Source organism: Equus quagga, chromosome 16 (assembly GCF_021613505.1).
Source record: "Equus quagga isolate Etosha38 chromosome 16, UCLA_HA_Equagga_1.0, whole genome shotgun sequence".
Taxonomy (NCBI): domain Eukaryota; kingdom Metazoa; phylum Chordata; class Mammalia; order Perissodactyla; family Equidae; genus Equus; species Equus quagga.
This window is the reverse complement of record NC_060282.1, coordinates 80,182,111-80,470,468: the sequence shown is the minus strand read 5'-3', so window position 1 is coordinate 80,470,468 and position 288,358 is coordinate 80,182,111. Positions and strand designations below refer to the sequence as shown.

At 40.4% G+C, this 288,358-nt stretch overlaps 4 protein-coding genes across 8 annotated transcripts; 1 reads left to right on the top strand and 3 right to left on the bottom strand.

Annotated features, from left to right (window-relative positions):
• Positions 1-93,196: 93,196 nt before the first annotated feature.
• Positions 93,197-108,469, bottom strand: CA2 (carbonic anhydrase 2). Its single transcript, XM_046642220.1, has 7 exons — positions 108,333-108,469; positions 107,085-107,282; positions 98,941-99,059; positions 98,379-98,471; positions 97,337-97,399; positions 95,304-95,459; positions 93,197-93,991 (listed from the first exon to the last, which is right to left on the bottom strand). The coding sequence occupies exons 1-7, from the start codon at positions 108,364-108,366 to the stop codon at positions 93,872-93,874; spliced, it is 783 nt and encodes a 260-aa protein (XP_046498176.1). The 5' UTR covers positions 108,367-108,469; the 3' UTR covers positions 93,197-93,871.
• On the top strand, positions 107,939-212,848 carry CA1 (carbonic anhydrase 1). Its single transcript, XM_046642222.1, has 8 exons — positions 107,939-108,003; positions 203,478-203,538; positions 204,011-204,208; positions 206,217-206,335; positions 208,713-208,808; positions 209,659-209,721; positions 211,617-211,772; positions 212,732-212,848. Exons 2-8 carry the CDS (start codon positions 203,502-203,504, stop codon positions 212,846-212,848), a joined length of 786 nt encoding a protein of 261 aa, XP_046498178.1. The 5' UTR covers positions 107,939-108,003; positions 203,478-203,501.
• Positions 122,512-132,177, bottom strand: CA3 (carbonic anhydrase 3). The gene is made up of 7 exons (XM_046642221.1): positions 131,972-132,177; positions 131,034-131,231; positions 128,783-128,901; positions 126,953-127,045; positions 125,881-125,943; positions 124,886-125,041; positions 122,512-123,482 (listed from the first exon to the last, which is right to left on the bottom strand). The coding sequence occupies exons 1-7, from the start codon at positions 132,003-132,005 to the stop codon at positions 123,363-123,365; spliced, it is 783 nt and encodes a 260-aa protein (XP_046498177.1). The 5' UTR covers positions 132,006-132,177; the 3' UTR covers positions 122,512-123,362.
• A 47,711-nt stretch (positions 212,849-260,559) lies between the features above and the next one.
• CA13 (carbonic anhydrase 13) lies at positions 260,560-288,129 on the bottom strand. 5 transcript variants are annotated; one of them, XM_046642467.1, is made up of 9 exons: positions 287,346-287,476; positions 284,160-284,357; positions 277,783-277,901; positions 272,134-272,196; positions 271,930-272,025; positions 270,625-270,687; positions 269,929-270,084; positions 268,792-268,909; positions 260,895-261,014 (listed from the first exon to the last, which is right to left on the bottom strand). In XM_046642467.1, the coding sequence occupies exons 1-8, from the start codon at positions 287,410-287,412 to the stop codon at positions 268,829-268,831; spliced, it is 843 nt and encodes a 280-aa protein (XP_046498423.1). In that variant the 5' UTR covers positions 287,413-287,476; the 3' UTR covers positions 260,895-261,014; positions 268,792-268,828. The 5 variants fall into 5 exon arrangements, with proteins under 5 accessions (XP_046498422.1, XP_046498421.1, XP_046498425.1 ...); XM_046642466.1 differs by lacking the exons at positions 268,792-268,909; positions 287,346-287,476 and adding an exon at positions 287,982-288,129 and having other exon boundaries at positions 260,560-261,014; XM_046642465.1 differs by lacking the exon at positions 268,792-268,909 and having other exon boundaries at positions 260,560-261,014; positions 287,346-287,472.
• Between the last annotated feature and the right edge of the window lie 229 nt (positions 288,130-288,358).

The window sequence follows — 288,358 nt, the reverse complement described above, 5'->3', positions numbered from 1 at the left end:
CAAGTTTGCAAATCACAACAGGCCCCCTGTAAATGTGCTATTTTCACAGCTCACTGCACGCGTCTTCTACGAGCACCTGGGGATTCTCTGTGTATTTTTGTCCTCCAGAGAAAATCACAGCCATTGTCTCAGGCTGTATCTAAATAGGTTGCATATGCCCAAGAGTTCTGTGCTATTTCTTCACGCTCATCAATCCCATTTGCCTACTCTGGTCCTTTGGTTCTTTCCATTTTGATTTTTTCCTGTAACTATGTAGAGAAAGATCAAAGAGTGGATACCCACTTTGTACGAGCACGTTATTGGGATGTAAGTCAGGAATGTTTAAACGGAAGTTGTCAAAGCCAGAGCAAGCCTGGTACCTGCTGGGATCTCACAGTAGTGATTCAGGGTTGTTGTTACATAAAGTAATGATTACTGCACCTGGTTCTGTAGATTTGCTGATACGTAGAACATTCTGGTTAATGGAATTCTGAGCAATTGAAAATATAAAACACTGTGCCTGGTTTCTCTATTGTTCTGCTTGTTCCTTAGCTTTTTTGTTGTTTTTCAGGTCAGATTTGGTTTGAAATATTTTTTCTTTACCCTCTCTTCCCTTAGAGAGGAATGTAAAAATGTATAGTTACTGTCCAGGTGGCTGATAAAAGGTATAATATCGAACCAAATCACACAAAAGTTCTCTTCTCTATGAGATAACAGAGCAGTTTGAAGACTTTATGTCCCAGAAACATCTTGCCAGAGCTGAAGGATTATTCCCACTGTGAATAACGGCCTGAATCTTAGGGAAGAAAAAATTTACTTTCTTAAAGAGCTTAACATTAGTCCTTTTTGGCTTATTCATGAAAAGAGGTCTTGAGAACATGCTTGTTCTCAAGCTTAAGTAACAGTGAAGAATAAAGAAGTCACATGGTAGTAATTTGACCATTGTATTAGAGTCTTCTGCCATCCTGCTGGCCTGCTCTTCTCCACTGGCTTCCATATCAGGGTCCGTGTGGTCTTAGACACCTGCCAGCAGTTGCAGCCCGACAGCCTCCTGGGCGCAAATGCAGTAGAGTTTCAGGCTTCTTACTGGCCTGAGTTGAGTCACGTGGTTAGGTTGGGAGACCATCCCACCAGACCTAGGGATAGATGGCTTGTTCTTCCCTGAGCCTTAGGACTGACCACTGAGGAAGGGTGTCTTCCATGGGAAATTCAGGGAGTTATTAACAAGCAGTCCAAAAAGATAAAATGGTATAGTAGGCACTCATAACACAACAAATGTCATCTGTTGATAAGTGATAACATTCCCTTGATAATCAGTTAACATGTACTGGGCACTTACTGTTTCCAAGCAATGTTTTATGAGTATATTGGCTCTCAAAAGAAAATAATTTTCTGTGTTTCTCTGTTTTACAAGAATCATTAGAATTAGATAGAATTTCAGATTTTTTCCCTCCTACTCTTAATTCAGACCCATACTTAAAAACTCAATATACTTGACAAAAAAATTAAAATCATAAAATATTCGAGCTGGAAAGAGTGTGGAGTTTTACAATAGAGATAAGTATCATTAGAGGTAGTAAAACGTAGTGCAGGATTCTCCAAGCCATTTTGACCAATGTCTTCTATGAATAAAAAATTGTTGAATATGTGTGTGTATTACTAATAAACTACATTCCTCTACTACTCTATTAATACACTGTATATATTATAAAAAGTACCCCAAAAGTAGAAATTACAGAAGAATATTTTGAAGATGAAATAGATGATATTGTATAATGTCTTCCTAACCAGGATGGTTTCATGTTACCATTTGCCCAATCTTCACTTCTGAAGATTAACACTAACAATAGAGGATGAAAATCCACAGTCCAGATATTCTTTTGATAATTTCAAATATTTTGGCCACTTATTCCCAGTATTGCTTAATAGGCTTTCACAGAAACCATGTAATGGTTAACCAAAATAATAGCAATGGCTAACCAAAAGCTAGTAATAAACCTGGGGAAGGGGCAGGTCCGCCATTTTCTCGTTTACGTGTGCCTGAATTGTTAGTGTTTGCCTCAGTCTGCTGTTTTGTTTTGCTTTTTTTCTTACAAGATTCGTTAGAAACCACTGTCCATTCTGTGAGTATTACCTTAATCAAAACAAAAAGTGTTAAATCCGTAAAGCCCCTTGGCTGGGCACTCCTCATCTGGGCTGGGAGCAACGATGCTCCGTTGAGGACCACCCGCTCTTTCTCAGGTCCCTTCCCACATCTTGAGTGCTCGCTTACGGCTCAGTGAAGGAGGAGCATCGATCTGTGTACTAAATATTTACAAGGCTGATTTTTTTCTCGTTTTTTAGATAAAGATAAAAACAAGTGCTGATGTTTTCCCTCCTCGACCTATGAACTGCCTGGACAGTCTGGATTAGAGCCATCCCATGTGGGAGACCAATGGCGAGTGGTACAGAAGGAGGACAGGCAGACACAGTGCATGTTCTGGTCCTGCCTGAAGCCCACGGGGTAACCTCAGTCTATTTGCTCATCAGTAAAATGAGGATTGTGGAGTCATCCACATGGAATTTCTGTGATGATTATATGAGATAATTATTTCACTGCTGAGAAATCTTTTCTGAAGGGGAATTAAGGTGTCTTAATTAGGATCTTGTGTGGTCTGAAGTTAGACTGCCTGAGCTGGCCACGTCAAGGCCAGGTCTACAGTCTGCCACTCGGATAACCTTGGGCAGGTTACTTGTGCTCTCCAGGCCCCTCTCCTCTCTTGTTAGATGGTAGAATAATGTTAGTGGCACAATCTCCTAGGGAGGTTTCAAGGATGAAATCAAATAACATTTGTAAAGCTCTTAGCACAGTGTCTGATATGAGGGAATCCTTTATACGTGCTAGGTCCTGTTTTCATGGTTATCCTAAGGATCAATTCAGAAAAAATAAAAATCTTTACTGACAGCCATTTTCATTCAAAATGAATATAACTATATAGCTCTTTGGTAAAAAAATATACATATGTATACTTATATATCAAATATGTTCTTACAATTAGTATATTCTCACAATTTAGACTAACTACTCCATCATAGAGAACAGCAGTTACAAGGTGAAGTCTGGGCCTCCTGGGGTTCTCCAACACCCTTTCAGAAGGGCTGAGAAGCCAAAAGCATTTTCATAATGATACTAAGGAGTTGCTTCCCTTTTTCACTCTCATTCTTTCATGAGTTTACAGTGGGGTTTTCCAGAGGCTGCGTATGTGATATTGCAACGGACCAAGTGAAGAAGCAAGTTTTAGAATCCAGTTGTCATCTATCGTGGTGGTTGCAAAGGGACCCAGAAATGTGCAATATCTCGCCTAAGGTCACAGCCCATTAGTGATGGAGCTGGAATACCAAATGGAGTCTTCCTCCTCCAAATTTTTATCTGAGGGTGAGATTTCAGATATAAAGATTCTAGAGCTTCTCAAGATTCTCTTCCTGTCTTACAATTCCTCTGAAAGGTAACAGAAATAAAAGAAAAAAATCATTATGGTCATCATGAAACATGTGTTTATAAAACTGTTATTCCAGCTGAATCTTATCATGAATCTCATCTTATCATTGTCCATTTGAACTAGATCTTATAAGATCTGCCAAACAGAGGCACATTAATGTTTTTCCTGTTGTAAACTGTGCAACTTAAGGACATCATTATTCCTCATATTTTGTAGGTCCCCTTACAGAATTGCTCAACCTAGAATCTATATTTTCCCCACAAAACGTCTTATACAAATATCACCTCACTCCATTCCATCTACACTGCCAACCTAAATAAAGAGGTAAACTGAGGCAATCTCAAATTACCAGAAATTGAGTTGATTCGGGAATAGCAGAGGAATCGCAAATTGGGAAACACAAACCACAGCAAGCTACAGGCGAATCCATTGAAGGTTTGGGGTGGGCTGTATTTTTGGACAAGGAATGCAAAGATGGCAAAGTCCAGCCAGAGTCTAAACAGTAAGTTTATCGGCTTGAGGACGGGGAGAGATTCTTGGCGGATGTGACTTAGTCAGGAGACAACTTCTGGTTTTCCGTAATTCAGTCATTTACTTGAAATCATTCTCTCAGTTCTTAAGTTTTGTTCTCCTGAGGTGCGGTGTGAGGTTCTCCATTTCATGTCCTCTGGCTCCATTTTAGATTGACATCCTTTCGCAACATCCGATGATATTCAGACCTTTTTTTTTGAGAGAGAGACAGATTGTTAAATATATCCCAGAGGAACAAGGGCGTATTTTTTCCCTTCTTCAACTTTCATCCACAAGTAATAGAAGCTGACTGTAACCCCATCAGCCAGCTAAAATTAACAGCAAAAGAATCTTCATTCTGATTGTAATCTCTAGATGCTTAAAAGTGCACACCGGGAGTTAGTCACTCAATTCTGTTTGAAATCAACTTTTCAAGGTGACTTGTGACCGACCGTGTTTACCTCAGGCTGGTGGTGGGTGGAAGGGGAATAATTTTCTTATTTTGCTAGTTTTTCTTTAATAATAGTAGAAATCAAGTATGACTTTTCACTGTCCCCTTATCTAGCTCCCACAAATTCTCAAGATATTTCAATAATAACAGCTGTCAGTGTCACAGGAAATTTACAGGCAGCTAATAATTTAATAATGTTTTTGTCTTGCAAAAGTGATCTGTAGGCTTAATTTGCTCGCAGCCACAAAGTTAGCTAATGCTTTTGCTTGTCCCCTGTAGTTTTCTTGCAGGTTATAATTATTGCGATGATTTATAGAAAATATTTTTCAAGATGTAGGTTCCACACTTTTCATAAAGTCTTAAAGACAAAATTATCTGTCGTAGGGGAGGAAAAATAATTTTCCCTCTATTTCTCTGAGTTCTTGGCTGAGACCTCTCTGTAGTAAAAGACAGATTAACAGGAGAAAAAAAAACAGTTTTAATTATGTATATACATATGGGAACTCCACAAAGATATGAGACTCAAAGGGCAGCCAAACAGTTGAGGCTTATCCACCATCCTGAGCTAAGGAAAGGGATAGGGGTCTGGGACTTCAAAGCGAGGAGAGCAATTAACCGGGGGGTGAGAAGAGGAAATGTTTGGTAAACACAGGCTGCCCTGCCATGCAGAAAAGTCTCTCGGGTGCAAAGTTTCTCTCAGGTCGTAGCTCTCTTTCTTCTCCTTTCCAATGTAAATTCCCATTATAATGTAGATTTCCCTTACAAAAAGGCAACTTTTACTCTGTTTTCTGAGCTCCTCCAATGTCTGCAGTTTCTTAAAAATAATAAACTCAAAATAATCCTTATGCCAAGGAGGCCACAGTTTGGGGCGGCACATCCTGCTCCCCTTCACTGTGCGGTCTGCAGTTTAGCACCGGGGGTACCAGAGCTCAGATAGCCTGTGTCATCTCAGTTCCACTGGCCTCTGTGCGATCTCAAGCAGGTCACCCCACTGCCCTCAGACTACAAGCTACAAATTAGGCTCCTAAGTGGTTCCCACATCCTCTACTATGCAGATTAAATAAGGCCAGGTTTGTTAATGCTGAGTACAATTTTCAACACCCACTTAGCACTACATAACATTGTAGCCATTTTTATGATTTCCTAGGATATGGGGATGAGCGCAGAGAGAGAGACAGGACAGCAAGAGGCTGAAGAGAGAGAGAAAGTTTAACACGACAAGGGAGAAAACAATAAAAGTTTTTTAAAAGAGGTAGTTGGATAAACATAGGAATAGGAAAAAGGGTCGTTTGTGACAATTGAGAAAAAATTATTTAATGAAAAGGTTAAAGCTGTTGCCAAAACATATATTGGGTTCAGAAGCCAAGTCAAAGATTTCTTGTCAAAACGGTACTGTTTGGGCAAGCACAGATAAAATAATTTAGATCTATATTTTTCCATGCAGTCTAGAAGCACCAATTGCTTCTGAAGCGTTGGGTTTCCTGGCAGCTGGGAAGGGTGAGAAGCTCCTGGTCTCTGCCTGGAGACTTGGCCATGGGGTGTTTGTCTCTCTGGCTTGGTGGAACGTCCCAACCCTACACTCTTTCAGAAACACAGAAGCTATTTTGCAATTATGATAATGAAGCTGTAACAGATTCTTTACCCTAATCTCTGCCCAGAGAAGAACACAATTTCTAGGTGCTTCAGCAAACAATCTTGCTCTAAGTCGTCTTGCTCGTATCACCACCTCCCAAAACATGTTCTTAATAATCAGGATGTTTTTCTGAGTCCTGATAAATACCAGGGCATCTACTGCTCTTCGAAGAAAGGAAAAAGAAAATCGTTCCCGTGGGATTCTGTATTTCAGTCTTGAACACCTTGGGAGAAAGAATGCAATATTGAAGTTTGAAGTATATTTAGATAAACTCCTGTGATTTTATACATTCTGTAAGTAAAATTTACAACAAAAAAGTCCCCCAAATAAGAAATCTGTCTGACAGTGTAGGGGAGGAAGACATTTCCTCTCCCTCTCCGGGTTCTTCTGGCCGGAGAATGAATTAAATTCACATGAGATGGAAAAACAGGAGAAAATTAAACAAAGCTTTATAACACGTATACATGGGAGAGGCTCAGGCAAACTGAGCAACTCTCCAAAATGGCTGAAGCCACCACCTTAAATATCTTCAGCTAAAGACAAAGGAGGATGTTGGGGGTGGAGGGGGAGTGGATCATGGGAGCTTACCACACAAGTACAGTAAACAAATGCAGGTTTACGTCCTTGCCTTTGGCATTGATTAAGAGTTTCTAGAGATAAGGTCATCCCCCCTTCTTCCTGGTACAGAGAGGGAGACAGCTTTACAGATGGACATTGCCTTTACAATGTAAGTGTCTCTTAAGAAAGGGCAAGCAAATACTACTTTTTTGAGTTGCTTTCCTGTCTGCAGTTTATTAAAAGTAACCAGTCCCAAATAATCCTCATGCCAAAGAGACGTATCTTGGGGTGGCCAATTCCAGTCCCCCACAACAGTCTTACATTGGGATATTGGAGGAGCGGAAAGGATTTGCTCTTACATTTGGGGTTAATACCACAGTTAAAATATAACACATAAATTTACTCTTTCTGAAATTATCCTTACGTCCTGCTGTCTATTGATATTCCAGGTGGATGGGCAATGAAACTCTCCTGTATTTAAATTCTTCATTGTAAAATGGCTTTAGCCTCATTTTCTGCCTCCTCTATTAAATAAGGCATTCGGTTGGGAGTTCTACCCTTTGGCTGCATGCAACTCTGGGCTGAATTACAATTGGGAGCAACTGCTGTGTAAAATCAGCTAAGTTGGCTTCTCACTGTCATCTGGGTGCCTTAAAGATAAACCAAGGAAGGCCTTATTTGAGCTTAGAAAACTCGCTGCGAAGACTTGTTTTTCCTGGAAAAGAATAGTAAAGGAAACCAAAATGTTTCCTGTGAAAATCTGATCACCAGACAGCCATTTTTCAGTGATGAGTAACCTGGGATCCCTCCATGACACCTCAGCCATTTTTAAGGAAGAGATGGGTCAGAAAACATGCATTTACTGCTCTTTCGTGAACATTGACTTGTGCAATTTGGCTCAAACTCTAAAAAAAGTAATTTAAGATGAAGAAGATATGGTAAATATGCCAACTCTGGCTGAGGAGTCACCCAGTAACATGTCAGTGCTTATGGTGTAACGTGTCTCAACTCCCAGATTTAGTCGTGCTTAGCTGGAGATTTACAGGGACGGATTCTGTTCTGATTTAGGCCTCAGAGGGCTTTTAGAATCCCTTTGTGTATGATTATAAAGCACCCACTCATTTATTCAACAAAATTGAGTGCCCACCCTGTGCCCAACGCTGTTCTAGATGTATTGAATGCTGGCTCCCCGAATATCGCCAGCACAGCCTGTGGACAAGACCAAGCTGAGTTTTTTGAGTTTATTGATGGGGGGACCACCAGCTCAACAGAACTGCGGTAGCGTCTCTAATGAGCAAGGAAGGTTGGAATTTATGGAGAATTGGTAGTTTGCTTTAAGGCAGGTATTTCAGTGGGGAGAAGGCTTGATTAGGCTTGGGGAAAGGTCATAATATTACAATTTAGAATTGATGGAAAGAGCAAGGTGAGGATTTTTGAGGCAAGGGATTCAAAGAATCTTCATCAGTTAACTGTCTTTTTGTGTTTTCTATTGAAGAGTTGATAGGTCTTTCTGGAAGTTAATGTAATAAACAGGCAAGTTAGGTGCCCAGAGCAAGCGTCTCCTGGAATGGAAAAGGTCTGCTCATGAAGACAATGGAGTGGTAAAGTCATGCTACTGAGTCAGGAAGCTGTGTGTGGGAGTAAGGATGGGGATAGGTAATTCCCTGGAACTTGAGATCCACCTGTAGATAAAATTCTTGCATTTGTGGAGTTTACATTCTAGAAATTTCAATCAACTTCAGATTGTGAACAAAAATGAATCATGTAAATTATAAGCCAGTTGTTAGTTTATTCTTTCATAGTTTAAATTTAGAATTAGCCATACACTATTTCCTCATTGGCTCACTTGGTAAGGCTTTTTGAACTCTTCCAAATTCTCGCCTTGGACTGGGTGTGATGGTGAGACTCTGACCTCAAAAATTTCTCTGTCTAGTGGGTGACACCAACTGGTAAATAGATGCCTATAAAAATAAGCTAGTAACTGATTCCTAAGACAGAATTCTCTATCCAATAAAATTAGCATTTGTTCTCTACTTAACAAAATACTTCCTTTACAATGGCAATACATGGAAAGGAAAAGGGAAAAGAGGAAAGGTGAATCCACAGGCTGCTTGGAAACTGGGTCCAAGATTGTTCAATCTGCTTCAAAGGGACTCTGCCTTTGAATAAGACCCAGGATCATTGCATTTACTTGTTCTTATGACTAAGCATGAAGAAACTGCTGCTCTGTTTCTTCCTCCACTTCCCCACCCTGCTCTCTTGTTCTACAGATGGTTTCAACACTTAATTAGGCATTACAAACATCACAGGACTTGAGCAGCCTGGCAGCCAGGGTGAAGTGACTAGCCAAAGGGCAGCCAGAAGGCGGGAGGTGAGTTTAACTGGAGAGGGCATGCCCTGCCGGAGGGTATTCACATTGCCGTGGGGGAAAAGGCGCAGACCAAGGACAGGTCTGTAGTCCTGATTCAGTTTGCCTATGGCCAGCTTCTCAGCCCTGATTCCAACAGATACATATCATAAACTAGGGCTTTACTCTCAGCCGGCTGGGATCTTGGGACCGTGTCTTGGTAGACGGAAAGCTGTCATGCCTCTCCCTGCTCCACCAGGGACTAGACCATCAGCAATCCTTCCTTCTTTTTCAGAAATCCCACCCATGCAAGGAGATCTCAAAAAATGATGCAAGTAAAAGTGTTATGGGTTTTGATTTTACATAAGGCTTAATGCAATAATCGTTTCACTAGGAGCAACCTTTGTTTAGAGAAAAGAGATAAATCAACTTTTATGGTTTAAATTACTGGTCACTATGCTATAATTAAGATATATTTAATTCTTATGCATCTTGTTGAATGTGTATCTTCCAAATGTCATTCTAACTTCAAGATCCTTTGTGCATATCGTAAAACCTAAAAAGAATAGATCTGTGTTCATAAATTGTTAAAACTGAAACGGATGCTAATGCCCATCTAACAGCTCTAATCCCCCATGTTTCATGAATGAACCAGCCACAGAGATGAGTCTGTTCAGTCCAAGTCACAAAGTGTGTATCAGGTGGAGCCGAAGCCGGCCCCTAGGGTCTCTGCCAATTTAGGGACCTTTTCTTCTGAGGAAGCAGCAGGAGACAAAGGAGCTAGAACTGTCTCGTTTTTTAATTTGCTTTTTAAAATTAGCAAAGTAGTATATACAAGTTGAAAACAAATAACACAGAAATCTGTAAAGCAGAACGTCAAAGCCTTGAGCTGCCCTTTTCTCACTCCCAGCTGTCTTCTTGTGGATCTGTTTTCACGCACATAGAAACATACACAATATGTGTATACTGATTTGATTTTTGTTTGTTGTTACCAAAATGGGATTAAACCTTTGCAATTTAATTTTTTTCAATAATATATCATGCGCATCCTTCCATGTCCAGACTACTTATTATTTCTTTCTCTGCAGAGCCTTCCATGGTGGGTGGGCTGTGACTTATTTTCAGCATTCCCTTATTGATGGCTTGCACAACAATGTTTCAGTGAACATCTTTTCCTAGGAACAATCAGAAAATATTAGCAGGTGTGCTAATACTTCTATAGAAGAGATTCCTAAATACAGAATTTCTGGGCCAAAGGGTTTTGCCATTTTAAATTTGGGGTTAAATTTTGATAGATTTGCCATCCAAAAAACAGTTTCCACACCAGCCACAGTGAACATGAGAGCTCTCTCCAGCACTGTGAAGGAAGGCATTTTCCTGGCTCTTCTGTGCTTACAGAGGGCAAGGTCCTGGATGTAACAGGAGCTCAACTAAGCGTAAAGGGAGGAATTCATTGAGGCACATTTGAGGGGGGAGAGTCGGCCTTAGAGAGGTCTGTTGCTGGGGGTTTGAATGCCACCAGAGTGCCCTCTAGCTCCCCTCCATGTCTTTCTGCATGCTGCCTTAGCTTGGCCACTTCTCCATGAGCCCTCCCCTGAGTTTCTAGGAAACGACATGCTTCCCATCTTACATCCTAACAGTTCCGTGGTCCAGGGGGAAAAGAGGCTCTTTTCTCCTAACTTTAGTTTGAAAGGCCCTAGGGAAGATTCTGATTGGCTGGCTTGCATCACATGATCGTCACGTGGCACAATGTGGGGGAGGGAAGTGCTATGACGGGATCAGTTGGAAGCTGTGCCCTGCCCACTCCTTTGCTTGACACCCTCAGAAGGGGGAAAATAAGTGTTGGACTCAGATAGATAAATAGATGCACAGGCAGACAGACGGATAGATAGATATAGAAAGATATATCTCACCCTGTATGTATGTATATATGCGTATGTGTGTGTTTGTATGCATTAATGTGGTGTATGTATCCATGACTGAATTTAGTGGGTACCTACAATTCATTTGTATGCGTCTGAGATCATGGTTCAGATTTTTACATGTTAAATAGTTTTGAAGTTGTTCAGATGTTTAAAGAACCACCATGGACTACATCTCTTAGCCTAGAATGACTGTGTTCTCTAAAGGTTTGTTATAAGTTTAGAGTAAAGAAAAACTGCATATTCATGTTACAAAGCTTTTTATTATATCCCCACAGAACACATCTGAGCTATAAAAAACTGTAAAATTCCAGTAATGATAAAATTCATCATAAATACCTTTTTCTTTCAGCCTTACTTCAGTGCTTTCCTAACACTTTTTGACAGCAAAAATCCAGGGTTTTACTAAGTTGTGGTTCTGGCACAGTTAATCAAAATTAGTTATTAGCCTCTAATCAGTCAATAAAGACTCATAAGATAGGAGCACGAATGCAAAGAGTCATGATGGTTAACTCTCTTTTCAACCCCGGGTGGAAGCTGACCGCCTGTTCTGACCCCAGGACTCCCAGATCTGTGTGGTGCGTCCACTTTGACTCTTCAGTGTGTGCATGTGGGAAGTCCCATAGCGCAGTGGACATGGCAGGGACTCTTAATCTGGACTGCGGGGGTTTGAATTCCGGCTATGATACTCACTAGCTGTGCGACCTTGACTGAACTATTTAACTCCCGCGTCTCAGTTCCACCATCTGTAAGATGGGAATAAGAATGTTATTTCCCTCAGAAATATCGTAAGGACTGAATGGCTCTGTATGTGTGAAGTGCCATGTATATAATAAGCAAGCAACCAGTGATTACTGTTTTCATTATTATGTCTGGCAAGCTTACACCACAGTCTCTATAAGCATAAAATTGAGCTTTAATTATCTACCCCTAAAGGTCTTGTCAGGATTAATGAGATTGTGTTTGTGAATTCTTATTATAAACTATTATAGAAAGAAATAGTTATCATTAATTGAATACTGACCATGTACCAAGCACTGTTCTAAGTTTTCCCATGTGTTATCTCGTTCACTCCTTACTATGACCCTATGATCCCATGTTAAAAATACAGAACTGGAGGCACAGAGAAGTTAAATTACTAGCCCAATGTTACAAAGCTAGTGAATGGTAGGACTTGAATTTGAACCCAGACATCTAATTCCAGAGCATACGTGCTTAATCCATCTCGCTGTGATGCCTCCATGGAAAAACACCGCTAAGGGCAACCATAAGCAAAGTCCTTTCATTTATTTTTGCAGTTGCCTAGGTGGCCTTCAGAGGCCTTCATCCAGGGCAGCAGAGGGACGAGGGGTGGGACAACAGCAGCAGACTGCGTTTGCTTTGTGGCGCTGCCTCTTACTAGTTGTGCAACCTTGAGTCAGTTGTGTGAAACTCCACCAAGGCTTGTTTGTGAGGACACCCCCACAAATTCCCTAAACTGAGTATGGTTTACATCCCAAGCTTCCTTCACGCAATGTTGGGCACTCTACAGGACCGAGCACGGAGAGTGCTGTGCTAGAACGTGGGCAGTTTGGGCATGGGTGGCAGGGCGCCTTGGAGGAGGAGGGGAGCCGGGGCTGTGGAGGGGAAGGGCGAGGGATTCTGGTGCTCAGTTAACTTAATCCAGTAAATCCACTCAACAGGCCCACGAGGAAGATATTACTGTTCCGATAGTACCAGCAGAGGAACAGATATCTCTAAAACCAATTGCAGTGTTCCAGGACTGAAATAGCTTTAAATAGCAAAGCAAACGGATGAAGTATGTCCAACAGGACAAAGAGCAGAAAGAAAATCTGCTGCTTAGTAGCTCGTTGCCACGGCCGACGCAGAGGATACGTCTGATCGCCTCTCCCTCTAGGTGTTGCCTGTCAGCTTCTCTGCTCCATCTTGAGTGCTCAACCCAACTGCCCTAGCTCAGGGAACTCCGGTGGCAGCCTCATAGGGCAACCAGCCTGTCTGGAGGTCCTGCCTCTGGTGTGCCAGGGCGTCATGACTGCTGCCACTTCAGATCCTCCCCCGTGGTGAACGGCTGCCCCACACCTGAGGGACCAACAGCTAGCAAGACAAGACCATCCCTTCATCACTGTTTCCACTAGTCCTTCCACCTCTGTGGTAGCCCTGTTCCCTGTTTATCTGAATCGAAGAACAAGTAATTATAGTCCTTTTCAAACATCTCTCCCCCTAGATGGTCTCTACGAACATTGTGCCATTCTAATTTCATCAGAAGCGTTTAATCGGTCTGTTTTAAGATGGTGAATGGCACGTAGGTATTTATAAGTATCCCTGAAAATAAAAAATGGGACGTACCACTTTATTTTATTTGTACAATATAGTTTCCAGCTTAGTATTTGTTAGTATTTTGTTTATCTTATTTTTAAATAGGTGATCACTCACATGGTTCAAAATCCAAGAGGCACAGAGGGTATATATAAGAGAAATGCGGCCGCACATTGTGCCTGGCGACCAGGTTCTCTTTCCTAGAGGGTCTCAAAGTTTTCAGTGTCTCACGTATCAGTCTAAACATATTTTAGGTTGATACAAACACGTAACTAACACCAAAGAGAGGAGAATCAGGCTGCATCTTTTCAAGGGAAGACCGTCAAAGAATTTGTGCGCATACTTTGAAACAATCCTACATATATAAGCTATTTTTGTTAGCATAAATTTAGTACCAAAAAAATCCTATTCTTCTACTTAATTTGTTTTACTTAGTATATTTTGGAGATCATTCCAAATCAACATATGGAGAGATTCCTTTGTTGTTTTTGTTTTGTTTTGTTTTGTTTTAGTTGCCTAGTAGTTCCTTGTAACGATAGATAGACCATAATTTATTTAACCAGGCTCTTACTGATGTGCAATTGTTACCTCTAATCTTACATTCTTAAAAATCTTATTTCTCACATGCAAATATGTCTGTAAAGTAAATTGCTTGAAGTAGAATTGCTGGATCAAAAGTTCTGTGCATTTGTGATTTTGTTATATATTGCAATATTTCCCTTCATAGAGGATTTTCTGAGTTATACTGCAGACAAGCAGGCTGCGGTAAGAGAAGCACCATTTAGATGAAAAAACATCTTCTCTGCATCTCAGTTCAAAGGATCTGAAATTGCCGTCATTATCTTCTTCCATGATGACACTGGAGTAAAAACACAAGATGATGAATTACCTTCATGTATTTTTCTGTTATAAGCCAAGCCTAGAGTTAGAACTCTGCAAGGAAATCATTGGAAGGAAGCATAGATGAGTAAACTCCCCCACGCGGGAGGCAAACCTGCCCCTGACATTTGTAGATCCAACACGTCACCCACCCCCACACGCCTTCCACGCCGCCAGCCGTAATAGCAGCAGCGAAGGTTCCTTCGGCGGCAAAGATGGAATATGCAATCACGCGCTGATCCACGCGTTTAAGACAGGTCTATTTCTACCAGGTGCCTGTGACACACACCCTCAGGCAACTCAGAGTCAGGTTGCTACATTTACAGACGAAGACCAACGTCAAGTGAAACCCCAGCGTGGATTAAGGAAGCAGAAGAAGGCTACTATAGAAAGAAAAGACAGGGCCCAACTAGAAGGACCTGCAACTAAGATATACAACTGTGTACAGGGGGAGTTTGGGGAGATAAAGCAGAAAAAAAATAAAAAAAAGATTGGCAACAGTTATTAGCCTAGGTGCCAATCTTTAAAAAAAAAAAAAAAAAAGGGAGAAAAGACCTTCCAGTTCTTAGAAGCCTGGTGATTCTAGCAGATGGAGGAGTTTCTTTGTCCTGGCAAACTTACAGCACAGCTGTTCAGCGTACAGGTTTAGGATTAAAATCTTGACTCTGTATATCTCACTATTTCGGTTTCCTCATCTGTAAAATGCAAATAGTAGCAGTAACTCTGTCATGGGTTATGGTGAAGATTAAGCAGAGTGACATGCAAAATTCTTAGGATAGTGATTTCCACACTTGTAGCGTTAGCTTTCTAATATTATGATATTATTATAATTAACATTATATTCTTCTATACCATTTTTAATACAATTTTAATGCCTCAATAATATTAGGAATATTGTATTAATGATAATATTGTTACCCAACTCCTTATTTGTGGTATTGGTTATCCATTGCTGCATAACAAAGTACCCTAAAACCTCGTGATCTAAAACATTTATTTTATCTATTTTTTAGAGATTTGCACCTGAGCTAACATCTGTTATCAATCTTCTTTTTTCTTCTTCTTCTTCTTCTTCTCCCCAAAGCCCCCCATTACATGGTTGTATATCCTAGTTGTGAGTGCCTCTGGTTCTGCTATGTGGGACGCCACCTCAGCATGGCTTGATGAGCGGTGCTAGGTCCACACCCAGGATCCAAACCTGCGAAACCCTGGGCCACAGAAGTGGAGCGTAGGAACTTAACCACTCGGCCACAGGGCCAGCCCCACCACATTTGTTATCTCAACTTCTCTAGGTCAGGAATCTGGGGATGGTTTAGCTCTGCTTCAGGGTCTCTCTTGAGGCTGAAATTAAGGTGCTTGCCGGGGCTGCAGTCATCTCAAGCTTCAACTGGGGAAAGATGGACTCCCAAGCCTGCTCACATGGTCGTTGGCAGGATTCTTCTCCTTGTAAGCTGTTGACAGGCTGCCCTCAGTTCTTTGTCACAGGGACTTCATGAACATGGGAGTTTTCTTCTTCAAGGTGAGCAAGTTGCGACGGCAAGAGAAAGAAAATGCCAGGAAGACAGATTGTAACCTGTTTTTCTAATTTAACCTCAGAAGTAACATCCCATCACTTCTGCCACATTCTGTTGATTAGAAACAAGTTACTAGGTCCAGCCTACAAGTAAGAGGAGGGGATGAACGAGGGAGCGAACCCTGCCCAGAGCATCATTAGGAGTGCGTGTGGAAGCAGCCTTCCCCAATAGTTCTGCCTAAGATTTTGTGGCTTGGGAGAAAGATAAAATAGATATTTACAAGATGGATATTTATCTATCTGAGTTAAAGACCATACTGATTATAGATTATGTGATGGTTTGCAATGAAGATAGACAGTTTGCCTAATTTTCTTTACAGTAAAAAAAATAAATAAATTTCAAGATAACAGTAAAACAGAGCACACTTGAAACTGATCCAGATCTGTGTGAAGACTATGATGTAGATGTCGGCTTAGCTAAACCACATAACTGCATAAGTACTTTCCATTCTCAAGAGCACTATGATTTAGTTAATTGCCAGCAGGATGGGGCCAGATCACTCCTGCGAGAGAAAAGAAGACATTTTCTAAAAAGTTGAAGATGCTTTCAATTTGAGCAAATAAAAGGCAACACGACTAAATCAATTTCAGCTGACTACTTGCCACGCTTTTGATTTTTGGAACTCTACCAGGAGACGGCACCCATTTACTCAGTGCAGGGAAGATTCAATGAATGGTTTTGATACAGTGAAGACCTCTGAAAAAGAGAAAATAAAATTCCTACTTTATTTCTTACACCAAAACAAAATTTCAAATGGTTCTAATATTTTAATGCAAATAAGTAAGTAAATTCACCAAGTTACAAGGGAAAATGGTTTTCTAGCTTTGGGGTAGAGAATATATCCCTGTGTATGAACTAAACTCAGAATTCATAAAATAAAAGAATCATAATTTTAATACATACAAGTTAGAATTTCTCCATCACCAAAAAAATGGTAAAAGTAAAGGCATAACGTTAAATGATACAGGTCAAGCTGGAACAAGTATTTGCAACATGTGTTATGGTCAAGTTGATAATTTCCTGAATATATAAACTCTTCTACAAATCAATAAGAAAAAGAACAAAAAGAAAATGGTCAAAGCATATTTAAAAAATGATTTTGTAAAAAATATAAATGACTTTCAAACGAGAAAGTATTCTGAGCCTCGTTTGTAGTAAAATAAATACACATTAAAATTACAAGGAGGTACTAATTTTCAGCTATTCAACTGCAAAATTCCTGGATTTGGGGCAAGTACAGAAAAATAAACACTCCAAAATTGCTGGTAAGATAATAAATTGGCACAACATTTTTAAAGGACAATTTGTCAATATCTATCCCAATTTTAAGTACACATTCCTGTCAACTCACCAATTTCTCTTCTAAGAATTTGTTCCACACACCTAGATATGCACAAAGGAGTATATTCCAAGATATGTGTTGAAGTGTTATTTAAAACACAAAATATTGGAAATAACCTTAAATAAACTCTTAAATCAATGAGACATAAAAAAAATTATAACACATCTTTATAATGGAATATTATTTGGCCACTAAAAAGAATGAGAGAAATCTCAATAAACAAATAAAGAATGATCTCCATGACATAGTGTTAATTTTTTAAAAATTAAAGTATAAGACAGTATGTATAGGATGCTTTAATTCCTGTTTAAAAGGTAATAAAAAAGATACATGAACACACACGTATGTTTGTATATGCATAGACTATCTCTGGGCTGATACACAGAAATGGATATCAGTGGTTTGCTTTTCACTATATATGTTTATGCTTTGTTTATTTTTATACATTTCCTAACCAAAATATATATATACATATAAATCACCTCAAAAATTTAAGAATTGTGATACCGACAAACAGAATCAATATCATGGCAAGTCCAAGCCAATACTGAAATTCCTTAAAATTTAGATTTTTGTTGGGTTTGTTGTTATTAGTGCCATCCAGCCGATTCCGACTCAAGACAACATTGTGTACAGCAGAGCGGACACTGCCTGGTCTTTGCGCCATCCTCTCCCCTTCCAGGGCTGTATCAGACAATGCTCCACTGCTATTCATAGGGTTTTCATGGGCAATTTGTCGGGAAGTGAGTGGCCAGGTCCTTCTTCCTAGTCAATCTTAGTCTGGAAACTCCACTGAAACGTGTCCACCCTGGGTGACCCTGCTGATATTTGAAACACTAGTGGCATAGATTTCAACATGTTGGGAACACCCAGCCACCACAGTGTGACAACTGACAGACAGGTGGTGTGGTGTCTTGACTGGGAGGCAAAGCCGGGGTGTGTCTGTGAGAGTGCCAGATCTTAACCAGTAGACCACCAGGGCTGCCTAAACTTAGTTTAGACACCTTTAAAAGAATGATGGTTTAGATACACAGTCTCACGTTTAGCTTTGTTGGAATTTGGTGATGAATTCTGAACCAAATTAAAATAATAAAGTCAGAACATTTAGTAGAATCATTTAATTAATCCTTCTACTAAAGCTAATTTTTTTACATTATTTTAAAATTAATTTATTCATTTTTTTTCAATTAACATCTATTGCACACTCATCATGGACCCGGCAGAGTGCTGGAGGATAAAAGAGATTGAAATGCAGTGCTTGTCACAGAGAGAATTTCTCTGGTCAAATAGAAAACGGAATTTATGTGCCTGTTTTGGTGTTTATTACAGTGTGCGTTTGGTCTCTTTGGGTCATGGTCCACTCACAATTAACTATCACTTATTGAATAACAAAATAAATACTGATAGGAATGAATTATAACTCATAGAATAAAATAAACATCCATAAATCTAGACTAACAGAGATAATTGACTAAACAAATAAACGGAGAAGGGATGGCTCTTTCTCGCAGTTGTAGCCCAATTAATAATGTAGAGTGAAGGATGCAACTAGAACATGGCCATTAGGCAAACAGCACAAAAGTAACTGTTGCAGACAAAAGTTGTGGACGCATGCTAAAGCTTGTGAGGGAAGCTATGACGAGAAACATATTTGCACAGTCTCCAAATATTTCTAAACAAGGTACTTATTAATCACGAAGGGAAACACAGTAACTTTACACTAAGAAACCATAACAAAAAGATTAAAGTTAATGTCACCAATAAGAAGACCTGTCTATACTACACACCCCTGACACAGTACACCAAGAGGCACCCAGCACCTCTTCTGTGATGATCTTGCCCCAAATGCGTAACCCCAGTCTGACCATGACAAGCATCTGACAAATACAAATTGAAGGTCATTCTACAAAATAACTAATTGGTATCTTTTTAAAAACTGTCAGACATGAAAGACAAAGAAAAACAGAGAACCGTCACAGACTGGAAGTGCCACGGAGACATGGCCACTGAATAAAGGTGTGCATCCTGGATTGGATTCTGGAATAGAAATAGAACATGAGTGTGAAACTGAGGAACTTTTAATTAAAAGTCTGCAGATCAGCTAACGGTGTTGTATTTGGTTAACAGTATTAGTTTCCTGGTTTCAGTAACTGTAGCATGGCCGTGTAAGTTTGATGAAAGTGGGGGAAGGCTGTACAAGAACTCTCTGTGCTATTTTTGGAGCTTTTGTGTAAGTCTAAAAGTATTTCAAACTTAAAAAAGTAGGGGAATGTCATTCCTTACTGCAGGTTTAGTCACTTCAGAGGACTTGAATAATTGTCAGAGCAACCTCGTTATTTCTATTGTAGGGAAAATCTTATTTAGGTCAAATAGGCTGAGCCCAGTTTAAGGAAAGACACTTTTAAACTTTGGGTAGCTCATTGCCTTGGGGAATATTTGATGTATTCGAAAGGGTGCTTTACCACATTACTAACTGAACCTTGGGATTTACCCATAAACAAACACTCTCTAAAGACAAAAGACTAACCTTGGGAGAAAAAATGCTAATGTTTATCTTTGCCGTGTCTCCAGATTTCTCTCTCCCTCAGACCACACGTGGCTAGACTCTCGCCACAGTCCCAGGCCGGTTTACAAGGGCAAGAAAGGGCTCATCCTGGAGAGTGACAGGTGAGACTCACAAGCAGGGCGTAAGGATGGCTCTCAGTAGCTACTGTCTATGATAAAACCATGTTAAACCATTCACTCATTCTTTTAGCACTAGACTATGAGCTCTTCTTGCATCCAGGAGCTTCAGGGCAATAGGGAAAAAAGTAAAAACTATTTGTGATTTTGATTGTTTATTATCTAATTTGAGAACGGGAAAACACACACACGTGAAATGACTTAAGAATTAAACACAAAACAGTAGGTTTCCAGAACCCTTAGTTAGCTGTTTTTCAGTTTCCCTTATAGGAGAATGACAAAAGGCAACAAAACAAAATGGGAGAGTTAGGGGGAGAGCTGGGGTGGGGGGACTTGCATAGCACCTGGCTGTCAAGGCCTCCTGGGCCTGCAGCAGGCTTCCCATCTCCTCTGCTGTCACTCCCCTCCAGGCTTGCCGTGCCCAACCCCGCTGGCCTCCTGGCTCGTCTTCAGACACCACCACAAGCTCTAGAAGCGCAGAAGTTCGCACCTCAGGATGCCCACACTTGTTCCCTCTCCCTGCATCGCCCTTCCCTCGTGTATATACGTGCTCATCCCTTCTTACTTCAGGTCTCTGCTCAAATGACACCTCCCTGAGGCCTCCCCTGAACACCTAGTGTCAAACAGCCAGCTCCCCATCACCCCCGAACCCCCTCTCCCCTTCCTCGGCTCTATTTTTCTGCATGGCTCTTCCCATCATTGAACACACTGTGCATTTGCTGTATTTGTTTATTGTCTAATACCCCCACCTCCCCAGAAAGTGAACCCCATGAGAGCAGGAACACTGTCATTTTCACTGATGCATCCCAGGGCCTAGAAAGTCCTGGCATATAGCAACTGCTCAGTAGTTGTTGAATGAAGGGATGGACATGCTCCTTTAGTTGTTTCAGTATTCTATAACCTATACTTAGGAAAACCGTCTGTTTCTCTCCTAAGGCACTTACTGTGTTCTGCTCCACACAAGCATTACTTTACATGAGGATTATACTCCCCTGTTGGACTGCGAGCTTTCTTAAGCCAGAGCCTTAAGGTTTCTTAAGGCAGAGACTATTCATCACTAAGGGCCTAGTACATAGTAAACATTGAAAGAGTGAATCAATTTGACCTTAATGATCCAGTGCCATAAAGCATGGCAAGACCCAAAATCCCCAAAATAAGAGTCAAGCCATTCATTATATTTTGTTTACTAAGGCAAAAACAAAACAAAACAAAACTATTATATCCTAGAAATGTTTCTACAAGAGGACAACGAAAAGGGTGTTTTGTTGAGGCTTCATTTCACTATGAAATCCAATTAGCCGGTTCAATGCCTTTTTTGAACATTCTGACTTCGCGGAGATAAAGGCTCATTGGAAAAAAAGGAATGAATCTTATTTTCATTAAAACAAGGAAATGCAACAAAATACACAAATGAGTGCCAAACACATTAAAGATATTCAATTGAAAATAAGCACCAACTCCTCTGGGCGCAGAAAGAAGCTTTGCCTCATTCAGCACGGTGGTGTGTAGGCATTAGGATTTCCAGCTTCCTGTAAAATTGGTGAGTGTATTTGCACTGATTTATATTAGTCCTGGTCTACAAAAATTCAGCAGAAGGGTGATAAGTGCAATGACTAGGGGCTTGAACTCGGCCTTGGTGGGCCAAAATGGACAGGGTAAGTAGAGTAACAGCAGAGCTTGGAGAGGCCCAGGAGAGGAAATTCTGGATGGGCAGGTGATGCTTAGTGGAGTCTGACAGAAGGAATAAAGAAGAGACGTGGGAATGCAGCATCAGAAGTCCAAGTGAAGATGGGCGTTTCAGCACTTTTTGCTGAGATGGGCAGAGCAGAGGAGCAGGGAGTTCAGATCCAGCCATCAAGAACGCGTCTTTTGTCCCCAGGATGATTGTTTCCAACGTTAAACTTTAGAGCAAGATGAATCTTTAGTCAGAGAGAAAATTAGCCTGTGCCTCAGCAATCCACCCAGTGCCCCAGGCATGGACGGATAAGGTGGTTGGGAATTTGGTCATAAAGAGCAGTAAAGTAAGAGCCAATTTCTTAGTAATTGTACCTAAGGGCAGATTTGACGTGAGGACTCAAGGCCATTAACTGAGAAGAATAATTGATCTCATTGGATGGAAAAGTGTCAATGGGCAGATAAAGGCTGGACGGCCCCTGGTCAGGGAGAGGTGGATGGTGTGGGGCTGGGAATCTGCTCTTCAAGGAGAAAGCAGAGAAATGCAAAACTGAAATGGAGGTCTTTTCCTCCTCCTCCTCATGGACTGCACCTTCCTCACCAGAGGGATTAGTGTTAGTTTCATTTATCTTGTATACTAAAGACCTTTGTTACTATCTATCTCTGGGAGAAGCAAAATGGGATAGGAGCCTGGACACTGGAATTCTTTTCCCAGCACTTGGTTTCTTCATTTTTAACGGGTAGACATTGGAGCCGATATGGAGAACCCACTAAGCCAGGAAATGAAAGATTTGAGGTGGAATTATTGCAACAGACTGTGCATTTAAATAATTATACAGCGCTCTGCTTTACTTACACATTGCCCACAGAGACTATGTAATGTCATCTGTTATGAGAAAAATGCCCCTTCTCCCACAACAGGGTGGTTACAGAGTTCTGGAAATAAACTCTGAATCAATATGAGGGGAGAAGAAGAGACAGGAAAGCGGAGATATTGAAATCAGATGGAAATATAAGATCTTAGGTATGTAATTTTTATGGTTTTTTTAAATAAAAGAGCTATTGTAAAGAAATGTGCTATCTCCAGGGGTGAACATAGCTAGAATTCTGTTTCTGGCTCATAATCAATTGAGTATGAGTGCTAGAGTGTGTTGAGACTAAAAATTCAAGAATAGAGGACCAAAGTAGGGATAAAGGTGAAGGAAACACTGAAAAAAATAAGTAAAAAGAAGAGGAGGCAGAGAGAGCCCAGGAGAGTGCACTAAGGGGCAAGACCAAGCCCAGGTGGACTCAAGAGGCCATGACACAAGCAAGGACGGTTCTGAGCCAGTGAGCCCGCAGACGGCCCATAACAAGACTGTTTATAGCCTGAGCTCAACTCACACAGATAACTTGTGGTAGCTTGTGAGTGATGCAAACACAGACCAGTGATGCTCTGAGAGCCCCTCACATTGCAGAATCCCTAAATTGTGTGGCAAACTCTGTTTGGGGGCTGGATCGTAGTGAACTAAAGTGAAGATCATATACACCCGGTAATGAAGTAAAGACTTCACAGTATTAATAGCTATTTCCTGCTCGAAATTATAAGCAAGAAGACTTTACTGAAACTATTTCCAATTGTTTCTTTTTGTCATTCTTAATGCCTGGATATGTTCTGTCTTTTTCAAAGCACATTAGAAGAAATAAGAAACGGCTAATAACCGATAAAAAATTCTGCTATATTTGCAAGTTTCTTGAGGCAAAATCTGTGTTTTACTCACCTCTTCTATACCTCCGTGTCTACTTCGGCGCTAGGCACATAGGAGAACTTACAAAATGACTGACTAATTTACTTTTAGTTAAGGAAACAGAAATCGTGTTACGTCCATGCCGTGGTGTGCTCAGGGGTAGTTATGAGAGCCAATTCGCGTCTCGCAACTAAAATTCCTGTCCCTGGATCCACACTCTTCTTGAAAGCACGAATTATTAAAATTCCAGATTAAAACATTTACTTTAATAGTTTTAAATGAATAGATTAGTTCAGGAATTTGAATTCTTTTGCAATTAAAGTTTCCTTTTTTATTTCTTATATTCATATTAAGAAAGAGAACTAAATCCTAGTGCTTAAATAGTTTTAAAAAGTACACTTCTAAAACCATAAGAAATTTGTTTTTGTAGCTTTTAATCTCATTTCCTCCTCCAATCATAAGAAGAGTATTATGATTAAATATTTTGTTAGTCCTGCTTTCTACACCACCAGCTCCCCGGGTTTTGACTCATCTCTTTCATTCAAGTACTTCTTCTTTTCCAATATTTTTTGTTAATTTAACTAGGAGTATTTACTGATAATCACCATGTGATTTTATTTATCTTTTCCATCCTTTTTCCTTATCAAAATTAGTCTTTGGTGCATCAATTAGTTATTATTTTTAACTGTTGCTTTACAAAAACAAATCTTGCCTTTCTCCAAAGATCTGGCACGCTAAAAGTATAACCACTAATTTCCTGATTCATGGAGCTGTGATTTATGTCCTGTTTCTTCACAAGGATGAACATGTGTTGAAATAGTAGCTCTTTGGAATCTCTCTTTATAAGGTAATATGACCCGCTCGTACTCTTTGACTAGAGTCTGACTCATTAAGCTCACTGATTTCTTCACTTCTAAAAATCTCTCTATTGATCACGTTAGCATCATCCTAACTCTGAAACTATATGTGTTTCCATTTTAAAAGACAAATGTATTTTAGAAAAAAGGAGTAGACACAATTCTTAAATTTATCTATGTTAAAAGAGCACAGAAATGTGAGGAAAAGAAATGGTGAGTCATGGGCCGCTGTTCTCATGAAGTCGTTTATGTGGACCACAAAAATAGTGACTTCTCAGTCCAGTGAATTCTGAACACCCTGATATTGTTCTCATTTCACACTTTAAAGCAGGTGCTTAACATTGTTATTACAACAGATTGAATTATTTCATACGTATTTAGCATTCATTAGCTTTAAACTCTTAGAATCTAATTGGTAATTTTCTACTGAAACTGAGTAAATATATATATCACTATATATATATGTCACTCAAATAAATTGAATGAAAGAAGATCATTTTTAAGTACTTGGAAGAAATTAATACTTGATTTTTTATGTAAAAGTGAAATAATCTACTTGATACAATGACGAATTTTCACGAGGTTGCTTATAATTAAATAGTAGCAAATAAGTCATCTTCTTTGTCAAATACACTGCATGATTTCTTAAATTTGTCCAGTTTTGAGACACTACTACTACTAAAAGGTGGAATTTCAATCTATTTACTATGGAAACTGTGTGCGAGTTCTAATAATATAATGGAAGATGGAGCTTTTTCCAAGTTTACGTTCCAGTGTCTCAGGATGATGTACTATATAGCAACTCTGGAGTCCTGTCTAAACCCTTTCCCCCATCTTACAAACCGTGGGACCTGAAACATTTTGCTTACTCTCTCTATGATTCAGTTTCCTCATTTTTAAAACGAGATGAAAATAGTGCTGCCTCCTTGGGTCATGGAAGGTGTTAGATGAGTCAGTAATTGTCCTATAAGTCTGACATACAGCAAAGACTCAGTAAATGGTTGGTGAAGTGGCATCAGCATTGTAACCAGCAGAACTTTACGTTATATATCCTAACTAGCATTCAACCAACAAAAAATATCCTGTGTGTTTCACTTCCTTGACAAACCATCAGGGGCTCGTTACAGAGCCTCAGCGTCATATCCTCTTTGTTCTTTTAAACAAACACTGTGACTTACCATATTTTCAAATGTATATTATTAGTTTTCACTTTAAAAGTTATTTACTTGTGAGCACAAGGCCCTCCCTCTCCTGGAGATCATGGCTCAATTCCCAGAAAACGATTCCCACGACAAATATGTGTGTGTTCATTGTAGGAGGAGGGGTTGGACCTGCGAACACTGAGGCATAAAGACAGCCTATAATTCTCAAGTATCAGGAACACGGTGGGATGACCCCTAACTCCTGACCGGCGAGAGTTCTCCTTCCTTATTGAAATATTCTTCTCATAAACAGCAAAATTTTGATTTTTAAAATTTAAGTCTGTGATTTTTTTTTCTTGCCCACAACTTTAGCCACAAAGGCAAATAATAATTTTTTTCATAAAGGGTTTTCTTAATTGAAAGCATTTGAAAATTTTAACAAAATCTTTTTCTGATTTCGAGGAAATCTCTATGCATACATAGATTTTTCCCAGGTTATTCACCCTCCACTTCTGTAATTAAATGGAACAGAGAGGAGCTTTATTTAACTCTGAACTCAAATTTCCCTTTTCCTGAAGGGGAAGTGGGTTAAGTTAGAGGCCCAACAATTAGGTTTTGCAATGGGGAGTATCCACAGAATAGATGATACTTGGAGTATAACTTTTATTTCTCCTTTAGATAATAAGGAAAAAAAAACAGAAATATTTCATAGCACCAGCTTGAATGAAGACAATCCGTTTTGGAAGCACCCTGCTCCCAGAGTTGGGTGTCTGTAGTGGCAGACAATGGGAGGAAGAGATTCTTTCATTTTCTCCCCTCAAAGAAATAGGTTTCCTCGAAGAGTCTCTAGGCTGGGAGCTCAAAGCGACCCTTAGAAAACCTCTCTAACCTCATCACGGAAATACAGATTCTGAGCTCTGGGCCCAAGCGTTCTTTGAGTCTCAGTCAATATTGAATAATAAAGGAAAGAAAACTCTTAAAATTCTCAGTCCTTAAACCTTTAACAAGCAAATGTCAACACCTCTCAAATGGCAGCTGAAATGTAACCCTTACAAATGGATATTTTAGATCCACAGCCATGCTATTTCTGAAAATAAAAGTTCACCGATATGTATCTCTGAACTTACAGCACTATCTGGAGAAAGAACATTATTTTACTGTTAGACCAGGACTCCAGACGATGCTAGGCCACGGGAAAAACTAAATAAAGAGGGAATTTGTGCATGCAGTTATGAAGTCTGTCAGTCATGCTAAGACTTGGAATAAACAAAACTCATATTTAAAAACCTAGGTATATTCTAACCTCATCCTTGGAACCATTAACCAGGCACAAACAATAAACTGTTATTCCAAAAGCCAGAAATATTAGTTCTGTCTCTGACAGCAGTGGCCGGTGGGTTCAAATGAGGTCATTGTGTTATTTAGACTCACCTTTCAGCTCAGTGACCCCATTCAGCCAAATTCTGAGGTTTCCTCTCTCTTACCTATGAGAGTCCCCAGGGATTATGTCTGTGTGCCCATGGATCCATCTGGGCCCATCATCTCCGAGGTGTACCCCGAACCAGGGCTCGGGACGCTATCTTAGGAAGATGTCAGATGCATCCTTACGATGTCCTCGGAACCATTGCTCTTTTGCTTGCTGCCACTGACTGCAAACCATCACGTGATGGTCTGCTTAAAAACCATCTCCTTTGGAAAATTAGGAAGCAGCCTCTTCCTCCTCTGGATTAACTCTCTCAGCGTAGTGGGTCAGCAGAGTTGTGTGTGACCCAAACTACGAGAGCTCAGTAAGTTTAAACACAAGCCTTCCTCCTCATAGTGTGAGGAGACAGCCAGGTGGTCTGGCGTGACAGCGGGTTCCAGTGATAGCCCCACACTGGATCCAGACCTTTTACTCCGCACTGGTTCTTCCCTCTTTGGATCAATTCCTTCAGGGGGGCCCCGCAATTCCTTTTTACAAATTGCCTTCTGTCATTCTCCCCTCTCCTAGTTAATCATACATATTGGATCCCAACTGTAGGCGTTTCCAGTTCTCACAGCTGGTTCCTCAACCCTTAAAGTCTGCCAACACAATTAGATAACAGAGAGAAGAGAGTGTCACTGAATCCCATACCCCAGATACATAGAGGGACTCTCAGCTCCCTGGACTTGATTCTGAAATGTGTGAGTTCTAATCTTACAACCACCACTGACTAGAGGTGTGACCTTGGCAAATTGCTTAATCATGTTGCAGTCCAGTTTCCTCATCTCCAAAATTAGAACAATTATACTTAACACACATCGCTACTTTGAGATTTGAAAGAGATAAGGTAAAGGGAAGTGCTTGGTAAAATTGCTCAATATAAAGTATTTTAGATGTGGCAGGAGTCCTTGCTTGACTTGTTGCCAGGATTCAGGAGTACACGGATATGTCTGGGGAATTGCCATCCAGCTCAACTAGAATCTATTTGCAAGGGGACTGAAGAGGCCTCCAAGAGAGACCCCGTGTCAGAGCGGATTCAGACACAGACATTTGCCTCAGTAAGGACACTTCAGTCTTCAGAAAGAAGGGTTGATCTTCAGTTCAATATGATGACATATGCCTCTTTAAGCTCAACTCTCATGTGTGTTTAGGTTTCCCTGAAGACCTAGTGAGGAAACTGATCTGCTTCTTGATCAGGGACAAGCTTTAAAAAGCTGGTGACACTTGAATTGTTTCTGTTAAGCTGACTCCATTGTTACCATAGGTGGTGAGGCTGGAGAAAATGAATTACATCTATCCATGTAGCTATACTAATGTCTGTATCTACATCTACCTATGTTAGAAGTACATTTAAATATATTCTACATCTGTCACTCTAACAGATATAGAAGATAAGCATTTCCTAAGAGATAATCCTGCCTACATCATCACTTTGTACAATTTTTGCTGAGACCACCGAGAATTATAGTTTCCATTTCTTTATCTTTGATCTACAAAAGCACAGAAAAGTGGTAGGTTTACATGGTCATCAGAAGACAGTTTGGGCAATTGCAATTAACAGTGAATCACTACTTTAAACAGATCTTTACAATGGAAGTGGCCTTTCCTTTTTGGAAGCTGATCGTCAGCTAAGATGAATCACTCGTAGTGTTTATTTCTTCGTGAATTGGCCGGAAAACCATAAACCAATCTCGAAGGAGATTGACGAATAAGGTCTTAAGGACATTACTGCTCCTGCTTGAAACCTTAACCCACACAAAGCCTGAAAATACAGAATTCAGAATTTCAACATTTCTTCAAATTACAAGTGGATACTTGTGGAAGAAATCAGAACATTAGCCTGGCTGTTCGCAAAACAACTTAAGGCAGTTACAGTAAGTCAGTAGTATAACAAAATCTTGAAAGCAAAATTAATATCTCAAAAAGAAAGGTGACAGTCCCAATTATGGGATGAACTGTGTCCTCCCCAAATTCATATGTTAGGTCCTGACACCCAAACCCCAGAAGGGACTGTATTTGGAGATAGGGCCTTTCTTTAAAGAGGTAATTAAGGTAAAAGGAGGTCATTGGGGTGGGCCCTAATCCAATACAGCTGGTGTCTTTATAAGACGAGAAGATTAGCACACAGACACACACAGAGGGAAGACCGTGTGGGGACAAAGGGAGAAAGTATCTGCAAACCAAGAAGGGAGGCCTCAGAATGAAACCAACCCTGCTGACACCTTGGTTTCAGATTTCGAGCCTCCAGAATCGAGAGGAAGTAAATTTCTGTTGTTTAAGTCACCCAGTCTGTGGTGTTTGTTCCGACAGCCCTAGCAAACTAGGACAGTTCCCTACACCAAAAACCTTCCCAAGAAGTTCACAGAGAGGAGACAAAACCATGACTCTTTCTCTTGAATCCATGAAGTCTCTTATATTGGATTGTGCACATAATTTTCCAAGCAGCTTCATTCCTGCCACCTCCTGCGTGCCTCACCACAACCCCATTTAACGGGTGGAGAGATTGAGGCTGAGAGGGGAGCAGACTTGCTTTGCTCAGGGACACACTAAGCATCAGCACCAAAGCCTCTTGACTCACTTGTCGGGGCAGCAGCTAAGGTTGGATGAGGATAGGTATACCATTACTCCACATTTACTGGTGGGGAGACTGAGGCACCATGTGACTGAGTGGCCTGTTCAAGCAGGAAGCAGCCTGCCAAAGCCTGAGGCCAGGTCTTCAGACTCATCGCTGAGGTTTCCACTGCTCCTTTCTCCAAGAGAAAGAAAGGTAGGCACTTGCTCTGCTGTCCCAGCGTGATTCCCAGCTTCCTTCCACTCCTTCCTTCCTCCCTCCTTGTCTAGGAGTCTCCCGCTCTCAGGACTCAAGGGAGAACAACCCGTTCGTTACGTATATACTTTATAACTTTTGAAAGAAATCTTTAATACCACAAGGACAAATTTGCGTTTCCATATATCTTTAACTTTCTAATGAGAAAGAAAAGGTCAGTCTCTGTATGAGAAAAACAAAAATATTAAATTATAAGTAATTAACCCCCCACCCCACCCCTCCCAGCCCAAACACACATGTGCTATTACACCTTTTTAGGGAGGGAACGGATTGCTCTACCTAGAGAAAGCTCATCTGAAAAGACAGGCTCAGAACAGGGCTGGGAGCGTGCAGAGATCCACGTAACCACAGAGAATCCGGGGGAGAGGAGGGCACATCCGCTGAAGGGTTTGAGGAAGTTTGATTCATAACGAGCTCTGTAAACCCTACTGCCTAATTCCCATGTGGAAGTCTTCAAGAGCTATTCAGTGGAGACCCACAGCAATTCCCAATGACTTTTGGAGCTGGAATCATGTGGTTTTTTTTATGTCATACCAAACTGGGGCTGGCCTTAAAATGGACCAATTTTATTTGAATCATAAATATTTTCTTTTAGGTTCAGGAGGAGTGAGAAAGAGAAAGGGAGAGGATTTAAGTGAGTGAGCTGCTGGTAACCAGTCAGAAAGACCTGAAACTTTTAGACCACCAAATGTGACTCCAGTACAACATCTTCTGGATCAGCTAATACTTCTTAACAAAAGAGTCGCCCTTAGCACTAAAAACAAGTAGTAGTCTTTCTCTCCTTCTCTTTTACCATCTATCTGTCTATCTATCTATCTCTTTCTCTCTCTCTCTATCATCTACATATGTGTCTATATATTCCACTGAGAAGTTTCCCTATATTGATTTTTCGTTTACAAAATTCTCCCACATGAAAGTTGCAAACGAGAAAAACTATCCGTAATTAAAATAAGACTGTGAAAATCAGAGCTCCTGTTTATAGCTCAATTTTCTCCACTTGCTGACAAGTGACTCATTGTCTCTCACCTTCATGAAATACAGAGCTAAGGGGTGAAGGAGCTAAGGATGACACAATCTTTAACCAAAAAGGAAAAAAAGGAAGCTTCAAAAAGCAGTTCCCAATTATCCTAAATGTTCTGTGAGAATCTTCTCTTAGTCTTTTATTGTCAGTTCGCATTTATAAAATGGAACCAGCCAGAAGCAATCAACTCCAGCCAGGGATTCCTGGACGGGATGGGGAGGGTCTCAGTTGGGAGGGGGGCTTCTGAACATTCTTTCAGCAAGTGCCTGAGTAGTTGTCCAAGGATCTCTTAGAGAGTTGGTGGCTGTTTGGAGGACTCGCTGAGAGTCCATTGGCCTCCATCAGCTGTGGAGGCCAGCAAGGCCACAGCGGAGACTAGAATGCACCTCACCTGATCACGTTTAGGCTGTGACCGAACTGGATCTGGATGTCAGACGCTAGTCAGCAGGGCTTACAAAGTGAGTAGACCTCAGGGGAAAAAGCCCCAGAAAAGGGTTCAGAATTCCTTAGCTAGTCATGGCTCTTAGACTAGGCCCTTTTCGGTTGTGTTGTGGAGGCAGAGTGAGCTTGCCCTCTGAGCCATGGGGAAGGACGTTCACCTTTGCAGCAAGGTCACTCACGCCAGGGAGCCCAGGAGCTGTGGGCACCTGTTCATTCTTTATTTAGTAACAGTCCACTTCGAAATCTACTTACTATTCTCAACTGCCTTCTCTATTTTTATCCCTATCATAAGCTGTGTTCCCTGGCTCATGTGCTGCCTCCATCCTACCCTCTCACCTACTCCACACCACCCCTACAGTGCTCCCATCAATAAATGCAAATATTTCAGTAGAATGGCTGCTCATCCTTGGCTGGATTCTTCTCTCTCTTAGACTGTGTGGCTACCCTTGAATTCCCCCCTGGTTCGACTCAATCATGTAGACAGTTTTCTAGAGCATTTTCCTCAGTCATACCCTTCTTAGGAGAAGGCTAATCTCAAAATAATTCCCAGTGTATTGCCCATCTTTTTCCCCAAACAGATTCTCATCTAGGTCTCTAAGGTTTTTTTGGTCTTGAAAAGTATCTCATTAAAATGAAAATACTCCTGAAAAATACAAAGCTTTACTAGCAAACATCTTAATCAGTAAACAGTTGAGATAAGATCCTATGGATGTTTAATGCCAAATAATGGACTAAGGGCACTCACATCAGTATTGTCAGCTCATAATTCTCTCCTGAGCTTCAGACCTATATATACAACCACATAGACGAGGAGGTATGTCCTCCTAGATGTTGACCATACTCTTCATACTCCACATGTCCCAAGCCCAGCTCATCTTTTTTCTCCTCCAAGTCTTTCATATTCCTACTGCACTGTAATGGCATGCCATCTACCCATGTGCCCAACGCCAAGATCCTGACAGTGTTCGCATACATAGGCATGATGATGATGAAGCTAGACACACCGATTGTTTACTTGCTTATGTGCAAGAAGGCTTAAGTACAGGTCCATACTATGTTCTTTCAAAGGGAAAACAAATAGGCAAATCTCCTTCTAATATTAAAAATGATTTGAATATTTAACTCAGCACTGTTGAATATGCATAAAATGTGACCCACATGTATAATTTTAAACTTTCTGCTAGTCTCTCAAGGAAAAATACAAAGAACCACATTGCATGAGAATATGTATTTGTATGACAATAAAAATGGTTAAGAAACCAAGTGGAAAAAAGAAAAGAAAAAGTCTGAAGAGACAGGTGGAATTAATTTTAATAATATATTTTATTTAAACCAATATATCTGAACCATTACCATTTTGACATGTAACATGATAAAAATTATTGAGATATTCTGCTTTCTTGGTTTTGTACTAAGTGTGTGATATTTGGTGTGTACAGCACATCTCAGTTTGCACTAGCCACTTCCACGTCCTCACTAGCTACATGTGACTAACGACTACCATATTGGATAGTGTAGGGCTAACATAATTCTACCAACAGTCTAATTTGAAAAAAAAAATAATGAAAGTCAAAAAATGATTTTTAAATTATTGTAAAATTTATAGTCTCAAAAATATTCTGAAAAATGAAAAAATAAAGTAATATACTAGTGCCAATACAGAAATTTAAATTCATGTGGAAGGAAAATTTCCAGATTCAGTTGTAATTAAAAATGTAGTCAACGTCAAACGGTGGAGAAAAGAAGAATCGTTTCATAAATGGTGTTAGGGCAACTGTTCAAGAAAATGGGAAAATAATATTTTTGCTATTCAAGAAGGTGGGAAAGCAATTATTTTTGGATAATCCACCTTTTTCACCACGTGTAAAAATAAATTGCAGAAAGCTTAAAGCTTTACATTTATAGAGAAGAAAGATAAAATAGTAGAAAATAGAGATGATAAAATAAATTACAAAGGAAAGGATTCACAGATACGACCACAAACAAATTTACCACACGTAAAAAATAATGTAAACAAAATAAAGGAAACACAACAGAATGTGAAAAATTTGAAAGAACTGTATTAAAATATTTAGGTTTATGTTATAAGGAATAATCAAGGTAGCAATCAGGAAAGAATAAAAACAGACAATTCAAATTAAAAAAATTAGCAGCAAGCATATAGAATCACTATTAGTCAAGTAAATGAAATATTTATAGATAATATTTTATGTTGATCAAATTCACTCATTCAATATTTACAGAGCACTTACTACATGAACAAAACGAGAAAAATTCCCCTTGTGGAGCTCGTATATTCTACTTGGGCTATAGATAATGAACGTATAAACGTGTAAATACATTGTGTCCGATGGTGAGAAGTACCAAGAAAGCAGTGTATGGGGACAGGGCATGGGGAAAGGGGAGCTGTCACTCACAGAAGGCCTCACAACTAAGAGACATTTCAGCAGAGACCTGAGGGACCTGAAAGCCAGGTGGATGTTGGGAAAGGAGAGTGTTTCATGCCCTGAGAAAAGGGGTGGAAGCAAAGAGGAGTGGGGAGATCAGAGATTGACCTTGGAGGGCATTATAGGCCATCGTAGCAACTTGGGGCTTGTACTCTAAATGTGATGGAAAGCCATTTGAAGTTTTTAAGCAGAGGAGTGACTTGATCTGATTTTATTTTAAAATTTGTGTTTCTGCACATGGAGAGTAGAATATAGGATGCAAAAGTGGGAAAATAAATAGAAGCAGGAGATCAGTTTTAATAATTCAACAGAGAGATGAGGAGGAAGATAGTGGGGATGGCAAGTAGTCGGTTCTCGGAATATTTTAAAACTGAGGTTTTGCTGATAGATTAGATGCAAATTGTGGAAGGGAAAATTCAAGGATGACTGGAGATTATGGTCAAGCAAGGGGAGGAACAGAGTTGCCATTTCCAAGAGGGGAAAGACAGGTGTCAAAGGAGCAGGTTTCGAGAATGGAGGTGAGATGAGGAGGTTGAGGAGGCTGAAATAAACATCGGGAATTTCTTGTGGGACATGCTATTTGTGTGCTGCACGATTGGCATCCAAATGGAGATGCTCAGTAGGCAGTAAGATATGTCAGTCCGGACTTCAGGGTAGTGATGTGGGTGGAAGATATAGCTGTAGATGTTTTCAACATACACATGGTATGTAAAGCCACAAAACTGCAGATTTTGCCCCAAAATATAAATGTTTAATATCTGCTACTATTGAGGATATAGCAATGATGTTATATACAGTTAGTGACAATAACACAAATCTGCTCTTTTAAAATAAAACTTGGCAACCCATAACGGAAGCCATACGTGTTCGTGAATTTGTTCGGTTTTTAAATTTTAGACCTATTGTTTACTCTTGCAGATTGAATATTAAGAAAAAAGTTCAGAGGCATAAAATGATGCAGGTGTTTGATATAGCATAGGATATAATAAAAAATTGAAAAATTTTTTAAATGCTCAAAAAATTAGAAATATTAGGTAGTCTTTTAAAATTACAATGATGAAGATTATGCAGTGAAATAGAAACTGTTTATTATATGCTAAACGGAAAAGAGATGCAAAATTAAGTATAACATCAAAGTAAATACAATTTAATGCAGAAATCTTTAGAGAACAAAAGAAAAGGAAAAGATTAACAAAACTAAAAATTATTCTTTGACAACATCAAAAAAATAGATAAGACTTTTGTAAAACTGATCAATAATATAAAGGAAGATGCATAGTTTCACAATATAAAATCAAAAGAGGGAATGACTAGAAATGCAATAGAATAAAACATTTAAAAGTTATGAATAATTATATACTAATAAGCTAGAAAACTAAGTAAAATGGATAAATTCTTGGAAATTTTGGAAAAATTTCAAAATGCCAAAATTGGGACAAGAAGAGTGTTTTTAAAAATAGCATAAAAATTAAATAAATGGAAATTACAATCAAAGACTTTTCTCCAAGGGTCCCAGTCCAAGATGTTTTCATACATAGGTTTAACTAACTTTCAAGAAATAGATAACTCCTATTTTATCACAGTTTTTACAGAAAAAAATTAAAAAAGAAGAAAAACTGTGTAACCCATTTGAAGTGTTAAGTATATCTTTAATATCCAAACCAGAGAAGAATTATAAAATAAATGCAAAAATCCTAAATATTATACCAATTATCTGAATCCAAATGCACATTAAAAAAACTACTGCATTATATAATAGGTAAGGTCTATCCCAGGAATGTGAGAATGTTTTAACATTAAAAAAAAATCAATATAATCTAGTACACTACAGAATAAAAGAAGAAAATCATTTGATGATCTCAATAGATGCAGAAGAGGCATTTCATGAAGCACCTATCTATGAAAAAGATGCACTTTTTCTTTTAGAAATTTAAGTATAGGGGAATACTTCATTAATCTGCAAATAATATATTCTAAAAACCTACCACAAATGTCACTGACAGGGAGTACCTTTAGACTAGTTCATTTAAAGTTCTGCACTACCACATGAATGCCTGTTTTCTTGGATATATTTTTTACATAATATTAGAGATCATGCTCAACAAAATAAGATAAGAGAAAGGAACGTATCCTGTAAAAATCAAGAAGTGAGAGATAACCCGTTAGAACGAATAGGGCTTTAGAATAACTGCAGAATACAAGAGCAGCAGTTTTCCTCTACCCTACAGGTTGGCACACTTTTTCTGTGAGGAGAAAGTTAGTAAATGCTTCCACCTTGGCAGGCCATAGGGCCTCCATCACAACCACTCGACAGGCCAGTGTGGCATGAAAGCAGTCATAGACAGGATGGAAACGAATGGACGTGGCCATGTTCCAATAACGCTTTACTTGTAAAAGCAGGTGGTGGGCCAGATTTGTTCCCTGGTCACAGTTTGCCAACTTCTGCTCTAGATGAACCGTTACCAACCAGAAAAGGGAGCAGAAAATGAAATACTTTTCACAATAGCAACAAAAGCTTTAAAGTATCTAGGAGTTAATTTAAATAATAGAATAATACCTTTTATTATTTTCATTTAAATAATTAAATAATACCGTTACAGAGAACATTTTAAAATGCTCCTAGGACATTAAGAAAGACCTCAGTAAGTGGAGAAATATACCATGTTCACGAATGGACAACTTTCCTTGTAAAGATGTCAATATTCCCCCAGATTAACCTCTGAACTTATTATAATCCAAAGAAAAAGTTTGGCAACATTTTTCAAAAATATGTAAACACTTATTCTACAATTGACATGGAATATAAAATCCATGAATAGCTTAATAAGAGCAAAGAGAAGTGCATTTTCTACTAGACATTAAAGCTACGAAGATTGAGTATTAAAAAGAAAATGATATTGGTGGAAAACAGACAAAGAAACCAATGAAACTGAAAAGAACTAATAGGCATGCATATATATTATATGTATTGTGTATATATATATATATATAATTTCACAGGTATATAAACTTAATATATAATAAAAGGAGCTTCAGAACCAATGTGGAACAATTCATTGTTTAGTAGATTATATTGGGAAATCTCAGTCAGTATGTATGGATAAATAAACTAGATCTTTACTTCATAAAATATATAAAGATGAACACTAGATTAAAGATACAATTGTAAGAATATGAAGTCAATATAGTAAATGTAGAGGAGATATCTTTGGAACTTGTGGTATAAAAAATATATACTTAAACAAGATGTGCTTATCAAATTGACCAACTTGACTTTATCAAAATTGGAGATCTCTATTTTACAAAGAATACTATAGGCGAGGTAACAAACAGATGACAGAATGGTAAAAGATAAGAATAGTACCTAAAACTGCCAAAGGAGTCATCTCTTCAAAATATGAAACTCTTACAAATCAAAAGAAAAAGAAAATGGACAAGTATGAAAATAATAATCACACTAAAAAGGAAAACTGAACGGGTAAGAAATCCTCAAACTCATCAGTAGCCAAAGAAATGCAGATTAAACAGCATTGAGACACCACTGGAGAGCCATCAAATCAGAAAACTTAAAAAATGTGGATACTGCCTAATACTGATGAGAATGTGAATAGACTGGCAGCCTCGTGCATTATTGATGAAAGCGAAAGATTCGAGTACCTCTGAAGAACACTCGGACAGTACTCATGAAACCTCTCGAGCAGAAAGCCTACATACATCGCAGCCCCACTCTTGGCTATAAATCTCAGAGAAACAATCTCAGAGTTTGTTATGTGGCATTTGCAAGAATAGTTATTGCTACCTGATTTGTGTCTCACAGAAATTGGAGGCAATTTAGGTGTCTACAACAAAGAGTCACCTAGATACATTTAAAACTCTTGCAAATATTATGTTTTAGAAGGTTACGTGCATATCCAAAAAGTAGATGTCTATCAGAGAAGAGAATGTACTTGGCAGTCAGGGAAAAGTGGCTAAAGGAAAGGGGACAAGAGAGGGGTCTTGATTGCACTGAGAATGGGGGGGGGTATCATAAACTGAGGGCGTGATCAACCCTTCGCATGAGGTTCAGTGGGAAACAAATGTGCTCACTTTTACATTACAAAAAGAATTATTAAAAATCATAGGTAAGAATTATGCAGAAATCTACGCACGCAAAAAAGTAATGTAGAAAAAAGTAAAGATTGACATATCTGAGTGATAAAAGTATGTGGAAAAAATGTTTTCCTTTATTGTTATATATTTTTAGTGTTAATGAGACTTTTTCTTAAAAATTAAATGTAATATGAGAGAAACCCTAAAACTTCATAAGTGCTGAAAACTTTCATGGGGCGGCGGATAAGCAAAATTAATAGTCTCAGTAAAATTATTACTTAGTTATTGGACCTTCTTAAGCGTTTTACTTCATGGTCCTACCATGGGAAGTATTTCTAACATGTCATAATCATTTCACTTCATTCATTGACTTAGCAGAGTTTGTTCAGTTTTGAATGCTGAGCATGGCGGTCCCAGTAACAAGTCATGGGATGGAGGAAAGGCAGTGGGTCTTTGCTTCAACACCCACTGGCCCCCAGATCTTTTGTGCGACCGCCTACACTCTACATCAAGAGTTGCAAACCTCTAGCCTTGCTTTTTCTTGAGGAACCCCAAAACACAAATGAAGTCACCAAAATCTGCTAAAACCTATTTTTCTTGTTAAATTCGCATAGAACTGATTTGCTTATCCTCAGCCACTTATATCTGAGAATTTGCCTCCCTCTATATGTCACATTTTTTGTTTCCTTGTTCTCCTTTTCTCCTGACCAACCTCAGTTCCTAGAACATAAAAAACCTCTGTTGACTACCAGACAGGGCTGCCCTACTTTTAGAATGACATTCCTGCCAGCAGCAAAATAAAGATTCTCCACTTCGCTGGTCTTTAATTCAGAACCTTTCTAAAGTGTGAGCTCTGGGACTCAGTCATGCATGCATGTGGTGGCACGGCACAAACACCAGGCGCACTGTCGCAAGCTCTGGAGTCTGCCCTTAGGACCAACGGGTTTAGGATCAATAAGTCATTGGTATACCTACTGTCCTTGGCTTCCAAGTTTTGATGTTGAAGAGGATGATATTATGGGGTATGAGGCTCCGTTATGCAGAGAGGGAGTAGACAGACTGACAGGATGGCCTGTCCTTAGAGGAGAAGGACTCAGGCCCAGGGATAGAAATTTATTTTCCATAGTCCAAGTTCTGGAAGAATTATTATCTAAAATGTAAAATATGTAGTATCAGTTGAATCTGGAATCTGCTACGTGGATAGATCTGGCGGGATGAGAGAAGGCCCAAAATATGCAACTTAATTCTTTTGTTAATAGAGTAATGACAGCTGAATGTTATCCTAGAATCATGGGTCTCCGGTCTTGCCTGGGGGCTAAGCTTTTAGAGGCTCACGTACCTCTAGTCACCCATGCTGCGTACACTATCCAACCAACAACCAGAACGAAATACTAGATTTAGGTGTTCGTTCCTACCCTCTGCAGATATGCAAATGAACACACACTGACACTCAAATATTTATTCTTATTAATAATAAATCACGAAATCTGGACCTGGTAGAGAGACTCTGTTTATTTAGAAAGATTCCAAGATAAGGCCGCTGAACCTCTTATAAATGTATGTGCTACTTTATATTGTTATCAATTTGATCAGGAATTTTAGGTCCCACAACTGAGATCTCTTCTGCCAGGCCAAACTTCCCTTTACTAACTTAAATGTTGGTTACAGCAGGTGAAAGCATTGGGAATATAATGAGATGATCCCATAAGAGGTTCGAGAACAGAGGAAGATAGCCCTGCCTGGACCCATATCACTCATACAGCCTAACCTACCAAGAGGCCAGGGGTTTGCGTTTGCAGATACTAAATACGTATTTTTTGTATAAATGGAGTCCAATTTTTAGAAATTCTTTTTCTTTGAAAAATATAAACTCTACACTTTCACTTTCTGACCTATTTTATCTCATTTTTTTTCTTTGGTACTCCTCTAGTATCTCTTTAATGACATTTTTGCTGTACCCCAAGACACACACCAACAAAAACAGCTGATTTCCCCCTTCCTGCAGTTCAGCCTGATTTGCTGAAAACAGATCAGAGAGGAATTTCCTAGAGAGAGAGGGAGAGAGCGAGAGCGAAACCAAGAGAGAGAGAGATATGGAGCGAGAGAAATGGAGACTTTGGAGTCTGGGAGGATCAGATCTTGCTCATCAGAAATGAAAACTGTGCAGACAAAAAATATCCACAAATTCAGACATTCACTCTTCAGAATCATTTGCTACCTTGAAAGATAACAAGGAGGAAGGGTCGAGAGAAGACACAAGCATCTTTGGTGAATGCATTTTATATAACGAGTGAAGTCTGAGATCACCAAAATAAAAACAACAGCAAAATCGACGATCCTGTGAGCTTTAATCCAACCCTGGAACAACCACATAATTCTTAACTATCTCACAATACGCTGAAATGTATAGAAAATGTGTCCATCTGAAACTCTTCACTGGGTGGAAACGTACTTCATAACAGCAAGCTCAAGCACTGAGGAAATCTCCAGCCTATCAGGATGACCTTCCAGAAGGCCCCATGTTGACAAAATCAAGGAAGTCTTGAAAACCCAAAAAGGACAAGCAAACAAGAAACTCTGAGAGATCACACTACACGCGGAAGTCAACCAAACCAAGCTCAGTTATACCTTGACTAAACCCTGATGAATCAGAAATCACAATACCTTTTTAAAAAACGTCTTAGAGAGTTCATTTTTTCTTTGATCTTCCGAAATTGTTTTATGACATTATTAAGAAATCACCATGGACCAGTTAATTAGCTCAACTAGTTCTTTCACAAACATACGTTAAAGCTATTCAACATCAAAATTCTCTGCATTATTTAAATATGTTGAAGTCACTTCCAGTATTTGCCCAGAAGTCATGAAATTATATATGTATATTTGCATGTCTGTGTATGTCTGTATACATACATGTATGTATATATGAATATGTGTGTGTTTATGCATGAAGATATTTACATGTGTGTGCACATATATATATAACATACATACGTATAAAAACATAAAATACATATACATAAAAAGTTTAAAATAACTTTACAGAAACAAAAAAAGTCAAGTCCAATGCTTGTTTAGGGCAAAATTGAATCCAGAGTCCCAAGCCTCAGCACATTCACACTCTCCAGCTAGAAAGATCTCATGTCGAAACAATGAAGGGTCCACAGCACTTGTGCTGAATTAAGGCAAAGGAGGCAGGAACTCTTTCTACTGTTGGATGCATTGCATGCCTTTCTTTATCAGCAAGCCTTTTCAAACAACTGTCCCTTAGCTCATTATTCAGATTTGCCACCTAGGAGATTTCGTTTTCCTCATCTCCAAGCGTCTGATTGCATTTTTTCTAGCAACTCCACTGCAGTGTCATTATTACACGATTCATCACGTACCAAGGGTCAGACGTGCTTTAAAGTCTTCAGTAGATGTCAACTCTGTGGGTGGCAGAATAAAAGAGATCCAAGTAAACGAATGTGCTATAAATATTTTATATTTGTGAAGAAAACGGTAGAAGCTTTTGGCTTTCTCTGAGTCCTTCTGAAAGGATGTGGTTTTTAAACAAGAGAGCCACTTCACAACCAAACTCTGATTTTAATTCAGACTGTGCCACTCAATGTTCCACATCTCTATTTTTGTTGGTATGTAATTCCCAGTGAAATTCCCAGGTGAAGGACATCCTTTTCTTTGTCTCTGGTAAATGCCCTGAATACCATTTCCACCTTGGCAGCCCCTATTTGACAGCTCAGTAGCACATAATGCTACGAAGCAAAAGGCACAGAAGAGGACTCTAATGCCCGTGTTGGGGAGCAAAGAATATTTTAAGAAGCTGTGGTGGAAAAGAATAGGCTGGATCTAGGGGGAAATAATTTGTTTACAACTATTTGAAAAAGTACAGATAACATCACAAAGGTAGGTCTCCTTCTTTAATGTTAAAAATAAAGAACATTTGTTAGCAATTCTGGATGTCAGCCAGCCTTTAGTAGTGCTCTTGCATTCTAGTGAGCCATTTGCTTATACACTGCATATTCACCCCATTGTTATTACCAGACTTTTCCTTTTTAATTTTCACACCCGCTCCCGTCTTCATCTAGATAACCTCTACTCACTCCTCAGGTCTCACCTTAGCTGTCACTTCCCGCAGGAAATCGTTCTGGGTCCATCCTCTTCCAACTCTATTTCTCCACTACAAGTCCTCACCGGTAGTTCAAACTCAACATGCACAGATTCGAGCCCATCACAGTCCACCAAACCTGCTCATTGTCCTCCTGTGCTCCCCGCCTCAGCGAATGGCTCCACATGCATGCAGTGGCCCAAGACGGAAACACAGATGCCATCTTTGGTTGCACCGTTCCTGTTTCCAACATCAATTTGGTCACCAGGTTTCTCAGTCAAATCTGCCCACTTGTCACCATCCCCACCCAACTCTTCTGATTCAGGTGACTATGTCACCATCATTTCTCACTTTCTTAACAACAGTCTCTTATCAAATTTCCATTCTTAGCTCCTTCATATCCATCCTCTGTTGCCGGTCATCTTTCTGACATGTGATTCTAATCAGTTATTCTTCAGCTTTAGTCCCTTCACTAGTCTCCATTATCTTCAGGATATGATCCAACCTTCTTATCATGTTTTACAAGGTACTTCATGATCTCTTATCTTTTATAGCTTCTCCCCTTGAATTTCACTCTCTGAGGTAGCTACTATAAAGATAATCAAATTAAGTCTCTGTGATGTTAAGAACCCTGATTAGAGTCACACAGCCAGGAATTGGTGGTGTTAGAGCTGAATTCATATTGGTAAGTCTGCATAAAGTATTCAGAAGTTTGATTCAGATTTAGAAGTTTGAGTTTATCTTTCCTCAGTAGGTCACGCCTTCTAGGAACCCATTTGACATACTTCTTATCTCATATACAGAATAACATGGTTTGCTTTCATCAGAATGTTACTTGTATATAAATTATTAGAGTATCCTTACCTGTTATCTTAGTTGGGTTCTCCTGAAAACAGAGCCTGATGAAGGACTTGTGTGCAGGCAGTTTATCTGGGAGGTGAGCGCAGGGAGCAAGAGTGGGGAGGAGTATGAGGCATGGAAGGAGGACTAACCCGTAAAAGTACCTGTTAACGATGTTGACGCTATGACAATGGGGCTCATTTCTCCCAGGAGAAGTATACTGGATACCTCCTAGAATTGCTGCCTGACGAATGGAAGACAGAGGGAACTTTCCATCAGCTTCTGGCCCCATTGGTTGAGAGTTGCCCCCTCAGACGTTAACTGACCCGAGGTTCTGAGTGGTACATATGTACCAGCCAAGCAAGAGCCTGTCAGCACCTGGGGTCTGTGGAGCCCTAGGGCAGAACGTGAAGACAGGCAGCACAGACATGAAACCTCTAGCTCAGGGGCTGCTTCCTCCTTCTGTGAGTTGAAATTCACAAAAGCTGAAGACCTGTCTACAACAGCCACAGCTGAAATCGGATGTGGTGGCAGCCAGGGCGGATCTGGGCACCAGAGACATCTAAGACACCCATTGTCAGGAAGCAAAATGATTAAAAAATAGAACGCTATTCTTTTCACTAATATTTTGAGACTTGAAACAAATTGCAAGTAATAGATTATAGACAAGCACAAATACATCCTTCACTGACTTTTCTCTGCAGAAAACAAAGTTAACTGAATGGTGTGTAGGTGGTCCTATTAAGTGACTCATTTGTTGCTGTTAAATACTAAGTGCTGAGTTGCAAAGCCAGGGCTAATCAATAAATAGTTCCCTCTGGAAAAGAAACAGAATTCTTTATTTCTATAATAGTTCATTTATAGAAATGTTAAATATCAAAAACTCCGAGCCGAAAATTAATCACATAGAAAATGATTTTAACCACGTTTTGGAACCTTAGAAATCATACGACTGATATTTTTACTACTCTTTATTCTACGTCAGTTCTCAAGCTTCTTTGCTTTTTGATGTATTAGAGCATAAGAAATATGTCAGGGTAATCTGTGACTTTCAAAAGTGGAATCCTGGGGCCAGCCTGGTGGCGCAGTGGTTAAGTGCACACGCACCTGTTCGCTGGTTCGGATCCCGGGTGAGGACACGGCACCTCTTGGCAAGCCTTGCCGTGCTAGGTGTCCCACGTATAAAGCATAGGAAGATGGGCACAGATGTTAGCTCAGGGCCAGTCTTCCTCAGCAAAAAGAGGAGGATTGGCAGCAGATGTTAGCTCAGGGCTGATCTTCCTCAAAAAAGAAAAAAATCCTTCATATGTATTTTGAAACATGAATTACTTATATCCATTTCACCTCACTTTAAAATGTACACTAATATATCCATGGAATAAAGATAGAGGTAAGGTATAATTAAAATATTAACAATATTGACTTGGGAGGCAATTAAAGGAGTTTTTATCTTCTCCTTTGTGTTAGTTTGAATTTTCCAAATTTTCTGTAGTTCTTAGATGTTATTTTTGTAATAAAAACAATCCTACACTGTACATCTTTTTTAAAAATCAAATTAAAGAGAAAAAACTCTAGTAACCACTTTTTTTTTTTTTTTTTGGTGATGAAGACTGGCCTTGAGCTAACATCTGTGACAATCTTCCTCTATTTTGTATGTGGGACACCTGCCACAGCATGGCTTGATGAGCAGTGCAGAGGTCCACACGCGGGATCTGAACGTGTGAACCTCAGGTCGCCAAAGCGGAGCACGTGAACTTAACCACTACACCACTGGGCTGGCCCCTGGTAACCACTTTTAACTCAAATGTAATCCAAGATAGTTTTCATGAAAAATTGCTGCAATGTAGCTCATGTATGTAGAAAATTTTCCATCACAATGAAAAAGAATCAACCATTTTATTTTATCCTAAGTTAGCTTCTTTCCCATTTGTGAGAGATAATAATACCCTTGGTTTGGAGGTCATGCGTGGAGAGCACAAGGGGTACTGAACGACACATCTAAAGAGAGAAGGAAAAGACTACATCTCCCTTTTTCCAAGATATATTGGAACAGACTTGTCCAGGCAGGAATATGGCAAGAATTACAAAATCCTGCTGGCTATATAGGGTAAACATACTGCTTGTCATTTCATGTCTGGATTGGCGATGATGTTACAGTTTCTGGATAGATTTATAGCACGTTTTCCATAGGAATGTTCTTCTGGCTCTGTTCCTCCACATTTCTCCTCCTGCACAGATGGAAGATTCTAGAAAGGGACCAGAAACGTCTTACATAAGGGAGTAGGTGAACTCATTAGTCATTAACCACTGCAACCTCACCAAATCAGCTAGAAATAGAGGAGGCTGGTAGGCAGAGCTGATAATGCCATTAGGCTCACTGCTTACCATGGGCAAATCCTACGTGGATCTTTATGTCGTCAACCCTGCGTCAGTTCCCAGGCCTTTCTCCTTTTCCAGGAACTCCTGGCCTTGATGAGCTGTCAGTGCATGTGTAGAGCTGCAGCTCCTTGCTGTCGGGCTCTTCCCCAGGACTGGCTGCAGAGTGGAACCCAGCCTGTCTCGTCCCCTGCGCCATGTTGCTTCCATTAGGCCTTCCACATAGGCCATTTTGGTTTGTCAGGCTTTGGGGTCTTTTTGGGTTTGCTTTTGTTTTTGGTTTTGGGTTTTTTTTTTTTTTTTTTTTGCTTTTAATCTTGAGAAAATTGAGGACAACAGAAATAAAAAATAAGACACAAAGTCGAGCCTCTGATAGTCATAGTCCTTACTCTACAAGGCTGATTGTATTACCGAGATGGTGTCTAGTCCATTCTTCGCTTTCATTCCTCAACCTGGGGCTCGCCAAAAATCCCCTCATTTTCTCACATCCTCACTAGAGAAGGGAATGCAGATTCTTCCCTATTTGATGTCTTCTCCTCTGTATATGTTGTCAAGCAAAGAAATCAGAGCAAAAGAAGTATGCCCTCTCTTTGGTGAGAGATTTCCCTTTCTGTGAACTTCCCCCCTGGATAGCAGAGAGTCCTTACCTAAATTCCCAATCCCCTCACTGTTATATGCGCCTAAATACTCTATGTTTTTCCTTTACAGTAGGTTTCTCAACCTTGGCATTACTGACATTGTGCGGTGGATGGTACTTCGTTGTTGGGCAGGGGGCTGTCCTGTGTATCGCAGGATGCTGAGCAGCATCCCCAGCGTCTACCCACTAGATGCCAATAGCACCTCCCCATCCCCCAGCCTGGTCTTTTGTGACAACTCAAAACGTCTTCAGAGATAACTGATGTCTTCTAGGGAGCAAACGTCACCCCAGATTGCAATTGTAAACCACTGTGGTGGACAACTTAATAAATTTGTAAGTATGTGTTTATTTATGTGATTATAAGAAATTGTTGTTTCTTCCACTAGACTGTAAATTCCACAGGGGTAGGGACCATCCCTATTCTAAAATATGCCAGACTTCTGTTCCTGGTAGGTAGTAGCCACTCATTAAACATATATTGACTTAATTAATAAATAAAAGATGTGGCTAGTTTCGTGAGCTATTGCATCAGGTTTAATTAGTGTCTATGTCACATTTCATAAGAAAAGGGGTTATTCTAGCTATGCAACAAAAACGATGTTTACAAACTCTAACGATATCTAAAAGACACAAGATTTTGGGAGACACGCCGTAACATTTTTCTTATAATTTAAAAAGTTACGCATATAAGATTTTTATCTTATTTCAAAAATTGATTTGAACTTTAATCTATGTTATATTTCTCCATAAACTATATCTGAATGTTTGTGGGTGTGAGAGTACATTTATTAACACTGATGTCAGTTTGATGGCTCAGTTCTCTTAAAGCATTCTATTCTTAAATTTAATAGAATTTTTAAAAATCTTAATTAAAAAATTAATATTTATTCAGTCTAAAAAATAAAGAATTCAAATCATATGAAGCAAAACTCCTGACTTTTCTGCAAACAAATGCTCTCACCATAGTTACAAATGATTGTTTCAGAGTTTATATATGCATTCATGAATATGCATATAGAAATAAGTATATATTACACACATGTATTTGTTTTGTTTAAAAAATGTTTTTACTTAAATTGTATGGTACCGTACTTATTTTTCTGCTACTTGCTTTCTTCATCTAACAATGTTTCCAGGATCCACATAGATTGACCTTATTATTTTTACCTGATGTATACTTATAGTTTATAGTATGGACTCATAGGTGTTTTTTTTTTAACAATAATAAGGTCAGCACTAAGATATTAATAGGGTTTCTTCTCCACACCCGTGTTTATTCCCTGACTCTTGCTTCCATTTAGGTGGCAGTGTTGATTGTCTAGGAGGAGTGCTAACACACCCAAATGAACCAAATAGTCCAATTCTTAACTTTTAAGTTTCTAATAAGCTTTGGAAAATCATGGCAAAAAAACGTAGTCTTAAATCCTTTTTTTTCTTTTGACAAAGAAAAGGATTTTTTGCTTTTGCTTTTGGTTTTGTTTTTGATACTCAAAAGTAAAATTTTGGTGGAGCTGAGCCCAAAAAAAAAAGCCATAAACAATAGCTTGGAAAGAGAATAGCTGAAGAGTCAGAACAACTGTGCCACCTCCGTCCCCACATCCCCACACCAGCACAGTGATGCTGCCAGAGCCAGGCGCGCAAGGGGCTTGAAGGTCAGGTGTCCATGTGGGTCTTTGGGAATGGAACACTGTGACCAGGTGCCATTAAACTGACGAAGTGAGAGAGGTGGCAATGCTCTATAACCTCATAACAAATTACAGCAAAACTTTAATGGCTTAAAATAAAATCAATTATTTTATTATCACTCATAGTTTCTGCACATCAAGAATTGAAGAAGGGTCTGGCTGGGTGGTCTTGTCTCAGAATCTTCCATTCAGTTGCAGTCAGACAGAGGCTCAATCAGAACAGCAGGTCATGGCAGCTGGGCAGGCCAGCATCTCTCTCTCTCCATGTGGTCTCAGGACCTCCCCTATGGTCTCTGCTACATAGTTGCTGGTTTGGGCTTCATAGAATGGTGGCCTCAGGCCAGCCAGACTTTACATGGCAGCTGAGAACTCCAAAGGCAAGTGTCCCAAGAGGATAAGGCAGAAGTGTACATTTTTATGACCCAGCTCAGAAGTCACATAGTGTCGTTTCCCCCATACTCTACTGGCTGAGGCAGTCACAAAGTCCAGCGAGGTTCAAGGGGAGGGGACGTAGACCCACCTGACCTCTCCGTGGGAGAATTGTCAAAGTCTCCCTGAGAGAAAAGCACATGAGATGGGAGCTACGTCTGTGGCTATCTCGTGAAAACGCAATCTGCCACAGCAGAGAACAATAGAACTGCAAGCCCTCAGATAAGTTTTGTGGCATCTGAGAGTAGAGAACTTGTCCCCACTCCCCGTCTGGGACCCCACGAGGCAGTCGGCCCCTCACAGCCGTCTTCCCTATCACGGCAAGTGCAGTAACAGTTGGGTAAAGATGACAAGTGTAGTTCCAAGAAGGGAGGGGACCTGAGGCCGCCCTGTCAGACCCCCTGCTGCTGTGGTGGGGAGGGAAAGAGCTGAATTTTCCCAAGCTGCCCAAAAGACAGGAAAATATGCTGAGAGAGAAAGCATGTGTGCAAGAGAGCCTGCATATTATGAAGAGGCATCTCAGTTGTGAAGAGGGAAGGGCTTCCTCCACAGGAAAGCGGTGCTCCCCTTGAAGCAGAAGCAGATAGGATCATCCATCTTAGGGAACGTTAGCATCCTGGGGGGTGGGGAGGATGGGGTGAGGTCCAAGAAACAGGTATATCAGATGTCCACACCGTGAGAATGGTATCACAGACTGCAGTACATGCCATGCAACGGCTACCCCAACCCCAAGTCTGAAGCTCCCTCAGCACCTGCGAATTTACGTGGCATTCTAGGGGAAGGAAAAAGGAAGAAAAAGCCCTGAACTGACCCAGTTTGTCTGGAAGTGACCAGATTAAGTCTTCAGTCATCAGACTAAATGGGAGCTCATCATATAATCTTTATCTTGAGTTGCAGAAAAATAAAGAACGTTACCAATTTTGTTTTCCTATCTAGAGTTTGCTTGCAAGTCATACCCACTACGGAACTATTCCCTTATAGATGGATATTCAGATTCTTTCCAATTTTTCTCTGAAGAAATTATGCTGCCAGGACAACTTATACATGCTTGTTTATCCATGTGTCCATTTCTCTAGAGAAGATACCCAGAAGTAAAAATTCAATGCTTTCTTTGTGCTTTTCTGCAAAGAACTATCTCACCCAACCATTTGCCTAGAACAAACTCTATCATACTTCTAGAATGTGAGCTACTTGAAGGCAGGGTTTTTGCTTGTTCTGTGTGTTTATTGTACAATAAATATTTGTTGAAAAAATAATTCACATTTATCTATCAAATAACATTATGCTCTTTTCAAAATGTTTATGTTTGAGATAATCTCCTGAGCCACTTTTTCTCAAGACAGTTTCCTATTTCCTGAATAAAACTAATGCCAGAAGCAGCCTCACGAGGCAGCTAAGGAAGTCTGAGTAGAAATTTGAGTAGAAAGCCAGGCAGGGATCATTGCCCAAGATTATCAGTTCCATCACCAATGACGTTGTGATTTTTAGAGCTGGGAGCCTTGAAGAGGCTTGGTTTTCTAATAGACACTCTCAGTTGGGACCATATCTGCCTACCTCACCCATCACCATCAATAAATTTTGCAACAATTGTTACTGATCATTTAAACGGGGGTTGGCAGGTACCAACATGATCCATTTTAATTGAGATTTAGAGGAACCAGGAGGCCAGAATGGAAGAAGGAAGGCCGAGGACATAATCTCACAATCTTCATTTTGTCTGGGGCGCACCTGGCCTGAGAGCAGAGATGACAGGGTTCGTATTTACAGAACTTCAGTTACTTGAGAGATTTCGTCTGTGAATATCGCTTATTTTCTACTTCCCAGGTGGTAGTTTGCCAATCTGTCAGCCCAGGTGAAATAAATCCACCAGATAAGTGCCACAGCGAACTTTACCCTATGTATGAAGTCTGCTATGTCCTTAGATGTCGGTAAAGGTCAGATAATACCACGATGCTGTCACTGAAATGTGCAGGTTTCCCTTCTGCTTTAGTCCAGGCCGGCCTGGGCGAGGAGGACAGCGTTCGCTCTCTCACTCACAGAACAGCACCATCGCAGAAGGAGAGTTTTAAAAATCTCAAACAAGTGACGGTAGCAAAACAAGGAAAATGCAGACCAGGATTTTCCTCTAAGGGATATTAAAAATCTAGATAATTGTTTCAGTGAGTTTGAGGTTTAAACTTTGAACTAAATATAATTATGGAACAGACAGGCCTTGGAGAAAAGAAAGGTGGGAGGGAAAAAGAGATGGCGAAAGTACCCTCAAGGCTGTTCTTGAGCTTTAGGATTACAAATGTATCGTGTTCTGTTTCTCTAAATCAATAAATATAACAAAGCCCTCACACACATATGCTCAGAGAAAAAAAATGCAGGACTAATGAAATAAATGAAAGGAAAATCTATATGAAAACTTAAATTGTTTTTCATTCTTATCTATGCCCCTTGGTCAACTGGCTAATCAACGATGGATGAGTATTATAGCTCCAATGACAGACTGGAAATTTAATTTTTTTCTGGATTTGGGTTACGTGTGTTTCCAGTGAGCGAGGCTCTTTGCATTTCAAAAGGGTATTAACAATGCAAGACCTCTTCAGGTTGAACAGACCCAGACGGTCCCTCACCCACAGGGCTCATTCTGAGACAATCCTGTCTCAGTTTAGATGCCCTTCAACAGCCACTGTGCATCAGTGTGCGCTGAGCACTCACTGCAGACCTCGTAATTTACAGGTGCTCCCACGTTTAATTCTCATAGCAACGGTATGACTCGGGCACTGATACTCATCCCACTTTAGAGTGAAGGGAACTGAGGCACGATGCGCTAAAGTCGTATGTCCTGAGCTCTTACACTGTATGTACGGGATTGAAATACAGGTAGCCTGGCTCCAGTGCCTAGCACGTTGCTGCCATATAGCACATGAGCGATAAACACTGTAGAATGAGCAATTTTCCTTCTATGATGCTAATAGTGAGGAGCATTGAAAACTAGACTATCAGGGCTGGCCCTGTGGCCTAGCGGTTAAGTTTGCGCGAGCTCCACTACAGCAGCCCAGGGTTTGCTGGTTCAAATCCTAGATGTGGACCTAGCACCATCATCAAGCCGTGCTGAGGCGGCATCCCACATAGAAGAACTAGAAGGACCTACAGCTAGGATATACAACTTTGTACTGGAGCTTTGGAGAGAAAAGAAAAAGAAAAGAAAATCAGACTATCCAGGTTCACGTCTTGGTGCTGATACTTGCTATGTGACGGTGGGCAAACCATTAACCTCTTGGTCCCTGTTTGCTCAGGAATAGTAATAGTACCTGCTTTGCACGGTTGTTGTACAGATTAAATGTTAGAAGCAGAGAGCTTCAACAGTGCCTGGTGCAAAGGAAACAATTTAATGAGTCGTCCAACTCACAGATGTATTTCTTGAATGAAGAAGGCCATATGCCGACATAAAAGGAATTCAAAAATTCTATTCCTAAAGGTCTATTAAGATTCAAAGGTGGATCATGTATTAATAAGTGAAAGAAAAGAATGGCATCTTACATAATAGGTGAATATTCTTCACAGTTTAGCTCTAAGGAGAATTTTACATATTTGACAAATATTATCCTCTGCTACACCTTGTGCTTTGGAATCAAGATTAACAATGTCAGAAAAAACTACCTATAATCTGAAAGTGTTACCTCTGACAGTGGCTCCTCAAAGTGGCTGATCATAAGAATCACCTGGGAGCTTTGTAAAAACACACATATCCTGGGCCAGCCCCGGTGGCCTAGTGGTTAAGTTTGGTGTGCTGCTTCGGCTGCCTGGGTCCTGCTCCCATGTGCAGACCTACACCACTTGTCTATCAGTGGCCATGCTGTGACAGTGACCCATGTACAACATAGAGGAAGACTGGCAACAGATGTTAGCACAGGGCATATCTTCCTCAGCAAAAAAAAAAGAAACAAAGAAAACAACAACAAAAAAACCCCACACACAACAAAACACATATATCCTGGCCTTACCCCCAGAGGATCTGACTCTTCACAGCTGAAGTGGGACCAAGGAGTATACCTTTGGGGTTTTGTTGTGTTGGCTTTTTTCTTCTTAATCTGAGAGTCACAATTTAAGAGAATCCCACACCGCTTGGTCCATTATGCTGGTGTCCCTGCCATATTTTTCAAGGAATGCCAGGGAAACCAGGCCACAGCTGAGAGATCGTCCTGCCACCAACAATGTCTTCGGTTTTACTTGTAACGTTGCTTTTCCCCTGTTCAAGGGTTTCCCCACAACCACACTTAGTCCCTTCTGCTGGGGATTAAAATCTATTGAAGATTTTTAAAAATACCCCGTTAGAAACGTATTAGGAACTTAACATTTAATTTTGTCAGTGATTAAAACTGTGGTCGAGATATTGACTCAAAAAAAAAAAGACGTTTTGCTTATCACTGTAGCTTTTCAAGCAATTAAAGCAGGTAAATTATTCACCTCCAGTAAATAATGAAGCTATTACTCTGTTTCAGATGCCAGCGTATTTTTTTTCCTGCGTTAATTCGTTTGCTCCTCATAACAGCCCTGGAAGGAGGCATTATTTTCTGATTTTGTTGATCAGGAAACCGACATTCAGAGCAGGTGAATACCTTGTTCAAGACCCCAGGCGGTAAAGAGCAGAGTTCAGGTCCCAATTTCTGACTCCATGTAGAGCTGTTTCCCCTTCGCTAGACCACAAGGGGCCATTTCTGTCTTCTCTGCTGAAAAATACATTAAACTAGGGGTTTTTTCTAATGTCTTATCAATTTTTCATAACATTTTTGGTAGCCTTACTTTTTAATAGACAGCCTTTCTTGTTAGAAATACTCCACAGCCCCCACAGCGATCAGGCTGTGAAAATTGGCAGCACGGTCCAGAGGCTGATTGAGTCAAACATCCATCCACTTGGAAAAGTCCTTCAAAAAGAAAAAAATGTCTTGAACACGTTGCCAAGCAGAGGAGAGGAGCCTGCCTTGAAGGTTATACGAGCTTTCTTCCCACGGTTCAGAACATTCTATTTCACAGCCTTAAACATCGTTACACATTTTTTTCTCTTGTTTGATCACTTTAACACACGTGGAGATAAGTTTTTCCCCATAAGACTCATAAAACTACTGTGTAGCCCCCGTTGCACATGATCCGTCATTTGGGGTTAGGTGCCCTTCTCTGCTGACTCAGGATGCTGCCACCAGGAAGGGGGACATTTGTGTCCTCTGCTCGAGCAGCTTCTGTCATGACAACCACTGCTCCCAGCACCTGCTCCAACTCCTCTGTGTCTCCTCGTTTAAGGAGTCTCTCGGCCGAGCCGATGGAAAAAATATCCTCAAAATATATGACTAAGCATTTCTGACTCACTTTATAAAATCTGGATGGGATAAGGTGATTTAGTGACTGGGGTCATTTTCCAATTTCATCCCATTTTCCACCTTCATTCATTCATTCACTTATTCGCTCATTCATTTATTCAATACATGCTTTTTAAGGGGCAGCTATGTGCCAAGCACTCTGTTAAACATTCAGGATGATTAAGTATCTACCATCTGCCCTCAAGAAGCTGACCAAGAAATGATTTGTAAAAGCAGCCCAATAAATCGGGTCACAGGGGCACGCTGGGAGCCCAGAGGAGGTCCATCTACCCCAGCCTGGGGCTAGAGGCAGAGGGTTGTAGGGCAAAGGACAGCTTCCTGGTTTGGTTACCCTTAGTCTGTTCTGGTAGGAGGAGCATGAGGAATCAGACTGAGGTGGGAGCGAATAGTAGGGTGGGACTCGATGAGGGGCCGTCTAGACAATGGGACATTATGAGCAAGGGCTCTGTGGGTGTGGGTTTGTGTGTTTGCAGGTAACTGTGAGTGTGGGTGAGTGTATGTGTGTGAGTGGCGGGGATGTGTGTGAGACAGTTACTGAAGATAGTTCATTGTGTCCTCAGGGAGCAGAAAAGGAAGCGTAGGACGGAGGAACACATTCATGGCTGCATTTCCTTCTCTCTATTTCCTGCCAGAAGTCCTGAGGTGTACACAGATCTGACGACTTCCTAAAGCCTGAAGATAAAGACGAATACCCACCCTGAATCCAGGCGACTCTTCCCCAAAGGCCTATCTCTGGGCTTTGGTTTCCTAAGGTGTGGAATGAAAAGGCGGGACCCTGGAGCGGTCAAGCACCAAGGCTCTGAGACTGGCTGCCTGGGTCTGAATCCTGGCTCCGCTTCAATTTCTGTACGCTGAGGCCAGAGACTCAACTCTCTGTGCCTCAGTTTCTTTGTTTCGAACATGAGGAAGGTCATGGTTTCTATCTCAAAGCTGTTGTGTTCACTAAATACACATGAAAAACTTACAACCGTGCCTCGCACAAAAGCAGCACTGAGTGAATGTTAATTATTACTGTAGTTGTTATTATTATCGTAAAGACTCCCCTGGAATCTAAAGTTTAGGACTGTCATTGTCAGATTTACTGCTTAATTCACACTGCAAAAAGGGTTAGCACAGGTTTAGACAAAAAAGAGATTTGTAGGGTTGGAGTGTCCTAAATCTACTATGATACAGCTAAGTAAACATTTTGTGTCTCAGTTTTTTCACGTTTAAAATATACTTGGTAATCCTATAATTCACAATACCTATATATAACTCATAAAGTTGCTTTCAGGATTAAATAAAAGGAAGTATTTAAGGGCCCTGGAGCACATGGTACAGGTACCTGGTACATATATTGAAATAGATATTAATTCCATTATGCTTTTATGCAAATATGAATGTTTAGCATTTACTTTAGAGAAGAGAGACTATAAAGGACGAGCATATATAACTTTTTGATGAATCCTACAAATGTGAGGACAAGAAGACACACGCTGAAATTAATAGGCATTTTTTTAAAAAGCAAGCTAAGCGAAAGTACTTTTACAACCACTTGTGAAATTTAGGGTTATTGCCAGCCACAGACATATATTTAATAACAGTTTTCGGAGTGAGTGTTTTCTGGATTTTAGAGACATGGAAATTATGCAAGCTGAAGGATGGGAATAACAATATAAAGACTATCAGACGTGATGCCTCAGGATGTACACCAAGAGGGTGGGGAAACCATCCTGCCTCAACCCAAAGCCAGGGATGGAGAAGTGAAAGGAAACTAAAACGACGGGTGGCTGAGGAGGTATTCTTAGAAACAGTAATACCTACCAGGATCCAACAAACACGTTGAGAAAAAGCCATCTTGTAAATGGGATGGAATTATCTATTGAACTGAACCAACGCATGCACTTAGGTACCTGATGAAGCTACAAGCAGAGGCTTTTAAATGGAGTCTGAATAGAAAGAGGAGTAATCATGACAGGACTTCTCCATGCTGTCACTGAGTGTCTTGTGGGTGGCAACAGCCCCCAGCCCCTGCTGGAAGGGTGAGGACTTGTGGAATGAATTCCAACCTGTCCCACTCCCATGCCTCAGCCTTCTCTCACGCCAGCCACCCCGTCTGTCTCCTTCCCGCACCTACACCTTTCAAGTGACGTGCAGCCAAGCAGACTAGGAAAACACTATTCCAATCTCTTACACACGGAGGTACCTCCAACCAGCCAGCCACGAGAATGGGGGGACTGTCTATTTAAATCAATAAAACCTAGGCAATTAGTCAATAAATATTTACTGTCTTCCTACAAAGCTTAAGGGACCAGAACTCATGGAGGTAGCAAAGAAATACCACCTTTCATTGAAGCCATGATTCCATCAGCTATAAGGTACACCATAATTTTATGTCAGCTGAGAAAGGAGAAACACTTCCAACCAACCGATGGCAATGTCATACTGATTGCACGGATGTGCGAGTAGTTCACACTGATTCTCATTTCACTGAAGTTTCTTTCATCTGTTAGGAGAGGATTGGCAATGTCTTCTCTCCTCAATCACCTTGCTTGGCATATGATAAGCAGGCTTTTTGTCCACATTTTAGTACAAAATGTAACAAAGCTTCAACCACTTGGTGCTCCCTTCCTTTCCTAGGTCATGTAAAAGGCTTACTGTTGCTTTGCAAGAAAATATAGAAATGCAGTCACTACCCCAATCACTAGCATCTGTGTCACTACCACTAAATTTATGCTCTACTTCTCTATTTCTGTGCATTTCTACGTACAAATAACTCATTTCGTTGCTGAATTATAATGTAATCTTCCCATAGACGTTTTAAGAGGCAATTAAATTCAACGTGTGGAATACCAACAATGCCCATAACTCAACTGATGTGATGATATCATCGGGAGCTACAGCCAAGTTCACCTGTGTGAACTGAAGTTCACTAATGCCAACTCTGTCACAACAGTAATGGTAACAATTCGATTGTAAGGCACAGCTGCTTTCAGAGATGTTAAAATACGTGGGGTGTGGAATGTGCATTTTATGGCGGATGAAATGCGATAATAAGGCCGGTCCCTTTCTTCCAAACGTTCCATAATTTGGAGACAAGACACAGACATATAATAAGATAACCATGAGGCAGTGATTTATATAACTCTCAAAGGACTGTCACAGACAAAGGCTCTGGATCTTCAGTAGAGGAAGATAATACTCAGTATTGTTTTAGGTTCTTCCCCAAGGGAAGGATGGAGACCCAATTCTCCTCCATATTAAACCCTGTGGTCCTATCCTGACATGCCAAAATATTGTACAGTAATGATTTATGCAAGGAAATCTGACACCTCCACCTTAATTTGCAGGCATTCACAGAGGTGTGGACTATCACGCATGGTTCAAAGGACAGCACACATGCACCATACAGGCGTTAAAGCAGCGAATAGAGAAGAATGGGGAAAGCACATCCTGGTAGTCAAAGGCTCTCTACCCTGCCCTCAGTCACGCTGGCCTGGGTACCATCTCCCTTATGCTTGGTATGTTTGTGGGTCTGCACATATTTACGCTCAAACCATGTCCGCAACCTCAAATGTTCCCATCTAGCCTCAAACCACCAATCATTTAGAGGTTCAGCTTAAATTCTCAACAGAAATAATGAGGTTTGAGGATTACTGGCTAACAGGAGAGCGATTAGGGGGTGCTGAAAGAGAACAGACTGATGGACCATTACCCATGTTATCAACCAGAGGACATTCAGCATCTGCTGAGGCAGCTCGGCAACCATCCATCCTCTCCCTAATTCCAGCCCTGCATCCTGCTTCCACAAGCAGAGAACGTTTGAAGCTGTAAACTAAATGTTACATTCCTTACATCTGAGCATAGTACCTTGTGCGTTGTAAGTATTCAGAAAGATGTGTAGATGGCGTGTGTTGTGGGTTAAATTGTGTCTCCCCCAAAACATACATTCAAGTCCTAATGTCGGAATATGGCCATATTTGGAAATGGGGTGTTTACACAGGTAATCAAGTTACAATGAGGTCAGTAGGGTGGGCCCTAATCCAACGTGACTGATGTCATTATAAAAAGGGGAAATTTGGACACAGAAATAGACACACACAGAGGAAAGATGATGCAAAAACACACAGGGAGAATGGCGTGTGAAGATGGAGGTTAGAGTGACGCCTCTACAAACCAAGGAATGCCCGAGACTGCCTACCTCCCCTAGAAGCTGGGAAGAGGCAAGGAAGAATTCTCCCTCATAGGTTTCCGAGGGAACGTGGCCCTACCGATGCCTCGATTTTGGACTTCTAGCTCCAGAACAGTGAGACAATCCACTGGTGTTGTTTTAGGCCATCAAGTCTGTGGCATTCAGCTGCAGCCACCCTGGGCAACTGACGCAGCGTGATACAATGTATTTGACTTAACGGGTTCTTAAAAATGATCAAATGCCAACACCTCACTGTTTGCTCAAAATGTTTTTAAACACAGGGAAAAAGTGTGGAAAGGAAGAGTCAAAATATATCTATTTACTTTTTACAGGCTACAAGAGCCCAACAAATGCAATAGATAGCAAGATTTTTGCTGGTGCATAGCTTCCGATAGCTACCATAGGAAGTGCTGATGTCAGTTTGTCTAAGTAGCTGTTTCCCCCTGGAATGTGATCAAAACAGAAACAATACTGCATTCAAGAGCTGCTCCAGCTTTCCCAAGGGAGAAAGCTTATTAAGTACTCCAACGTGGGCCGGCCCTGTGGCTGAGTGGTTGAATTCGGACGATCTGCTTCAGCAGCCCTGGGTTCACTGGTTTGGAACCTGGGTGTGAACCTACACAACTACTCTTTGAGCCGTGCTGTGGCAGCATCCCGTGTAGATCTAGAATGACTTGCAACTGGGATCTACAACTATGTGCTGGGGCTTTGGGGGGAAAGAAAAAAAAAGAGGAAGATTGGCAACAGATGTCAGCCCCGGGCCAATCTTCCTCACCAAAAAGCATACTTTAAAAAAAAAGTACTCCAATGGTTAAGGGGCTGTTTCAAATTTACATGATTGTTACTGTGCAAAGAAAAGATCATAATCATGCAGGAAGTCCCAGTGTTCCGGAATCCTGGATGTGGCTGCTTGTTGGCCCATTGGGAAGAAAATATTTTTTAAATTGAAAGCTTGTGGCTGAAACCCAACACCCCATACCTAAAGCTAATGGTTTTCTTCTTAAGGTATCTGTACCCTAGCATCTACTCAAATATTTTTGCGGTCTCTGAAATGAACCCAAACTCATTAAACATTTCTATCGTCCAAAGAAACACAAAATTTGAGACATATAGTTTGCAAATCACAATCAAAATATAATATAACTTAAAACACATTCGACGTGTAAGTTTTCACCTTAACCCAAAGCTAATCAATTTTTTCAATGAACGTAGAAGATCTGATTCATATACTCTCTTCTCCACAGCACCAAGGATTAACAGAGCACCGGTTTCTCTTTAAAATGGAAATGTAATCATTCAAGTATTTGCTAAGATGACATTTTAATCAGACATCCTGAAAAATATCCCAACGTCAGACTTTATTTATTAGCTTTGTTTATTTCAAAGTAGAAATGTATTTGAACGTTACAGAATTGCATAGAATAGAGCCTCTATTTTAAAATTCTTTTTGAAAAAGAAAATATTACTTGATTTTTTAAATGATCTAAAACAACATAAGGAATAATTCTTTACGGGGTTTAACAAAATGCTAAACAAAACTTGGTTTGTGTTTTAATCCTGATTAAAAACAAAGTGGCAGATTGTGCATAATGATCTCAGGCCAGAGCCCTTTTTGGTTCCTTGGAATCTGTCACTATAAGAGCTTTCATTTTCTGTTCTATTCTCTCCTAAAAACTCTCCTGAACTTTTTTTTGGTCACTATTGTCTTCGAGTCTAAATCTTTTCTCCATTCGACATATTCACCTTTGCTCCACAAACCCCTTAGGACATGGAAGACACCCAGGAGTCTTCAGACGTGACTCAAAGGGAACAAAACATTCAGGAATTTTTTAACAGGTAGTAAGAAAACCTTCTTTATCCAAAATTGCCGTCTTACTCCAAACAGCTCTTCTTGAAAGACCTTTTAAAGTAACTGAGGTCATGTGCTGCTGCTCAGCCCCATGTTTTCTTGCAGTTCTAATAAACCTTATAGTGATGCAGAGGCACGAAGTCTAATTGCTTTTGCTTTCTTCTTGTGAGCTGGCTGGTACGTTCTCCTTCTGTGCTGAGTACCCGTCAAAGAATATTGCAAGAGCTGTGCACAGGTTTGCATCCCACGTGATGTCTGTTCATTAATTAACCCTTGTTTCTCCAAGGATAATAAATCTCCTTGAAAGCCCCCTCCATTTGAGGGCCAGGTTACCTGTACCACGTCAGGATAGAGAGAATATTTTCAGTCACTGACTAGACGTTTTAAAGGCCATTAGATGAGTTTTAATCTTCATGACTTTAAAGTCAATTACTTGCAAGTAACTCAGATGTGGTCTGTTTTGAGACCCTGTCTAGATTCATTAAAATTGATTTTCCCTCTAGGTCAGGTTTGTACTTGCTTTGTTCCTGCTGAAACCAGCATTTTGTACTCAACGAGTTTTCTTTCACCTTATTTTCAGAAACTCTGCTATGGAAGAATTGCCTGCTCTGTCCCCAGCATCCGGATTCAATGAGACTGTGTATAACACATGACTTGCATTCATCTACCCAAGTCTGAAACTCATACCACAGTTCAAAATGTTGGTTTTCTCCAGAGGAAAACCTAAGAGTCATGGTCTCAAGAGACTGGCACAGAGATGCAGAGGTCTAGGAAACAGTGTTGTCCTAGGAAGAAGGTCAAAGGGATCCTTCTTCAGAAGTCTCAAGTTTTATTACAATAATTGGCTGGACAGGTGGGTAGAGTTCATTGAAAATTGGAATTAAAAAACAATTTTTTTTTGCCACTTACCCGTCCTTTACAAGTGTCTCTATATTCCAGCCCTTTATAGACTGACCATGAGGACAAAAACTATCAAACAAATGAATCCTGATTTTTATCCAGCCCATGTTAGATCATAATTCAAGAAAACTGAAAATTATCCTGCTGTATTATGAAAGAAGTGAATTAACCTGATTTTTTAACTCTCCTGAGGCTTAAATTTTTAAATAACAGCTCTATTTATATATAATTCATGTACCATAAAATTCATTCTTTTAAAGAATACAATTCGGTGGCTTTTAGTATATTCAAAGAATCTTGCCACCATCACCACTATCTAATTTACAACATTTTCATCACCCCAAGAAGAAACCCTGTGCCCATTAGCAATTATTCCCCACTCCTCCATGCCCAAGGCCCCAGCAACCATTTGTCTACTTCCTGTCTCTATAGACTTGTCTATTCTGGACATTTCATATAAATGGAATCATACACCATGTGGTCTTTTGTTGCTGGCTTCTTTCACTCAGCATCATGTTTTCAAGGTTCATTTAGGTTGCATTTCATTCCTTCAGCGTTAGCGCTTCCTTCTTTTTCATTGCCAAATTGCTGGACTGAGAAGATCGAGCTCAATAGCTCAAGAAAAACTATTTACTGGAGATTTATTACCTAGAAAAGCCTTTTCACATTAGCTTGATGTGATTCACTCTATTTCTGGCTTACGATCCAAGAGCAGTTGTAACTTGGGAAGCGTGATCTCACTTCTGCCAGGGTCCTGGCTGGAATCAGAGACACGTGCCTACTGAGTAATCTGATGAGAACTCAATAAACGAACTCTTCAGAAACTGTGGGCAGGATGTGGAACCTTCATGGGAGAGTGCAATTCCCAGAGCTAGTAGGAGCAAGGGGCCCTTTCCACACCTGGGCTCGAAGGGCAAGGAAAGGAAGAAGTGACTGGAATCCAGAGAGAGCTGTGAGGAGGGGGCCCCGTGGCAGAAGCTGGACCACAGGAGGAGAGAGAGCATCCAAGGGAGCCAGGAAGTGAGGGCCTGGGCAGTCAGTGCTGCTCCACCTGAGATGCTGTGGCAGGACAGGAAAGGAGCCTGGGAGGGCACCTCTGGGAGCCACGTGTCCGGAGAGAAAGCTCTGCAGAGGGAACAGAGGGTGGCTAAAGTGTGTGATTCAACTCCTCTCCAGGGACATCTCTAGATCTTCAGTAACATTACGAACACCACGGAATGCTTGCCAAGAGGATCTTTTTCCTTTTTCTCTTTCATGTAAATCAGAATAGGGCTGTACCGAGAGAGCAGGTTTGAGTGCAGGAATACAAAGAGATGGGAAAAAGAGAAAATAACTTCAGAAATCCACAAAAATCATGAGCAGGGCATTTTTTTCCAGACCCACGTAGATCCCCAAAGGGCCAAGGGGCCTGAATGACGTTCTGGGGAACCCGGGTGCATTTATATCCAAGAATAGTGTGCCAATTATTTTTAGATGAAATTATTCATAATAATAAAAGGTAGCCTTCTCATAATCTCCACAGAAGGTGCTCCCTCATGCTTCTCTAATTAAACCAAATTTAAAATACATATATTGGGGCTGGCCTGGTGATGCAAGCGGTTAAGTTTGAAGTTCCACTTCTGCGGCCCGTGGTTGGCCGGTTCGGACATGGCACTACTTTGCAAGCCATGCTGTGGTAGGCGTCCCACATATAAAGTAGAGGAAGATGGGCACGGATGTTAGCTCAGGGCCAGCCTTCCTCAGCAAAAAGAGGAGGATTGGCAGCAGATGTTAGCTCAGGGCTAATCTTACACATACACACACACAAAAATGCATGTATCATTATTTCTTTTTCAACATCATTAGTTTTTCCTTCTGTTTAGTTTTTCCTTTGGTTTAGTATTGCAATAACGTTGCTTTATCCTCCTTTTCATTGCAAATGAACAGTACCACAATTGTATTAGAGATTAAACATCTTTTCCTTACTGTTATGGGAAACCAACCATCACGTCTATAATTTTTGTTATAATATCCCTTATGATTCAAAATAACAGACTTTAAAACACCCTTCTGTAGTGTACCTGTGTGTGAACTGGGAACTACTGGTCTTAACAGCTGAGTCTAAGAGATTTACAGAAGAGAGTCAGAGGGAAGGATGTGGGGGAATATAGTGATGAACTTTTTATAGGAAGGGAAGAAGTTTAGAAAAGCAAGAAATTAGTGAGGGAATTTTGAGTAGGGCTGATCAAAGGAGAAATTTATTGTATTGAAAAAGGGCAACATACTAGCTTAAATACATATTGTCAATGAATCCTGAGGAACATATTTTTCAGCAAGTCGTTGATACAAGCTAGATAAAGATAAAGAGATTATAGAATGTTTATGTTTTTGCAACCAACCAAAGTGAGGCAGACAAGTTCACAGGTGAAATTCATCCAAAGGAGAGAGGGTTCAGCTAAACTCATTGCACATCCACCTCCCCCAGCTACTCTAGTTACTGAGCCCCTCCTAATCTTAATGATCTTACAATAAGCAAGACCACATCTTCTGCAAGCCTCGTAAGTGAACTAGTGTTCACATCAGCGTGTCTGAGCCCAAAGTGAGTTTCCTTTATCATCAGAGTAAAGTGTTCCTTCTCAGAGAACCATATGCTTAAATTGTATTTCTTCAGACCTTTATAATTAATCATTATTTTAACTTAAATATACAAAACTGGCAATGTTGATGATGGTTGTTGCATAAATAAGGACCCATCAGAAATTATTCCCAAGTCTCTTGGTCAAAAAAGGCTGAGATTCTTCTGAATAACTGTTTTTATTTTATCTCAAGAACACTAAATTCCATTCATCCTGTTTTCTTCTTTGCTTTGGCCACTAGGAAGCTCAGGGACAACTATTGCCAACCTTTAGCAACTATCTTTGTGCATCTCTGGACACCAAGTTTCCTGCAGATTTATTGTTTTCCCACCTGTACTTTCCCTTTGCCCTAATTCTCACATTTATTTATTTTAGTTACTTTTCATTGTATCTATTTTTTAAACCTATTCAAATCCTTGGAGAAAATAAACAGAGTATATTAAGTAAGTAAATACAATACATTCAATGTGATTGCAATTTATTCGGCAAGGATTTATTAAATGCTTTTATACTACCAGAACTATTCAAGGTACTGCACAATTCCTGAAACCTCCAAAATAAAAATGGTTATATAACCGCATATTATTCTGATGTTTGAAACACAACTTCTTATCCTACTAGCCAAGCAATGTCTAGCCAAAGATATAAAACTCACAGAAACACACTGATCCAGGTATTCTGCTTTCCTGTACTACAACACACAATGACCTTTTAATCTATCTTTTAACTATATTGAATACTGTCCGTTTGAACAGTATGATGCGTGAGGGCTGCAGCTCAGTTACAGCCAAAACATCTTCGTGAACACAGCTACTGTGGGACAAAGCATCAAAGGTTTCTTCGACATCTTGCAGACGTTAATTAATCCTCAAAACTGTTTTTTCTCATCTGAGTAGTGTGCCAGAACCTCTCGGCCTGAGAAGAGGATGGAATTATACTTTCTATAACCTTTTCATTAGACAAAAGTGAAACACAATAACAGAACCCAAGTGCAAGCCGGAGCTGCCTGTTGCAACTACTAATCCAATTGTACCGAGAAAAGAGGAAACAAACTAGGAGATTAGTCAGAACTGCCCATACCAGACATGCTTAATTTGGTTTTGTTATCCTTAGAGTTTATCTCACTCACTGAGTGCTCTGGCCACTTTTGAGAAGGTGAATTAATTATTAAGCAATTTCTGGAAAGCTACTTAAGTCAGCTTTTTCTTTCCACTCTAAGAGCAGCGACGCAAACAAATGCATTCGCAGAGTAGGATGCAACTAAAGCTTCTATTGATTTCAATTATTGGCTATATTTCAGCTAAATTAGGGGTTTAAGATTTGTCTCTCCATCTTTTATTTCCTACAAAAGGCAGAGGGTAGATGCTTTAAACTTTTTTACTATTTTTTTACTATTTTTACTAAAAACATGTATTTCAAATTTTTTTTTTCACCACAGCAACTATTATCCATTGTTCTCCTATGAACGGAGACTCCTCCAACTAATAAGCTGATTGATTTTTCACAGTTATTTCCAGAGAAGATTGATAATTCTGTCAAGGCAAAAGAAATTTCCTGAAAAGTCTTGAGAAAGGATAATGGAAATAATAAGCTAATATTAGAGTTATTCATCCCTGAGCATATTTTAATCATTTTTGAAATGGTCTGACTATATTGCTGGTTGCCTGGTACAATGATTTTAAAATTAGATAAACTACATCTTTATATTAAGAAGAAACCTAAGATAAACTTAAAGAGGAACCCAATTAAAAATCTTTTTACTGAGGTCCAGATTTATGTGTCAAAGTCATTAAGTATTAAATTAGGACCCCGCTTATGTTCTACTCAAGATAGAGTTGACCTTTCAAACCAAAGAATTTCTTTGCACGAATCATTTGTATAACTCTTTCTGCTCAATGTTAATGACAAATGAAAATTAAAACAAGTCTCATAACCACAGTTATGCATGTGCCATTTAGAGTGTTTTCTGTCGTGAGTCACTGGCAACCCTTCCTGAACTGGCTTAAACAGTAACAGGAGGTTGATTGCTCATATAGCTGGGGTCTTCAGGTGCCAGTGGCTTCAGCATTCCCATCCCATTTTCCTGTTCTCCTTCAGCTGTGTCCTCTGTATTTTGTCTTTGTCTGCAGGTGGATCTCTCTCATGGAGGCAAAATGGCTCAGACCTTCGAGACGCCACATACGTGCACCGCAATATCCAGAAAGAGGTCATTTCTTTGAGTGACTCTCTCTGAAAAGCAAGCAAACCCCTTCCTCAACAAAAACTCACATCTCATTGCTTTGAATTGGGCCACATGCCTGGTGCAGAAGCAAGCCCTGTGGCCAGAGAAATGCCATGCCCTGATTGGCTTGTGCCTGGGTTCCGGACGCCAGTCACCATGGCCGGCGGGCTGGGAATGCCTCGCCTGCCTTGGACCAATCACAGCTCCCCACTGGACGTGGGGAGGGCTGACTCCCTCGCGGACCACAGGCTGCTATGCCGGGCAGGAGCGGAAGGGATCCCAGGAGATAACCATGGTAACCACTTCAATTCCTAAACTTCTTTCCATGTTTTTTTGTTCAACTTACTCCCAGAAAGGGGTTGGGGGCATAACGCGAGACCCAAACAACATACACAAAAGCGTCAAAAATAATTTGTTGTAGATAAAAGCCTAAAAATTATGGTGAGTCTCAACTTCCCACTTCTGAGGTTCTACCAAAGCCTCACACACTGAGATCTGCTTGAATTCTAAATCAAATCAATGTGGCTTTTCACAGCATTTTCTCACCATTTTAAGAGAAATTTTGCTCAAAAGACTTTCCTGCAACTGGCTCCCAGGCTGCCTGTCATTCAGGAAAAATCAGCAGGCAGGAGGATTCCCAGCTCCTTCACAGCTTCCTGCGGCGCAGCTGCTCCCGGTGATGCCACTGTGTGAGGATCCAAGGGCGAAGAAGCTGCTAAGGGGCTGGAGCCTCTCCTCTGGCGTGGAGTCAGGTAATACATTCTTGTCACAGGCATGGAGACAAAGACACCTGCTAAGCCAGCACCGCTGCATCTCCACAGTGCTGGAAAACAGAAACAGATCCACTGAAGACAGCGTCTGAACAAATTAGTGGGTCTAGCCTCATGAGCCCATCCGGGCAAATCGTTTCTGATGCAGACACGGAGTCAACCATACCACCAAACTCTGTCATTGGATTTGCCTTCTTTTAATGATGATTTGAGAACATGATAGCAGTATCTAAGCATCAAGGGAAGACATTCTAGTGCCTCTCCTGAAAGGAGAAAGATGTCTTAACCCAGCCAAAGTAGTAAATATGGGAATTTAGTAATAGGAATACTCATTACCTCTTTAGTATGAGAAGTTATTCTTTTAAAACAATAGAATTCACCATGTTTTCTATTTGAGCCTTTTCATTTTAAGTCTCTTAAAATTGAGTCTAATAAATCCTGACAGCTTCACAAAAAAATCGTCATATCTGACTAATCAAACTCTTTTCGTTAATCAGCCGAGTGACAAGTCTGTTGTGCCTAGAGCAAGTCAGGGAAGTAACCTGTTCTGACTTAGGCAAAGCTTTAGACTCCGTCCTACTTGGCATATACTGTAATAAGCTGCTCTCTAAAGTTCCACTGGCGGGAGAATAGAATCTGGCCATTCAGTCAGTCAGTCAGTCAACAAGCATTCCTCGCATGGTGCTTAGAGCAGTGTGAATTTCCAGCTTCCCCACCACTGGCACCAACTTGAAGGCTGCAAAAGAAGGGAGTAAGGAATGGAAGAAATTAGGGGCAGGAGAGAAGGAGGAAGGAAGGGAGGGAAGGACAGGAGATAAGGGAAAAGGGGAAAAATCTATCTATCGCTGTCCAGTTAACGCTACTAGTTGGCTTCTTTCCCAGCCCTGGGGTTGTTTAGTGAGAATGGAGGGGAGAAAAAAGCAGAGGCAAAATGAGGAGAGAAAACTGCCCCAGAGTCCTCTCCCATGGCCACTCAGTCCGTCTCAGTGCTGTTCCTAATCCTCACTATCCCCCTCCAAGCCTGTATCCAGTGGCACATCTCTAGCACTGCGTCCCTTATCCCAGAACATTGGGAGACAACTCTAGTGCCTTGAAACCATCACAGATGAGACAGGAGATGTGGTCGTGGCTCCCTAAGATGTAACTCTGAATGAACGTTCTGGCAGCAGTCAGGGTCTCTATCACTCCCTTGGTACTTCTGTAGAGTTAATTATTTAATTCATTCGCTCATGCATCAAGGGCCTGCTATTGTCAGTCACTATTCTGGCCTATGGGAAGCAATGATTATGTATTGGCAGGGGGTCACATATAATATACAAAAAAAATTAACAAGAAAGTATCAGATGGTAGATTTTTTGAGCTATACACGGAATAAAAACAGGATAACAGAATAAAATAACTAGGTGGCTAATTTATGCTGGATGTCAGAGAAGATCTGGTAGTTAAGGTGAGTCTACTAGGCAGATGTACCCAGGGACATTTTTCTGAATGTCTGAGGGAGAAGAAGGAGCCAGTCTTACTAAAATCTACTAATGCCAATTAGCTAAAATCTATTAATGCTAAGACAACTAATGCCTATGCCTTCGGGTGGGAGCAAATCTGACTTATTCAAGGATCTCAAGGAAGACCAGGGCAACTGAACACAGAGGATGAGGGCAGAGCGGTGTGAGATGTGGTCTGAGAGGGAGCAGAGGCTGCAGCAGAAAAGCACTGTGGGGCAGAGTAAGGGTTTGCATCTTACTCCAAGGATAAGAGGAAGTCACTGAGTTAGAGAATTGCAGCACATGGGCATTCTATGCTGCTAGCCTTATCAGTACGTATCTCAAATCTATTACATGTTAAAGACGTTTGTGGACTTTTCCGGGATCCAAACCACCATGAGAAAGGTTATTTCCATGAGAAAATTCTTTCTGAATTCCAGACAAAACACTTGCAACTCAGACCTGATCCATCTGTAACCTGGCTGGGGATCTTCCTCCAAGATGTCCTGGGCGTTGTCCCAACATTGCATCACTGTTTAATCTTCAGGACTAATTTGGAAAATGGACAATCCCAGACTATTTGAATCTTCCAGGCCTCAGGGAGAAGCTGGTTTATCGTTTCTCTCTTTGCCAGTGTACACGGAGCCTTCTCACTGCCAGAATCCCTTTGAGAGTGGCCATTCACATTATCTGGAGCTGGGTCTACAGTTCTTACATCTTGTTTAACTTGTTTGAAAATGTTTTCTGACAAAAAGAGGAAGATTAATTCACGCCGTCTTCTCCCTCTCAGTTTTAATTAAGACTACTTTCACTGTGAATTTTTTCATAAAGTTTTTTGACTTAGAAAACAATAGTAATGAATCACCGCTTTGGAAATTTCATTAGTAAGCAAAATGGGAAATGCAATTATATGTTAAGTTATTTGTGAAAATTATTCTCTGAGATTCAATTATTTTATTTTGGGAAATATGTCCCATTTTCTAGGATAAGAGGTCGCTCTGATATATGTCATGGGCTGCATCAAATAATTTGAAATAAGGTGGGACTTAAATATCTAAATGTAAAACGGTGTCCTTCAAAAAGTTTATGACTATCTGGTGCTCAAAAGATTTATTTTCAGGGGCCGGACCCCTGGCCGAGTAGTTAAGTTTGCACGCTGTGCTTCGACAGCCCAGGGTTCCACCAATTTGGATCCTGGGCGTGGACCTGGCACCGCTCATCAGGCCATGCTGAGGTGGCATCCCACATACCACATCCAGAGGGACCTGCAACTAGAATATACAACTATGCACCTGGGGGCTTTGGGGAGAAGAAGAAAGAAAAAAAAAAGGATTAACAACAGATGTTAGCTCATCTTTAAAAAAAAATAATACTAAGTACTAACATATAAAGTTTTAAAGAATAAAGATTTATTTTCTGTTCAAGCAGATTACTCAGCAGAAAATTATAGTATTTGCTATCATCATCTTTAACTGAATTTGATTAGCTCTTTGCTATAAGTTACCTTCCAGGGGAAAAGATCTGCGGGCTGTTTTCAGGACATTAGAGCAATGTAATGCAAGCTGAGCATGTGAGTTCCACAGACCCACAAATCCAGAGAATAAATAAATTGATCAAGTAATTTAATAAAATTAAAATGTGATTTTTCCTGTTATGGGTACTCATCACACATAATATTTCCATAACACTTTCAGAAAACTTTGCATTATGGAAAACTTCCAACACCCAAAATTAGAAAAAGTAATAGCTGTGAACATCCAGGACCCACCACCCAGCTTCAATTATGATCAGCATTTTGTTCTTTTGTTTTATTATCCCACCCAACTTCTGACAACATTTTTGAGAGCTGAAAAAAATTATATGCATAAATTGGTAGTTACTAAGTTAACTGCAAGGTCACTGTCTTTTCTAACACTATATCCTTTTTATGATTTTCTTATTTTTAATCACAAGTATTAGATCTTGGTTTCTTAAGTAAAAATTTAGGATGTAGCAATTTCTTATCACGTTTTTCACGGCTCACATCTCTCAGTACCTTGCAAGAATTCAATAAGAGCTAAGTACTAATTGTTGTGATGTTTCCAGCTTCCCTGTTTCAGAACCATAGTGGGAATGGGGAATGCTGGCAAGTGAGCAAAGGAGTAAGATACTAGCTGAAAAGCACAAATCAGGAACTACTTCATTGCTTGATGATACTTGATGCGTTTAGACCAAACGATGCTAATGACAGGAGAGCAATGTCAGGATATGGAAATCATGGTGAAAGAATGTAAATATCTTCGTGTGCTTGTACCTAAGGAACAATCTTAGACTTGTTTTCCCTACCATAGAATCCAGTCTATAAACCTCCATCCTTATGCCCATTATGTTACTTAAGGTTTCTATTATGTCCCCCACGTATTTCTGTGACTGCCTCTTCCTGACTCTCCCAACTCCAGGACATTGTCCAAGCTGTCTACCTTCAGTCAGGGAAACATTTTTAAAACTCAATTATGAACTTGTTGAAGTTCTCCAGTGGCTCCTCACCGACTTCAGGCTGTCTCTTTAGTATGACTTGGGTGAAATTTTAAACCTGAATCCAGCTTGCCCCTTTGCCCACATAGTGCCTTGAACGTGTTGCTTGAACTGGAATGACTGCCCACAGTGTCCTTTCTGGATGAAAAATAACTTCACGCCATCCGTTTATTCAGATTGTCCTCTAATTTAGGGACCCGGTGCCTCACTGGTGGGACCAGCTTCTCTGCTCCCGTAGCACTGGTCAGGTCTGTTGACATCCTCACTTCCTAACTAGACAAAAACTCCCCGAGACCAGCGCCCATGCCCGTCTCACCATCGCATCCTCAGTGTGTTCTCATTGCTCAGCACAGAGTAAGTGTTCCATAAATGTTTGCTGTAGAAATGGCTGAGTGGATGAATGAAAAATACACAATTTTGCCTTTTTCGGTAAAATAATTCTACTGAGAAGAAAATGAAAGAATCATCCTTTGGAGTGTCATAATAATAAAAGTTATGATAGAAAATTACTTTCAGTCAAATATAAGATTCTAGAGCTATTTTCTTAACATATAAATATTCTTAATATCTTATCTATTTTCTTAAATAATATATTCTAGATCTATAATTTTAAAATATTATTCTCTGTTGAGTAAGTCCACATTCACAATATGCCTCCATGGGGTTTCAATAGCACATTATTGCTGTGAGATAAATCTAAGTCCTCCACCTTCCCAACTCACATGGATCAGTGCACTTAGAACCAGCAACCCAAACATCTCTCGGTTCCCTAAGAGACTCCAGTCCGATGGGAACAGATAAGAGGAAGTCGAGTCTATTTTCCCCTGAGCAAACAAGCCGACTTTCCCCAGAAACTGATAAGCACAGGTTACTTAGGTTTCTGACGGGATTCACTGGTTTATTTACATTATGTTTCAGCATCTTATTGCAACTTTAAACCATTTGTACACTATGCACTGCCTCGAGTCCTTTGAGAAACAGGTGAAACATAAATTTAAAATAAGTAAAGATACAGTTTAACCTACATATAATAGCTACAGAATTGTCAACACTTATGCCACATAATAGGTTGACATATTTGTTTCATGTTGATGAGATTAAATTGATCGATCTTGTTACCTACAGGATAAATACGTTCCTTTACTTTATTTATAAGAGATTTAAACCTTATTACCCTAAATGGAGAATGTGCCTGACTGCGTCATTTAAATAGCTCTGATCTCAACCCAATGTGGTGCATTATAGAGAAAAGATATGAAAAATTGTACCCCTTTTAATTTCCTGGAGCATATACAATTCTTTCAAAAACACTTAAGAATAGTTTAGCTAAAATATTATAATTCAAGCTACAATTTATTTTTATTTTCAGATCTTTACTATTATTATCTTTATTTTATTTCCTTTTCTGCCAAGGAAAAGGTTTGCGCCTGTCTCTGACAATACATATTTTTAATAAGGCTATGGAAGAGCTTTCATCTTAAAGCACATAGGATTTTGTAAAGGTCCTCCACTCTAAGAATATTAGGGAAAATTATATGGTGCAGATTCAGGTTCAACAAACATTTATTGAAAAGCTACTACACGCCAGCCCCTGGGCCAAGTGCTTTCTCATGATATCTCATGGGATGCGTATAACAGTGTGGTGGGAAGGTGTTACTACCATCCCTATGTCATAGACGGACAACAGAGACCCACATGGACTAAGTCAGTCACTTACTCTCACGAAAATACAATGGAAAATGCCTAGAAGCGTGTGACATGGTAGGTGTTCAGTAAATGCTTGCTGAGCTCAGAAGTACTCTGCCTTTTAAGACCAACCTGTTTCTCTTCAGCGTTCTTAGATCGGACCACACTGAGGGAGTAAACAGGAGGCTTGGCAAGCATTCTGGCTTATTTATGTATTTACTTTCATAAGTAATCCTTTATTTTATCTGAACAGGATATTGAACTGTCTGCCTTTTTTTTGTAACTCTTTAAGCATGATTGAGGCCAGTCTTCTCAAATTATATGGTATTATCAGTCCAGTACATTTCTCTCCATTATTGTTTTATTGAGGTATCTAAGAGAAATTGTTTCAGTCAAAGTAGCTTGAGATTCTTTTAGCCAATCTAGAAAACCATGTCCTATGTGTAATTAATGCCTCTATGTTCTAACATTGAAGTTTGGGCTTGCAAATGGCACATTGCTTTAAGGTAAATCTTCATGTACTAATCTTTTCCCCCAGGACCTCGCACAGTGCCTAGTAAATCATAGATATTCAATAAATAGCAGATAAATGAAATGATGGATGAACAGTTTCTATAATGAGTGACACACACATGTAAAACAAGCGATTCCTCCTGGAATGTTTCTTTGGGTAGGATTCAGTATGACTAGTTAGGACAATGTTCAAACTCTATTTCATGCTGGCTGTGGGAACTTGATCTGATCATATAATGGCCCTAAGTCTCAGTTTTCTCCTTTTTAAAATGGTAACAGTGAATCCTATCCACAGAGTAAATTACCAAGCGATAAATGTAGTTCTTGAAGTTATACCTGTTATGGGTTGAACCATGCCTCCTCCACAAAAAGAAAATTTGTGAGTCTAAGTCCTAACCCCAGTAGCTCAAAATCAGACAGTACTTGGAGACAAGGTTTTTACAGAGGCAATCAAGTTAAAACGAGGTCGTTAGCATGGGCCTAAATCCAATATGACTGGAGTCCTTATTTTTAGAATAAGGTGAAGCTTAGAAAGACACACACAGAGAACACCATGTGAAGGCAGAGATTGAATTAATGCTTCTACACACCAAGACACACCAAAGATTTCCAGCAAAGCACCAGAAGCGAGGGGTGAGGCGTGGCACAGATCCTTCCCCACGGCCCGGAGAAGGAAGCAACTCTGCCAGCTCCTTGATGTTGGACCTCTAGACTCCAGAACTGTGAGGTGATCAATTTCTGTTGTTTAAGCCACTTACTTTGTGGTGTTTTGTTACAGCAGCCCCAGCAAATTACGACAATGCCTGACTGTGATTATGTCCTTCTTTAAGAAGCAGCTAAAGTCATCTTCTGGGAGGAAGGAGTTGGTATAGAGCTGAAAGTTTGAGAAGAGAGATAAACTTCTTCATTCATTCCAGCTGTAATTCTTGAACATCTCCCGTGTGTCAGGTTATCACCAGAGATATTACCAGAGGTCAGAACTTCACAGCCCTACCCTCATGAAGGCTAATGTCCAGTAAAGGTCTGGAGATGCTGTGGGGGAAAAAGGATGATGGAGACAACTTGGGATGAATAAACTGATTGTCAAAACATACAGAGCTCAATCTCTTAATAAACAAGATATTTTATGGTTTGCATTTTGCCTGCTTCTTTGACTTTCAACCTCCAACCACCCCATTCCTTCCCCTCCACTCCTACTGGCCACATATTGTGTACACACACAGAGACACACACACACATATACACAGAGGCTATGCTCCACTCACACTCGCTTGCATTTTCCACAAACTCCCATATTCTTCTTTATTTCATGACTTTACACATTCCATTCTCTCCACCTAAAATTCCGCTACTCCCCTTTACTTACCTATTATTGTGGGCTCCCAGGGTTTCTCAGAGTTTAAACTCAACCATTATCTTCACAATGTCAAGCATTCCTGACACACTCTAGGTTAGAAGTACCTCCTCTGCTCCCACAGTGCCGGATCCTCATTACCACTCTACACTGTCGTTGGCTGTGGACTTGCTCGAGAGCAGAGACTGAGTCTTTCATCTCTCTTCCCTCATGCTGAGCACAGTGCCTAGAATAAATAGATGTACAATACATGTTTCTTGGGTCAAATGCATAATTAATTAATGTCGAGAAATGTCATATGCAAAGATATTCAGCAACCTATACATACACGGCAAAATGGCCCAAGGGCTGATTAGTAGTATGACATGCACCTGTTGCCTGGCTATGTGTCACTCTGTTCTACAGGATCATGGCTTCCACTGCCACCCTCCACATCCTCCTCCACCATGAAGGTACCACCCACTACCAGCCCAGCTTGCTGTCGGATGCTTAACGTGTGTCTCCACCCTTCGCCACCTGGTAGGAAAGTCTTTGGAATGTTGGCATTTATCTTTTGAAAAGTTGTTGAGCACAATCCTAAAGATGTGTAGTATTTTTCAACCGTGTAACTTTTATTTTAACTATGTCTTAAAATGTATAACATGAGGATTTTAAAGAGTCATAAAGCATCTGAGTCCCTCTACAGTGATAGATCAATGATTTTAGAAATAAATATGTAAAAGGAAAAGGAAAATTAACGTAGTTGAAAAGTTTCAATTTTCATGCAGCCGCATGTCTCCAATGGTGTGTATAGATGGACAAGTACTAGTTAAAACAGTCTTACACAAATTAACAACCATAAATCCTGATTTCCACTCTGCCTTTGCACTGTATTATGACTCAGTCTTCATCTCTCACACACTGAGATTTTCTCTTGTTTACAAAATGGAAACGATGGAGGTGTTTCTACTACAATGCATGTTCACTTTCTGCAAAATTGCACACTAAAAATCAAAGACGTTATAGGAAGAATGGGGTTGGTGCAGATTGTTCAAAAGCTCTGGAACTTTGCAACCAGAGCACTAAGAGCAATTAACAAGCCCAGTAGAAATCTGAGCACAGTGAAGTCTCTCTTGGTATTTGTGCCCAATCAGTCAATCTTTGCAGCCTTAACCTCCCATGCTGTTGCTTCCCCTGTGAGGTAGAGATCCTGGAGATAGACCATTCTAATAGACCATTGGATGAAAATTAAAAATCTCATTTGGAGTGTAACATGTTACATTTTTCCATTGTTTTAATGCAAAGAAAATGTCTTTGCAGCTTCTTCGTCTGCACTCCCAGTTTCCTCAGGAAGTTCAACATGGTAGAAAGTATTACAGTGCTTGAAGGCTCTAAACCAAGCTCTATTTGCAGTTCTGTCTCTTTCTACAGGTCTTGCTAAGGTCTCCACAGATGGCTCCTGAATTGAGAGAAAGCCTGCCCCTGATGACTTCAGAACATTAACTTGATGAGAAGAATCATGGAAGAACCAACGCACGGCTGACGTGTTATACAGACAGTATCCTCCTATTTACCCAGAGTGAATGGGATAATTAGTTTCAAAGAAGCACACTTTGAAGTAGAACAGATTGTAGCTATAAAACCTTATTTAATTGATGAACAAAATAATCAACTGGGGCTTAATGAGATCATGTCAGGAAACTTTTCCAACTCCATGGGACAAATGCATTATGTAGCAATTCTCTCTTTGTGTCTCTTTTGAGCCTCATGAATAATGATTGTTGCAAACACTTCCACTTTTACATTTAAAGGAAATGTGTTGTTAGTTATGGCAACTCCCACCCTGGCTACCTTCCCAGAAAGTTGGTGCTAAATATATTCAGGCGAAAACAATGAAGACTTGCTCACATTTTACTATTGGAGTTCTTTGGGGCTTTTCGATGAATGCCTTACTGACCAAATGATTTGGAGGGCGCAGGTCTAAACCCTGCAGCGGAAAATGCTTCCACAGTGGTCTATCATTTTATTTCCCGGTGGGATAGGACAGTTAAGTGCCATTGGAAAAGAACCTTCCTGAATCCTGCATGAGTATAAATTGCCTCTTTCTAAGCCTACCAACTTGGCTCAAAAACTGTTGAAACATAAACAAGTGTGATACTGAAGTGCGTTGGTCAAAAACAAAAAGGGGTGTTCCATTAGAACCAGAATATATTTAATTTTACTCTCTAATATGAAACTGTATTACACTTCTGGAAATGGGATGATAATTAGGTAGCAGCTATGTAGTACTCTTAGGTCAGGCTACTGTTTCAGACCAGATGTTTAGAATTCTCATCCTTCTGTACTGGTGGAGGTAACTTTCTATTGTGTTAGATGTTGTGTGCTCTTAACTCGTCAACGTTAGCATTACGTATTTGCAGACTTTAGGAGAGCTTGGACTTAAGAAATCAGTCAGATCATCTGTGAGTTCTTTTCGTAGATCACAAAACTGATAGACAGAAATGAACGGGGTGCTATCACAGTATTTCTTACAATAAGTAACTTGTTTCATAACCTGTGAGGACAAGAAACAATTATCATTACCTGGCAAAGAAGGAGGATAATAATGTGTCTTTTTTACTGCGTATATTAAAGCTACAAAACGACTAGGTAGAAGAATTTACCCAATGCACAGTTAGTGAGCTTCAAAGGACATGGCTGCCTATCTCATGTCAACTCAGTTAAGTTGGGACTTACCTCGGCTGTGTGAATCACCCAGAAAGATGTGTCAAGTGAGAAGAGCCATGGGCAAGGACACAAACTAGAGAAGCAATAGTTTGAAAGGCAGGGGGAAAAAGGCTCATGCATGAGAATAAGAGAGAATGAGAAAAGAGAGAGGATGACCAGGAAAGATTATTTTCATGAGGGTTAAGAGCTTTTACAAGAAATATTTGGGCAACACTGACAAATGCTACGAAGTGGTCAGGAAAGATGAAAGCTGAGGATAATGCATACATTTTGGCAAAAATAAGGACTGGGATGCTGGAGATTATGGTCAGGGTGGGATACTGGAATTGGAGGTTTCTGATAGCAGCTAGTCTGGGTTAGTGAGAAGTCCAGAGCCTGAGTAAGACTTCATGTGACTGAAGTGGCGTGAAGGTCAAGATGTGCAGAGGTGAGGATGTCAGGGGACTACAAAGCCAGGGTTTCTTATCACTCCTCCACATGATCACAGAAGTCACCGATATGTTGGCAGGACGTGAGGTACAGAACAAGAGAGGTTTCAAATCTTTTGTGATTGAGGAGTGAGCTGTATAAACAGGAGAACTAATACCCAAAACGGTGATGTTTTACATGTGGAAGGAGAAGCAAGTGGGTTTAGACACAGCCACCAAGATTTGGGAGAATATTGGCTCCACGCTTTAACCTCAAAGTTCCTGAGGCCCCCATGGTACACGGGATTGGGATTGGCCTGAAAGGAGCCGAGGAAAGACGAGTCGAGAATAAGAGGCACAGAGCAGCGCAGGCAGAGATACGGGAGAGGTCGTGCGACTCCTGAGGCTTACATTTGGGAGACTGATCAAGAACTAATTAAGAGCCTGCTGCTTGCAAGACACTAAGGATCCGTGAGGGCAAGAAAATTAAGAGTGGGCCCTGCCCACATGGAGTCTATTGGAGAGAGACTTTATCAAAGACGCAAATACCTGTACAATCATAGCCCGATAGGAGCTAGACAGGAGCAGCACAGGAGCTGGAGGGCGGGTTATAGGTGCCTGCTCTACTGGGGAGGACACGCTGTCCTGGGACAGTAGAAGATCGTGCCGAGCTCTGAAGGAGCCGGTGGCCTGGGGAGAGGACGGGCAAGGACAGGGAGTGAAAGGGACAAAGAGGATGTGTGTGCAAAGGCCCATGGGGGGAGGAACTGGAGTGTCACGTGGAGCAGGGGTGCAGAGCAGAGCACAGCAAGCGTGTGCCATGGAGAGAGAAGCTGGAGCGAATGACGCCAGGCCTCGGAGGTCCTGCAGAGGAAATGGTTCTATGTTGAAGGGCAAGCTTTGTTCCTATGACGAGACTCTTCAAACTATCCTCTTGAAGCAGATGAAGAGGTCTCAATGTGTCTACCTGTCCTGAGGCACAGACCAGCAGGCAAGCACAGAAAGGGGTTTATCCTTCCCTCCTTGAAGGCCGTTGTGGTTTTCACAGTTGACAATTGCTTCTTCAAAAGGATTATAACATCCTGCGTGGTGACCTTCTGTCTATGAATAAATCATGCAGGTTAAAACGTTCCGTGACAATCCTTTGAGCAGAGCTCCCCTCCCCTGGTGGGCTCCCGTCTCCTTCCTCTCTGTGGTGAGATGGCCTTTCCGCCTCCCACTTTAGAGGGGAGGAGGAATTAGAAGATGACAGAAATCTAAAAGACCTGGGGATAGACCAGTTTCAGGAAAACTGTGTTCGTAAAAATCAGATTGCTGTAGGTAAATATGGGACTGGATGTGGTTTGCCAAACAGCTATTTCTGAAAATGTCAAGAGAAAGGAAGGGAGAAAGATGAGAATGAACCTTGAAGGGAAATGAGATTAAAGGAAGCACATTTGTTCATAGAGTCTTTTGGTTTGGGGAGATTTTGGTGAGGAAGATTGGCCCTGAGCTAACACCTGTGCCAGTCTTCCTCTATTTTGTACGTGGGATGCTGCCACAGCATGGCTTGATGAGCAGTGTGTGGGTCTGTGCCCAGGATCCAAACCTGTGAACCCCAGGCTGCCGGAGCAGAGAGTGTGAACTTAAACACTGCGCCACTGGGTTGGCCTCTCATATAGTTTTTTTAAACAACTTTTCCAAGGAAAAAAATCTCAGCTATGCACAAAAGTGGAAAGAATAGTAAAATGAACTATCACAATTCACTCAGACTAAATAATTATTAACAATTATATTACCACGTTGGCTACATTTATCCCTTCTCTTGTTTCTTTTCCTCTTATTTTATGGCAAATCCCAGACAGACATCACATTGTATAATCCCCATATTTTTTACTATGCTTCACTAAAAATATGCAATTTTTCCTTTATAAAGTGCCATAATTGTATCCAACAAAATTAACAGCAACTCCTTGTTATACCTAATACCCAGTCCATATTCAAAATTGTCCTATTGTCTCAAAAAAATGTCTTTTTACAATTAGTTTCTTAGAATGAGGATTCAAACAAGTTCCAAGTAGTTCGTTTGATTGTTGTGTCTCTTTTCAGTTTCTGGTAATCTAAAACAGCCCCTCCCTGGTTTTTTCATGCCTGATTTTTTTTTATAAAATCAGTCAGTTCCTGTACTCTTACATATTTTTATAAATGAAAGTTAGCTCTAAAGACTTCATGCATGATTTGGGGGTTTTTTTTTTTTTTTTTGACTAATGAGGAGGGTTTGGGTATGTCATACTCAGAGTGAAAGGAGCCAGCGATAAGAAGTTGAAGATAAAAGAGAAGGCAGCATCATTATTGGTGCAAAATTATAAGGAAGTAGAATACAGAAGTTAGCTGTTGGCTATAAGTGAAACTTTCCTCTTCTGACACAGGAGACAGAGGTAAGGATGAGTGAAAATATTAGTAAATTTTAAAGCTATGACAGAAGCAATGTTCAAAATATTGATTAATCTCTTTGACCTGAGGGCATCAGTGATACAAAACAGACTGATGCAGACCACCCATGTCTGTAAGGGTGCTGGTGCATTTCAGTCCTGAGTGATGGGCAGGTAAGTGGATGTTGCTGCCTAAGGCCCTTTATCTTCTCATTGAAGTGGAAGGTAAGGCTGTCTGATGGAAGGGAGGGTTAGGGCATGGTTGAGATTCAAGGGTTAAATATTTGGAATTAACAGTGGTAACAAAAAAGAAAGTATGTCATTAGAGGATGAAGCAAGGGCCCAGAAAGAGTAGCTCAGTTAAGGGTCCTGAAGGTACTTGGTTGACTGGTTATAGAGACAAAGTGAGGAGTAGCATTAATACTGGTGAAAGATCCTAGTAATCAACAAAGAACTATGACTTGCATATACGCAGATTTTAGTGACGCAATTTTAAAATTAATAACTGAGGAGAAAAGACAAAGCAAACATAAGGAAATATTAACAGTTGTTATTGGAGGATGGTGAGAATATGGGTATTTATCATAATGCTTTTGGTACTTTTCTATATTTTTTCACCATTTAAAAAAACTTTTTAAATAATTGACAAATGAAAGCTACATTACTACATATATAAGGTTGCACTAAAAATCGTCTTTAATCAAAATTATTATGAATATGCAGTTCTGTTTTTTATCATATACTCATAATAAAAATATAAATAATTAAAGAAAGTTGGAAATTAAATCCTCTAAGAGGATTTACATTTCTACTAGTAATGTCCGAGAATGCATTTCGGCATACCTTTTCAGCCTGAGGTAGCATTTACTAATAGATGTGTGAGAGATGACATGAGTGGAGCCATATTAAAATAGAGGTGGAACAGCCATTTCAGAGGAGTTGCCTTGCACGTCTTGTTTTCTTTATCTTCCAAACTTGACCAAACTGCTAACACTCCGAGAAGTCAGTAAGAACAAGAATATCCAGTTTTATCTAGTTTGTAAGGACTGACGAAATTGGACTTTGCTGATGACTGGGTCACTAACCAATTAGTGGAATACAAATCAGCGTTTTGCCTGAGGATCAAATCTCAAGCCTATCAATAAAGTACAAACCCAGCCTCACCTCCTTGAGCGCCAGTGAACTCTTCCTTAATACAACTCACCTCATCCTCCCTTTTTCCCATAAAAACCTCTCCTCTAGTTGGGACACTATTTGGCTTTCTACCTGAATCTCTGCTCCCTGAATTGGGGTTCTTTGATCCCAGATAAACACTTTGCCTCTTAAACTGGCTTCTGTTTTTGCAGGTTGACAGCTAATAGATAGCAGAGTTCTAGACCAAAATTTGTATTTTAATAACAATAATGGCTAATATTTACTGAACACCTTCTGTAAGTTCAGCTAAGCACTTTACAAACAATCCTAAGATATAAGTCCTATTTCTAGCACAGCCTTACAGAGAAATTGAAGCATTCAGTCAGCCAGCCAAAATCCAGTAATGGAGGAAGTCGCTGCCGTGTGCCAGGCACCGTTCCGGGTGCTGGTGATACAAAAGGATCTTACATTCTACAGGCCAGAGAAACGCCATAAACAAAAGCATATAAATAAATAAGATTCTTTCAGATAGTGGCAGATGTTTTGCAGAATGATATGCTAGAGAGTGATGCACTGGGGGAGCTGTTTAAACCAGGATGGTAAGGTAAGGTCTTTATAAGATGGCATCATTTCAGCTGAGACCTCAAATGAGAGGAAGATTTGAAAAATCTCAGAGAAAAGCATTCCAAGGAGAAGGAATAGCAAGTGTATAGCCCTCGAGGCACAAAGAATGGGAAGGGTACTGGAATGCAGTAAAACAGGGGAAAGAGAACAAAGAGGTCAAAGGGGAAGGCTGACACCAGACCTTGCAGGATCTTGAGGGCAAGGCGAAGAATTTGAATTTCCTTGTCAATTCAATGGGAAGCTGTTGGAGGGTGTCAAGGAGGGGAGTACTGTGATCTGATTTATGCTTTAGATTGCAAACGCTGGCATCTCTGTGGACGAAAAACAGCAGAGTAGCCAGAATAGAGGCAGGAAGACGTGTCAAAATGTCATTGCAGTGCTTCAGGGAAGATACAATAATGGCTCGGACAAGGACCCTTTGAAGAGTGTTGGGGAGAATTAGGAACCAGATGTGATATCTGAGGTTTTGGCCTCAGCAACTGGGTGGTAGGTGATACCATTTGCTGGTCCTGAGAATGACGAGAATGGAGAAGATTGCAGAGACAAGCTCAACTGATCTTTTTGGTCATATTAAAGTTTAAGGCACCTCTTAGACATCCAAGTGCCAAAGTCGAATAGACAGTTGGACGGGAGAGGCTGTGGTTCAGGGGAAAGGTCTGGAGCAGAGATAAAAAATTGGGAGTCTTCAACTTTTAGGTAACCTTTAAAGCTGAAGTCCTGGATGAGATAAGTTGGGTAGAAAGTGTAGCTGGAGGAGAAACAGGCAAAGCATAGATCCATGAGGACACCATCAACAGAAGGTCTGGTAGAGAAAGAGGAGCCAGCAAATGAGGCTAATATGGGATAGGCAGTAAACTGGGAGGAAAACTGTGAGTGTGGTGTCTTGAAGCCAATTGAAGTAAGTGTTAAAACAACAAAAAGAGGAGCGATCAACTGCATCAAGTGCCTCAAGGTGCCAAGCAAGATGAGGAGAGAGAAGGGAGAGTCGGCTTCATTTATACCAGGGCTTTGTTGCCTTAAATAGCGCCATTTCAACGATCCAGTGGAGGTAAAATACCAACTGAAGTGAACCAAGGAGAAGGGACTGAGGAAGTGGAGATAACGAGTCAGACAACCCTTCGAGGAGATTTGCTGTGAACAGAGACAGAACTGTAGCTGCACTGGAGGACGTAACTTGCCCAGGTGTGCACAGACATAAGCAGGCAGATCCTCACTTTGAACCTTGGAGGTACTGACCTAAATAAGACAAACTCTTGACCAAATATGCTATGTTTTAAGTTGCGTCTAAAGAGCATTTCCTAAGTATTTACTTAACACCTTTTCTTTAATTTTCGTCTTTAACTAAATGTTACTATAGTCAATTAGACAGTTCCTAATGTTGAGATGCTGTCAGAGTCAATTCTTAGATATAAGTTCTGTGAATACTAGATAGTTGGGAGGGGTCCAAAGAAAGCTGAAGTGTGGCGCAGATTTTGTTGCGGAAAAGACCATGTCTGTCACAAGGCAGAATGAACTGCATACTGTATATTTTGGGGGCCCACTTCCAGAGACCCATGCCCTGTTGTAGAAACAGTAGAGCTAAAAGTGATTTCATCATGCTTCATCTGAAATCTTTTATGTAACACACCAACAAAATGATTTTTCTTTGGTTTGTATTCAAGGTCAGCCAGTATACATGATATAAGAAATGAATGTCACATGAAGCAGGACTGACTCAGAATAAGAAAATATGTTGTCATTTAAGTTTGGGGATTTGGTTCTTGAGGTAAAATTGAAAAGTAGACTTTTAAGACTTCATGTGATTTCATTGATAACAAGAACTGGAAAGGAAGAAAGGAGGCAGAGAGGAAAGGAAAGAAACCAACAATTATTGATCAGTCATGTGCGGGGCACTGTGTACTTTAAAATTCATTACGTTTTTTTATTCTCATCAAAGATGTTTTAAAGTTATTATTTACATTTTTCAGGATGGCAAAATTGAGGCTCAAGGAAGTTAATTCCCTAATGTAGTGTATCTGGGAATGAATGCCTGGTCTAACCAAATTCCAATCCAACAATTAAATATAATATCATAATCCGTGCCAGCAAAAACACCGTCACAGAACTATGAAATATGGCTTTCTTGCTTGCTTACATTTATTCTGAAGAAGAAAAATAATGACATTGTGTAGAAATTCTTACCATTCTGCAAAACACCATTCCATTCCATCTCAGCTATGAATACAGTCACATGTCATTCATGTGAGCACAACACGAGGGAAGAAATCCCTGCCCCTCTGGTTCAAAGTGGATTTGTAATCCGTTTACAAAGTCTTTCTGGACTACAAAAATAGAAACTACACAGTTTTGCTACTATATTAATGGAAGGGACATATTTAAGTGATCTTTCATTTAGATTAAAAAAAGAATTCAGAAAAAATTTCTCCTGCGCACTCCTGGAAAACTGGAAGTCTTTAGCTCGAGCCCAGCAATGAGGAGGGGCTCAAAGAATATTCCTGGAAATGAAGCAATCTCTGACTATGTGTGTGTTAAGCACTTTGGATTCTAAGAAGGAAAGAATAGCTCTGGTCACCTTAAGAAAAGGGAGGCTAAGAATTTACATCCACGGAGAGAAGCAGAGAGCTGGCGGAGACCCAGACGGCTCTGGGCGCCAGCTTCTCCCTCCTCTCTTCTGGGCTTTGAGGTCTTTGTCTCCCGGGCTCTGTGTGCTCATTTGTGTCCTTTCTGACTGTTAGACAATCCTCTTTGTAAGCCCCTAGTTTAGTCTGCAAAGAAAGTCTGCCTGATAGGTCCACCTACTCACTGCTATCTCTTTTGGGTAGAAATTTTTATTTCAGGCCATTTCTTCATCCAAATTTGAGTTGCGTCCACTTCTCAGTCCAATAAGTGGCCAATGATGTTCAGAAAACAACCAAGAACTGCTTTTCTGAACAAAGAAGTATGGAAAGACATTCAGCTGGAAGGGGACTGGCAGGGTGATCATGACCAATGCATTAGTTGCTGTGATCTTTCACCTAAGGATCTGATTTAATTTGTATCAACAGCCTGGAGTTTGGCTAACTCTCTGCTTGGGTCATTTTAATGCAAGTCTGATGCTTTTCTTCCTGTCCTTGAAGAGCAAAGGAAAATTGTATGAAGTGTTGATTCAGAATCCTTTTTAAAAGAAATGCATCTGAAATCCAGATATGCCAGGATATTAAACACTTAAGAAAGAAACTTGGAAGTGACTTGTTTCTCTTCAATGATTCAACGAGTTGACGTCAAGCCAGATTCATGCACTACTTACTTTACACAAAAAGTATTTTTGTCAACTAACAAAGCTATTAGAGCCTTTTTGTATCTAAAGATGATGGAAATTTGATCCACTGGAAGCAGTAGGTCATCATGTGATGTATACAGAAACAGCTTTGCCCTCACTATAAGAGAACTTGTCTTGTAACTGAGAACCCGGAGTAACAAAGATGCTGGAGAAACACACCACATGGGCAAGAGACTCATCGCATCCTGAGAAAATGAAGGTCTCTAGCAAAATACGTTTGAAGACATTAGGAACATGAATGTAGTTTGATAAGTGGGTTTTTTTTAAATTTGGCATCTACACAAATATTCGTAAAAATGTCTGCCTCTTGTGAAGACATAAATTTACATATAACATAAACACATGGGGCTCTAGATTGTGCATTTTTTCCTTTCTTTTTAAATTTGTATTGAATTTCTGTTGCAGTGATTACAACTTGCTGTGTATGTTCCATAAAATCCTTCAGAAGGGAGTAATAATATTTAAATAAAGTGTGGCCCAGATAGGGAATATTTAGGAATTTCTGAAGGATATAATTTCACTTTGTCATATAACACAAATATTATGTAAAAGGACATTTAAGTGGTGTTATGGGTTGAATTGTGTCTCTCTCCCTCGAAAAAAGATATGTTGGCATTTTCACCCCCAGATCGACTAGATCAGAATGTGACCTTATTTGGAAATAAGAACACTGCAGATACAATTAGTTAAGATGAGGTCTGCTAGAGTAGGATGAGCCCCTAATCTGATATAACTGATGTCCTTATAAAGAGGGGAAATTTGGACACAGACACACAGGGAGCGCCCTCTGAAGATGGTGCTGCCACAAGTCACAGAACTGCCAGAAGCGGGGAGAGAAGCCTGGAACAAATCCTCCCCTAGTGCCTTCTGGGGCCCAGCCCACACTTGATCTTGGACTTCCAGCTTCCAGAACTGTAAGACAATAAAGCATTGTTTAAACCACTCAGTTTGTAGTACCTTTTACAGAAGCCCGAGCAAACTAATGCAGATGGTCAACTGCTGCTGGTAAGCGGACTTAGGAATCACCTTTCCTTCAAGGAATCCACAAGAAGGTTGAGCTTGCATGCAGTGGAGGAGTAGAGTTGGACGATACTTCTTCACAGGTCTATTAGAATGAATTCGTGTATACAAGAGCTGAAAATCTGCCTTCGAAAAAGGCACGGGAACACTGACCTCATTGGGATTCAAGTCTATAAAAACATGTAAACTGAGTGACGTGTGAGTGGCATGTGATTACAACCGGAATGAACCATGAAAGGGAAAGCACCACCAGGCAAGACGGAGTCTGGACCCTGAGCTGCCCCCAGCACAAAGGCCAAACAGCCCTGATGCCGTGCAAGCATCCCAGAGATGATGACACCTGTGTGTGTGTGTGTGTGTGTGTGTGTGTGTGTAGCTGCAGAACTGGACCTCTCAGCATTTTGGAGCACAGACAGTTCGGTGGTGGGTGGGACACCTCAAGCAAGTACAATGCAGAGAGGGAGGAAGGGATCCACTCTCCCTCTTTTGCCAAGAGCATCACAACCTGTGTGAGTTGAAGGAGGTCTGCCCTCAGCCAGGGGACTGTTGGCTCCAGCTGAAAGCCCTGGCAGGGTTGACGGTGCCACCAGTGAGGCGAGTGGGTTCCCAGCCTCGATTGCAATGAAGATCTCCCATTCCCTCCCTGGTACCATGGGTGATGGAAAGACACAGAATCAGAGACTTCAGGGGCCTTCACCTCTGGAATTTGTCCACAAGGAATGTCTGATTTCCTGCTCCATCAGCAGGCAATAATAGTGACTTATGCCTGAGGAATATTTGTTGAATAAATGTATGTACCGCTCAGATCTGAAGAAATATCTGGAGAGAGAGAATCTATCACAAATCAAACTTTCTGCAAGTCTATCAGGTAAGATTGGAGTGTCAAAAATTTAAACATTAATATTAATGTTTCCTGATTAGTATGCAAATTTGGCTATAGCAATCTTATTAGTGTACATTTAAGGTCAGTTTATTGTCTTATATACAAATATAAAATTAATTATTGCAAGGACAGAGGCATTTTTAGAAACCATGTGTTGTAACCTCATGGCTACAGCAACTACTTTATAGTTACTCAGGAAATATACCTGAGAGGCAGGCAAATGAAAACTAAGCAAATACATGGAAGGCTTGCTCACTGGTGTAGTGGAAAAGGATATGAAAATGCTCAGCAATGACCTCCAAAAAGTGCTTATTGAACTCTACTAGATTCATCGAAAAAAAGAAATGGTGGAACCTGTCAGCCCCTGACAGCACTATCTCTACACCAAGGAAGGCATCTTCACACTCATTCCAGGATGTCGTTCCCCAGTTAATGGATCATATATCCTCTAGGTGGTGTCCATCTTTGAAGATGTCACTGTAAATGTTCCTTGAGTTATACCCAGAAGAATTAGACACACCGGGGTTTGCATCATGACCAAGGTTTGTTCTGAAGTGAACAGTCTCAACTCGGTTGTTGGAGGCAGCCGCACATCCACCTATTTGGTTACACATTTCCAGAAGCCTGGAAAAGACTCCACTGCTGCATCATGAAATGGATTTCTGTGTAGCGGAGTCAATGAGTTTTCAATAGCCTTCCCTAACATTTACTGAGCACTTGCCATGAGCTAGGTATGGTGTTAAGAGCTTTGCCTAAATTCTCTCTTTAAATCCTCAAAACGACCCTGACAAGTAGACACTCTTATTATCTCCACTGAACAGAGGAGGACACTGAAGCCCAGGGGAGCTGAGTATCTTGCCTGTCATCTTGTGCAAAGTGACAGCAGAGCCGCTGTTCAAACATCGGCAGCCTGGCGACCTCAGGCTCCTAACCTCTGCCTTACTACATCTGAGTCAGCCGGGCGGAGGCCAATGTGACCCTCAGGTAAGGATATGGCCTTTGTTTTATTTGATGGGAAAACAGGTTTTATTCTATGTATATTCATAAAAGCAGGCATCTACTGAGCACTTACGATGAGCCAGACCACACTAGTGTTCCTAGTAGTATCCCATTTACTTCTAACACCAACCGTGTTATATGTGTTATTATCATCCCCATTTTATACATGAAGGAACAGGTTTGAATCATTAAGCAGCTTGCTCAAGGTCACGCAGTTGGAATATTGTTTCTCAGTAGGACTCCAAAGACTATACTTGCTGCTTGAGACTTCCTTCTTATATTCAAACATTCTCATTTTTATTTGTTTCTGATACCTTACCTATTAACCCCTGTTGATAACATGGATGCACACGAAGTATCTTTTTCCTCAATGCTGATATTTATATTTGCATGTCACATTAGACTAAAACAAGTTAAGAAAGTGCTCTCTGTAGAGTTAATTTCTCCCAGAATTTTCAGTAAGATAAAAACGTCAATCTGAAATAGATTCATCATCTCCCTTTCAAAAAAATTAAAATTAATGCAAAAATGAGAGAAAAGAGGAGGAAATCCCGGCGGTTTGGAGCTTGTGTCCAATACCCCCTTGCTCAGGAGCTGCAGAAGAGTTGTTCCGCGGTTCCGAGGAACTCAGGTGTGGCCTCAGTGAATTTTGCAGAAGGAGTGCAATAAGGAAGCAATTGGATTTTATTTCCTGGTTGCATAAGTGCTTTCTCGACTTTGAAGCAAATGGGAAAAATGCTTGCTCTTCATCCAGCTAGTATTTATTGGTTCCTATGTTTAAAAATACCTCCCAGAATGATGAGGACGTGCGTGAATTCTTGGGGGCATCATCCAAGAAAGCAGTGTAGATCGCATCCTGATACCCAGGTGAAAAGGAATCTGATGTATGCGGTCGTTCATAGCAGCAGCCTGCGCTGTGTTGGACTGATACTGAAGACACCTCCTTTAGGGGGTCCATGGCTCTTCTTGCTGATCCTAGCTGATATTTTTGAGTGCTCTCCAAGCATAATAGCATGTCTTTCATATGGATTAGCTCACAAGAATCTGATATGATAGCTAGCACTGTAATCCTCATTTCACAGATGAGGAAAAGGAGGTTTAAAGAGATTGAATAAGTTGCCCCAGTTCACGTGGCTAAGGGAGAAAAGCCAGGCATCGAATCTAGACAACCTAATTCCAGAACCCATAGTGGTCCACCACAACGTTTGCTGCCCTTAAATCTGACTCACATTGGTGCCACAATCCTGTTTAAGGCCCTGCCCCTCCTTTCAGTGAGATTTGTAAATATGTTTGTTTTGTGTAAAATATGCCTATTCTCAACTGACAAGAAAGAAGTAAATCATGAAACTGTAGATAGATAAAAGTAATTTATATTTGACTTCTTAAAAAATTGTGATAAAATCTGCCATTTTAACCATTGGTAAGTTCACAGTTCAGTGGCATTAGGCACATTCACGTTGTATAACCATCAGCCACGTCCATCTCCAGAACTCTGTCCATTACTTTTGACTTTAAAATACATTCATTCAGGGGCCAGCCCCATGGCCAAATGGTTAAGTTCACGCAGCCCAGGATTCATGGGTTCGCATCCCGGGCATGGACCCAGCACAGCTCATCAGGCCATGCTGTGGCGACATCCCACACAGAGGAACTCTAATGACCTACAACTAAGATATGCAACTATGTCCTGGGGCTTTGGGGAGAAAAAAAAAAGAGGAAGATTGGCAACAGATGTCAGCTCAGGGCTGATCTTCCTCACCAAAAAAGCATACAATACATTCATTCATTCATTCAGCAATATCTATTGAAGGTCTGGTTGGGCCTCTGCTCTGAGGCAGACACCGTACTGGGCAAAGCCTGGCCCACTTCATGTTCTCAAATCACCCCACAAGGCTGCCCGGCCAAGCCCGGTGAGCCCTATTCTTTGTGGTGAGCCCAAAACCCAGTAGTGTAGGGAAAGGGCAGGACTGGGGACAGGGGTTTGATACAGCTGGAGAACAGGCCCGGGGCCATCAAGTGTCATCCTTCACACGGTGCAGTGGGAAGCATGACACTAAAACTTGTGTTTGCATCCCCTTCGTGCCCCATTTGCTGTGGGAACTTGGATATCTTTCCTTGCCCCTCTCATCCCCCATGTCTCCATTTGAATTAATAATGTGGCCATAATCTTTACTTCATTGTGTGGGGAACATGAGAGATAACACCTGTGTGATAGAAGAATTAAAAATAATTAGTGGCAAGAAAAATAGATATTTGTAATTCTCCTGCCACTTTTATGGAGGAGAATAGATCTTGAAGCTGGAGGAACTTTCCTTTGCTGACCTTTAACATGCTTGCATGCAATATAATATCTAGAGATGGATATATGTGTGTATGCACACATGTGCGTGCATGTTCAAGCGTGCCTTGTGTGTATGCATACGTGTGTGTGTGTGTGTGTGTGTATTGGGAGGGAGGGGGAGGGACGGTGGCACTACATTGCTCTGTGTTAGAAATAGAGAAGAAAATGAGGCCCATGGGAGGCTGCAGAGACAGGGGACTGCACCCCGGGGAGATGCAGAGTCCTTGAGGGGAAAGAGGGTAGAGTTGGTGAGTGGGGATTTGGGCCATGAAGTGCTGTGCACTGAGATGTGGAACTTCACTTCTCTTCTCTCTGTGATAACTTCAGTCTATCTTGTTGCAATACTTGAATTTTCTCTCTATTTTCGAGGGCATATTCATGGAGAGTGACGTGGGGAGAGATGTAACACTGAATCCTACTTCATTATTGACTCTAGAAAGAACTAGATGGCCCACCAAGAGAGTCATAAATAAAGTATCGAATGCCTCAGAAACACACAGATTGCCATCCATTGTGTGTGTATGTGTGACAAAACACTGTTTTGAAGTCCTACACTTATGTGTCCCACGCAGAGGTCTCAGGGCTAGAAGCTGTCATTCTTCCTACCAGAACTTTCTGAGAGTAGACCGGACAATGAAGCATGCAGACTTGAGATCTTTTAGGAAGTAGGAACTCAGGTGGAGCGGAGGGAAGGAAAGAAAGGTCAGACTCGCGGCTGAGGATTAGAGAGACCTGCTCTGGGAGGGCATGTTGGCCTCTGCTGACGAGCCAGAACCACTCTTCTAAGCAGATCACCAGAAACAATACCTTCTCTAAACACGTCAGAGACATCCCTCCTTCCAAAGACTGAATGTGTGTGGAGAAAATTTGCAGAGCCCTGGGGCCTCCCGCTTGGATGGCAGAGGCCAGAGCTTCCAGCCCACCACTGAGGCAAGTGTGCGGGGGACCCAGGACTGCCCTGGACCCACTCTCTCCGCATGCAACCGCAGGCCCCCTGTCAGCCAAAGGCTGGAGGTTTATTCCTAAACCTTTTCCCAGGCGTCTTTACTTGCAAGGCAAGTCCTTGAGTGGGGCCACCATGCTGCTCTGCAGAATATAGTTCCATCAGGTGCGCTGGGTGCGGCTTCAAGCCAATATGTGTGATTCTCTCCCAGGATCCCACAGAAGGACCATCCAACCCTGGAGTTTCACAGATATTAAGGAAATTGTGTAATTCTCTGTGAAACAAGAATCTTTCAGTATCAGAACCCTCAGAGTTCCCTTTTGTTTCATTCCATAAACAAATTGTTAAAAATGCTGGATAAAAAACAATGATGCTACCTTCTGTTAACATATTTAAGCACTATATACGCCTTATAATGAAGGTAGGGGTCAGGGACAGAGAGAGGACTGACACATGGGTACCAAACACCAGCTGTGCACATAGCGCCCAGGGCCGAGGGCTGCCCGAGAGGGGCTTCCAAGACTCTAGGATGCCAGACGCCGGCACAGGTAGAGCACGGGGTGAGGAAGCTCAGGGCTGCCAGAAGCCGCAAGAGCACACGTGCTCCTGGTTGAGAGACCAGGAGGGGCTGCCGAGTGGACGGTAGAGCTCAGCATCTGAGAATGGGTGGGAGTTCACAGCTGGAGACGGAGAGGACGGACGTTCTGGGCACAGGGCATGACTCCCACCGGGGCCCAGAGGCCAGCTCTCTACAGTTTATTCTCAAACAGATTTTCCATGTAATTCCTGTGTCTGTATTGTAGTCCCATTGCTGCCGTAACAGATTCCAACAAACTTAGTTGTTTAAAACAGCACAGATTTATTATTTTTCCTTTCTAGAGGTCAGAAGTCTGAAATTAGTGGTTTTTTTGTTTTTTGAAGGAGATTGGCCCTGAGCTAACATCTGTTGCCAACCTTCCTCTTTTTTTTTACCCCCTGAAACCCTAGTACGCAGTTGTGTATTCTAGCTGTAGGTCATTTCAGCTCCTCTGTGTGGGACACTGCCACACCATGGCTTGATGAGTAGTGCGTAAGTCCATGCCCAGGATCTGAACCGGTGAACCCTGGGCCGCCAAGGCGGAGCACATGAACTTAACCACTCAGCCACGGGGCTGGCCCCCTGAAATTAGCTTTACGGGACTAAAATCAAGGTGTCAGTAGGGCTGGTTCTTCCTAGAGGCTCCAGGGGAGAACCTGTTCCTTGGCTCTTCCAGTTCCTGGAGGCTGCCAGCATTCCTTGCCTGCAGCTGGTCCACTCCCGTCTCTGCTCTTCTTGCCCCATCTCCTTCTTCTGTTTTTGACCTTCTTGCCTCCATCTTATAAGGACTCTCATGATCACACTGGGCCCACAAGGATAATCCAGAATAATCTCCTCATCTCAAAATCCTTAATTTAATCACACCTGTAAAGTCTCTTTCACTATGTGAGGTGACATAGTCACAATTTCTGGGGACTAGGATGTAGGCATCTTTGGAGGACCACAATTCTGCCTAACGTAGTTTCATTTATGTTACTTCCTGTCTTCTAATTCAGTGTGAATAATTGAGTTAGGAGCCTATCAGTGAAAAGCAAAAGGGAAATTCAAATATACTTTAAAAAATGTAAACATTCTAATACCGACTTTGATATCCCTTAAGGTATCAGGGTGAACTCTATTGATAATTAACAGTTGTCCTTGAAAACTAAATAGAATCAAAACCCTCCAGGTTTAATGTTTAAATTGTTCTTTCCTGCCTCCCAGCATCACTGTATTTGTACTTCTCAAATTGGAGCTACATGGGTCCCAGCAGGTACACCTCACAACGAGAGGTGACCATAAGTTGCAGAATAAACGTTCCAAGAGTGCCAATTTTATTAATTATAATAAGCCCATTAAAACATTTTATATTAGAAATGAACATGACTATAATACAGAGGAGAATGGAAATTTTGAATAAGTTTAACAAAACCTGAGACTTTAGAGAAGCTTCAAACTGTGTCTCAGGAGATAGTTCTCCAAGGAATATTTTGATGGAACATTTGGAAAGCACTGGTATAAATTAGAATAATTTGTGCACATTACAAATAGGGCAAAACTTTGTTTCTCAAAAAAAAAATCAAGAAAATTGTATCTCCTGATTAAATGTAATTCCAGCTGAGAGAGACATCAAATATATTCATTGCAGTATCTGGAGCTCATCTGTTAAATACCGAGCACATAATTCATTCCATATATAGATCTCAGTTTCTGGTTCAGTATATAACTGAAAACCAATATATAAAAATATGCATGAATTAAACTCTTCATTTTGTATTTAGAGGAGGCCCCCAGCAACCAGCTGGAGCAGGCTTACCTTTAGTTCACACACAATTGTGTCTAAGGTAGGCTTTATGGGTCCTAGACCCAAAGCAATCAACAATCACTTTGGGAAGAAGCCTCATTCCAGGAAACTAAGAAAAGTTGATGTTACAGTTGACAGAATCACAAAAGAAAAAAATATATATTAAAAAAGTGTTATTTGGGGGGCTGGCTCAGTGGCATAGTGATTAAGTCTGCACGCTCTGCTTCTGCAGGCTGGGGTTTGTGGGTTCGGATCCTGGGCACAGACCTGCACACTGCTCATCAAGCCATGCTGTGGCAGCATCCCACATACAAAATAGAGGAAGACTGGCAGATGTTAGCTCAGGGCCAATCTTCCTCACCAAAAAATAGTGTTATTTTTGACCACCTCCTATACACCAGACATTACCTCATATAATTATCACAATCCTGGGTGTTCTCCTCTTTTTACACCCAGGATCAGAGAGATTGAGAAGAGCTGGAATTCAAAACAAATCATCAAACTCCAAAGCTTGTGAACTTTCTCCTGCATAAAACTCGGCAGAATTTTTTTGGAATGCAGGCCAGGGTGTAAATCAGCTTAGAGACTTTTCTATCCCAAGTAACAAAGACTTTTTATTCCCCCAAGTGCAGAACCTGAGTTATGTGTTAAACACGCTGTCCAGAATAACTCATCAGCCAAACATCCCAGGGTCCAGGCATGGAGCTAAATCCCAAACAGTCATAATCGTGGGGGATTTTTATTTCCTTTGCTCACCCTTCTTTCTAATTCTAATAGGTATAATTTGCCTTGCTAGGATTCGAATTACTCTTTCACTTCTGGGTACCACTTGAATTTTCTTTTTGAATAAAATGAGTTTTCCTTTATTTCCTTCCCAAGGAGAATATATACTGATTCGGTAGTTGCCCCTTTGTCCCCTTGCTGCTTCTCACACAGTCAGTTCTTCTCTCCCTGGCAGGACTAGTCCATGCGAAGCCCACGGGAGGGAGTGCTCAGAAAGTGCCTACAACAGTGCTCGGCAAAGAGCAAGCGACCTTTGGGTTTTCCCTCTTCTGGCGACTCCTTCCATTATGGGTAAAGCAATTACAAGGCTCATTAATAACGAATTAATATGAATTACAAAAGTAGATGTTTCCTCCTCCATTTTACCCACTGCCCAGCATAAAATAAAATAACCCAAATTAGAATTCTGGATTTTATTAGAGAATATATCTAAAATACAATTTATTAAGTTACGATATATTATCTGAATGGAAATATACTCTGTATCACAACTATAATTATAACAATTTTTACAGATAATACTTCATTTACATCTCTGTAATTCAAAAGTCACTAAATTACAACCTAATTCATAGTTAAGATAATATGGCTACAAATATATAAGACTTTTAAAATTTTTCTCTAATATAACATCTTGGAATCATGAACGTCTATTTTATCTGATTTACATTACACAGAATCATGACTATTTGACCTGATTTACATTACATGGCTCAATTTCTCTCACGACCTAGATTTGCACTCAAGCATTCTACTTTCCTATATTTTAAAAATAGCCTTTCAGTGACGGAGCGTGGGTCTCACCCCCCACACGCTGCGGACACTGTTCCTTACAGCATATTCTCTGCTACAAAAAGGCTACTACGGGGAGCAGAGCGCTGGTCGTGGCAATTCTGTCAAGCACAACAATTGGTCTAGCGCTTCACATTTTATCAGTAAGCACATCAGGTGAGAGATGAAGGGTCCAGAACACCAGATGCAAAGCAGGCAGGCCCAAAGTCACCAAGGGAGATTTGTGTTCAGCTAAAGGAAAACCCAGAGATTCATCAAGTGGCCCCTGCTGTGGGACCATCCTACTTGAAGGATGCTCTGATCTGTCTGTTGTTCAGCGGCTGAGCCGGGCGCCAGTTGTCCACCATTGGTTCTTCAGGTTTGCCCTCCGCGTTGAAATTAAGACTACGGAATTTCAACAGCTAAAAGACACAATAGTATTCTCTTACATGCTTGTGTTATATCTTAAAATACATTCCCCAATATTCACAGCACCATGTATTAATGTTCAAAATTTAATTTGATTCCCAATAGATATATAACCTCATATAGATTATATATGTATGCTTTTACATACAAATCAGTTTCTATAAAATACACCAAAAATCATTGCCGTCATTTGGAAAGAAATTTTCAGTGAGCTTGTGTTTTTCTCTTTTAATTTTCTAATCAAGCATCAAAAAGCCTACAAAATACTTCTGAGACGTAAAATACTAATAACAATTCTAGATCTAAATTAAAGTTTCATTTCCCGCCCCAAGGAAGATAAACGCCCCATTTGTACAATTAGATAAAGTGGTCCAGGACCTGCAAGCCCCCGGGCCCAGGAACCAGCTGGCATCTTTCCTTAAACATATAGAACCACGGAAATGAACCTGCCCAAGTTGGGGTCTCAAATCCTTGTCGTTGGTTGATCTTTATCAGCTTGAAACTCGTTTCAGTTCCCTGGTCCAGTGACATGACACAGGCAGCCCCCAACCAGTCTCCTGATTCTTTGAGGTTGCTTTTGCCAAGTGGTACTTCCCTTTCCCTAAGCAAGACTTGACCTAAACGCAGAAGGGTGGTTTGGGCAATAATGTAGCAGCCCAAAAATCAATGGCTTTTAACCTGCTCCCTTTGGTCCAATAACGGTTCCCAGTCACCCTCCACGAGGGCAGCCTGGATCCAAGTCAACTACTGTAATACACACAACCACAGTTACCACAAGGCACTGATCACTTGAACACCACAACCTCCATTGTATGGGAAATGTGAGGGTGTCTGGTCTACACTGCTAAAGCCACTTGAAGTGAGTTCTAATAGGTATCTTTTCTCCAAGGGATAACGCTCTCCTTTGTCAGAATTCAGAAATGTATTCTGACGTAAATAAAACTGCAGTAAGCTCTGTGAGCGAGCAGTAGGCCGGACGTGATCACCCACACCTGTGTGACCTTGAATAGGAAATCTCATCGTTCTGGGCCTCGGTTTCCTCAAGGCTTACAAAAAAGGATTAGGTGACAGACACCTTTCTCATTTACTCTTCAATTTTATCCAATTTTGCACAGTAAAACTAACTCCCTAAGGTTACAGCTAATAACAAATATTTATTGAAAGCTGTTTATTTGCTAAGCACTCTTGCAGGCACTAGCTCCACAGCGAGCTCCAGCGGGAAGAGAGGTAAACCCCAGGTCTGCCCAACTCCAAAGGCCAGCTCCTCTGCCTGGACTAAAGGTTCCACCTCTCCAGCAAACTGACCTGCTCGCTGCTAACGCTGATGGGCTCCCTGAGCACAATCCAGGTCACGCATTCCAGAAGAGGAGGGGTGGTGAGGGAGCCTGGGTAGGTCCAGTAGTCCAAGCTTTCAGGGAGGAGGCCACGAGGATCAAAGTTAGTGAAGTCTGCGCTCTTGTCCTGGAACAAGGCAAATACACGGGTTACAAATGTCACACGCCCAGAGCAGGAGGCAGGCCGGAGAGTAGGACACGTGAATATTCCCCTCTGATAGCCAGAAAAGCTTCTTTGTAAAGAGAGGTCCGCCACGTTCACCAGAAAACAAAATAAAAAGACATTAACAGAAGGTATTTGACTTGGAAACACTGATTGGCAGATATGAGCAAGAGAACCTGACTCTTATTTTCACCTGTCTCTTTCTCATCTTGTCCTCTAAAATAATCCCCTATATTTTCCATTAAGTCATTAACTCATCACAGGCAGTGTTGAAAGTGAAACCACTGCCACTGAAACGATGCAACTTTAGGCTGCAGTTACAAAAATATAGTATCCTTGATGGGGAGGTAACTGTCATGCTATCCTAGCTGACGGCTGGATCAAAAGTACAGACCTGTCTTCCGTTCTGGACACCACACTTTTAAAGCAACAGATACAAACAGGAGTGGTTACCAGAAGGGCCACAAGACGGTTGCAAAGAGAGAAAGCTGTCATTTGAGTCGAAAGGGAACTAAACATAATTAGCCCAGGTGTAGGTGAAAGGCTGTGAGAGAGAGAACAGGGTCATATGGGAGAGGTGTCAGATTGGTTTTTTTTATTGAGGTATAATTGACATACAACACTATAATAGTCTCAGGTATATAATGTAATGATTCAATATTTGCATATATTGTGAAATGAGCACAATAAATCTAGTTAACATTCGTCACCATACATAGTTACAGAGTTTTTTCTTTTGGTAAGAACTTTTAAGATCTACTCTCTTAATATGCAATACAGTATTATAACTACAGTCACCAGGCTGTACATTACATCCCCAAGACTTACTTATTTTATAACTGGAAATCTGTCCCTTTGACCTCTTTCACCCATTTCACCTTCCCATCCTCCACCTCTGGCAACTACCAATCTGTTCTCTGTATCTATGAGCTTGTTCTATGAGTGAGTTCATGTGGTATTTGTCTTTCTCTGTCTGACTTATTTCACTTAGCCTGACGTCCTCAAGGCCTATCCATGTTGTCACAAATGGCAAGATTTCATTCTTTTTTATGGCCAAATAACATTCCACTATATATATATATATATACACACACACACATCACATTTTCTTTATCCATTCACCTGTTGGTGGACACTTAGGTTGTTTCATGTCTTCGCAATGGTAAATAATGCTGCAAGGAACATGAGGGTGCATATATCTTTTCTAATCAGTGTTTTCAGATCAGGTTCATTCTATACGATTCAAAGGGATCAAGCTGGGAGTAACAGGTGAGCATTTCAGAAGACAGATGCTGCTTCAATTCGAGGATGAGCTCTAGACAGCCAGGGCTGCCCCGGTGACTACAGTATTTAAGCAGATGCTCAGTGACCTCAGAGGACTTAAACCTGAGATGGAGGAATTCAAAGGGGTTATAGAATATAAATCTTCACGAAGCAGGGCCTTATTCGACATGCTCACCATTGTACTTCCCGGGTAAACAAAGTGACTGGCAGGTACTAAGCACTCAATAAATATCTACTGCATGAATGAGAGAACAATTTGACCAGATGATCTTTCAGCCTTTTTGCAATCATGAGATTCTCTGATTCTTGTATATGAATGTTCAAATGATGGGAAGCAAATTAAATAAGTACGTCTTAAAATTATACTAGTGTTAGGATCAACTTTCGGATGAAGAAAAGTTAAATATATATATAGGCAACATTTTACCTTTATTAACCACTCATCCAAATACCATCTATCAAACGGAGACTACTCAATTGGATCAAAAGAACTTTCCAAAACCTGTGGGGTATGGAAAATAAGTACCCTACTGAGGTGGCAGAAAATTCAATCGTACCTTTGTTTTAATGGAATCCAGCACATCAAGGACTTTCTGTAGGCCTGGTTTAGCACCACCAACCTATAGAAAGACACGAGGGACAAGACACTGTATTCCAGTTGGTACCACACCAGTTTTGAACCGGGCAACTCTAGCATAAATTTCTCCAAATGGTGAACTAAATCCACCACTCGCGATGTGACATCCATCCGTCTTGGTTTGATTACATCGGCGCCACGGACTTCCCTACTTTCTCTGACAAACTCCCTCTGCTTCTGCCCCTATGGTTCCCGTGAAACTACCCTCTCAAATGTCACCAATGACCTCCAACTGCCACAGCCAACACTGTTCAAGTACTTACCTTAATCTCCTTGCATGATGTTACACTATCTTCCCTGCTTTTCAAAATTCTCTCCTCTCTTGGCTTTCCTTCTGCCCCTCAGCCTCCTGAACCTCCCTTGACTCTTGTATTCCTGTTTAGTCATTTAATTAGCATCTTTCCCACTGACTTAAATGCCTTAGGGTTTGCTGTCTCTCAGGGTTGCTCACTCAGCAGCTTTATCATCTCCTCTTCATGCTTTCCTTGGATGATTTCATATACACTTGTAGCTTCTATCTCGACATATGATTTTGGGGCCCACGAATCTTCAGCCCAGACCTTTCTTCACTCGCTTTACAACTGTGTAGGGGGCAGCTCAACCTATATGGAGTCACTGTCCTTCACCTCCAAAACTTGATCTAAATTTAACATCGTCTTTTGTGAAATAGTACTATCTATCTTAAGGTTGAAGAAAAAAGACTAGTAGTCATCTGAAGTATGTCATAGAACATTCTCATATCACATTCCACATGTACCTAGTAAATACCTCTCAAATATTCTCCTTGTCTTCCATCTCCATCACAACCAGCAGATGTGAAGGGGAAATTATCTCTGAAAATACTTGGGAGCCAAAGGCATTTCCTGGGCTCTTTGTAGAATGTCCTGTTTGTTATGAATGTTCTGTCTGGTTAATCTTTCTTGAAAACAGGGGGGGAAAAAAGAATTAGGCCATCAACTAACCTGCAAAAAAACACCCACAACAGCCAGTCCATCAGGTTGCTGCACAGCTTTTCTAAAATCCCCGTATTTGGTGTTCCAATGAACCAAGTGAAGCTAAAGCAAGAGGAGACAAAACCACAAAGAGTGAAGGATTTACAGAATAGGAGCCTCCAGATTTTATCCAGTGATCTTTTCTTCATAGCTAGAGGTTACTAAAAAAGTGAAAATGTGGGTAATTTTAAATATAAACTTTCCTTTCGTTTTAATTCTAATTATCCACTACTTGGCATAATAGCAAGCGATTTCATCAACAACTCCAAGACAAAAGGTTGCACAGTTTTGAAGGAAGACGCAAATCTTATTTGTAGATTTACATTAAAACAGGATCTTCCCATTTGAATTTGTTCACTTTGTGCCCATGGTGTCTGTGGAGGTCACAGAGGAGGTTTTGTGGCATCAATTGTAAAATCACAAATAAAGGTTGTAAGAAGCAAATGCAAAGGTCCTTTGTAAAAGCAGTGGCTCGCTTGGTTTGAGTTGAATCTACAAAATTAAGCTTTGGGAGAAAAAGAGTATATCTTACCTCCGCAGCATACTTCTTTTTGTCCACAGTATGCTCAGAACCTTGTCCATCAGACGAGCCCCAGTGAAAGTGAAACTGGATCAGCCTGTAAGTGCCAGTGAGGGGTCCTCCTTGCAGCACTGAAATTTTAAAAATACATGTATATATGTGTGTGTGCATACATATATATACACATTTACATATATGCACACACACACTCGTACATGCATCTGCACATGAAACCCACACTACTAAATATTACAATCTTTAATCTCTTTTTACAATACTAAATTTATGCCTGAAGCAATATTTTTACTCTGTGAAAATTAAATCCACACTCAGCTTGAGTCTATGGTGCTGAGCACGATCATTTCGTTTTCCCTCACTTGTGTAGGGTGAAGGATGGATGCTTGTCCCGTCTGTCTTCTGAGGACTGGGTCTGTTCTGGAGTCACAGGTTCAGGTTCAGAGAGGAAATTCTAGGAACCACTAAGTCCTCTCTGAATCCCTGAAGAAGCGCTGTGCAGCTGCTTGCCCATTCTGGTATTAATGCAACTTTGTTACAGTGAAATCAACACTAGGAAACACATCCTTAGACTACGGTCTATCTGTAGATAATTAATGACTTGTGTCTTAAGAGGGGATTAAGGGCTGGCCCGGTGGCACAGCGGTTAAGTTTGAGCGTTCCACTTGGATGGCCCAGGGTTCGTCGATTCGGATCCCTGGTGAGGTCTTGGCACCGCTTGACAAAAGCCACGCTGTGGCAGGCGTCCCACGTTAAAGTAGAGGAAGATGGGCATGGATGTTAGCTCAGGCCAGTCTTCCTCAGCAAAAAGAGGAGGATTGGCAGCAGACGTTAGCTCAGGGCTAATCTTCCTCAAAAAAAAAGGGGGGAGGGATTAAAATAGTATGAAATCACTGATTCCCCCATTCCCTCCAAAAAAATTTTTATCTAACTTATATGTATTGATGGGATTTAACCAATATATTTAAAAGCTTTTAAAATTAGTTTAGTTCTACCACTTCAACTTTATTTCTCCAGAACTGGGATGAAACCATCTGTGGCTGTGAGTGTATTTTATTAGCTTTGGTTTACAATTCCATAAAGAATGAGCCCAAACTACGGCTTTCAAAACGGAGAGACAAAGTCCTTGTTACAACAAAGTTTGTTCGCTCAACTTCACCTAAACGTGCTGAGATGGTAGCAACACCCCTTTGTCTATTCAGAGAAAAGATGAAGCTGGCTGGGGACATTCAGGAGGTGGGGCCTTTCGAGGGCTCCTGATAGAGCCTCTGGCTGCCAGCTTTGCCTGACAATAGGCCAGGAGACAAAAAGAAGAATGAAAAAGAAAAAGAGCGAATTATAAATAGTGTCATATTACAGATCTGTTAAGAAACATGAATTTGGATGTATCCTGATAAAATCAGATCTCTTGAAACTTAAAAACAACTTATCGTAAAAGTTTTCTTTTAATCTGATGATTCTGTAAGGAAAGAATTAGCCTAATCCCCAGAAAATAGGCTTTTTTAAAACATGAAAGAATTGCCATTTTTCATAATGATATACCCTTAAAACAAAATATATATTTATGAAATAAACTGATACTGAAATTAATTGCTTTATTATAACTTTTTAAAGCTACTAGCTAGCTGACTGATTATAAAACCATTTGTAACATCATTAATTCTACCAAGCGTTAAAATTAGTTTAAAAAAAACTATATTAATCATTTGAGATAAGTGATCTTTCTGAATGTATCTCCTTTCCCCTGTGAAAAATCATATCAGAATCTTAAATTTTAAAGATAATAAAGCTTATTGCTATTTCTACTTCTTATTCACTTCCTTGCAGATCTTAAGATTCCAACCTAACTTACTTACTTCAGAGAACATTTAGAATTAAGCGAGAGTGTATATGAGCCTTTATTAAACAAAGCTTGCTAATACTAAAAAAAGAAACGCTTGGGGTTCAGTGGTTAAACACATTCAGTGCTAATCTATTGTTATCAGATACCTGTTTTAGCTCCTGTTAAAATAAAGCTGGGTGGCTATGCAGATTAGAAGCCCATTGTAATTAGGAAAGGTTATTAAATTCTTAAAGCTTAATTGCTACAAAAAACAGAAATTTCTAGTCTTCTTCAGGTAGTTGGTTATTTCTCAGCAAATTCTTAGCATGGAGTTTAGTCAATGAAGTCCCTCAAAAACATTGTTATAATAATAAATTGCCATACTTGAATAAAGGTAGCATACGTCTTTTTTGATAAATAGAAAAGATGACATTTGGTTGAAAGATAAGGAGCTTACACTATATTGCATACCTACTTATTTATTCATTTATTTTGATGGCTACACGCCATTTTCTAAACTATCCCAGTTTAGAATGAAATCTGTTTTTCTAACACAAAAATAATTTTAAAAAATAGCAGAAATTGCTGACTGCATATTCTTTTCTCTGTAAAACTAAGCCATGTTAGTGGGGCTCTGAAGAGTCAGTGAGGTATTGCACCATAGAAATGTGTTCCACAAGGGATGGAGGTACATACAGGTTTTCCACTTGGATGTCTTTTTCAGGACTCCCCAAACTTAATTTAAATCCAAATTTAAATCCAAAATTAAGAGGTGGAGCTCTTGCTCCAGCTGATTCTAATTTTCATGATCTGCCATCAGTTATGCATATTATATATATAAAACACAAAATTAAGGGGCCCGCCCAGTGGCATAGTAGTTAAGTTCACATGCTCCACTTTGGCAGCCCAGGGTTTGCAGGTTCAAATCCCGGGCACCGACCTAGCACTGCTCGTCAAGCCACACTGTGGCAGGTGTCCCACATATAAAATAGAGGAAGATTGGTACAGATGTTAGCTCAGGGACAATCTTTCTCAAGCAAAAATAGGAAGATTGGCAACAGATGTTGGCTCAGGGCCAATCTTCCTCACCAAAAAAACCCACAAAAGAACAAAAAGACAAAAGAAACACAAAATAAACACGAAATATAACATTATAATCTGTCTTCCTATACATATTACTTGGGAATATTATGTAGATTATATGTTATTTGTGAAAATTCAGAGATTCACTCTAGTAATATTGAAATAAATCAGACTACTTCTACAAATTAAAAAACTAGAAAATTTAACATTTTTGAAGTTTTCCTTCCTAATCACTTTATTCCTACTTAATATAAGACGCATCCAAATAACAAACTAAAGACCTTGGTGAATGTCAATAATCCCTCTTAAATCCAAAATACAAATAAATTATCTCAATAATCCTTAGTCTAAAACTAAAATGTAAGGGAGTTCCCACTAATGAAGTAAATGAATTAAGTCTACTGAAAGCACACATTTCTAGCAGGTGAACAATCTTCTCTATGAATAATTTGAAAATTATTGAATCAGGCATTACTGTTTTGCTTTTTTTGGCAGTAGCCAATAATCCTAAAGCTACCCTCTAAAGTTAAGGAAATGAATGTCAATGTAGACAAATCTGAGAAAAAGACGCCCACATTCCATTTCTTTTAAAGGAGTGAACTGGTTAGCTGTTATTTTCACTACAGTAAATACAACTAAAATTCAAGAGAACAGAAGTTTCCTGTTAGTTGCAGGTATATGGCAATTCTCCAAGAGTAAAAAAAGAAACTCTTGACATGAATGTAATTAAATACAATGTTTAGAATGTTTGGGGTTTTGGGCTTAGGGTTTAGGGTTCTGGGGGTTTGGGGGTTGAGGGTTGTGCTCACAACATTCACAGTATGCATGACAAGTCCTTTCGTTTCTTGTTGTTATGCTTCCTTTTAACTTATGACTGTTTGTGGGAGGAAAATTGTCAAGCTTCAATAGCATGTCCTACAAATCCAGCAGACCTCAAGTAGGAACATCCACTCCATCATCCAGACAACGGTCTGCTCGAAATGACATGAGAGTTGTATATGGGTTGGCCCAGTAATGCGGGCATCGTTCTTTCAATGCTATTTGCCTCTAACTTTGCAGTAAAGCAGGAGAATTTCAAACTCATTAATAAAAGTTAATAAGTTGGTAGGAGTTAATAATTTGACTACTATTCTTTTCTCCCAAATAAATCTAGTAATAAAAGATCTCAAACAGAGAGGTATTTTTTAATAATTAAAAAAAAAAACTAACAGGATTAACAACTTTTCATTAATTTAAGGTGGTTTATTTTTAAAGGAATTTCGAAGATTGATGAGAGCTTTAACTCAATCATCTAGTTAAAGCCCATTAACTTCACATTTACAAAGAATTCTCTCAAGCTTAAACATAGTAATAAATTCTACCAGCTCAGCTCCTCACACTCCAGTATTTAAGTTTGGGAATAAGATAACATTTGAGATTTTTGAAAATCTGGATCTGTAAGAAGTTCCAGAAGACTGAAATCTCACTGAGGAAAAAAAAAAGTAAGTGAACTGAAGCATTTAAATGTAGAAAAGAAATGGTAAAGAATATCCAAAAATGTTAACAACATAAAAATAACTCCTAACAAAAAGAGATGTTAAACTGTTGATCTAAAACAATTGAGTGACCAATGAATAAATTATTTTTAGGCTGAAGCGTACACAAAAGTCTGTCAGTTTTTTAAAACATGGTACGCACACACTAAATGCTAACTATGGCTATCATTCAAAGATTCGTATTCAACTTCTCTTTCTAAGTGATGGTCCTTTAGCCACACTCCAACAAACTAGGAAGGAGCCCGCCAGCAAGCTCCTTAACCTCTTCAGCATTCTGTTTCTTCGTGTTTATTTTAAGCGGGTTTGACCGGAGTATCTGCACCACTTGTTCTAACTCGAGGATCTTAAAAGAAAGTCTCAAAGGGGTTTCTCTGCAGGGTATGATCGTTTTGTTTTTTTATTCTGTAGATGTGTTTTCGCTTAATATCAACATTTAACATATTCTTCATTCTAGGAAAAAAAAAATGCTTCCTTGTTTAACCAAAACAGGTGAAATGTTGAAGCAGTACGGGCACAATTACAAAGGAGTCTTTCATACGCCACGGAGAGGAGTCTGCCTAACGTTCACTGCCCCCCTTGTTTCATGGAGCCTCCTGGCCCGTCTGGAGAACACACGGAGCTCTCGCCAGGCCCCTGGACCCTCCCACTTCCCTCGGCCTGCGTCTCCTCCAAGACACTGAAACCCTTCAAGCCTCAACGTAAGCCTTATTTACCCTAGAGTCTTTCCTGACTTACTCAGGCCAACTCCTGAGCCTTCTGCAAACTTCCACAGTTCCGTGGAGGCCTTCCTGTTGCACTTGTCAAAGTCACTGTCAGTGTCTGTCCTGTCTAGGTCTTTTTACTGTAGGTATCCCCAGCAAAGGGCTCTGGGGATAGAGCAGAGCGACCAAGACTCCATCCTACCCTCATGATGCCCAGCTTATCTTTCATTTAATTGGTGTTAGTAAGCATTTTTTGGTATAAGAACTAGGTGAATAACACACGTGTCCCTAAGACATGGGTTTGAGCCCCCATTGAAATGCCTTGGTTTTCATCTGTTTCACAATCTAAACACAGCCAGTTGCTTTAATAATGTATGTTATTCACCAGAAGAAGTAGTTAGAAAATGTGGCTAGCTCTGATGAGTTACTGCTCATGTAGAAATCCACCAGAAGTTGATATATTCATGGTAAAGTGTATAAATATATAATAACGTCATATATAAAATCAGGACATACTTTAATGTGATAAAAGGGATGATTGGGAACATAGTAAAATAAAATCTTAAAATACCATCAAGTGATGGGAAGTGATCTTTAAACGAATTGAAAACTTTCTTCAAAAATCTCATCAGATAGCCAGCCCTGATGGCCTAGTGGTTAAAGTTCGTCATGCTCCACTTCAGCAGCCCGGGTTCAGTTCCCGGGCGCAGAACCACACCACCTGTCTGTCAGTAGCCATGCTGTCGCAGCGGCTCACATGGAAGACCTAGAAAGACTTACAACCAGAATATACAACTATGTACTGTGGCTTTGAGGAGGGGGAAAAAAAAGAGAGGAAGGTGGGCAATAGATGTTAGATCAGGGCAAATCTTTAAAAAAAAGTCTTATCAGGAGTGCAATAGCTACAGCAATTGACTAATAAAGTCAGACAAATGGCTGTGGACTGGACAAACAGCAGTGGTCATTTATTGAGGAACTGTTATGTGCCAGGCACTGACCTAGGTGCATCTATTCTGTCCCATTTAATCCTTCCTCATGGCAGACACTACTGCTACTCCAATTTCACAGTCAAGAAAACTAAAACTTACAGAGATTAAGTTCCTACCATTCCCAGGACCACCAAGCTAGTTAGTAGCAGAGCTGGCACTTGAACCCAGGTCGGTCTGACCCCCGTCTGTGCTCCCAGCCATCAGACTAAATGCTAAAATCCACTTTCCGGTAATATATATTACTGGAACAATTTATTTCAGCATCAAATTTGTAAGGAATACAGGGAGTTGCCTCATTTGGTTCCATTTATCAGATATTTGTTTCCTCATTGTTCCAAAAAAAGACTTTAAGCACCCAATTTCTCTGTAGCATCCAATGAGGTATATAATTAGCGGACATTACATCCATTGAAAACAATGATTTCACTGGCAGCACTGAAACATACATTCATTGTGTCTCTTAAAAAAAAAAGTTGACAGCTAAAGACTAAAGTAGCTTACTTCTTTTGTTTTTTAAATAGCTAAACATGAAATTTTATAGCATCCTTTCCATGTGCACAATATGGCCAAGACTTTGCCCTTGACATAATATAATCTAAATACATAGTATTCTTTACGTGATGGAAAGAAATTGTTTCCCTTATATTTAATCATTTGACCATGGTTTCTTTGGAGTGGGAGGCGTGCTTGGGAAGGCAATGCAGCAGAATCACTGAAGGAGTGACTTGCATGAAAATATTCTTCTAAGTCTAATAATCTAAGTCTAATAAATCATGATACTCTGCCAGAATGTTGTGTGTGTGCATGTGTATATGCGTGCGTACTGGGGTGAGGTACACACAGGACACAGATAGGTTGAAAACAGTGCTCAGATGATCTGCCCATTATCCTGCTTCAAATTGTCTTCCAGAATCACTACTTCAGAAAGCCAAGTGTCCAAATGTTTTTAGAAGCTGGGGGGGGGGGGGGGGGGGGGGGGGGGGGGGGGGGGAGGGTGGCAGAAAGAACAATTTTTTCAAAACTACTGAATACATTGGATAGCTACTGGAAAAGAACAGTCAACTTGACTATGATGGTTATAACTGCATTTATATAATATATTAGTACTATAGGTCATTACTCCAAAATTCTGACAGCATGATTGAATGCTTTCTCTGTCTTTTCTCATGTTGTCCCAATGCTCCCGTCACTCCCATAGCACCACACACAATGTGTTTGTAGCTCCATTCACTCAATGACCTTCAGGGGAAGGCCCTCAGGAAAATAGGACACTTGGCAATTAAATGGACCAGTGGGCAAAGAAGGCTGTTACTAGGACTGACTGGAATTGTTCTCCTCTTTCTAAACAAGAAAAAAGCCCCATTCAGTAGGCGTCCTGTAAACAGCTCTACCACAAACAAATTATGGCAATTGGTTTTGTCAGCAATGGGCCAGGTATGTCCACCAACACTAAGACATCTTCATCTGTGGCATGAATTTCTGGGTAAATACCAAGTTATACTGCCACCTTTATCACACTAGCCTAACGCCGAGAAAATATTCACAAATACGACACTTCCGAGAATCTCAGGATTTTAAATTGTCAGATTTTCCTCACTCTTCTCACCACTGCCTGGAAGATCATACCAACATGTACTTTTTATTGGACAGGCATCAATTCTGGAAAACAAATATTTTAGAAAGAATCTTAAAAGTTGATTTTTTTGCAAACCTCATCCTTCATTGCCAGGGGATCTTGCCTCCTGCGACTTTTCACAGGCATATCACTGTTATTCAATGCCCTCCTTAGAAACCTGGAATTTTACAAGGGAGAAACAGCCCCAGGCCACCTCAGAGCAATTAGCCTAGTTCTCAGAGTCTGGAACCTGATGAAGAGGATCAGAGTGGCATCTCAGAGCACTGGGATTAACCAGCATTCAAGGGGTTTCCTGCCACTGCTCCTGATTCCTCCCTTTAGCTGGAAAAGCAGAGTCACCAGCTAAAAGGCACGAGTTCCTTTCTCAACACTGACCTGCTTTGTCCTGGGAGTCATCAAACTCCACGTTGAAAGAGTGGCCGTTGTTGACAATTCTCCGAGAGGTCGCTTGCTCGTAGTGAACAGCCAGAGGCTTCAGGGCAGCGTCATGAACAGCCGCTTTGGTGTTGATGTCAACAGGGGACTGGCGCTGTCCCTTGGCAATGGGGAAGTCCTTATGCCAGTGCTCGGGTCCTGGGGTTGGAAAGAGACGTGTGAATCCCCCAGTGTGGGGAAGGACACATCCAGACCCCTAAAAAAGGGCAAGGAGTCTGGAGCCAGTCTGCTCGGTTTGAATTTTGGTGGCCCCACTCCGCCGAATAACCTTTGGAAAAATACTCACCCTGTGCCTCAGTTTCCCCATTTGTACTATGGGGGTAATAATAACATCTACCTGATAGAGGTTGTTGTGAGAATTAGAATCAATATACAGAGAGCTTTTAGGACAAATAGTGAGCGCCACATCAACACCTGTGTTCTGTATGTTACGCTGGTTTTACCGAAATGGAGCAACTGAAATTGGGCTTGTGGTTGGGATTTACAACATGCAGGCTCATGTCCAACAATCCCGCAGCCTGGGATTCCGCCCTCTCGTCTTCCTCCTAGATGTCAGGGCAGTCTCTGCTCAGGCGGGCACCCCTCTTTTGATGGACAGTATCCCCACCACCTGGGAAGCCCCAAACCCCCAAAGATGTGCCACACACGTCTTCCTCTGGCATCTGTTGGCTCCGGAGAGCCCAGATATGCGGCCATGAGAAAGTCAGGTTCCTGGTGACCCCCAGCATTAGAAGTGGAGAGATGAATGGAAAACTCAGAAATGAGCGCAATGGATTCAAACCAGCCCAAGAAAATGCCCCCGGGGCAGTTTGTGCCGAGAGCTCAGCCACAGGTGGTGCAGAAAATGCAGCGTGTGGGGGTAAGGGATCCCCTAATTTCTCTGCCATCAACAACTAAAATTTGGGGTTGCAACCCTTCCTCGCTTCCTCCTAGGTCCAGCTGGCTGGTGTCCGGCTCGTGCGTGACCCGGGAGGGACTGTCTGGTCCTCCCTCGGGCCCTGCGCGCCGCGGGGACGCGGGCGTTCCTCGACAGCGGCCCCGGGCTGGGCGATGGGGCGCCGCACGGGGAGACGCGGGCTTCCGCGGTAAACGGCAGGTGCGGGCGCTCGGGGCCGGGCCCGGGATGCGGGATGCGGGATGCAGGATGCGGGATGCGGGACGCCGCCGCCGCCCGCCGCCCGCACTCACCGTTGTGCTGGCCGTATCCCCAGTGATGGGACATGGTTGCGCGCTGGTCCGGGCAGGACAGGAGTTGGCGCCAGTGTAGCGGCGGCTGTCGGGCGCCTGCACCGTGTGTCCGCGGGTCGCGCCGTCACCGGCTTTTATAGGCTCCCGCCAACTTGGTGCTCGGGGGCGGCCCGAGGGAGGGGGCCCGGGTGGACCCGAGCGGCGAGGGGAGGTGCCGGGCGAGGCGCGGGGGCGGGGAGGGCGCCCTCTCGGCGGGCGCTGGGCCGGCTCGGGAGCTCCTCTCCCGCCGTGCGCCCCCCTCGGCCGCGGCCCGGGCTCCGGGGCCCCGCGCGGGCACCGGCCCCGAGCTCCCTGCGCGCGGCGGCGGCTCCCGGGCTGCTGGGTCCAAGTGGGGCTGCGGAGCGTCTACGCGCACCCCATCCCCCTCCGGGGCGCGGAGTCTGGCGGCGGCGCGGACTGCTCGGGCCCCGTGCCCCCGGTGCCTTTCATCCTCTGGCCCCATTGTGATCGCATCCCCGGCCTCGGAGCCCTCCCGCCTCGCCCCATCGGCCCGCTCGCGCCGGGGGCTCCAGCGCGGAGGGCTTCCTCCCGGTGTCCGCGGCCCGAGGCTGGCAGGCTCGGTCAGGAGCTGTGACCTTGGGGCAAATAGGGCTACGGTCCTTGCGGCGCTGGAGAGCTGAGGGCCGCGCGCCCCCTGCTGGCCGGCCGCGGACAGAGCGGGAGAGGCGAGGCGGCCCCGGTGGAGGCCAGCGTGCGGGTTGCATTTCCCTGCAAGCCGTGAGGTCTCATACAAAGTGCTCATCTCCTCCTACCTTCCTTCTTTTCTTTAAAAAATTAACTTTGGGGGGATAGACTTCCCAGTTGAGCACATGTTGATTTAAAACTATCAAAACTTCTAAAAAAGTCACTTTTGTCAGAGGAATCGGGTAAAAGAAAATTCCTTGCAAAATGTGAGAAGCTTCCTTGGCTGATAAAGGAAACTTGGCATCTGGCATACCTAGGAAGGAATTCAAAAGAATTTTGAGACAAGGCAGCGTTATGACCAACCTGTGCCCCATGCATTCTGCCTTTATGAGCCCCCATCTTCATAACACACACACCTATTTATGGCTGTATTGATGTAAAGATTACTATCCTAATAAGATATATTTAAACATTTTCTTTGACCTAAATGTCCATTTTTTTCCTTCTGATTTTAAAAGAAAATACCTTCGTGGACATCTGAAAGTGCTGTGGGCCTGAGGCATTGTCCTCATGGTAGCTGACAGATAAGTCAGGGCTGTTTTGAGGTGGGGACAGAATTCATTTCCTTCAAGGGACTTTGCCACAAAAAGGGGTGGAGGATTTTCTGTCCTGTGGCTCTCTGTGATCTTTGAGAGCAGAGCAGTAGAGTTAAAATTGGAGAAGCAAGATGCAGTTTCATGCGATGGTGTCAGACTTGACATCATATTACTTACGTAGAGAAACAAAAGGATAAATTATCACATTAGTGTAAATTTTTGCAATGTTGATCTCAAAATCATCGTTTTCTATTTATTTCAGTCAATTCCACACAAATAAATATGATTCATAATTGGATTTACTTGTTCTTGTCCTAAGACTCTAGAAAAGCATGTATCTATGTGTGTGCATCAGGGGGGGCTCTTTTGGTTAATGTCACAGTGAATTCTTAGGCAGAAGAGTAGCAATGAGCTATTTTCGGTTTCTAGGACCATCACAAGATGTAGTTCATGTGAAGAAGAACCTTTGATTTGTGTTTCTGTAGCTGCAGAGTCTCTTGTGGGGCCCAGTGAAAGAATCTGAATTCTTTGCATAATTTTCAAATATTTACTTAATTCCGAGGGAGAGGACCTTGCTGTTGTTGGTAAGTGCTGAGAGTTCAGTACCAAGTCCATGGATGTAAGGTGGGTTCTGAAGACCCCAGGAGAGTAGCCAGGCTGGTCGATGGGCTGCGATCTTTGTCTCTCATTCTCTGGGAAGCTGGATTGTGGCTTTACTAACATGCAGGTCATAGGAGAGTTTGATGATTAACTATCTCTAAAACTTCAAACTGCAGTTCACCAAATAGATTCTTATTATTCAAGTTTCCCCCTTCTCTCCCTTCTAGAAAATGAGCTAATTCTCTGTGGAGCAGACTCTCCCCACAGAGCTGCTGTTGGGGAATGTCACATGCTCACAGCAGGGCCGAGAGCAGCTCACTTTCGGATGCTCAGCGGAGATCCTAATGGTTTTTTTAAACATTGTTTGTATTACGGTGATTGTCTTATTATCTGTCCAGTTTTCAGTTTGTTTTGTTTTTTATGATGGTGATGGCTTTGTGCCTTCATGTCGGTCACTCAGAATCGAACTTTATTTCTTAGCAAGTGGTTGTGACTGAGTCACATGCAAGAGACTACCTAATACTGGGTTTTTAAAAATAAAAATAGTAATTTTTTTATCATGCACCTGTGTTTCTACTAGAGGGAAGGGCTGGTTCATTTAAGAATAATTCTAAAGAAAGAAACCGTACAGTGCCTGAAGAAAGGTACTTTTTTCTGCCCCAGAAGGGAAAAATGACAGGCTGTATATCAGGAAAATATAATATAAAAATCTTGAAATCTGTGTTCTAATGATTATAATTAAAAAGCTTCTAACATATTAATCTTGGTAAAAGTATAAAGTAAAATGGAAAAGTATTTGCTTTTCCCCCAAAAGTAAAGATACTGTTAATATATTTTTTTTGGAGATTAGCCCTGAGCTAATGTCTGTCGCCAATCTTTTTTTTTTTCCTCCCCAAAGCCCCACTACATAGTTGTACATCCCATTATAAGTCCTTCTAGTTCTTCTGTGTGGGCTGCTGCCACAGCACGGCTTGATGAGTGGCGTGTAGGTCTGTGCCCAGGATCCAAACCTGCAAACCCTGGCTGCCAAAGCAGAGCGTGTGAATTTAACCACTCAATCATGGGGCCAGCCCCTGTTAATATATTTTACAAAGTGAGATATATGTGGTCTATTAAACGTTGAAACTACAAAACTAATAAGATACTAAAAAGCCAGATAGTCTCCCGTTTGTTACAATCGTAGTATTAAAGGAAGTGTCTGGCAGCCACTTCCTTCTTAGGGCCCCCATGGGTCTTTGTACACACATTGCTCTGTCCCAATATTTGTAATAGTGCATTCTTATCAGAAGCTGCCCTGCAACCATCACATCATAATTCAGCACCCCATCAGCTGTCGGCTGCCCATTGGTGAGGTAGGAATAATTACGGCCCTCCGCAGGTTGCTGTAAGGACTTGGTTATTGACCATGTGGAAATCACCTGCTACAGGAAGGCGCTCAGTAAATGACGGCTGGTCAGTTCCTCCTAGACAGTGCTAAGTGGTTAGAATATAATGTAATGAATGCAAAATTAAATACCTGGGCGAGGTTCACGGGGACAATTAAGAAGAAGGAGCCTCCAGCAGCACAAGGTTTGGGTCGTGCAGACATCCATTGTAGCACACTTGCGTATTTGTTTTTCTTATTAAGCTGAGCCCCCTGGGGTCGGGAACTGTATCACATTATTCACCCCTGTATCCTGGGGACCTGTCAGCATTATCTAGCCTGAGCCCCAGGACATAGCAGTAACTATCTGAGTAATGCTCTTTGAAATTATGGGGCCACTGATCCAAACGGGGTTAGCAGCAGTTTCTCTTTACAGAAGCCAGTCGGTTAACAATAGCATTGCGCTCAAATTAGACTTTCTTGTTTTGAATCTGGGCTAATTTACTGGTTCTCTGACTTGGGGCAAATTGTTTGGTCTTGCAAAGATTCCGTTTCCTTGTCTGTCAAGTTAGGATCATGATAATACCGACCTCGTGGAGCTGTGGTGAGGATACAATGTGTGCAGGATATAGTTGGTGTACAGGACGCAGCCCAGCACAATAATTAGAGCTTGATGAATGTTCGTTATCATTATCAAAGCTGTAGTCTTCTGTCCGTTCATTCATTCAGCAAATCTGTCAAGTACTATTACGTTCACGGGGCTACTACTGCGAACCAGAACAACCGGATCCCTCCCCTCAGGGAGCTTACATGGGGATGGATGGGGGTTGTGTACAATAAATGAATAAGCAACAAAAAAGTGAATTTCCAACAGTGGTAATTGGCATGGGGAAAATAAAATGGGAATGAGAGAGAAAACAAGGAGGGAGGGCACGTTACTTTAGATGCAGTAGTCCTGGAAGACCTCTTGAAGGAAGTGACGTTTCAGGAACCATTAAGGAAAGATTGGGGAAGGAGAATTCAGGCAGAGGAAACAGTAAGTGTAAAGGTCCCAATGGAGGACATTTCTCGAACAGAAAAGCTTGTGACTGGTGAGGTCAGAGGCAGGCAAACCATGATGCTAGGGAAGCATTTTGTACTGACTGCACAGAGACGCCACTGCGACATTGTAGAGAAGGGAGTGATGTAAACTGGATCAATATAGTATTTCAGAACAAAAGGAGGTTAGAGATTATCTGGTCTGATTCCTTATTTTACAGAGGAAGAAGTGAGTGGAAGTTCCCAGAATGCTTCTTGCTACTCCCCCATTTCCTTGCCTTCGGCCGCCTGAAAATGACCCTTCACAAGAAGATCTAAACTCCTCTCTCTGACCTATAAGGCATTTAATCCGGGCTCTGGCTTTCCTCTGGGCCTCTGAGACTCTTGCCATTCCTCTACCACAGCATGGGTTCAGCAGCCGGCAGCGGCCAGGAGCTGGGGTTCTGTGAGTTTGCATTCAGCTTCTAGGACCTACCCTCCACAGAACCTCCCCAAGCCTCCGTTTCCGCATCTGACAAGTAATAAGATCACCCAGGGTTGTTGCGAGTGTTAAGTGGATTTAGTTATAAAGTAGCGTGGCGCCTGGTGTGTCAGCTGCACCACTGGGATTCTTGTCATTGTAAAGAGGCAGCCAGTTGTGCAAGGGGAAGCAACTTTGTAAGAAGACTGGCTTGAGTTCCGATTCTGGCTCCAACACTTACGTGCCCCATCACCTTGAGCAACCTAAGCAATTCCTCTGAACCTCGCTGACTTTATTTATAAATTAGGGGAAAATTCTCATTCCGGAGCATGACGCTGAGAATGAATGTCTGGAAGATAGGGTGATACGGTTCTGGCTCATAATCTCCATTGAATAAAGGCTATAATTATCCTTATAGTACTTATTGTAAAATAATAAACTGGCTTTTATGTTCCTCTAACTTGGATGAAAAAATTCACATTTACTTAATGAACATTTTTAGAATTCCTACTCTGATGAAAATAACACTCACTGAAAGCTGATTATGGTCTGAGCACGATTCTGAATGTTTTACTTAGTCCTGCACTAGGCGGCCCTGGGGCATAGACATGTCATTTTCCCTCAGGTTCCAGCAGGAAGTAGCGAAGCCAGCGTGAAACCAGCTAGTCCTACCCCAGGGCTGAGGCTCTGAGCGACCTGCTGCGGGCCGGAGGTGTTGTAGTAACGGTGCATTAGGACCATGTGTGCAACCCCGTTCTGTAAAACAGACAGTTATATCAGCATACTGGCCATTTTTAGGGTTTCTTACTAAACCCCCTCTAACCACTAAAGTGGCAGGAGATAGTACTCACTCTACATTTAATCAACACATGAGTTCAACTTCCCTTGGTAAGCTGCTTTTCAGACTTCTAAAAAGTAGTTCCTAAATATGTCTTTTTTTCCGTGATAACTAGTAACGTTTAAACTTTTCCATAAGTGATTAAATCTACTTAGTTTTTAAGAGTAGTTGGTGAATTCAAACATTGTTATCAAATTTCAATCAACTAGAACTGGAATGGAGATGTTAAGTGGGATAATTATACTAAAAAAATGCAAATTATATATTTTAAATGTTTTATGTGCCATGACAGTTGCCACTTGGGGCACCACGAAATGCTCAATTTAATAAGAAAAGGTCCACCTCTTCTTCGAGCATTGGTTCTCAACTGGGGGCAATTTTGACAACGTCTGGAGACATTTTGGTTGTCACAACTGAGGGGGGTGGGGGTGATGCTGCTAAACATCCTGTAATGCGCAGAACAACCCCCATTGCAGAGTTATTCACTCAAAATGTTAATAGCACCAAGATCATGAAACCCTGCCTTGAAAGTACCTACAAAGTAATTAATGCTTTGTAAAAGGTCTGAAAAGAGTTACGTATGTATCCAGCAACATGTGAGCTCCAGAACAGTGCTTGCCCGTGGTATGCCCGCCCTCACCTTTTGTTGGCTGGACTGGACAGAAAAGAATAAAATCCCCCCTCCGCACTTTCAGATGATTGTTGATTCACTTTGCTTCAGCACACCACCAGAAATGGCTTTCCTCCCCAAATCGTGGTCCCTTGATTATGTTAATAGCAGCTTCATCACATGGTTGAACTTCTCTTTTGCTTATAAATCACCACCTTGTATGGGGAATTTTTGACTTCCTTTTAGTAACAAGAAAAATGTAACATTTTCCCCGCAAGGGGAATCATCAGCATTACAAGTCACTTTTTCCTCTTGATCAAGGGCAAGAGTCAGGATTCACAGTGTCATAAACTAGAGGCAAGACATACCCAAAGTTTAAATTTGAATATATATGCTTTTTAAAATTTTTTACGTTTGGTTGTTGGTGAGGATGCCCTCAAGTGTCTCCGTGGGGTGATGTCTTTTCCCCACTGAGAACCTCACCTTTAACCACCGTTTAAGGACAGGAGTAAAGGACTTCATGCTTTTCTAGGGCCTCCCTCACCCCAGGACAGCGCATCCAAGGCTTAGATCCAGGTAAATTTGGTTTTCTGGAAACTGTATGAAGAATATTCCAATGGAAACTAGGACTTCTATAATCCTAAAATATATGTGCATGGGCTAAAGGAAACAGAGATGGTTACATTGTATAATTCTATATTTTGCTCATTTTGTAATTATCCAGGTAAATTCTCAAGGAGAAATTAGTCCATTTGATGCAAGAAAAGATTTTTTGAAAGGTTTTGACTGCTCAAAATTAAGATTTGGGGAGACAGAAGTAACACATAACCTAAGAAAATTGCTCCCGACTTTGACCCTCCACCGCATTTTCTTTACACTTCTTTCCTTCATATTATTTGTGTATTCGTTTTACCACTTCATGCAGAATTGTCAAAATTATTACATACAAATTACCTCTATGCTTCTCAGTGTCTCTCTCTGTCTCTTTCTCTTTCTCGCTCTCTGTCACTTGAGCATCACGACTTGTACACAATACACACTTGAATGAATAAATTAATGTCACATCTATGTCCATATTTTAATATTTTAATGGACAGAAGGAATAGTACAATAAATATCCCTTGATTTATCTTTTATATCATCGGTTGCCTTTTTCTTTCTTCTTTTTCTTGTTTTTCCTTTTGCTGTTTTTGACCGAGCTAAACGAGTTCATAACCAATTCAAAAACCACCCAACCCAAGGTCAAAACCGATCAGTCAAAACTGTGTGCCAGACTTCTCACAGTTCACAGCAGGGCCCACGTGCACTGTTTTCTAGCCTATGTGATACAGTTATCCTCTTCCACATCCACTCTCACTAATCCCCAATTGGAGAGATGGCAAAGGAAGCAGTGGCTCGGCATGGGGAGGAACCACAGAGCGGAGCAAAGTTGACTGGCTGGCAGGAGACTGTCCACCCTGGTCTTGTTGGTGGAAGGCCCCAGACCAGCTGCCCGCACAGCGCAGTGCACTGTGATGGGCCACTCCGTGGCAGGAAGAAAATATGAGTATTTGGATTTCTAGTTATTTTTTTCACCCTTTAAAAATTTCTACTTTTTTTATATTTTATAATATATACAGACGTATAAGACTTTGTGTGTATAATTTGTTTTTAGAAATCCTATATTGGACCTGTGCCCAAGTGACCAGCATCATCTAAAAAGAGCCCAGAGTCCATTGCTGCCTGGGGCTCAGGGATCTGCAGCCGGGTTTTGCAGGCCGCCTGTACCCTCTACTCTGCTATCTGTCCTTTCTTTGAAATGACACCGATATCACTGTTTAACATGACTTTTGTGCCCAGTGTGTTGGGCACCATGGCATGCCTGATAAGCCCTTCCTTTGGGCGCCATGGCCATGTTGCCTACAATTTGTCTTCAGTGATGTTTGGAGGTTGCCTTTCTTTCTATTTTTTTCCTCTCCTTGATGCTTCTATGTCGTTCTTTGACTTACTTTTATTTCTTTCCTAGTGGACACACAAACAGTTTTGAAGAGCATGAAATCCTTTCGAAAAGGTTTTTTTAATCACTTGTGTATACTTCTAAAATGATATATCAAATATTGACTGCTTTTGCCAAGCTAGAAGCGCCACCCTCTTAGCAAGCTGCAAACGTTCTTCTTAGCGCCTTGTGGTTATTTCATAATTCCTCTGAAACTCTCTCCCCCTCTGGGGGCCTAGTCAATGTTTCATATCAATTAAGCTGCTAAGAACAAGAGGCTTAGAATGCCTCACAATCTTGAAAACAGGTCCTTTGTTAGAGAAAACAATGAAAAGGAAGAAATTAGACCTTCTCTGATGAAATACGGTTAAAATCCTCCTTTAAATAGAAAAATTTATAATAGGCAGCCAGAGATTTCCATATCAAGTTATGAGTTGAGCCACAAAATACCATCCCCACCAAAATAAATACTAGTTTGATTTCTAGAAAATTCACTGCCTGAGTAAAAGTTTTCTTCAAGGAATCCTCAACTATATTATAAAGTATGCTCTAGGTAGTAATTACAAGTGCGTAAGTACGTATGTGGCGTATCGCCTGTGTTGTTTGAGGAGGGCAGGAATTTACCTGAATTGACCATCCATTTGGTTGAGGTGGGGCAGAATGTGTCAGTTGAAAATGATTGAATTTTCAAAAGTACGCTCATTTCTGGCCGTGACACAAGCATTTGAGTTAGGAAGAGTTATCTTTATTAGGTATGTGCAATTATTATGAGCATCCTCACACAGGGCTGACTAAAGTCGACAACTGAAGCCACTAATGAGAAAAGTCAGACAAGCTTGTGAAGGCACTTCAAGTGCTAGGACGAATCATGCCAATTCGTATCACCAGAGTCCAATGTCCCAGGCTTGTTGCCAACCTACCTCTTCAATTTGCATATTAGAAGCATGGTGCTAAAAGAGATAAATATCCTGGTAGAGGATCTCCTTTTATATCTCTTAAAACATGTCTCCTTTAGGCTAAGTTAAATTCATTTTGGAATTTAAATTTGCAAATGATAAGGTTTGGATGAACGAAAAGCTGCTTCTCTTCTGCCGTCCATACTCTCTTTACTGAGAAGCCTGGGTCGCAGCAATGGACATCTGTGTGTTCCTCCAAGAAGTCTTTGAGACGATAGCTGCTAATGTTCCCAGGATGAGGACATTGCTCCCACCTGCTCATGGTTTTAGACTAGTGTTCAGTATTTTAGGATTCTCATTATCCCATCTGTCCTTCCATCCATCCATTTGTTTGTCTGTCTGTGCATCCATCTGTCCATCCATCAGCCCATCCCTCCCTCCATTCAACAAATACTTTTTGAGCATCGACTAGGTTCCAGATACTGTGTTAGGTCCTGGGGGGCCTCAGTAGTATAACAAGACGGATAAAGTTCTTACCCTCCTACAACCTGCCTGCCCCCATTACTCATCACAGGCACACACAACTTATATTACAGATACAACTGGAAGGGATTCTTGTTACTCCTAAAATTGGTTCTCCGTGCAGGAACCCGAGCCCTGTATCTTCCCTGAACAGCAGCCTCCTTCTCGCTAACTTTCTAACTGCGCCTTTTCCTGCTTAGTTCTCAGTTCTTCCCAGGACCAGGCCCTGCCTTATGCTGCTCTGTTCGGCTGTACAACCTTCCCACCCATGTCAGCCCTTTTCTTTGGGGTCCTGATCCATCCATGTGCCCTAGTGACTGCCTTATGTCCCCCATTTCACCCATCATGGGTAGGAGCAGAAGGGTGAATTCCGTGAGCCTGAGTTGTGCAGTATTTTCAATCACTTCATTGTGATGTCCTTTCGTGGGAGTGCAGCGCCCTTGGGGGAGTGCGCTCCCTGGAACAAAGGTGTTTGGAACCATCCAAATTTCACATGAGTGGAGTGAGTATGATACAAATTTACGGACATGTTCCAACGGAGGATGTGGCTAAAATGTTTCTCCTGAGCTTCCAGGCTTCTCTACCCGGGAATGACTTAAACACAAGGGAGAGTCTGACTCCCTGTTTACTGCTCTGAGTCGACTCTCACCGGGCTGAAATTAGCTCTTAAGTCACTGGGTTTTACGCTGCTGCTGTGCGCTGGTCCCTTGTGACCGCACCGCTAGACTCGCTCTTATACCTGCTGATTAACTGACTATCTGCCAGGTCACACTGCCATGGAACACCTTCAAATCTCAGGGAGTTCGTCGGCTCTCTAAGTCACTCCCTCCATCCTAGATTTTATGCCTAAACTCTTCTATTTCCTTTTGTACAATCGGAGTTGAGTCACCCCAAATGGATGAACACCTCTCTGGGGTTAACCTGTGCCTCTCAGGACTCTGACTGTGTGACAAGCCCAGGCGAGCCCCGGATTAATTCCCTGGCAGGAGACTTTCCGTACGTGCAGTCAGGATCGATTTTCCACCTCACGCCGGATATTTCACACCTCACGCTTTATCCTGCCACCATTTGGAAGTTAGGAAAACAGAATGAGCACCATAGTTCCCCCACCTCTCCTTTTGACTTATTTTCAGGATGTTTTGCTAATTGTACACTTCCTTGGGTTAAGGTGCAGAGCTCCAGAACAGAAACTTCCTCCGGAGAAATTCTTTGGTCCTCGCCCGAATCACCCCTTCTGGCACTGTACTGCTTTCAGCGGGACCATGTCTTGTTTTCCCTGCTATGTAGTAAGGGACAAAAGTCACCATCGTCGTTTTTAAATATCATTTGCCCCAGTGCCCAGCACAGAGGGGCACCGGTTAGGGAGCCCATTCTCATCACTCCTCTAGAGTCATCTGAGCTGATAAAAAGTGGACTCACGATGTTACTGACAGATACATAAGGAAAGAAGCATGCTTTTGGGTATGGAAGAAGCCACTAGAATTTTTCTTGGTTGAAGTAAAATTAATTTACAGAAGATAACAGTTAACCCCTGTTGAGAGTTTTATTACAGGCTAGAATAACTATTCTAAGAGGTCTGTATGTATTAACTCATTTAATTCTTGAGACAGCCATCTGGGCAGGTACTATTATAATCATATTCACAGATGAGGAGGCTGAGGCACAGAGAAATGAACTTGCCCCAGGCCACATCTTGTCGAGTGTTGTCTGGCATGCAGCCCGGCCTCCAGAACCTGAACAAGGCTGTGGGATGTTTTCTTTTCTCACTTATTGAAGTTTTAGTGCAACAGCTACTGACCTTTAATCCCTTAAGCCTCACTTTCAGCTATTAAAATTCTCAAAAATATGGAAGAATCCCTCACCATCTTTTCTTTTGTAGATGGATATTAATGGTTAATATTAAACATTTGAGAAAAGCAAATAGGGTGTTGAGGATTTAAAAAGTCAAACAAAACTCATTGTTCTACAGCTACCAGGAATAAAACACAGGGCGGCTTTTCATTTCATAGTCGTTTTTGTAATTATTTTGCTGCCATCTAGTGAACCAAATGAAAATTTTAAAATATTTTGCTGCCATCTAGTGACCCAAATGAAAATAACATGCAAGCAGGATTTTGCCTTCTTATTTGTGCTCAAAGTCTCTTAAGCGTTACCTTGGGAGTAGTTTAAAAAGAAAAGTCATTCAATTTTCATATATTATCTGAAAATCTTACAAATATGACATTTACAGTTATCATTCTTCTTTTATTCACCTCTTCTCATTCTTCCTCTGCTAAAATAATATATTTTGCTCCCATCCAGAATTACTCTTTAATATCAAACAAGAAGGCATTAGAAGAGAAACTAAAATCTAATTAATTTTTTTAAGGGTGGTCTCTGATGTGGTTTTGTATCATACGCATTTCTTTCAGAACAATTTTACTTGTGCCAATTCTTATTTGAAGAATAGACATACTAATTTTTCATGTTAGAGCTTGTTTATAGTTGATCAATTTTACCCATTTTTATTTAATTGCATAATTGATTACAGTTAGACACTGAAATCTGCAGCTTTACGTGTTCTATGTAGAACACTTCCCATTCATCTACATAAATATTCACTGATTGCACATAAAGAATTTCGATTCGGTGGTCCTGGATTGTTACCTTTTCATAAATATGTTGCATCTCCTCATTAAAGGGGTCGAGCTTGTAATATATTTGCTCTCTCAAAACCTAGCAGTGCCCTATGTTCAGTAAATTCATGTTGATGATGCCCCATTCGTAGACTTTAAAGATATAATCATCTGAATATTATGACACACTTAATTCAAATTAGCTTCTGCCCTGTGTTTAAATTTTAAAATATCTTCAATGATATAACCTGAAGAACAAAAGTGGGCAGATGCTGAAACATTTTCACCCCACAGCTCCTGGCCACGTCCTCTCTGTAGGCTGTGTATGCCCGAAACGCATGGTCAGGAAAATGATCCCCCCACTGAATAAGGGCACAAGTGTGGTTTCAATATGCTAATGGACGTTTATAATAACTTTATGTGCAGGAAGAAGTTGGGAGGAAGTTTTAAATTGGGTGATAACTGTGAGCATTGGCAACGGCTTGGATTGGGGGAAAATATCTTCTCCTGGAAAACTACCACCTGAAGCTAAGGAGATCATTTTCCAAGGAGATCTGAACTAAATAAGAGGAGCTAAAACCAGTATTAGTCTTAATCACATAGAGTAATGCATTGTTGAAAAAGATGAGAATGTCCTGGGTTCACCTATGTTCATGACATCACTCATTCACCAAGTATTTATTGAGCACTTACTAAGTGCCAGGCACCAGTCCTAGGCAATAAGGGGAATGTCAGTGGACAAGACTCATACCCGTGCCCTCACGGACATCGCACTCTAGGAAGAGACAGCCTCCCTTGATTGAACATCTTCCCTTAAAACAGTCCCGGCCTTGTTCAGCCAGTGTCCTGGAATGAGCGCCATTGCAGCTGGCGTGAGGTTATGCGTTCCTCCCCCACAGAGAGTGTATGTTGGGTACATTTTCCGTGCTCTGAGCATTCCGGAGTGAGCACCCTGAGCCTCAGTTGGTGTATTACCACTAATTGACGAACGCTCCAGGCCTCTAATAACAAGGGATTTAATTAGCACATCCAGTTTGCACTGACCAACCTGGTTTTACTTCACCCAAGTGGTAATCTATTAAATAACCACAGCCTGCTAGGACCCCATCACGTGGCCACTTCCGGTGTGGCAGGACTCTCCTGACCCGACGCCGTTTCCATTCCTTGGACGAGTGAAATTGCTGCTGCCGTTCTCTCTAAAGGAAGTTAACTTATTCGCCAGTGATGAAAGACACATCACAGCCGATAACTGCAAAATGGACTTTATGTCTAAAGATAGCGAATGTTTTGAAGCCTTAACGTATGGAGTTTTGCAGTGTTAGGCCAGTGTCATCCTGATGCACATTTAAAAAAATAAGAACTTAAAAGCTGCAGTCTAACTTGATTCCGTGACCCTAAGTAGCAATCGTGGTACCGATGTGGATCCCAGAATCCTGAATCAACTTTAAGGCCTCTGAAAACTAGTCCCCGCTCTCAAATATAGGGCCACACAGTCCTTGTCTTGCGTGCAGGTTCCTCAGAAGGCTCTTGCTAGTTGCCTTAGCCGCTGGTGAGGAACGTGGCACCCCATCAAACTCAGAGCCTGAGTCCATTATTGCCACCCTTCAGTCATAAAAACAAACTTGCAAAGTTTGCCATTCTTAGTTTTACTCCATTTTTGTCATTTATAACCCCCTCCCCTTTTTTTTTTCATTAAAAAACCCAACACTCCAGCCGGCCTGGTGGCGTAGTGGTTAAGTTCATGCACTCTGCTTTGGTGGCCCAGGGTTCACCAGTTCAGATCCCGGGCGTGGACCTATGCACCACTCATCAAGCCATGCTGTGGCAGGCGTCCCACATAAAATGCAGGAAGATAGGCGCAGATGTTAGCTCAGCGACAATCTTCCTCAAGCAGAAAGAGGAGGATTGGCCACAGATGTCCGCTCAAGGCCAATCTTCCTCACACACAGAAAAAAACAAAAAAATAAAACCCAACACTCAACTTTTTGCATTCATGTCTTTATTAGTTTTGATGATCAGTACAGCTGGTTTTATTTCAAGGACAGTCATTCACTCCTGTGTGTTCTAGGAATCATTAATTCCACCCTCAAATTGGAAAGATATCAGAGGCAGTTTTTATTGTAATAAGCATGCAAAGATAAAAGTAGTAAAATTAAAAATAAATGGCCCTCCTTCAGGTAAAGAAAAATATTAGGATAAAGTCAATCATCTTTATGAAGAAGAAATTCAAATACTGGGTCAATTTTTTTTAAACTCCTAGTCAAGTGTGTTTTTCTTTCATTGATAATCCAAACGAGGTAATCTTGACAGTAGCTAAAATTTTAATAAATGATGGACCTCTTGTTGGTTTTATTTAAGGGTGAAACCATCTCAAAGCTTGGTGTCCACAGTCATCTGAATGTCTGGCTTACGTTTAATAGCTACGTGATCTTCCTACATCGCTACTCCTATGTATAGAATTACTCATTATTTCTTTAAGATGGACAACTCATCATATGAAAAGAGTAAAGCCAAAGTTCCGTGAAATTTAAGATGACAGACAAATGGTGCCCAGGAGTCATTTTTCTGTATCTTTACTCTTCCATCTCTGTTTCTTCTTCTTGGAAACCTTACTAGAAATGCTACTTTTATAGGAAAGATGATTATTACAAAGGCCAAATGCTTTCATATGAGATCTTGTCCAACATAATTGTGGCTTCTTGGTGACGGCATCTCACATTCGTTGCCGAGTGTGGAGAACTGAGATATGCCTGGAGGAAGGAACACTGGCCGGGGACAAGAGCCAAGCTCTCCAACGGCAGGTTCCTTTCCTGAAGAGGGCGGGCCCCAGGGCTCATTTGAAGGAGGCCCTCACCACCCTGCCCTTGAGGGGCTGTGGAGGGCGCCAGTTCCTCACCAGGGGCACCGGGGGCTCGTTCTCGGCGCTGGAGAAGAGGCTACGCAGCTTGGCCACCTGCAAGGGACAACAGAAGACAATGACGTTCAGACCAAGTGGACACATTATGGGTGAGACAAAGCGTTAGAGATCACTGGCTTTTTAAACAGGCCAACCAAACCACAAAACCTGTCTCCAGTGTTCATTCCAGAGCTACTCAGTTACTCGGTTCCTAAACAATAGAAACCTTCTCTTTATTAGTAAAAATGCCTTTCTTCCTTTTATACAGGATTACCGTACCCTCTGGTCAAAATCTTCTCCTCCAGAATTCTGACACAATTATTTTAATTTGAGGGGTCAGTATGACTTATACACTTTATGTAGGAGGGAATGACAATATCGGCGCAAATAATAAACTGAATTAGCCTTCATTGTATAAGTTCATGGAGTCATTTGTTTTTTTAAAGAGCAGAAAGAAATTAGAGTCATGCTACATTTTAAATTTTAAGAACTGACTTTTTTCTTAAGACAGAATTTAGGGAATTCTCATCGGTAACGCTATATTTCTAAGTTAAAATGTCTTTTAGCTTTTCTCCTTAAGAAAAGTCCATCCCTCTTTCAAAATATTTATACTAGTGAACCTGACTGTTAAATCTGGTCTTTTGGTAAAAATGAGCATATATACTTGAGTCCATCACTGGCGGAGATTTGAAAGCTGCCGTCTTCAGTAACAGAGACGAACTGGTGAACTGATTTTATCATCAGAGCAGATATTCACCATCTAGGGGGTGAGTCACTTGTGTTGTCCGCTTGCTTTCATTTATTTTTCTCCATGTCCCTACCCACATATTTTCGCCCAGCCTTCCCTTGAAAGTCTCTTTAACAAATGTTGCAAGGACATTCTTTAGACGAACCCCAAGGAGGCCTGAGCTGTGAGGTCAAGAAGTATTGGAAGCAGGCAGACCAGAGCTGGAATCTCAGATCCTGCACTTGGCTGTGTGATCATGTGCAAATTACTTACCCTTTCTGAGCCTCAACTTACTTATCTATAAAACTGGAGAAACAGGATACACCTCACAAGGATGTCAAATCCCTTGATTAGAACGCTTCTCCCCAGGCCCATGTTTTCCACCCCGTCTCCTAACCAGTGCTGGGTGTTTGGAGGTCCTCCAAATGAACAAAGACTAACTCACAGTAATCTAAACCTTTAAGTGTTTCTAGAGCACAAACTCAGTCATTGATAGCATCACAACCACCTTAAAATGATTCACATTTATCTTCGTACCCTTTGGAAGTCAAGTTTTAGAAAGGGGATCAGGCTGGCTGTAATTAACCAGGGCAAACTATGAACTCTCTGGTCGGATTGCTGTAGGGTCAGCATCCACGCAACAGCCATAGATTTTCAGTGTAGCATCTGTATCGTCTGCAGCCAGCCAGCGATGTGAGCCTGCCTCGTTGCAGGGCTGGGTGGCTGCACATACCTGGTCGGAGCTCACGGTGATGGGCTCCTTGAGCAGCAGCCACACGATGCACTCCTCGCACGGCGGTGTGGTGAAGGAGCCGCGGTAGGTCCAGTAATCACGGCAGGTGGGGAAGAGGCAGGATGGGTCAAAGTTCGTGAAGGGTGCCTCCTTGCCCTGGAGAGAGGGGGCCAGGTGGGGAGCGGTCACATGCACGCCGCCCAGCCGGGGTCCCACCCTCTGTGAGAGAGGACTTCCAATGCCAGAGAAAACAGAACTTTAGAGCGAGGGGCATGCCTTTCAGAAATAAAGGGCGGGGGGCGGGGGAAGCTGGTTTGCATGTTACAACTTTGGCACAGTCACTGTAATATTTTACTCCTTATTAACTGTCGGTAGAACTACAATTCTATCACTTCTCAAGAAAAGGAGAAACTCATATCTACACTGTAAGAGAAATATTTCATGTAAGTTAATGCTCTGGTTCTTGACGATAAAAAACAGGCTCGCATTTTTATTGAATATTATACTGAATACTTAACTTTCTCTGGTGGTACAACTTAATAGCATTTACTTAGAACAGTCCCAAAGACAATTAAAATGAGTCTGTTAACTAGAAGAGTCTACCGTTAAGATTTAAAATAAATAGATGCCAACCAGGAGCGAAGGGGCAACACCAGGATCCAAACATTTAGTACGTCTGCAAGTGCGTGCGTGTCTGTGTGTGTTGGAGGGGTGACCACTTCTCTCTCATCCACTTTATTAAGAAAGTCAGATAATTATCTGACAAGCTGACTGTGAGGATTATACAAACTGACGTGTGTGAAATTGCTCTAAAGACTAAAAACCATACACATATACATATAAATGTGATAGCATTTGTTTTTCTATGTATGCTTAGCATAGTCATCGCGCTTAGTAACAGGTTTTAGGTGAAAGGAATACACCGGAAAATGTAAAAAGAAAAAACTGACATACCCTGCTTTATGCTCTAGGAGGGAAAATACTTTTTTGTTTACCTTTGTCTTAATTTTGTCCAGAGCATCAAGGAAAAGCTGGAACTCGCCTTTCTCACGTCCTATCTGTAAGAAAACAGAAAACCAATAATTCTATTTTCCCGTTCTCCATAATTTAGGATTGTCTCAAAAACTGATTTTGATCCATCCATCTGAAACTAGCGTTTATAAATCTGCCAGAATATCTTGTAGGAAGCAAAAACCTAAGTTTATTTCCCCCTCCAAGATTTTAAAGTATGTATTTTCTGAACTAAACTTAGACTCCAGGCCTCTGAAGTACAAAACCAAAAAATTACATGTTGATTTACTTCTGTGTTCTTGACCTCGCCTGCAAGGTCTCTTACCTTTTTCAAAAATAGAATTAGCTAAGATGGATTCAATGTATCTAAAACTAAACTCGCTGTCTTTACGCTCAGACCCACTCCACTTTCTGTTGTGTTCAAGCACTGAAAATGACCCAGTGAATTCAGAACATAAAACAGATTACGTCATTCAAAAAGAAAGAAGCTAGATTTTCACCTCTGGTTTAAAATCTAGATTATGTTACCACTAAATTCATGTGTTAATGACACTAAGTCCTCTTTAAACCAAGGCTGGCTCAACTACAAACACATTCCATGTGCTATCTCAGCCTGGGATCATGTGAGTGGTGGCCACCCTAAGCCGAGGGACGTCCAGCCAGCGACTTGGCATCACAGTGGTTCCCAGCATTGGCTTTTCTGGTTTCCAGTGCAACTGAACAGTGGTGGCAAAGGATAATGAACAATGCTGCCCTTGCCCTCAGCACCACCACCATAAGCTCCTTTTCCACTGCCCTGCACACACACACTCACACTCACTCATATGTACATCTTACACTTTGAGAAAATTTAGAAGTGCTAGGGGTAGTGCATTTTTAAGGAAGAGTAAAACATTGGAGCTGAGCTTGGCAGAAATCTCTTGAGTAGTTGAATGAACACTGAAATTCGTTCCTCTCTCCCTTTTAAATAAAAGGAGGGAGTGAAACTCATGCTATCTAAGCAGGGATAAGGAATTAAATTTTGAAAGAGAAAATGTGGTCATTTCTTTACCTTACCTTCAGAAAAACGCCAACCACAGCTATCCCGTCAGGCTGCTTCAGGGCTCCTCCGTAAGTGTTGTACTTTGGGTTCCAGTGAACCAGGTGAAGCTGAAACCACAGAATACAGGTGATGAGTTCAAGTCCCAGAATAAGGAAATAACTATAGAATTATTCACCATAAACCCATTAATTGCACAGTTTATGGTCAATGACCACTCTCGTGAAGTTGACAGAATTCTAAATATTGACATGCAACATCTTGGTGACGTTTTTTAACAGTTTAAATTAAAAAAAACCTATAAAATTATGTTAATAGATTTAGCACTTTGTAATAAGCAGTCATTGAAAATGGAACTTTTGTTCAACCAATTCAAAATATTGCTTGTAGTTTTGTATAACATTACCTCTTCTGCTGACTAAATCAAACAGTGAAACACAGACCTGTAAACAGGAATCTGCTAACATCCTGAAGTCACAGTTAATTGGGAGATAGGAGAGAAAAAAGAAGGGGAAAAAATTCTCGGGTGTTTTCATATCTACCTCCCTTTCAGCAGTCAGTGCTCCAGAAGCCTGTGGTAACCTTATCTTACTTTAGAACAAGATGCCAGTTAAATCTGTCAAATTTCCCATACTGAGTTACGTGGAGAATACAACAGTTCATAGCAGTTAAAAAATATTTTATTCAAGATCAAAAGTGTGAGCTAATCCCATGTGTAAAGGGCACACTGCCAGCCTTGCCCACGTTTGTAAGAAATCTACTAAACTTTCCCCATCTGCAGGGGAAGACGTCTAGAGGGCGTTCTCCATAATTAATTTATCCTGTCCCTGGCTTTCTGTATGGGCTGTAGAGAAACGGAATGATCACAGAGAAGTGCTTTGGGTCTCCTGGAGTTTGGTTTAACCAATGTTTAAGCTGCCCCATGATTCTGCCCACAAGTGCCTTCAAGGGTCCCGTGGCGGCTCCTGCGTTGACCAGAGCCTGCCCTTGGAAAAGAGGGGGCAATAAAAATGGAACGATCCTAGCCTCCAGGGCATCTGTCACTCCCATAGGCTCGGTTTTATAAAGAGAACAGGCAGGAGGTTTGTCTTATTTCCTTATAATTTGATGCTTTGACCTGAGCTACAAATCATTCTTTTCTTGATGGAGTTAACTGAGACAGAGAATAGTATTTGCTTATATTAAATTGTGTGTGTGTATCCATATCTACATCTATCTAGTATATCTCTATCTAGGTGTGTGTGTATAAATACATACGTATTTATAATCACACAGACACACATATATGTATGCACACTCCTCATTAAGAGACAAGCACATGAGCATTATCCAGAATTACTAAATGCTATTTTTAAAGCTCCACGTTCTCATAAAAGAGGCAGCTTAGGGCGCTGGACAAGAGGATGAACTCTGAGGCCAGTCTGCATAAGATAGAGCTGTGTGACTTTGTTATGTAACTTTGCTGTGCCTCAATCTCCTCATCTGTAACCTATCTCATAGCGTTGCTGAGAGGATGAAATAAGTTCATTCTTGTGAGCACTTAATACGTGTTAGCCATCCTCATCTCTTCTGTTCCATTTAGGACCCTGGCCTTTTCCTTTTATTGAGCTGCTATCTAGTTTCTTACTACAACCTTAACAGTCTTCATGCATGACACTAACTCCCCTACACGCTCTTAACTTTCTAGCCTGGGATGTTTGGCAGCTTCAGCTTATGCTAAAACCACTACAGCTCTTTGCACAACTACAGGCTGGAAGCAAAAGCAGCTGATGCTGTCTTGTCGTTATTTTTCAGTTCTCTGTTTTCCCTGTGTAAGACCCAGAGTGGATTAGGGTGGTTCCTCCTACCTCCGCTGCGTACTTGACTCCATCCACCGTGTGCTCAGAGCCGTGATCGTCCGAGGAGCCCCAGTGGAGATGGAACTGGCGAAGCCGGTAGGGTGCAGTGAGGGGACCCCCTCTCAGCACTGTGATGCAGAGATGCCAGGTCAACAGCAAACTCACACCTCTTTACAGAGCCCTACTTTCAACAGGTGCCCTTACACCCAAGGTTGATGGGCAAAGGTGCAGTCTGCCGGGCAAATGGTGCCATTCTCAAGCATATCAGTCTCCTCCTCACAAAATACAGTCTCAGGATATATCAAAATAGATGACTTCTCTTTTCCGTCTTTCTTATTTTGCCTGCTCATTTCATTATTTTTAAAACGTCAACTTACCATTTATGAAAATAAAATTAAAACAACAGGTGGGCAGTAAGGATGTAGACAACCAAAGAATGGGTCAGTCATGTGGTGCAAGGGGAAGAACGTGACAGTTGACAGCCAGACAGAACTAGGTTCCAATCCCGGCCCCACCCCTCCCTAGTTGTGTGACCTCAGGCAAGTTGCTAAACTTCTCTGAACCAGTTTTTGCATCCCTATGAAGGTGATAATAATACCAACCTTTCAGAGCTGCTGTGAGGATTAAATGAGATTAAGGATTTGGAGTGTTTATCACAGTACCCAGCACAGCAATCACAGAGCAAATGTGAATTCTTGCTCCATGTCTTGCCTGCAACTACACTTTTCTCCAAGATTACCAGCAAGAGCCTTCATCCACTTCTAATTGAAATTGTGTCTATTCAAATGAGATGAAATGGAAAACTCAGAATTTTCCCCGGGAGTCAATCAATGTGGACAGCTAGACTAGATCATTCTTGATAGCATTAATTTAAGCTTCTTGTCCAAACACCTCAACCCATCACTTAATGTGGTTTCAGTTCATTCAGCCTGGGAGAAGTGATATGGGGGTTCAACTATTTTCTAAAGGGTCTTGGAAACTATGCAGAAACCCTAAAATCAAGATGTAGCAGTATAAGCTGGATCAAAGGGGAGCAATTGGAGAAAGGACTGATCAACTATAGGTGCTGAAATGGCACAGTGAGGGCCACAGGTTTAAAACAGTAGAGCTGGGCTGGTACGAGCTCGGTCATGAGGAATGCGTGGTCTGGTTCACTGCATTCTTCCTGCCCAAACACCAGGAACTGTTATTATCTGGACACATGAGTCTAATTTATTAGGATAAACCATACAAAACTGGCAATCTGCAACCACTGTTGCTTGCAAAAAATGGCATTTTCATGTGATCCAGCCTAATAGGTACTGTTTAACCTTCAAAATGGAACTTGATTTAAATGGAGGAGGGAGAAAAAAGTTAACAGATAACAATACGAGATTATTGTTTAAGAAAATACAAATTTCTATGATATTCCCTACTTGGAACCTCCTAGTAGCTAAGAATTAGGCCTCTGTTACTCTTTACTACAACATCATTGAAAATATTCATTTATGTACATCAATAAGGAGAATTTTAACTTTTTAACAAATGTGGCTATAACAAAATGTATTATTGTACCTCAAGGACAAAAACATTAAAGGCAGATTCTTTCTTACCTCACTTAACAGTGAAATAAAGCATTTCTAATTAGCCTTCTTTTGTTTCCCTGATTTATTTAATGGTATAGATGAAATAAAGAGGTTTTTTTAAACATGATTTTTCATTTTCACACAAGAACAAATCCCTCCTCAAGAAGAAACCCTCACCAGCAGGATTAACCGGATGACCCCTGGCAGCACTGAAGGCAAGTCTTTTTTACTCATATAATTGGCCCTATTCTCACCCCTCGATTGGCCCCCACACACAACAGGGGAGGAAGTGCCGACTTTGTTTCTCTGCTATGTTCCTTGCTTTGTAGAATGGAATCTCTGCCCCACTCGGGAATGGGAGCCTTGCTCTCCAGGCTGTGGTCAAGTAGCACAAGAACCCTCAGGTGTAGGCCAGCACTTCCCCACCAAGCTCCCTCTCAGGAATACATTGCCAATGTTTAGCTTGAGCATGGGGCCGTTCAGCAGCAGCAAAGTGACCAAGCTTAGAGAGCGAGACGTTCTTCTTCAATACAAAATATAATTCTGCACGCCTAGAGCAAAGTCAACTGTCATCTCCGTTTTCAGAGATGAAGTATCCTGTCTTCCCACTAATTCTGCTGCTGTGTCCTAAATCACACTTTGCCAATTTAGATGCTGAAAATGTCCACGTGCCTCGACCTGAGCGGCATACTTACTTGACCTATCATAAGTATCATCAAACACAACCCTGCAGGTCCTCCCGTTGTTCAGGATGGTCTTGGCAGAGCCCGGGTCATAAGACGCTGTCCATGCCTTCAGAGAAGGGTCATGATTGATGTCTTTAGTATGCAGTTCGATTGGCGACTGGTTGTCTCCCTTGGCAATCGGGTAAAATTCATGCCAGTGGTCAGGACCTAGGAAATCAAGTTGGGGGTCTTCATTTATTTGGTGGCACCATCCAAGCCCTCTTTCTAATTGACAAAACTAGCAAAATATACAGAAGCTAGAGAGCGGTTATGAAGAGGTCTTGGATTTCAGGTTGGGCAATACAAGGCTCAGCGTTTAAGACCCGTTCCTAGTTTTGTGAACGGTGTACCCGGGGACTGTATTTAACTCAGTGTCTTCCCTTGCTTGCTCGACAAGACAGGCTCAAAGGCTTACTTCTGAAATGGACTTCATCACATGTTTTACCAATGCCATGTTCTATCGTACAGCTGGAATAAAATAACACTGGCCCCGTGTGGCTTCCACAGCACACCCGTATTCCTTTCCCACGGGTTAGGCAGAAGCGCAGGCAGACCTGGGCTGCTTAGACCTGTAACACCAGGCTCAGAGAGGTTAAGCGCCTGCCCAGCACGAGGGAGCAAGGAACCATCCGAACCGGACCTCAGGCGGTCTGAGGTCTCAGTCAGAGGCAGTGTGATCTGGGACAAGTTAATGAGCCTCTCTGTGCTTCAGTTTCCTCCAATGCAAGTAATGACAGCTCCGACCCAGGGAGAACGGAATGAGATAGAGATAAAGGGTCAGCAGCGTCTGGCACTTGGGAAGCGCTCTGGAAAGGTTAGTTCCACGCACGCCGCGCCCGCGTTTCCCCAGGCCCTCCCTGGAGCTGCCCGCTTCTGAGCAAGGCCAGGGCGCCCCCGCCTGCGCTCACCGTTGTGGTCAGCGTAGCCCCACTCCTTGGCCATGGTCGTCTTGGTGCGCACTGGACGGCGGCGGCTCCTCGTCCCGGGAGTCGTGCAGCGTCCCCGCTAGCCCGCGCCTTTTATATAGGTCCCCCCCAAGCTGCTTGGCCTTATTAGGTCAGCGAGGGTGGGGCGGGGGGCTCAACTGGATTGGGGTGGTATTTTGGAGGCGGGGTGGGGAAAGCCAATGAATTCCAAGAGCTGGACAGCTGTCGGGTGGGGGGGAGGTGGGCCAAGGGCCCCGTCTTCCCCCCTCCCCGCGCGCTCCCTGGCACCGGGCTCCTGGCCTTCCACCTCGCCCTCCCGTCTTCCAAGCCGCAGGGCTTTCTCACGAGTGGCGCCGACGGGCAGAAATGCTGGCGACTTTTGCCTCGTCCTCCCGCCCTCCTCCGTGCATTTTTTTCCCCCCGCGGGGGATGGGGTGTTGCAGGCGTGCTCAGCCACCAACTAAACTCTGAACCCCGGCGGCGCTTGCAGCCTCGCTTAGAAGTTGCTTTTAGCCAGGCTGGCGGTCTGGCCGCGGTCTCTGGACGCTTCTGCGAGTTGATTTCGCTCCAGCGATCCGGTTACGGGGGCTGGAAAGAACACGTCTGTTTGCCTGACCCCTGTGTGACTCCCTTGCAGGCGACTTTTAAACTCCCAGGAGCGAAGGATGGGAAGAACGAGGCCGGGAGGGCATGTTCTCTAACTGGGTTATCCATAAGGAAATCGACAATGCCCTGTCCTTGGAACCGCACTCGGCGGCATTTCCAACCCAGCGGGGCCCTTTGGTCTGCAGGACGCCCGGGGCTGGAGCTCGGAGAGCTCTGGGAATCCATCGGGAGGGGTCTGGATCCCAGGTTCACGCAGAGCGGGAGGTCGGCCAGATTCACCCCTACTCCGTGAGCTGTATCTCTGCTCACGAAAAGTTGAGAATATTTTGGAGTGTTGGCAGGCCACGAACATAAAATGAGCCATACTGTTTAAAACGTATGACCTCACTTTCCAAGACATAATGAAAGACAGGGAGGAAAGTAAGAGGAAAGGGTTTCCAGAATTGCTTTTTATGTTTCTCCCTATCCCAAGTTGTTTCATATAATATAATGAACCATGCAAAAGGAGAACGGAACTGGCATGTGCAGTCTGTGCATGTCAGAGATATATTTTTAATGTCTGGTTACGGCTCACATTGAAGGAGCCCGTGTAATAGGTGTTTATAATTCTGAGTATATTGGAAAATTTCTTCTTCATTCTGGAGTCATTAATAATTTTATTTAAAAAAAAAAGCAAAGAAAGATAAATCTAATTTCAGTGCTATCTTGAACAAGGCTGCAATATGCATTTCCTTAATTACTTTGTCTTTTATGGATGCTAGTAGTTTGTGTTTGGGGGTCACAAAACTTGCAAAGGAAATCTCTCATCATGGTAAAGATAGCTCATCCCCAAGGCATGTGGAACGAGTGACCACACTCATAACCTGGACGCCAGGAGAGTCACTCCCCAGGGTATTTTTGTGACCAGGGATTATTTGCTCCGCACAATAGCAGTGTGGAATCAAGAACGGAGATAGTTCGGAAAATCCAAGCAAACCCAGCAAAGCAAACGCCCTCAGACTCTGAGCTCAGATTTGTCGGCGTTGGATCGGAAAGCCAACTGAGTTGGGATGTCTGGGCCGGTTTCCTGCTCCACAGACATAGTGTGGTCCTGTAGTTGGTCATTAACGGAGCTGTTTTGCATTTCTTATTCAGTGCATGATTATGTGTATTAGTAAACTATCATCTTGGTCTAATTCATTAAATTGCTACAATCTATCTCTCTTTTTCTGGTGTGTGTGGTTAGAAGATTGGTAACTAAATTTCGTGTTATTTGGCATAGTAGGAATACAGATGAAGTGTTTAATAAAGTCTTTTTACCAAGCAAGGCCAACAATCTAGGAATTCATCATATTGTTAATGTTTTTGCATAGAAAGAATTTTAAAAGTGGGTTATTTATCCTTAATTAAAATAAATAAAAGGCTGTGCACAGTGAGTAAATAATAAAGACTGTGCACAATGACACATAATTTCAAATAAAACTAGGTGGAGGGGCCGGCCCCACAGCCAAGTGGTTAAGTTTGCGTGCTCCACTTCAGCAGCCCAGGGTTTCCCTGGTTGGGATCCTGGGTGCGAACATGGCACTGCTCGTCAGGCCATGGTGAGGCAGCGTCCCACATAGCACAACCAGAAGGACCTACAACTAGAATATACAACTGAGTTCTGGGGGCCTTGGGGGAGAAGAAGAAAAAAAAGAAAGAAAGAAGATTGGCGACAGATGTTAGCTCAGGGCCAATCTTTAAAAAAAAAAAAAAAAAAGGTAGAATTTGCAAAGTGAAATTTTTAATAGTTTTAGGTGTGTGGTCTTGAAAAATGATTGGAGTTTTTATTGTACTTTCTTACAAGAAAGCTTAAAAAAATGGAATTTCAAGACGATTTCTATCAAATCATGTCATTTCAGATCATATTTTTCAGAAATCGTAGATTAATCACCTGCATCTTAATTGATTGAATCCAGCATGTTTGTCTATAAATTCCAAAATTCTCCTGTCAACAGAGCAGGGAGATAATTCTAAGTCATGCTTAAGACTGAGATTTCTGGAGTTGGCTTAAAAAGGAAATCTGTTAAGTATATACTGAGACAAAGATGCCAAGAAAAGAGCTGGAATGATTAACGATAAATTATCTCCTGGTGTGCTGACAGCTTTTCTCCCAGTGCCGTTATTGGAAAGTTGATGTATCAGACAGTTTGTAGGATTTTTTCCCCAAAATTAGTCTGCTCATGCAGAGAAACAAGCACACAAAAGAGAGAGAGAAAGAGAGAATAGAGTAACCAAGGAGAGTACTTTGGGTAAACAAAAGTTATAGTGGGAGGGAGGGAGTGAATGTGGAAGTTTCAACTAGGTTCTATGTTAAAATTACAAACTTAGAAGATCTAAGGTGGTAAAACTTAAGCATATTTTTGCTCCTGTTTTGGCATTTTATTTTGCAACATACCAGGTAATATAACTAAGTCAAATCTTCTCCAAGCTGTTACCATCTGGTGTTTCTAGTGCATCGGGGAAAAATAAACAAAAAAGAATGAGAAATTGCCTGTTTTTCACCTCTGAGATCAAAACAAAAATCAGGATTTGAAATTCTGCTTCAACATTTTCTATGTCACAGAGGCACGTGTTTTCTGCTACATTTTTATTTTCATAGATCAAGTTCTGGGATAGAAATGTAAAAATGGCTAATAAAAATAAAAAATTTTAAACTAATTTATTTCACTCTCATATATAACTTTTACCTTCCTTCCTGACATTTTTTTTTTCTTTTCCCAAAAGTGTTGTCAGGAAGCTTGGCTCACTCTATTACGTAGGAACATGATCAGCCCGGTGACTGAGTTTGTCACTAGTGACAGCTGAGCCATTTGGGTTGGATCTTAAATTCTGGCTCATGTTCATGGCAGAGTTGTAGGAGAGCAGCCTGAGGCCTTGTCCCAACTGGTGTCCTCACTAGGATGTATCGATCTGAGATAGTCACTTCATCTGAAAGTGGGAGCGTGAATCCAATGGTGAGGGCCCCCCAGATCTATGCGGTAGGATCTCATCATCAGGGTTCCTAAATTCAAACTCTTTTCTTCCAAATGCAAATTCTTCTTTCAAAATATAATAATACTATCTTCACTGGAGGAAAACTCATTAATCAAACTTTATGATACCTTTTCTTAGGATCGAATTTAGATGACCAAGTCTAATTTTCCATAACTTTATGATAGTATGTGCTTATAAAATTAACAAGTGGAATTGTGTTTTGTTTTGACATTTCATAGCCTTTAGGTGGCCGTTTGCCTAAACTTTTCTTTGACCTCAGACGCCTCACCTGTGAAATGAAGAGAATAATGGCTGCCTCACAGGGTTCTCATGAGGCTCAAATGAGATGATATGGTAAAGCACTGACCACAGCGTAGGCTAGTGTATTTGGCACTCAGCAAAGTTAGTCCTCTTCTCCGGCTTTGTTCATTTTATCCAACTCCTCTCTGGATAGTCACCCACCCTAAATAATCCTCGTTCCTTATTGGTCATAAACAATGCCTTCTCTGCATGTCACAGAGCACAGGTGCTAACCCGCAGACACGGCTTAGATGAAGGACACAGTCTGCTTGTGTTAGAGAAAATTGATACCCATAGCATGCACCCTTTCCTTTGACTGTTTTGAGCTGCTCAGTGCAATCATCAGCGGACCCTTCCCACAGTGGGAGTCCAAGCAAACCTTTTTAACCATCTGTGACAAAAGGCATTAATCTAATATAGCAAAATTAACTGAAACTCTAGGTACTGTGATAAGAACTAAAAATAATACAGTTCCTACAAGGCTGAACACTTCTTTAGTGTATTATTTCATAAAGGAGTTTTTAAAAGTGAGATTCAAACTCTTCTAAATGGCCTTCAGGGGTCTTCAGAAGTCCACCCTCCCTACCTTTCAGCCTATCCAGCCTTTCCTTCCAGATTTGCCCACCCCCTGCCTCCACCTCAGAGCGCCCTTCATTCCCACTTTATTCTTTCCCGCCCCTGTGCCTTTTCACACTCCGTTCCCTTTGGCTCCCGTTGTCCTTTCCACCCTCTATTCCTGATAAAGCCAAACTGTTTATATCAATGATTGCGTAGACTGTGGAGTGAGTGTTGATGTAAGCTTTCACACTGAAAAGGCATCTATTCACTTAAGGTCAGTTCTCTGTTCAGTCTGCTTTCTTTTCCTCCCTGCTGCCATTCTAATTCAAGGCCAAGCCACTGTTAGAGTTGCAGTGACTCATTTTTTGTGTTATTATTGTTTGTTCTGGGGGTGGGGGAAGGGGCACTGTTTCCAGTATAATGTAAATTATTTTGCTTCCCTGGGAAAAATCAAGCACCAAGCTCATGTCTATAGGAGCTAGAAAAATCTCAATTCCACTTCTTCCTAGACTGGTCAGGTAACATCTCAGAATAATAATAACTTCCCTGGATACTTTATTCACTTATTAGCACCAAACGAAGTAACACAAGTTCAAGCACTTGAAAACCAACATTTCACGTTTATCATTATTCTCACTTTACAAACGTAGTTGAATAGATATTGAAGAGCTGGGGAGTTTTTGTGCAGGAAGACATTCAGAGAGTCATTTTTAAAATTGTAAAGGCTATTTTGCAAAGCACAAACCTGGTAAATCTAAAATTGTGGTGCCTTAAAGAGACATTAGAGATTACATTTCATCAAATTTCTGAGCAACGAAGCAGACAAATATCTGCATTAATTGTTTGAGTTTTTATAGTCTTTTAATGTCAGTAAGTATTTCTTTATTTTTCCCAAGTTAAGTAATCAAGACTAATAGGAATCTTTGATTTACTGCAGTACCCCACACAGCTATTTTATCATATTTATTCGAAATAAATCATGAAATTTAAATGCTCTGTTCTTAAAATGTTTTATGTTAATATAATTGTACAATTTTCAGTATTTTTGAGCTTTATTAAAGTATAATTGAGCAATAAAATTGTAAGCTATTGACAGTGTGCATCATGATGATTTGATATACGTACACAGCGTGAAAGGACACCTCCCATCTAGTTGATTGACACGTCCATCACTTCACCTGTTTATCTTTTGTGTATGTGAGAACATTTAAGTTCTACTCTCAGCAAATTTCAATTATACAATACAGTGTCATCAATTATATTCACTGTCTTACACATTAGATCCTCAGACCTTATTCATCTTACAGCTGAAAGTTTGTGTCCTTTCCCAACCTCTTCCTAGTACCAATTTTCAATATTTTAAAAGTCAAATTTCCTTCTATAGAAAATGCTACTTAATATCTCCATTTCCTCAAATGTAGATGCTATTGATCTTAGAACGAAGATCCACTGAGAAAAATAATGCTGTCAATTAAACCATCACACATTACTTTTTAAAACTCTCGTCAAGTGTCTCACCTTGCCTAATACCCTAAAACTAAGAGTGATTAATTTTTATCTGTCGTCTTCAGAAAAAGTTATTTAGACACTTTTGATTTTGCCTCTAAATGATAAGACTATCTTGTCATTGTAAAAAAAATGTAATTTTTGTTCAGATACGGCTCTGTAATATTGTTTGCTACTTTGTTTTACTCAACTTAATACATTTTCTTGATTTGTAACATTTTTGGAAAAAAATACTTATTTATGGTGACATAATATTAATATCTCTTATAAAGCACAGTCAACTGAAATCCCTTGTGATTAGTTTGGTCTTTGGTCCTTAAATAACTTAAAACAAGTATGACATTTTGAGGTAAATTTTCTCAAACCAGAAATTTCCTTAGATGACAATTATCATTGTAAAGACAAATGCAACTATGGAACACGATGTGATAAGCTACATAGTCCTCAAGGGGATTATAATACATACTCATTTCTATGAAACATAAAGTTAGGAAGGGGAAATTCTGCTTGGAGAATGAATAAATGCACTGAACTGTTGCTTTTATGTGCCCTGGTACATAAGCTATCTACCTTGTTTCAGCAGAGGAATGTTTACGGTAAAATTTTTAAAATTTTTAATACATTCTCACTGAAATGCCAGCTCAACATCCCCCCTAGAAAAAGGTATAATATTTTCTCTCTGTAGCCTTGAAAAGCACAATGCAATATGAATAGCTAATCCTATGAAACGCTGTAAAACTAAAAGTGTTGAATGAGATCAATGTAAATATCCATGTCTAAAACAGGTACGTTTCGTTACATGCTAGAATAAATATTTTCCTGGAGCCAATTCAGTGTGTAACTAGAATTGAAACTTTTGTAATTATAGTTCCATATCAGAATGAGCTGTAGTAAAATGTATTATTCTTCATACATCAGAAGTATCAGGTGAATTCAAAAGACTTTAAGGAATTTATATTCAACACTAAAATAAACTCCTTTGTAAGATTCAGTATATTTTAGCCCTGAAACAAAGTATTATTTAATAGAAGCCCAAACTAGTCTTCATAATTTTGATTTTTCATAAATCTTGCCAAAAATGGAATATAGCTGAATGAAAAGTATTTGTGTGACGTGTCAAAGTGAATTTCAATGCATGGAGGACCCAGAGCTACTTTCTCAGGGCAACGAAAGCATTTCACATCTCACTCTGGAGAACAGAGAACCTAATCATTGTTAGTTAGTATTTATGAAGACCAACAACATGGGAAAAGTGGAAATCATATACACACTTCAGGGCCAAGAAAGTTTCAAACTAGACTTGATACGTAAGAAGGACAGACAAGAGCCAGTGGGAACATGTTGGGTGGGATGGGGAGTAATACAATCGGAGACCAGGAGCGTCCTGCTCCAGCTTGGGAAAGATCTATCCTGCCACCTCGCCAGCTAATCCCTCATTAAACTCTTATGTGCTGCTGCCATTAACCCTTAGGACAGTTTATCCCTCTGTACTGTCAGAGCTTGAACCCTCAAGGGTGGTTGTTCAGAGCAGGTTTTTGGTTTTCAGTTTCATGCACAGTAGTAATCTACTGTAACGCAGAGAAATCTCCATTCCAATGAGATGGATGAACCTTGTGGTCCCTCTCGGGCAGAAGCACACACGTGAATACCTTGCTAACAGCCAGGTTAAGGCACATGGCTCTTCCAAAACAAGCAGGGCTAGATTCTTGGTTTGGCAATCGTCGTATTCTCACTCACAATTACTTTTCTAAGGTATTCTTTTTTCACACAGGGATCAGAACTGAGCCTGAGAGGAACAGCTGGTCAGATCTTTTCATCTTTGGCCTAAGTCACAAACTTCCCACATTGATGTTTGATTGAGAGGATGAATGATGGGCATTGCTGTCCGGGGCTTAGTACTCAGATTGCAACCAGCAGCACTGCCTGATCCGAGACGGGGTGGTGAGAGAAACAAAGGGCAGCCTGGCATGTCTGATATTGCACAAACTTCCTCTTTGCCATAACTAAAAAGTGCCATGAGCCCAAAACTCAATTTAAAACATGAATCCATCAGTTCTGATTCAGGAACCACAATTTCTTAACACTGTCACATTGCTGAAATGTTGTTATTAAAATTTCTGTTGATTATTTTTAAGGCATACTATTTAAGGAAATAAAGAAGGATCTTTCTTGGGCAGTGGTAAACTAAAAAAAGTTGTTCATTATGACTTGCCCTGTAAAGAATTTTATTGTTCTTTTAAGAAGGATAGAGTAACAACAACAACAAAAATCCAGAAAGGTAAGTGTTGAATTGCATGGAAAATAAGTAATAATTTATTTCATTGATTTAGCATACTTTGACTTGAGCATATATCTTCAATTTAGGTTTTACTACAGATATAGATAAATGACGTGTCACAAATCCTCTCTCTCGGAAATGGTTTCTTTGCCAGCCATCGACAGAAACTTCTGAGGTCACTACATCCCATTTCATAATTTTGAGTCATTACACTGCAGAAGTGTGTTTATTCTGTTCAATGACTGGTCTGACACTGTTCTCCTGCCTGTGATACAGACGATTAGTCATAGTAACTATTACTTCTGAAGTTCCTATGAACTGCATTTGACACCCCAAATTCAATGAATTCCAAATGAAATTATATTTAACAAAATCCCATGGGTTTTTACCATAGATCTAAAGAATGTAATAAAAAATGTCACTTATTCACGCATTCGACACAGTTATTTAATGCCTTCTGTGTGCCACGCTCTATTATATTACGGAGCAAGAGAGAGAGTGCTCCTCATTGAGTTTACATTCCAGTTGAGTGGCACTGACAAAAAGCAAGGAAACAGACAACTTATTACCATTGTGATTTATAGGGTAATAATCTGCTGGAAAGACTGGAAAAGAGGAATCTTTAGATATGATAATTATGGAAGAGTTTCTGGGGGTGTGAAATAGAAGCACTAAAGGAAGGAAAGGGATTAACCGTTGGAGGAATTTAAGAAAGAGCGTTTTGAGTGGAGGGAACTCTGAGATCACTGCAGGGTAGTAATCCCCGGAGAGGGTGGTACAAGGTGAGGTTAGAAAGGATGGCAGAGGCCAGGCCAGGTAGGGCCATGTAGGTCACAGTAAAGAGTGGGTCTTTTCCTTTGGTGCAACTGCAAGTTGTTGGAGAGTGTCATATTGACAAGGAACACGGTGGCCTGACCTGCTCTGCAGATCGCTCGGCCTACTAGGTGGGGAATGGAGCAGAAGTGAAGGTGGAAAGCAAGTGGGAAACAATAATTTGCATGATTATGATTCTAGTAAAGCATTTCCTTCATGTGGTGAAGCTACAGATCTCAAATAGAGTTCCTAGTACCGTGAGTGAAATTTGTCCGGCTGCACATGGAGGAAGAAAACAAGAAACAAGATTCAATTCTGCATTTCAACATGGTTACCATTAAACTGAGAGAATGGAAAGATAGAAAAATGCTTTGTTTTCCCCCACATTAGAGATAGGGAGTAGTGATCATTTAGAGATTCAGGTTAACTAATACGTCATTGATATGGCCCCAGATGACCTTCTTTCTCTTAAAATGTTTCTAAAATGTGTATAGAGCAGAGCTCCCTGACAAAGGGAAGTATGAAGCTCTCCAGTTCACTCCCGGCTAAAGGAGGAGCATGGATTCAGCTGTAGCAAGGAGCAGCTGATGCTAGAGCAAGCTTTTATTTGTTCATTGGCTTGCTTTCATTTATATATTTGGTTAGTTACCTTAAAAATAGAATTGGGCCACAAAGCATTGCAATTAAGAGCCAGGGCTCAGAGTTCCAGAGACCTGGGTGCCAACCCCAGCTCTGCCACTTACCTTGAGCCAGTGGCTTCCCTGAGCTCCAGCTTCATCATCAGCAGAACTAGTAGAACAAGGGTGTGTTTGTTTTAAGGATTAAGATAAAACACGTGGAGTGCTTAGAATACTGCCTGCCATTAATAAGCATTCAGCAATTACCAGCTTAAAAAATATAGAAAAAGAGATAAAATTTTGTCTTGAGTTAATCAGCTCCCAATTAAATGAAAACTTTGTGACGGCAGAAACCAGGAATGTTTTGCTCACAACCATATGCCCACTACCTAGCCCAGTGCTTGACCTCAAGTAGCCATGTAGTTAATACCTTTGAAGGCAGGCCGACAGGCAAGAAGGAAGGAACACAGAGAGAAGGGAGAGAGGGAGGGAAAGAAAAAGAGAGGGAGTTTGTAATTAAAAGAAAGTAAATTGTCTGAAGGAGGATTCCCTTCGCTCCCATTAAGGAAAAGGAATGGTTTTTGTTCAAGACTGTTTGATACGACTGAAACATGTTGAAGATTTCTTGAGTATACAGAACTAGAACAGGAATTCCAGAGCGAAGTGTGTGCATGTGTGATGCACCTAGGATATTGCCTATATGCAGAGAGTCCATTCTAGTGTCTTATTTCAGCTTCCAAAATACGCTTCCAGTTTATCCACTTGCCTTCATTTCCACAACTATCATGCTATGGCATGGTCATAGACATCCCTCATCTGGACTATTGCCATCTCTTCTGTGTGTCCCTAGAACATACTAAACTTCTTTTAGCCACAGGGCCTTTCTGCTTGCTGTATCTTCTGTCTAGAGTGCTCTTCCCATAGCCTCTTTCCCATCATTCAGGCTTCAACTCAAAGGTCACCAACTCAGAGTGACCTTTCTTGACCACCCCATCTATGTACTTTCGCCTTAACTTTTATGAGAGCATCGTATGTATATTCTTTCTTCTACTCATCAAAATCTATAGTTATTTCCTTTATCTGTTTGTATCCTAAAATGAATGAATGATTGAATTTATTTTTCATTTGACTGTGCCAAAGTTACTCTCAAGTAGACAAGAATGTATTGAAGCAAAATGCTACCATTCTTCCAAAGACTTAGACTCTGTGATGGGACCTACAAGTGGAAGTTAAACACATATTTTTCCAAACAGCATATTGGAGAACACCTGTTAGTCACTGGCTCACTATTTATAGGAAATTAAAATCACCATGCAAGTTGCAGAAAAGTCATCTGCCTAACCCGTGAGTAAATACGGTAATTTCCATCCCTTTCTCCTTCCGATCGGTAGGCATCTGCTAGCGTGGCATGCATATTGAAATCCCAATTCAGGAATGAAAACCTGAAACCAAGCTATCTGCTTTTGTGTACTCTGGCAATGTCTCATTTAAAATAATCCAAGAATGAAAATATGAGCTAAGCTGTTTGCTTTTTTAAACACTGAACGTGTCAATCCTGAAATTCCACTGGACGGGCATTTACTCTCCACAAAGATAAGAGTTCCCGTTGACCTTGAATTATTCAGATGTCTAACAATACAATGCCCTCCAATATGTATTCACTCTGAACAGACAGAATTTGAGCCATATTATCTCACAACCACAGTCAACCTATTATAACATATTAAATAACGTAGAGATTGAAAGGGTTTAGGAGAGCATTTAAGATCTAAGGCTCTGAAGTCTCAGTACCCTGAGTTTAAACGCTAGCTCTAGCATTTATGAGGCATGTATCCTGGGGAAAGTTACTCTACCTAAGGCCCCGGTTCCCTCGTCTATAAAGTGGGAATAATATAATACTTCATTAAGTTATTGTCAGGGCTAAATATGCTAATACATGCAGAATAATTACTACAGTAGCTTTCTCAATACGTGTTAGCTGATATGATAATAATGATTATTATTATAATTACTAGTGGCTCTTTGAGTTCAAGTGAACCTTGGGGGTCCTTGAGTCTAAACTTCAATGAAGTTCCAGGCATCTCCTCTTAATTTTTTACACATGGTTATCCAGACTCTTCTCGAATGAGTCCCATGAGTGACGGCTCATTAAATTACAAAGTATATTATTCCATTTTCCACAACTCCAATTATTTGAAAATAGTCTATGAGCACAAATTTGTCTTCCTGTCTTATGTGGGTCCTAGTTCTGTCCATTAGAGTAAGCAGAATTGGATTAAGCTATTAGCCCTAAGATATCCCTTCAAATCTTTGAAAATCACTATTTTATTTCCCTTCTCCCACCTCCTATTGCACTGTCCAAATCTTCATATTAAACGAAACATCTCCAGCTCTTCACATGGCGTAGTTTCATTCTCCTGATCTCTCTCTTATAAACATACTCCGCTTTTTGTCAATACTCTTCTTAACCATAGCTGAACAAGACTGAAATACTTCAGAATTTGAGAGCAGTGACCAGAAGTACAATTACATTCCTTTTCCTGGACACATTTCTTTTAATGCAGGCTAAGAATGCCTTAGCTTTTTTGGCTCACACCTTTGGATCATATTGAGCTTGATTTCAATTAAAATATCCAAGCCTTTTTCATGTGAATTCCTGTTAAGCCAGCTCTCCCTGCATCCTGTATTCATATCACCCCATGGTTCCAGTCTGACGAAATCTTTTTGAATCCTGATTCTTTCTTTGAGCATTATTAACTATCACTTCCAGCTTTATGTCAACAACAAATGTGGTCAGCCTGCCTTCTGTCTTCATTTATGTTGTTGATAAGACTACCAAATAGGATCCAGCCATGGGCAGAACCCTGGGATCACTCTGGGGATGTCCCTCCAGGTTGAGAGCAGTCCGTGAATTAACATTCTCTGCATATGGTTATCCAATGCTGTCTGAATCTACCAATTACATGGTTACCTAGTTCCTATGCTTACCCACAGCACGTTGCTGTTGGAAGTCTGATGTAATGGGTCATCATGGGCTTTTGAGCCAAATATAACTGGGTTCAAATCTTTTCTTTGTCACTTACTACCTATGTGTGACGTTGGGTCAGTTATTTAACCTCTCTGAACTACTCTTTCCAAATTTACAAAACAGTTCTTAATTAGTAGGCTAGTTCCATGGAGAATTGCGTCATATTGATCTGTATATCTCCAATAGTCAGCACAATTCAGGCACATTCTGGGTAAATTTGCAACAAAAAATGAAGAAATAAATGAACAATGAGTCAGATTACTTATTTAAATAGACCGTTTCTCTGAGTTATTTGTCTAGTCCACTTATGAAGAAGTGGTCATAAATGAGATTAGTAAAGTATTATTTATTCTTAAGTGATCCATTAATATCTCCTAACAATCACTATATCGCTCCATTTTTCACTGAGATATGATTCACATATTATAAAATTCATCCTTTTACATTGTGCGATCTAGCGGCTTTTAGTATATTTACAGAGTTGTGCAAACCTCACCAGAATCTATTTCAGAACATTTTCATCATCCAAAAAAGAAATCCTGTACCCATTAGCAGTCACTCCCTGTTTCCTCTCAAACCTTCAACCCTAGAAAACCACTAATCTACTTCTTGTTTCCACAGATTTGCCTATTCTGGTCATTTTATTATAAATAGAATCATTTAATAGGTTGTCTTCTGTGATTGTCTTGCTTTACTAAGCATAATCTTTACAATGTTCATCCAGGTTGTAGCATGCGTCAGTATGTCATTCCTTTTTAAGGCCAAGTAATATCGTGTGAATGTACCATATGTTATTTATCCATTCTATCCATTCAGTTGATAGCCAATTGAGTTGTTTCCACTTTTTGGCTGTTATGAATAATGCTGCGATGAGTATTTGCATACAATTTCTTGTGTGGACATGTATTTTAATTTCTCTTGGATGTATACCTATGAGTGGAATTGGTTGGTCACATGGTTTCTCTATGTTTAACCTTTTGAGAAATTGTTTTCAAAAGCAGTTGCACCATTTTACATTCCCATCAACAGTATAAGAAGGTTCCAAGCTCTCCACATCCTCACCAACTCTCGTTGTTGTTCCACTTTTTTATTATAGCCATCTTGGTGGGTGTGTATTTTGATTGTGATTTTGATTTGCTTTTCCATAATATCTAACGCTATTGAGCATCTGTTTGTGTGCTTATTGGCCATTTGTGTATCTTCTTTGAAAAAATGTTTATCCAAATTATTTGCCCATTTTTCAATTGCATTATTTGTTTTTTTATTGTTGAGCTGGAAGAGGTCTTTTATATTCTGGATACTAGTCCTTTATCAGATATACAATTTGCAAATGTTTTCTCCCATTCTGTGGGTTGTCTTTTAACTTTCTTGATAGTGTCTTTTGAAGGACAAAAGTTTTGAAGTTTGATAAAGTCCTTTTATTTACTTGTTTATTTTTGTTGTTTTGTGCTTTTGGTGGTATACATAGGAAACCATTGCCTAATCCAAGGTCACAGAGGCTTATGTCTATGTTTTCTTCTAAGAGTTTTATAGTCTTTGCTCATAAATTTAGATCTTTGATCCATTTGGAGTTAATTTTTGTATGTGGTGTGCAATAGTGGTCCAACTTCATTCTTTTGTGTGTGGATATCCAGTTGTCCCAGCACCCTTTGTTAAAAAGGCTATCCTTTCTGCATTGAATATTCTTGGAACTCTTGTTGAAAGTCAATTGACTGTAAGTATGAGGTTTATTTCTCTACTTTCGTTTTTCTTCCAGTGCAGTATATGTCTATCCTTATGCCAAGACCACATCGTTTTGAATACTGTAGCTTTGTAGTAAGTTTTGTAATTGTAAATGTGAGTCCCCCATCTTCATTCTTTTTCAAGTTTGTTTAGGCTATCTGGATCTTTTGCATTTCTATATGAATTTTAGGATCAGCTTTCCCATTTCTGGGAAAAAAGGCAGCTGGGATTTTGATAGGAATTGTGTTTACTATGTAGGTCACTTTGGGGCGCGTTGCCATCTTAACAATATCGAGTCTTTCAATCCATGAACATGGGATGTCTTCCCAATCATTTAGGTCTTCTTTAATTTCTTTCAATGACGCTTTGTAGTTTTCAGCATACAAGTCTTGAACTCCTTTTGTTGATTTTATTTGTAGTCATTTTATTCTTTTTGATGTTCTCGTAAATGGAATTTTTAAAAATTTCCTTTGAGATTGTTCCTTGCTGTTATATAGAAATATAACTGATTTTTGCATAACTATCTTGTGTCCTGAAAACCTGTTGAATTTATTAGCTCTAATAGGTGTTTTTGTTTTTGTATCTTTCCTGGGATTTTCTCCATATGAAATCATATCATCAGCAAATAGAGATAGTTTTACTTCTTCCTTTCCAATTTGGATATCTTTCATTTCCTTTTCTTGACTAATTGCAATGGCCAAATCTCCAGTACATGTTGAATTGCAGGTTGAATGCTGAGGTGGTGAGGGTGGACATCCTTGCCCTGTGCTGAAAGCTTCTAGTCTTTTACCACTAAGTATGACGTTCGCTGTGGGTTTTTGTAGATGACCTCTAGCAAGTTGGAGAAGTTTCCTTCTATTCCTGGTTCGTTGAATTTTTTTTTTTATCATGAAAGGATATTGGATTTTGTCAAATGCTTTTCTGCATCTATTGAAATGATCATGTGGTTTTTGTCTTTTATTCTATTAATGTGGTGCATTACATTGATTGATTTTCATATTTTGAAACAACTTTGCATCCTAAGACAAATCATGCTTCGTCAGGGAATATAATACTTTTTAGAAAATATTGTTGGATTCAGCTTGCTAGTAACTCAATGAACCAATATTTTCCAAATGGCCAAAGGATGATATTACAAAATCACGCATGTGTAAGCAATCTATTCAAAGTCTAAGATAAGACATGTATTTTAACATATAAGACATGTATTTTAACAGAGTGTGAAAAGCTTATTAATATAGTTTTAGATTCTATATGGAAGCTAATCTTTAAGAACTTACCTCTTGTTGAGTTTTAGGGTAGTATAAACAATAGGCATAATTATATGAAAAGGCTATTAAGATGTAATCGGTTCTACTTTAACCCACGTTTTGAAGATCTAAATTTGTTCCATCTGGAACCATTAGGTGAATGCAGAAAACTGCAACCAGCTGAATCAAGCTGTGTAGGAACATATAAAATGCAACCAGGCACACACCTCCTGAGGACATTGGGCCGCACCCATCCACATCTGGCGTTACAAGGTTCCTTTTGATTTCAGATCACCCTCCTGCTACCACTTCACAAAAACTCAAGCTACAAGCCTTCTGACAGCCAACGCCACAGGGCTCCTGACCTAAACTCTCTTTAATTTTCCCATTTCCTCTCAGCTTGTTCCGTATTTTTTTCTCCGTTTTCTCTTATTTTTCGCTCTCTTCCTCTAGTACACGTGTTGAGGGATGTGGCAGCTGGGGTAGGCAAGCCTGGTGGGAGTGCAGATACCCACTTCTACAAGCAAACTTCAGATATTTTTCAAGGTAAAATACCATATGTATTATAGTCTTTATTCATTCCTTAATCATTTAACTGTGCTGCCAATTTTATGAGATTCCTATCTGTCTTTTACATTCTATTTCTACCTGTTTTTTTATGTGTCACTGAGAGGTTTATGACTATTGCCTCCCTACCCCTACTTCCCTGGGAGCCTTGTGGTCTTTTTTTATTGAGGTAAAGTTCACCTAACATAAAATTCACAGTTTTAATCATTTTAAAGTGCTCCATCCCGTGGGTTTTAGTACATTTACAACATGTGGAACAATCACCATCTAATTTGAGAACATTCGCATCAACCCCAAAAGAAACCCCATACCTATTAAGCAGTCACTCTTCATTCCCCATCCCTACCAGCACTGGCAATCACTAATCTGCTTTCTCTGGATTTGCCTATTCTGGACATTTCATATAAGTGGAATGGTACAATATGTGGCCTTCTGCACCTGGCTACTTTCACTTAGCATGATGTTTTCAGGTTCATCCATGTTGTAGCATGTGTCAGTACTTCATTCCTTTTCATGACAGAATAATGTTCCATCGTATGACTATATGATATTTTGTTTAACAACCATGCTATTTTATTTTTTTTAATTATTATTATAGCCATCCTAGAGGGTGTAAAGAAGTATGTCATTGTGGTTTTGATTTTCACCTCTATTTATGAGGGATATTGGTCTAAAGTTTTCATTTTTTGTGTTGTTTTTCTGGCATTGGTATCATGGTAATACTGGCTTCACAGAATGAGTTTGGAAGTTTTGGGAGGAGTTTGAAAAAGATTTCACTTTTTGGAAGAATTTGAAAAGGATTAGTGTTAATTATTCTCTAAATGTTTGGTAGAATTCACCAGTGAAGCCATCTGGTTTTGGAGTTTTCTTAGTTGAAAGTTTACCAATTTCTGATTTAATCTCTTTACTTATCATAGGTGTATCCATATTTTCTATTTCCTTTTTAGTTAATTTTGGTAGTTTATGTCTTTCTAAGAATTTGTCCATTTCATCCAGATTATTTCATTTGTTGGCATGCAATCGTTCATTATATTCTCTTATAATCTTTTTATTGTTCTACCCTTTACAATTTAAAGATCACTCCCCTGGCTAGAAAAGAGAAGCTGATCATTTTCCTTTTGTCCTCTTAAAATTTTAGCATCTACTCTAAGAAGTAAAGTCTTTGCAAAATATCAAGATTAGTAAAAATCATAAAGAAACAAGGCTTTTTAAATTGCATTTTACTTACCAAGTACAATAGCTAACATATTGTTCCTTATGTCTTTTACAAAGTTTAGCTCATTCTGAATGTTAGCATAATATTAGTATTCCTACATAATTCTTCCTTTTACATATTTTTACCCGTTTTGGTTTTGCCCTCAGTTAAATCACTTTGCTTTTATCTTTAGCCAGAATTAACCTGTTAAACAGGACTATGATTGTCTAATAGTCATTGCATAATAAAATTTACAAGTTTTTTACTGATGTTCATAACTAGGTGCTTTTTACGGTTCTGTCCTTTTGCAGGGGGAAGAAAGTGGGGGTAAAGATGAGAACTGTCTTTCCAGAATGTACGGCACCTTCAACTCCATCTGTCTGTGTGTCTCTCTCCTCCATCTGGCACTGTCCCCTATGTTTGTGCTTTCCTCTAGGAGTCTGTCCTGAAGGTTAGAGTCACACGGACCTTCCATCCTTTCACATCTGGAGCCTGCTCGCTGCCATTTTTGTATGTATCGAATGGAGGCAGATATGCCACATCAGCAATATTTACATCTGGAAAGAAAAACAAATAAACAAAAACAGCCAAAATGCTCAAAAGCAACTTAACAAAAGATCCACTCTAAAGGATCTCTTCTACGTACGTATTAGAACGACAGTTTTTAGTTTTTGGAGGTCTTCCATCCACCTCACACTCTGCTAGTGTTTAGGCATTTGAATGTATAACTCAGATAAAGTCAGAATAGCATTAACATGCATTATTCCCTTCTCCTAGGAAATACCACCTTTTCCATCCTAAGAAAACTGATTTATGTGAGCGTTCATCATTCAAGAAATTTGCATTGCTATATGCTAGGGATATAAAAGTGAACAAAAGAAAAAAGTGGATAGATGTACCTCCACACATTCATTCTGGCTAGAGGCGGTCAATAATTCACAAAATCAATAAGTGAATTGTATAACATTTTAAAACACTATTAGTACTTGGGAGAAAAAAGAAGATGGTGAGAGGCTCATAAAGAGGTGGGGAGCATGGCTCCACGGTGGGCGGTCATTTTCTTCCCTGCAAGAGAGGGGTTTGCACAAACAACTAGAAGGTATTCTCATGATCTAGTCCCCTGTTCAAATTGGCGTCACATACTTTTCCCCCTTCAGTCTCCCTGGGACACGCAGCACCTGCTCTTCGGCCCCATGTAGAACGTCCCCCTGTTTGTGTGGCTGCTCTTCCACCTCCAACACCTCTGTGCATACTTGTCCCTTTTCCAGCCTCATCAGATATCTTTCCATTGTGCTTACGAGGGAGGGGTGTTCTCCCAGCAGGAGCAACATTTGTTCTTCTAAATGGCGTTTTAAAAAAAATTTGACTTCTATCAAGCACGTCTTACAATAGATGTACGTCCTCTGAGGAATGTCCCCTTTTCCACATACTCTCCAGTTCACCCTTCTACAGCTTCCTCACGTGCTGCCATGTATTTCTTCCAGAACAAGGTGCCAAGTTTCTATTATTTTTATGTGGGTCATGATTCTCTGTTACTAGAGCAACCTGTCATTTTTTATACATTTTTAAATGTTTTACAAAAAATAATTCCAGCCAATTTTGGAAGACGTTATTTAAGTTAGTTAGCAAATGTTTACAATACTTTATATGTGCAAATAGAAAGCAGCCTACTGGATTTTTTTGTTTCCTTAAGACAGGCGCCTTCATTTGAATTAACAAAAGAGTCTTCAAAATCTGAAGCCGGAAGAACCATTGGTGTCGTTCCTCCAAGGATATTTCTATTTCTAAGGATGTTTATGTTCAAAGAATTTTTTTATTATAGGGAGTTTCACGGGGGTAAGAAAAAATCCCTAAAGTGGTAGCGTAGCAGCATTCCAAAGGTTGGGAACCATATTTTCGCTAGTAGGATGCAAAGAGAAAGAAATGAGCATTTGTTGAGCATCTCCTAGGTATAAAGCCCTAGAAGGTCCTCACAACAACGTGAAGAGCTCGTCTCTAATTTCCCCATTTGACAAATGAACAAGTGAGGTCTGAAAAGGTGAGTCCGCTGCTCTAGGTCACACAGCTACAGACTGGCAAAGCTTGGACACAGAACTGGCCTGAAAACCATAGTCTATCCTTCCAGGAGTTCGTGTAATAAAGAACTCAAACTAAGCCCATCCCAAAGAGCAGTAATTATAGAAACTCCAACATTGAAGGTTTACTAACCAAGCAAAGAATGCTTGAGCCACATCTCGTTGTAAAGTCCTCAGGGATGGTTAATTGAAGAACCACTAACTGACATGAAAAATCGATGCATGGTTGGTGACAGAAAAAGAGAACAGAGGTCAAAGTCCCTGCCTCACCCTGCTATACAAACCAGAAAAGGTTTTACCCCACTATCTTACGAAATTCTTTTAAAACTTTTATTTTCAGTGTATTTTAGGAAGCATGACAAGCATTTAACAAATATGCAAGTATTGAGACAACATAGTGGTGAAAATTCAACGTGGGTGTGTGAATTTTCACTGAGGTGCAAAGTGTACTGAAGGAGTATCCCTCATCACCTTTGCCAACGTTGCAATTATCAAGCTGTTATGGGGCCAGCTTCCCTCTTGGTTAGCGTGAGGGAGTGATGGGATCCCATGGTCATGATCTCCACAAATAGTAGTCAATTCTGCTCTGAGAACAACTTGGTTGCACAACCACAAGTAACAGTCTTCAGCTAGGCCAGACATTGTCAAAGTTCACATCTCTGATCAAAAAAGGGGTGTGTAAGAGAGTGTGGGTAACTTGGAATCCACAGTCACTACTGGTAAAAACCAGCTTGTTCCCTCAGGTTTAAAGTAGGATCTGTCATTAATATTAGTATGGTGACCATATAATTTACCATTCAAGCTAGTAGTTTTTTGAGGGAGGTGTTATTAGTAAATGCTCTGGGATAACAGGCATAAACTGTGGTTACAGCAGGATGTGGAGGACTTACATTACCCTAGCTGTTAGTATCATCTTTGTAAATGAGAAGAAGACAAACATCCTAACTGTGTATATGGACCACGTGGTGCCACAAGCTGTCCGAGATCATGTCGGATGAAAGAAGACTGCGTGTTAGTACCAGCTAGAAGCATCGCCTAGGGTCTGGGTAGTGGAGGTCCATGATTCAATGAACCTCAGGACATGTTCTGTTTGTTTGCCCTTTGCCTCAAGAATATAGGCTCCGAGACAAAAGGGCAGCCATTCTGAGAAACCAAGGGTTTTGCCCTCTTTCCAGGGGCCTCCCAGCATTTTGTTCATATTTAGGCTCTAGCACTTAACAATATCTATGGCCCTTTGTCTTCCGTGTCTATCTGTGAGCAACTCAAGAACAAAGATCGTATCTTATGCATCTCCAAAGCCCAGTATTTAGCAGAGAGCTGTACAATCTGTCTTCAATAAATGTATGTAAGGTTGATGAAAATGGTGGCATCAAGGTTCTTAATCCTGAAGCTGTAGGATTGACAACATTGACCAAGATTGAACTTAAATGAATTTTCCCTCTTGGTTATTAAAAATGGAACCAACTGAGTCTCAGGAAGAACCTCCTGTGAAAATCTGAGGGTTTTAACCCTCCCTTTGACTTGACTTTACTTTCATATGCAAATAGAAGAGCGAAAGCAAATAGACCTTTTCAGGTTTGTTCCAAAATGAACAGGCTGAGGGCAACTTTAACTTTGCCTGTTGCTCGTTCAATCTCTGCAGGGTCTTTTGGGTTATTTCAGCTTTGTTCTCCAGGCAGGCTGTCACTTTTACCAGCCTATTTTTGTGTCTGCTAAGCAGAAATTATTGCAGTGTTCCCTAAAATGACTGCAGTGGCAAATATTCTTTTTGAACTCACCCTGCTTGCCATACCTTTCTGCCACCATGGAATCAGAGTTCTAAATAAAGAGCTTACGTGTGTTTTTATGGAGCCAAATTCACCTCTGTTTAGTTCACCTCCAGGAATATTCTTTGGCTGGAAGCAATGGGAGCTTCGTTTACTGGTAGCTCAGTTAGGACAGACAATGACATACTTCCAAGATGGCCTTTGGGCAGAATTCAACTAGAGCTGTTTCAAATTCTTTTTACAAGTAGACAGGGCATAAATACATATATTTTTGATAGCGACTATGGAAGAGTTGCGGCATCCTATCTTTTATTTCAAGAGGTGGGATATAAATAAATAGATAACTATGCAGAGTTCCATCTCAGATATTTGTTTACAAGGAAAAGCTCTGAGCCCTCCAATCTATCCTCTTTATTGCTGCCAGAATTATTTTCCTAAAGTGAGAAACTGATCCTGTCATTGCTCTGCCTCCAATCTTTCCAAGCCTCTCTTGACCCACCAGTTCACATTTCTTGCCTCCATTTACAAGACCTGGGGTACTATAAAGCTCCGGATTCACCTCCCACCACACTGGTACATGTTCCTTCCATTCCTACATAGTGACATAGATTGATGGCAAAAATGACCCAGTTCCATAGCCCTCCACCGTCTGCTGTGTGACTACGCAGCATCCACTGATTTTCCTACTCCTTGAATCTTCACTGGCCTAGCGAGCTGCTTTGCTTTATGGAATGGGGTGGCATGCTGCCTCCATATGCAGGCCTCAAGAGACCTGATGTGCTTTTGTTCCCTTCTAGAACTCTTCTTCTGCCCTGAAAACAAGCCCAGGCCCATTTGGCAGAGGATGTGATTTCACAAAGAGCAGAGACAAGTCATCCTGGCTGAGCCATCTTAGACTATCCACCTTCCAGCTAGAGGCCGGTTGATCACAGATGCCTGAGTGAACCCAATTAGATGGGCAGAATGCAGCCAGATCAGTGGAACTGCCCAGGGGAACAACCCAATTGTTGTTGATAAAGCCACTGGATTTGGGACAATTTGTTACACAGCTTTATTGTGGCCGAAGATGACTGATATACATAACAAGCTGCTTATAGTTCCTGAACACAAATGTTCTTTCACTGATTTTAAAGATGCTATTTCCTCTGCTTAGAATAAGTCTCATCTAAGTCCACAGTCATTAATATGTCATTCACATTTCTAGACATTCATCTTCCCCTATCTTTGTCAGCCAGGGACAGTCCTACATAATTTTCAAGGTGTTGCAACTCAGATGCCCCTGCCACACTCAGCAACAGTGTGATGGGTCAAATCTCCCTGATTCCTCCTTCTCTCTCCCACCTCAGAGTTACTCACCCTCTCCGCTAGGCTTCTTAGCACTTGGCACCTATTTACATTCTAGCAATTGTCACATTATATTGCATTTATTTTATTTTATATTTTTGTCTCCTCCACTACTGTGAGCTCCTTGAGATGCCACCCATTTTAGAGCAGTCAGGGCCTAAGATAGGTCCACACGTTTTAGTTTCATGACTGTGTTAATTTTCTATTAAGAGTTTGTTTCTTATCAGTGAATCTTTATGCTCAAAATAAAAATATGGAAGGATTATGCAATACAAGTCAGGGCAGCATTTAAGTTAATTTCAATCGTGTGCTAACACCACACCAGCATTAAGGAAACAAGACAGGTCTTAAGTAAGCCTATAAAAGAGATGGGTTAAGGTCATCATAAGGATTTGTGGGATAGGTGACCCTCAAATGATCTGATTTGTCAAATTCCAGAAGGTGTCTCCTTACTGGAACTAAGACATTTAAGAAGGAGGATGTCGAGGCAGAAAAGGATTTTCAGTGTATAGCAATTATATCTTGGCAAACATATTTGATTACTATATATAATTCCTGCTCAAAAAGCATATTTTTTGACTAGGAAAGAAGATCTGATAAATTTGTAAAGTGCTGTCTGCCACTGCTTCCTCTCTTCCTCTCTGCCCTGAGATCTCTGCTTACACCCAAGTGAAACTTCTCGTGACTTTGGCCCACATCCCTCACGGCCTCTCAGAGCAGCCATCAGCTTCTGCCTCCTTCTGTCAGAGTACTGATTCTCTTCATGTCTCTGAATTCCAATTCACATGTGGCTAGAGCGTTCCACAGCACGTCTCCTCGCAGGCTGTGGGCCAGCCATGAGACTGGCTTCCTCATTCCTCTGGAAAATAAAGCTGGGTCAACATAAGACTGAAGAACGAAATTACATTTCCTCTGGGGCTTAGCCTTTGTCTCAAAGAGAAAGGCACAAAAATTTAAGATCCTAATTAGTTGACTTTTTTTTAATAGACGTTATTTTTTACAGCAGTTTTAGATTCACAGCAAAATTGAATGGAAAGTACAGAGAGTTCCTAGACACCCGCCGGCCACACATGTGCACCGTCTCTCCCACTATCAGCATCCCCAGCCTGAGTGGTCCATTTGTTACAATCAATGAACCTACACTGACACATTATTATTATCCAAAATCCATAGTTTGCATTAGAGGTCACTCTTAGTGCTGTGTATTCTATGGTGTTTGACAAATATATGACATGTATCCGACATTACAGCATCATACAGAATAGTTTCACCGCACTAAAAAATCCTCTTTTCTCCGCCTGTTCATCCTCTCTCCCTTCTCCCTAACTCCTGGAATCCACTGATCTCTTGACCGTCTCCACAGTTTTGCCTCTTCTAGAGTGTCATATAGTTGGAATCATATGGTATGTAGCTTTTTCAGATTGGCTTCTGTTACTTAAAATGTGCATTTAAGTTTCCACCTTGTCTTTTCATGGCTTGATAGCCTATCTCTTTTTTGACTGAGTAATATACTATTGCTTGGAAGTTCCACAGTTTATTGATCAATTCACCTGCTGAAGGACATCTCGGTTGCTTCCAAGTTTTGGCAATTATAAATAAAGCTGTTATAAACATCCACGTGCAAATTTTTGCATGGACATAAGTTTTCAACTCATTTGGGTAAATATCAAGCTAATGTTGGATCATGTGATAAGAGTATGTTTAGTTTTGTAAGAAACTACCACACTGTTTTCTATCTGGTTGACTTTGACATTTTCTGCTCTCAAAATCTGAATATTTTCTTCTCTGAAGCATGGAATTGACAATTATACAAAATAACTCATGGGCCAGTCTCGTGGCGTAGTGCTTAAGTTCATGCGCTCCACTTTGGTGGCCCAGGGTTCACAGGTTTGGATCCCGGGTGCAGACCTATGAACCGCTCATCAAGCCACACTGTGGTGGCATCCCACATGCAAAACAGAGGAAGCTTGCCAAAGATGTTAGCTCAGTGACAATCTTCCTCAAGCAAAAAGGAAGATTGGCAACAGATGTCAGCTCAGGGCCAATCTTCCTCACCAAAAAAAAGATTTAGCTGTGCTCTAATTAGTCTACGAAAATCCTCTTCTACTGCCTTTCTTCCATCTTTCTCTTATTCTTCACAACAGTCTTGCAATCTCCGTACCTTTCTCACTACCCATCTACCACCCAAGATTGTGATTTCAGAGAAAATGTGGCCATCAAGCTTGATCTCTTCAACTACTCGACTCCTCTTAGCTGCAAAATTACCTGCCCCTTTTCCATCCTTATCATCTTTCCCTTTATCGCACACACACGAAAAGAACTCATTCTCTTCCAACCAAACATAATCCGCTTTTCTAAGCTCTGCACTTCAATCCTACCCACATATTTTTCTCAGTTTTCCTGTTGTGTCTCCAACAATTTCCTGTTCCCCTATTTCTCCTCAGCAGGTAAATAAGCTTAATTCACTTACATCTGAAGACAAGCAAAACTAAAAGCCCCCACTTACCCCGCCTAACTCTCTCTCCGCTTCATGGCTTCTCTCCTAGAAACAGGAGGTCTACCCTCCCAGCTCGACTTTCTCCCTTACCATTCCATCTCTACCCATTGGCTTCTACCCTCTGAAACTATTCTCTGAGGTCAGCGGTTATCCACTAATTACAAAATCCAGCGAGTGCTTTTCAGCCTTGTTCTGGCTCTATTCCAGTTGCTCCTAGTGCCTGGTTTTGACTTCTTTCCCAATTTCTATCCCACCCCTGCCCTTTGGTCTCATCCACTGACTTGGGTGTGCTAGCTCATATGTGTCTTTGGTACAAACTCTTCTTTTGCTTTTTCTTCTCCTCAAGGCCTCAGGAAAGCTGCTTAGAGCTAGCCCGTGTCCTGGAATTGACCTGCATGGTTGACACTCTAGTCTAGCACACCCTGGCCCCACTGATGGGTGGCAGGATATTTCACCTCTCTATCATCTCACCAGATTACTTGAACTCTCATTTATAAGCTAAGGACTCACAAATTTCCACCCCCGATTCTCAGAAGCCTCCACCAGAGTGTCACACAAGCTCCCTAAACTTGACATTTCTAAAACTGACCTCTTCATCTTAACCCTCAAGTCTGATTCTGCTCAATATATTCCCTTTCTTAATGAGTGAATTTCTAGTCACCCAAACTAGCCATGTTTCTGCTTCAATAGTTTCTATACCTTTGCAATACTCGCCTACTGTTCTCTCTAAACTCAACCCTCCTCCATTCATCCCATAATGTGCTGCTGAAATTGTTATGCTAACAAATAAATCTGATCGTCTCTTCTCCATTTAGAAATATTTGCTAGCTCTCTGCTACCTAGAGAATAAAGTAGAAAGTGCTTAGAGGTCAGACAAATCCCCTATCGTCTGGTTCTTCTCTGACTCTCCAGCTTCATCTCTTGCCCTGCTTGCTCTTGTATTCCAGAAATAATAAATTACTTCTACTCATGTGCCCTAGAGGACATTTGTCATTTTGGATGCTATAATATTCAGGATCCAAAAAACAACACAGCAACAAGAAAGAAAAACACAAACAAGAACCACACCAGTTTTGTTAATAGAAGGAATTTAACGTGAGGAATCATTGAACAGGTCCCGGGGGACCGAAAAGGCAAAGGAGAGAGCTGAGGCCACACAGAGGCTGTAACTGCAGGAGCCACCTGCTAGCCCTGTGCTTGGGGAACAAAGGGCAGAGGTTGGGGCTAGTAAGACCTGAAGCCTAGTGAAGGGGCCCTGCCGACGGGGGACCCAGACATCTCAGGAGGAGTGCAGCCCTCTTTGTGCTTATTAGCTCTGAAGTGAGTCCCCACTGAGCTAAGTCCCAGACTGCTCAGAGGGACAGCAGCTCTATGGAGCTGGTATCTCAGGGCTGGAGGTGATCAACAATTACACTGGCTCTTGGAAGGTGGGAAAAATCTCAAGACTGGAATTGACTGTCCCTATCAGGTTGAGTAACCGTTTCTGGGGTGACTCTAACAGGAGCAGGGAGAAAAAGAGGAAGGAACAAGCGCCTTCTCCCCGCCCTAGCCTTCCAGTCTCCCTCTAGTGTCCCCTGTTAGCAGAATCCATCAGGGGTCCAGCTGGCAAAGGAGGAATGTGGTTTGCAGAGTCCCAGCCACAGCACCGCTAAGCAGAGAACCGAAGGACAATAGCTTAATGACCAGCATCCAGCAACCTTTCCACTTGAGGAAATGCCAAGACTGAGGGGAGGTGGAGCCCAGCTTCTCACTCTCAAAGACGCAGGGGGAAGAGTACAATTCCCTCTCTGAGCTCCTGCAGCTAGAGCACCTATGGTCATCCAAAGGAATGTCCCTCCCAGGACTTTATCCCTGGAATGAGAGATGCAAAGAAGATGAGCCAGTACAGAATTCATTTCACTTTGGCTCTGGCAGCAGCAGAGTCCAATGTCAAGAGGCAGTGGTGTCAGAGGAGGAAGTAACAGTGACCAGTGATGGGGCCAGTAATGGCAGGACTGCCAATGGAGGCATCTGAGGTCCACCAGTGCCAGCTGTAGCCAGCCAGCCTCCATTGGTTTTTCCTCCATTCTGAGCTTGGTTCTTTAGAATTCCTGAGAATACAAATATCCTTTCACTACCTCACTTTTCTGCATAAGTTAACCAGCATCAGTTTCTATTGCTGGCAAAAAAGTATCCTGCCTACCTAGTATCCCCAACATACTCTCTCATATCTTATGCCTTTACCATTGTTTTCCCCACTTGTGAGAGTCCTTGTTCTCATTTGTCCACTTACTTATCCTTCAGGTGCTGCATCCTCTGTTCCCGTTGCAGAGAGCGGATGTCTTGCTAAGAGCAGAGCTCATTGTGCACTCTTAGCATCTATTAGCGTGCTTTCTCCTCTAGCAGCAAACTTCTTGAGGTCTATGTATCCAGCACAGTGCCTGGAATACTATAGCAGTTCAAACATAGTTGTTGAACAAATGAATGCATGGCTTTAAATTCTTTGACATTGCTCATGTTTAGTTATAAATGTCTAGATATTTTCTGTCCTACATTAACCACAACCATCAGTAGTCAAAACTCATCATCCTCCAGGGCCACGTTACCCAATAATTTCAATATATATAACATTAGAAAGTTTGCAAGTGTTTCTGTCAAATCTTATTTCTGTTTGTATCCTCTTCCAGTATACACTTTAGGTTAACGTATTGACATATTCCCATAGTAGCTATGTTTATTAATCAAAATATCAAGTTCAGAAAAACTATGTCACAATGCAGAAATGACTTCCTTTCACAGTGTCCTGTGCATTACAATTAATCCATAATCATGATACTTATACATTGCATCCATTCTCACGCCTCCTTTAACAACTAATAATAGAGGGATCTGAAGAGATTTTTTTTTTTCCATGAGCTTCTATGATCCCAGAGTAGAGGAAAGAGCCTGTTCTGTGGGCCATTTACGGACAGGCTCTGTGTAGTTAGATGATCTTTCTCTGTCCCTCCTTACCCTCACAATGCCCTATAGAGCCACTGGCAGCAACTGCGGGTGGTTCTGAAAGCTCTCCAGGGCTGGCAGCTTCCTTTTCTCTTTTACAAATCTGATTTCTCGAACCTCTGTGACACCCCGTGCGGGCAGCTTCCTAGAGTACAAAGCTGGTCCCTGTGCCAATACATGTGAGCATGTTCTGCAAGCTACTTTAGAACAGAGCTTAAACCTCCAAGCACTGGCACGCCTAAGCTAGAAAGTTAAGAGGACTGATGGCCTTTTAAAAAAATCACAACCCAGGAGAGAGTTCCAGAGGGCCCATCCCTTAAGAGCATTCATGGGACCAAGAGTTTATTAAACATTTACTGTGGGGCCAGCACTTTGCCCTGCTTCCTGGTTTGCCCCTGAGTATGCCTGAAAAGCAAATAGAACTATGTTGTCTGGACAGAGTGAGCTGGGCTTCATTCTCAGCCTCTTCCAGTCATGGAATCTGTATTTAAACTGACCTTTGAAAGACTGACTGGGAACTTGTCATTCACAGAGCGACTCAAGAGGACTGAAAACTAGAGAAATAAAAAAGCTTTGTTAGTTTTGGCAGGACTTCAAGTAGAAATTTTGTAGTTTTATGAACAATATTCCAAAATTCTTCCAATATTATATTTTGTTGAATTGATATAGCGCCAAATATAGAAAACTATAGTCACAATGTAAGTCATTTGCGTCTATCATTTTAAAATGGAATTCACCATTTGAAAAAACACACACCTTCAGTTCCTGGGACTTACCTAGTCATTTCTCAATTCAACTTCTAGTCAATTGATCACAGAATCCAGGTTTTATTATTCCCATATCAAGAATAGGATATATGTTACCTTATTGCAGCTCCGCTTTTGTAGTTATAGTGAATTAAAGGGGGAAATGTAGCTCTTTCTCTTTTTTTTTTCTAAGTAAAGATTGTATGAGAAGGCAGTATTAGAAAAAGGGAAAGAATGATGGATTTTCATAAAGAAGAGGGAAAAGAGCTGATGTCTAAGAAGGAAAGAGCAGGACGGGCTGGTCCCTTCAGCTTCCCATTGGAGAGATGTCCTACTGGTGCCTGACGCAGCTTTGAGAGAGGATGAAGGTCCGATACAAATCCTACGGTCCTGTGAAATCAGCTGACGTACGAAAGCCGCAAACGTGTGTCAGTGATCAACTCAAGATGGGCCAAACAGGGGCAAAAACTACTGAGGGGGTCGTATGTACAGCAGGTAAAGTAAGAATTCTCCTCCCCCCTAATTTGCTATGTTTTCGTTGATACTCATATGTCCATTGTCCCAACTCTGAGCCTAAATGTGGCTTTCCTTCATATTCCCAAATGTTTTTTTAAAAAACACCTGTGACCACATATAGTCACATCCAAAAAGTTTGTTTCCTTTATGTGATGAGCACCTTCAAGGCCCACTCTCCCAGCAACTCTCAGACAAGTGATGTAGGATTATTGACCATAGTCACCATGCCACACATTACATCCCATGACTTATTTACTTATTTATTTATTTTTATGTGCTTTTTTTTGGTGAGGAAGATTGGCCCTGAGCTAACATCTGTCGCCAATCTTCCTCTTTTTCTTTTCTTCCCAAAGCCTTAGTACATAGCTGTGTATCCTAGCTGGTTGTTAGCCCTTCCAGTTCTTCTGTGCGGGACACCGCCACAGCATGGCTGGATGAGCGACGGGTAGGTCCACGCCCAGGATCCAAACCAGCGAACCCAGGGCTGCCAAAGCAGAAGGTGTGGACTTAACCACTACGCCACCTGGCTGGCCCCAAGACTTATTTATTTTATAACTGGAAGTTTGTACTTTTTGACCCCCTCCACTCAAATGCTTTTGATTACAGGGCAAATTTGGAAGTCTCTTGCGTGTAGTGCTTAATCTACAGCTCTGTGCTTACCAGGCCCGTCTATAATTTCTGCATTGATGTACCCATCCTCAGTCATGATTCTTTATAGATCTATTGAGGCTTGCAGTTTTATCTTTTCACCTCATAGGCTGGTGATGCCTCTGTTTAAAAGAGCTTACCCTGTTCAGGCCTCTTTAATGAACCCAACTAGCCCATGCAAACATATATAGATAGGTACATTATGCAGGGTGGGGCTCATCTGCCAACTTTATTAGAGATGAGTTATCATGGCCTGAGAAGGTAGGGTCACTAGCCCAAGGTCTCAGAGCTACTGACTGGTGGAGGTAATATTTCCAATCCAAGGCTCTTTTCTACTGTAAGTTTTTCTTTAATTTACAGGAAAAGTTAATCAAGTTGTATTATGGCTTCATGTCTTCCATCTGGAGGGCCCAGCCCTTAGGTGTCGCCGAAAACAATCCAAGGAGTAAGGAAAGGACACAAAGAGTTTTCAGAGAATCAGTTTCCAGATGCTTGCCTTCCAGACACGCCTTTTCCTGGTATTAATTTGCCTGAGAATGCACCTGTGGCTGAAGCCCCCATTAACCTTTCACATTTCCACTTTCATAATTGACCCTCTCTCGCTTTATAAAAGAAGAGCATATTTCCCATACATCCCGATTTTACTACACAGCACCCAGGTATAAAAGGGCAATTCAAAATATTGATATAATCCAAACACTGTTATATCAAGGCACAAGATAGCACAGTGGGGCTTCAAATCTTTCCTTTTCTTACTTGTATTTCTTTTAAGACCAACATCTGGTGTAAGCAAAAGAGTACATTTATCCGTTCTTGCAATATTCTAATTTGAATATGTTATAAAGTGGGGGTAAGTGATAAGTTTTGCTAATGACCTCTTCAGTTCTATCCTCATTATTAATTTTTAATTATTGCAAAAGCTGCTCTCCTATGGGAGAGTCCTGCGAAGGCAAAGCAAAGAGAGCATCTGTAAGAAAAATTAAAAGTGATGTCTTATTTCATTTAGGTGACAAACTCATTGCAAAATTCTGTGCTTTATCTGTCTCAGAATTTGAATTTAAAAATAAGATTATTATTACAAAGATCTGTATTGACATATTTCTTTAACTGAAAAAATGAAGCAATGTCTGTTGCTAATCCTCAAACTGTTCAGAGAGACAGCAAATAAGGCAACATGTTAACAATCGGTGAATGTGAGTACAGGATATACATGGATGTTTATTGTACTATTCTAGAGATATTCTTCTGTAAATTTGAAATTTAAAAATAAAAAATTGGAAAAAAATATTCTGAAAAGGGGTAAGAAAGTTAAGCTCATTTGTTTCTGTTTGTATTGCATTTTAAGTTTTACTCCAGTCTTTCCTGTTTTATTTCTTTCTTTGGGGGTACATGAAAAGCTAGCATGGTTTCAAAAGTCAGCACTATACAGAAGGCATACGGGAGGCACATCCCTCCCTGAGCCCATTCTTCCTCGAGCCCAGCGTCACTCACCGCCTGCAGGTAACCAACCGCACTGCTTTGTGGCTCATCCCTCCTGTGTTTCTTTGTAAAAAGTGAGAGGATAACATTTATTTTCTCATTTCCCATTCTTTGCCACACAAAAGGTGACATATCATAGATAGAATTTTAAGTTTGTGCTATTTTTCCCCCATTTAATGTTTCTGGAAATCATGCCGTCTCAGCATAACGTAATTGTCCTCTGTCTTCTTCTTTTTTTTTTTTTTCCCAGCTGCAGAGGGCTAAATTGTCTGACACAGCATAGTTTACACACCCAGTCTCCATGTATGGGAATTTTAGTTTTGTCCTATATTTTGCAATGACAAATAATGCTATATTTGAATAATCTTGTTCATAATATTTGTATTGTGGGAAGAATCTTCATGGGAAAGTCCCAGAAATGAGACTGATGGGTCAAAAGACAAACACACATGTAGTTCTGTTACACAGTGTCACATGCCCTTCTATAAGAGTCACACTATTTTGCATCTTCACTAGCAATGTATGAGAACATTCGTATGAGAGTGTGTTGTCAAGCTTCTAAATTTTGGTCAATTATATGGGTGAAAAATGGTCTCAGTGTAGCTTTCGTTTGCATTCCTGTTACTGAGTGAGGTTAAACAACTTTTCATACATTTAAGGATAATTTATATTTTTTATGAGATACAAAAACATATTTTGTGTCTTCTATTCGTGTCTTTTGCCTATTTTTTACTACTAGGTTTTGACCTTTTTCCTCTGAGTTTTTAAGAGTTACTTAAAGATTAGGAATATCGACCCTTTATCTGTGACATATGTTGTAAACAATTACTTCGATTTTACCGTTCATTTTTTTTTTCCAGTTCACTTATGGAGTTTTTGCCTTGAGAACATCTTTTTATGTAGTCAAATTTATTAATCGTTTTTCTCATTGCATATGGATTTTAAATCATGGTTATAAAGTCTTTCCCTACACACAAAGATTTTGGAAGAATTCACTCATTTTTTTGGTACTTGTAAATTTTCTTTCCTCCTTTATTTAGTTTTCTTTCTTTCTGTCTCTCTTTCTTTCTTTCTGTCTCTTAAATCTCTGATCTATCTGATGCATTTTTCTGTGTGAAGAGTGAGGTATTGATCTGACTATATATTTTTTTAAATGGCTTTCCTCCTTCCCCAGCATTTTATTTAAAAGTCCATCTTTTCTCTGGTGATTGGAGACATCACTTTAATTATACACTAAATTTACGTATGTATTTAGGTCTATTTCTGGACTTTCTATTCGACTTCACCTAACTATCTACCTATTCATATGCTAGTAACACACTGTACTAATTATAAAGGTTTCTAGTATATTTTAGTAGCTGGGGAAGAAGGTTAGTCCCCTCTCACAGCTTTTCTTTTTCAGTATTCTGCTGGCTATTCTGGCTGTTGTTGGTTTTCTTCATGGGCACGTTAGGAAACATTTATCTAGCTCCATAAATTTTTTTTTTTTTTTTTTGGTATTTTACTGAGGTTGTACTAAATTTACCAATTAACATAGAGAGAATTGACATTTTATGATTGAGTTTTCTTACTCAAAAATAGTGGCTATCTTTTCATGTGTTCAAGACTACTTCTGTGTTCTCCTCACAGAGATTTTGCTGGTTTCCTAAGTTTATTTCTAAGTGTTTTATCTTCTTTTGCTACATAAATGGAGTTTTCCATATCATTGCATCATTTAGCTGGATATTTTTTGTGTATATAAAAGTTATTTATTTCTGTATATTAATTTTGTATTCTGACACATTACTGAATTCTTTTACTGTTTGAGCCCATGGACATTCTTTTGAAAATTTCTTACTACACATTTTCTTACAGAAGACAGCCTTTCTTAACAGAAGATCCCTTACTTTGGTCAAGAGTATATGATGCCATTATTTTAGAGTCGAAGGAAAGTAATCTATAAAAATATTGAACTTTCAAGATCTATTTGTTTCAAGAAGAAGTCAGTACACTTCATGATTTTAATTCTTACTACAAACAGTGGTAATGAAGACAGTGTGGTACTAGCACAAGGACAGACATATATAGCAAAGGAATAGAATTGACAGTCCAGAAATAAACCCATACGTCTATGGTCAACTTATTTTCAACAAGGGTGTGGAGACCATTAAATAGAGAAAGAATAGTCTTCACTAATGTGTTGGGACAACTGGATAGCCTTATGCAAAAGAATGAAGTTATACCATCACCTCACACCATAACAAAAATTAACTCAAGATAGGTCAAAGACCTAAATGCAAGAGCAAAGCTGATACAACTCTTAGAAGAAAACATAGGGTTAAGTCTTCATGGCATAGGGTTTGACAAAAGATTCTCAAACATAACACCAAAGGATGAGCAACAAAAAAAAGTTTAATACATTGGACTTCATCAGAATTAAAAACTTTTGTCCTTCAAAGAGTGCCATCTAGAAAGTAAAAAGACAACCCACAGAATGGGGGAAAATATTTGCACATCATATATGTGACAAGGGACTTATATCTAGATTATATCAAGAACTCTTACAATTCAATAATAAAGACAAATAAGCCAATTTTTTAAATGGACAAAGGATAAGAATAGACAGTTCTCCAAAGAATATATCCATATGTCCAACAAGTACATGAAAAGATCAACATCATTAATCATCAGGGACATAAAAATGAAAACCATAGTGAGATACCACTTCCCACCCACTAAGATGTCTAGAATCAAAAAGTTAGATAATTACAAGTATTGGCAAGGATGTGGAAAGATCAGAACCCTCATCCACTACTGGTGGGAATGTAAAATGGTACAGCCACTTTGGAAAACAGTCTGGCAGTTTCTCACACAATTAAATATGGAGTTACCATATGACCCAGCAATTCCACTCCTAGGTATACATCCAGGAGAAATCAAAATATATGTCCAGCAGAAACTTGCACATAAATGTTTGGAGCAGAATTATTCATAATTGCCAAAAGATGGAAGCAACCCAAATGTCCATCAATGGACAAATGAAAAAATGAAATATGGTATATCCATACAATGGAATATTATTGGCAATAAAAAGGAATCAAATACTGATACATGTGACAACACAGATGAACCTTGAAAGCATTAAGCTAAGTGAAAGAAGTCAGTCACAAAAAACCACACACTAAATGATTATATTCATACAAAACTCCAGAATAGGGAAACTATAGAGCTGGAAGGTAGATTAGCAGTCTCTTAGGGTTAGAGGGTTGGGATGAGTGATTGCTAAGGGTATGGGATTTCTTTTTGAGGTGATGAAAATGTCCTAAAATTGATTGTGATGAGGGTTGCACATATCTATGGATATACCAAAGCCATTGACTAGTCCAATTTAAGTAGTTAAACTGTATGGTATGTAAATTATATTCAATGAAGCTGTTTTTATAAGAAGAAGGAAAAGATAGAAGAGGAGGTTAGCAGAGCTTCTCTGAAATGTCCTTAAACCTTGAAAATTTACCGGAAGTGCCGGAAGCCCATATCATTGAATTGACAGTAACTATAAAACTCTTTGATAATGTACTACCTATTTTCAAAAAATTTGGAAATTGTTTACATTAAACTATATAGAAATAAATTTAAGAAAATAAAGATAGGGAGTCAGGATTAAGAAATAGTGGAATGAGCATATAGAAGCCAGAGCCAGAAAGGAAATTATGACCGTTGCATAATTCTGACTTTCAGAAAGAAGAAAGTTTATCAGTTGCTTGATTGGGGCGGGGCCGGGGGAACAAAATCTTTTTTTCTGTCACTAACATCTTAAAAGTTTAAAAGAAATCTTATAGAAAGAGCTATTAAAGAATTTAACATAAACATTGCCTAATGTACACATTTTAGGATTATAGTTAAAATTACAATTCCTAAAATTTACTTAAATTGGAAATATACAGTATCTTGTTTACATGTAGTATATTAGATTTCAGAAGATTTGATGACACTATGGAAAAAATTGGTGAGAATCACTAAATTTACAAATGAACAAAATCAAAATATAGGAGGTCTTTACTCTTTAAATAGACTGTGGCCTCAAAGCTGTGCTTATTTATGGAAAAAAAGCCATTCTTAATCAAATATTTTAGATAGAAAAATTAGTTGAGCACAAAAATTGTGCACACAAATATACAAAGTCTTTGTATTCTTTTGAATAATAGTAACTACGGTTATTGATAACTTGCTAGCTTCTAGGCACTGTGTTAGTACTTTAAAACATTATCTTATTTAAGCTTTACCAGCAACCTATGCAGTTGGTATTTGCAACCACTAGTTTACAAAAAAGGAAACTAAATCTAAGAGACATTGCGAACCTTGTCAATGGCCCACCATCAAGACCAATTTATGGTGGAGCTCGTCCCTCTGGGAGGTGAGTCACAGCAGGAATGCTAATAATTAATACCTACCAACAGGGTCTCTGTGCATGATGTGAATGAGGTAACTAACAATATAAAATTATATATACAAAAGAGGGACACTTTTACCGCCATATTTATCTTAAATTGTTTTAATTTGTCATTTATCTTCTAATCGATTTGGCTGATGTTTTTTCACCTCTCTCTTTTGTCAGAAGCAAACTCAGTGTTATATAAAAATATAACCACATTTCCCAAAAGGCAAGGTGGTCAGAGAAAGCCAGTGATGATGATATGATACTGGACATTAAATATAGCCTTAAGCCAGACTTAAGTTTCAGGTGGAGTCACTTGTCTGCTGAGAGAAATGTCATCATTGCCGATAAGGATTTTAAGTCTCTAGTCTCAGAGTCCAGGAACTTGAGTGATAGTTCCAAATGGCCAATTAACATTTGAGATCAGAAAGAGCTCCGTCTGAATTCTACAGTCACGGCACTGAGTCTCAGAGTGAGATGGATTGATTGGTTGTACATTTGTACACTTGGCAGCTTTTGCAATGATGATTTAGGATAATCAACTTTCACTTCTTCCTTTCCTCTGAGATTTATGGAGAATATTTTTATTTTTGGAGAGTTTTCTTACTTCTAGAGAAATCATGCTTAGCTTTAGTGGCACTCTAACTTCAGGGCTGACTCAGAAAAGCATACCAAAGAGCTCCATATTTTTCCGTAATAATGCATATTTGAAGTATTACAATAACAAAAATGTAGAATAAATTTCCTCTAAAGTATTCATAACCAGTTCTAAAGTAAAAGCTGAATATAGAATTTACAAATTATCTAGATTCTGTATCTCTTCTCCTGTTGTTTTTACATGCCTGTTGGCCAGTTATTAAAAGCTGCATAGAGAATGAGGAAATAGGGAAAGAACTTTGCATATGATTTTTAAAAAGAAAAGAACATGAAATTAACGTGATTGCCTTCCAGTTATTTATGGATTAAATTTTTCATGTTTGTTCCCTGTACCCTGTTAACCTCTGATTAAGAAGTTTTGAGAGATTTCTTCTTTGAGTATATATCTAAATTTGTGTTCTAAAATTTAAATAAAATCATGTAAAGATGGATTCAGTGGGCACACGCTTTCCCTTTAAGAAATAAAAATGTAAATGACTGCAGAAAAAATACAGATAAAATCATTGGAATGATGCAGAGTTCTCTTTTTTATTTTTGGTGATAAATTGATCAGTAATCTAGTTTGTCACAAAGGAGATTTCAAATGGTGGATCAGTTAAAGTAAATTTGGAATTTTCACCCCACTGCTGACTCCTAGTGTCTGGGCCTTGGACCTTTTCCCTTCCTTTGAGTGTCTGCCTCAATTTCAGGCTAATGCATTGCCACAACCCCTAAGTAGTGCAGTTGTCTATGGCTTTCAAATTTTGCCCAGGTCAGATTCTCTCAGCTCAGCTATGTGTCCTCTCCAGTGACCTTCATCCAGCCTAGCCCTGGCATTTACATAAGAACAGGATATTAAAACATTCCCTGTGCATATTTGAAGCTAATACTCATTGCTCAGTTATTTCAGAAACTTTTTAGAGCAACGGCTCTATCTTTAAAGTGTCTGCGGACAGGTGTCGTGGGTGGACCATCTAAGAGTGGCAGAAGCCATCAAAGCATTAGTTGCAAAGTCAAAGCACTTTAATGATGTCATTCACGGAAATCAGTCCTAAAGTTTGTATGTCATCTGGTCCAACTCTCTCTCTAATTCAAGAATTCCTTCTCTACCATTCATGGAAATAGGGAAGAGAGGGAAAGAGCATGGTATTTGTGGAATCAGCAAGCCTGGGCCTGAGTCCTGCCTTTAGCCCATTCAACTTTTATGTTACCTTTGATCTTAGGTAAAATACAAACCATCTCAACCTCAGTTGCACATGTAAGTGCTGGGGTACATAGTAAATGTTTAATAAAATAATCTTGAATGAATGAATGTGATAGTAGCATCAATCTCTCAGAGTTATACTTCCAGTTTTCCAAATAATTCTCCTCGTCTCCACTGTGCTTTTGGACACTCTGTACTCCCTGTTTGGGATTAGCTTTGCTTTCTTTCTCATTATTTCACCTGGTTCACTTGTACCTGTCCTGAGAAATCTCTCCTGATAAGAGCCATCTATCCGAGCCGCCTGCAGTCTTTAAGGTACCACTTTTAAGCAGCCCATGCTTATGTCCATCGCTGAACTCATCATGTGGTAGAATCGTGTCTCCATCTATGTCCGCCCACTAGACTGTGAGTTCCACAGGACAGGGACTATGCTTATTCTTCCAGTTATATACTTTCCTCAAGTACAGAAGGTCAAATGAATTAAATTCCTCAGGTCAGGGAAACGAAATGGAGACTAAAATGACAGTAGAAAAGATCGATGAAACTAAGATCTGGTTTTTTGAAAAGATAAAACAGACAAACTTTTAGTGGGACAAACCAAGAAAAAAAGAGAGAGGATTTAAATAAATAGAATCAGAAATGAATGCGAAGACATTATAAATGATACCACAGAAATCCAAAGGATCATATGAACAATTATATGCCAAAAAATTGGACAACCTAGAAGAAATGGATAAATCCCTAGAAACACACACCTACTAAGAATGAATCATGAAGAAACAGAAAATCTGAACAGATCAATTACTAGTAAGAAGATTTAATCAGTAATCAAAAATCTCCCATCAAAGAAAAATCCAGAACCAGATGGTTTCGCTGGTAAATTCTACCAAACTTTTGAGAAAGAATTAACACAATCATTCTCAAAACCTTCCAACAAATTGAAGAGGAAGGAAGACTCTCAAACTCATTTCACAAGGCCAGCATTACCCTGATGCCAAAGCATGATAAAGATACTACAAGAAGTTACAGACTAATAACCTTGATGAATATAAATACAGAAATTCTCAACAAAATACTAGCAAAACTAATTCAATAGCACACTAAAAATATTATACACCATGATCAAGTGGGATTTATCTTTTGGATGCAAAGGTGATTCAACATATGCAAACCAATGTGTGATACACCACATTAATAGAAGAAAAGGTAAAAATCTTATGATACTCTCAATAGATGCAGAAAAATCATTTGATGAGATTCAACATCCTTTCATCATAAAAACTCTCAAAAAAATGAGTACAGAAGGAACATACCTAAATATAAGAAAGGCCATATATGACAAACCCACAGCTAACAACACACTAGTGGTGAAAGGTTAAAAGCTTTCCTACTAAGATCAGGAAAAATAGAAGCTTGTTCCTTCCCACCACTCCTATTCAACATAGTACTGGAAGTCCTCGCCAGAGCAATTAGGCAAGAAAAAGAAATAAAAGGCATACAAATCAGAAAGGAAGAAGTAAAACTGTCTCTCTTTGCAGATGATATAATCTCATACATATAGAAAATTCCCAACTCCACCAAAAATCTATTAGAACTAGTAAACAAATTCAGTAAAGTTTCAGGATATAAAGCAACACATACAAAAATCAGTTGCCCTTTTATACGTTAACAACTAAACCGTCTGAAAAAGAAATAAAGAAAACAATCCCCTTTACGACAGCATCAAAAATAATAAAATAGGAATTAAACAAAGAGATGAAATATCTGTACACTGAAAATTACAAGACGTTAATGAAAGAAATTGAAGAACACACAAATAAATGGAAAGATATACTGTGTCCCTTGGTTGGAAGAATTAATATTGTTAAAACATCCATTATACCCAAAACCATCTACAGATTTGATGGAATCCCTATCAAAATTCCAATGGCAATTTTATAGTAATAGGAGAAAAAACCCTAAAATTCATACCGAATCACAAAGTACACTGAATAGCCTAAGCAATCCTGAGAAAGAAGAACAAGCTGTAAGCATCACACTTTCTGATTGCAAACCTTATTAGAAAACTACAGTAATCAAAGCAACATGGTACTGGCATCAAAAACAGACACATGGATCAATGGAACAGAATCAAGAGCCCAGAAATAACCCACACAAATACAGTCAACTAGTATTTGGTGAGGTAGCTGGGAATACTCAATGAGGAAAGGACAGTCTCGTCAACAAATAGTGCAGGGAAAACAAGATACTCACATACAAAAGAGTTAATATGGACCCCTATCATACACTCACAAAAATTAACTTGTAATGGTACTTAAATGAAAGATCTGAAACCATGAAACTCCTAGAAGAACACACAGGGAAAAACTCCTTGCCATTGGTCTTGGAAATGAGTTTTTGGATATAACACCAAAGTGCAAGCAATGAAAGAAAAAATAAACAAGTAGGACAACATCAAGCTAAAAACTTCTGCACAGCAAAAGAAACAATAAACAAAATGAAAAGGCAGCCTTCAAATGGGAGAAGATATTTGCAAACCATATGTCTTATTATGAGTTAATATCCAAAATAAATAAGGAATTCATACATCTCAATGCAAAAAAAACCCTAAATAATCTGATTATAAAATGGACAGACCATTTAGACGTTTTTCCAAAGAAGACATACAAATGGCCAACAGGTGCATGAAAAGATGCTCAACTTCACTAACATTAGGGAAATGCAAATCAAAACTACAATAAGATATCACTGCACACCCATTAGGATGTCTACTATCAAAAAGACAAGTGATAACAAATCCTGGAGAGGATGTGGAGAAAAGGGAACCCTTGTGCACTGTTGGTGGGAATGTAAATTGGTGCAGCCACTATAGAAAACAGTATAGTAGTTCTTAAAAAATAAAAATAAAATATCATATGATCCAGCAATCCCACTTCTGGGTATACATCCAAAAGAAATTAAATCACTATCTCAAAGAGATATTTTCACCCCCCTTGTTCATTGCAGCAATATTTACAATAGCCAAAACATGAAACAACCTAAGTCGTGAATGGATAAAGAAGATGCAGTACATATATACAATGGAATGTTATTCAGCCATAAAAAAGAAGGAAATCCTGCCATTTGCAACAACATGGATAGACCTTGAGGGCATTAAGCTAAGAAAAATAAGTTAGAGAAAACCAAATACCATATGATTTCACTCTTATGTGGAAGATAAAAACAATAACAACAACAATTAACAAACATATAGACGCAGAGGACGGATTGGTGGTTACAGAGGGGAGAGTGGTAAAATGGCACATGTGTACAGTGATGGGTGGCAATTAGACTCTGAACGTTGAACATGATGTAGTCTACACAGAAACTGACATATAACAATGTACACCTGAAATTTATATAATGATATGAACCAACACTACCGCAATAAAAAATTAAAGAAAAGAAATTAACCGTGAATAACCATTAAAAAAAGATATTTGCAAATCAAGCTTCCAGGACCCAACCCTACTTCAAGTTCTACAAGGTGCTCAGCCTGATTGCAAGGCTACAGAGCCATAAAGATATGACCCACATCAACCTGAGCGGGTGTCCATCTGGGAAGGAGACCCCACTATCACATCATCCCAGTCCAAGCTCTTGCCACTGGAGACAACTTCACCTCTGCCTCCCAACCAACTGCCAGGAGTCCCAACCACACCAGAGCTGGGAAAGCCTTGCCACCCACAGAAGACCCAGACTCTTGTGACTAATTATACTGTTGAGTCCTGTTTTAAAAGGTGGGACCCATCAGACTGGAGTGACTTTCCAGATATTGCAGTTTGCTTGCCACATGCCCCAACTCTGCTTTGTGATACCCGTAAAACTCTAAGTTCTTCCCCCGTGATAGTAATTCAATCTGATACCACGTTAAGCCCCTACGGGACCAAATCTAAGGTCTCCACAATGCTTCCAAGACTCGGGCTGCAGCTAAAACTATCCACCTCTCCTGCCTAAAGGGTAACTTTACCGAAGTAGTCACACTGTGCGCTCTCTGAGCTATAACAGGAGAATTCTGCTGGCCTTCCAATACTCACACCATCCATCCCCTTTCCTCCTCTTCCCCTCCTCATTTTTCAGCATCCACATGTCCCCCTCGGTCTCTCCTGTCCTAAGAGTGCCTACCCTTCAGGCACTCCAAAAGACTACAAGGCAAGTAAAACGCAAATCCATTGCGCCAACCCCTTGAGTATCTGCACGGACATCCAACATGCACGTGCTGACTGAAGCGGCCTCTCATGCACTGACTATCCACAGGTGTTTGTGCTGTTATCAGTGCTTCCTGTTGTAAGTGGGTTAACACCACCAACCAAGTGGCCACTCTAACCGAAAGTCTGCACCATCAAATCGTCATCATCAAAAACATAACTTGCGCCTTTAGCAGACTCTATAATTCAACCAAAATATAACTGGAGGCTCTGTCATGACTGATTTATTCTCTTGGTTAACACCAAACAAATGGGGAACCTGGCTCCAAGCCAGCCTTCAGGACTCTTTATGCTTTTTCATGCTTTTGCTTAGTTTCTTCCTTTTTATGGTCATAACAAAATATTTTCCATGCTGTTTAAGGCAACTTATGGCCTACTTTCTAGAGGTCTCCTCTGCTATTCAAGCCACTCAAATATCCCAAAAGTGATGTTGAGACATTAAGGGGTCCACTGATATGCATATACAGATACAGCTATGTATACATGTCAGTGGACCCCTTAATGTCTTGACTATAAAACTATATATATATACTTTATTTATATTTATTTATTTATTTATTTATTTTTAAGATTGGCACCTGAGCTAACAACTGTGGCCAATCTTTTTTTTTTCTGCTTTATCTCCCCAAATGCCCCCTGGTACATAGTTGTATATCTTAGTTGCAGGTCCTTCTAGTTGTAGTATGTGGGACTCCGCCTCAATGTGGCCTGATGGGCGGTGCCATGTCCGCGCCAAGATCCGAACCAGTGAAACCCTGGGCTGCCGCAGCGGAGCACGCAAACTTAACCACTCGGCCACGGGGCCAGCCCCTATTTATATTTTTATAAATATATATATATAATGTCTTGACTAAAAAAACTATATATATATATATATATATATATATAATTTAAATTTGTTTAAATTTACCATGCTGTCTTGACTTAGTTTTGAGGCCCTGGCTAGAGGCTGGCCAGTTCCCCTTCTTGAGGAGCTGATTAAGTTCACACCTCAACCACTTTCTTAATCAGGCTCACACACTCTGGGGCCGCTATTTACCCATCCTAATCTCCACCAGGCCAGGCACCAGACAAGTAGGGGCAACCCCATGCCCCAGGGCCCGCCAAAATTATTAAAATTAGCCAATCCACGGGGAGCTGGGGAAACCTAGCCAGGCCCAGCCTGCCTGCCGTCCCTCGGTTGCCCCCACAGCTCCGGCTCCTTGTTACCTGTGCTCAGGTGTAACCCCTGCGGGCCCCGCCTGGCAGCCTTCTCGCATTTGGAGCGGTAAGTAGCAAAAAGTTCTGCCTTTCCACCACGAAAGGGATCTTTGAATCTTATAAAACCTAGTTCTACCTAGGTCTTAATTACTATTCAATGTATTAAAGCTGCAAAGCTTAAAAACTAGTTTTCCCAAAGCTTTTTATATTTAACAAACAAATCTTTGTAAATCTGAAAAATTAGGTAAAAAATAGAAATTATTATTTACACTTATTACTTTACGAATATTCAATTCAATGTTAATTCCCCTAAACAATTAGTGGAATCGATAGACTTGATTAGTTAAGTTCCTTTAAATATTTTAAACTATATCAGTTATAAATTTAGTCTATCTGAATCTCTCAGACGTTTCAAATGCCTGACCTGTTAATCTTTTACACACTTGTCAAGTTAAAAAGAAGGGGGCTGTTGGGGCTGGCCCCGTAGCCGAGTGGTTAAGTTCACGCGCTCCGCTTCTGCAGCCCAGGTTCCCCCCGTTTGGATCCTGGGCGCAGACATAGCCTGCTCATCAGGCCATGCTGAGGCATTGTCCCACACGGCACAACCAGAAGGACCTACAACTAGAATATGCAACTATGTACTGGGGGGATTTGGGGAGAAGGAAAAAAAAAAGATTGGCAACAGATGTTAGCTCAGGTGCCAATCTTTAAAAAAAAAAAGTTCCTTTAAAAAAAGACCACGGGAGCTTTTCTAATAATTAAAGCAACTCCGGTAAAAGTAATCAATCAAATGTATGCATTAATAAATTACATTCTCTTAAACATTCAGAAGCTGAGTGCAAACTTAAGAAAATTCTCTCATACCTTTAAAATTAAATGGTTCATATATCTAATTTTATAAAATGTCAGGTTCTATTGTGTTTCAAGCATCTTAAAAATAATATTTTATAGATTATTCTAATGATTAAGTAATTAACTCCTAAATTCAATACAAATGTGTTAACACTGTGGGTTTGATTAACTTCAACAGTCCTATAGTTACTTCTCTCTTCTCCTAGTATTGCAAAGTCACTTACTAAAATAAAGAGAAGAGACTTAAGATCTCCCTGGGCTGAGGATATTGTATCAGAGGATCAGGATCAAAGCTGAAGAGTCAATTCAAGAATTTGAGAGAGGAACAGGGACCTAGTTCGGTCCTACACATGGAGGGGGTGACTCCACGTGAGCCAAAGGTCAACATGTGGGGTGTCTCCTTGAGGCAACAGAACTTTTTCAGCTCACACCATTTTATGCAACCTGGTACATTATGTGTATCTTCGCCCAATTTCAAAGTGGATCTCTTTTACAACTTTTAATTGTCTGATTTGGTAGTTGATATTCCCACTACAGGCTAACATTCTTCATCGCTTGACTAAATTTAGCTCGTCTCTTCATTGCATAATTGCGGTCAGCATGCTCTTTATAGTTGACATATCTGGTTCATTATTGACAATCCGATGGTCACTTTATTGACGATTCCCTACATGGTTAATAACCCCAACTATTTGATACTTATTTTAGAACATACCCAGATTTGCATCAAGCTCATGATCTATAGCTGACCTACATCCACCGTTCTATTTTTGAAATTTGGGCTAGCATGTGCCAGGATACAATCATTCTGCATGTCTCCACTGGACCACAGCATTCCTGGCTGCAGTTCATCCATCTTATCTGAACATTCCCTCAATATCGCGGGTCTTAGTCCTCTTGAAGAGACATAAATTCATTTAGAGCATGTAGTTCTTCTTCTGGAAAGTTTTTACCTGTTTTATGCTTTGGTTCTGTTGTGCCAACATTTGTTTTAATCTTTCCATTTGCTGTAAACGTGTTCTACTCGTTATTCTTTTTCAAAAAAAAAAAAAAAGAGAAGACATCTTCTTTTACAGCATCATTGGGCAGGATGTGGAATTAGATATGCTCAGTGGGGAAGAGCTGGCACTGTTAATTTTCTGAAAGTGGAAGTAAAAGGCTTGAAACAAGACGATGCTTTCCTAGTACAGGCCAGCATGAGCCGGGGGAATTCTTCACTCTGAAGCCTTCCTTCGCCCAGGCTATTTCAGTTGTCCTTCGTTGGAGTGTCTTTAAAATCTAGTTGGGTTTCTCTCCTTGTCTTTACCTCAGTGCTTTATAATTGTCTGAGTTGCAACAATATAGTGTTGAGAAGCAAAAATGTCAGTCAGACAGACTTAGGCAGAGGTGGCGTTAATGTGAAAATGATGATGCTCAAGCTTCAGGACCCTCTACTTGTCCCACCCACTTCCAAGGTCCCAGAGGGCCTTAGAAATGCGTCCATGTAGTCATATGTTTATATAAAGTCTGCAAAAAGTATTTAACCACAATTCATCAAGCCCATTGTCATTTTACTCAGACGTCCCGCCATCACGGTTCCTGCGTCAGATGGTGTTAGAGAGGCTGCAGGCGTTCTGAGACCCAGATAAGAGGAAGCTGAATTTTAGTTTGGGTTTAATGGGATATATTTATGTGGTTCACACTTATTTCTGTATATTGATAATTTATTGCCAGACATTCTGGGTAGCCCTCGCTACGCCGAAGCAAATATCCTGGGAGCAAAATCTTACCGAAATGCGAAAGAGTCCTAATGACGCTGAGCTTCAGGAATTTGTAGGCTGTTGGAGAGAAACGGTCAAATGTGCAGAGACAGGGAAAATTTGTTGAAAAAATTTTAATCATCAAATATATAAAATTATAGGCAGAGAATTTGGTTCTCATCCTAGTCAAGATGCAAATTCTCTCCTCTCAGGAATATATTTAATAATGCCTTATATGCAACGAAAACCATATCGTAATTTTAATGTTTCTGATGGAAATATTACAAAATTAAATTTATGAGAATCCTGTGCTTTTAAGGCAAAAACCTGAAGCAGTACTTTAAATGTGTGTGAGGTTTTATGCATCCCAATATAACAAAACACAAATTTTAATCAACCACACCATAAGACTGAATTATCTTTGTCTTCTCTCCATAGAATATGATATAAACTTTGCGTCAGAGAAAAAGGAAATCAAAGATTATGAAACTAAAATTTAGGGAAAAGTTATAGAATTGTATCAGGCAGTTCATTAAAATAAAATATTGTATCTTTTTCCAGATTTTGTGATGTTTTTGATAATTGTCAACCTTTTTAAAGGTTTAATTTGTTATGATTTCTTTGTTTGTCCTAAATAGATATTTACCTTCACGACTAATTTTTATCATTAATTTTGTATTCTTTTTCATGGTAAAATTAAATTTACCATTTTAACCATTTTGGGTGAACAGTTCTGAGGCGTTAAGTACATTCACATTGTTGTGTAACCACCACCACTGTGTCCATCCCCAGACATTTCTCACCTTCCCAAACTGAAACTCCGTACCCATTAAACACTAACTCCCCAACGCCCCCTCCCTCAGGCCCTGGTAACCACTATTGTGCTTTCTATCTGTATGAATTTGACTATTCTGGGTGCCTCATATAAATGGAATCATATTTGTTTTATCCTTGTGTCCTTTCATGTCTGGCTTATTTCACTTAGCATAGTCTTCAAGGGTCATCCATGTTAGAGCAGGTCTCATTTCTTTTTAAGATGAATAGTCTTCTGTTGTGTGTATATACCACATTTTGTTTATCCATTCATCTGTCAATGGACACTTGGGTCGTTTCTTCCCTTTGGCTACTGTGAAGAATGCTTCTACAAACACGGGTATACAAACATCTATTCACGTCCTTGCTTTCAGTTCTTTTAGGTATATTCTCAGATGTGGAATTGCTGGACCATATGGTAGTTCTACATTTAATTTTTTGAGGAACCACCATACCATGTTCCACATAGGCCACACCATCTTACATTCCCACAAGCAACGATCAAGGGTTCCAATTTCTCCACATCCTTCCCAACACTTGTTATATTCTGTTTTTGTTTTGCTTTATTTTTTCTAATAGTCATTTAATGGGTTTGAAGTATATTTTTTTCAAAGAGGGCCCCCAAAACTTGAGTCTCCCCCAGGCTTTCAGCTCCACCATGGTACAAGGCCAATTTACTCAATTTCTCTGTGCTTTCTGTTTCCTCATTTGTGAAGTGAGGATAATAAGCCTGCATCTAGCATGGTTTTGAAGATTTGGTGAAATCACATGTGAAACCCTTGACCTGGTGTCTACGTGTAGAAAGTAGCTGTACCTTTTATTACTATTTAGTTGCACATCTTTCTCCTGTACTATATTTTGAGCTCCTCACTCATAGTTTTATCTACAAAACCTGTCTTGGGGTTTGATACACAGGTGGTGTTTAATAAACGTTTGCCAGTTGAGCTTAAAATAATCTGAAGAACACAGGCCACATTTCTTTGAGCCACTGTAAACACAGGAGTTTAAACGTTGCTTAGTGCGGAAGAACCAAAAGTCCCTGTCAGAACCTTGCAGCTCTGGAATTCACAGTGTGCAATCAACTTCTTATCAATATAATAAAAATCTTTATTGTTCTTTTTCTCGAAGGCTCACTCCTGCTCAGCAAATGATTTTACTCTTATAAAGTTCTAAATCAAGGAAACTCTCTGGGTATCGCTTTAGACAAATATTTTTACTGGGTGGACTCTGCCTGGCTCTTGCTGACAAGATTCCAGTGCCCCATACGGCAAGGCGGGATCCATGGCGCGTGTTTTGGGGCGCTGCCTCAGCTGGCTGATTTCTGCTTAGGCATACTGCATGTGATGTTAAAGCGTGAAACATGCCAGGATCCCATTCCTAGGTGGACCTCGGGGTTCGTAAAAACCCTGCAACTGTATCTGAAATTGTTTTGTGTGTGTGGCTCTGAGAATATACGCACTTTCAAGGAAAACAGATATCTTTTGTGAGAACCTCAAAGGAGTGCGTGATCAAAAGAAAATTAAGAGCGACCTAGAAGGCCTGGGGCACCAGACTAATTATCAAGCCAGAGGGTTAAGTTTAGGGGGAAAAAATAGTGATCCTTACGTAAATTGTGATATAGGTTCAGGTCTTAGGTAAGATAGAACCCCAATTATCAGGACTAAGCCACAGAATCAGCTCTAAATGTCATTGGAACTGGCAGGATTATTTAATCTCCCTTATTTAAAGTCCCTCTCCCTGCACACAGGGGTGATCCAGAGCCCGTGGACCAATCCTAAAGATGGTGGTAAAGGCATCATAGCTGGAGGCTATTCAGAGAGTCATTAGGGGGTCACACTCGGTTGAGATCTTACATGTTATAGGCAGACAACCAAAGATGACAGAATTATGTGAACAATTTAAAAATTCCCAAAGTATTCACAATAGTGTGAAAACATAAATTTAACACCTCTAAGATCCATTTAAGCACAACAAAGTCTTTTATTTGTATATGTCATTTATCCCTTAACCTATTTTTCTGTCTTGATCTAACAAAATGAAATTTGATATTGTGCATCTTTATACAGGAGGGATAAAATAATTCCTGAAAAAAGACAATAAATAAATATTGACCAAGAAAAGGAAGAAAACTCGAGACATAAATAAAAAATTGTGTATCTGTACATATGTATATTGTAGAGACAGTGCTTATCATTTTTAGAAATTTGAAGTTACTTTCCATTTAGTGTGTATAAATAAAAAGCATCTTACTTTCATAAGCAAGCCAAGTCAGGTGGACAAATGTTTACTGAGTTCCATGCTTACAGAAATGAGGTAGGATGTTTCACTCCCCAACTACATCAAAATCATCCAAGGTGACCATAAGGATCTCATTTCCCTTATTTAAAAAATTAAAATAAAATAGAAAAAAAATTTTTTAAGCACTTCTAAGGTTTTGGTTCTAAAAAGAAAATTTCTAAGTCCAAAGTCCTTTGAGTGGGTTTCCTCTGATTCCCACTCTTCTGTTCTACCCACCGTCACTGTGATTCTCATCCTGAGAAATCTGAACGGAGTTTGAACAAAGCCCACTTCCGTTGAGTCCCCTTGCAGAGCTGAGCTAGGCGGGGCCTTTCAAACAGAAGGAAAAACAATATAAATAAACAGGAAACACAAGAAGCATAAAGCCTGATGGGCTTGTAAATTGCAGAGTTTACATACAACCACCCCTGGTTCTCTAGTATAGTCTTTACCCCTTTTCTATACCATATAGCCCTTAAGGAGGTGATTCAGCTCCACAGGCACTGGGCTCAGCTCCCTTCCCTTTCACTTCCCAGACTCATTCCAAAGAGTCAGTGACATTTTATTTCCAAGGAAATGGACACCTGGACCTCCATGCAACCAAAACGCAGAGACCTTAACTTGGTTGTTCACACAAAGTAGGCTACTTCTTGAACTGTAACCTCGCTCTCTATGGACAGGTTTAAGACTATATCAATTTCTTGACAGTAAGGAAAGATAACTTCCAGTCAACAAAAAATATACTCACAAGAGCAACAGGGGTGGGAGATGAACGGAGGACATTGGGATCAGTCTGTCACAGGGCCGGGGTGCCCTTCTGCTAGAGACAGAGCATCCTTTTTAAAAAGAACATTGTTCACTTGTTTTCAATTAACTAGAACTCTTGCAGCATCTCAAGTTGGAGTACCTACTATTTGAGGACCCTGGGAAGCTACTCTGGGCAAAAGTCTCTCCTTTGCTGGCCTGTTGTAGCCCATGACATTCCATTGTTGGAATGTATTCCTTTACCTATGCCTTTTGAGTTTAAAACCACCATATGAAAAACAGACACGCCTGGAAGAGGTTAACGTATTAAACCGTTTCTGCCGTTAACACACTGATGTAAATTTGTTTCAAGATGGTTCACCAGCCGAGGTTAGGAATATCTGGATTCGGGACTGGAAGCTGGAGAGATGTATCCTAAGAGCAACCCCAGGTGGTCTCCGAGGTGGGGTAGCCAAGAGGAAACAGCAGGGGCCCGTGAACTCGGAAAAGAGAGAATACCAGGATGAAATGGCCATAAACAAGGAGGCAGGAGGGCAAAGTCATTCCACAGATCTGTCGACCAACTGCAGCCTTGACCTCTGGTTTCCCCAAAGTGAGCGAGAGCTTTCACAAAGCTAACATGTTTTTTCAAAGCACTGTCTGAGATGGCCATGCAACTATGATGTACAATTTAATTGGAATGAGAGAGAACCTTGGAGGGAGGAGCCCAGAGATCAGAATACAAGGCTCTGAGAGGAGAAGAGCAGTGGCTCCTTGCTGGAACATGTTCTTCGGTGTCCTCGTCTGCCACTGAGCTGCAGTCTTCAAACTCAAACTGCAAGGGAAGCATTTTCAGAGCCTCCCTGGAGAAAATCCATGACCCAAAAACCCTCCCCTTGAAGCTCCATCCAGAGGCTTGGTACTGGTCCAAGGAGAAAGTCTGAGTTAGTTTCTGGGAGGGAGGACCTTGTTGGGAATGTGGTAAGATTGACACGATGGACACAAGCCTGGAGCCTCTTGCCTTCAATGCCTCATTCTTGGACCACCTTAGGAATGGGGTTCTGCTCCTCAAAATATTAGAAAGTTGTATTTATCTGGAGTTTATTTTTAACATGTTTCTCTTTTTCCAAAACAGTTCAATTTTAAGAAAGATGAAAGGTCAGTCTTGAAAAAATTATAGGGAAACCCAAAAGAGCAAACTGTTCATTTCAACTGCCTCAATTACAATGAAACACAGTCATCAAAAAGGTCTTTGTGTTTGTTCTATACAAAGAAAATGGGAAAAAAAATACTTCTATATACTTAAAGCAATTATGTACTGCAACTGAAGACAGATGGGATTTTTTTTTTTAATTACAAACAAAGTTCACAAATATTCTGCCCTCTCTTTTCTTCTAACACTCTCTGTTTTTTTTTTTAATGTGAGTAACTAGGTGGAAAACAGTACAGTTAATATTCTCTTATAAGCAATGAAGAGAAAACAAATGTCTCGATAACATATAAATAATTTCTATTATGCTTACATCCTTTTGATTTGTTCAATATGTTTGTTTTATGTAACATACAAAATAGTATCACAGCATATGTAGTGTAACAGACAGCTTACTGGTAGTCTTGCTTTTCCTTAAACTACGTAATACCTATTCCCCACCCCATTATCATATACTGTTTGCGTATATCTTGCCTTTATTTCTATTCTTGCTTCTGGAAATCTCAGCCATTTCTGACAAAGAATATATAAGGAATGTTTTTAAAGCACTTGGGGACTTCTCAGAAATGCAAATCCTCAGCTTTCAGCCTAGACCTACTGAAGCAGAAACTCTGAAGTTGAGGTAATTCATGTTTTAGTCAACTCTCTGAGTGATTCTGCTGCACGCTACGATTTGAGAGCCACTGGCTTAAAGGAACCATGAAGCAAAGATCTTGTTCTTCAGAGCTTATGGCCTCTTGTTTTTCCAATCACTTGATATGAATATTTTCACCTCTTATGCCATGGGGTTGAGAAGGATTTTTTTTTCCTTAGGGTTTTTTCAAACAAGAATATTTTTTCCCACATAGGAGTATAATCGCCAAGCAGATTGATGAAATAAAATAACTTCATGTGTTCATCTGGTTAGGAGATTTCCCGTTTTATAAGGTGATAAATAGTATTCCAAAGAAAACACACAGCTGTACTGATGTGATGTGTCTATGGACACACAGCATCTGCAGAAATCGGTCTTGTTCTTCTTATGAGTTTTTAAATATGAGATTTTTTAAGAAAACATCCTTAAATAATTTTATCACAAAAATAATGTATGTTCATTGTAACCTTCAAACAACACAGATGTAAATCAAGTAAAAGTTAAGTCTCTCATCTCTCCACCCTTCTAATCACAGTCCCTTCAAGGCGACAAACGCTGCCCAGTTAGTGTTTCTCTTTCCACTCACTCTTTGCTGAATGCATAAGCGTGAATAAACAGAAAAAGATTTTATGTACAAAATCAGGATCGTATTCTTCTGTTGCTCTGAAATTCACTTTTTACACTTAAAATACCACAAACACAGTTACCTAGTATCATTATTTCGCCCACCCCCTTTAAGTTATTTTGAAATGCAGGCTCGTACAAACTCTTAATCAATTAGCGTCCTTACACATATATTTCAAATTGCTCTTGCTAATTGTTCAGTAGTGTGGAGGTTTAAAAATGATACTTTGCGGTCCAACTCTATGTCTATTCGTCATTCAAATAAGTACTATAAACCTAATCATTGTAGGACTTTAGGTTCCCATAAGGAGTATTATCAATACTGAATTTTGGCCCCATCGCTATGGTTTCTTATTGTTTTCATTCTCATTTTCCTACACAATGGTCATATAGAGCATCTTTTCACACACTATTGGCCTTTGGTGAGCAAAGAGTCTGAAAAGGTGACCTCTTTATGTTCCAGATGAGAAAGGGCACGATGGGCCGCTCCCCTCCTCAACTGTGTGGGTTAACAAGTTCTGCTCAAAACTGCAGCTCTTCCCCACAGCTGCTAGAGCTGACGGGCAAGAAGCAGGCTGCACACTGGAAACTAGCACAGGCGAATTTTCTCCAAAGACCAAGGGGGATCTTCTGGGCTTATGTGGTTGTACCCACTCATGGAACCAAGGGTTCTGAGTTCCTCACCCCAGGCTAGAACATCAAGCCACTGCCTGGGAGCCACTGCCTTCTGCCTGGTTCTGTAAACACTGATGCCCACACCCGTGTGTTCTTAAGACTTCGTATTTTGGTGGTCCGCAGGCCTTGGTTTTTCCACTGGTTGAATCTTGCCAGCAGGGCATTGGCCGGCAGAGGGGTCACGGGTGTGCAAGTAGATTGTCATCTTTCCCAATTTCTTGTGTTCTCTTCACCTGTGTACTCAGACATTACGGCCACAGTTGTTCTCCATGACCTTAAAAGAAAATTAACAAGTCCAGTCTATACTGAAGGCAAAAAGGAGAATATTTTTTAAATATTAAAAGTGGATCAACTCTTTATAAGTTTATTTAGAGTAAAACACAAGCAAAGTCTACTAAGTGATTTATCAAGTCTTCTGCTTGCTGACCTTACAGTAAAGGCCCTGTGCTCAGATGGGTGCAGAACACCACGGCACGAAGACCATATTTGGTTTCCCCGGCCTGTAACGTGAGAAATTCCTTCTACCTTAATAATATTAGGGAGGCTGCGGGCAGCCAAGCAGCGTTCACTTTCTTAAGTCATAGGGGTTTATCCGGTCAGGCAAAGTTTCAGAATCATTTCATCTCCCCTTTCATCATCCATTATGGAGGAGCTGAAGCTGTCTCCTTCTAGATTTATGTGCCTGTGATTTTTTCATGTTGCTCTGAAATGAGGCGCCTGTAAATTTACTCCCCAGATAATCCTGTGTTTCTGGAACATAGAAGCTATTCTTTCTCATAACTCATGTAACATAGTCTCCCCAGCAGTCATTCTGACTCAGTTTGGGCATCCTCACCCTTTGTAGGCTGGTGGCGATCTAGCTAACCCTCCTGCTTCACACAGCTCAGCTGCCCTCCGAGGCCAGAGTCCTCTTCTTAAGCCCCTACCCTGTCGGTCCATGCCCCTCCCCACCTCATCTTGGATGGCTTAGCTGTGGGAGCTTTTCTCCTCCGTCTCCTGGCCTCAGCAGGAGGCCAGAGGGCTGCCTTCAGAGCCAAGAGGCAGCTGTTGCTACAAGTACTGTGGCCAGAAGTTGAGCACCACCCCCACCTCAGCCTTCTCCAGCCGCTCTGGCTCTGCATGCCCCTCGGCTGGCACTGCAGAGTGGCTAATGCTAGAGCTAATTCGATACTCTCAGCTCGGTCACAGTTTATGATCTATTAAAACTTGAAACTTATTTATCCTCCAGTTAGGAGGTTTCAGGTTTCTAGTACTAAGATTAGCCCAAGTCTTAGGTAAAAAGACAGCATCTCTTTCCTGAAAATGGTGTCCTAATACTCTGGCACGCTTTCCAGAGATGCGATGTTTCATGGCTTAGCATGTATTACAACAGTCTTACTTGACTGAAAATTCTGTTATCCTAGTTCCAGGTGGATCTTATTCTGGTGGGCTCACATTCCTTGTTCATAGCGTCACAAATGCCCACAGAAATAAATTAACAAACTCAATTCACTTGTTTATCCATCCCAACGTTTAATAGATAGTTATTGAGTATCTGCTAAGGATAGAGAAAGATTCCCAGGATCTTATCAATTAGTGGAGAGACAAGTATACACATAAATATAACCAAGGTTTGAATATGAGGAGTGTTCTAAGAAACATACAAAACAAATTTCACGGCAATGTAGAGATCTCTCCAACTTGGGAGAGGATGAATTTCAAGAATGACCTCATTAAGGAAATACTTATCATCTGAGATGCACTTTGAATAATAAGTTTGCTTTTCACAAATGGATATGAGCATGTGGGATGGGAAGCAGGGCGTTTCACAGGAAAGAGCAACACACACGGCAAAGCCTGAAGTGGGAGAGAGAGAGACACACAGAGTAAATTTGGGGATCACGTACAGACCTGTTTCACTGAAACATAAAACAATATAAAGGGAACAAGAAACATACTCAGGACTGGAAAAGCAGATTTGAGGCTGTGAATCCCAGGCAGGGGTATTTGTATTTTCCGCAAAGCAGCGGGAAGCTGTAGAAAGTTAATGGACCAGGAGGGAGCTGATTGAGAGTGGGCTTCAGGGCTGTCATTCCCGCAGTAGGACTTGATGGATTGGAGGGGACAGAGCCTCAGGCAGCGACGCCAGGGAGGATGTGATCTTATACCAACAGGTGAGAGGCAATGGCAAGGAAAAGGAAAGAATACAGAGACGTTGTGGAGGTAGAATTGATGGCTTTGTGTGAGGGAGCCTAAGGAAAGGGAGGGAGAAAGGAGTGACTCTGAGTCCGTGGGCTTAGACCCTGCCCTCGATGATGGTGGCAATATTAACCGACATATTGGAGGCAGGAGGAGAACAATCCTGGGTTCATTTGGAGGCAGGAGGAGCTCAGAGTGTGGGCAAGTCACTCCGTTAGCACTGGCCCTTTAGAAGAAAGATTGAGATGGGTTTTTAGTTAAAGGAGTTACATCTTCACAGACATGCCTTGAAAATATGTAAATCGACACTTCTTAAATGATTAGCAGACAGAACACTCAACTGCACTCATCACTGGCGTGAACAGAAATATCTGTTGTGCTGGGCTCCCGTGCGTGGCACTCCACCAGGGCCATGGAACCATGCGGGCAAAGGGTAGTTTTAAAAGTAACTATCAAGAAACTAGAGTTTCTGTCGTTAGTAGTAACAGCAACAAAGGGCTACCAGAAGCAAAGTGTTGAGAAGGAAAAATGTTCCCTTCACTTTTTCCTTCAATTGTGAGTGGATTGACAAGCCACAAAACACCAATCACGATGACTAAGCAAATCTGTGTAGACCTAACAGACCTTCAAAAATAAAACTGACATCCACATCTCTCTGACTCACCTTCATGCTATTGTGGAAAATTAAAGGTGGACAGTGCACATAAATGACTTTTTTGGTAATCATTTTGCCCAAACACACAATTTTAGTTATTTTTAAACACTTCATCTCATGTATGCATTATTGACATCAGCACTGATATTTTCTTCAAAATAATATATAATATATTGTCTGCTTAGAAAAGCTGATAGAATCAATGGATGACCAGTTAGAACTTAGAAAATTCAGTAAGATCACCAGATGAGATAACAGTGTAGAAAAATCCACTCCTTTCTGCTATATCAACCACAGTCAGTTGAAAAATATCCAAAGAACAATACTCTTTAGGTTAGTAATGGAACTATTAGCTCATCATATCATTTCAACCACCCCCATTCCCTTGCTCCCCGACACCACCACACACACAGCCCACACACACAATGATGACTGCATTTTAGAAAGCAAGATCCCTGGATCTTTCTCAGCCCAAGATGAAAGTAATTTCCCCAAACCTCCTCCCCTCAATGTGCCAATCCAATCATGCCCAGGGCTGAAATTCATCTTTTTCCCATTTGGCCTTCTCCTTCTCAATACCCCATCTGCCACCACCATCTATCTCCACCACCATTTCATGAGTCCTTGGGAAGCTGATCTGTGCTCTCACCGGTGGGCTGAAAAATGGCCCTCGAAGTTGCCCACATCCTCATCCTTAGAACCTGTGAATTTGTCTTCTTACGGGGCAGAAGGGACTTTTCAGAAGTGATTAAATTAAGGATCCTGAGACTGGAAGATTATTCTAGATTAGCCAGGTGGGCTTGATATAATCACAAGGGTCCTTATAAGAGGGAGGCAGAAGAGCAGAGAGAGAAAAGATGCTAAGATGCTGGCTCTGAAGATGGAGAAGAGGCCATGAGCCAAGAAATGTAGGCGACATCCAGAAGCTAGAAAAGGCAAGGAGCCATGCGCTCCCCAGAGCCTCCAGAAGGAGCACACCCCTGCCAGCACCTTGACTTTACCTTCTAAGACTCGTTTCAGACTTCTGACCACCAGAAGTGTCGAGAGAATAAACTTGCAGGGCTTTAAGCCACTAAGTTTTGTAATTTGATACAGCAGTGGTAAGAAACTATTACCTCTATGTGTCATTTACCGTAAACCCTGGACCATGAAGCTGTGGACTACCTTCCTAGAGAGAGGTAAATTGCCATGATCAATGCATATCTCAGGATGGCATTTTAATGGAGAATTGATGCTAAGGGCACTGGTCCAGAGAAAAAAGGAGGAACTTGGATCCAAATGGAGCTTCCACTGCATTTCAGACATTGTGCTCAATGCTTTACATACAATATCTCTTTCATTTTTTCTTTTATTATCTTTTTAAATATCTGAGATATGCGGTGCTCTTTTCTTGAGTATCCAGAGATCTTTGATTGTGAGCTCATTTTCTGTGGGAGTCCTCAGTTCTAAACTGGGTAGTCTTTCTTTCAGAGAGGTGAGTGGCTGTTGCCAATGATGAACCAGTTCAGTTCCCTTGAGCATCTTGGCTCAGCAGGAAAGTCAGAGGTTCAGGTTCCAGTGCCCCAAGCCTCAGGATTGTCATTGGCACCTACTCTCAGGGTGATACCACAAATGCCCTTAAGGCCCAGCTCTCAGCTTTGGGGGTTTGTTTTGGTTTAGGAGGATGAGGGTGCATTTCCTGGAGAGATCAATAACCTCCTGCATAACCAACATCTTCTCCAGGAGTGTAATCTCTCCAGGGCCTGCCAGCTCTGGGAAAGAGAAATGGTGGTGGAAGAGAGTGGTGCTATGAAGTTGGGGGAAAGTAGATGGATTTAAAATATATTTAGGCGAAAAAAACTATTAAAGTTGTTGGTGATTGATATGTAGTTTTCGTGAAAGGAAAACTCAAAAAGGACGCCTAGAATTCTTCCTCAAGAAATAGGGAAGGTGGTCGTGCCATTTATGGAGGGAAAACTGGCAAGAGTAGCTGTGGGGGATAGGAGACAAGAGTTACGTTTTGGACTTGTTAACTTTGCTAGCTTCTGCTTTTATTTAAAAAAAAAAAAAGCTGTAATGTTGAGTGCCCAGGCCAATTTTGATATTTAATTTTTACCTGTAGATTGCCAAGAAAATGTCAGTAGTGTCTTTGGAACACACAGGTGCCTATTTTCAGGGAACACTGCTGATTTGTCCTATAAATAAAATCTGGTTGGCTTGACTTTTCTATTTAAGATATGAAGAGTTAGTGAATATTTCAAGAAAATAGGGGGTAAAGGAGATAAAAGACTGAAAAATCTCATTTTTTATCTTTCTGGAAGGATTTATGCACAAAGGGCTATAGAATTTGTCCCCAAAGACTGGTTGACAAGGATTTAATGGAGCTTAAAAAGTTCTTTCTGTCTGTTTATCTCTTGTGTTTTGATTTCTTCTTTTTAACCAAGTGCTACAACCAGGAGACATAATCTGTATAGAATACTAGCACATACTCTCCATGTTCCTCCAAGGAACTCGTCTTCTCGTTGGGATCCCATGTATGATACCAGTAAATGGGCTTTGAGCTAGCTGTGTTCACCTCAGGACTCGGTTTTCAGAGGATCTGGATGTTCCAGGGTGTCTAGAGGAGGCCAGTGCTCAGAGATAATATATGTGCCCACATCATCGTGGGCACTGGTGGAATGAGCTTTGTTATAACTCCTACTGAGTTGTCAACAAGATGTGAAGTGCCACTGCAAGCAGCTTCCACTGGGCTCTTGCACAAATGAAGAGAAACAGGAGATAATGCCTGACAAAACTGGCCTTCTGTTTCTCCAGCTTCCCATTCTGCCCCTGTGGAGTAGGGGTGGAAATGCTGGGGGGTTGTTCTCCTGCTTTTGCCTGGGCTCCCTCATGCAGCTGTATTTAGCTAGAGGGTCAGCAGGTTCCACCCCTCTAATGCCATGGTTGGTTCTTCTGGCAACCAGCTCCCAGCCTTAGATGCAGTCCAGAAGTCACCTTATTAACAGAACTGAAGACTCCTTGTCATCACTTCCTCATCACTTAGGAAATTCCAAGAGTTTTAGGAGCTCTGTGCCAGAAAAGGGGATGAAGACCAAATATGTATTTCTAATTATAAATCACAATATCACACAACCTTAAAAGAGAATCTCCTCTCTATTGTCTCAGTGACTTCCACTCTGGCTCCAATCTGTGCTTGATAACTTAAAAGTACTCCTCATGCTATAAGCTGTTTCTTTCTTTTACTTTGCACGTGTGAGGAAGCAGATATTTTTAAAAGAGCCCTAAAAACAGAAAATTGTCTCAGCCAGATTTTCGTCTGAGCATCCTTTTCATTACAGAAAGCTGCCACCTTCACCTTTCTTCCATGTGGTTTTCCTCATGTAAAAAAATTGAATACATCACCTTTACCTCCATGTAAGTTTTGTTATTAGACTCTTAGCAAAACATAAGTGAGAGGACATTGAAAAGAGCAAAAGTCTATATATTTATAAGGTATTTATATTATCAGTCTCCTTTTCCTTTATCCACTAGTGCTTCTCTCAGTATCCAATGAAATATGCCATTAATTCCAACACTGTTTGTAATGATGAGAAGTAATCTAAATGTCCATCAATTGGGGAATGGCTAGATAAACTATGGCAATCCATGCAACAGGATATTGTAAAGCACCCAAAAAGCATTCTTTATATAGTGATATGACCAAATTCTAACATGTTAAGGGGAAAAAGTAAGAGCTAAAAGTGTATCTAGTGTAATACTATTTGTATTTTTTTTAAAAAGAGAAAATACACACATTTATTCCCATGTACGTACATCAAATATCTCCTGGAGAGTATAAAAGTCATGGATTCTCTCTGGGATAGAGGATGGGAAGAGATTTTCTTATTTTGTACCCTTTCATAACTTTGAATTTAGAACCACACGGGGCCGGCCCGGTGGCACAGCAGTTAAGTGTGCAAGTTCCGCTTCGGCAGCCTGGGGTTCATCAGTTCAGATCCCGGGGGCAGACATGGCACTGCTTGGCACACCATGCTGTGGTAGGCATCCCACGTATAAAATAGAGGAAGATGAGCACGGATGTTAGCTCAGGGCCAGTCTTCCTCAGCAAAAAGAGGAGGATTGGCAGCAGTTAGCTCAGGGCTAATCTTCCTCAAAAAAAAAAACAAAAACTTAAGAAGAAAAAAAAGAACCACACAAACAAATACCCACTCAAAAAATTAAAGTCATAAATAAAAATATTCATAAGTGACTTTTCACAGTGTGAAGAAACTCAAAATGCAAATGCTTCCCAAGTCAGCTGAGTTACAAGCGCATGGCCTCATGTTAGTCGTCAGTGTGGCACATAATTAATAGCTCTTGTTTTCCTTGCTTTCACCTTTTTCCCATTAGGCCAGATGTTTTCCCTCAAATTTTTGACTAGTGGAGAGCACACACTGGCCCCTGTTCCCGGCTTGTGTCAGCCTGCACTTGCCCTCTGTTGCATGGGTCCCTGGGCGTCTTATTCCCCAGCCCAAACTCTAAGCCAGTGCTCCTAGCAGTCCTCTGAGCCTGAACTCAATTAATGGTCAATATCAGGTCACCAAACAGTGTAAGAGAGGGGGATCTTGGATTAGAAGCTGAGCTGTGCTGGCAGGCAGGGGATGGGCTGAGCAGGACCACGAGCCCCGAGGCAGCCCGCAGTCAGTGTCTGCGATGGAAGGCCAACCCAAGTCAAACGCAAGGTCAGAGTCCAGTGGGAGGACCAGGGCTGATGCCCAGAGAGTAAAGCTGCTCCGGATGGCACCGGACAGGACTGAAAGCAGGTACATGGGTATAAGTTTGCCATTCATGCTGGGCACCAGAAAAGACAGGACCACCCAGGTCCACTCCAGAATGGAATCATGACATTCCCCCTGGCCTGGTTGTAAGCACTCCTTCTGCTGAGAACAAATAAGAGAAAGAGGCAGGATTCTTCAGGGGCTCCTAGTAACATGTAGCGGAGCCAAATGTGATTCTCTCCCCTCCCGGCTTCAGGGCTGATCAGCCCAAATTTTATCCCCTAAGAAGCCATGGGTCACTGAGATCCCAATAAACTTTCCCCGTCCATCCCTGGAGTTGGGGTGAATGATTTGGGGGCCAGCCCAGCCCTGATGTTTAATGAGGCAGGCTAGTGACATCAATGGCAGTGTGTGAGTAACTCTGAGTTACAAAATCAATCCATAGCTAATTCCAACAACCAGAAGTTGTGGCGCCTGAGGCAGCGCCCGACTGCCACGGTACCATTTGTTTTGTCCCTTGTTCGTATTATGATGAAGGGCTTAAGTTGTGCTCAATTTAGCCTCATCGAGATACCGCAGTACAAGCCCTCGGCTGTAGCTGCGTTTCCATACTGAGTTTAACAGCAGTACTAAACATCTCTAAGACGCGTCCCGCCATCTTCAATCTTTGCATTGGTTCAACAGCAGCCTTACAAGTAACAAATCATCCATGAGGCCCTCACTGCTAGGTTCTCCGCAGAGGTAGTGAAAAGGGCTGAATTCTCAGGCTCATTTTGGAAGAGGCGAGTAGGAAAGAGACCGAAAGCAGATCATAAATCAGTTGCTTGGGGCAGGACACCTGCCCTGTCAGTCTCAGCTGCATTCAGATGGAAAAATGGGTGATCTAGGATTACCTCCTCGCGATGCCAATGGCCGAGGCACTGAAAGGTCACATCTATTATCATTGGCATTTCTCTCCCCACTGGGCTGCTTTTTGAGTGGATGTCATACCCATCTCATACAGAAGGCATCTTCATTATGCCAGAACATTGCTGCGAATATATGCTCTAATAAAAGACGCTCTTTCTTTTCTTCAAATTGTATTATGTCTAGCTGCTGCTGAAACATGATTCCTTCACTCCTCACCATTCCAACTTGGTGTTGTAAGAACTCGAACCCTTAAGCAAAGTTTTATTTCAAACTTATTTTAAAGTTAAAGTTACAATGATTCTTTCAAAAACATTATATTAACCAAAATAAATGGCACAGTCAGCCCCATGCCGAGAAGGAACTTGATGTTGAAGTCAATGCTCCTATAGAAAAAGCCACTGGCCTTTCCTAATAATATCGTGTTCGCCAGCAAAGAACTTGGCACTATGTGTGTAGTATCAGAAGCAGAGGGAAACACAATCTTAACCAAAAAACAAAATAAAGATAGGAAAGTATAGCAACAGCTGGTGCCAGCTGCAAGCAAGCACAGCAGAACCCTGTCCAAGCCTGCAGGGGGGTCTACGAGAACTCTTAGAGCCTGGGACAGGAGTGACAAAAGACCACAGTGTAAGAATGTCACATGTAAACCTGGCTAGTAGCCCCCGCAGGAATTACCAACAGGAGGAACTGATCACATTGCCAGGAACTCATCTTCCCCAGAACAAAGGACTGCATAAAGTCAGCCCTATTTGTTCCAGAAAGTCCATCCTCCAAGCTTCATTCTAACTGGAGCTTGGTTCTTAGTCGTGAAGGCCCTTCAGGACTCCTTTGGACGGTGTGGGTTTCCATTCCAGCAGCATTATTCACGTGAATCTGAGGAGGTGTTTTTCCTGGAGTTCTTGCTCACCAGACTGGTCCCGGCTGCCTCCCGGGTGATGATGGAAAACGAAGCCACTCGCCAACATGTCATTCCCTCATTTTGTAATCCTCAGGCAGTTGCACAGAGGTTATGTGGAACTTCACCAACTAGTTAAAGGCAGAGGCTGGGGCAGTCTTAAAGGATTTAGGACCGTTGTTGCACTGTCCAAGGCTTGCATCCTAAGGAACTCCACCACAGGGCCAGATCAGCTAGGTGGGAGGGAATGCAGTCAACGCCTTTTTACCCTCAACCCTGGAGTCCTGAAACCCGCGGCCTTTCACATCACAATTGAGAACTGCTGCCCAAGCAAAGTTTTCCGACTCCAGAAGCTAAAGGAGCCCTAAGAAACCACAGGAGAAGACCCCGTGCCCTTGTTCTATGGGAGTCATTGCTGAAGGAGGAGCTGCACTCCCTCAGAGATCTTTGAGTCTCTACAATTCTTCACTTACTTATAGCTAAACCCACTTTAGAGATCAGCTTGGAGTAAGTTATGTATTCAGGCACCTCCCACTTGCCTGAAGCAACTCGAAAAAAATTTAAAAAGAAACTCAAAATAAAACATATGGCCTCTACCAGCTAAATTAATTGCACAAGTAATCTTTTGCATAAGGGAGACAGGAATCTTTTCTGAAATCTTGTTGGGGTGGGGGGGTCTCATATAAATTTATCTTTTTTCTTCCAGCCCCAGAAATATAAAGGAGGAGGATCTGTTTCGTTCTGTCCTGTGCTCTGGTCCTTCACCTCTGGGACTGGAAGAAATAAAGTAGATTTTTATGGAAATGTGGAAATATGCATTTACCAGCTACGCTGGGATCAGGGAGTGTAAATCTTGTGTGGTTTAGTTTCTCCGAAGAACTGTTGGAAGGGTGGGGACTGAAAGAGCCTCAGGAAGGATGCATGTGACAGCTCCCTGAGCCTGGACAGGCTGGCTGTGGGGATGCAAAAGCCCACAGCATCCACTCATTCGGGAGATGATGGCTCCTGTCACACCCCGGACCCCCGTGGACAAAACCAAGCCCTGTCTGTGTCGACATTATGGGGTCTTCTTTATGGAAACTTCAATGACTGCTTTGGGAGATAGCTCACTATCTCACTGAACTCTTGTAAAAACGAAGTAAAAGTGATGAAAGGCAAGCTATTGTTAGATTGATTTTATAATTTGTCGCAGTGGAAAGAACTCTTGACACAGTTTGAGGAATTGACATTCTAATTCAAACACTTCCATCTGACTTTGGATGAGTGGCTTAACTCCTTCATCCGTGAAAGCCTCTTTTTTTTAATTTTGAAATGGGGATCCTGGTGTTTGTTCTACCAGCTCACAGACTTCTTCAAAGTCATAAATAAGATCATGTGAGTAAAAGTAAAGTGAGCAGGAGCCCCCATTCGGTGAGGCTACTCTAAAAGAAAGAATTTCTTTTTTGAAAAGCATCGGTAATCATTCTATTTATTCCTTACCCATTTCTTAGGAAAAAACCCTAGGGAGGATTACGCCCCATGGTTTCAAGGCTGATTAGCTAATATCCTTCATCAATCAACGTCTTGGAAGCTCTGACACAGCCCTGTGTCCTCCTCAACTCCCGGCTGCACTGAACTCTCTCACCCTTTTAACCACAGCCCATGCAGTTTTCTGTGATTATTAGTATATGCAGTAAAAAATAATAGTCATCTTTTACTGTGTATCTGCTATGTGCCTTTATCTCTAGTCCTCATAAAAAAAACCTTCAAGGTGAGTATTACTGTTAACCCAGTTCACAATAAAGAAATAGCAGTACTCAGAGAAATGGGGGTAGACAAATAAAGAATTTTATAGTTAATGCTGACGCCTGACAATAGCTGTGAAGCAAAAGAAACTCTTTAGAGACTGAAGGAGCATTGTGAATATTGCTCCATACCCATTAGGGGTCTGTGTTCACTTTTTTATGATCAGTAAAGAAGATCTGTGTAGTGTACTTCTTCTGCCCTTGAACAAGAAGTCATTCTGCAAACTACTGGTTCAATTAGTGCTCTTGACACTTTTCTTTGATAGACCTAGTAGGACAAAGATCGGTTAAGGGTGAATTCAAATGACAACCTTCTGTGTGTAGCAATGGATATTGCCACTACTAAAGGCATTTGGTTATTGTAGCTGTCTTTAATTAATCATGGATGTGGCTTAAGCATTTAATTCAAAACCCACTGCAGAGCAAGTCGCCCCTCTGTCTGTAGCAAGTTGACCCAATGGAGAAAAGGGCATCGCAAAAAGTGAATGAAAAAGAATTTTTTCTCTGGAACCAGGTACTAGTAAACTCATTAAAGGATTTAAGAAATTTTAAAGGAAAAAGACTAATTCAGTAAAACAGTACGTATTGCTTGCAGTGGGAGCTAAAATTCAGAATTCTTCCTAAGGAGAAGGCACGTCAGGAAGATGACTCTCAGGGTCTTAAAGAAGTGATTGTAAAAGTGTCCAAATGTATTTTTATAATATCACCTGAAAATGTTTGCTAAAAATACAGATTCCCAAACCTCCCAATAGGTGTTATTTTATACACTTCTTCAGTATAAACAATGTGTTTGTTCACATAATCTACTGCATAATAGGGATGCTCAATAGCATCCTAATCAGGACCGAACATCTTCAGAGGTGGCTGCTTAGCATATTTGCAGCTAAATCAGCACCGAAAAGTTTGTAATTCACTATAAAGGATGTTAGAAATAATTTTATACTCATGAAATTAGTGGTATCAAGAGTAGTAACCGAGCCAGCCCCAGTGGCCTAGTGGTTAAGTTTAGCATGCTCTGCTTCGGCAGTCGGGGTTTGGTTCCTGGGTACGGAGCCACACCAGTCGTCTGTCAGTAGCCATGCTGTGGTGGTGGCTCACAGAGATGAACCAGAAGAACATACAACTATACACAACGGTGTACTGGGGCTTTGGTAGGGGGAAGAAGGGTATGAGAAAAAAGAGAAACATTAGCAACAGATGTTAGCTTAGGGTGATTCTTCCCCTGCAAAAAAAACCAAAAACAAAAACAAAAGACTAATAGCTGACTAGGAAAAATTTGCTGGACTCATAGGTCATGCAAGAACAAGATCTACGAGTGGACACGTCCAGCACTTCAATGCCTTTGCTGTAGAATGTTATGTCTAGGCCCCACTGGACCCAGCTGCCTGCCCTAACAACAGCGATCACCAGTCCTGATGGCATGGAAGCCTGTTTGGAGTGTGTCCTTCCTGTAAGGTGCTGGTGGGCAAGCCTCACTGGCAGCTGGCCTTCCTGACACCACAGAGACGTCACGTGACTATTTGGTGCCTGTTTGCTAGTAATGAACGTACAGTTGCGGAGTTTGGTCAAAGACTTGCTTTCATTGAAACACGTCTTTTGGTTTCAAATCTTGGTTTGCAGATTGTGGAGGTAGATTCGTATGGCCCCCAGGTACAGCTAAAAAGGTTACCAATGCTCCTAGAAAGGGCCAGGTGTTTGTCAGCCACCCAGATGACTTGGTTCATTTCACAAAAGTAGGGGACTGGATGAAGCTTGCACACGTGCATTTCAGTTCACACACGTGTGAATGTGAGGCAGGGGAGCTACAGACCATTCATGAAGAAACACCAGGTTAAGAAAGGATGTATTTAACTGCAAATGTGTTTTAGAAATCTAGTCTTTGATAAAAGAGTTTGAGATCTAACAAAATTGTTAAGAGAGTCAGTAGAAACTTTTTTTCTAATTTTAAGATAACTTTTAGGTAGACAGACCCCAAAAAAGGTTGCATGAAAGATGTTCTGACAAAGCGATTGATCTGTCTGACCTTCACCTCCCTTCGTATCTACACCTGAGAGCTGATCTTGCTTCACAGCGACGCTTTCTGTCGCGAGCAGGGGTCTGTTACGCAATTGTTTGAATTTCAGGCCACATGCAATCACTCCAACTATTTTATTTTATCTAATCATGTATTTACCTAAGAGTTAAAATCAAACTTTTTTTTCAAAGCTGAAGTTGATCATTTACATTTGTGCAGTATTTTATGGTTTACAAAGCGTTATGCATGTTCTTTTCTTTTCAGATGAAAAATACTGCTTCACAAAGTCACCTGTTGTAGAGGGCTCATCAGTTCCACCAACCAGTTATAGGAGATAAGAGACAAATAGTATTTTTGTTACTTTAAAAATAAATATATGGATGGTACAATTAACAGCTCGGATTACCCATCCATCTGGTAGAAGAGATTCCTAACCGTTAGCTTAAAAGCTCACAAACCTATCTTCTGTGTTTTCAGTACATCTTTCCAACCAGTAATTTCAATAAGCATGAAAATCAACTGGATATGTTTAAAATTTAACGTTTTCAAAAGCGTGAAATTGTAAGAAATTGTGAATGCCTCTGTGCTGTGGATTAAAATACTCACCTAGGCGGAGATGACTGGGTTGTTAATAAAAAATATTCATTAGTAGATTTTAAAATTGCCTTCAAAAATAAAAATAAAATGTTCAAAGGCAGGAAGTAAAAGGTAGAAAGTCTTTCATTATAGTAATAAAAGCCATAAGAGTTATGGATTTTTTTAAATTTGTGTGTCAAAAGTTCAAATCACATTTCAAGAGTGAAGTTTTGACACTTATGAAGTGTCAAAACATTTGACACTTACAAAGACCAGTGTTCTCACTCTCCCAGCAATGACTGACAGACACAGACGGGTCACTTCATTCCTCCCAATAATAGATCGGAGAGGGGAAAGGCTCTTTTTCCTTCGTTCCAAATACAAACATGAGTTCATCTCCAGCAAAGCTCATTCACACGACCGAACATCAATGTGTCACACACCCCTGGGCTCAGATCAGCGCATTTGGGTAGGCGCAGTCCATACTGAGCTTTCTGTCCTGCGTCTTCATAAAAATGCAATAGTTAAGGCTAAAAATAACCATTTAATTGTTCTCTCTAAGGCATTTATTGAGCACTACTGTTTTCCAGGCATGTGGAACATAGTGGTTTAAAAAAATAAAATGGTCCTAAAATTATGGAAGTGTCGTTATAGAGATGGTTATAGACCTTAAGCAAGAAAGCAAATTAGTTTCAGAATGCCAACAAAATAATTTCAGGTTGCAACAAATACTAGGAAAGAAACAAGACAGAATGATAAAATAGAATCACCAGGAAGAGGGGATGTATATTAGATTTAGAAATCAGGAAAGTCATCTGTGAGGAGGTGATATTTGAGCCTGTGCAAAGATCTGGGTACAGAGCAATCCAGACAGAGGGCACAGCAAGTGCAAAGGTCCCAAAATGGGAACAAGCTTGGTATGGATGGAGACAAAGACAGCCACTGGAAAGAATGAAGCTGGGAAGCCGTCTTGCTACAGGTGACGAGAAAAATCAATTTGCAGGAAATGATAGGTGTGAAATCCAGATAAACCATCCTGCCATTTAAATTGATTCATTAGAATTTCCAGTTGTCTGACTGCAGGAATGTCCAGGCTAATGTCACCGTTTTCCATGACTCATTTCTCTGCTAGAAATAAGGTTGATCTTGCCACCATAAAGAATATCACTTCTGCAGAGGAGGGGAAGTTAGGGAGCAAGGCGAATCATGCCAATTTTAATAGTTAAAAATGATACTTGATTTTCACCATGTGTATTTCCTTACCTTAGGGAAAATACAGATCCCAGGACAACCAGTTGTCTTTGCAGAAGTGTAAGCATTGCAAAACAGCTTTTGCAGTTTGGAATTTCTTTCCAGTGGCATTTAGCATATCTCTACAATAACTGGGCACAGCACTCTTTCACACTTTTAGTTCCTTCTATACCAAAGAACTATTTTTTAATTACAAATTTAAATTTGAACCTCACCATAATTTATTTGCCTCCATAAAAGTTCATGTTTTTAATTTTAAAATGTTAAGGTAAGAATCAGAGGAAAATGTCCATTTAAGAAACTAGAAGGAAAAAGTACAAATAAGAAATGCTAAGCCTTTTAAATATAATTTAAAATTGGGTAGACACGCCTTTCAAATTTTGTAAAACATTGAGGAAATGTCGCTGCTTTCTGGAAAAACCATTTTAGGGCATTAAAAACATCTTCAACAGAGTTAATTGATGTTACTGAATAAATATGTATAACACGCTGTTAACTAACTTGAAAGCAAGCGTTTTATAGACAACCTGTCAGAGATGGCGGTGGGATGCAGCAGAGAAGAGAATGCACTCACGGGCTTGGAGGTATCCAGAAATGGATTCAAACCCTGGTTCTTCTTGAAATCTCTGAGCCTTAGTTATTCTTTAAAAGTAGAGTGAGAATAACCTAACCCCTAGGACTCGTGTGAAAATTGAATTAGGTCATTATCTTAAAGGACCCAACAGATGGAACTCAATAAACAGTCTTTTTGAGCCTACCCCAACGCTCTTAGCATGAGTGTACTTTGAGGTAGTTCTCCTTAATAATAATAGTAAATCTTCTAGGACTCTTCATACTTCTTTTTGTTGTTGTTTGTTCCAAGAAAATTTATTGATTGTGAAGGAAGATCAAGAGATAAAATTGTGGCATATGGTTTAAGGGTAGATCCCCTTAGGATAATATCAACATTTTATCTTTAAAATTTTTTCAGGGATATTTGGCTTCTGAAATTCCATTTCATAAGGTAAATGAAATCTTTCTTTTTTCCCCTCAGCCCATTTTCATTAAATTTGCAAATTAAGCCACTGTAGTTAGTAAAATTAAATCTGCACATCATTTTTTTCAACACTTAAAAATCTCTATTTAAAGTGCTAAAATTTTTTTTATTTCCCCCAGTTTTATTGAGATGTAATTGACATATAACTTGATATTTCCAAATGTTACCAATTAACAATTCTCTATCAAAATTTATGTATTTTTGCACTACTTTTTAAAAAATATAGATTTTTTTCCATCGATCTGGTTGCTCCTGATTGAGTTTCAAGTACATATGGATTTATATGGAATATTCCAGGAAAAACAAAAAGGCTTCTTCAGCATGTGCTTACATATTTGATGGCCTTAGGGAATAAACTGTTAATTTAGAAGAGCAGAGGCTGTGTAGGTTGAACTCCTTGGTAAGTGAAAGCAGTCCAAAGGTGACAGCCCTGGAGAAGTGTCCTGCGAGGAGACTATGGGTAAAAGAGAAGTGAGTGCAAAATGAGACATCTTGGATTTTATGTGGATCAGAAGCTGAAAGAGGCAATGTTTGTAAGCAGACAAAGAGGGATAAACGTAAATGGGAGGGGAGTTAGGACCCCAACTCTAGATGCTCATTAAATTTGACATCTTTTCTCTATATAGCTTTCTGCTTGTGGGAGTACTCAGACACATCCTAGGTACTTACCGGAATGGAGGGTCAGAATGCTTAGAGTTCAAGGTAATTATATGCCTGAAACTTGAAATGAATTACCAGCTATATGGATGTTACCACAGTCCTGTGATGAAGCATGCCGTAATCACGTGATGAAAAGGGGAGTTGTCTTTTTTTTTTAATATGTTGATTAACATAGAAGTTCAATTTAAAGTTACTTTTAACAAAGTATCAAATATTAGGAGGCAAATTATCTGGCAAAGAGTAGCCTGCTCCTCTCCCTTCAGGAGCTTCTGGCCAACCTGAGCCCGTAGGTCTGGAATGCAGGGAACCCAAGCATCCAGTCTGGCTGTCGGTCATCTTGAGCCAGACCAGACTGGATCAATTAATCCCATCCTCCAGAAAGCAGAATCTGAGTGGAGGGCAGTGGGCATTTGTGGACAGCAGAGGTTAAGAAAGAGCACAAGCCTTGGAGTTAGACAGTCTAGGTTGTGGGAGGCGAGCAGCCGCGTGCAAGCTTCAGAACCCTGAGGAGGAGCCTTCACCTCTGCAAAGCCTCAATTTCTTCTCAAGTAGAATAGAGATTTTAATGCCTAATTTGGTTATTGTGAGAATTAAATGAATTAATGCTTGTAAAGTCTTTAGCATAGTGTTTGAGATGTACTGGGCCCTCAATAATAGTACCTTAAAAAAAAAAACTTCCCTTTTGAGTAATAGTCCCCTCTGCCTTGTAGAGTGTGGAATGGAAGCTTGGGCCTCCTCCCACTCTGCTCAGGGGCCGTAGTTCCCTCTGCCTCTGAGGCAGTTGGCCATTTTTAACCAAAAAGGGACAAACGATGTGTCTCCAGTCAGCAATGCTAAGAATTGTGCCTGATCCCCGCTTCCTTCTGGGAGCCCAGGCAGCTCAGATGGTTCTAGAGTGTGAAAGGAGGTATGACTATGTGAAAAAGCATTACCAAGGAAGCTTATTTTTCTGGTTGTACTTCTTTTGAGCGCATTTAGCGCCTTGAAAAGGTGGACCTAGCCAGGGTCTGACATATCCTGATCAGTTTTCTTTGCCTCCTTGAAAAGTCCTGAGGATCTTCTCATCACTCACCCGGTGGCTATTCGTACGTTGATCCAGGCTTAAATTGGGCTTAAGAGAATTGTGGGCATCGAAGGAGAATTAAGATATCACTCACTTCACAGCGTGGCATTCGGCGGAGGTACGGGGAAGGCGGCGACTGGACTTGGAGCCTGAGGTCTCAGCTTCTCGGCTTCTTGCTAGTTTCGGTGAAGTCTCAACGTCTCTCGACCACAAAACGATAATTCTTACTTTATAGAATTTTATGTGTGGTGGTGGTGAACTAAAACAACGTGAAAGTATTTTACAAATTGCATAGAACTGTACAAAAGAAAGTCCTCTATTCCAGTGGACCTGTATTTGATGTGTAAAATAATATTGAACCATATTTAACTTTAATATTAACAAAACCTCTATTTATAAATTCCAATATTGCTCCAAAATGAAGGAATTTATTCCCATCTTTGGTGTCTATGAAATGTACCATTATGAATAACCTAAATTACGAATGATTAGTACTTTTATCAAATTTTAAATTAGTATCATGAAACTAGTTCCAATCAGCCTGAAAACATGCAAATTATTCTCCTTACTAAATTACCATTTCTACTGTTGCTTAAGTCTCCAGCACGGGTCAGACTGGAAATCTCAAGTGCACAGTCATTTTTAATTCAGGAAATCCAAAGAACCATATCTGGTAATATTCTGCCCTATCCGCTATCAACATGAGAGAAAGAGGGCTTGGTTTTATAAAACCTAAGATTATGATATTTCTCTTTTACAATATAAGAAAATAAAACAATTGGAATTGACCTGACCTTTGTGTGCTTTTTTTTCCACACCTTTTTTTATACGTATGTATATATACTTCCTGATAGAGATGATGAAACATTGGCCTTTTAAGGCAGGGAAGTTTCCATAAAAATCCCCAAGTCGTGCTTTCTGCTCTCTACTGCATGCTCACTTGCAGGCAGTTATTCCAGGCTTTATCTTTGTTTTCAGAAAAAGGAAACCAAGTAGAAGATCATGGCAAGTCACGAGTGGGGATACGACAGCCCAAATGGTAAGAGTTCTTCTGTTCAAGGAGATCAAAATGATAGCCTCTTTCCTTTTCCAATGAAAGAAGCATTGAGCATGGCAAGTAACTGTCAGTCATAGTTAACGGTTTGAGTTGCCTGCCTGGAATAATTATAATAGCTTTGCATGAATTCTTGCACTTGCTCTTGGGGGCATGGTTGTCTATAAAATGTATCCTCTCTCTCTCCCTCTCGATCTCTTTCTTTATCTAATATACATATATTAGAAACCTAGTGCTAATCATAAAATGTTTATAGTGTGATCCCATAGACTATGAGTATTTGACTCATGGAAAAGGGACATTCTCAAACATTGAATTTTCATTAAGGTAAACAGAATATCGCTCAAGATACCTGAATAAACCCTAATCTAATAGGCAAACAGTTAGTTATACTCCTAAAACTTGGAATCAAGCATTTGATAAAGTTTTGATTGTGTGCATATGTTTGTCCTGGTAGGTCCTGAAGAATGGGTCAAGCTGTACCCCATCGCGAATGGAAATAACCAGTCTCCTATTGATATTAAAACCAGTGAAACCAAACATGACACTTCCCTAAAACCTTTCAGTGTCTCCTACGATCCAGCCACAGCTAAAGAAATTGTCAACGTGGGACACTCCTTCCAGGTAAAATTCGAGGACAGCGATAACCGATCAGGTAAGCCAAAAGACCCTTCTGAGTTTTTTCTGACTCCACTGGGGAAATTAAAACAATGGGGCTTTAAGAAACACAAAAACTTGGGGTTTCCTGGTGGCATAGGGGTTGGGTTCGCCTGCTCCACTTCTGTGGCCCAGGTTCACTGGTTCGGATCCTGGGCACGGACCAACACACCACTCAAGACATGCTATGGTGGCATCCCACACAGAAGAAGCAGAAGGACTTATAACTATGTACTGGGGCTTTGAGGAGGAAAAAAAAGAGGAAGATGGGCAGCAGATGTTAGCTCAGGGCCAGTCTTCCTCACACACACATACACACACAAAAGAAACACAAACACTTATCCTCAGTCCTTTGTGCACATGTGTCACATTGCTGTAATCTGTAATCTTGGACTTTTAGAAAACTCCCAAGTGGTAAAGATGATTTTTGGAACTCCCAGCTTTGTCTTTTTTTCTGTCCTTTTTCTCAGTGACACCATCCCATGTCTCATGGTTTCCAGTATCTTTATGCTCACTTCACACTCTGAATAAACAGTATTTTTCCAAAAAGGTCTACTGAACCATTGTAATGAATATAAAAACTGAAAAGGCAAAACTTTTCTAATTGGAATGAGGGGTAGGAGCGCAACAGGGAAGAGAAACGGGCGAAAGAATATGTTTATTTTTTGTGACCAGAAAAATGGGTTTATAATTTTGAAGTGCTTGGGTACCAGTAAGGAAATGAGTCTTGCATGGAAAAATTCTGTGCATAAATATACGTGTCTATCTTCCCCTCCGCTACTAGACCATAGTGACTGGCTTGTCTTGGTACCCTGGAGTCTAGCACACGTCGTGCTACATAGTAAGATTTTCATAAATGTTTATCAAATAATTTACTAAATGACAATTCCTTAAGACAGCTCTACTGATTTAACAGGCCAAACTTGTTTTAGCACTCTCCTACAAGGTTCTGAGCCGAAATTTTAGGCACCTTGGGGCTCCATCCATGGATAATATTAGATTAGGTCTGATATTATGTATGTTTAATTAATCATATGATTGGGTAGACTCTCTGAAACGACATGGTCATTCATGTTAAAAATGTTAAAATTTAAAAAGTGATTCCACTGTCCCACTGGTACTTTCTCTTGGTCCCTGGCCATGGATTCCCAACCAAGTTGTCAAGATACACTGCTGTGTCTTAATCAGTTACAAAGTATGTGATGAGCAATTTGTTACTCAGAATAAATTACTAAAGATCTTGATCCCTACTGCCTATAGTCTTTGTTGAAAGAATGAATGAACGAACTTGCAAACTAAAGCAGATTCAAGGAAAACCCTGTAATCATATAATTCACTCAACTTCCAATGTGCTTTGTTGGCAGCAGAAAAAGGTAAAATTACAGATCATATGCTGAGAATGGTATATAACTCAATGCCACAGTCGAAGGTGCACCATACACATGAATGCCATCAATATCATCATCGTGGATGTGGAAAAAAATCCAACAAGATGAAAACATTGGCAATAGTGTTTGTTTTCATTTCTACCCAACCCAATTTGCTCTAGTGGTTAAGATTCTGTGCTCTCACCACTGAGGTCCTATTTTGTTTCCCAGTCAGGGGTCTAACCATACTACCTGTCTGTCGATTGTTATACTGTGGTGGCTGTGTGTTGCTGTGATTCTGAAAGCTATGCCACCCTTATTTCAAACACCAGCAGGGTCACCCACGTTGGATAGGTTTCAGTAGAGATTCCAAACTAAGACAGGCTAGGAAGAAGGATCTGGCCACACACTTCCGAAAAAAATTGGCCATGCAAACCCTAAGAATAGCAGCAGGGCATTGTCTGATAGAGCCCTGGAGGGTGAGAGGATGGCGCAAAAGGACCAGGCAGAGTTCTGCTCTGCCAGACATGCACCACTAGGTTTCAGAATCGACTCGATGGCACTAACAACAATAACTCAATGTAGTGTTGGTTTATACTAAATGCAAAGATACTAACAGCAGCTCCCTTTTTCTTCTAGTGCTGAAAGGCGGTCCTCTCTCTGGAAGCTACAGGCTCTCCCAGTTCCATTTTCACTGGGGCAGCACAGATGACTATGGTTCTGAGCACACCGTGGATGGAGTCAAATATTCTGCAGAGGTAACGTAAGCTAGTAAGTGGGAGAGAATTACCCTGAGAGCGCTCCCAGAAGCAGCTCCCTTACCACAGAAGACACCATTACAATGGCTCCAAGGAATGAACATTCTGGTTCCCATAAGGAGCTCCCAGGCTCCATTAAAATCAGACACAGACACAGAGGCACCATGTTTGGCAACAGAGGGAGATTTTTCAAGTGACAGGGGCAGCTGAACTTGGAGCTGAGCTCCTGAGCCCAAGAATCATCTTCCCCTTCAGAACGCCTCAAAACTGTTACCTTGACGTCAGGCTGGCCTCAAGGAGAGGTGCTGCTCTCCTTTAAACCTCTGACCCCACATGGAACACACCAGCCCTCTCTTCTTATTTAAATGTCCAAGTGTGGACACACCAGTAGTGTAGGTGTGGCCAGGCTGGAACATTTCAATAAGACTCTACTAAGAGTGCAAGTTTCACCGCAGGAACGGTCACCGAGAGTAGTGTAAACCTAGATGAGGTCTGAGGTTCCCTGGCTGCAGGCACCAACCTCCGGCCTCTTGACTTGCCCTCATATGGAGGTTTGTGATCCACTTCGAGACATTTTGTCTGTAAATCCATAGAAAAGTTGGGAATATTTTCATCAAACTGTCAACAAACGGACAGGGAAATTCAAAGGGAGAGATTTTTGCTCTTTATATGTTTGAATATATAATACATATGTACCCATATATACAAGTTGATTTATTTATCTTACCTTTATAAAATGAATTTGTAATACATTTAGTTTTGCCACTTGCTTTTTTTTCCCACTTATCAATTTATCATGGTCATTTTTCCAAGTCAGTAGATTTAATTCCACTTCATTCTTTTAATGGCTGTATAGCATTTCAATCATATGAATATATCAGAATTTATTTAACTGGCCCCCACTGATGGACAATGACAATGCCTTCTGCTTTTTGTTCCATTTGGTGTTTTTTTTTTATCTTACCAAAAAGTGATGCAACAAATATGTCTGTGCATACATCTTATGCACTAGTGAAAACAATTATGTAGGGCAGATTTTTGCAAGAGGGATTGCTGGGTTGCAGGGCACATAAATTTTTAATTTTGATAGAGGATTGGGAAATATATACAAATATAACTTGCATTACCTTACATTATAAAGCTTGGCTAATAACTTTCAATGCTGCAGAAACTATTAAGTGTTTTTTCCATTTCTCCCTCATAAAATTGAAGTTGACTAAAATCAATGAGTTGGGAAACTAAATTCATATTCTCTTTTGGGAGGGATATTTGGTGGAATCTAAAAAATCTAAATGAGTGATCTTCTTATCTAATTTAAGAAAAATAAAAATAATCCATGCTAGAGATGAGAAATGCTTAGCCATAAAGTTGAACATGTGATGAGGGGTAGGAGGGTGGAAGGGAGAGGTGGGACGGACACACACACACACAGATCAGGTAAGAGGAATAGAGAGAAGTGCTAGGAGTGACAAGATGATCACCCGACATTGAGTGGTCAGAAAAGGATTCTTGGAAGAGCAGCATTTCAGTTCAGCTCTAATTCAAGACAAAAGTTTGCCTCTGAAAGGAAGGATATTCCAGAGAAAATCTGCAGATAATGAAAAGATTCAAAGTTGTGAACCAAGCAAAGAGGTATAATCTAGGTGACGTGCTGAAAGACGATGTTGATAAGTGGGGAGAAGTAAGAATTAATGATAACTGTTGTACTTTTTGATTGAGCAATTAGGTGGATGGTGGTACCTTTTTCTAAGAAGGGAAAATGAAACCGGTTTGGCAAGGAGGAAATCAAGAGTTCTATTTTGGCCATGTTAAGTTTGAGATACCCCTTAGACATCCACGTAGTGCCATCCAAAGGAATCAAGAAAACATGAGTACGTGCCTTGATATATCTGAGTTCCACAGAGAGTTAGGCTGGAGATGTTGATCTGAGAGGTGCCTGGATGTGCTCAAGAGAATCAACCCTTAGCTAAGACTCCCAGATACTCCAGGATCCCCTTCTCATAAAGTTACTAAGACGCACCTGATGTGAGAGAAATTTTTTTTTAATTTTTGTCCTAAAACTAGTTAGTCAGAATTCTTGATCTTTTCACACCAAAGAGAGATTTTTTAAAAGAGGAATAACATTGTATTCAATTTTATTGTAATGCAATTACAATAGTATTGTAATGTGACAATATTGTGGGAAAAGAAACTTTACTTACTGGTTCCAGGATCTGCAATCCTTCTTATGAGTGAGAACACAGCCCTTCCTATCCACTGGATAAGTTGCATCTAGCTAAGCCAAGCTACAACTTCCTATATCAACAAGATAACTCATAACTTACTTTTTGTCCCCACACTGGTATACAGAACTAACTAGCCACATTATCGCTTTTAGCTTCACCTGGTTCACTGGAATTCTTCAAAGTACTCCAGCTTTGATGAAGCCAGCTCACAGGCTGATGGCTTGGCCATTCTCGGTGTTTTGATGAAGGTGAGTTGCAGAGCTCGGCTAACACTCTCTCTTCCCAATCAGACCTCAAAATAGGATGAAAGGAGGCAAAGAGATATTTGAGTCTTTCTTTTTGGAAAGTTCCCTTTCTCCTAATGCCTACAGGTAGACAAACAGCTTGCCCATAATTTGTGGCTTTGTTTTATTTCCGCTTTTCCTTCTTGAAGAAAGAATTCAGTTTCAGGGAGGAATTGAATGGGAAGGCATTGGAGGTGGGGAGGGATTTCTATTTTCCAAGGGCTTCCAAGTCCCCTTTCTTCTAAACTTCCTACCTAATAGGTTCAGGAATTTATCAATTTAATGTTTCATCAGGAAAGAAATATTAGAAGGAGTTTTGTACCATAAAGAAAGTTCAGAGGATCTTTAACATGGCAGATGTTGCTCCAATCTTCTATTGGAAAGTCCCTGAAAAGTTCCATAGGGAAATTATTATTAAATTGGGTATACTTGTGTGACTAACATTCAGAATTATAGTAGTTGTGGTGCATCCTTATTGAGCACTTATAATCTGCCATACGCTGTACTGATTGTAACTAATAGAGCAGACCAAAAGGAAGAGTTTGTTTTTGTTTCACAGTTTTACTCAGTTCCTGGATTTTGAATTGTACGTCTTTGAACATTTGGCCACTTTATCTGTGGTTACGCATCAAAAACCATTTGTAGAGTACAGAGCCCCACGAAGACATACACCTAGCCAAATTTGCTCTCCTAAAGCAGAGATAAAATACCTTACCTGTCTTCAGTTGCTGTTTTTAATTGAAAGGAATTTTTTAGCTAGAGTTTGGTTTGATAACAATTTTTATCTCACACTTTATTTCTTTTCAATTTCCAGGTTGGTGAGGCCAACCCAAAACTGCAGAAAGTACTTGATGCCCTGAACGAAGTTAAAACTAAGGTAAGTAGACTAAATAAGTGAGTCAAAACCAGAGAACACGAATCCACAGAACTATGGAAATCATTTAATTATTATCATTAATATTTGAAGCGGGGAGTAGGAGGGCTGGAGCAAAAGCTACCAATCGGAAAATTGAGGTGCTACTTAGTGCTTGCTTCTGGGAAGGTCTCTGACTCAGGGGTTTGCTTTGTTTTGTTTTGTTTTTCATCGTTATTGTTTATTTCACCAGGACGAAGCCTATAGAAAAACAGGTTACACAGCCATTCAAACTTTCTTTAAAAACTATATCCAACTAAAATGTAAATTTTTTTTCTTTTCATGAAGAAACATATCTTTACTTCTTTAGAATTCCAAAACGCTGGAGTTAAGCATATTCTTTTGAGATACCATTAACACACAATGCTTGATAACCAGAATTCCCACCTGTCAGCTAAAAAAAGATGGATTTTCTGATATATCTAAACTTAGCATTACTGTTTTAATAGTAAATAGTTAAATCATACATCATATTTTTATGAGTAATGCTTCTCATAATGCTTCTTTTTAAAGAATAATGCTTCTGAATTAGTAGAGTTTACCCCAGGAATGCAAGGATGGTTTGATATTAGACTACCTCCTAATATAATTCATTTCATTAACAAATTAAAGATTAAAAACCATGTCATCAACTTGTTAGATGTTTAAAAAGCATTTGATAAAATTAAACACAAATTCCTGAGGATAAAAAAAAAAAAGAAAGAGAGCCAGCCATGATGGCCTAGTGGTTAAAGTTCAGTGTGCTCCACTTTGGCAACCTAGGTTTGGTTCCTGAGCATGGAACCTCACCACTCGTCTGTCAGTTGCCATGCTGTGATGGTGGCTCACACAGGAGAACTAGAAGGACCTACAACTTTGCACTGGGGCTTTGGGGAGGAAAAAAAAATGATAGGAAGATTGGTAACCGATGTTAGCTCCAGCAAATCTTTCCCAGCAAAAAAAAAAAAAAAAAAAAATCTTGATAGAACTATTAATAAAAAAAAAGAAAGAAAGAAAATTATCTGAAAACTTATTGAACTTTATAAAGAATATCACCTTGAAACTTGGATCAAACCTCAAACTTAGTAGTGAAATATTTGAAGCATTTCCATTTTGATCAAGAACAAGACAGCATACAACTGTGACCACTATAATTGAACATTGCAATGAATGTCCTATTCAATGCAATAAAATAAAGAAAGAAATAAGAGCACATATCAGGATAAATATTAGAAAAACAAAGACAAAAATCTGTCATCAAATGCAGATGATGTAATCATTGACATCCACCTGGAAAGTAAAAAAATCAGCTGAAAAAACAGAATCAGTATTCAAGTCTAGTAAATTTGACTATATAAAATATTAACACATAAACACCAGTTTATTTCTTATACACCAGTAATGACAAATCAGAAAAGAAAATAGAAATAAATAGAATACGGTTAAAACATAACCAATACACTTGTCAATAAATATCTTTGCCACTGGAACAGTATCTGGCATCATTTCTAGAGAAATAATAAATGCTTTATACTGGAAATTAAACATCTTTTAAAGAATATAGATTGTAAAAAAATTTTTGAAACTTTGTTTATCTTCAAGCAAAGAAGAAGGAAGATTCCTTGGTCAAAATTTCAGTGTAGCACATTTTCAGTGTTGTATTACTTGTATCGTTTATATCCACATACACACCAGTCATGAAATGCTATATAGTAGGAAAATTGATTAAATTCTCAGCTAAAATCTTAAGATAATATATACCAAAAAAATTATATAAATTCACACACACCAAGATTATGTAACATATATGTCATACATGTATATGATATAAGTATTTGATATCATGGTATAATAATATATTACTTTGCATTTTCTTTCAGGGCAAAAAAGCCCCATTCAAAAATTTTGACCCTTCTAGTCTCCTTCCTTCATCCCCGGATTACTGGACCTACTCCGGCTCTTTGACTCATCCTCCTCTTTATGAGAGTGTAACCTGGATCGTCTGTAAGGAAAACATCAGTATCAGCTCAGAACAGGTAGAGTATCAAAGATGAATGAGTGGGAATTGGGAGTGCAAAGCAGGAATGCCGTTTCAATTCATAATATTAATGAGGGGATTATTATTTCAATTAGAATTTGAGGAGTTCATTTTCCCTTCCAACTAAAAGAGATTCATTTCTGGCATAGGTCTATTGAAAAATCAAAAAGAAAAGTGTATTATAATACCATTTTTTGACTTTATGTAGAAAAAAATATCTGAGATTCAGAACTCTCTCTATTCTTTTCACCTAAATAAGGAAGAATTCAGCCTTGTTCAACGTCTTCCTAAAAGTTTCAGAAACAAAGAAAAATCCTTCATTGAAAGGTCTACTAAGACGTTGAGAAATTGTGATTCTCAACTGGCGTACTTTCAGAGTCAACAAAGGTTTTTTGCTCTTTTTTTGAAGCTTAAGCTCTTAAATAGCCAACAAAATATATCATTTATTATTGTTTATATTAATGATAATAACAAATACCATTGAGCAACTACTTTTATTAGGAGGCTAGCAAATGATTTGTCAGCCAGTTCTCATAACGAAGCTATAGGACATGCCATGCAGCCTACTGATTAACTGACACCTCTTAGTGCATGCTATATGCCAAGCACTATTCTAAAAACTTTGCAGGAATTAACCTATCTAGTCTTCACAACAACATAATGAAGTAGGTACTATATGGAAACAGGCACATAGCAGATAAGTCACTCACACAAGCTCTCCCAGTTGGCAAGTGAGAAAGTTGGTATTCTAGTCCAGTCGATCATTGATAATTTAAGCCAAATGCCTAGTTGAAATAAATGTGAAGGAATTTTGGCTTTCTCTCTTCCCATTGGTGAAAGCATTGCAACCCTCGACTTAGTTTTCCAAAGACCAGTGCATTAATTATACTGGGAATAAAGTGCTTTGTGTAACTTTGATAACTTTTGATTCTTTCAATATTTCATCCTTCCTCCCAGCTGGCGCAGTTCCGCAGTCTTCTGTCGAATGTTGAGGGGGGTAAAGCTGTCCCCATCCAGCACAATAACCGACCGCCCCAGCCTCTGAAGGGCAGAACTGTGAGAGCTTTCTTCTGAGGGGCCCGGGAGGGAGCTCATCCTCCCTCGAAGAACACAGCCTTGCTTCCCACACAATCCATAAACAAATCTATTTCAATACTAGCAAGACAGCATTCCTGCAAATTTAATCTGTAGAACTAAAATACTTTAATTTTTTTCTTAATGCTTAACTCAAATAGCAATCTATAAGCTTGCAAAACTTGTGCTTACTTCAAGTTTATTTTGTGGAGTTCTTTATAATTGCAATTAAGGTGTGCTGAATAATTTCTTAGAGATTTGTGTCTCTTGCCATTTTATTCATTTTAGTTGAACCAATAAAATAATTTTATCCCTTTCTTGTTGTTTATTCTGTACTCTATTTCTAAAAACATTAAGTTTCTACCCTTTTACATTCCAAAATCTTAAATGCCTTATTTACAATATTATTTTGCCTCAAATGTAGCTTATTACTAAGAGCAGCTTGAGATGAAATATTATGAAATTCATTTGCTGACTCGAAGACAAATACAGAGCAAAGAGAACAATTGGATTTCATATTATTATACTGGCCCAACATTCCCGCCATTTGTGTTCTCTGTGATAAAAATGACATCCTTTATATCAGAAGATGATGCTTCTGGTGATTGCTTCCGTTTTTTTTCCCCCCATTAGCAAAGCCAATGGGTTTTCCCCCCATTATTATAACTAGTTAGCTTGCACAGAGAATCTGTTTTTCAAAATTGGAAGAAAAGTCACCAGTGAATGGTTTATAAAAATGATGAAAGAGTCATTTGGATTTAGATCACGTAGAAACAAGAAACAATCTTTTAGTCAGATACGCATTTACTCAGAAACCAGTTCTTTCTGAAGCCGTATCTACGTTGAGAATTCTACAAATCTCGTGTCTGGTATTTAGCCTGATGATGTACTTACTTTCTCCTCTCTGAGAAATCATATTAGAGAGCAAAGCCCATGCCCACTGCAATGTTCTAGTCTTGTCTAATTATCACACAATTAGTCAAAACCTCTAAATAACTATAATCATAGTTAAAAAGACAGACAAAGAAAACTCTTCATTGCTCTAAGAGAACCTTTGTGCAAAGGTTGCGTTCATATTGTACATAAAAACCACCCTAGAGACTTCATTCAAAATTTTTGATTTGGGGCCCAGAATTTAAGTGAATCCTCTTTATTAAAATGTAATGGACCCAAATAACACTTTAGCTCTGCCCCCATAAGCATTCTATAAATATAAGTACTTTTTTTGCCAAAGGAATCTGACTGTGTATATTACTATATATTTGCCAGATATTGAGAAAGCCTGAAAGAGTTACACCTGTCCTGTGATCCTCTTATTTCACATGAGTCGCATTGATAGGATTTTAATTCTAAAGTTATCAGAGGTCATGAAGAGAGCCAAAGAGAGAGGGGTATGAGTTTAATCCGAGAAATGTATCTGCAAAAGATGCTCAGGACCTACAATGTTTGAAAATATTTTCTGAAAAGAAATTGAGCAATTGAAACAAATTTCACAGCAGGGACCTGAAAAAATTTGACTTCATGACCCATACATTTTTAAGAAAGTTAAAATGGATTCCAGGATTTAAATATAAGTCTGCAATCTTATTATGGAAAGGGCAAAGAAGTGACAGAAGATATATGATGGTCATCAAACTTTATCCCTGTGCTGAGTGCCAGCTGGGAAGCAAGTTTCCCCTCACCGCTTCTGCCAGAATTTCACATATTTGGCAGAACTCACGAGGTGCATTATGGGAGCTTTCCACATTTCTCTGAAGTAGCCGATAAAAGCAGCTGTTGAGAGAAGATATGTGGACGAGGCATGGGATATTCGAGAATGCACTATCATTACAACTAATGATTATCCATAAATATCAAATGCTTATTTACCCAATGTTCCTAGAGACATTCTGCTAGGATTTCCGTATTATTTTTATTAGATTTGGCTATTTCCAATCTCACCAGATAGACAAAGAGACAGACAGACAGGCAGACAGACAGGCACGGATATAAATGAGTAAATAATTGCATTTATTCCAGGACTACTCTACTTTGACAAAATGGAACCATGGATATGGATATTTAAGCTATTGCAAGAAGATAGTTAATTTTATGTTCCTAGGCTTATATGGACACATTTATAAAGCTAAGGGAAAATGCATAAAATAAAAAAGATTTTAATAGAAATATGACATGCTTGAAACAAATTAAGAGAAATGGCCTCAAGTATTCTTGCTTATAAGTCTTGCTTTCAATAGAGAAATAACTCATAGGAGTAACTTAGAGTCTTAAAGATATGTGCATGTTCTCATCTTGTATCTTTACAAGTAGCTTTGTACTAAAAGTGAACTGATGGGCACAGGGTCTTGTCTGAGGCGTTAGAATGCTCAGAGCACAAGTGCACGTACCAGAGGTTTTCACGATGGCATCCGGGAGGCTGATCCCTCACTGTGAGAAGGTAGAAATAGAAATGATGTCAGAGAGGAATAGAGTTTAAGTGGCCTTATATTTTCCCCTCAAAGACCAGAGAATATGCCTTTTCTAAATCATCAGTAAATATCTTAATACCCTTTAGAGGCAAATAATTTAAGCCATTTGGATATGTCACTTCCTATCACATTATTAGATGACCTAAATTGCCAGCAAAAGCAAACATGTATAACAGCACCACACAATGTTGGAATGTTTAGCTACTTAGAAAAAAATTAGACCCTATCTCACCCATACACCAAAATAAATCCAAGATGGGTTAAGTTTTTCAGTGAAATCATTGGTAAAATAGGTAATGAAAAATGGGTAAATATTTAGATAATATCTGGTTGGAGAAGAACTTTCTCTCAAAATACCAATAACACAAACCAAGAAATAACAGAATAATTAATTGAACTATGAAAAACTTAAACATGTAGGTTAAGAAACCATAATGAATCTTTTTAATGAAAAGGAAAATGACAATTGGTGAAACTTTTTCAGTATAAATGAAATACATAGGAACAATGTCCTTGCTACAGAAAAAGCTTTCACAAATTATTAACATAAAAATTGAATCCCGAGAGAAAATAGCAAGAAGAAATGAATTGGCAATTAGGTAAAGAGGATATTGATCATATATGATCAATAAATATATGAAAAATGCTCCATCTCAACAACCAAAACAGTAGAGATCAAAACAATGTTCTCTGATTCTTTAAATATAAAATTAGTAAGGATGTAAAAAATAATGCACAGTGCTGTGAGTGATACAAAGAAATAAGAACTGTCATACATTGCTGAGAAGAGCATCAGGTAGTACAGTCGGTTTGTTAGTAATCAAAAGTTGTGTTCCATAAAGAAATGGAATTCCGTGCTCACGGATTGAAGAATTAACATAGCTAAAATGTCCAGACTTCCTAAGCATCCTACAGATTCAATGCAATTCCTACCAAAGTTCCAGTGACATTTTTCACAGAAATAAAACAAAGAATCCTAAGATTTATATGGAACAACAAAAGACCCCGAATAGCCAAAGGAATTCTGAGAAAAAAGAAGAAAGCTAGAGTGATCACATTCCCTGATTTCAAAATATACTACAAATCAATAGTAATCAAAACAGTGTGGTACTGGCACAAAAACAGACACACAGTTCAAGGGAACAGAATCGAGAGCCCAGAAATAAAACAACACATCTACAGTCAGCTAATTTTTGACAAAGAAGCCAAGAACATACAATGGAGAAAGGAAAGTCTTTTCAATAAATGTTGGGGAAACTGGACAGCCACATGCAAAAGAATGAAAGTAGACCATTATCTAACATCATACACAAAAATTAACTCCAAATAGATCAAGGACTTGAATGTAAGACCTGAAACCATAAAACTTGTAGAAGAAATTGTAGATAGTACACTCTTTGACATGAATCTTAGCAGCATCTTTTTGAATATCATATCCCACCAGGCATGGGAAAGAAAAGAAAAAATAAGCAAATGGGACTCCAAAAGATATGTAAACTGTATTGATTCATGTTATGACCCCCAAATTCATATTTTCATCCAAAATCCATCTTCAAATGCTCTCATCTAGTTGCCTGTTTGATATCTCCACTTACATGTCACAAAAACATCTCAATTGCTTTAAAAACACAAATGTTGATGCCCCCCCAAACCTGAGTCGCACCAGCCCGAGCGTGCACAGAGATCATGAGGCAGGAGGGGCCACTTGTAGCCCAGAGGCCACCGGGCAGGGTGGAAACTGATCAAACACAGCCCTAACTGATGCCACCACTGAGCTTGAAGCGATGCTTTGCTTCTAGCTTTTCAAACGTGACCTTTCCCTTATCACTGTCACCCTCTTTGTTATTAAAAGCAAAGTCCTCTCAGACTAACCTTCCTGTGCAATAACCTACTTCCTACATTTTCCTTTTGCAGAAATGGTGATACCCACCACATAAAGAAACAGGCCCTTTCCTAGTCTCAATTCCAGATTCCTAGGAAAAGGACTCCTATTAACCCAGCTTGGATGGGGCCCAGCCCTGGTGCTATCATTGAAGCCTGGCACTGGGTGGGAAATGCGTTGAATTCACTGGCTTCCAGAAACACAGGCTACAGGTTCTGGAAGCAGTGGCAGTTCAGGCATCATTATGAGCTAAACGGAAACCACAAAATGGGTTGCCCCTTCCTTGAAGGCGAAAGGAGCGAAGGAAAGTTTGGATGAGGAGTAAAGTCAGGGGAATCGAGGTAAAGTTTAGAATTGGCCTCGTTTGAGAAAGACATCTTCAATTCTGAAACCTGAATTTTCCCTAAAATTTGTAATGGCAGAACCCCAGCATGTCAATTGGGTATCAAAAGTAGGCATTTCCTTTCACCTACCATATGAATTGAATAGCACATCAGGAAATGATTTTTATTCTGTAAATACTAGAGCTAAGCATTAAGCAAGGTCCAGGAAAAATATGCTCTGTTCTTCAGAAAACAAAGGGAAATCTACGCTCTCAGGTGGAACATAGATTAAACAGGGGCATTTATTAGTTCCATAGAAATTAGGAGCCCAGAAAGTTCTTTATAATAAGCTTTCATAATAAGTAAAGGAAAAGGAATCGAACTTTCTGGTGACATTTATTGCTTTCTTAGATGGCTGAGACTCAATGAAATCTGAAGGAAGAATAGACATCTGGAGAGATGTTTCAGAACCTAGAGATCTCTCAGGCAATTTCTTAGTTGCTAAAATTGGAAACAATAACTGTCCTAGTCCATTTGGTCTGGTATAACAGAATACCGTACACTGGGTGGGCATGAACAACAGAAATTTATTTCTCACAGTCTGGTGGCTGGTAAGTCCAAGATCATGGCGCAGGCAGAGATGGTGTCTGGTGAGGACCTGCTCCTGGTTCATAGAAAATCATCTTCTCATCCTGTCCTCGTGTCGTGGAAGGTGGCAAGGGATCTCTCTGGGGTCTCTTTTCTAAGGACATTAATCCCATTCCTGAGGGCTCCATCTTCATGACCTAGTCACCTCCCAAAGGCTCCCCCTCCAAAGACCATCACAGTGGGAGTTAGAATTTCAACAGGTGAGTTTTGGGGGAACACAAACATTCAGTCTATAGCAGTAATATATTGTTTTTTTTTTTAAATTTCTGTAGTCTTCAATATACAAGAACAGTCTACAAACTTTAAATTCCTTATTCCAGCAGGAGCATAGTTTTCTGTCGTACTAAAGGAGAGATTAACAAGGACTCAATTCCAGAGACCACAGTCCTCAGCCAACCCTTAAGTACTTGGACTATGGCAACAATTCTCATTAAAAACCTGGCAAAGCCATGGTTCTACCAATAGGATGGCTCACTTTTCTTCTTGCTCATGCACTTTTTTTGCTTTCCCTCTTGACGCTTTTCTTGTCTTTTTCCCCTTGATTTCACCGGGCCAACCAAACAGAAACAGAAGCACATTCATCTCCTCCCTCACTCTAGTCCCTATTCCAGGTCTTTATTATTTTACCCTAAATTACTAAAGTGACTTTCAAACCTTCCCTCCCCACTCTGAATCCTGAAGTCTTGGCTAAAATTTCACCTGCTCAAGGTTGTCTTTGCTAGCCAGGGTTGTCAGCCCTCCCATTATATACTCTCATGGCACCCTGTCCTTCCTGACAGTACTTAGCAGAGTTATAATTTGTATAATTATTCATTTAGTGTTGGTTAACCTTCCAGGCTGTAAACTGTGAGATCTGTGACAACATCTGTTGGCTTTCTTTCTATATTTCCAGTAATTCGCACAATGTCTGATAAACACTAAGCACTCAACAGATTTTGATAAATGACTGAATAGAATTTCCTGGCAAGTAATCCAGAATCCACAGGTGAGTCCCAAACCTGGAGAATATTAATCATCTGGAGAGTTCGTTTTGTTTTTAAGTGTGGTTTTCCAAGTCACTCGGGTGTTCTCATTCTACAGATCTGGGGTGATTCAATATCTTTCTCAAGGATCTCCCAAGAGATTATGATGACCTGCCATGGTTGGGAATAGATATATCTCCCCACTGTCTTCCAAAGTAAGTTCAAGTTCCCTAAAGTTCATAATATGTACCCGGTCCACCTTTAATTGGCAAGGCCTACCTCCTACTTGTTTCCTGTTTGCACATAATGCTCCAGCCTGATAAGCCCGTTTGACATTCTCTAATACATCTTGCTTCCCTGCCTCTGCTTATACTCTTCCCTTTTCTGGTGATTTATTACTTCTTCTACTATTAAAATCCTACCCATACTTCCAGGTTGATTTCAGACGTCACCCTTCTGGAAAGCCTCCTGAGTTCCCACAACTGGATACACATCTTCCCTAGCATAGAATTTCCCACAGAAAATTATGTGAGCATCTCCCAGAGCTCGTCTCTTTTTATCTCATTTCATAAATCTTGTATCCTTCATTTATCTCTTCTTGTAGACTATAAACAATGCAAAAAGGGCAGGTGAGAGAGAAAAAGCAAGGAGTCAGTGATTCATCTCATCACTCATCTTTGTATCTACTGGAGAACTCAAGAAGCACGCATTGAGTACTGCATGTATTTGACTTGAACAGAGATGAGGTTATTCTGACTGTAAAAAACAAGAGAATAATACATTGTCTACGAAAAATTAAGCACGAACACTAATCTGACAGCAGTTTCTGATTTCTATGCGGGAAAAATCTCAAACAGTAAATTATTAACTCAGACATTTGAAAGTTAATACTCTAATTTTATTCTTCTTTATTCTGTCAAACATTTAAGAAGTACTTTTACTATGTGGAAAGCATTACACTAATATTATAGGAAATAAAAAAATGAATGAGACACTGATCCTATTAATAAGTGTCTTACAAACTCTAATTTTACATTTCTTTATTTTTTCAACCATTTACTGTGTGTTTCCAACTTGGAGAGCACGTCACTAATGCTGCAGGGTATACAGATATAAATAAAAATAGACCCTGTCACACGGGTCTATTTGCAGTCTATTGGGGGAGACATCCATGTAAATAAGTCAGTCAAATTAGAATTAAACATACAGTATAATATGCATACAACTAAGTGCTATGGGAAAGCAGAGGAAGAATGATTGACATTTAACTTCCTATTGCTATTTATCCAGCAAGGTCTTTCTACCATATATGACTACAAATTTGCCATCTTTCAGGACACAACTGGCCTGCTTCAACAAGTTGGAACACAATAGAAGGGTATGGAACTGTCAGCCTTGTCTCCTGGGATGAGGAATATATTAGGAGAATGGACCCAACTCAGTGAATTGAAGAAAGGCCTTCTTGGCATGTAAAGTAAATACATAAAAGGTAAGGCAATGGACAAAACGTAGCAGACCTGCACTGAGAGATCAAACATAGGCTGGTGGTGCACCCTGGGGAAATTCAGGATGAACTGGATAATCTGGAATACGGGTACAAAATCAATAGCCCCAGTCCCAAAGCTGAGGTTGAGGAGCTAGGCTCCAGTTCCTGGGTAAAATGAATAAGGGATAAAGGCAAGTTATTGTCCATATCTTGGGGAGGTTGGGTTATCATTGTCTGGGCTCAGACAGAGACTGGGCAGAAGCAGCAGTCGCTGGAACGGGAGCACATGGTCAAGAGAGGTAGCAGGGCTGGCAGGTGTGGAGTCCCACGTTAAGGCTGCGCTTCTCATATCCCTCTATTTAAGGTCATGATAACTTTTAGAGACCAGCAGAACTGAATTTGCATCAAGTGGTCTGGTTGACCCAGCTGATGAGAAAATAGCTATAACAAGCGTGAATAAGAAGGAAGTTTTAGAGAGGGATATAAAGACGGCATCATCCCCATTATGCCTGAGACTGTCAAATTTCTAAGCCAAGTTCAAGCTACATTTGTTATCAATCTGGCCCCAATCAGTTTTGAAAGGTTACATGAAGTCAAAGCATAACACCAAACAGAAAAGTCATTTTAGGTGAAACTTGCTTTGGAAATAAATGATTCAGCACTTCAAAGAACAAAGAAAGCATTCTGTAAAGCTACAGTCTATTCAGAAAACTCAAGAAGGATTCCAAATGTTTCCCACTGAGCAGAGCTGACAGCGCCTCTTACCAAAGGTAACTGGAGGGCAGTGTCTTAAGCGCGGAAAACTTGTTGATGAGCAGTATACGTTGTAAGCCAATTACCTGTGACCTGGTGGACCTGTGACATGACCTACTGTGACTCAAGGAGACAGCAGTCAAGAAACTGCTCATATTGAGCTGTGTAACAGTATCAGACCAGTTTCGCTGACAACTTCTTGACTGAGTCTCCTCAGACTCAACCTTTCCTTGCTAGGAATGCATCCACTTTGCAATTCAAAACATTAAAACAATTTATTTAAATTAATTCACAGTTAAACAAAGGCATTGGACAGTGCAGCTAAAGTGCCGGAGGCACTAGAAACAGGAGCTCAGTTCCCCTCAACAAACACTGATCAAACAACTACAATCTGCCAGGCCCACCTGTGCATCCAGCCTCTCACCACATCCCAGATCCCTCTCACCTTCTCTCATCATTTCCATGTCCACTACCACACTTTTGTTAAGGTCATCCTTATTTCTCCCTAGGATAAGTGCCACCGTAATTGGTGCCTCTGCCTTTGTTCTTGCCCTTCTCCAACTATGCCCCACATCAGGGTTCAATCTAAACAAATTCCTCCCTGTAAAAAACCCTTAAGTTTCCTCTTTGTTTCAGGATAAACTCCAAATGGTTGTTAAGACCTCTGTGATGTGTCCCAACTTACTTCTCCTGCTTCACTTCCCTCCACACCCCCAAGCCTCCTGTGCTCTAGCCATTCAGACATGTCTGCAGTTCCCTGAACAGGCTACGCTACTAAATACCTCAGGGCCTTTGCATATGCTGTCAGCAACATACCCGTGGTGCTCTAGCTCCTTCAAGCCTCAAGCAAATATCTGCCACATCTACAAACTTCCTTGGTGCCATAGATAGTAGTTATATAGTATCACTCTTAGACCAAAGCAAGAAGGACCCTGGGCTGGGCCCTGCAATTTGAATGGCCTCATTCATCATAAACAAACAAAAACACATTTATGAAAGAGCATTTGGGCACCTCTGTCTCTCAGGATCTGGTGCTCAGCCCTGGTTCAGCAAGACCCATGACCCTAAACATCTGCTCTCATAACTAACATGATTCAGACCCCAAGGAAATGCCTCTCCTTATCTCCAGCCCCCTGTTCTTGGAACAAAAGGCAACTGTGACTGTCACAAAGGTTGTGGCTTTGTGCCTCCTGCTGATGCTGGAGGCAGACGCTGCTGCAGAGCAGGGGGAATTTAGACAGTAATAGTGCTGAGGCAAAAGAAAGGCCCTGGGGATCGTTCTTTTCGGACAGCATATGTGCAATCGATTCTTGCAAGACAAAGTCTTATTCCAGGTACAGCCAAGGACCGATTTCTTGTTTGTCTGTGTGCTCACAGTTGTGGTTCCAGAGCTGCTCTTGAAACTGTTGTTACCAGTATTCATAACAGTTGCACACGGCAGCCGAGGGACATTTTGCAACTTTAAACAATTCACATTACTCTTAAATTTGTTTATAAATAGATGTGACATGCGTGACTCATCAATCCCGTTAGCAACTACAGGGACATTAGTTGCTAAAATTGGGAATTATTTTATTTTTATAAAAATACTTAATACAGTTTAATTAAATTTTCAAAAAATTGAATTAGAAATTGCAGCTGTAGCTATTTAAAAATTTTTTAATTAAAGCCTTATTTTGTATTTTATTTTTAACAGATAACTGGCTACTTTATATGAAAAATAAATTTTTGAAATATATTTTAAAAATTTAAATTTTAAATCTTTTACACTTTTTTAATTTACAATTTGATGAAAAGGTATTCAAATTCTATATACTTTGAGCACAAGTATATATTTAGACAGAGGTTATTACTGCTAATAGCATACAAATTGTGCAAAAACTCGATTATAAAAGCATAATTATTTATTTGGATAAAATTAAGGTCAGAAAAATATATTAGTGGGATAAATGAACTTTCTATGTTTATTTTTCTTTTATTAGTCACCCAAACATTGCCAGCCCTTCAACAGAATACACAGACACACTAATATTTAAATTCAGTTGTTTTTAGTATTTTGCCAGCTTTGACAGACGAGCAGTGTAGGTCTGTGCCCGGGAATTGAACCCAGGCCTCTGGAGCACACCAAACTTGACCACTAGGCCACTGGGGCTGGCCCTGTGGCAACTTTTAGTAATAAAAGATTCGTAGATTTACACATACTTTTGATTTCGTCATTATAAAACCAGCTTTGAGAAACGTGACTTATAACGTTTAAATCCTCAGGCGTATGGAATGTGGGTCTCCATTTCTACCTCTTCCTCAGCCCCTCAGATGTCAAGAGTGGGCCTCTGGCTGAGCTTTCTGTCCACTATGTTTCCAAGGCCACTGCACATATGTCTTCTCCAGATGTACCACACTGTATTATAATTATTTGCTCATAAATCTTTCTTCACCACTAAGCTCTGAACTTCTCAAGGGCAGAGACTTCATCTTTGTAACCCAAGTGCGTAGGACAATCCCTAACACATAGTAGGACTTAAGTAAATTGGTTGAATTAATACATAAATAAAACAAGGCAGCTTCATTTAAGATTCCCAAGTGCAGTTGTCCAGGTGGCAGTCCTGCCTCTGATAGTGTCTCTTAACCAGAGTAGTTATCTTAACCTCTCAGCCCCTCGGTTTCCTCGTCTGTACAATAGAGAGAATAAGAATGCCTACCTCGTAAGATTGTTGTTAGGACTGAAGTAGTAAATAAATGAGTTAATATTTGAAAGACTTAGAAGTGCGGCTGCACATTAGGCAGTATTTGCTAAATAAATCCCTAATGCAATCAGGTACCACGTGGTCAGTGTCTCTAGGAATCATATCTCCTTTGGTCATCACAGCAACCCTATGAATTATGTACAATTTTACCCTCATTTTATGGATGAGAAAACTGAGGCCCAAAGGGCTTTAGGAGCTTGTCAGAAACCACATAGCTGGAGAGCAGCAAAGCCAGGCTTGGGATCCAGGTTTGTGGAGACAGAGCCTGAACCCTTAACTACCAAATGAGCTTTCTTTCCAGATACAATTACCTTAAAAAACATATCCATATACATATATAGACGAAGCATATAAATACAGTACTCTTTCTCCATGCTACATTGTATTTAATTTCTCTTACATTGTCATAGTATTCTAAACAGATTTCAAGGGAAAAAGTGTTTTGAATCTAAACAACAAAATAATAGAAGTTGAGTATGCAATATATCAAAAAAGAGAATATATTTTATTGCTAAATGTGAATAAAAGAAATGAGCCTAGGGGTTGGCCCTGTGGGCAAGTGGTTAGTCCGCGCGCTCCACTTCAGCGGCCCAGGTTTTTGCTGGTTCGGATCCTGGGCACGGACATGGCACCGCTCATCAGGCCGTGCTGAGGTGGGATCCCACATGCCACAAATAGAAGGACCCACAACTGAAAACATACAACTATGTACTGGGGGGGCTTTGGGGAGAAGAAGGAAAAATGAAATCTTTAAAATAAAAGAAATGAGCCTAAAAACATGTAAGTGATTAGCCTTTAGAAGTACAACATGCTCGTAAATGACCTCAGATATTGAAGTATTCTATGAGCATTGTTATATTCTTTCTATGGTATAGGAAGTGCATGAGAATTATGGATACTTTCCTGGTGAAAAAAATGAAATAAAATTACTTCTGTCAGGTCGTTCTGGGAGCTGAGACAATGCCTTAAATGCTTCTTCTCAGAACAAATTAGAATTATCCTAGCACCACAAATATGTTACTAAGTGACCTCATAGGATTTGAGGGTGTTGCCCTTGAGTTTTCTGCTATCAAGTTGATAAACTTTTTATGAGACATTCTCCACCTTCAAGGATATTATAACCTAGTAGGAAGATAAAATTGGCAGGCACAGTTTTCACAAAATGTACCTGCTAACATAGTCAGAAATGGAAGAGGCTTAAGTTTATGAACCTGGGGATGTTGCGTAATTCTGTGTTCACTGGGCAGGCTGAACTAGATAGTGGAGTCAGAAAAACATACAGGGGAATAGAGCCAACGGCCAAGGAGGAATCATGCATAAAGGCAGACCACCGGCCACTAGCCGTGCTGAAGCAAGAAGAGCGCTCATAAATAGATTTGGTCAAGATGGTGATGTCACACTAGAAATGCCGTCAATTTGTACTAAATCCATAGAGTGATAATTTGCCAACAGAAAAATAGAGAGGGCTGCCAGGACTGAAAGACGGATACATCAAAGGGAAAGAGAGCTCCCCAAGAGCACAGTTCTTGAAATGCAGCATATTCTTCCTGCCTCGGGCTCTTGCTGCTGTGTTCTCTGAGCACACTTTGTACTGTCTACATAGTCACTATATATTCTTTAGGAATTCATTTGCGACACACAGTCAGCATAGATCCTGAACCACAGAAGCATAAGTAACAACATTAATCTTGAAGAGGAGTTATTAAAAGAAGAGAAAGAGAGAAAGTAATCGATGCTCTCATATTCCCCTTTGTCCCAGCACCCATTCCATTTCTAATTACTGATTAAATGTCTGGGATTCCCATGAAGTCAGGGACGTTCCTCCTCATTTCACTGCCGTATTCCAACAGCCAGACAAACAGTGGGTACTCAATAAATATTTGTTCATTGACACAGACAATTCATTTATCAATAAGGTAGATTCCTTTTGTTTTTATTTTGAGTGAAATTTTGTTTTTCTTGGAGGAGGAAAATACAGCAGATTTGTGGAAACATACTGAAAATGCCTGCCAGTGTTCTGGTACGAGAGGAGCACGGCTTACACAGACAACACACTGGTTGTTTTCATTAACTTCCAAAATCTTCCATTTCCTAAACTTCATATATGGAACGATCCACCTCAAATACCATGACCAGCAAGAAAGAGGATGATTAGAGTTAGTCAAGACAGGAGCAGGGAAAACTGGTCTTCTGACCGACTAAAGCAGGCCTCTGCACCTCTTTCTTTCCTGTGCAAACTGGTGACAATTTTTTGAGACTGTACAGAGACAACAATGATTTTCGAAGAATATTTTAAGGTATCAGATTTTAAGGTACCAGATGCAGAGTTTACATTCAATAAAAGTTTGTTGAATGTATTGAGTAGAAATATTGTCTTTCAGAAGAAATATTTCTAGGAGAAAAAGAGAAAATCGTCTCAAGTTTGGATGATAACTAAGGTATTGAAAACTTTAAGAGCCCATTTAAAAGATCTCACTAAGGAACTCCCCAAATCACCCTATCTGAATAAGTTCTTCAATGATTTTCCAGTTTACCGGGATAACGATAATCTCCTCTTCATGAACACTCTTAACCTGATTCAGTAAAGGACCTAACTCTAGTCTGTGCATAATTTCCATTTTTAACCATCTTTCTCTATCTGTGGTGATTTTAGATCTGTTATAATTCTGTTCAGGACCTTGTTAGTGGGATCCTCTGGAAAATCAGACTTAGAGCTCACACACCTGCTCAACCCAACCTCTCTCAAGGGACATTTCAGAAGTAACTTCAAAAATTAAGATCAAAAATTTCCACATTTCACTCCGTGGTGTACCACTTTGAAAATTCAGTTTTAATATTTTATTGAGCTCTGAGAAATGAATACAGAGATGAACTGAGGAAGACTGAGCTCAGTCCTTCCCACTGCTCGTTACGGACAGCATAAATGGTAATTAGATCACCTGGCCCCGCGAGTCCCCACAACGCCCGTAGACCATGAAAGCCAAGTATGGAAAGTGTCAGTGTGGAAAACGACGATTTGGACATTTTATTAACAAAGCAACTGAAAGCTTACACTCTGCTGAAATTAACTCAGAGCAAATCCCTCTGTAGTGCGTTAAAGTCACCACAGCATTGTTTGTTTACTTCCTGAACAAATCAGTCATTCATAAGAACAGATTCTGTTGGCAAGAGCGAAATTCTCATCCAGCAAAGTTTTTAAAAGCTGGTAGTAATCACACTGAACTCTGAATTTGGGTGGGCATGCCACATTGAATGCCCTGGCATGGAAACCTTGCCCTGATAATCCCTGAGCTAAAAAAAAGATGCAGAACACAAAGGCATCCCGACGGGGGAACTGGCAACACTCTCTTTTTCTGTGACCAAACCAGGAAGATTCGTCATTGCCGAACCATCTTTACTTCTACTCTCCACATCAGCACTTGCTGCCTCGTGAGATTAAGTATCTTGCTGGTCCTCCCTAGGAAGAATTTAGAACTCTTTTTTGTTTTTGTCAAAGACTACCCTTTCAAAGAGAATATGTGGAGACCTGGAGGTATGATGCTATAGATGTGCAGGAGAAGCAGCCCCCTTCATGAGCAGAATTGTGAAGTTGCCTCCATGTGGCATTTTCCAGGATGTGTAGGTGGAGGATGTGAGGTTGGAATACAGGGCCATTGCACAAAAATTATAAAATACAAATAACCTAATGAATAAATAAAACTTACCTATAATCCTACTATCCAAAGACCACTATTAAGATTTTGGTACGTAATCATCCAGATATATAAACCTGGGCATAGAGATTGAGAGAGAGAGAGATAAAGATAGACATAGATAATAGATAGATAGACAGATGATAGATAGATAGATAGATAGATACAACAAATTGAGACTTGATTCTTTTATGATTTGCTTGTTTCATTTGTCAGTAATTTACGAATATTCTTGCATGTCAATTAATACATTTCTACAAGGTATAACCTTTAACGACAAAACAGTATTCTAGTAAGTGGGTAAGCCATAATTTATTTAACAAATCCCTTACAGTCAGACATTTGAGTTGTCAATATTTTTGTTGATGGGCAACTTTGTGGTGATCATCTTATACAAGATGTACACAAATACGTGCACACCACCTCGATTTTTTCTGGGTATAAATATACAAAAGATGAAAGGGCATATATATTTTCAAGCCTTTGGTGTGTAGTTTTCTCTGAAAGGCAGACCTGGATCATAACGACAGCGAGGGGTGCTCTTCCATAAGGGCTCACATGGGCCATTGCTCAGGGACACTCAACCAAATATGAGCTCTCATATTTTGATAAAGAGAATCTTCCTAAGAAAAAAATAACACAAGGTTTTTGCATTCGTTTGAGGGAAGCTTTAGCTCCCCGAGATCTCATAGACTAGCCTTAGTGCCTACAGCACATCCATTGGGCCAATGCACTGTGTACTATGTCTGATCATCTGTGGTGGCTGAAGGTGGCTTGAGGAAACGGGTTCCCCATCTTTAACAGGATTTCAGAAGCTACCTCCATGTCCTAGGAAGAAAAAGGGAGGCACAATCATCCTTCCTTAAATGTTCTTAAAGAATCCTAATCCATCCTTTCTCTACAGTAAAGCCTCAGGTCATAGACATGACAACTTGGAACCATGGCTTGTCCATGGCTTACACCACAGTACAACTGCTTGGCTCTTATCATTTCCTTCATCAACTTCCCATGAGCACACCCATGTTTTCTTTCTCCTCCCTAATTTTATATACTTTATAGGCTTTATATACTTTATAGGCTTTATAAAGTATATACCTCCTTATGTACATTCCTTTCTCACCCTGTTTTATAGACCATACTCATTTCCCTAGTGCACAGAATTCCTCCATCTGTAGTTTATTCTCTGTTCCTCAGTCTCCTCCTAGATGACCTGGCTCTTTCTAAGAAAGGGCAAGACTAGATCACACGTGATCTGAGGGTACCTTGGGGAGCAGTAGTAAATACTTAAAAATGATTTAATGTGTACAAAACTGAGGGAAGTTGAAGGATAGAAAGGATCTAACCTTAACGTTATGGAAAAACAACTTAAATGGTTTACATTCATTGTAGTCAAAATTTTCAGCAATTGTTTTAAGTTTAAAACTTTATTTACACAAAACCACAACCAGATACTACCTCACACCTACCTGGACAGTGTTGGTGAAGATGTGGAGAATCAAAACTCTTGTACGTTATCAGTGGGAAAGTAAATGGCACAAGCACTCTGGAAAACAGTCTAACGGTCCCTCAAAATTCTAAACATAAAACTACTATATCATCCAGCAATTCCACTCCTAGGTATATACCCAAAGAATTGAAAGCAGGGACTCAAACAGATACTTTCACACCAATGTTTACTGCAAGATTATTCACAATAGCCAAAAGGTGGAAACAACCCAAGTGTCCATCAACAGATGACTGAATAAACAAAATGTGGCATGTACATGCAATGGAATACTATTCATCCATGAAAAGGGATGAAGTTCCGATACACACTGCAACATACATAAACCTTGAAAACATTATGCTAAGTAAGTAGATCAGACACAAAAATACACATATTATATGACTCTACATATATGAAATATGTAAAATAGCCAAATTCATAAAAACAGAAAACAGTTAGAGATTACCAGGGGCAGGGGGAGGGAGGAACAGGGAGTTATTGCTGTGTAACTTATATTGTTTGAATCAGATAAAACAATAGCTGACACTAATGGTTCCCATCAGAGCTGGGCTTCCTGCTGTGGAAACCACTGACAATGAAGCTAAATAAAAGAAGCTAACCTGAGGCTGAGATAACTCCAGTTTTTTAATTTTTTTAATAGGTTCAAAAACAGTTTTGGGAAAATAACATATATCCATTTTTGCTCTGGAGGTAGAAAGCAAAGCCCAGCTTTTAGAGGAAATCTTTATCGTGTTTCAACACTCAAGGAAATGTAACAAGATTGGGAAAGAGAACAGTAGAAACATCTACAGTGAGGATGAGTGAGAATCTGCGTGACATTGTGGTGGGCTTTGGGTCCTTCTTCCCCCACTTACCGGATGAACCACCCAACATCTGACCTGTAGTTTCTCTTAACTTCTTACCTGCAGTTTTTCTATGTAAAATAGGGACAGTAACAAATCAGGATAGTTTGAAGATCAAATGAAATATTTTGTAAGGTGATCACTAACTGTTCATCCTCAGCAATGAACTAGAAATATCAAGTTAAGAATCAGCTCGTGAGAACTTGTATGATCTTTTCCAGGTTTCCCAGGCAGGGACCAAAGATTTTATTTTCTCTTTATTCCAACAGAACTATTAATTCCCTCCCATTGAGCCACACTACTGCATGGGAACTGCCTGCCAACAGACAGCCCCCATGAAGAGCCACAGTGAGCTGTTCATGGCATCCTTCTTCTATGAGTCAGACTCAACTCTCCTCAGATATTAATAATTTTATCAGAACCCAATCCTGTATAAGTTTTCTATTGCTTCCATAACAAATTATCACACACCTAGTGACTTAAAACAAAACAAATTTATTACCTTACAGCTCTCCAGGTCAGAAATTTTACATGGGTGTTAGTGAGCTAAAATCTAATTATTAGCAAGGCTGAGTTCCTTTTTTGGCAGCTCTTGGAATGAATCTGTTTGCTTAATGTTTTCGGCTTCTACAGGCCACCTGCATTCCTTGGCCCATGCCCCTCTCCATCTTTAAAGCACACAGACATACAGATGGCCAACAGGTACATGAAAAGGTGCTCAATATCACTAACACCAAGGAAATGTAAATCAAAACCACAATGAGATATCTCCTCACACCTCTTAGGATGGCTTTCATCAAAAAGACAAGAGATAAGTGTTGGTGAGGATATCGAGAAAAGAGAATTCTTGTGCACTCTTGGTAGGAATGTAAATTGGTATGGCCATTATGGAAAACAGTATAGAGTTATTTCAAAAGTTAAAAATAGAACTACCATTCTGATGGGCATGAGGTGACATCTCATTGTAGTTTTGATTTGCAATTCCCTTAAAGTTAGTGATATTGAACATCTTTTCATATGCCTACTGGCCATCTGTATATCTTCTTTGGAAAAATGTCTGTTCAGATCCTTTGTCCATTTATTAATTGGGTTGTTTCTTTGCTGTTGAGCTATATGAGTTCTTTATATATTTTGGATAAAAACCCCTTATCAGATATACGGTTTGGAAATATCTTCTCCCAATTGTTAGGTTGGCTTTTCGTTTTGTTGATGGTTTTCTTTGCTGTGCAGAAGCTTTTTAGTTTGATGTAGTCCCATTTGTTTATTTTTTCTTTTGTTTCCCTTGCCTGGTCAGACATGGTATTCAAAAAGATGCTGCTAACACTGATGTCAAAGAGCTTACTGCCTATGTTTTCTTCCAGAAGTTTCATGGTTTCAGGTCTTACATCCAAGTCTTTAATCCATTTTGAGTTCCTTTTTGGGTATGATATAAGATAATGGTCTACTTTCATTCTTTCGCATGTGGCTACCCAGTTCCAACACCATTTATTGAAGAGACTTTCCTTTCTCCATTGTTTGTCTTTGGATCCCTAGTTGAAAATCAGCTGTCCGTGGATGTGTGGTTTTATTTCTGGGCTCTCGATTCTGTTCCATTGATCTGTGTTTCTGTTTTTGTGCCAGTACCATGCTGTTTTGATCACTATGGCTTTGTAGTATATTTTGAAATCACGGAGCATGATACCTCCAGCTTTCTTCTTTTTTCTCAGGATTCTTTTGGCTATTCAGGGTATTTTTGTTGTTCCATATAAATTTTAGGATTCTTTGTTCTATTTCTGTGAAAAATGTTGTTGGAACTTTGATAGGAATTGCATTGAATCTGTAGATTGCTTTAGGAAGTCTGGACATTTAGCTATGTTAATTCTTCCAATCCAAGAGCATGGAATATCTTTCCATTTCTTTGTGTCTTCTTTGATTTCCATAATTAAAAAGACAAGAAATAAGTGTTGGAGAATATATGGAGAAAAAGGAGCTCTTGTACACCGCTGGTGGGAATGTAAATTGGTGCAGCGACTATGGAAATCAGTTATCAAGATTACTCAAAAAGTTAAGAATAGAACTACCATATGATCTACCTATTCCACTACTGGGTATTTATCCAAAGAACACGAAAACACAAATGCATAAACATATATGCACCCTCATGTTCATATGCATAATAGCCAAGACTTGGAAGCAAGAAGATGTGGTATATATGCACAATGGAATACTACTCGGCTATAAAAGAAGCTGAAATCTTGCCAATTGCAACAACATGGATGGACTTCGAGGGTATTACACTACGCAAAAGAAGCCAGATGGAGAAAATCAAATACCATATGATCTTACTCATAAGTAGAAGATAAAAACAACAACAGCAAACAAACACATAGATTGGAGATTAGACTGGTGGTTCCCAGAGGAGAGGGGGGAGTAAGAGGAGGACAAAAAGGTGACAGGGCACATGTGTGTGGTGACGGATGGTAATTAATCTTTGGATGGTGAACACGAAGTGATCTACACAGAAATTGAAATATAATAATGTACACCTGAAATTTATATAATGTTATATACCAGTGTTACCTCAATTAAAAAAAAATAAAACTACCATGTGATCCAGTAACCACACTTACGGGTATATATCCAAAGGAAATGAAATCAGATCTCAGAGAGATATCCGCACTCCCGTGTTCATTGCAGAATTATTCATAGTAGTGAAGATATAGAAACAATCTACGAGTCCGTCAATGAATGAATGGATAAAGAAAATGTGTAAATATTGTGTGTATACACATGTGTGTGTGCATGTGTGTATGTATATTGTATATATAATAATGGAATATTATTCAACCATAAAAAGAAGAAAATCCTGCCATTTGTGACAACGTTGATGAACCTGAAGGACATCATGCTAAGTGAAATAGGCCAAACACAGAGAGATAAATACTGCATGAGCTCACTTATATGTGGAATCTAAGAAAGTCAAACTCGTAGAAGCAGAGAGCGGAATGGTGGTTGCCAGGGGCTGAGGGGTGGGGGAACTGGGGAGATGCTGGCCAAAGAGAACAAACTTCCAGCTACAAGATAAGTAAGTTCTGGGCATCTCATATGCAGCATGCTTAATAATAGATAATACAGTTAATAATACCATATTACACACTTGAAATTTGCTGAGAGGAAATCTGAAGGGGTCTCATCACAGAAAAAAATGGTAACTATTGAGGTGACGGATGTGACCACTTGATTGCAGTAATCATTTCACAGTGTAAACCTATATTAAACCATTGCATTGTACATCTTTAAAACTCATGTTGTAAAACCTAAATATGCATAATTCTTATTTGTCATCCATACTTCAGTAAAGCTGGGGGAAAATAGTAAAAAAGATTTTTAATTTAAAAAGATCAAGCACATGCTGTAGTATCCCTCTGCCCTGCTTCTGCTCACTCTTCTCTTTCTCTAACCACGGCCAGGGAGCGTCTCTGCTCTTAAGGGTTTATGTGATTAGATTGGACCCACCTGGACAACCTGGGATAAATTCCCACTTCAAAGTCTACCTTTATTCACATTTGTGAATCCGCGTTCGTTGCCATGTGCGGTAGCACAGTCACAGCTTCTGGGGATCCCCGTGTGGGCATCTCTCAGGGCCATTATTCTGTCTACCACAGTTTTGAACAGTTCAAGGATCTTTAATAAAAATGAGCATATACGCCTCATGCAATGCCCATTCTGAGCATGCGTGTCCCTACATCCATCCCGTAAAGCTCTCTGATGTTAGACCCAATACTTTGCCCACATACGCCTTAGTGTAAGTCATAGTCTTTATTTACGAAGCTAAAACTTACCTCTACCGTCATTACCCAGGGCAATTTTACAGACTCCTCCATCTCAGACTGACAGGCAAAACTTCCAGTGTGCCTGTTATTCTCTTCTGGAAAATGGTAGCAAAAGTATCAAATTTTTTTCAAGAAGCTGCATTAAACTTTGGGAAAGATGCCAAAGGAAAGAAGAAAAACAATATCTTAAAGTAGTTGAAAATAATACCACGGAAGGACTGATAACTGATAAACATTATTACTCACACTATGAAGAGCCTATGATTGCTTTGCTAAAAATCTTCCTAATAAACTCTTCTGATTCTCTGGTGCATTTCCACAGCTGGAGCCAGTACTCGCCGCCATGCCCCAACGGAGATGAGCAGCTCACCTCCTCCTATAGTAGAGCTGATACTTGTTTCCACAGCGTCTTCAAGAACACACCCCTCGCGGGGTTGGATTGCATCACATCATGATACAATCGACCCAACACTGTATTATCTTTCATAATCTTAAAAAAGCTCCCTCCCCAGAGATGAGCAAAGAAAACCAATAACACAAGTAAGTAAGCCATAAAGTGTCTTAAGGTCTCCCTGCTATTCTAGCACATCAGCTCATGTAGCCTGCAGGTGTTAACTGAGCCATTTGCAGGGATAACATTTGGCTTCTGAAATAAGACCCAGTTTATTGGGTTTATTCTATTTTCTCTTGGGCTTTTAGATGACTGAATGTCCTCCTGCTCAGAGGCAAGGGCTGACCTACTTTCCCTCTTGACGTCCCTTCTAGTCTTATGATCCTGAGCATCTGGATTTTCCTCCTTGTGCAGCGGAAGAATGATTGTTGCCTCTGCACAAGTCCTTTAATAGGAAGCCCTGACCTTTACAAAACGCCAGTTAACTGTCTCAGTTTGTCCCTTTATATGTCAGGATTCGTTAATAACTGGGACTGCTTGTCTCACTTGGCCAAGCTAGAGGAAGGCTCTAGCAAACCCTCGCTCCAAGCCCGTGAGGTAGGCTTGTACAAAAGCAAAGACTGAAGCGAGACTCTCTTCTGGTTATCTTGCTCTACTCTGCTCTGTCTTCTCACCTTACCAGCAGAAGACTGGGCTGAGGATGTTCGTGGAGATGCCCTTGGTTTGCTGCTAGTCCTGTGGATTCCTGGAACAGAAGAGAGTTTCGACAGGGTTCTGGCAGTGAAGGAGGCAGCCTCTCTCTCTCTCTTTCTGTATTTCCAGCCCCACTGCTCTTCTGCCTGGCAGTATGGTCCACTGTGGGGTGGCTGCCTGTGGTAGAACACAGGGAGTCTAAAACCCAGCATATCCAGAGGAAACACCCAGGACAGTGCCCTTGCTGGTAAAGGAAAGAGGAATTACTCTTAAAGGTATCTTTTCTTAGTGACACACACCAGAATTTAGATACTATTTACATATTTTTGCTCTTACACTCTTAAAATGGCCCTATGCGCTCCAATTTCATAGAGGAAAAAAATTCCAAATTTAATGACATTTTTCTATTTCACAAAATAAATGAATGAATATAATTCATGCTCATATACCTATCTCCCTCACAAGACTGTGGGCCTCTCCAGGTCAGGAACAGTACCCACTCACCTTTGAATGCCAGTGCTCATCAAAATGCCTGGCACTCAGCCTGGACTCAGTAAAGGGTGGTTGAATAATTAAATAACAAATATTGGTAAACAACCATTACTTACTTTTTATTAATTTACCACTGACTGTAAACTATTTATACGTACGTGAGGTTGTTCAAAAACATTAAACAAGCACCTACTATTGTCTGACACTGTGTTAGTTCTGGGGGTGGAAACACGAAATGGACACAGCCCCTGCCCCGAAGAGCTGCAGTGTGTCAGCGTGTGCGAGGCAAACACAGAGAACCTTGTTCTGAGGGCAGGGCCGTGAACAAAATCCATCGGAGCAGAGTTGACAAAGCTCTCAGCGGAGAGAGATGGTCAGAGAAAATCCAGAGAGAAGGCTGCACTTGTGCTGGTCCTTAAAGGACAGAGAAATAGAGACAGGAACTTTAACGGCAAAGAAGAAAGTGTGAGCCAGAGCAAAGCCAAAAGAATAGGGCTTGCTCAGAGAACGGCAAGGTTGTCTGGGGAGACCAGCACCCTGCAGGGCTGGCCAGGGAGAGGCAGGAAATGAGGCTGGAAAAGGGGAAGGAGCCGGAGGGAACGAGCACTTGAGGGCAGGAACTTTTAAATGTTTGGACTCTGCTCTGCTGGCAGTGTAACCCTCATCGAAGGTGTGCAGCCAGGGAAGAACACCACCAGCTCTGAGTCTTAGTGAGGTGACCAGTATAGTGGTGAGGCAGCTGGACTGAAGGAGGGAAAGTTGGGGGTTAAGGCCTGAACTAGGGCAATGCAGGAAGACTTCCCGCTTTCCAAGAGACCTTATTGCACCCACGACCTCCAGGTGTACTCATGAGATCTGAATGTGAACGTGTGAGGTTCACACTCAGGATTTTATGGACTCTTTAGTCAGATCGCTACTGCATGCCAGAAAGCTGAACTTAAAATAACTTCTATACAAAAAGCAAGCATATGACTTTTGACAGTTAAAACCTTGGCATCTCCTTGAACACATGTTTAATAAAGAAAGATGTAATCTTTGTTTGCTCCATCCTTAATATTGGCATCCGAGGAACACCATAGACCCAACGTCTCTGCTTTATGAGACAAGAGATTAGCACTGCAGGCCGCGTGTGACATTCTTCTACCAGTTGCCACCACCCTGCCATGGGTGATGTCATGTGGACGTGAGGAAATGGCACAAATGCTCCTTGCCTTCTCTGCCGAGCTTGCTGGCAGAAACGCCGGTTGGAAGGTTTCTACGTTTGACGGAGGAAAATAAACTCGTGCTTTTACGGACAGAAAGCAGCCGCTGCCCTTCACAAAATAAACTACATTGCAAATTACCGCAAATCCGGGATTGACAAGCACAGAGTTATACCCAGTTTATCTGGTTTATCCAATTTATAAAAAGCGAAACAAACTATCAAAATTTCATGAGAGCAACATGCATTAGAGATTCATTTTTTGAATCCCTAAAAGGCAAAATGGTCAGAGTTGGTACCGGCATGGGAGTGAGAATCTGAGCGATTTTTTCTCTTTTCTTTTTTTTCTTGTCTTTGATAAGTGATGTTTTAAAACTACTATCCGCATGCGTTAAAATACATTCACATTTCCCAATAGAGCCTCGTGAATGAGCAGCACCAATTAAATTCCACAAGGTCTGACTTTCAGAGACAAGAGATCTTCTGGGCAAGTCCAGTTGGCCAAGTCGGGGTCCCTCTGGGATGGCCCCTCACAATTCCAGGAGGCCCGGGGTCTCTTACTTTTCCTGTGGTCCCTGAACAACCCTTGGTAAATGGCTCCTGCCCGTCTTCAGTTTCAACAGACTTATCCTATTCAGAGTGACTGTTTTCTCACCAGCACTCCAGTCGCCCACCACAGCATCACAGTGGCGGGAACTCCTATGCATCCAGTCTGGCTTGGCCACAGTCAAACTCCAGCTCGAGGCATAGTATACAGCCTATCCTTAAATTAGGGTGATTGGAAGACATTAATTGATGTTGCTAGTTTTTGCGTCATTTTGAGTGTTGTTTGGTTTTGGTGGTTGTTTTGTTTTTTTTAAAGCTGTTACTTCTGGACTGTGGGCAAACGGCCAGTATGCTCATATTGCCGTTGGCATTATCAATTGCCTGAATCAGGGTAGCTTGCAAACCTGCTTAAAATGCTAACAAATATCCATGCCTTTCGGGCCTAAATCTCCTCCGGGGAATTTAAAGTAAGGAAATAAGTAAAAGGAAAAAAACATAGTGTATGCACAAAGATGTTCATATGCATGTTATAGCAATAAAAAATGGAACCAACCTAAATGTTCAACAATACGGGAATTACAAATTATGATATAATTAGTACTACGTCAACTTTGTTTCAGCTTTGGGATCCTTTCTTTGGTGAAACATTGTGCATAAGCTAAATATGTAAATTGACTTAAAATATTTTATTTTAAAGAGCAACTAACCACCCTAGGTAAAGTAGGGAGCAGGGGTCAGACCTGCTGTTCGTGCTCCTGCTGGCTCTCGGCTCCACACGGTGGCCCCAACCACCTCCGAGAAACCCCCAGGCACAGGGAGCTCAGTGTGCAACTATCGCATCTTTTCTGTTGTCACTAAAAATGAGGGCATAGCCCCACATACAAAATGTTCACGTGACAATGTTTATAAAGTGAAGTCAAAGGAGAAGAGTGGAACACATACACACTTACATACATATATGTATATACATACAACTGCGTAAAATGTGTATAATTGAGAAGATTAGCAAGATGGCAGATAGATGCACGTCATCAGTCTCACCTTACAAGGTGCTTTAGAAACATACCTGTACTTCGTGGAACTGTGTTCTACCGAGGTCGTGACTAATGCTGATGCTTTACGCAATTAACCTGGCCTTCCTCATTATTCTCATCTGTCAAATGGGGATAATTATAGCACCTGTGCCACAGGTGAGCCTCAGTGAGTTGATTTGCACACAGTCCTTAGAACAGTGCCTCAACGGATCTCAGCTGTCATCAGTAACGTTATCATGCCGTTACACCCAGTTGTCAACTTTTTGAGGTAAAATGTGATAGCAAAAGAGAAAAATTCCAATTTAGCCCGCTGTGCACTTCACTCTTTTGCTCAGCACAGTAAATGCTTACCCTCATGGCTACAGGGGGCTGCTCTGGACCCAAGACCCTCCAAAGCTGTAGAGGAGGCCCAGAAAACAGCGGTTAGGAGGGCTTCTAGACCCCGTGTCCCCTTTTTTAAATACTTGACAAAAATAGTACTTCCCTTCTCAAACCTCAAATGCAATGGACAAAGTCAGTACAGCAACGTGAAGCTCCACACTTCTCACATATATACCGAATTCGAGAATGTTTACTTTAGGCTGTATATTTTCATTTAATCTGATGTTCTATACACACACAGATTGGAGCAGGTACTTAAAATAAGGCCTCAGTATTTAAGTACATTGACTAAATATTTAACGGGAAGAAAAAGATCCATATTTATACGGTGTTACTGGTCATATAAATACAGGGTCAATAGGATGCTTTCTCTCTTACTGCTTTCTTCTTCTTTCTGTTATTCATCTGTTTGCTAACGTCTACTCTCCATCTCCTCATCTAAACCTCTAATTTCTGAGGCTGTGTCCATGGTTCAGCCGTACATCAGAAGTAGCAGCTTCTTAAATATAGTATCAGAATTTATTTTTGTATCAACTTCAATCGGTTAATCAGCAAACCATGCAGGCTTACTTGCTGTCTAAACATATTGAGAAAAGCCTCACAATTTTTCTAAGGCTTACTCACTTTTCATACAGTACTTAAAATAATGCTTCCAGGCTTATGTTCATGAGAAAGCAATCTTCACTCCACCCCTTTTCTCCTTTGGAATTTTTTTTTAAGCGTCATTTGGAAAGTACCAAACATCAGCAGTGACATCTAGTGTCTGAAACTAAGAGAATGTGGAACGACTAGATTGTTCTCCCTCATTGTGGAGAGATTGTGCTCATTCAAACAATGACACTCACTGAGCACTCAGGCACTGTATAACTCCTGTAAGTGCCTCATTTCATCTAAGATGCACAACAAACTTATTATATTGATACTATTATTATTTGTGTGTGTGTATCAGAAAAGTGAGGCCTGGAGAAGTCAGGAAACTTGCCCATGCTCACAAGCCCTGCCACTCCAACCATCCTCCTTCCTTCTGATTGGAATAAGTACTTCTTCATGGCCACCGCCCTTAACGTCACACCCAAACATTTACAGAAAGAAGCACTCAGATTTCGCCTCCAGGGATTCAGTTGTGGGAGGGTAGGGCCAGATAGGCCAGAAACCCCAAAAGCTTTTCCAAAAGCCTTTATATTTTTAAGAGAAGATGAAGAAAAAAATGTTTTCTCTTATATGAGAAAGCAGTAACATAATTTCTCCAGAATTCTAAGGCTGGAAAAATCGTACTTGTGCTCCCATAACCTTTTTGCGAACAAAATATGTTTCTTCCCTCCCCTAACTGTAGGAATGGCCTCTTAGGAGTGGAGGTGCGTGTGTGGTGGATGGATGGAGAGCGGATCTGAGGGAAGAAAGCGACTGGGCAAGGGGGTAGATTGCCTTTAATGCAATCTCCAAGCCTTGAAGGCAAGGATGTGGTTTTGACCCAACAGAAAACCTGGAGTTGAGTGACGGTTGAAGGAGTATCAGCTGGCCTCTAACCCCCTGTGAATCTCAACAAGAATGAGGCACGCCCAAGACAAGGACAGCGTGGTAAAAAAGACACGGAGACTGTGTGAGGAAGCCTCCGACGAGAAAGCTTATGATAAACGTCTTTGATATGTGCTGAGAGATGCTAGGCACCACTCCAAGACTCCCGATCTAGTCCACACTTTGCCTAGAGGAAGGACAACAGTCACAGATGAGATCTACACCGTTTGTAGAAAACACAGGAAAGGATGACACAGAAATACAAACAAAGAGCAACCCAGCGTGAAAGCAGCCTCCACTCCAGGAAACTTACATCCGAAGCGGCTTCCAGCTGAGGCCGCTGCCCCTGATCTTGTGCTTGGTGGAGGCAGACCACAGAGCGTAGGACACCAAATGTCGGCTTTTAATGAATACATGCTTGGCCTTCTCTCCCCTCGCAGCAGCAGAGACACGGCCCAGGAGAACCCATGTAGTGTCCAGAGGTTTAGCGATGCTCAGAGGGAAAGGCGGCCTGGAGATGCACCTGGGGGGAGAAGGGAGAAAAGGAGGTGAGGACAAAGGAGAAGAAATTACAGGGCACCAAGTGTGAGCTGACTCGCTTTACTCAAGAGCACAGATGAGACACTCCCTGGGAGCACCTGGAAGTAAAGGAGGAGAGGAAGCCTTTGGAAGAGACTGGACTCCAGCAGTGGCTGATGGAGAAAAGCTGGTGATGTTTTAAAGGCCCACGGTCAGGTCTTGGGAGAGCAATTCGGCTTTTCTTTTCCAACAGCGCCACCTGGGAGTTAACAAAGGAACAGATCACTGCTGTCCAACGCCTCTTTTCACCCTTCAGGGAGACGATGCTTACATAAAATTTACCACTTACAGTTTCTTTAGTTCCTGCTAAAATATTCTTTTTCTTCACTGCACATTCTCCCTTTCAAACACTGACCGTTTACAGCTAGAACATCATTCTCCTCCTCCTCCCCATCCTCTCCTGCGTTTTCTTTTCTTTTTTTTCTTCTCCATCCCTTTTGTTGAAATAATAAAGCAGGTAGCTCTCCTCTTTTTTTCACTGAACATACTGGATACATAGCATTGTGTAAATTTAGGGTGCAAAACATGTTAATTTGATACATTTACATATTTCAATATGATTGCCATTGTAGCAATATTTAGTGCCTGTCATGTTACGTAATGACTCTTTCTTTTTAGTGGTTGGAATTAAGTTCTAGTCTCTTAGCAAGTGTGATGATTATAGTACAATATTGTCCTTTCTGTTAGTGTTTCTATCACCTTAGCAAGGTTGTTCTGAAAGATATGGTGTCCAGGGCTAAGTGACCAACTGGACATGGGAACATGGCATCCATTAAATTGTGACTGAGGGTCTGCAAGTGAATCAGCACCTTGGCAGTAAGATTTACACTTTTGAACATTGCATGAAAACTTTTAGGAGCCTTTCAAGGTACTAAAGCGCTATCGAAAATAGTTTGTGAACATATACATATGTGGATGGTTGCACTAACTCACATCTTAAAGACTGCAGTATCTTTTTAAAGTTTTTTTAAGGAACACTGTGTGCTCTATATAATACCAAAGCTGACATATAATTATAAGTGTACACCCAGTCTTCTACAGAAGCACAAAACAAATCCAGAAAATTAACGGTTGTATTGTAAATCTCTGTTACTTTGTTTTTTTATTGAGATGTCACTGACATATAATGTTGTGCAAGTTTAAGGTGTGCAATGCATTGATTTGATACATTTATATATTGCAATATGATTGCCACCTTCGAGTTAGCTTACACTTCTATCACTTCACATAAGTATCATTTCTTTTTCATGATGAGAACATTTAAGGTCTAGTCTCTTAGCAACTTTGAAGTTGCAGTATTGAATTGAATATACAGTATTGTTGACTATAGTCACTAGGCTGTACATTAGATCTCCAGAACTTATCTTCTAGTTGCAAGTTCGTACGCTTTGACCAACTGTGTTATTTTAGATGTGCGTGAAGTATGCATTTGTTCATTAAATACATATTTATTGGTGTCTATCTTGTGCAAGCACTATTTAGATGCTAGAAACTGGTTAACAAAATAAAACTCCTGTTCTTAAGAAGATTATATTCTAGTAGAAGAGACAGACAGATTGACATTAAAAACAAATAGTATTAGGTTTAGTGCTATGAGAAAAACAGTCAAGCGAGGTAAGGAGAAAGGGAGTGACAGGATGCTACTCCAGAGAGCGTGGTCAGGTAAAGCCTCTTTGAGGAGGTGACATCTGAATGAATGAGGGCGTGACCCAGGTAAACAGGCAGGGAAGGGCCATGCAGGCAGAGAGAATGGCAGATGTAAAGGCTTGAAAAGGCCTGTTGGAGGAACAACAAGGAGTGTGCTAGAGGGCAGAGGGTGGGACAGCAGTAGAGAATGGGGAGAGAGGAGGCCGGACACGGATCACAGAGAGCCCTGTCGGCCATCGTAAGGACTTTGGCTTTCATTCTCAGTGAATGGAAGTCGCTGAAGTGTGGAGCTCCATGGAATGAAGCACTCTGACCTTCGCTTTTAAAGATTCACTCTGGCTGCTGTGCGGAGAAGACTGCAGGAGACGAGAGTGGAGTGGGGAGACCAGTTGGGAGCCATCGTTTAAGAGCAGAGTCCACAGAACTTGCTGACAGATTGATGTAGTTTGAGAGAGAGGACTGAGAGATGGCTGAGGTTTGAGTCGCTGGTGTGCCATTTACTGAGATGAGACTCCGGGGAGAGGGGGAGATTGCAGGGAAGAACATGGGCATGGTGCGTGGAATCAAGATTTCTGTTTGCAGCCGTTCATTGTGAGATGTCTGCCAGACATCCCATGGAGCTGTCTTACAGGCAGTTGGATACACGAGTTAAAAGTTCAGGGGAAGAGTTGGGGCTGGAGATATAAATACAAGTATCATCAGTATATTTAAATGTTATTTAAAGTCATGGGGCTAGAAAAAAATCACCCAGAGGGAATGGAGTAGAGAAGAACAGACTGAAAGGAAGCAGCTGGAGAGGAGGGAAGAAACCAGGAGATGTGGCTCAGAAGAAAAGTGATGAGGTAGAAAAACACATAGACACGTGGGTGTGTGTGTAGGTATGTGTATATGTATGTATGCATGTATGTATATATATGTCCATGTCTAGTAAATAACTAAATTCATAATTAGACACACCCTATTTCTCTGATTGTGTGCCAAGACTAAAGGGGAATAAAAGAAAGCGGGACGAAAGAGCATAGACAATTTTTGTCTTCGATTTAACATAGCTGCAGAATGTTCATACGTAGGCTTACCTATATAAAATTATTACAGAACAATAGCATGCGATGGTCATACTAAGTGATTTGAAAGATAGTATCTGACCCACTGATAAATTGACACATTTACAATAAACATTAATCAGGACTAATTCAAGCATTAGTCTACTATTGAGTATTAGAAATTAATAGATATATGTGAGATATTTCTTTTATTAAAAAAATTAAAAAGGAATATGTCCTCACAACCTTTTCAATCTTACTAGTTTTTAATAAGCACACATTTTCATTATATACAACAAGGAGTTTGTGCTTGTATGGGAATGAAGTGTATCCTCGTAATAAAGAAAATAACTAGAGGAGATCTCATCAAGATGGTGGTGTAGGCAGACTCTGAACTCATCTCCCACAAACACAACCAGGTTACAACTATTTTTGGAAAAATTACCCTGCATAGAAAACTGAAAACTGGATAAAAAGAACCCCCATAACAAGGGACAGTCCTGACGAAGGCAGAAGAGGCAGTAATTCCTGCTGGAGAGGAAAAAAGCCACCTTTGGGAGCAGTGGAGCTTCTCAGCTGGCCAGGCGGGAGCCACCCTAAGGTATGCAGCCCTCCCTGGAGAAGTGAGGTCCGGAGCGGGGGCGATACTGCCATAACCATCCTTCAGACTCAGCTCAACTGAGACCAGGGTCTTACTGTCTGGCTTCACTGGCTATTAACTGCAGCGAGGACACCCCCAGAAAAGCTATCAGCCAAAAGCCAAAAAGACCCAGGTCTTAAAGGGCCCACGCACAAGCTCACTCATTGCAGCAACCTAAAATCACCAGAGGGAAGGCTGACAGTCCTTTGGTGAAATGAGACTCACCTGGTGGGCTCTGGGGGCATCTTGGTGAGAGGAGGATCCTCTCCGGAGACTGAGACATTGGTGGGGGCCATTGTTCTGAGCTGGTCCAGGCATGCTGATACGGATACCAGTGGGGGCCATTGAGGTGCATCCCTTGGGCTGTTAGCCCAGGGGTCTGCCACGCCCACTAGAGCACAGATTTAATCCAGTTCATCCAGGGCAGGCAACCCGCCCTAGGGACTGGCCCCACCTAACAGCAAGCCCTCAGGCTACTTTTCAGCCTGCATTGACTGTGAGCCTTGATCCTCTACAGGCAAGTGAGTGTGTCTACCTCGTGGGGCAGGGCCTGTGTGAGGACCAGGTGAACTGTCGGGGGGGGGGGGGGGGGGGGCATGGGGGGGGGGGGGGGGGCCTCTGCAGTGGGGCGTCGGGGTATGCTCCAGGAGGTTGGGAAGTGTGCACGGACCAGGACTGTGTTGACAGTGTATGTGTTCTGGTGGGGGGTGAGGCTTATCAGTGGCAGAAGACCTGTGCTTCACAAATAGCCATAAAAAGGATCAGCCCAACCTTCCAAAGCCTGAAACAATTGAGCACTCCTGTGCCTAGGGCCAGCTCCATTCAACTGCACTCCTAAGAGAACTGACAACAGCCTTGCAGCCCTGAGGCCTATCACAAGTGTAAGCCCCTGAGCCTACCAACCAGCTACACTGGGCACCAACCCAATTAAGAGGAAAGCTGCAATGGGAGTGTGCTGATAGACTTTGTAGCCAATGGTGTTGAGGCCCCTCCAAACCAGATTTACAAACAGCTGGCCAGGGAAGGAAAGACTAGACTCCCTGGGTACCTGCAGGGGGAGCAACCCTGACACAGCAGAAGGACACAAGTAGCCCACAAAGGGGTCACTCCTGGTTCTTATGGTCTGGTGACGAGAGGGATCACACTGCTGGGCCTCATAAGGCATCTCATACATAAGGCCACTGCTCCAAGATCAGGAGACATAGCCCACTCACCTAATATGTAGAAATAAGCACAGAGAAAGAGGCATAATGAGGAGACAAAAGAATACTTTCCAAGCAAGGAAACAGTACAAAACCCCAGAAAAAGGACTAAATGAAACAGAAACTATCAACCTACACGACAAAGAGTTCAAACAAAATATCATAAGGATGCTCACAGATATGGGGAGAAGACTGGATGTACACAGTGAGCTCATCAGCAAAGAACTGGAAAATATAAAAAAGAACCAATCAGAAATGAGGAATACAATGCTGGAAATGAAAAATTCACTAGAGGGACTCAACAGCAGAGTAGAGGATGCAGAAGAATAGATCAGTGAGGTAGACCAAAGACTAGAGAAAATCACCCAAGCTGAACAGAAAAGAGAAAAAAGAATTAGACAGAATGAGAACAGTCTAAGGGAACTCTGGGACAATATCAAGCACGCTAACATTTGGATTATAGGTGTCCCAGAAGGAAAAGAGAGAGACAAAGGGGAAGAAAATTTATTTGAAGAAATAATAGATGAAAATTTTCCTAACCTAAGGATGGAAACAGACATCCAAGTACAGGATGCACAGAGAGGTCCAAACAAGATAAGCCCAAAGAGGCCCACGCCAAGATATACTATGATTAAAATATCCAAAATTAAAGAAAATAACTAGAGCTCTCTGCTTCTTCTCTTCCTTAATAGTGGTTGGGAAGCCAGATTTGGGTTTTCTTTTTCTTAGTAGACGGCTTTAAGTAAAAGAATAATTGGGGCTCAAATTTCAAACTCTCGTGATAAGTGAGCAAACTCAGCTGAAAGCGTCCTTCGGGGTGGCTGCAAAGCACAACAGAACCTTCCATTGTTTAAGGAAGGAGGGCTTCAAGCTTGTGTTTGTCCAGGTTCTGATTTCTAAAGGGAAAAACACGGAAGGGAAACTGACTATACAGCAAATAAAAGGAGCAAACAGAAGTGAGTTTAGGAACTGTCATTTCACTGCTTGATCTCAGCACATCCAAGTGACAGATGGGGAAACCCAACACAGAACGGTCCCTAGTCCAAGAAAAAAGGGCACTTTGAGGTAAAGGATATTTAGGAGACCCCTTGGGATCAGGGCTGCAGGAGTTTTATGGATCCCAAAGATTTTCATTCTAAAACCACCATGAAAATTGTCTTCAGAAGTCTTTATATCTGCAAAACCTCTACTTAGGTATGGAATTGTGATTAGTCTGACACATATTTATCACAGTTGATGCCTCCCATCTGTACCCATGATTTTATTCTGTTGCTTCTCATCCCACCTGGCTGGGAAAACACTGCATTTACCTGTATCAAAAGCTAAGTTTCCCTAGAAGAAAATTCCCATGAAACTAAAATAGGGTGAAATGAAGAAACCGGCTATACCGAATTCTTTTAAGAATGCTGTTTCATTTTCTTTGTGTGTTTTTTTCCATCCATTCAATAAATAGATTTAAACAACATTATTGTTAGTCCTTGGGAGCTATACTGGGACTTTCCCCAAAAAACACATGAGAATAAGAAAAATAAGCTTAAAATTCTATATATCAGCTAAATAGCTCTAAGAGTTGGCCTTCATAATCTATACATTATGGATAAGAGCAGACATTTGAAAACTCTCCTTAAAGAGAAGAGAGGGTTTCATATTTGAAACTCTTTCTTGAGTGAGTATGTTGTTGACATGTCCAAAGGAAGAATGTCCAACTAGAGAGAAGTTTGATTTGTCACAAAAGAATGGAAAACCAAAAGCCGCAGAAGTACGTATTAACAGAGTTTATCTAAACATGATCTGTTGTTGAGAAAACATTATTCAACACACCAAGTATTTTAGTCCTCCTGGCAAAATTATCTGTATTTTGGAGATAATGCTGGGAGGTACAGCCAACAAAATTCTAATATTATGGTCTCACTTTGAAATCACCCTTCTAGTGGGTTGGATGTTTCAGACTACTCCAGGTTTAATGATACAAACAATTTACTTCTTCTATTTACCTTCTTTATTATGAGTTCCATACTCACAAGAAAACTTCTGATTTGGTTTCCTGTGTGTGGTGGGCTTCCTAGTGGAATTCAATAAATACTCCTTGTATATGGTCATATTGGTTTGAGTGTTCCAGCTAATGTGAGACTCATCTTACTCTTTATAAGTTAAGAACTTGACTTTTGTCTATATATGAGAATTGTGAGCTCATTGGGGTGAGTCTACACCTGAAAGGGGAATCCATCACAGTGACAAATCAGGTTTTTGCCCTCGCTGAGCGGAGAGCTTGCCTCTAGACTTGAAGAACTTTATCAAGAGACAGCAGCTTGTGAGATGCCCTAGGAAAGGAGCCATCTGGCCTACTCCTGGCCACACATACCCTTTTGCATTGCTATGGTCTAGCAAGAAAGCTGAACTATAACTAATCTTCCAAGATAGATTATTGCTCTGTTCCAGGAGAAGAAGCAAGAACTGGAATGTAGGGCCCTGGAAAAGAAGAGAAAGAAGAGAAGAGATGAAGGCAAGAGTAAGGTCAGGAAACGTAAAAGATGAGATTGGGATAGTGTATGGCAAAGAAATATGGAGTTCATGATCAGAACCACTCTGAAATACAGAATAAGAAAAAGAGAAAGTGCTGGGAAGAAATTGCTCAAAACCAAGTGCTTAGAACAGGAGGAGAGGCAGTTTGCTAAGAGCAAATAGTAGGTGGGAAATTTATATTGGCAGAACACAGGGAATTGCTATGCCAGGACCTCAAGGGACTACAGTAAGTAATTCGGACTTGAATTCAAGGAGTTAAGCCATACTTAGAGAAAATTATATTGTTCCTTCAGCATCTAAACAGGAATTCATACCAATAAGTTAGCCTTAGATTTGATGTTAATAAGTAAAGTGACAAGAAAGATATAATAGCAAAGATGAGGAAGGGCCATAAAGGAAGAGTGAATCCAGAAGTACCTGAAATAGAGCGATTAATCCTATGACAAATAACGTGAGGCTATGTGGCCACAATTTACCTTTTCATGTCCAGGTCATATGAATGCATGTATGTAAATGGTTTTATTACAGCATAAGCCAGTTTGTTCAATAGAACTGATCAGGGGCTGGCCCCACAGCCGAGTGGTTAAGTTCGTGTATTCCACTTAGGCAGCCCAGGGTTTTGCTGATTCAGAACCTTTGCAGACATGGCACCACTTGTCGGGTCATGCTGAGGCAGCGTCCCACATAGCACAACTAGAAGGACCTACAGCTAGAATATACAACTATGTAGTGGAAGAAGAAGAAAAAAGAAGATTGGCAACAGATGTTAGCTCAGGTGCCAATCTTTAATAAAAAAAAAAAAAGAACTGATCAGAACTCTTTGAGAAGAGAGAAGAGCGCAGATGAATGAGGGCTGGGACACTAAATCATAGCATGGTCTATGGGAGTGGTTCGTAATCCTTTTGATCTCAGGACCCTTGACACTCCTAAAAGTTACTGAAGACCCCAATGAGTTTTGTTTATATAGGTTATATCTATTGATATTTACTGTATCAAAAGGCCTACCTCAAGAAATAAGGAAAATTTCAAATAAACAATCTAACAGCACACCTAAAGAAACTAGAAAAAGAACAAATGAAGCTCAAAATCAATGGAAGAAAGGAAATAAAAATCAGGGCAGAAGTAAATGAAATAGTGACTAAAAAGACAACAGAAAAGATCAATGAAACTAAGAGCCAGATCTTTGAAAAGAGAAACACAACTGATGAACCTTTTTCTAGACTTTAGGAAAAAAGAGAGAAGGCTCAAATAAATAAAATCAGAAATGAAAGAGGAGAAATTACAATAGATACTACAGAAATACAAAAGATTATAAGAGAATACCATTCTCTTATGATATTGGGTAGCCGAGAAGAAATGGATGAATTCTTAGACTCATAAAACCTTCCAAAGCTGAATCAAGAAGAAATAGAGAATCTGAATAAATCAATCACTAGTAAGGAGAGTAAAACAGTAATCAAAATCCTCCCAAGAAACAAAAGTCCAGGCCCAGATAGCTTCTCTGGTGAATTCTACCAAACATTCAAATAAGACTTAATACCTACCCTTCTCAAACTCTTCCAAAAAATTGAAGAGGAGGCGATGCTTCCTAACTAATTTTAGGAGGCCAACATTATGCTGACACCAAAACCAAACAAGCACAACACAACAAAAGAAAATTACAGGCCAATATCACTGATGAACATCGATGTACAAATCCTCAACAAAATACCAGCAAATCGAATACAATAGTACATTAAAAGGATCATACACCACAATCAAATGGGATTTATTCCATGAATGAAAGGATGGTTCAACATCCAGAAATCAATCAATACACTATACTACATTAACGAAGAATAAAAATCACTTGATCATCTCAATAAATGAAGAGAAAGCATTTGACAAGATGCAGGATCCATTTTTGATAAAAACTCCGAATAAAATGGGTATAGAAGGAAAGTACCTCAACATAATAACAGCCATTAATGAGAAACCCACAGCCAATATTGTACTCAACAGTGAAAAACTGAAAGCTATCCCTCTAAGCACACGAACAAGACAGGATGCTCACTGTCACCACTCTCATTCAACATAGTATTGGAAGCCCAAGCCAGAGAAATTAGGCAAGAAAAAGAAATAAAAGGGATCCAAACTTGAAAGGAAGAAGTGAAACTGTTACTATTTGCAGATGATGTGATTTTATATATAGAAAACCCTGAAGAATACACCAAAAACTATTAGAAATAATAAACAAGTAGAGTTAAGTTTCAGGATACAAAATCAAAATAAAAAAATCAGTTGCATTTCTATACGCTAACAACAAACTGGCAGAAAGAAAATCCAGAATACAATCCCATTTCCAATCACAACAAAAAGAATAAAATGTGTGAATAAATTTAATCAAGAAGGTGAAAAACCTATGCACTGAAAACTATAAGACATTGTTGAAAGAAATCAAAGAAGACACAAAGAAATGGAAAGATATTCCACACTCACGGATTGGAAGAATTAGCATAGCTAAAATGTCCATATTACCTGAAGCAATCTACAGATTCAACGCAATCCCTATCAGTAACCCAATGACATTTTTCATGGAAATACAACAAAAAATCCTAAAATTTATACAGAACAACAAAAGACCCCAAATAGTCAAAGAAATCCTGAGAAAAAACCTGGAGGTATTGCACTCCCTGATTTCAAAATATACTACAAAGCTGTAGTAATCAAAACAGCATGGTACTGGCACAAAAACAGACACACAGATTAATGGAACAGAGTTGAAATCCCAGGAATAAAACCACACAGCTGTGGACAGCTAATTTTTGACAAAGGAGCCAAGAACATGCAATGGATAAAGGAAAGTTTCTTCAATAAATTGAGTTGGGAAAACTGGACAGCCACATGCAAAAGAATCAAAGTAGACCATTATCTTACACCATACTCAAAAATTAACTCAAAGTGGATTAAAGATTCAAATGTGAGATTTGAAACCATAAAACTCCTAGAAGAAAACATAAGCAGTACACTCCGTGGTATCACTCTTAATACCTTTCTAAATATGTCTCCTCAGGCAGGGGAAACAAAAGAGGAAAAAAAAAAAAGACTACATCAAACTAAAAAGCTTCAGCATGGCAAAGGAAACCATCAACAAAATGAAAAGACAACCTATCAATTGGGAGAATATATTTGCGAATTATATATCCAATAAGGGCTTAATATCCAAAATACATAAAGAATTCATACAATCCAACAACAAAAAAAAGAACAACCCGATTAAAAAAATGGGAAGAGGATCTGAACAGATATTTCCCCAAAGAAGATATACAGATGGCCAACAGGCACACAAAAAGATGCTCAACATCAGTAATTATTAGGGAAATGTAAATCAAAACTATAATGAGATATCACCTCATACCCATCGGAATGGCAATTATTAAGACAAGAAGTAACAAGTTTTGGAGAGGATGTGGAGAAACGGGAACCCTCGTACACTGCCAGTGGGAAGGTAAATTGGTGGAGCCACTATGGAAAACAGTATAGAGATTCCTCAAAAAATTAGAAGTAGAACTACCATATGATCCAGCTATTCCACTTCTGGGTATCTATCCAAAGAACACAAAAACACTAATTCAAAAAGATATGTGCCCCCTCATGTTCATTGCAGCATTAGTCACAATAGCCAAGACTTGGAAATAACCTAAGCGCGCATCGACAGATGAATACATAAAGAAGATGTGATAGATACAGAGGACAGATTGGTGGTTACCAGAGGGGAAGGGAGTTGGGGGAGGCTGAAATGACTAAGGGGGCACATTTGTACAGTGATGGATGGAAACTGGACTTTTGGTGGTGAATACAATGCAGTCTATACAAAAGTTGAAATATAATGATGTATACCTGGAATTTATATAACGTTATAAACCAATGTTACCAATAAAAAAAAAAGTTACTGAAGACTCCCAAGACTTGTTCATATAGGTTATATCTATTGATATTTACTGTATTAGAAATTAAAACTGAGAAATTTTTAAAGTATTTATTAATTTATTTAAAGATAGATTCACATAATAAATAATTTATATAAGAAATAAATTAACATAAAGTCTTATGAAAATAACAATATTTTATAAAACGAAAAAATGTAACAACAAAAAATGGCCTTTACATTTTTGTAAATTTCTCAAATGTCTGGTTAAACGTAAGGCAGCTGGGCTTTTCTATCTGTTTCTGCATTCTCTATGTTGTGAAAGGCTCTTTTGCTTGAACTCCTCGAAGGAAATCCATTCTCAGACAGATATGTAGCTAGAAAATGGAGGAGTAAATTAATCACCTTTTCAGGTAATTGCGGATATTCTTCTTCAGTATTACCCCAAAATCTAAAAAGTAGTAGTTTCCTAAAAGTTGCATATTAATGAACCACATGAATAAACTTTTCATACTCTGTTCCATTAAAATCTATTAGTTTATCTTGCATTTTGAATAGATATTTTATCTGTACATGATTTTGTAACATCATGCACTGTTCGTTTAGAAAATATTGGCTGAGTTACGCATACCTTCAAAATGTTGACACAATTCATTACATATCAAAAACTCACATTTGTTAAAATTTCCCCTGGTCTCATCAGAAGTGTCTTTAAGCAGTGAGAAGCTGGCATGCTCACGGGGCAGATACAAGTTTTCCAAACTCCCCATTTTCTTTTGAAGGTTCCCAATTTATCATCCCCCAAAAATAATTCCAGTTGTTTCTCTTGAAGTCTTAAGCTCACTTTGTCCATTTCCAAGAAAACGCTTGCCAGTTATCCAAGCCTGAAGATCCATAATTTGTCAGTTGTTCTTTCAAGTCAAAGCCAGGTTTACTCCTGGATTCTTCAGCTATGTGAATTAATAAATTCCCAAAAAAAGTGGTTAATTCGGTTTCAACTCAAACCGTCACATAGTGCTCTCCCTAAGGAAAACTCTCAAACTTCGATATGCAGCCGCGGCTCCTCACGCAGACTTTCCATACTGTTACACCAAATATTAAAAGAACGCACACTCAGGAGTTGAGATTAATCTCAAATTAATTCTTAATAATATGACTAAAATTAATAACTTGTACTTAATAACAAGAAGATTCTCAAGAGATACTGGCATTTTTAAACTGTGATTGTATGGTAGTGAAGAACAAATGAATATTAGTACCATTTATTGCCACATCCTTGATTTGTGCTAAGAAAGCAACAATTTTGTCCATCATCGCTTTTGCACCATCAGCGCCAATGTCAAAACAGTGAAAAAGACAAATAACATTCTGCTACTATTATAAAATAGTTTTAACTTCACTGACCCCCTAAAAACGTCTCAGGGGCCCTTCAGGGGTCTGCAGACCACACTTTCAGAACCGCTGGTCTATGGCACGGGCTGCAGAAGAAAATTTCCTGGTTGTCCAGGTGATGGCAGTAAAATGTTTTACTCAAGGAGAGACACGAGGACCTTGGCCTTAACAAGGACGGGCAACTCTTGTAGGCAGATCATCCTGGAGAGGCAGTGGATGCATTTAGTCACAGTGCAACAAGGCAACCTACACCCACTTCCCTCATTTATCTTGGATTAATTTCACAAATGATAAACTAACATTTTCTTAGGGAACAAATTGCTTGAGTATTTAGGTGAATAACCTGTGGACAGTTGTTATTTCATTGAAGAACGGATTTCAAGATGTGCTAATTTTATACGTAATCAGAGCCCTTGTATTCATATGCATGTGCATTTATTAATGCTTTCAACAAATACTTCTTAAGCCACCTGTAAAGACAAGGCACTGTGAATAGTAGGCATGATCAATCCACATTGGTTACTAGACAAGTTCAAAGGAGGCTAAGAGAGAGGAGGACAAGATCTAACATCTCTGTCTCCTTGGAATTTGAGAGAAGCCAGCAAGCGAGAGACCACAGTGATCAGAATCCAGTGTCTACATGGGAGCCCTACAAGGAACACCAACTGAATTGGGTCAACAAATAGCTCTGCCCTGCTGAGATGTGCAGTTCCAGGCTAGGTGCCTCTCTGTGGCAATCCCTAACCTTCCTCATCATTGTGAAAAGGTATCAATTTATCACTTTACCCAAGCATTAGTAGGAAAAATTTTTTTTAATCTTACATCCTTATTGAAATGCTAACCTTGCATTTGGCTTGAGAAACTTCATTCTCTTCAGGTGGATGATGGTTATTTCCTGGAAGGTCTGAATTATCTCAAGAGTGATTCTTTTCAGGCCCATCTTCAACCTCTCTTTCAGTCCAGAGTAGACATTTGTTGTTTTTGCCACCCAGAATCTTTTCTCCCTTCTTCAGGTACCAGCCCCCACTTTTCCTTTACTGATGCCACTCCTCCCCTACTCTTTGTGCAGTTTTGGAAGGAGCTGACTCTACTTTCTTCCCTCATGCAGTGTTCTGTCCACTGGCCATGGTGACTTGATTAAGCATGGGCACGTGGCTCAGTCTAGGCAAGTGAGAGAGAGGTCAAGAGAGAATTTGTTTTTTTTGAGTTTTTGGAGAAAGCGGCTCTCCTTTTTTCACTGGTGCAACTGACAGGAGGTGGTTTAGGATAGAGCTGCAGGCTTCCATCCTTCAGTGCGAAGGGAGATCTGACTGCTCATGGAGCCCACAGAGGTGGAGGCAGCCAGGAATGAGGGACACTGAGTCCTGACCTGAGCCCCTGGCTTCACAATGATGAGAGCCAGGTGTATCCCTGGATTCTTCAATTATGTGAATCAGTAAATTCCATTGTCTGCTTTAGCCATCTTGTGTTGGGCCTTCTATTTTCCATCTACAAAGGAGTCCACGCTGACACGTCTCCATACCCCAAGGACCAGGTACAAAACTCCATAGGGAACCAGAGAACCCAATTTCCAGAAATATCACACTTGCAAATCTTTATGCCTCTGTTAATTTCTCCAGACTGAATCTCTCCATCTTTCCCACGTTCCCTTAGCACTCTATAGACAGCTCAAATTACTTAATAATTTTGTACTATGAATTTGTTTTGATACTTTTCTTACATCTTGAGCTACTTAAGAGAAGGAACAATGTCTTAATCTTCTTTATATCTCTAGAATCTAGCACAACACTTAGCAAATATATAAGATGCCTGATAAATCGTGGTCAAATTAAATTTCCAGAGTGGGAGAGAAGTTCAACATGGTCTTCCATCTCTGGAGACTTCCAGCCTGGCATCATACTCATTTGCTTGACCTGCACAATGAAGGTCCCCAACCCTCGGTGCCTTGACTGGTTTTAAACCCATTTTTCCTCAGATCCATCCTGGACTTTTCCACTGATTTGCTCTGTATAACAGAGGGGATGACCTCTCATGGTTCCATGTTATCTGGTTTCTGGCCAGGTTCCACTAATGGGTACCAATAGGGGTTTGAAGGATGGAAGAAAGGGAGAACCGAGGGCATTTCTCCCCCTCTTTCTACCTCAAGCCACATCTCAGGGAATGGCTGTGTTTCTCTAAAAAATAACCAGATCCTGCTAGTCAGGCCTACTTTACTTGCAACTTCATCTGCATGGCCACAGATACTGGGCTCCAAGGAATATTGCCTCCTCCTAAGGAAGATGAGAGCTTCCAGCTCTTGCCAATCTCTTGCTTGCCTCACTGTCCTGTTTGGTTTTTCAACATTTTCCATCACTTGTCTAATCAATCCCAAGCATTTAATGCCCTCTGTTTAAAATACTGAGTGGTTTCTGTTTTCCCGCTGGAACCTGACTTATACTGTGCTATATTTTTTAGATGCCAATAGCATTTAATTATGTGTTTGTACCTGGGGCCCTAAGAGAGTCTCCCTATACCTCCAGCTCCCTCTGGCCCCAGCCAACCATAGATGTAGTCCCGCCTCCATCACGGTAGTTATTTCCAGAAGTCCCAGTTAACATACAAATCTTTTGCAAAACATTTTTTTCTCTACATCATAGCTTCCATAAGGAACTTGGGGCTACGTTATGATTCATCTGAGCTCAATGAGACACAAACCCAGAGTTTCCAAACTCTTACTCCATGAGCACAGCTAAGATAAACTGACCATGCTCTCCACCCAGAGGAGCTTGTACTGAAGACAAACTCATTTGAAACAAAGAAGTTTAAAGCACCCACTTGCTCCCACCAAGTGACTTGTACTGGTGGGAGTGGTGAAGCAAGGACATGCTGACGATCTTCAGGCAGGAAGACTCCTCAGCCCATGACAGGGGGTTGGGGATCTCTGCTTGTTATAATTCCTCTCTAGGAAGGTAAAGGTGAGTTTCTAGCCACATTAGAGAAATCTCCAAGTAATTCAATTCAATAAACTTTTTTAAAGACAAGGTTTAATTCACATAAAGTTTATCAAGTCAAGTTAATGAAAATATCAAAATTTTTGAGTTAGTGTATGGCAGCAAAAATTTAATTTCTGTTGCAAATAATACAGTATTTGGTGCTTCCATTATTGACAAGCTATGCGTCAGAAAGAGTGATCGCAATGAATCCTAATTCATCAGGGTCACATTCCATAAGTTTCTTGCAAACCTCTGTGGCATCCTCTAATAAAGTTAATTGGAAATAGTTTCCATCCATCTAATTCATAGAGATGTCCATCTAAGGGAGCTAATGCAATAACACAAGAACTAATGTGTTCTATTCACTAACATTGAGTATTTGCCACACATCAGTCATGGTGCAAGGTGTTAGGGTGCAGGTAAGAATGAAGAGTGCAGGCAAAATTGTGAAGTAGCTCCAGTTCATCTCAACTATCCTAACACTCAGAACTTTGACTCATTTCTACCATGTTAACATTCCTTCTGCCACAGTCTTTATTCCCGTCAAAAGCTGTTGTACAAAGATCAAAGTGTAAATGACTGGTGGTGACTTCAAAAATTATCCTTTGAGAGGAGTTTGCATTTCAATAAGTCTTGAAACCTTAAGATAAAAAATTTAATCTTCTTCAGTAGAATTTGAAACAAGAGCAAGTTGAAGTACTTATCCAAGGGTCAGGGTGCCTTTCCAGCCCCTGAAATGAGACCACTATCCCTTGGCCTACATTTTCTGCAGCCCCACTCAGAAGGTATTAAAAGGCTTTTACAAAATATTCCATTCCACAGCCTCTTATGATAAAATGTGTATAGGTACAGGTATTATATTTTCAATAACCTTGTGTTGGAAATAAAGAACTTCCCTGTGAACAGCCCAGTGAGTCTTTCACAATGTAACCTTGCTATTGTCCTTCCCTTCTCTTCCCTTTCCTTCCCTTCCCTTCCCTTGGGGGGACAAGGCAGCCCAGTGCAGGACACCGCAGCCCAAGCTGAGTGAGAAGGGCATCCATGCAAGGTGGGGGTGAGAGGTCAGAGGTGGAGATGGGATACTGGATACATACAGAAGAACTGGCCAAATAAGGACATATGTGGAGGATAATGGAAGCCCGGTTTCTCACTGCTGGGGAAGGAAATTACAAATATGAAAGTGGAGAACTAGAATGAACCCTGTAGTGTTGGACTGAAATCAGAGATGTGAGTGTGTCATCATGATTTTTAATATAGATAAACATAGAAATATAGATGTTGAACATGAACAAATTATGTTTGTGTGTGTATGTGTGCATGTGTGTATGTGTGTGTGTACACATTCCCAACCTCTGTCCATGGAAAGGATCTAGGAGTAGCAAGACTCCAATAGCAATGAGATCATTTAGTACCCAGATCTTGGTTTTCTTAATACTATTCTCCACTAAAAGAAAGCAAGGCTCCTTAGAGAAATGGTAGATTCCTGGGCTGGGGAAGGGAAAGAATGAGATGAGCCAGGAAAATCATATTGCTGTCAGAAAGTAAGGAAGTAGGGACAAGTCAAAAAAGACACGGAAGTCGGCTTGAAGGTGTCCTATTGGCCAAATCAAGAAAAATGGGCACATGAGAATAGATAAATGAGATGATAATGATAACAGATTACAGCCCACCGAATAAAATAAGAATCACTAAGTCTATATCAGGAATAAATGAATAAATTAGAGATTTAATGAGGAATAGGACATTTACATCGTCTCAAGCACATCCCCAAACAAGTATTTGTTAATTTCAAAGGATAAAAGAGTGACTTTGCGATGGAGAAGCATAGCAGACACCATCTTAATCAAGGGATGGAAATGAACGTTCTCCATAAGAGGACAAATCCAAATTGGTTGTCTGGTAGGATTCTATCCTGACAGGATGCAATGAGAAGAGCACAGTTGGGGCCAGCCTGGGGGCATAGTGGTTAAGTCTACATGCTCCACTTCAGTGGCACAGGGTTCACAGGTTTGGATCCTGGGCACGGACCTACACACCGCTCAATGAGCCATGCTGCGGCAGCATCCCACATACAAAATAGAGGAAGATTGGCACAGATGTTAGCTCAGGGCCAATCTTCCTCACCAAAAAAAGAAGAAGAAGAAGAAGAACACAGCATTGAGCATTGCTTTTGTGATATTCCTGCCAATGATGCATAATCTGAATTTAATCATAAGGAAACATCAAACAAACCCAAATTGAGGGACATTCTATAAAATAACTCACCTCTAATCTTTAAAAGTGTGAAGATCATGAAAACCAAAGACAGACTGAGGAATGGTTCCCAACAGAAGGAAACACGACAACTGAATGAACCAGTTATTCTCGAATAGATTCGGTGGTACCAATGAAGTGATGTCAATCTCACAGTTGTGTTAGCTGTATTGCGGTGTGCAAGACAATGTCCTAGCTGGTAGGAAATAGACACTAAAGCTTGTGGGATGATACAGCAGCAGACTGGCAACCTACTCTCAAATAATTCAGGAAAAAAATGGTTTTTGTACTGTGTTTGCAATTTTCCTGTGAGTTTGAGATTATCTTCTCAATAAAAGATGTAAAACTGTGATCTCATTCTGTGTCTTGTACATACAAGTCCCTGATAAAGTTCAAAGTGTGTCTCATTTTCTTTATTGTGGTTGAATCCACTTTAAGTTAAAATTCAAAATGTTTAACAAACATAAACCCAATACATGTTATGGAAAAACAAAAGAGATCTATACTAGTATTTATAACCATTTGATCTTTTCGAAAGATAACTTTGACACACTTAGACCTTTTGCCTCTAAGAGATAAATTAATTAGCAGACAATCTTTAAGGAAATCAGTGCTGGTACACTTTTTTTAGTCTACGAAAGTCCAATGTGCAGCATAGAACTGACGCAATATTGTAGCATAAATTGTAAGTCACGAAGTGGTAATTCTCATACACACAGTAATGGGAATCCCCATCCTACACCCCCTCCACATATAGCAACTTACTGTCTCTGAGAAAACAGACTTCTTTCTCAGACTATGATATTTCATAACGTATCTTTCCAAACAAAAGAAATACCTTCCCATTCAACATTGGTATTAAAACCATTAGAGCTCCCAGTTACACAGGTAGATTTAATAAGTATCCCTTTAAGAAGAAACAATTTTCAAGAGATAACTTATATCTTACTTGTTACATTGACTTATAGTGCATTTGATCGCAAATAGCAAGATAATTACCAAAGATAAATAAAACTTTAAAAAGTATTCAACTCATTAAATATAACTATATGTCAATCTCCTGCCAGCCCTCAAGCTGGATACTGTGAGGAGAAAACAAAAATCAGCAAGGTATCAGCTCAGCCTTCAGGCGCTCATCTTATGCAGCCATATAAGTCATTATTACGCAGGTCACTGACACTGAGCTATCCTAGCAAGAAGTCTATCACAGAATAATCTCAATTAGTAAAATCTACATCCAGAGGAAGAGATGTATCTGAAGGAAATAATCAAAATCAAGGAAACTCAGTTAAACTTCTCTCAGAACACAAGTGTAGCATGTGTTCAAGCCTTAAATGCGGTCATCAAGTTACTGCTTAGTGTCACTCTGTACCAGAAAAAGGAACTTCCCCACCCTCCTTCACCAAAACAAACAAACAAAAATATACAAGAGAAAATAGGTTAAAACTAATCTAAAGAGCCAACTTACAAAATTACTTAAGAGACTGAGGACACGTCTAAAGGGGGAGATGGGCTTTGGATGGAAATGGGTGGAAGGGTTTGTGGACTGATGCCCATTTATATGAGACTCAAGTAATTTTTCCCATCAGGTGACAGAGCAATGGGCAGCAAAGGATTGCTCCCTGCTCTGTCGGCAAAACACAGGGCAAAAGCCAGCCACCGCTCACCATCCCCTGGGCAGCTCTGTGGCTTGGGTACCTTGTAATCTGTTAGTTTCAAACCATGGTGATGCCATAAATTGGCAAGCATTGCATCTGATCAGTCATTAGCCAGTTTATCATGAATATTACCGAGTGAATGTGATATATGGCACAGTTCATTCAAGTTTAAATAGCTGTTTATATCCTGAGGAATTCCTCACCAAAGTCATATGGGTTATTTTTGAGTTGTGGAGTAGACGCTTTAAGTACCTATGTCCCAACCCCCCATAACTCTCACATTGTTCATTTTATCAAAGGTATCACGCAATGAGAATCAGCAACGAAATCAAAACAAAAATTCACTTTAAAAGGAAATATACTATCTATAGATAATTAAGTATTATCTATAAAAATATTTTAAGAATTGGAATGATATCAAGCCATTAGGCAAAATCACTTGTATAGAAAAAAGTATTACAATCCTATCATTCTGGAAATGAATTTAAGTTTTTCACCCAACTTCACAGAGGGATGTGACTGATTCAGTCTCAATGGCAAGGGAAAATTTTTAATAGATTCTGAGGTTTGCAGTGCTGGCCATGTTTTCACGCTGGTTCAAGCAGACGCATTTCATGGGTTTTAATACATACCAAACAGTGTTTACTGCTTGAATACCCATGACAGCAAATCTGAGATAGGTCAGTCAAGTTAGTTTGATGAAAGAGATCTGATTTTCTTCTTGTGCTGAAGCTGAGAGCAAAATGGCACCCGTGAATTAGAATCCTAGGAAAGAGGTGTTAGCAAGGATTTGTGGGTTTTGTCGTGACTTGTTTTCTCTCTGCAGATGTGTCTGGGGTGGGCTACCAGCGACAACTTTTAATGAAAAGATGCTCTCACTTTTCTGCCCTTCAGAGGCTGTGGTGGACGGTGATTGCTCAACAAAAAAGCTGCTGTTTCGCCCTCCGCTGTACACAGGAGGGTGCGGAATTTGGCCAGCTGTTGAAGCAAAGAGGAGAGTTAGTTTCAGCACAGAACATCACACCACTGTTAAGGAACTGCCCTGAATAGAAAGTTGAGAAATGCGTAACCTCCCCTCTACCAGGAACTAACAGTGTGGCAATGAAAACTATCTAAGTTATGGGTCATACATAATAAAGCGCCTCTTTTGCTAAATTCTCGCCACTAGACAAATAAGTCTGGGTTCAAAAATCAAGTATATGATCATTCTTTATTTGAAGCTCAAAGTAATAAGAGGAAACATTTAGAATGTGGTTTAAAGAGTACATTTCTAGAAATCGGAGAATGTCACGTACAACGGCAGAAAGGCACAGTGGCAAGGGCACTGTGGGGCCTTCAGAGCTGGGTCCCAGGCCTGGTTCTGCCACTAACCAGCTTTGTGACCTTGGCCAAATCGCTTATTGTCTCTAGTCTTCAGTTTCCTCAGCGATAAAGTGAAGCACTGGACTGGTGGACCTCAACAGGTGTCTTCCAGCTCTTGGAACACTGACCGCTTACAAGCACTGCAGGATAATATGGCCCCAACATTCCCAATCATGGGAACCGTGCGGTGTTCACCCTGTAGAACTTTGATCTTACAAGTATCGTTTTCCTTTAACTAGATAATTTTGCTTGTGTTCACCAAACTTATGCCTTTTAAAGAACTAACTATGGCAAAAAGCCTAGGGCCCTTCAACCTCTGATAATGTTTAAATACAATTTGAGAAGTATAGGCATATTTCTCACTAAAAGAGCTTAATTTTCTTATACTTAAAAAAACACATCTTACATACTTCATATAATACACAAAGCATCAAGAAGAAAATAAAACTTACTGGTAATCACATCACAAGATCTATCCTCCTGTTAACATAATGGAGTATATCATTCCAGGTGTTTTTCTATGTAGACACACACACTCATGCGTGCACTGGTGCACACGCATGCGCGCGCACACACACAGACATGTTTTATTAAAAAATGAGCTTGTGCTTTTTTTTCACTGAAGCTCACACTTTTTTGAAACCTTATTTTTTCACTTAATGTATATCGCAGATATCTTTGCATGTCAATAGGTATAAACATATGTCACTAATTTTAACTGCTGAAAAGCTTTCTATTATACGCATGTTTTATAAATTATTTAACAATTCCTTGGTGATTTAATAATATTTATTAAGATTTAGCACAATTCTACAGTAGTAAAATGAAGATTAGGTAAATTATTTGAATAATTCTACTGTCTCAAAAATGTAATACATTGGCAATTAACACAAGTAAGTTTTTGGTGTTTGTTTTGCTGTTTTCTTTGAGTATAGACAATTATTGTTTCCGTCATCATCAGTTAGCTGTCCAGGATGGGAAGCAGAGGTGATGGGGGTCCTTCACAATAGACAGGCAATGGTTTATTTATAACCATGCTCTATGGAAATAAGTTTGGGTGTCATATACAAGCAGCCATGTATTTCCACAAGTGATATTCTGAGGTATCTTTTAAAAGGGTATAGATATGGGAAAGATGAAACAACTATTTACAACTTGCTATTACTCATGTTTCAGTAGACCAGATCACTACAGCTAAAGCCAGATGAGACTTAACTAATTCCCAAGCAGTAGAGGCTGATAAAATCCAACCTCTGGAGCCACAAGGAAGGCGCCCAGCCTTCTGCAGATCATGGTAATCCAGGTCTTTCTGGAGTGGCCACTCCAGGTGGCTACACAAGAACCCCGATTCCCCTGAAGATCTTGGCTTTACTTATCTCCCCAGCCCGCTTTTGGCTCCTCCGCAAGCTGATCATGGCTCCCTACCTCTCAACACCTTAGCCTCATTGGTCTGGAACTGGAACCTACTCTCCATCTTTCTCTGAGCAGCCAGCTCATTTTGGTAAGAGCCCCTGAACCCATCCTGCTATTTCATCAAACCCCTTCCCGTTTTGGCTCTGGGTCTCCGTCCCAGTCACTTAGCCGAGCTAGGGAAATCCTGCACCCGCCGTCCTGGCTCAGATCTGCCTCTCTTGGCTCTGGTGTCCTCTACCACGGCGTTGGCCTCAAAATGCACACCCCTAGCTTCCTACTGGTTTCATCCCCTCACTGAGCCCCAGGCTTCATTCAGGCAGACAACGTGCCCCTCTGTCACCAAGGCTGACTCAGCATCCACCTGGCTCCTGGCAGGAGTCTCCTCAGATCAGCCTGGAGGAAGCGGTGGGTAAGACCTGTTTTGCTATTTTCTTTGGCTCTAACACTGAAATTTTTATTTCATTGTAGTAACCTCAGTAAGCAGAAATACTCTTTTCTAACATTTTGGAAACAGCTTTGGTTATGTCACTCTAGGGCTCAAATGTCTTTACCAGCACTCCATTGCCTGCAAAGTTGAGTAATAATAAAAATAAGCTCTCTCTTATGGATTATGGTGGACCAGGTATGTGCTAAGTGTTGACATTCCATTATCTCATTTAATCCTCCAAACAACCCTGTCAAAGACACACTATTATCTCCATTTTAAAGATGAGGAACTTGAGGGATAACTAGGAAGGTTCATCAAATAAGCCATCTGGCAAATAAGCCATGTACTAACCACGGCATTACATTGCATCTCTAACTTTTTTCTTTTCTTTCTTTTTTTTTTTTTTTTTTTGCCATTTTCCCCTAATCTCCTTTTATTATGGAAACTTTGACACACACACAAAGGTAGAAAGAGCAGAATAATAAATCACCGTCACCCAACTTCAACGACCACTGACATATGGTCAATTTTGTTTCATCCATACTCTCACCCATTCTTTCTCTCCAACACCCATCCCACCCAAACTGGATTATTTTGAAGCTAATTCAAAATATCACTTCATTTTGGGTGTAAACATTTCAGGGTATATCTCTAAAATACACCACATTTCTAACCCTATCTAGACCCCAAACAAACTTGCCAGCAGGACTCCCCAGCCTCTGGACCACTCAGCGCCAGCTCCTCTTTCTAGCTGCTCTTCCGTTGCTTCCACACACAGGGCCCACTCTCAGCCAGCTCTGTGAAGGTGGTCCCAGAGCATCTGAATGAAAAGGCTATGAGGTGGATCTTAAAAATTCAGGTCCTGGACCCTACCCCAGACCTTCTGAACGAGAATTTCTGATAAGGCCCAAGGACTCACATTTTGATAAGCTTCCCCAGGTGATTCTTGAATACACTGAAGTTTGAGAACCACAGGTACAAAGTGGCCCACATATTTTCTGCATGTCTCTTTCTTGCCTTTAGTTATTCCATTCCTTCCTGAAATTCCTCCCTTTCCTCTACTATTCCCAACCAGCTGCCACTTTTTAACTAACCCCACTGTCAGCTCTTTCATGAAATCTTTTCCTGATTTCTCCACTGAAAAATAGTCTCTCATCTTCTGAATTTCCCGTACATCTTATATTCTGTTACAGTACCAAGCACTGTAATACAGTTTTTTATGCATTTATTTTATCCTCACTATTAGATTATAAACTACTTGAGGACAAGGGCCATTTTTAACACTTCTTTGTATCTCTTGCATCCTGCCTTGCAAGAGCTGGCAATTATTAAACAATTCCAGAATTGACTTGTACTGTCTCCTACAGTTTAGAACTTTAATTTCAAAGCTAATTATACAGAGTTTTATATATTAAATCAAAATTAATGTTCAAGTGAATGAATTCTTTCCTCATTTCACATATAGTCTAAAGATGCAAAAGCTAAAGAAAATATTCCTAGATCATTAATTACAAAATAAGAAATTTTACTATTAAAAAAGAACATTGGCGTTTGCTTCCAGATATGTTGGACTAAGACCTTGCAGACAATCTCCCTGCAGAAACCAACTCTAAAACCAGACATAATACAAGAAACAACTAGCTGCAGGTCCTGGAGAGTGAACAGAAGCAGAGGGATTCAGGTGGGGGGTTCATGGCAACTTGCAGGAGAGATGAAAGTTCTACACATGAGCTCCTGTCCAGCTAGTTTTTCACCTGGAGCTGAGCGGAGTCTGCACACGGTTGAAATAGGGTGCACCTGTCTTGCAAGGAAAGAGTCAGAGAGAGGATCCCCAAGCACCATGCATGGCTCTGCTGAGACCAGAGCTGCTGCACAGGAAAGAAAACTTGCAGTTCAAGGCCAGCAAAGAAAATTACTTACTAACACAAAAAACAATACTCATCAGAGAAAAATAACGGAATCCAGAATCTCCACAACTTATTGTTCATAATATCTAGAATACAATAAAAAGTTCCTTAACGTACAAAGAATCAAGAAAATGCAACAACATTCTCAAAGGAAGAGAAATCAACAGAGCTGGACCCAAGATGACAAATTTGGAGCTCACAAGGATTTTCAAGCGGCTACTTTAACGACCTGAGGATGATATGAAGTTAAACAAAGCATCTTTTTTAATGCATGAGAAATCTCGGCAGAGTAATAGGAAGTCTCAGCAAAGAAACAGAAAGAACAAAAGAGAACCAAATAGAAATTTTAGAACTAAAAAACATAATTTCTAAAACAAAAAATTCACTGGATAGACTCAATAGTCAAATCAACATGACAGATGAAAGCGCATATGAACTCTAATATGGATCAACAGAAATCACCCACAGCAAAGAACAGAGATTAAAAAAAAGATTTAAAAGTAATAGAGCCACGGGGACCTGTTAGATGATATTAAAAAATCAAATGTACTTATAATTGAAAAATTAGAAAGAAAGGAAAGCAGAATAGGGCACAATATACACAAAAGTTAACTCATAAGTAATCCAAGACTTAAATGTAAGAGCTAAAACTATCACTTAAAGTAGGAAAAAATATTTTGTGGCATATAGTTAGGCAAAGATTGCTTAAACAGTACATTAAAAGCACAAACTATAAAAGATAAATTGATAAAATGGACTGCATCAAGATTAAGACTTTTGCTCTTCAAAAGACAAACAAACAAAGGCAAACCATAGACTGGGAGAAAACTTTTGCAAAATCTTTATTGAAAAAAGCGCTTTCGGGTCCCACCTGGTGGCGCAGTGGTTAAGTGCCCACGTTCCGCTTTGGCGGCCCCAGGGTTCGCCAGTTCGGATCCCGGGTACAGACATGGAACTGCTTGGCACGCCATGCTGTGGTAGGCGTCCCACATATGAAATAGAGGAAGATGGGCATGGATGTTAGCTCAGGGCCAGTCTTCCTCAGCAAAAAGAGGAGGATTGGCAGCAGTTAGCTCAGGGCTAATCTTCCTCAAAAAAAAAAAAAAAAAGAAAGTGAAAAGGGCTTTCATCTAGATTATATAAAGAACTCTTACAACTCAATAATGAGAAGAGAGATTAACCAATTTAAAAATGTGCAAATTATTTGAACAGATACTTCACAAAAGAAGATATAGGCATAGCCAATAAGCATATGAAAAAATGCTCAGCATCACTAGCCATCAGATGGATGCAAATTAAAAATCACATATAGCCACTAGAACAGCTAAAGTTAAAAAGACTGATAATACCAAGTGCTGACAAGGATGTGAAGCAACTAGAAATATCAAACATTGCTGTTTGAGCACGGAAGATGGTACATCTACATTAGACAACCAAACAGTAGTACCTTACAAAGTTAAACATGAATGTACCACATGATCTAGTACTAGGGGTTACCACAAGGCATGACAATATGTGTTTACAACAAAGTGTGTATGCCCATTATCCCTAACATCCAAATACGGGTAGCTGTTATTCACAATAGCCAAAACCTGGAAGCAACCTAAACGTCCACCAATTGGTAAATATTAAAAAGTAATGTGGTATATCCATACCATACAATATTACTCAGTAATAAAAATAAACAAAATAAGTGAATCTTAAAAACATTATGCTAAGCAAAAGAAGCGAAACACAAAAGCCTATGTACTGTAAGATTCTATTTAAATGAAATTCTAGAAAAGACAAAATTCTTGTGACAGCACCTCAGTGGTTGCCTGGGGCCATCGGTGAGGAAATGGATGGGGTGCAAAGGGGCCCCAGGAAGCTTTTTCAGAAGGAATCCATTCTATTTCTTGATTGTAGTGGCTTTTCGTATGATAATATATGACAACTCAAATCATCAGCTGCACAGTAAAATTCATGAATTTTATTGTATGCAAATACAACAAATGAAAAAGAGATTTTTTAAAAAAATAAGCATAGAATTAAAGTCAAGTATTCTTGCACACCAAATTTCAGCAGATGAGTAAGCCAGTTTAGATAATTTAGAACAAACCAAAGAGACTTGGCAGGAAAAGTCAGCCTTCCAAAGAAAATGACAGATCTGTCATCAAAAGTATCAGAAAACAGTCCATCTGTTTACTGGCCTGGCAGTGAAATCCAGCATTTCAGTAACTGACGCTGAGGCAGAAAAATGGACTTGAATCGGGAAAAAGGAAATGAAAACCATCTGATTTGCCATTTAGGTCAAACAGTGACTTGGCAAGAAATAGTAGCAGAAAAACCTAGAAAAAAATTTGGCACCAACTTACTAAAAAGAGGATTTAATCTTCACAGCTAGTGACAGTATATGGTGGAATTGAAACATGAATCTAAACAATGTTTCCCAGCGACTTCAAAAATAAAGAGCTGCCAAAGCTGAGACGAAGATCCTCTTTTGGAAAGCAACTCTTAAGTCGGTGGTATACACAAAAGACATTTTCACTTAACTTTATATAAAAGAGCTAAGCAACTGAATAATTTGATTCGTATTCAAAACATTTTGTGTTTCAAATTCTTTAAATAAACTTTTTATTTTAAAACAGTTTTAGATTTACAGAATTATTGCAAAGATAGTACAAATGGTTCCGTCAACCCCACACTCAGTTTTCGCTATTATTAGCATCTCGCATTATGGTACAGTTTTCAAAGTTAATGAACCAATATTAACACATTATCGTTAACTAAAGTCCATCTTTTATGCAGATTTCCCTTGTTTTTACCTAATGTCTTTTTCTGTTCCAGAATTCCATGCAGGCAATGTCATTACACTTAGCAGTCATACCTGCCTGGCCATTTTTTGATTGTGACAGTTTCTCAAACTTAGTTTTTGAAGATCTTGACAAGTTTGAGGAGTACTGATCAGGTTTTTGTAGAATGTCCCTCCGTTGGGCTTTGTCTGATGTTTTTCTTATGGTTAGACTGGGACTGGATTTTTCAAATATCTTTTGCTCCCTTTTGTAACTCTTAAAAGCACCATAATGTCATATTATAATAATTCAGATTATTGTTCAGATTATCATCTCCATCTTCAAATGAAAATGTCCGAAAGTATTCTGGCTGCAGTAGATTTAAGCGAATGCTTCAAAGTGAATTGCCAATTACACAAAAGCTCTAAAATGCAGCTATTTTGTATACTCTAAAACACATTAATAGTATTATTAATTCATTAGCCTCAAATAAGATTCAGTAGTGAATGCACGGCTAGGCAGTCATAATTCCTAAACTTGCAGGTGGTTGTTTTTGATTAGGTTAACTTTATGCAGCTTAAGTTGCTAAATTATATATTTTTATATATTCTCTCCCAAATCACAGGTGGATTAAAAAAAAGCTATTTTCCAAGTGGCTTTAAGGAGTAAAGATATCTCTGAAATATGAGGGAAACATGATCTCTTATTATTAACTAGCTTGATATTATAATTTATTAACTCTTACTATTAACCTGTCCAAATTTAACAAAGGAATGTAAAAGTAAACAGTTTAGCACATGAAGGGGAGAAAAATGAACTCCATTAACAAGGCCACTGAATCAGCAACAGGTCATTTTTCTCATGACACAGCTCACCTTATTTGTGATGGAAAAATCCACAGGGACTTCATAGTCAGTCAGGCTCTGGATTTCTATCCAGACTTTCATAAAATGTTTTAGTATGTATGCTCCAGGTTATTATTTGGCTCTCATCCTAAAGACAAGGTCAGCAGAAGTTGGACGTGTTCAACACACCATGGGAAAATGCTACCTGACACGACCCTGGTTAAAGTGACCCAGCATGACTCTCTGATTGGGGGAAAAAAATAAACAGCCAGGCAGGTGGGCCAGCTTGGAACAGAAGTAGTCTATCAGCTGCAAAAATTACTAGACTGTGTTCTGGCTAAGATTTTGTAGCACCGAATTCAAAAAGGAAAACAAAACGAAACCAAGCACAGCATCCCAGGGCACAGAGCATTTAGCTGTCAGGTTGGTGGTCACACGGTTCCGGCTCAGAGCAGGGTTTCTGGGCATCCAGGCACCCTGACCTGAGGACTGCTGGGCCACCATGGGGGCTCAACAAGCACTTATCAGAAAAAGGAGTGAGGAAATGTCTTTACAAGTAGAGCAGAGGGGGCCACCCCATGGGGTCCTAGTAAATGCTTGAAGCCCCTCATGCAGCCTCACCAAAGTTTTGTCAACAAAAGCCAAAAGACCGGATCGATTTCTTAAACTTGGCGGGCACACACATTTCTCAGCACCTGTCATGGTTCCCACTGTTCACTTTCTGAATGTGGAATCTGCCAGATTCAGGTCTAGGGACTGAGGTCAGAAAGGAGAAGGTCGTCTTTCAAAAGCAGCCTGTCTCCTGATTCTCCCGATGGTATCCCACTCTGTTTATATCTCAGACCAAACAAGAAAACCAAAACAGAGGAGTACCGCCTTCAAAGGCGCACTTCGTTTCCATCAGTCTGTGTGCACGTGACACTCTTGAGAAGTGGGAAAGAAATCATCTAATCGTGAGGGTCAGATAAGAAAGGGACGTAAATCCCATGTGCTTCAACCAGGGACGTAAATCCCATGTGCTTCAACCACCCATCTGATTAATGAAGGGAAAACACAAGCTTCATTACGCAGCAGAAACTAAGGGCAGCGTCGTTGGAATAAACGAATAAAAAGACTCAGCCCAGTTTCCTCTGGTGAGTCAGGATCAACCAGGAAGAAATGACGTACCTGTTGAGAGCTGATATTTATAGGCTGTTTTAAAATGATCCATGTGACGCTCTCAAGCAGAGGTGGGACTGTCAGGGAACCTGGGTAAGTCCAGTAGTCCCAGGATGGAGGAAGCAGAGATAAGGGGTCAAAATTCGTGAAGAGAGTTTGTTTACCCTGGGGAAGAAAAGAGAATCCCACAGATGACAATGGGAAAGCTAAACACAGACCTCAAAAAAGAAAAAACCCAAAACTATATCCAACGAAATATTATTTCACTGGAATTCTTTAGTTCATGGAATACTTTAGCAACTGCCTTTTGTATCTTAAAAAAAAAATTGTCTGCCTTAATCTAAAAATTTTAGATGAAGGAGCACATTGCCAAGATTTATTTAAGAAGCACAAGATTTGTTTTAATATAAGTGGTCTTTCAAATGTGTTCCAACTAAAGGCTTATTCTCTAAAAGTCCAATACCAGAAACTAATTAGGTGTAAGTGGATTTATTAGCGATGATTTTGGATAATTCAAGACTTCTTCATGTTTTCCAGAGATAAGTGGTAATAGTTACTTCTGCTCTATTGGTCAAGCATGTTCCCAACTTGCTTCAAAGCAGGAGCATACGCAATGTCTAAGATGTATACTGTTAAAAGAAAATAAGAGAATGCAGGAAAAAACCAGGAATATATTAGTCATTAGTAAATAGTAATTAATTTTACCTTTTCTTTAATGGAATCCAAAGTGTCAGTAATCTTTTGCAGTTGGGAATTATGTTCACCAACCTGAAAACATGAAATTTCGAAAGAAATGGTTACAGTAGCAAATCAGGTCTGAATCACTCCATTTTGGTCACTATTTTTAAATTCTTTTTTTGAAACACCTGAGCTGTCCCAGAACAAACAGTGATTGTTCTATAATGAAGCTCTCTTTTCCCTGCTGGCCTTATCAGGTCCAAAGAATCTGAATAAGAAGATACTATTACAGGGCTCCTTGGTCGAACTGTAACTCTGATGCCAAAACTAGTAGTAACAGCTTCATATTTCTTTAACTTTAGGAATGTTTAAGAGAAATCTTGCTTAGGAAAATGTTACTTAATACCTGCATTATTAAATCAGATGTGACTTCTAAACCGAGATCCAAACTGAGTATTGTGACATCAAAACATTAGAGAAAAACATCTCCCACTTTCGGCCTAAAGTGATTTGAGGTCCCGAATCAAGGCAACGTGTCATCACCAGCAGAATTCTTCAGAAAAATATATGTACCTCTTTTCATCATTGCAGGTGTCCTGAATCTACCTGAAGCTTTTATGTCCTTCACGATTGAAGTATAATTTCTTGTCCCACTTGGGTCCCACTGCCACCACCGGACTTGGTGGCCAAAGGAAAGGACCTGCTGCCAGCCTTGCCACTCCCCCCGGTCCCAGCTCCTATGAGTTACAACATGGCACACGGAGTCAGCGGCATAAGAGAAGCGCACGCCCTGCAAGAATGCGGTCACAGTGGGAGCTGAGCGGCTCAACCCATCCACAGGTATTATGACAAGGATGCTTGTCTGAGTACATGCGAACACCAGACAAAGGAAAATACAACAAGATGAGAAGAAATGGTCAGTGCTTTTGGAACCACAAACCATTGTGGTAGAACTAGTGCTTCAAGAATGAGGAATCTGACCTTTACTCTGTCCTGTATCCCTAAATATTGTGTAATCAGGAAGAGCCTAGAACAAAGATTTTCTTCTCGGGATCTCAGCTCTTCCTTCTGCTGTTCTTGTGGCTGTTGTTGCTATTCACATAATAACAATCAATGGACAATGAGAAGAATCATAAGACAATGCTCCTAGGGTAGTTCTGGGCCTTTAGATGAACCATAAACTAACATACACATTTTTAATATTCATTTCAAAAGGAAAACACAAAACCTAGAACTAGTTGACTATGAAAAAATGGTAGACTGTCTGTTCCATGACTGAAACCCTTTATCCAACATGGCAGATTATCTTAAACGAAATCTGTGGATTCTCACCTGTAAAAATACGCCCAAGACAGCTAGTCCATCGGGCTCATGAGCTGCCTCCACAAAGCTGGGGTATTTGTCTGAATTCCAGTGAACAACATGGAGCTGAAAGGGAAGTGCACAATATAATTCAAACAATGTTTTTTTAAACATTCTTAAAAACATAAACGCAAATAAAATGTTTATACAGCTGTTCTGGTGCTGTGTACTTACATGTATAATGTATTCTTCACAAGAACCTTCGACAGAACCCTCATATCTGCTTTTGTCCAAAAACTAAAGCACAAGAAGTGAAGGGCCATGGTCACTTAGCTAGTCTGCGGTGCACTATGCATTAAGGTCCACATCACCATTTAGAAAGATCTGGAGCATCTGGCCAAGCCCCTCTAGCCTGAACAACCTCCAGCCATTGCTCCCAAGCCACTTGGGGCCCCTCTACGTCTTCCACTGACGGGACTGCAACTGAGCAGCCTTAGATCAGAGCCGAGCTGGTGGCAGAGTCCAGCGAACGAGCTCAGTCTCACAGGCGGGGGGATAATCTACTGCCCCACAGCAGGTTTTCAGGGACAACCCTAATGTTAAGGACAGCACCAATTGTTCCTGAAACTGCCCGGTCAGATGTTCCTCACTGTCATTTAAGACTTTTTATTGCTCGAAAAGGCACATTCTCCTTAAGAGTAACTATTTTAAGCAGTTTTCACAAGTTTACTACCTTCTATAAATATGTTCAGATCCTTTGCTGAGACCAAGTTTTAATGTGGAAAAAGAGGCTTCAGGGTCTAGGAACCAGAGGCGTCTGAGGAAGAAAATGAGAGGGAGCTGGTGCTACCGAGGAGGGGAAAAAGGAAAGAAGGAGAGAGGGAAGGAGTTGGAGAACCTGGAACCCTAGAAAACAGCACCTGCCTACTTCACAACTCCACCCGCTCACAAGTGGCCTTCTGCAAGCTCACAGTTGTCCTAAATGTTCTGCCACTGTTAACAGTGCAGAATCCCAAACACGCCAACAAGTGCGAAAGATTGTAGAATAACAATAAGGCAGAAAACCACTCTTGGAGGATCTTCATTCCTGGTTAAGGGACGGACAAACTGAGATGACATAAGCCAAGGGAAACGGGACACACCCAAATGATCTGGCCAAGATCATGACTAGACCATGTTGTCCAAGGACCCTATATGAGGGATGGACTTCAGATAAGATCTCCTTCAAAGGAATCCTTTTGGCATTTCAGAGAGGAAACTCTTATGAAGGTTTTCATGCACAAATCACCCTTCTGGCTGACTGTGACAGAGAGAATTTAGTATATTCAAATACATGTTTTTATCCCAACCTTTAAATATAACTTCACATCTTACAGGCAACTAATATGGGGGGATTTCTGGATAAATAAAAATTACTGGGGCTGGCCCCGTGGCCGAGTGGTTAAGTTCGCGCGCTCTGCTGCAGGCGGCCCAGTGTTTCGTTGGTTCGAATCCTGGGCACAGACATGACGCTGCTCATCAGACCACGCTGAGGCGGCGTCCCACATGCCACAACTAGAAGGACCACAACAAAGAATATGTAACTACGTACTGGGGGGCTTTGGGGAGAAAAAGGAAAAATAAAAACATCTTTAAAAAAAATTACCATAAACAGTGAACTATAAAACCATAAACTAGTGCACCATCCATAAACAGTCAAGGAAGACTGTGGGATGTCCAGACAGAAAGTATAAAAGTGGCTTCCTGGGGCGCCATGTTCTGAGTCGGTGTGAGATAGCTGGGGGAGGAACAAAACCTAAAAACACTGGATGATGAAACAAAATTCATTGGGGTCACATGAGATAGATGACATTCCACTGTAAGGGAGGGGCTAAAAAGAATGCTAAAGTTGTTTTCAATGGCTCTGCGCCAATGCGTCAGTTCACTTGGGAAGAGATGACCCCAGAAAGATAGAAAGACATGAAAGGACTTCTTCAGCTTCACAACCACAACTGACTAGAAAATGAATTTGTAACTAAAGAGAGGTGAATCAATATCTTCTACTGGTTAAAAAATGGCAACTATTTGAAATATTCTGGGAAACTAGAGCAAGAAAAATCCTTTTTTTAAACAAGTCGTTCTCTCTCCCACACACCTTGCTTAACTGGCAGCGATACCATCACAGGAAATGATGTCACTTGAGTTAAAATTCAAACAAACAAATAGCAAACACACATTTCCTGACAGACGATGTCAGCTGCAGCGACTTGAGCTGAGCAACAAGAAGTCGTAGCCATTGCAAAAATGGGAATGATAAGATTCTTCCCTACTGGAAAATGATTTCTAAATAATAGTATTATTCAACCTTAGTATTCTTTAAACTGCATACTATTAATATGTAAATAAGCTTAGTAAGCCAACATCACCATTAATGTTGAAATCATAGTTTTACTATCAACTACATATTTAATACGCTATTATATATTCTTCATAAACTGTAATCAGAGTTCCAACTATGGAGCGGACGGTTAGCCTACTTTTTGTAAATGCATAACTCTTGAGATGAAGTTGTTCATGATTGAGATCACTTTAATCTCTCTCTGTAATGTCACAAATCCTCAGACTAGGCCCCAAATTAAGTTTTTATATGTTGTTTTTTCCTTTCTTTTCCTCTTTTTATTTTTAAGAGGATACAACTTGATGATAGTCATGAAGTTAGGTACAAAAGTGGCTGGAAAAACTACAACACTTTAGAATCATTTCTACCACTGAGCACAGAAGAATTCTTTTGAATCTGATACCAAATGCAAGTGACTCCCACATACCTCCATCTCCAGCCCTGACCTCTTCTTGAAACTCCAGGTGTGTATCCAACGGCCTCCTTGAACATGCGCCTAGAGCATCTAATAGGCATCTCAAACGTACCACGTCCAAATCAGAAGGTGAATTCCTCTCTGCAACCTGCTCCCCGTGGACTTCCCCATCTCAGTAAATGGCAGAACCATCTTTGCAGTTGATCAAGCCAAAATTTCAGGGCTGCTTCTAGACTCCTCCTTTCCCTTCTTTTAATCTTGACCTCCTTTTCATTGGCAAGCCCCACTGATCTTACCTCCCAAACACATCCTGGATCTGCCTAGCGGTCTTCCCCTCCACCACCCCCATCATTGCTCACTTGAACTCCTCCATAACCTCCATATTTGTCTCCCTGCATCAACATTTGCCCTGCCTCTTCTCCACAAAGCAGCCAGTTCTATTTTACAAAATATAAAGCAGGACATGTCATTCTGCTGCTCAAAACCTCCCGCTGTCTTTGTCCCGTTACATTAGGGATAAACTCCAAACTGCTCACCCAGCCCCACCAAGCCCGACGTGGAGTGGGCCCTGCCTGCCTCTCTGGGACACAGCTTGTAACTTCTCCTCTACCGTTAATTCCAACCCCAGAAACCAACTTCTTCCTCTGCTTGAACACGCCAACCTCCTTCCCACCTGAGAACATTTGTAGTTGCTGTTCCTACTTACTGGAAAGCTCACTCCAGATTCTGTCCTGGTGCTTCTCCTGGTCATTCAGTCTCAATTCCCATACCATCTCAAAGAGGCCTTTCCTGACCACTGGCTCTGCCAGATCCCATGGTATGGTTCCCATCAGAGAACCCACCACATTCCTCTTACTTATGTGTTTGTTTACTTCTAACACCCCACTAACCCTCTGGTCTGACCCAGACTTCCTCTTTCTCCATCGACATTTCCTGTCTCAAACCAGAAACACTAACTCCACCCCTCCCTCAGCCTCAGACCCAATCAGTCAACCAATCCCACAGCCGCTGCACCTCCAGCCAGTCCTCCAATTGCACTATCATCTATTACCTTTAATAGATTTTAAACCAGCATCCATCTAAGATATTTTTAAAAAGTAAATATGGTCACTTCCCAACTCAAAGCCAGTCAGTGACTTCCCACTGCACTTAGCTTGAAGTTCACAATCCTTACCGTGAGTCACCTTAGTGAGATCTGGCCCCTCCAGGCTCTCCAACTTCAGCTCTAACAACCCTCCCCTTTGTTGTCCATGCTCTGATCACACTGGCCAGTCTGTTCTACAAACATGTGATGGTCTTTTCCCACGCCAAGTCCTCACACGTGATTTATGCAGGTGTCTCTCCCCTTCGCCTGGCTCACTCCCACTCATCCTTCAGATTTTGGGTTAAAGGCCTCTTCCACAAGGAAGCAACCCCAGGCCCAACCCTCCTTTCTTCCAGCACTCCCCTCAGGATGAACATGAGTAGGCTGGGCAAAGACTGGGGACACAGGATCTCAATGAATTCTCAGAGTAAATGAATGAATGCATGGACAAATTAAATAAGAAATAGCTTTAAATACCTATTAAAGAACAGTATGAAATTCCAGCTAAGGCTTTATCCACTTTGAGACGGAAAATCTACAAAGGCGGGAAGTGGAAGAAGTACGAAAGTGGAAGGTGTAACCATAGAGAATCGTGACCAGTTTTCCTGAGTTGCTTAGGAAATTTACAAGGCAGGGATCCAAAGCCGGCTCTTAATCCCCACAAAGCTTCTGAGACTTACAACAATATGTTAAGTTTAGAACACACAAAAAATTTAGAAAGCAAACATGAAAAGTATTCAGATTATATAAACAGAGACACCATACAGATCCAGGAGTCCCACTTTCTACATCTTGGCATCTTTTGTCCACTGCCACGGGATACTCTGGATGTATATTTCATTCCTCCACCCTCAGAACAGAGTGGGTCCCATGCTCTAAGCACTTGGCCTCAGACAAAAGTGCTTTAGTAGGCGAAGTGGGCATTTTGGTTGATAGCTTCAAAGAACTGATGTATATGGTAATGGAAGAATAAAACTGGAAAGAAGTTCCATTTGCTGGATTTCTCTCAACAGCAGGGCTATGAAGCAGCATCTAAATCCACAGCTCAGTAACCACGAGAAAATGAAGAAAAACTATACTTGTCTGCTAACATTGCTCTGTCTTGCCTAGATGACCCACAAGCCAAATTATTTTCACTCAAATAGTTTTGGCTGAGTCACACAATAATTCACTTTCATCTCATGGTAAAGTTGGGTGTTAGCAATATTTAATTGTATTAAAACTTGAAGTCTATCCTTTAACCAGGGGATTAGAAAAAGTAGAGTATTATTAATGAATATAATTATAAGGAAAAGGCATAACTTCCCAATCAAAAAGAGACAAGTCAACGAATGCTGTATTGTGCTATGCTTTACCAATGACCTGAGCAATTAACAGAGATTCCATTTCATACCTGTAACTGTAGAGGTAATGTAGAGTTTAGGAGAGTTTGAGTCTTTATTTTTCTTCCCTAAGAGAAACTTTGCCATTTACCATCACCTCTATAATATGGACTTTACATGATATTAGTACAGTCCATATATATTTGTGTCTGGACCAAATACATACAAGTTGGGCCTAAAACAAATGTTTCATTCTCTTCCTTCCCACTGGCCTTTAGGAAACACAACAGATATTGTAGAAAGAGTTTGTAATTTGGGTTTCAACCCATCTCAACTGCCTCCTAGCTGGATAAGTTACTTAATCTCTCCAAGTCTCCAGTTTACTCATTTCTAAAATAGACACAATAACCCTATTATGAAGCTCTAATAATAGATAGATAGCTCTAATAATAAGAGCTTAATAATAATTAAGCTCTAAGCTCTCAGAGTTGGTTTAAGACTCAGAAGGGCTGCATTCGTAGCTCTCATATTGATACACTCTCATCGTGATGAAATAAAGCAACTTCAGATACAGAGACATCTAATTGGCTTGGGAGATATTTGGGGCCAAGGAAATTGTCTTCTGTGCCCCTTAAATGCCACCACATAGGAAAACTCTGAATCATGAACCTGTCTGACGGCTTACCTCTGCGGCATATCTCACTCCGTCCACCACGTGCTCAGAGCCATGATCGTCCGCGGACCCCCAGTGAAGATGGAACTGCCGTAGCCTGTAGCTTCCAGTGAGAGGACCCCCACGCAGAACTAAACATCAAAATTGTTAGCAAGAAAAAAATATTTACACACGGTGCCACAACCCACAACATCTCCCTAATTACTCAACATGTCCACGTCCTCCAAGAAACTTTATACAAATGTGTCATTCAGTTTGTTAACAGGAATACATCTTTTAGGTACTTGAGGAGTGAAAATAAGCACTGAAAATGTTAGAGAGCCCACAATACAGATTTTCATGGAACATCTGGGAAATCATACCAGACGCACTAACTGGAAAGTCAAAGAAATTAGGAGTTCTTAAAGGTTAGGAATTGCACCATTTAATGGCGAATGTCAGCCTCCACAAATAAGGATGTAATATGCAATGAGGTCCATCTTGAACTTGGTCAAGCAGTCTAGCATTACGGTTAGAGACTAGGATTCAGCATTTAGAAGACCTGGGCACACGCTCTCTTTACAAACTGTACAATCCTGCACCAATTCTAACTTTGAAGCTTCAGCTTGCATGTCTAGAACCTCAAGATAGTAACACTACCTCCTCCTACTGCTGTTGTGAAAACAGAGGAAAAATTGAACACAAAACACTCATTGCCTGGCACACAGTCAGCATGCTGCACATTGTCAGCTAGGACTTCTACTTCATTGCTGTTAATATTACTACAAAAACTGGCAAAGTAAGCACATCTTCTGTACTTGAATTCTATCTGGGGAAATGTGAACTACAGGACAAACTAACCCTTTTTTAAAAATCCATCATATCTTTGTCACTTTGGCAGAGTATATTTTAGGACTCTGCCTCAACAAACACAATCTCTAAAATGATTGCAATAGACTCTTAAGTATATAGAAAAGCTTCTTATAGAAAACATAGTCCTCTACTGCCTCCTCCCAATGAATCTTTATCGAGCACGCTTAAAGGATATGGGAGGATAAGGAAGCACTGGATGTTGAATACACCACACTCATTACTAAATTCCCGTCAATATCCAATAGGATTAAGTGTCAGATTGGTGAGGTGCAGCCATAACAACAGTTTTATTGAAATTACCTACCTGCTTAGAGATTATATATATATATATATATACACGTATATATGTGCTATATATGTCTCAAAATTTGTCAAGAATAATCAACTTATATAAGAAGCAAAAGATGTGAAGAGGTATCACATGGAAACAGCAAGAGAAAAAGGAAGAGATAACACATTTGCCTAAGGCACATCCTTCTTTGAGCTGCCCTAAGGTAGGAGAAGGAATAATCCAGACTGCTGTCTGTATTGACCAGGACAACTGAACTCATTGCCCCCTGCTGAGTTTGACTCAGCTGAAGCTGAGCATCAGTGAGTAAGAGCCGGTGTAGCGGCTGGAATCACGGACCTGGGAATAGCCCCAGCTCAGCCACTAAGCTTGGTGATCTTTCAAAACTCACTTAAGCCTTCTGGGAGCTTCAGCTTTCTTGTCCATACCTGTGTTTGTTTGTCTGTCTATTTTTAATTAGGAGATTAAATTGGATGCTCCTTACCTTGTAAAATTCTCAAAACTGCCAACAGAAAAAAATTATGAGCCCATGTAATAAAATTTTTTTGGAAGGGTGAATGGTTGGGGCTTTCTTTAGATTTATTTGGATTCAGATTTCTTTACAATAAATAAAGATAGCTATTTTCAAAGCCCAGGAAAAGTAAAAGCGAAGAGAGAACCACTTACTTCAGACTGCAGGGCTCGCTCTTCTGCTACTCTGTTACCAATAGAGTAATTCTACTATTTCTTCTCCCACTGGACAATGTTCATGAGGGCACAGACTCTGCCTGCTCGGGTCCCTACTGTACCCATTACCTAGCATAGTAACCATCACAGAGGAGATGCACGATAAATACTTGATGAACGAATGAATAAGATATTTGATTTGTCTTTAAACAAACAGTTTCAAAGATAATTCACAGATAAATTAATTTAAAAGACACATTTCCCTAAGTGACTCCATCCAGAATGGATGCAATGGTATTCCAAACGAAAAGATTTGCAATCAACAACTCTATTGTCCTTTTTTTTTTGCTGTTGCATAACAAGACCTGGCTGAACCATAAAGTCATTCCTTTACAGATAAAAAGCAGATTAGAGAATTTGAGTAATCAATGTGGAATTGACTTTGGGAGAAGATGCAAACAAGACAGCTCAGGAGAAAGAAAGTGATACCAAAAACCACACATTGTTACGGAAACGTCCCAGAACAATGGTTGATCTCTAGAAAGACTACTCTGAATCCATGATTTACAGCCCGATTAGCACAGCTCTGCATATCTGGACTCCACATGTGAGTGTTTCAACTAAAACATCCAAACAGGGACTACAAACAGCAAACATCTACTTGTGAAGACAATTCTCTTGGAGAAGCTCTCTTCCAAAGAAACACGGATGGGTGGGGAAAGTGAGTCAAAATATCAAGGTTGATTTATCACTGACTTTGAGACAGTTCATAATAAAACAGTCAAACTATGGTGTAACATGAATAATGGCAGCAAAAATTATCTGTAATGAGAACGATTCAGTGTTTTCAAGCGTCAAATTGTTTATTTTACTTTCCAACCTAGATGAGTAAATAAATACTATAACCTCCATCTTATGTCTCAAAATGAGTAATCATTTCCCCAAAATCATACTTGGCATACCTATATATCCATTTATCCTTTCAATAAGGATTTTATTATAAACCTATTCCAAATAATACACTCATATAAGAGATCTATAGAGATTAAGAAACTAGAGTAAAATGCCATAAAAGTTTGGGAAAAATTTAATATCTTAGTAAAAGGGTCTTTGTCATTTGTTAGATGCTGTAAAGACCAACAAAACTGTGAAACTAGAAATGTATGTGTTACTCCAGTGAATTTGACTTTTTAAAACTGTTAGTAATGTCCTAACCCAACTCATTTTCTGAAACTACACTGTAGTCAACTGCCTTGAATGATAAGCAAGGCTGGCAACAAAATCAGAAAAAAAATCAACTTAAAAATCAACACCTTTGTCTGTTCATGCAATTACTGTCTATCCCACTAGGATACGAACTCCTTTAAGGTAGAAACTGTCTTGTTCCTCCATATGCCCAGTGCCTATGACAGCGCCTGGACCATTAATGTTAGTAATATGAAATAAGAAAGAGACCTGGCCTGGAGGGGCACTCCTCCAAGACTTCAGTTTGTAGGGTTGATACCAAAGTGACCTGGGAATGGGGGAAGAGCATATTCTCAGGACTAGCGAGTCTAACGACAGTCAGCCTAATGCACTGCTCTCTGAAGGAAAGCTAACGAACAGGACATCTGTGTTGTGCTTGAAATCTAGGAAAGGAGGAACCGAAGAGCACACGTCTGCCAAGGTTATAAATGAGAGAGAGAAGACATGGATGTTCCTAGTCACTGGGGCCTGAATTCTTTATGAAAGCCAAGACAGCCCTTGCCAAGGGTGTCTTCTTTTGCTCTGAGCATACACACACCAAGGTACACTCTGATCACTCATTCATTCAACAATTCTTACGAGCTTACTAGGGGTCAGCAATTGCGTCCAATGATAAGTATGCAATGGTGAGCAAGGCCATCCCTATCCTCAAGGAACTTATAGTCTAGTGAAGGAAACATAATGACAATAAAGTTTCATAATACATAATTGTCACAGATTACCAGTTCGGTGTCCTGGAGATCTTGGCTCCCGGGGGTAATCACACATCTAAGGTATTCTTCCCCCATATCGTTTTCTGTTTTTTCCTTTTTTAATGTATAATTTAAGATCTTGTGAATTTGGATGATTTCAGGGAGTTACCTAGAACTGGACAATTAGAACTAGATAACTAGATTGTAACTGGGAAATTGACAATTTCTAGAGATAAAAATTAAAGAATAATCATTCAATCCATAAAGGCACCAATATTCCTACGAGTCCTTTCTTAGCAAGAAACCAGCTTCCTTCCTTTCGATGTTTTTTTAAATTTTCAGCACAACATGTCTCACCCAGAGAGAGGACACAGACCATTATTATTTCTTTATGTTTTATTATTATTATTAGTTATTAATAGTTAGTTACTGAGTGCTTACTAAATGCCTGGAACTCTCTCATTTATTAAAATATAAAAATTAGTACACAGCCTTTAAAAACTAAATGCTCAAAAATGAGTAATCCACCAATGTTTAAACTATTTAGGTGTCAACTGGTAAATATTAATTGATTTCTGGTGGTGTGTAATTTTATTGGGACTTAACCTATGCATAATAAGGCATGCTGTACCCTAATGCCATTTCACGGTATTTTCCATGTCCTCCAAGAATGTTTTTACCTTAATCACACATTTATTGAGTACCTACTGTGTGCCAGGCACCATGCTGGGTAGATGAGTAAGACATAAGCCTTGCCCACAGGGAGCATTTAAGTCAGTGGAAAGAGAACCACCTGGCAATTACAAGGCAGTGTGGAAAGTTCTGTGGTAGGACAAGCCTGGGATGTCACAGGAGGGTGAGGGGGCCAGTCAGGTGGGGTTCCCAGAGAGGCGAGATCCTATCTGAGTCCAGAGAGACCAGCAGCTAAGAGGAGAAACCGTGGTCTTTCCTCATGAGATTCCTATTTCCACTTTACTATGGCCAATAGGAACTCTTCCTCAAGAATTTCACACCCACCTGCTCCCTTTCTAAAGGACTTTTAAAGGACTATTAAAATTCCAAAGCACTGTTTAAGGACAGGGTAGGCAGCTGTCCAGCCAAACAAGCCCTCCAGGACCACGAGGAAGGTTTCGTGCCTGTGGTTTGTTGACTGGTAGGATTCAGAGTTAATTTTGGTCAAGAATGTCTTCTTTACAAAATGGAAACTGTATTATTCAAGTTAAAGTAGTTTGCTCAGAAAGTATGTTTGTGGTTTTTATAGTTTACCAAAGAAAAAGAAAAATCAGCAGCAACTTATGATGTTTGCCTATAGTGGTTTACACCCAAATCACCATGAAACATTCTCTTTTCATTTTTCTTCAGAAAAAAAGAATGAGAATCATGACCTATGTTATGTAGCTTCTATCTGGGATGGGTACAAAGTACTTCACAGACATTTTCAATCAACCCTGGTAATTTCATCGTGATCTAGATAGGATGAGCTCTTCATTGACGGGAGGGGGCACACCCTACCAATCTCAGACGAATGTCAAATCTGGAAAAGACAAAGCCATTCCACCAGTTAACCTGACTTAAAGGGAAAAGGAGAGAGAGAGAAGGTGGAGAAGGAGAGCCAGGGAAGGGGGTTAGGGGGAGAAAGAGAGACCTGGATCATCACAGAGCATATTAGAGTAGGAATTGTTATAACTACAGGTGCCTACATTTATAAAGAAAAAGCTGAAAGTTTTAAGTGAAGGTAATCTAATCATTTCTTATTCTAAAACTAGGAATGTAGCCTTTTTTTTTTTTTACATTTGAGCTATTATAAACAGTATCAAACTACAGTTATGGGTGGAATAAACTTTGTCCTTAGAAGCTTTGGACTACTTTTCCAACGCACCCATTACATCAACCATATCTATTAACACAGATTCACAAAACTGAGGGCTTGAAGGAAAGACAAGTGAATATACATCAAAAGTGAGGTCTCTCCTCCCCCAAAAAGTTTAAAATACTATATGTTAATCTTTTTTATGCATTTTTTTACAATGTTCTGATGAAAATATATCACTTTTATGAATTTGACAAATATGAGGAAAAACTTTCAAGAGTTTATAGTTTTTGCTAACAATATAGCATTACATAAATACAGAAAATTATTACTAAAATAAATCCAAGCTTAATGAATAAGTGAAAACTTTCTTCCAATTAAGAATTTTTTAAATTTAACTATATCATTAATAGAGCAAACACAGAACATATATTAAATTAAAATAAAAATAATTTGTCAGAAGGCTTAAAGTGCTCCAAAATATGATTCTTTCTAATCTTCCCTTTCATCTTACTTTTAAACTTGATACTGTATATTCCTTGGGCAGTGGGCATGCTTGAAGAAGGATTAAATGTTCATATTAAGGAAATGCTCTTCTCTACTTCATTTAGTTGATAAAATAACAGGTATTAAAATTTTATTTGGTAGGTCCATTATTTACTGACAGTGTGAAAGACACTATCCTATGAACTAATCAAACAAAACTTCTATTACAAGTTCTAGCAAAGTACCAATAAGGAACATACAAGGCACAGGTGTTTCAAATACCAAAGATAAGAAAGTGCAGTCCACTCGTCCAAGCCCCTCACCCTCACCAAAAAAAGAAATAGCCAACCTGATTTGTTCTCCGTGTCATCAAAGCCAACACTGAAGGAGTGGCCACTATTACTGATGATTTTAGCTGAGCTGGGGTCATACTTGATAGTCAGAGGTCGGAGCGAAGAGTCATATTTCACTTCCTTGGTTTTAATCTCTATTGGAGATTGCTGATCCCCATCGGCAATAGGGAAAAATTCATTCCAATGAACAGGACCTTAAATAAATAAGACCAAAAGAAAAGGATTAAATAAGTTATTTGATTCAACAAATATCTGTTGAGTGCAGTGCACTGTGCTTGACATTGAAGAAAAGACAAAGATTAATAAAATAAATCTTTTTCCGTCATCCTTCATCCTCAGGACCCTAGCATCTAATTGGTTTTTTTTACAAGACTAGTAACTTATTATAGGTATAGAAACCTCCTGGTTTGCCTTAATTCATTTTTAGAATTAAACTAATCCTTGTAGACAAAAGAGCATGTAAGTTTTATAAAGAACTTTCCAAAGGTATCCTTCACCAAACTAAAAACAACGGCACAATTCATCTTCGAAGAGAGTGAGATTCAGTCTCAGCTCCAAGAAGGAGCTGTGCTAGCTCCAGAGGTCAACAAATTTAAGGGCTGGCAGAATTTCTGGAGCTGAGAACGCTGTGTAGAGAGAAAGGATGTACTTCTTACAGACGCTATCCCTACTGCTTTCTTCCATCACTCAGTGGTATCTTTGGCTGTTGCCCAGGCCTCAACTCAGTTCCCTTGGATGCACAACAGGCATACTAAAGAGATATATAGATTTTTCTCATATAGGCTCATCCAAATAAAATGGCTGCACCATGTCAGGAAATGTAATATTGTTGATTATCTGCAGCGGAGTCGGGTAACTCTTTCTTTCTTCCCACATCCCAGAAGGTCCTCCTGTGGTTATTTTGCTACATTTGAATTCCAACACAAGGGACACCTGTCATCCTGATCCTCTACCCAAAAAGATAAAATTGCATCAAGTTCCCAAACCAGACATGATTCGTAAATGGATGCGAGCTAATAAGCTGGTAATTCGCTTGTCGGTTCTCTTCATTGTGCTGGGAGACTCTATTCAAGTTCCGCCTCTCAAAATCCACAGCAGGGTTGCAGCTTCAGGTAAGCTCCAAGCCATCCTGCAGTCATGAGTCACTTTATAGGTTAGAGGCTCTTATTAGCTCCTCAACTTTGCCCCCAATTTACACAGCAACCACCAGGTAAGTGGAGCCCCGGGCTACTGACTAAGCTTTTCCCTCCTTCACTACCCAACTAACTGGATTTCTCTAAAACTCAAGTACTTATTAAAATAATATGGTATGACAATTAAACAAACATTTGTCACTAACAACAACAAACATCTTTAAAAGATAAGATTTAGGATAAAATTTCAAGCAATGCAAATATATCACAATAATCAACAGCTTCAGTCTCTAAACCTAATGCTGCTTATTACTCTTGATTTTGGCAAAGGAGAAAGCACAAATTCTTTCCTCCCCATAGGCGTCAGGTACAATACATAACCACACACATACCTTAAAAGTTGTTCTCCCGTGAATCTCACACTTTTGACTTCAAAGCAACTTGAACATCAAAAGTCTTTGCTTACAACTTACTAGAGCAAAGGCATTACATTTCCTTATTTATTAAGTACTCTCATTTACCTCTCTAGTCCTTTTTTTAATGTGAAAAATGTTTTCCATTTCATTGCCACCAAGTATGACAATCTAGAGAGAATTCGATGTCAAACATGCAATGCATATGTTGCAACATGTTGACTTTTTTCCAATCAGGAAAGTATCTTTCTCCTCCTAATTCCTTTACTCCCCTAGTTCCAGTCCTTTATAACCAGAACTATTTTTAAAAGCAGAGGCAAGCCAAAATAAAATAAAAATAATACTACTTTGTACCAATTACTCAATATTGTCTGTTAATGTAATCTGATGGTAGGTTCATTTCCCTGCCTCTGAAAGAGGAGCCCCCTTTGTAAAATTTTGCAAAACATCCAACTTTTAACCCATTTAAACATAGTTCTTAAGTACAGATAAATGGTGGCTCTTCCATTGATTCCGGAACTTTTGGATATCCATAGTGATACGGAGTTTTCAAAGGCAGTCACATTTCCTAAACTAAACCAATAAAATTGTCAAAGGTGGGTGGAAGAAGTTGTAAGTTATTTGTGCAGATGGTGCCCCCTTCCAGTGCCTCCTGTCTTGATGTTTCATTTTAGCATCACTACTGTTCCCAGTTTAAGATCCCTTTCATCTGCTCATTCACTGCTTTTGCCAGTCTAAACAGAAAACAAGTAACACAACTTGTCCAGTCGGGTTACAACACTTTCCAATGGGATTTTGCCAAAGTTTATCTACTTAAAGGTGTGGTCCTCAGGAAGCTATTGCATCTAAAAGAAGGGAACGGCCCTACAATTCTCAGCAGAAATACGGAATCCCTCCTTGTTAATAATGGCTTTTCTGAGGTGGATTGTTAACATTTCTGAAGGCGAGCTTCACTGGAGCCAATATTTTCTACTACATTAAAGAGCAATCAACACTCATTGATTGAAAAATACCCTTCTTCCAAACCATAGTGAGGGCACTGTTGACACCCAGTAACTATTAAATAATAATAATAATAATTTCAGCAGAGAGAAAAATTAAAAGAAATTTGTTTTGTGGGATTTTTTTCCCCCAAACATAAATTGGAAATTAGCAAAATGTAAGATTATAATTATGGTCTCAGTCAAGAAGAAACCCACCTAAATTATACCTTTCATTATTAATGCTCTAAATTTCATCTGTTGCCATTTTTAAACTGGCAGGTTAATCATAACCTCAAAACGGCTACAATTAGAAATGAAATTTTTCTGTCTCTTGGTCAAAGTAAGCTTTCCATAAAATCTGACTTCACAGTACTGTTCGGTAATAGGCATGTTAATCCAAGGAAAATATTATTATTACTGTTACCATTCACAGACCTAATTTTGACAGTGATTCACTACAAGGCTTTCTTGGTGTCCCTTTGCAGTTACTTCAAATAACCAGTTCAGCTTAATGTAAAAACCAGAAAAATGGTTTACTTTTGATAATTGAGGATATACGAGAAGAAAAGTACAATCTAATTACCATTGTCATTCCTATGAATACATTTTTTCCAAGGTGTTAAAATTTCAGTAATCTTTTGCTAATACTTAACCTCTACAAGGATGCTTGTGGAAGGAGAGGAAGAAAGAGTGGAGACGTGGCGCAAAGTATAACTTCATTTCCCAGAAAGAGCCTGAAGTCTTCCTACAGCCAACAGTACGGGTCAGCCAAACGCAAACCGCCGTGCGAGTATTTTACAGCAGTAGCTATTAAGAAATCGGGAGTATTCTGGTTGCCAGGAAGACAACTTACATCTTCAGTGTCGCAATCCAAGTTATTAAAATTTCTTAAACGTATTTTCAAATATTTCCCACGATTTGCTTCCCCTGAGTGAACAATGAGCTTAAAAGACTGAAAGTGAACTTGTCCTCAATTCCTGCAAGTATGTCACCAGACTTCCAATCTCCGCGCCTTTAACCGAGGAGTGCTAACTAGCAAAGGTCCTGGGCTTTTCCAATGAAAGTGACCGGGCAGGCGGGACGATTTCGGGGTCTGGGGCATCTCTGCAGGGCTTGCACACCCCAACTCTCACCCCACTGTCAACGGGACCCTCCGAACCGCGCCTTCCCGGTCTACACTCGCCGGAGCCGGCGGCCCGCGCAGTGCTCCCGGCTTAGAGGAAGCGCAGGCTCTCCCGGCGGGCACGGGCCAGCTCCCCACCCAGCCCCCCGAGGCGGCGGGCGCTCACCGTTGTGCTCGCCGTACCCCCAGCTCAGCCTGGACATGGTCCTCGGGGCGGGAGGCGGAGGAAGATGCGGCCGGGCGGACAGAGGCAGGCGGGCGGGCGGGCGGGGGCCGGCCCGGGGCGGGGACGCGGGCGGCAGTGGTGGCCCCCGCGCCCGGGCCCGGTGCCCCAGGGGCGGGGCGGGCGGCGTCCCGGCGCAAGTCCCTCTCGGTCTGAACTCCGGGACGAGAGCCTGGGCTCCACAGCGAGGCGAGGAGGGAGCGCGGGAGGAGGGGACGAGGAGGGAACACTTTCCAGGGGATTTCCTGCCCTCTGAGCAGCAGTCACCCTGGAGAGGAAAGCGGCACCTAGAGGCCTGTCCTGGGAGCCAACGAGTCCCT

Bases quoted from the DNA above. Each gene is read 5' to 3' on its own strand.
- CA2 (XM_046642220.1), bottom strand. From the start codon at position 108,366: ATGTCCCATCACTGGGGATACGGCCAGCACAACG. The intron at 99,060-107,084 runs GTCAGTGTTGAG...TTAAAATTTCAG, and splicing joins TGACTCCCAGGACAAAGCAG to TGCTGCAAGGAGGACCCCTC. The intron at 93,992-95,303 runs GTCAGTTTGCTG...TGTGTCTTTTAG, and splicing joins TCAGCGTTAGCAGCGAGCAG to CTGTTGAAATTCCGTAGTCT.
- CA3 (XM_046642221.1), bottom strand. From the start codon at position 132,005: ATGGCCAAGGAGTGGGGCTACGCTGACCACAACG. The intron at 131,232-131,971 runs GTGAGCGCAGGC...TTGATTTCCTAG, and splicing joins GGGCTACGCTGACCACAACG to GTCCTGACCACTGGCATGAA. The intron at 127,046-128,782 runs GTAGGAGGAACC...CTGTGGTTTCAG, and splicing joins GAGTCAAGTACGCAGCGGAG to CTTCACCTGGTTCACTGGAA.
- CA1 (XM_046642222.1), top strand. From the start codon at position 203,502: ATGGCAAGTCACGAGTGGGGATACGACAGCCCAAATG. The intron at 206,336-208,712 runs GTAACGTAAGCT...TATCGCTTTTAG, and splicing joins GAGTCAAATATTCTGCAGAG to CTTCACCTGGTTCACTGGAA. The intron at 209,722-211,616 runs GTAAGTAGACTA...ATTTTCTTTCAG, and splicing joins TGAACGAAGTTAAAACTAAG to GGCAAAAAAGCCCCATTCAA.
- CA13 (XM_046642465.1), bottom strand. From the start codon at position 287,412: ATGAAGTTATACTTTGCGCCACGTCTCCACTCTTTCTTCCTCTCCTTC. The intron at 277,902-284,159 runs GTTGGCTATTTC...TTTGATGTTTAG, and splicing joins TGACACGGAGAACAAATCAG to TTCTGCGTGGGGGTCCTCTC. The intron at 272,026-272,133 runs GTAAGTACACAG...CTTCCCTTTCAG, and splicing joins GTGAAGAATACATTATACAT to CTCCATGTTGTTCACTGGAA.